This window comes from Pituophis catenifer, unplaced genomic scaffold (genome assembly GCF_029215685.1).
Source record: "Pituophis catenifer annectens isolate HBS135680 unplaced genomic scaffold, rPitCat1.0.hap2 SCAF_4, whole genome shotgun sequence".
NCBI lineage: Eukaryota > Metazoa > Chordata > Lepidosauria > Squamata > Colubridae > Pituophis > Pituophis catenifer.
In genome coordinates this window covers 84,095,463-84,383,820 of record NW_027256884.1, presented here as the reverse complement: position 1 = coordinate 84,383,820, position 288,358 = coordinate 84,095,463, and the positions used below count along the sequence as shown (strand labels likewise).

The 288,358-nt window shown below is 36.2% G+C and overlaps 1 long non-coding RNA gene across 2 annotated transcripts; it reads left to right on the top strand.

Annotated features, from left to right (window-relative positions):
- Positions 1 to 148,760: 148,760 nt before the first annotated feature.
- On the top strand, positions 148,761 to 284,318 carry LOC139316726 (uncharacterized). 2 transcript variants are annotated; one of them, XR_011600387.1, is made up of 4 exons: positions 148,761 to 148,838; positions 199,161 to 199,221; positions 281,921 to 282,111; positions 283,998 to 284,318. It is a non-coding gene; the product is annotated as an uncharacterized lncRNA (long non-coding RNA). The 2 variants fall into 2 exon arrangements; XR_011600386.1 differs by lacking the exon at positions 148,761 to 148,838 and adding an exon at positions 163,138 to 163,419.
- The last annotated feature ends 4,040 nt before the right edge of the window (positions 284,319 to 288,358 follow it).

Here is a 288,358-nt window from a genome sequence, read left to right as displayed (position 1 = left end):
GACAAAAATCAGGTCCAGAGTGTGACCTCCCCTGTGAGTAGGGCCATGAACTAACTGGGTCAGGTCCATGGCCGTCATGGAAGCCATGAACTCCCGAGCCACCTCAGATGTTTCACCAACGGATGGCAAGTTGAAATCACCCATGACTAAAAGCCTGGGTGTATCTACTGCCACCGTGCTATCACGTCGAGTAGCTCAGGTAGGGCTGTTGCCATGCGGCAGGGAGCCAGGTACATAAGCAACAAGCCCATCTGAACCCCATGACCCCACCTCACAAGGAGGGACTCACATCCGGCTATCTGAGGCACAGTGGTCTCCCTCGGACCCAGATCCTCGTTAATAATAACCGCTACCCCCCCCGCCCCTCCCCTGGGCCCTCGGCTGATGGAATGCTCTGAAGCCTGGTGGGCACATTTCGACCAGAGGGACGCCGCCCTCCGGGCCCAACCAGGTCTCCGTAATACCCGCCAGGTCCGCTCCTCCCTCTTGAATAAGATCGTGAATGAGGGGGGCCTTATTTACCACGGACCTGGCGTTGCACAGCATCAGCCAAAGGCCCAGATCCTGAGTATCTAAGCCACCTAGTGTCCGAGCGGAGCCTTGGGGACCGGGGCAAGCAATTGCTCTCAGATAGCAAGTGCGAGCCCCTGACACATGATATGGTCCCCTGCTCCCGCCATATCTGCCCCTCCCATTCACCATGCTGATGGAAAATTCCTCCTCCGGATAGTCCTCCAGCCCCTCCCCAATCCCTCGACCTGCACCCTCCAAACCATCCCCCTGTGCCGGGCTCGGCTCTGACCCTAGTGGGTTCGTCCCCCCAAACCCCTTGGTCTTCCTCCCGGTTCCCCTTAAAAAATCATTATTCCCACCCCTTAAAAATTTCATTAAAAATTTACATAGAAAACCCCTCAACCCCCTCTTCGCTGCATGCCATCTCTCAGGGTTCCAAGACCCGTCATCAAGATAGGCCCTCGATAACAAGGAGGGCCAGGCCTGCGAGAGGGGGGAGTCTCGCAGTGCGAAGAGATCAGCGGATGAATACATCTTAAGGTTCCAAAAGTCTGTCTGGGGAAGATGGAAAGAGGCCAAGGATTCTTAATGATGGTTTAAAAAAAAAGTCCAGGGGAGAGAGTCCACCATTTCGAAATTAATTTCTTCTTGATTCCTACTGTGTGACTACAGATTGTCCACCAGAAGAGATGCAGCTAATAAATCTTTGACAATATTTGTGCCTTATCTACCAAACTTTCAAAGTTGGGATTAAATAATATAATCTGAGTTGATTGATTTTTTTAACAGTTTATGTTCTACAGTATTAATTATTAAACTAATACATTATCAGATTTGTGTTAATTAAGAGTGACCATATTATCAGTAATTTTAACTGTCATATTTCATATTTATAACCTGATAAATTTTATTATTATTATGGTTATCAGTGAAATAATGCAAATTATTAGAAAACAATTTCATCAAGAAGAATATTTACAATATTTCTCACTCCTTTTTTATTTTTGGAAAATGAGCAAATAAATTACTTGTTTTTGGTAAATACTTTAATACTAGAATTAAATTATTAATCTGTATCATATACAAATGTTTATTATATCACTATTGTTTTTCTTCTATAATGTTAGCCTGATTTGGTATGAAGTTCCTGAAAACATTTTTCCAGAATATATTTTTATGAATATGAACGGTTTCATAAATTCCATATCCATTTAAAGCATTCATATAATGTATCTTAAAATCGTGCTGTACACTCAAGATTTTAAACATGAGTGACTATTCTTTATTTTGCAGTACTCCAGTACCATCTCCCATGTCTCAAGTATTCAATGAAATTTATTTGTATAATTTACATGTTGCCTTTATGCAAGAAATCATTTAAAGTAATTTACTGAGCTAGAAATTAAAAATAAACAAAATCTGGTAAAACAAAGGCCATATATCTGAAGTTTCAATTGCTTTGAGAAGAAATAGGTACTTTAGAGTGGGTGCACCTAGCACTATTCTACAACCGCTTAAAGCAATAATGTCTATGACAGGGATGGCAGATTCTAAATTTGATAAATAAAATAAATTAATGTTTTGCTGAATTTAAAATGTATTATACATATTGTACTTATTTTAATAGAACTTTTGCATTCACCTAGCATTTTAATATCTCTGTGAATAGTATTTTCTCAGTTTATACTGTATGCCAAGCCAAAGGTTTGAGGTAATCAAAGGAAGAATATGTCTTAGTACAAGTCAACCTTTCTATTAATTATCAGTGACCTTGTTCATTTAATGGGTTATAAACATTTTAGAATATTGGAATCAAATAAAGTAAGAACTTGATTAAATTCTACTCCTGGTTTGTTTGTTTGTTTGTTTGTTTGTTTGTTTGTTTGTTTGTTAACACAAGGTTGCTTATATACTTAATCCTCCTACCTCCTATTTTGTGCTACAATGAGAATTCTGCATAATATTGGAGAAATAATTCCCCAATATTCTCAGAAGTTTGCCACTTTCTAAACTGAAGAATGAGTGGCTAAGGAACTTTAGCTGGCTTTACCCATTGAAGGATGTGCCTTTGTAAAAGACATGGTTCAAGATTTCTGCAAGTGCCATTGCAGCTTTTGACTTTACCATATCTTGGCTAATTCAGGGTCTCTCTTATTGTACATCAGGCTTTCCCTCTTATTGATTATGGTGTCAGGATGGTCCATAAAATCCAGTGCTAGTGGGCCCAAATGAGTGAATACAGTCAGGGTATCACTGCTATCAATGTAAGCAGGTATCAAAGAACCAGTAACCTTTTCTAAGGAGGCAACATTGAGCATCATTTCAGGTTGTCAATTTATTATCTTTATCATCCAAAAATGGACCAAAACAACAAGATAAAAGCTCTTCCTATAGGTATAGATTTGTATGTATATATCATTCTTCCAATAGAAGGGAATACATGTAACTCAGAGTTAAACTGTGGAGTCCTTGGTGTCCTCTGACCTTGGTTATTTGTTGTCTAAAATGATGCCACTTAGTAGACTCTTTACTGATTCTTTTTGCAGTAATGGGAAGAAAAGTCAGAAGCACTGCCATGCTTTCCTACTATATAGCCTGAAATCAAGAATTAACAGCAATTGATTCCTTGAGAACTTAAGCTTATCACTTTTATGCAGCTTCCCTCCAGAATTCATTTTAAATAATTATAGAAAAATAATTATTGGCAAATGTGTTGAAGGGAATTTATCTATTTTTGGGGCATAGACCCCACTATAGAAGCATAATTGACTGGGCACAGTGTGCCATGATTAGTTGCTCATCAACTAATTCATTGTTGAATATTGTATTCAGAATGTAAGCCAAGGATGGGCAATACTAACCACTAATGCCTTATGTTTAGAAATGAATTATATTTGGGAATGAGAATTACATCTTTCCCAGAATATCCTTATTCCTAATTGAGGAGCATTTGTAGAATGCATATCCAAAGAACTTAGATTTTTATTCTTTTAAGAAGCTTACACGAATGTGTTCTAGTGGTGATATATTTTGAAAACTATTTCCTAAAGCTTTTTTCTTTCTAGCAGATGCCTTGAATTTTCAGAGTCATTCCTTAGTCTTTTTTCTTGTTTGATCATTTGAAAGAGAGATAATCTACAGCAACTTGAAATAGATATCTCAGGTAATAATTTAATAAAACAAATAACAAGCAAGCAAAATATTACAGATAACTATATCAATTAGATAAAATCTAATATAAATGGATGTTACAATTGAAAAGTATGCATAGGATCTTTACCCAATTAATATTTGTTTCATCTAATTAGATGGCTTTTCCAAGAGAAAATAGAGGATTGTAGAATTGAGTAAATGCAGTGACAAGGATAGAATTTAGAATCAAGAAACAAAATTTCTCTAAAGATTTAGTTTTCTGTGGTGTTGCTCTTACATATTTTTTTCAGGCTCTGATGGACCTTCCTTCTCATTCCTGAATGACCAATTTTCAAGGCATGCTGGCATTTCTGATTGGTCAAGACCCCCATTCATTATGCTAATCATGGCTAATGGTTAACTAGTTTCTTTCAAACCATACAGAACCTAAGTCTGAATGATTCCAAAAGATTCCTAAATCTTCCTCTCTTAGATCCTCTTCTTTCCTACTTGATTTCTACTGATATGTCCATCATCTTTTTCCTCTACTAGTGGGTCTGATAAACAGTTTATATAAACTTTCTGGTTAAATTAGTTTATCCCTCAATACCTTCTTATTCACTGATGGAATAAAAAGTTATAAAATTAAGACCTGTATGCTTTTATGCATGCCTAAAGTTGAATAGCACCTTTGAGCAATGTACTATGCATTACAACTATGAACGCTTCATGAGTTGCTAGTATGCTCTACCCTCTGTATTTTGTGAATGTTATCCTTTGGCATTCATTGCTCCTATCTAACACCCCAATCAACTTCTAAAAAGCCACACACAACAGGCACCATATAAATATCATACAGAGAATATCTCAAAGCACACACTCTGCTAGAGAGAAGTTCTCTGAAGATGGGCGCCAGCATGAGTCTGAAATCTTGGAAGACTAAACCTCTGTTTCCGGGGATCAACCCAGATTGGGTCCTGCAGCATTATCCTGGGACACATATATTTTCCTTCATTCTCTCTTATCTTAAATTGATTGTCCATTTCTCCTGAAAGGGCAATGTTCATGGCATGCAGATGTCACTGACCTATCTTTTATCCCAAAACAAAATACACCTAAAATCAATCAAAATTATGATTTTTTTGATTAATTACTTAACAAATTACTATATTTGCAAACCATCATTATCTTTTTGGTAGCTTGTTGACTGAAAATCTTAAAAACCCTAAGAACTCCAATCAGCTAGAACTACAATGTTCCAATTTTCTCCAATTTCTGCTTTCAACCATTGTTGTGATTTTTTAACATGTATGAAATCAGCACTGCTGCTTTATCTGCAGTCATATGGTGAGATAGCCTTTTGAGATAGGTATACAGAACAGTAGAGAGAGACTCAGTATACCGTATGTGACTGATTGCTCTATAGTACAGGTGTCAAACTCGATCATGTCACATGATGTATCATGACATAGTGCAATGTTTTTTACCTTTGCAGAGCCAGGGTGGGCGTGGCCTGCGCATGATGCATCAGGCCTGCGGGCTGCCACTTTAACAGGCCTGCTGTATAGATTTACTGAAGTCATTAACAACAGAATGTTTCTTCCTAATCTCAGCTTTCTATTTTATCAGTAAAAGACCAGCATAGCACCTATTTCTTTTGAATGTTTTGAGTATAAGAAATTTCTGGGCTTGTCTACTAGGTACCATACCATAAAATTAGGAAAAGCACAATTCTCAGTGGGTTTAGATTTAATGACTTCTATTTATTTAAGATGTAGCTTTACCTTTTACTTAAGATGGGTGTGGATACATTCTCAGCTTTCTTTGAATTCTTTTTTTGCACCAAGTATTCATCTCTGTGTTGTAGTATCATTTTATGATATGTGATGCCATGCATCTCATTTTCTGCTATAATTGCCTCCAATATGTTGGAGGAAAGGGCATTTATGAGAGATATAATTCTAATTCTAATTTTAAAGAGTGATTATGATTGAATTTTAAGGGAGGAAGAAGTTGCTATTTCAGTTCTGCAGTCAATAATAGCTTAAATGCATTTTTATGTTCTATGCAAGTGCTCCATTTTATATGCTCCTCCCCCAATTTATAATTTTGCAATGACAATTAAAGGACAAAAATCTGGACTCCGACTGGATGGTCTCAGGGGGAGGGACTGGGGCAGGTCTTGAGAATGTTATCTGGGATGAGTTTGATCCTGTGACCCCTGAGGACGTGGACAGGATTCTGGGTAGACTGAACGCGACCACTTGTTTATTGGACCCGTGTCCCTCCTGGTTAGTGCTGGCTTCTCGGGAGATGACATGAGGCTGGTTCCAGGGGATTATAAATGCTTCGCTGGGTGAGGGTGTCTTTCCTGCCGCCTTGAAAGAGGCGGTGGTGAGGCCTCTCCTCAAGAAGCCTTCCCTGGACCCGGCAATGTTGGTAAATTATCGTCCGGTCTCCAACCTTCGTTTTGTGGCGAAGGTTGTTGAGAGTGTGGTTGCGCAACAGCTTCCCCAGCACCTGGATGAAACGACGTATCTGGATCCGTTCCAGTCGGGCTTCAGGCCCGGGTACAGCACGGAAACGGCATTGGTCGCGTTGGTTGATGATCTCTGGAGGGCTCGGGACAGGGGGTGCTCCTCTGTCCTGGTCCTGTTAGATCTCTCAGCGGCTTTTGATACCATCGACCATGGTATCATGCTGCACCGGTTGGAAGAGTTAGGGGTGGGAGGCACTGTGTTGCGGTGGTTCTCCTCCTTTCTCTCTGACCGGTCGCAGTCTGTGTTGACAGGGGGACAGAGGTCGACCCCGAGGCCCCTCATATGTGGGGTGCCGCAAGGGTCGGTCCTCTCACCTCTCCTGTTCAACATTTATGTGAAGCCGCTGGGCGAGATCATCCGTGGTTTCGGGGTGGAGTACCATCAGTACGCTGATGACACCCAGCTGTACATCTCCACCCCGGATCACCCCAACGATGCCCTTGAAGTGATGTCCCGGTACCTGGAGGCCGTACGGATCTGGATGGGGAGGAACAGGCTTAGGCTCAACCCATCCAAGACCGAGTGGCTGTGGTTTCCGACGTCCCGATATAGCCAGTTGACGCCATCACTGACTATTGGGGGCAAATCATTGGCCCCCACGGAGAGGGCTCGCAACTTGGGCGTCCTCCTGGATTCATGGCTGTCTTTAGAAGAGCACTTGACGGCCGTGACCGGGAGGATTTTTTATCAGGTCGGCCTGATTTGCCAGTTGCGTCCCTTTCTGGATCGGGACTCGTTGCGCACGGTCACTCATGCCCTCGTCACCTCCCACCTGGACTATTGTAATGCTCTCTACATGGGGCTCCCCTTGAGGAGCACCCGGAGGCTCCAACTGGCGCAGAGTGCGGCCGCGCGGGTGGTAATGGGAGCGACATGGCGCTCCCATGTAACACCTCTCCTGCGCGAGCTGCACTGGCTCCCGGTGGTCTTCCGGGTGCGCTTCAAGGTTTTGGTTACCACCTTTAAAGCGCTCCATGGCTTAAGGCCTGGTTATTTACGGGACCGCCTACTACCACCAATAGCCTCCCACCGGCCAGTACGCTCTCATAGAGAGGGACTCCTCCGGGTGCCGTCAGCCAAACAGTGTCGACTGGCGGCCCCTAGGGGGAGAGCCTTCTCTGTGGGGGCACCTACCATCTGGAATGAGCTCCCCCCAGAGATACGGAGGATCCCGGATCTGCGCTCCTTCCGCCGTGCTGTGAAGACCTTTTTATTCCATCAAGCGGGCTTGGCCTGATCTCTTCCCTTTTTAAATATGTAAATTTTAATCTGTTTTTAAATTATTGGGGTATTTTAATTTGTCTGGGCCAAAAAGTTTAATTTGATTTTATCGGGTTTTTAAATTTTGTGTATTTATGTATTTTATAGTTGGCTGTTCACCGCCCTGAGTCCTTCGGGAGTAGGGCGGTATACAAATCAAATAAATAAATAAATAAATAAATAAAATAAATAAATAAAAAGAAAAGTTAGAAAAGAAACAGAAAATAGTTTTTAAAATATTTTTCACAAACATTATTAAAAGATTTATATAAATTTATATCTTGGAATATATTAAAACTATAATATATTCTGTGGATATAAAATGTAACTTTTTCTGCAGGTTTAGATAAATTGACATTTAAACTGGATTATCATGCAATAATTAAGAGCTAATTTTCTCTGTTTGTCCCGTTCTTTTAAGAAACTAGTTACTACTGAATGTTCTCTTATAGATTGCATTTTTCTGTTTTTGTTAAATAAAAAGTACTTGTACAACTATTTGGAAGTCCTACTCCTTCCATTGAGACCTTACAGTTCAACTGTAAGGTGTTATAATCAAATATTTTTTCAAAATGATATAATTGATCTTGTCTGGTAATGCAACTTAAACTTTGATGCTACCAGTCTATTTCATTCTAATCTTGTAGAATTTTGAACTTCACTTTTGGTATTTTATTAGACCAAATAAAATTAGTTGTTTGTTTGTTTCTGTCTTTCTTCAATTCTCATTTAGGTTGTTTAGAAAAAAAGTAAAGCCTTGAAAAGATATCATGACTCACACCTGACCCATCACCAGACCTATTACAAGACCATCACTTGACACACTCACACCTGAACCATCACAAGACTTACTGACCACACGAAGCTTCTATAAACAGAAGAACATTGACATTGACATCCCCTAAACTCTGCTGAAGATGTTACCTGGCCTGGTAATGAAATGTTTGGAAACCAGCCTACAAGACTGGTTCACCCTCAGATATCATGTTACTCAGTGGTGGGATTCAATTTTTTTAACAACCGGTTCTGTGGGAGTGGCTTAGTTGGGTGTGTGGCTTGGTGGTCATGTGACCGGGTGGGCGTGGCTAGCTGGTCATGTGACCAGTGGGCGTGGTTATCTGCATAGGGACTACAGAGGGCTGAAAAAAGTAATTTCTGACTGGTCCTCGCACTTTTGACCAGTCCTCGCACTTATGACCATCCTCACATTTATGCCCATTGCGGCATTCTTAACAACCGTGTCACTCATTTCACAACTGCTTCTCTTCATCATGGTGACAAGATAGGACAAAATCGTAAAATGTGAGGACAGTCGTAAGTTCGAGGACTGGTAAAAAGTGTGAGGACCATGTGCACAAAAGGACTACTCAGAGGGCTGAAAAAAGTGATTTCTGACTGGTCCTCGCACTTTTGACTGGTCTTCGCACTTATGACTGGTCATCATTTATGCCCATTGTAGCATTCTTAACAACCGTGTCACTCATTTCACAACTGCTTCTCTTCACCATGGTGACAAGATAGGGCAAAAACGTAAAATGTGAGGACAGTCGTAAGTTTGAGGACTGGTCAAAAGTGCGGGGACCAGTCAGAAATAATTTTTTCAGCCCTCTGAGTAGTCCATATGCATAAAAGGACACAGCAATAGAGAGGGATGAAGAAAGGGAAGGGAAATTAGAGTAGGAGTGAGGGTAAGAGAGGGAGGAAGAGAGGAGAAGGAGAAAGGAAGAGGAAGTAGGGAGAAGAAGAAGAAGGGGAGGAAGAGAAAGTAAGAAGGAAAGAAAAGAGAGAGGTGGTAGGTTTGAGGAGAAAGATTGCTGTACAATAAAAAAGATGAAAGGGAAGAAAGCCAAACCCAAACAAATATAAAGATATTAAGATAAAGAATGAATTGTTAAACTTTAAAGAATAAAAGAGAACAAATATGAATAAATAACAATAATTAGAAACACACATACAAACATACAATGTATTTTCTTTGAACAGAGTATTCGGCCGGTTCACAAATTTAAACAGTGTTTAGTCATTTCAATTAAATTTACAATTTCTATATTTCCTTTTTGCCATATTTATTCCTCATCTATTTTTGTAAAAAAACCAATATTACCTTTCATCTTCATCTCTAATCTTAATCAAGTTCAATTTTTCCCTTCTATTCTATATTATACCCCTTCCCATTGTCATCTATTTTTATATCCATCCTCACATTGGTTAATTATGTAATATTACAGTTGTTTAATATAAATTCAACATTTTAATATAAATCAATTAGTTATATAACTACCTTTTTTGTATATTAATCAATATGAACATGAATATTCCAATTATTTCCATGCAATCCAATTTCTTACAAATCCATTAATTATATTTACCAATAATAATAAACCAAATAATTTCCCCCATATATTCCTCCAAACCACAACTTAACCGTTTCTGCTTTCAACACAATATACAATTAATAGTATCTCAATTATTACAATTCCCTAGTTAAATAGAGCTTTTTTTTCTTTTGTGTTTTAAAATCTTGAACTCTCCTCTTTTCCCCTAAATTTCCCATTGTTTGCACCTACCTTTTTTGGTGAGGAAAAAGAAAAGAAATCTGCCTGCCTAATTTTCCAACGTTGCAGCAACAGCAAAGCAGTTTCAGTTTCGTTTTTCAGCATAGCTAGGGGGAAAAAAATCTGTACTCTTTGCAAGCAAGCAGCAGAGCCCTGAGCAAAACAGCTGAGAGCAAATCAGCTGAGAGTCGGGAGCCGATCTAAGCAAGGGCTAATTAGCCTATGCTGAAGCTCCGCGGGCCAATAAAATTACAAAAAAACACCGAACTGTTTGTTAAATTATTGGCAATAAATAGTGGTGCGGAGGGGTGGGGCAAGGGGCGGGGCAAGCCAGCAATTTAACAAAGGGTTCGGCCGAACCCCCTAGAACCGGCAGAATCCCACCACTGATGTTACTACTGATATTGTTCTTAAGCAGGACAGTTTCAATTTGTTATTCCATAATGAAATACTTGCCATAGTAAATATGTACACATGCACAAAGACAAACACACACACACATGCAGACAAACAGACATTCATACATACAGACCCACATCATTTAGGTTTTGCTTTATCCATTTTTCTGATAATGGAATATATACAGTGGTATACTCCATTATCAGTTCTAAAACTCTGGGTGAATAATAGAAAATACAGCATCATTTGAATATACTGTAATTTTAAATTAGGCTCTTGATTTGATATTGTTAATGTATATCACTGGGGAAATCCAAAAGAGATTTTAGCAAACATCCTCATGGACTCTTCACTATTTTCTCTGACAATATAATTATTGGCAGAATGTTTTGAACAATATAATCTGTATTTTTTTTTCTTTCCAGCTCATATTTTCCTGCATTCCTTTTCCTTTATACAATCTGGCTTTGAAGTAGGTCAAATAAAGTCTCCTAATTCCCTGAAAATGACTTCTGATGAGAACTTGATATTTATGTGGCTTAAGAAATTTGCAATGATCATATCATATCTCTATAAGAACGGGCCAAATGAAGCCATTCTAAAGTTTAAAATGGATTTTTGCCTAGAACTTAATATTCTTGACACTCCTTTATAATTACACGTTGTGCACTGTAAGGCCCACTCTTCCTTTTTACCTCCCATGCAAAGAAGCAAATCACTCAAAAAGATAAATATGAATACTTAATACTTATTCATACATGCTACGATTTTGACAGCATTTACAAAATCCAAACACATTATATAACATTCATTTTGGTGTGATCTGCTCTCAAATCTTTTTCTACTGATTATTTGTTCTCTCATTTTAGTGTAAAGTAATATTACTTTTTTTTTAAATTTGATTTATATGCCGCCCTTCTCCAGAGACTCAGGGCAGCTTACAATGCGTTAAGCAATAGCCTTCATACTTTTGTATATTTATACAAAGTCAGCTTATTGCCCCCATAAACTGGGTCCTCAATTTACCTACCTTAGAAAGGATGGAAGGCTGAGTCAAACTTGAGCCTGGGGAGATTCGAACTTGCAGTAATTGCAGGCAGCTGAATGTTTAATAACAGGCTATTAGCCAGCTGCGCCACCAGGACCTTATCCTACCGTAGGTTGTTGCATATCTGGCCAATTTAATATACACTGCTACTTAAAACTCCAAAACCTGGACTCTGAAAAAGACAAAGAGGGTAATACTGGATACCTTTGAACTGTGATATTAGAGATGACTATTATGCATCCCATTGACTGCAAAAATAACAAACAAACAAGTCCTAGATTGAATCTCACCAAAAATATTACTTGAAGCCAGGATCATCAAACTGTTTTATTTTATTTTTACCTATACTTTATTGAGTCCTTGTCTATGCTCAATATATTAAACAATCCATAGATAGTATAAAATAGATCAACACTACGGTCAGAAGGATTAGTTATTCATGAGTGTGCGGAAATGGATAAACTCACATTAGAGCTAAAGGGAAAGGATGACTTAGAATACTATGCAGTATGGGAGAAATGGTATGAATGGATAGATAATAGAAATAAGGAATGGAAATGTACATAAAGATATAGAATGTTTAGAAATAGAATATATATAATGTACTGAATATTGGTTATAGTTGTATGAATAATGTCATAGATCTGTTAAATATGTAATAGAGATATGTAAATAGAAAAAATGCAATAAAATATTAAAAAAAATAGATCAACACTATTTCTGTAGTTTATCACGTAAATTCAATTTTATTCAGTTTCCTGTTTTCCACCTTAAAGTTAGTTTTGTCCTGTTTGTAGAGCAATTTGCACAGAAATATGTATGTGTGCTTTTGGAACACTTTTTCTTGAACTGCATCTTTTAATATATTCTTTCTAACATATTCATTTTACAGATTATTTATTATAATGTGTTTTTATAGCATTCCCCCCCCCAACTGTATACCTTTTATTTTTTAGGTGCAAAATTACAAAATTTGAAAATGCTTTGATTTCTGTGTAGCTTTTGTAATAAAAATTAAGTTTAGATTAAAGTGTGAATTAAATGAGTTTCACTCCAACCTCTTTTGAAAATAATATGTTTAACGATAGTAGCAAAGAGAAAAAGGGAAATAGAAGAGTCAGAGGTAGCCTCCCAGCCTCCTGTCAAGTTATTGAAGATGCCATCTAAGTAGTTATTAAGTGAAAAATCATATGACAGCAACTGTGCTTTCTTTTTCCTTACTCCACCATCCTTTGGAAAGCTCATTCCAGCATTGGGATAGTTGGTTCTAAACTAACACAACTAATCAATTTCATACCTTCAGTTTTTGTTTGCCTCCTAACCACACTGGTGTTCATCCCAGTTGTGGAATAAATAGCAAGAAGAGGATTAAGAGCCGTGGTGGTGCAGTGGTTAGAGTGCAGTACTGCAGGGCTAATTCACTGCTCACTCCAGGAGTTCGATTCTGAGCAGCTCAAACTTGGTAAAATGAGGGGCAGATTGTTGGGGCCAAATTGCTAACTCTGAAAACCATTTGGAGAGGGCTGTAAAGCACTGTGAAGTGGTATATAACTCTAAGTGCTATTGTTATTATTGTTTTAATTTACTTTCTTTGAAGATAAAGGGATTACAAGAGAATAAGACTAAATCAAAAAGAATACGGTGACTAGCAACACCAAGCATGCTACACAAACAGCTGGTGGATTCCCCATAAAGGGGCTGTTTACTCCTTTGTAATTCTTTCATTTCCAATCTGTCCACTTTGACTAGGGGAAAAGAAAAGAAAAACTACAGGAAAAGCACAGGATAGCAGTGCAGTCAAGCACTGACTGCAAAAATGATCACATGACTGACATTGCGTCAAAAGTCCTAACTACAGGCGTTGGTTTTAAAGTTATTTTTTCAGCACTGTTGTAACTTCAAATAATTGTTGAACAAGGTCTACCTCTATGCCCAGCTGTACAAATGGATGCAGTTGGATAATACTAGAAATTATTCTCCTTTAAAAAGTTAAACAGCTTAAATTTTTATTACTTGCTAATTTAAAAAAAACAACCTTTATTCCTGTCAAGGATTTTTACAAAGTATAACTGTTTTTTGTTTGTTATTTAGTCTTCTGACTGACATTTCATTTGTTTTAACAACATACTTAGAGATATCTAAAACTCAAAGCAATTTATATAGCGATGCTTTTGTCAAATGTTCCCCATAATGACCACTCTATGAGATAAATTGGAATGAAAAATAGATCCAAAGTAATCTACTGAGACAATATTACTAAATGTATACTAAATGTATACAGATATCTTAATAGGGTAACTTCCGGTTGACTGATACCTGACTGTAAAGGTTTACAGTTGTCTGTAAAGTTTCAAATAAGTCAAACAGTATAACAAAGGAACATTCACTTACATTGATATTTTAACTATGTGCTACGTATAAATTTGCCCTAAAATACCAGCTCTGGCTCCCTTATTTGAAGACAGATTTAAATTGGTTGACATCTAACATTTTGGTCAACTAGTGGTTGAATTATTTCTCTTGCTCATATCCAACTAAATTTAGCTTCAGCAACACTATGTCTTTAATGGAACAGGAGTAGTGCTGGTGTGCTCATCTCCTTATTAATTATTCATAAACTTTTTAAGATAGTTGATATTTAGAATTTGAAGTTAGTTCTTCAGCAGTTTGGATTTATAATTTACTGCAATATTTGACTACATGGTATTTATTACATTTAGGGCTTTGTCATACTTATGACTAGTTTTATATATACAGTAATAGAGAATGTGGTTATTGATTACAGATGCAGTGAAATGGTACAATTGCTTGCTCCTCAAAGAACAACATTTTATACATAGAATAGTAGAATAGAAATAATGTATTTGTGCCAAAGATCAACTAAAATGTGAGTGTCAAGGTAATGTCCAAATTTTCTGCATAAATAGAATGTTAGTTAAATATTTATTAGAAACAATACCTTGGAAATATTAAACTTCATAATAATTTTTCTGGTTCCTAAAGAGATTATATTACCAAGGATATATATTCATTCAAGCATTTGTGCATCAGAGTTGACTAAATGTCAATTCTGGCATTCCCTCAAGGAGAGGGATTCCCTCAAGGAGAGGAAATGGAGTTTTATTTTTCTGCAGTAAACTAATGTGTCTGAACCTTTATTGTTTCAGTAAATAAAAATGCAAAAAGTTAAGTCCAAAAGTTGCATGTGACTTGTCATTTTTGCAATCCCAGGATTCTCCAAAGTTGGGGAAGTCAAATTGTCACCCCTTTTTGCAGTGGAAGTGTGTGGGGCATGGGGGAAGTTTTTAAAGAACAAACTAAGTATCTTACTGTTTTTAAAGACTAAGCCACATATGTTAACTCAATCACCCCTATTTTAAAATGTATTTTTACATAAATTTAAAAACAGTTCAACTCCCACTGGATCTTTATAAAAGTTAAAACAATAAAATAAAAGAACAAAGAGAAACATCCAGAGAGGAAAGTGAACTATGACAAACAGAACCAAATTTTATGGGAGCTCACAATCATCCTACCGCAAGTCTTGGGAGGATAATCAAGTTTTCAGTGCCTTCTGGAACAACTGTAAGGTGGGAGGCAACAAAGTTTCATACTCCATTGTGACTTTTCAATAATTTCTTTAAATTCAGTGTTCATTTAGTTGACCTATGTCTTCCATTTAGTTGGGTATTATTAAGGTCTCAGTATAGCAAATATAATACACTCTTATAGCCACATACTTTTGTAGGAATTAAGCTATGTCATGATGTAGTATGGTTCCCACTGGGTATTCTACTCAATATTAAGATACATGTTGCTGGGCTGCTCTGCTATTACCTTGGGGTAATGATAGTGTTTTTATTAAAGAAAGTAAAAAAGAAAAGACATGCTTGCTCTATCCTCACCAATCTTGTTATGATTTTTGGAAAGCCATAAAAATGGTTGTAATCACTTGGGGAACAACAAATTAGAATAGTATTTCCAAATTTTGCTACGCACATTGACTTAGCTTTCTTTTGTTTTATTCAGTCCTTGGATTAATATGCATCTTAGTTCTATATTTAATTGTTCATTGGACTGTAATTTGGACAACTATATATTGATATAGAATAATTGAAATAAACATGAATATTGTACCTTCTTTTTGTATCAATTATACAAAAATCAAGAATTCTGCTTGTGAGGCAAAATACACAAGATGGATTGTACATCTTGACAGAGAGTTGAAATGTAATTCAGGTTATATTCTAAATGCTTAAATTATCAAAAAATAGGCATTATTTCATGCTGTGAAATTAACTCAGGATACAATGACAGGATTTGACCAGAAAAAAACATTTAAAATGGTCTCTAAAATGAAGCAGAAAAGAAAATGTTAATTTGTTTTTCTGGAATGATGGAATTGGTTATGACAAAGGCATAGGGGAAAAGGATCTAAACATGTTCTTATTACTGGCAAGGGTGATTAATAGTAATGCCATTTCCTTCTGTGTTTACATCTGTAAACCATAACAATTTTGATATTTTAAACAAAAGCCAAATAATTTCTCCTTATGCTGTACTATTTTCTTTCTAGATCTGTATGTGTGGAAATGCTAACAATGTGAATGCTGGAGAATCTTGCCCTTTCTGTTCCATCAGTGATCGTAATGGCTATTCTCTTCATGAATATGTAAATCCCATGAATAAAACAAAAATTAGCATTACAACTTTTCTTCCCGCCCTTCTCTTACTTGAACAAAAGCAATTACATTGAACTAATGTATAAAAAGTGATGATTTAATCTTTTGGTTACACAAGTGGTTTCCCAGGCTGCTATTTTGGAGGCAGTTAATTATCAAGCACATGAGGTGTTTAATGTAACTTTGTTGCCGGTAGTAATATTTTCTTAAATCTGCAGATTTATTTCTAAGATCTAGTTGAGAACTGAAATGGGGTTTTCTTTCCATATATCTTTTTTTTTGCTGATGTGAAACCTCATTGGCTTTCATTTGTTCTATGACCAAGAACAGCTCAAAATGGGGGAAGGGACAGGAAAGAAAAAGGAAGAAAGATTCGCAAAATATGTATTGATTGAAAAACCAAAAATGTATCTAAATGTTGTTAATCCAAACATGAAAATCAGAAAAGAAAAGGGGCTAAGGAATTGGGATGTGGGTAGAGCATCAGCAACTAATGAATTTTATTAATGAAATAATCAGGGAGATTTGTGCACATTTGTATGACGCAATGCCAATGTGCCGTTTTCTGATCAGTAGTCCCACTGCTCATACCCAGTAATTAGACTGATATAATTGCATTAAAAACAATGGTAGTGGCGTTTTAGATTGAAATATTAAAGGGGGACCTAGATTCCCATGCACTGTAAGTGAACCTGAACTGCTGTCAGGGTCTAGGAGGACAGAATGGCCAGTTGCACCTATTGTGCCACTGCTGTAGAAAGGAGCTTTCTGATTGGCCACTGTCTGTAGCATATAATACTCAGTGGTTATAAAAGACTTGTCTGGAGGAAAGCCTGTAGGTACTCTATTGTCTGGCAAAGTTAATATCACTGCATTCTTCTTTTCTTTCAGTCTCTGTCTCTGTCTCTCTCTCTCTGCCTCCTCCCTCAGACAGCTGAGATGTAAACGCTGTAGGGTTCCCCCTCCTTTTCCTGCCTTTCAGATTTATTTATTTATTTATTTATTTGCAGGGGTGGTTTGGATATCATTTCCTTCTTTTGGTAACATACTAAAACAGAATACTAATTGAGAATCCCCTGTCTTGAATAGAGGGAGAAAAAAAATACCCACATTGATGCAAATAGGAGAATGATGGCGATTTAACTCCCCCCCTTTTCTTTTTCTTTTTTTCCAAAGCAACAACAGTCATAATCAAAATGGTTGGGTGTCTGCCAAGAAATCAGTCACAGTTCTTAGAACAAAATGAAGAATTCTATAATCAAGGTAAACAAAGAGGCATCATGCCTGCTTGCTTTTTTGTATTTTCTATGCAAGCTCATGCTGCTCTCCTCTATTGTAGGTTGTCTCGTGTATTTTAGAAAGTTTGTGAGTGACATAATTTCAAAGTACACAAACCATTTCCAATTGGGACATTATTAATCATTCCGTGAAAATAATTTGGTGAACAAACTGCTATTAAAAAAAATGTCTTTTCTGTATTATAGACGGATCTAACAACGTAGTCTGGGCTCCGTGCCAAAGGCTGGTATTTCACAGCAGCGACCGCCTTACAGATGAGCTGTGGGAAGCAGGAGGGAGAATCTCTTAGGGTGCCACTACTATGGAGACACAGCTGGGATGAACAAGATTTCCTTCGTACGACAAGAAGAGTGGGAGAAAAGTGTCTGGTTCAAGAGCTGCCCAAGCAGGCAGTCACCAGAAGAGCTAGCAGCCAATCCGGCCATGCTGCACTCTTCGAAACCAGCTCCACATCTCAGCCAATCAGTGACATCATTGGTGAGAAACTCATTTACATCATAGAGTAATGAACTTTATTTAATGTATCTTTTTTTCTCCTTTCCCCCTCCCTGAGATTAGGTCGCTCAATTAACTATTCTATCAGCATAATTTGAATCACTATGCAAAATGGTGGCTTCATTTTCCCAGATGCTCTGGGATTTTGTGAAAACTGTTGTCTCAGGAGGGAGGTGCTGATAACGTGGGTACTGTGTATTTATTTATTTTTTCCACAGAGAGCGTTTCTTTCTTTTTTAAAAAAATGGCATTTCTTTGTATATAATGAAATGAGCATCTGATTTTAAAAATGCTTCTTCTTATGTGCAGTTTACTACCCTCCCACTCTGCTTCAGCTTCTTGCATTGTAATATTTTCAAGGCTTTGAAGGTAACGCAAGGTAACGCAAGTGCTGCTGCAGACAATCTCTGCATCTTCGAAAACAGCACTTAAACATTTCTTTGCTTTCAGACTTCTCTTGTAGCCCCCCCCCTTACATGCTGTGCTTTCTCTTAGCAGCATCTGTCACATCTGAACCAAGTTCAGTGCTGTGTTTCATTTTCTGCCACTTTTCAGCCAAGATGTCACTATATTAATGAATAGGACTGAGGCCATTTCCGAACAAATTTTATTCTCACTCCTCCTACTCCAACACAATGCACCTGATTAGCATCCTTTTTTGCTAGAATAACTGAATACAAGAGCATGTGTGTGAAAAGAAGTTAAGAAGAGAGGTAGCTTGGGGCTATTTTGAGCAAGGGATAGATAGACTCTCTAGTTGGCTATGTGTTTAACACTTGCATATTAATATCCCAAATAATAGCTGTCTCCCTGGATGAGATTTTTTTCCCCTAGCAAATAGAAAAATATACTGAATACCTTATTTCTCCCCCTTCCTTTTTCATGCATAGTTTCTCGAACAAGGCTTCTTTTAAAAAGAAAAATGCTTGAGAAACCAATGATGTGTTAAACATGTGGATTTAGTTCTTTGTGGCTGTAGTAATTTGTTGTGCAAAGGATTTAAAAACATCCCAGAATGATGTAGAATACAAAGATTTCAATTCAAAACAAGGCACGTTTTGTTCTACAATATCCAAACAGCTGTAACTGGATCAGATAGGAGAATAATTCCAGACTATTTTATTAAATTAGAGCTCATGGATTGCAATGCTTGGCAAGAAACACAGCTTTATTTTGAAATGAAAATGTGGCAGAAATCATTTGGATATGTAAAATGATTAATTTACAGCATAGTCCCTTAAAAAAAAGAAGAAGAAGATATGGAGGATTTAAATGCAAAAAATGATGGCTTTTTCAATGCATGATAGATTCCATCATGCCATCATCAGTATTCCATGTGCGCTTATTCTTATTCAGCCACTAGTTCCCCTCTGCAGATCCTGTAATTTGAATCATGCGTAATAATATATTATCCTACTGGGGGTCTTCTTTCAGTAGGAGAGTAGTTTTATACATTCAGCTATGAGAGAACTCTTGGCACTATGCCAGCCAGCTCTGAGCCATTATTCACAAAGGCAATCAAGATAGTGTTCCTTAAGGAATAACATCTGCACAATTGCTTGTGCCAGAAAACTGCAACCTCCTCCAAGTTATAAATTAGTCTTTCTGGGAACCTGAAAACTTGCAAATATAAAAAGGATAAGGGATTTTTCAAAAGTGAATTGGGTGTGTCACATGATGAAAACCAGGAAACAGAGTAGATGGTGGTGGTGAAGGGATTGAGAATAAAATTGAAGGCAATTCTTTGGTTTGCTCTTAACTCTTCATACTGAAGCTGTGTGCATGCCAAATATTTATATTTTTGAAGTGAAAACTCTTTCTGCAGAGAGACTTTACAGATAATATAACTGTGGTGTATTATCCATTGAGAGCTGTGATTAATTTCAAAACTTTGGAAGCACCAATGGCAACTCAATGTAGTCAATATATAGTTTCACAAAATACAGTAGGAAGCAAAATAAAACTTAACTGGATGTATAGAAATGTTGCTGACCTGCTTGCAACTTTTAAAGCATTTATATTTTATTGGAATTATTTGAATTAAAAAATACTTTCTGATCTACTCTCTTTTCAGCTGTGGTTCAAAAACATTTAATACTAAGAAAGTCATTACAGGGTGGTAAAATAAACTCCAAAGTTTTTGATATTTAATATAAAAGACATTAGATCCTAATTAAATGCATCATAGAAGGAAGACATACCTTTAAAAATACTGATACTGTTTTCGGTGTTTACATTTTCAAAATGTTTTGACTTTCTGCTTTCATCTAAAAAAATTATATTTTCAACAGGGAGATAAAATACTGATTGTAAATAATCAATATTCAATAAACATTATAGTTTTTTATTTAAATATTTAAAGCCAAGTACACATTCTTATCCACTTGTGCATTAAACTTATTTTAATATTGGAAGAATTGTTTCTGTCTCATACTACACTGTACAAATCAAATGCTTCCAATTTCATTTTTTTTCATACAAACAGGGAGATAAAAAGTGTGCAAGTATTTTTTAGAATGAATAAGGTGATATATATGCAATAAAATATTTTAAATTGTTTTAATATTTAATTGCTGTATATGATCAAATATGAACTTTTGCTCAAGAAGTTGGAACAAGTAATGAATTTTTGGCTTTAGACTTCAAACTTTGGATTCATCTCAGTTTGATTTCTGGCCTAGATATGGGACTGAAATTAACCTGGTGGCACAAAGATAACTTCGATGGGAGAAAAAAAGAGGAGTTCAGTTCTGTAATATTATCTGTATATAGGTAGCCCTTGACTTATAACCATAATTGAGCCTGGAATCGTAAAATATTGTGGGTGGTCAAAATCAATTTTTTCCCCAATGGGTATTTTTTACTTGATACTGGGAATAAATGCCAGTTTATAAAAAAATCATCACAAATCATGGTCACATGACCACAGGATGCTTCAAATGGCCATAAATGTGAGCTGATAGCCAAGCACCCAAAATGCATCCTTGTGACCATGATGGTGAATGTTCTGTTGAGTTTGAACAGTCACTAAGTGACCAGTTGTAAATTGAGGATTACAGTGTTTCTCCAAAAATAAGACCCTGTTTTATATTTTTTTGAACCCTGAAGTAAGTGCTTGGCCTTATTGCCATGTGGTCAAAAGCCCGATTGGGCTTATTATCAGGGGATGTCTTATTTTGGGGGAAATGGGGTAGTAATCCTAATTTTCTTCCAGGAGTAGAAATCAGAGCAGAAAAGAATAATAGAGTTGAAAGGAACCTTGAAGGTCTTCTGCTTCAACCCCTTGCTCAAGCAGAAAATCCTATACCAGTGATGCCATTGTATGCCAAAAGCAGGGGCTGCAAGAGGGGGTCATGCACGTGCGTGCCCACACCTATAATTCAATGCACCCCCATGAATGCACACGCGACCCCCCATGCTCCCCCCAATTTTGGCACGTGATGGCACGGTGGGCCTGGTAGGTCCATTTTTTGCCTTCCCCATGCTCCAGAGCCTTTCTTGGAGCCTGGGGAGGGCGAAAACAGCCTTTCCCACCCCCTGGAGGCCCTCCAGAGGCTGGAAATAGCCCATTTCCTGACTTCTGGTGGGCCCGGAAGGCCCAAAAATCAGCTGGCCAATGCACATACGTGCACTGAAGCTCAATTAGAGCAACACTTGCATGCCCACAGATATGGCTCCACGTGCCACCTGTGGCATGCGTGCCATAGGTTCGCCATCATGGTCCTATAGTATTTCATACAAATGGTTGTCCAATGTCTTCTTAAAGAACTCAAGTGTTGCAGCACCTATAACTTCTGGAGGCAAGTTGTTCTACTGATTAATTGTTCTAATGGTCAGGAAATTTCTTCTTAGTTCCAGGTTGCTTCTCTCCTTGATTAGTTTCTATCCATTGCTTCTTGTCCTGCCTTCAGGTGCTTTGGAGAATACATTGACCTCTCTTTTCTTTGTGGCAACTCCTGAGATATTGGAACACTGCTATCATGTCACCCCCAGTACTTCTTTTCATTAAACTAGACATACCCAAATCAAAAGTAAGTTATTAAAATAGGCAAGTCTAGACAGTGCTTTGCTTAACTATTTCACCATTCCAGCTTCCCTATCATTCCCTATTTTAGCACTTTTCTTTTCTTAGTTTGTCTTGTTTTCCTGTATATAGATTATAGAGAGATTTATCTCTTCAATTTGTTAAACCAAGGAACACAGTGAAAAATCTCTTTTGGTGTCTGGAATCAGTTGTGGAGTCACTGAAGATAAACAAATTGTAAATTAATCCATGCATATCCTGATTGGAGAAATTGCTAATCTGAATACAATGTTTACAAACTATGGCGATTAGAAAGTTCTGTCAGCTTATATTACTTAGGAAACAGTTATTATCTTTGCTTTGCTTTTAATCTGTGAAATTTCTGTATATAGTTCAAGTTAAGATGCAATGGAATAACTCAGAGAACTAGATTTGCTAATTTGCAGTGGGCACATGCTAATTTAGATGATTTTTGGTTATAATTGCTGTGGAAGAAAGGCTTTCTTTCTTTCCTGCAACTTAAATTAACCAAAACATAATACATTAGGATTTAGATAGAATAAAATAGAATAGAATTTTTTATTGGTCAAGTGTGATTGGACACACAAGGAATTTGTCTTGGTGCATATGCTCTCCATATGCACCAAGCATATGCATTGCTCCATATAATCCTTAAACTATCAGAAGTCTGCCCCCCATTAAGTATCTTTCCGTTATCTTTTTTATTGTAAACCACCAGAATCACTTAGATGAGATAGGTAATGTAGAAATGTGATAAATGTATGTATGTATGTATGTATGTATGTATGTATGTATGAATAAATAAATGAATTCTATTCTATTTTGTTGGAAAATGAATTCCAGTCTCATACCTAGACCATAGAATTAATGAAGTTATTTTGGAAGGCAATGCTTGACATCATTTAAGTCAGTCAGAATAGAGCTGGAAGGGACATTGGAGATCTTCTAATCCCTCCTGTGCAAGCAGGAGACCCTATACCATTTCAGACAAGTGACTGTTTCCCCTTAAAAACCTCCAGTGATGAAGCACCCACAATTTCTGAAGGCAAGCTCTTCCATTGGTTAATTGTTCTCACTGTTAAGACATTTTTCCTTAATTCCAGGTTGCTTCTCTCCTTGATTAGTTTCCTCCATTGTTTCTTGTCTTGCTTTCTGGTGCGTTGGAAAATAAGTTGACCACCTCTTCTTAGTGGCAGCTCCTCAAATACTGGATTACTGCTATCATGTCATTACTAGTCCTTCTTTTCTCTAGACTAGCCATATCCAATGCAGCTGTTCTTCATATAATTTAGTCTCCAGGTCTTTAATTGTTTTAGTTGCTCTTCTTTTCACTTTTTCCAAAATTTCAACATCTTTTTTGCAGTGACCAAAATTAAATGTAATATCTCAGGTGTGGTCTTACAAAGGTTTTATAAAGTGGTACTAATACTTCATGTGATTTTGATTATATGCCTCTGTTTATGCAGCAAAGGATTGTATTTTTGGTTGCCGTTGCTAGATTTTACTACATTAAGAACTACCTGTTGAGTACGATTTGTCACCCAGTTACAAATACATCTGGTGGTGATGCTGTCTATCCCACATTTTTCTAGCTTAACAAGAAGTAGGTTGTGATCTACTTTGTAGAACGCCTTACTGAAATCTAAGTATTCTATATCCACAGCATTTTTCTCCTCTACTAATTTAGTCATTTTGTCAAAGAATGAAATAAGATTGGTTTGGCATGCTCTGTTTTTAACAAACCCATGCTGGCTTCTAGTTATAACTTTATTTGATTCTAGATGTTTGCAGATCTGTTTTTTGATGATCTTTTCTAGTATCTTTCCAGGTATTGATATTAGGCTGACTGCTCTGTAGTTTTCAGGATCTGTTTTTTTTTTTCTTCCTTTTCTTGAAAATGTGAATCACATCAGTTCTTTTCCAATCCTCAAGTAGTTCCCGGGGTTCCAGGATTTTTTAAAGATATGGTACAATGGTTCTGAGATAACACCTGCCAGCTCCTTCAGAACTCTGGGATGTAATCCATCAGGTCCTGGTGATTTACATTTGTCAAGATCAGACAGATGTTCTTTTACTGTTTTCTTTGCTTATTTTAATTTTTGTTTCTAGTCTTTTACGGTTATGTTTTTGGTAGGTTGAACTATAGTTTTTTTCTGTGTATAGACTGATGCAAAGAATATGTTCGGCAGCTCTACTTTCTCTCTACTGCTTTTTACTTCCTTGCCATCTTGTATCTTTAGTGGACTGACTGTTTCCTTGACTTTTTTATTGTTATTTATATGTTGAAAGAAACTTTTTAAAAATTATCTTTGACTTTTATTTCAGGTCTTTGTTCATTCTGAGCCTTTGCTTTCCTGACTTCATCTTCACAGATTCGGGCTATTCCTGATATTCTGCCTTAGTTATGTGTCTCTCTCTCCAGTTTTTATACTTTTCCTTTTTGTTTTTCAGTTTATCAGAGATCTTTGTGCAAACATGCTGGTTTCTTCTTGGATTTCTTGCTTTCCTTTTTCAGTGGTATTGTGCTGGACCAGGCTTTTATTATTTATTTCAGATACTAGAAACTCAGTTAAGAGATCAAATCTAAAAGCAGTTTGTAAATGAGAAAAACTTATCCTTGTTACATTTCTACCATTGGATTACTATTAACAGAGATAGTTTTCACTACTACTGATTTTAAAAGTGTTCATGTTTAATTGGTATTTTATTTTATGTTACAACTTCAAATTTCCATTTATATTAAATATAAGTCAACTTTTTTCTTCTTAATTTTTAGTTTCCATTCAGTGACCTGAAACCTTACAGGTAATTCTTCAAACCAGTACTTTTTCCTAGTCTGTATACTATTAGTTTACTAGTCCTATACTCACAGATTGTGGGAAGAAGAATAATAACACAGAGATAAATCTCATTTCCATTCCTATTAAATCAAGTCAGACCATAGCCTTAGGGAATACTGAAATTTCTTTTATGGTTGAACTTATTGGCTTTGTTGAGATTGTGTCTTTTTAATGCTACCTTATGAAAAAACTAATGAAACTTAAGTTCTAGGGTCATTCACACTGTCTGTTGTGAATGAATTTCATATGCTTTAAATAACTGAAAGAAATTATGTTAAGCGTTTAAAAAAATACGCTCTTGATAATAAATTATTCATATTAAGCATAAAATGTGTGTTTGTGTCCATCTGATGACAATGCCTTAAATTTGTAAATATAATGTTTACATTTTAATTTGCACATAAGACTAGATAAATGTTGGCAACAAAAATGCTTAAGCAGCAATCTGTTGCTGTTTTATAACATAATTTATTTTAATACAGAGTGTCAGTTTAATGCTTCTTAATAAAATTCTTTTTAAAATATGTTTGCTATTAATTATTGTAGAATATATATTTTTACATGAGCAGCATTAAACTTTTTTTATCCATGGAAATACTAGTATTAATAGCAAAAAAAAAAAAGAGAGAGAGAGAGAGAGAGAGACCCCAGTGTCAAATTGCTTCTTAATTTAGCCTACATCCAATTTAGATAACTTAAAGTTTTACAATAGCATTTTTTTCTTTTTTGTGAGAAAAAAAATATACTTTTAACCTGATAAACCAGCGGTCCCCAACCTTTTGGGCATCAGGGATTGGTTCCATGGAAAGAGATTTTTCTGTGGACCAGAAATCATGGCTTTGCATGCTGCCTTCATCCCGCAGATGGGACTTTGCTTGTTTGTGCAGCCCAGTTTCTGGCATGCTGCAGCCCAGTGCCAGTCCAAAGACCGGGGGTTGGGGACACTTGATATAAACTCATATCTAATTATTATGGCATTAACTGTATTGATGTATATGTAATGTTTAAGGTTAAAATCCTGGTCATACAACCTTTCAAGGTAATACATTTTAAATTTTTAATTAATATATGCACAGAGTGATAGAATAATGAAGACATTTCAATGATTGAATGCTGGAAAAAATTGTAGAGAAAAGTTCTACATGAATTACATGTTCTTCAGATAAAATCTTTGGCCATTCCAGAAGTAAACAGCTATAAAATCTTTATATCCAATTGAGAATTTAATTGAAATTCTATATAAGAGTAGTTTTTAATACTGATAAAAGTCAGGAACTCTTAATATAACCAATTTTCAGCTTCAGATTTCCTTTTTTTTAAAAAAAAAAACAACCTCTAGTGCACGCAAGCCTTGATAAAAACAGTTCTCTCATATTTTTAGCCCTGGTACAGTAAACCTGACTAGATGAGCTAAATGTAGATGTACAATATGTACTTTACTGTACAATTACATCAATAGAATCTTACAAGTTTGTAAGTACAAATCTTCCACTGTCCCATTTACTGTCTCACCAATTGAACCGTAACCATAACCCTTGCAGGTTCTTCCCTTTCTTGTCTATTGTTTCCTGGATAGCATTTCTTCCTTTTATTCCTGAAGGTCATTTCTACAAACTATTACTTGTATGTAACATATGCATGGGTGTATTGACTCTAAATTGAAAATAGGGCTCTTGATGGAACTATCAATTTCAAATATTTATTGATCATTTGTCATCGTCATTTTCAATTCCGAGCAACAGCATGGATTTTGTCCATGACACAGATTTTGTCTATGATGATCTATCCATATCCTGTTTTTTTCAAGTCTGCCAACAGTTCATTCATTGCCAGTATAACTGAGTCCATTCTTGCTGCTGAGCATTTTCTTTTCTTTTCTTTTCTTTCCTTCCTTCCTTCCTTCCTTCCTTCCTTCCTTCCTTCCTTCCTTCCTTCCTTCCTTTCTTCCTTCCTTCCTTTCCCAGAATTAGAGCCTTTTCATAAAGGTTTTTGCATACTATGTTCCAAGTAGGTAATTTGAGCATAGTCATTTGTGCATTGAGTGAGAGCTCTGTGTTGAATTGCTCAATGATGGATCAGTTTGGTTTCTTCATTGCCCATGATATTTTTAGGAGTCTCCTTCAACACCAAAACTGAAAGATGACAATTCTCTTATTCTACTTTTTAAAAGCCCAACCTTTGCTTCCATAGAATGTCATAGGTAATACCATGGTTTGCACAATTTTGATTTTTGTTGATTTAGACACATCTTTGTAGATTTAGACACATTGCACGAGGGAATGGGGAGGGGGCGGAGGGAAATACCATCTGCATGGTGGCTGGGAAGGGCAGATATGGCGGGAGCAGGGGGCCACATCATGTGTTGGGGACGCGCACTCGCTGTCTGAGAGCAATTGCGCGCCCCGGCCCCCAAGGCTCCCCTCGGATACTAGGTGGCTTAGATACTCAGGACCTGGGCCTGCGATTGATGCTGTGCAATGCTAGGTCTGTGGTAAATAAGGCCCCCCTCATTCATGATCTTATCCAGGAGGGGGGAGCAGACCTGGCAGGTATTACGGAGACCGGGTTGGGACTGGAGGGAGGTGTCCCTCTGGTCGAGATGTGCCCACCAGGTTTCAGAGCATACCATCAACCGAGAGCCCAGGGGAGGGGCGGGGGGGGTGGCGGGTATTATTAAAGAAGGTCTTGGTTCGAGGGAGACCACTGTGCCTCAGATTGTCGGGTGTGAGTCCCTCTTCGTGAGATGGGGTCATGGGGTTCAGATGGGCTTGCTGCTTGCGTACCTGGCTCCCTGCCGCGTGGCAGCAGCCCTGCCTGAGCTACTCGACATGATAGCCGCGGTGGCAGTTGATACACCCAGGCTTATGGTCATGGGTGATTTCAACTTGCCATCCGTTGGTGAAACGTCTGGGATGGCTCGGGAGTTCATGGCTTCCATGACGGCCATGGACCTGACCCAGTTAGTTCATGGCCCCACTCACGGGGGGGACACACCCTAGACTTGATTTTTGTCTCTGGCCAGTGGTTGAGTGATCTTGTTATAGGGGATATAGATATGGAACCCTTGTCATGGTCAGATCACTCACTCCTTCGTCTTGACCTTCGTACCGCTACACCCTGCCGCAGGGAGGCGGACCCAATTAGATGGGTCCGCCCCAGGCGCCTGATGGATCCTGATAGTTTCCAGACGGAGCTTGGGCCAATTCCTGATGATCTGGCACACGACTCGGCCGAGGACCTAGTAGCTGCCTGGGACCGGGCGGCTGGTGGGGCCTTGGATCGAGTCGTGCCTTTGCGGCCTCTGACCCGGTGTCGATCCCTCGCGGCTCCTTGGTTCACCGAGGAACTGAGGGAGATGAAACGCCAGAAAAGACGCCTAGAGAGCGGTTGGAGGGCCAGTCGCGCTGAATCTGACCGAACACTGGTAAGGTCGCATATTAAGACCTACCTAGTGGCGATAAAGACGGCAAAGTTCAATTACTTTTCCACCTCTATTGCGTCATCAGGGAATCGTCCGGCCGCCCTGTTCAGGGTAACCCGCTCCCTACTCCACCTGGGAGCGCGGGAGGATCCCTTGGAAGGCAGGGCGGAGGATTTCGGACAATACCTGCATGACAAAATCGCTCAGATCCGGGGGGACTTGGACTCTGACTGGGTAGATCAGGGCAGGGTGACGAGGAATAGTCTTGAGAATGTTATCTGGGAGGAGTTTGATGCTGTGACTCCCGATGATGTGGACAGGATTTTGGGGAGACTTAGTGCGGCCACATGTTTACTGGACCCGTGTCCCTCCTGGTTGGTACTGGCTTCCCGGGAGGTTACACGAGGCTGGCTCCAGGGTGTTATCAACGCTTCGTTGAGTGAGGGTTACTTCCCCGCGGCCTTGAAGGAGGCGGTGGTGAGGCCTCTCCTCAAGAAGCCGTCCCTGGATCCAGCAATATTGGCCAACTACCGTCCTGTCTCCAACCTTCGCTTCCTGGCGAAGGTTGTTGAGAGTGTGGTCGCGCGACAGTTCCCGCAATTCCTGGAGGAAACATCCTATCTGGATCCGTTCCAGTCTGGTTTCAGGCCTGGGCACAGCACGGAAACGGCATTGGTCGCGTTGGTTGATGATCTCTGGAGGGCTCGGGACAGGGGTTGCTTCTCTGTTCTGGTCCTGTTAGATCTCTCAGCGGCTTTTGATACCATCGACCATGGTATCATGCTGCACCGGTTGAAAGAGTTGGGGATGGGGGGCACCGTGTTACGGTGGTTCTCCTCCTTTCTCTCTGACCGGTCGCAGTTCGTGTTGGCAGGGGGGCAGAGGTCGACCTCGAGGCCTCTTATATGTGGAGTGCCTCAGGAGTCGGTCCTCTCGCCCCTCCTGTTCAACATTTATGTGAAGCCGCTGGGCGAGATCATCCGTGGCTTTGGGGTGAGATACCATCAGTACGCTGATGATACTCAGCTGTACATCTCCACCCCAGGCCACCCCAACGATGCCCTTGAAGTGATGTCCCAGTGCCTGGAGGCTGTACGGATCTGGATGGGGAGGAACAGGCTCAGGCTCAACCCTTCCAAGACTGAGTGGCTGTGGTTCCCGGCATCCCGATATGGTCAGTTGACTCCATCACTGACCATTGGGGGCGAGTCTTTGGCCCCCACAGAGAGGGCTCGCAATCTGGGAGTCCTCCTGGATATGCAGCTGTCCTTGGAGGAACATCTGACGGCTGTAACCAGGGGGACCTTTTATCAGGTTCGCCTGATTCGCCAGTTGCGGCCCTTTCTTGATCGGGATTCCTTGTGCACAGTCACTCATGCCCTCATAACCTCTCGCCTTGATTACTGCAATGCTCTCTACATGGGGCTCCCCTTGAGGAGTACCCGGAGGCTCCAACTGGTCCAGAACGCAGCAGCACGGGTAATGACGGGAGCAGCGTGGCGCTCCCATGTAACACCGCTCCTGCATGAACTGCACTGGCTCCCGGTGGTCTTCCGGGTGTGCTTCAAGGTGTTGGTTATCACCTTTAAAGCGCTCCATGGCATAGGGCCTAGCTATCTTTGAGACCGCCTACTGCCACCGACGACCTCCCACCGACCCGTGCGCTCCCACAGAGAGGGCCTCCTCGGGGTGCCATCAGCCAAACAATGCAGGCTGGTGACCCCCAGGGGGAGGGCCTTCTCTGTGGGGGCACCTACCCTCTGGAATCAGTTGCCCCCTGAGATAAGGAGAATCCATGACCTCAGTGCCTTCCGCCGTGCCCTTAAAACTTTCTTTTTTCAACAAGCCGGGCTGGCTTAATTTCTTTTTAAGGGTTTTTTAATTGTTCTGTTTTGTTTATCGTTTTAATTAATGGGGCCAAATCTATATATATTTTTAAATGTGTTTTAATATTTGTATCTGATGTTTTTATCTGGCTGTTCACCGCCCTGAGTCCTCAGGGAGAAGGGCGGTATACAAATTCAAAATAAAATAAAATAAAATAAAATAAATCTGGAATTTAAACATTTCTGGGATTTATGGCTGCTTTACTGAGCATAATCTGTGGCATATTTCTTGATCGCTTACTCCTTTAACGTTGAGGGTTGATCCTGAAAGGGAGACATTATCCACCACTTCCACTGTTAATTCTAAGGCTGTTAGGTCTACCCATTTTCATTAGTTTGGTTTTCTTTATAGTTATTTTTAATCTCATATTTTCACTGTGTTCTTTGACTTTTACTACTAAAATTTTCAGATTCTTTGCTCTTTCAGCTATCATAGAAGTGTTGTCAGCATAACACAGGTTACTTATGTTTCTTCTTCTGCTTTTAAATTTTCATCTTCTTCCCATCCAGTTTCCCTTAATATTATATTCGGTATATTAGATTGAATAAATAAGGGGAGTATACCCTTATCACACTCCTTTACCTACCTGGAACCAATGTATTACACCATGGCATGTTCTGTCTGCACTGTAATCTTCTGACCTGTATATAAATTTCTCATGAGGACAGTGAGATGTTCTGAAAGTCCAATTTTTCTAAGCATGTTCTTCAGTTTGATGTGACCAACAGAGTTTTTTTTATAATTGATGAAGCACATGCTGACTTCTTTTTGATATTCTTTGACCTTTCTTCCTTCCTTCCTTCCTTCCTTCCTTCCTTCCTTCCTTCCCCCTTCCTTCCTTCCTTCCTTCCTTCCTTCCTTCCTTCCTTCCTTCCTTCCTTCCTTCCTTCCTTCCTTCCCTTCCCTTCCCTTCCCTTCCCTTCCCTTCCCTTCCCTTCCCTTCCCTTCCTTCTTTAGATTTTAATTTCAAGTATAAGTGAACAAGTTTGGATTTTACTCCAGTCTTGGAATGTCTGGTAAGGCAAAAGCAGGATGGTGCAGGATTTCAATCATAGTTCATTGTTATCTGAAAAGTAGATAAAAGTTCTTTATAAATCACACACAGTAGATTTATACCTCTTAATAATCTACATATTTAACAACATTTCTAATCTCTGGCCAGTATGATGCTTATGAAGGCAACTTTCCATCTTCTAGCAGTATTTTATAATATTATTTTTTTGCTTGAATTTCTGGTTTGCACTGGATTTTTTGGACCAAAATCTAACTTGTTCTGCTTCTATCTGCCCACCTGGTTTCATGCAAAATATCACAATATTGTTCGTCATTTCTGCAGTTTCAATTACTTACACAACAGTTATTATGCAATATTTTCAGAGATGTCCTATGATCCTGAGGCTAAAAGTAGATTCCCCAAATTATATTATGTTTTCTCTTTCCCTTCCTCCTTCTTCCTCTCTTTCTATAAAGTGTCTTAGGTTAAAGGGACAATTATGACCATCCAGGAGTAAAGAAAATGTTGGGTGCTGTAAAGTGAAATGAAGAAAAGTTATTTTGTATTTTTGGCTGAGTGCAAGAGAAATTGGTCATGCTATTAATGGCTTGGCAGAAATTAGACATTGTCTGTGTTTTGTCTCGGATTCAGATGAAGGACAAAATAAACAATGCAAATGTTATAAAATGCAGTTTATTTTATTTTTTTCAAATTTGAAGGCTGGTGCAATGGTAATTGTGGCAGGAAAATGCAATTACAGATCATTTACATTTAAGGATCAACAATATCTATCTCTAGTCCTGTTTCTACATATTACGAGTTTTCCCCTTTTCTTTGGATAAACTGTCATGAAGAGTCACAGTCTTCCAAGAAATAAGAGCTAGAATGCTGAAAGATATTTTTTCTGAAATGTTTTACAAAGGTGTTCCTGATAGCTTTTGTTAAATTAATAATTATAAGTGCAGCAACTATGCTGGCTTCCATTACAGTTGAACTGCCAAGGTAACCTTCTGCTTTTTTGTTGAAATGCTTTAATGCACCACTCAGCTATGAGAATGAATATCCTAAGTGGAGTTTTTTTATCCTCATTGGTTGTAAAACCTGTTGTTGTCTGGTATTTAATCAAAGGGCAAGAAGTGACCATTGATCTTAGCACTTAGAGAGTTTCACACTGCATTCATTATTTTAACAGATCAGCATATATGAATGGCAATGGCACTGGTGTAAGATTCATTTTTGCGTAACCAGTATGAGGGCAAGGATACACTAAGTTTCATGCTGGACAGTGCTTATATAATGGGCATCTAGCCAATACTTGAATAATGCCAACTGTCTCTCCTTCCTGTACAGTACAGAAAAAGAAATAAATTACCCAATAGCTCTTGTTTTAATAATACCAGAACTATATACTATGTCTTCTTATCTTTACATTTTATTATGGGAAATACAATATGGCAAATATGTATAGTATAATACCATATAGCATGTAGTGTATGTGTATGTGTGTATATATGTGTGTGTATATACTGTATATATACACACACACACATACATACCATCTCTATAAGTTATGGCTTATGTTTATATGGTATAAGTCAAGATTTGACAGCTTCCCAAGCATTAAACTGAACTGGTTTGTATCTGGACAACTGTCCTCATTATAATAGTGATGATACATAGTTACAAACCAACTTTGGACACAACTTTGCAAACCAGATAAAATGTGTTATGAGCATATACAATAAATGCTTGGTGGACCTTAGTCAGGAAATGGAATTCCCATTTGGTGAAGATCAGTACAAATGTCAGATAAGGAAACAAGAATGCAACCATACTTGACTCCTTAATGAATGGCAGTATAAACTTGATTATGACTATTTACATGCAGAAAAATGCTTCCACAGAGCATCATTATCAACTGAAATAGGTGTTAGTCTTTAAATGAAATTGCTAATTTTCTTCAAAGCCTTACATGATGATGCTATAATGGAATTAAAGGTGGGAAGGAAAAATTGTTATGTAAAACTGGAGTATTTGTCTGCCAGGTAATATAATGTAATTGGTTGGCAGTTGAACAGCGTCATCTGACTCCACATTCAACTTCAAATCCTTATTTGGTCACAACCCAGCAGGTAAAATACAGAAATCATAGTTATTTAAAATAGAAAAAGAGAATATATGTATATGTATACATATATGTATACATATACATACCATACATACATACATACATACATACTGTACATACATACATACACTAAAATGTCTAAAATGTCTAAAATATCTAAAAAAGGTTAGAATCTATCCTACAACCTAAAGAGGAAATTACTGAGCTTAGCAATGGGCAGAGAAATGGAGTAAGATTGATCTGATAATAGCATTTTTAGGTAAAATAAATTAGGATACTTAATAACAAGTTGAAGTAATAGTTCCTGACATGCTCCTGGGACAATAGAGCATAACATGTTCCCACAATTCACTTATTCCACCACCACGTGGATACAATCTTTGTTTGAAGGGACTTTTTTTGAATCTTTCTTTAGTAATGGCTGTTGGAGGGATGTGGAATCTGACTAAAGAAAAGACTGTTTTGAATTTTGGGATTGTTATGAGACATCTGAGATACCTGGCTGGTTGGAGAAAGTATGCAGATTGACTCAAAAAGGTATTTTTGGGTAAGGCTAAGAAATAAGCTTGCAATTCAAAATCAATGGCCTGCCAGCTAAAATCGTTAGAGCATGTTCATAGTCCATCAAGATGATGGTTGGCCATGAATAGCTATAGAGTTGTAATTTGGTTTGTATTGCCTGGCTCCAAGAGCAGTAGAAGGTATTGGTCATCATTAGAGGGGTCAACTGGAAAGAAGAGGATCTTAAGTTGGTGGGACAAAATGGGAATCTGAAACAACCTCATCCTAAAACTAAAGTATTTCTTGGGTTAACTAATTAAGAAATGTATTACAATTTGATGATATTACTTAATGGTTGAGTGGGTAATTTTTTTTATCAAATTCAACTTCTTACCGTATTTTATTATGGATTGATTTTATAGTGGCAGAATGCAAATCCTTTCTGCAGAAAAGTGAGAGTCAAGCAATTTAAAAATTACTATTAAAAGAGGACTTAACAGAATAACACAGTTGGAAGGGACCTTCAAGTCCAACTCCCTGCTCAAGCAGGAAACCCTATACCATTTCAGACAAATGATGCTCCAATCACTTTTTAAAAGCCTCCAGTGATGGTGCACCCAGAACTTCTGAAGGCAAGCCGTTCCATTGGTTTATTGTTCTCACTATCAGGAAATTTCTCCTCAGTTCTAGGTTGCTTCTCTCCTTGATTAGTTTCCAATCATTGCTTCTTGTCTTGCTTTCTGGTGCTTTGAAAAATAGGATGACCCCCTCTTCTTTGTGGCTTTGTGTTCCTTGGAACACTGATACCATGTCACTGATCTCATTCTTTTTTTATTATTGACTTATTTGTGATAAATGCCTGATAATTTTCATAGCTTTTAACTGTCATTGTTAGTTGGCTTATTAATGTTATGAGTAAAAATATTCAATTTTTTTTTTAAAAATTGTATGATTGTGTAACTAATTTGATATTTTAGCTTATTTGGCTTCAGTCAAATACTCAGAGGAAAGAGGATAAAGGACAAAGAAATGTTATCTTGTCTTCCAATTTAGGTAAGGCCCTGATAGGCTATTCATCTATGAACCTTTCTATCATGACATATATTTTTCTAGATACCTTTGATAAGTTTCTGGTGAATGGAATTGTGACATATGTATCAATACTATTACTAATCCAGATTAAATAGAAAGAAATGTTAGTTCAGATAGAATGGATATAGTTTATAGTTCCTAGCTTTCTGCATAAAATTCAAGAATTGTAGAATAAATAGATTTGCACAAGTACATTCTAGATCTTTGGATTAGTTCTGTTCTTTATTTCTACTTTAATAAATGTAACTTCAGTTCTTTTCTAGTTTTTTTAAGAGTCCTTCAACCAGGAAATGCCATATGAGTTTGTTAATAAACTTATGATGCCAAGAACTATATGAAATCTAAATTAATCAAAGTTTAGAAAACAGTATGCTTACTATAAATTAGAGTCAGAAAAAAATTAATCTAAGCTTAGTCTACCAACTACTCTATCAACTGTTGCATTATGAAAATAGAGCTTACTATTTCAAACTCTGGAACAGCTTTATATACAACATAAACTTTGAGAGAAATTGATGTTTTTATGTATGCATTTTAAGATTTAATTGATTTTGTCACTTGAGTGTCTGCATTTTTACTTAAGTTTTTTGTTTGCATTTTATTCTATTATTGTGCTACTAGCAGTATTGTTCAGCATTTAAGATGAAAAGTCTACTGTGCTAAATATTCACTTGAATTCTTCTACTCCTGGAAGACTACAAATTCTCAGGACATTTGAATTGATTTTTTTTTCTTTGTTTTGGCTACTTCTTTGTTTTAACATGATAGTGACTACATGTACATTGGTGCTTAAAAGTTTGTGAATCCTTTTGAATGCTCAATATTTCTGCATAAATATGGCCTAAAAAGTCAACTGGTCTTCACACAAGTCCTAAAACTAGGTAAAGAGAACTCAAATGAATGAATGAAAAATGTTATACTTACCACTTATTTATTGAAGAAAAATAATTTACATCACATTTATGCAGAAATATTGAGCATTCAGAAGGATTCACAAAGTTTAATTACCACTTTATAATCTTGCCCCATTGTACCTTTTCTGCATACTTTAAAATAAAGTAACTCATGATCAAATAAAATTGTAGACATTTAAAAAATATTTTTACTGTAACATAATTCATTTAAAAAACAAGTTATTCTAGAATGGAGCTCCAATTTAGTTGAAGAGTCTCTCCCTATTTTTCTATAAATTTTAATCCATTGGGTTTCACAAAGTCTAAACAAGGTTGGCCATTTATATACCAAGGTATATAAGTTAAAGGGACACAGTGGCTAAGATGCTGAGCTTGTCGATCGAAAGGTCGGCAGTTCAGTGGTTAGAATCCCTAGTGCTGCGTAATGGGATAAGCTCCCATTACTTGTCCCAGCTTCTGCCAACCTATCAGTTCGAAAGCACGTAAAAAGTGCAAGTAGAAAAAATAGGGACCACCTTTGGTGGGAAGGTAACAGTGTTCCCTGCACCTTTGGTGTTTAGTCATGCCAGCCACATGACCATGGAGACGTCTTCGGACAGCACTGGCTCTTCGGCTTTGAAACGGAGATGAGCACCACCCCCTAGAGTCAGGAACGACTAACACATATGGGCAAGGGGAACCTTTACCTTTACCTTATATAAGTTAGGCATTCTTTCTTTTGAAACCATACATTGATGTTTATACAAATCTAAATGCATGATAGAGAAGATTTTCACATATCCCACAAGTTGTATTCACTGACTACTTAGCATTCCTATGGACAGGTTTTTTTTTAATGCCTTCAGGCAGAGTTGTCTTCTCATTATTAAAAGAACCTCATGCCTATGGAATCCATTTAGATCAGAATTGATGAGTGCTTGAAAAGCTTTTATTGCTAAGAGTGGCTATTTAAAATCTTGATGGACTGGTAATCAGAACTGGACAGGTATACTTCTACTTACATTCAAAGCATGTTGGGCTTCTCCAGTTGCTCCTTGTGTTTCAGTTTACAGCTTAGCTTTGCTCTTAACTCTTCTTCTTCAATTGCTGCCAGTTCTTTTCATCAGTTTTGTAAAAGACATTTTAATTAAATCCTCTTTTTTCATAGCTGACTTGATCCTCCTTAGTACCAATTTAAAAAAGAAAGAAAACCACAAAACTTATTAGAGCTTTAAATATTTGGAAAAGGAAGTGCTTGCCATTCTCCGTGAAATGGCATTATGAATTGCGACAGTAAAGCAAAGAAGATTGAAAGAACTTGTTTCTAAGACTTGAAGGGAATCTGTTTGAGTTTGTGTAATGGAGCACATACAGCGATTCTGACAGTCTTTTTTGATAGTCTTATTTTAATTAACTAACCATTACAGCATTGCCGCATCTGTTCCTAAACTATAAGACATTAGTTTGGTCAAGCAAGTTTGGTTGCCCCTCTCCCAGGAAAGAGAAAGAGAAAAGAGAAAGAAAACTTTTCAAGATTTCTGATGGTTATATTTAATTCTTACTCTTGTTCTTATTATTGTGTAAAAACAAAATAACATAAAATAATTGAATAACATACAAAAATATTCATATGACTTCATCAGTCATGTTACTTCTAGAATTTTGTTATAAATAGCACTATCTTTCTAAATCAATATAAGCCAACAGTTTTTTTTAACCATAATTTTCATTACTAATCCATTTTGATTCCCCTCCCTTGTAATAGTATATGAGTCATGTGCCCAAATTGATGTTAATCTAATGGGAAGAATTTATATTCCATTAAAGCAGCATATAGTTTAGTTCTTAACCCTTTTGTTGACCTATCAATATCTTGAATTAATTCCTACTTGTATTGAACATTTAAAGTAGTATTGTAAATTCTGTAGTTTCTTTGTTCTCTTTTTTATAATGTTTATGCTACACTATGTCATTGAATGGACCTTCTTAATTTGAGGAAATATTGTTACTCAATTTAAAACTAGTGTTATATAATTACTATGGTGAAATAATCCCAAAGGTGTTTTTTCAGGAGGCAATTGAACTTTCTTGTTTTTTCGTTGAAGACATTTTGCTTCTCATCCAAGAAGTTTCTTCAGCTCTGACAGATAGTGGGGAATGGAAGGATTTATATTCCTTGCAGACAGCTGGTCATTTGCATCCTTTTAGAGGATCGTTCAAGAACTTGGAGGTTTATCGGTGTCCTCAGGGTCACCTGAGTAGTGCTCCTGGTTCTTGTAGTCTGCAATTTTTTTTTTCTGGAAATCCATTCCTACTCCTGCACCACTCAAAGGGTGTTCAACCCAAATTGTATAGCTAAAAGTCTGCAAGGAGTATAAATCCTTCTAATCCCCAGTATTAGAAGCTTCTTAGATGAGAAGCAAAATGTCTTCAAAGAAAAAAACAAGAAAGTCCACTTGCCTCCTGAAAAAGTACCTTTGGGACAACCATGACCTGGATGACTAAGAATATCTACAGACTTTTAGCTGTATAATTTGGAATGAATTCTGAGCTCATACCAGCATTTTGTGCAACATTTTCCTATGGTTCTCACCAACTGACAGATATATTCCTTACATATGATTTTATTGGTTTATATATACATTTTCCTATCAAAATTATTTTTCTATTTTATTTATTTATTTGTATCCTGCCTATATTACTTTTACAAATAATTCAAGGCAGCAAACATATATCCAATACATGTTTCTCCTCCTATTTTCCACACAACAACAGTTCTGTGAGATGAGTTGGGCTGGGAGAAAGCATTTGGCCCAAGGTTACACACCTGGCTTTCATGACTAAGGCAGGACTTGGTCTCTTGGTCTCATGGTCTCTTGCTTTCTAGCCTAATGCCTTACCCATAAGATCAAATTAGCTCACTTGATAATGACCTAGTTATCAAATGCACCAGATCCATCATAAATGTTGTCTATTATTTTTTAATCAATTTCATAAAACTGCCTAACTTGCAAGGCAACTATTTATACCAACAGTACACAGGGTAAACCTCCCACTCCCAACAAACCTTAGTATAAAAATCTATGCCTAAAATACTTACAAAAGTGACCATTAAGTTGTAACTTTATTGGGACACTATTCCATAAATGGGTGAAATCATATTAAATGCAAATCAAATAAATTCCAATTTATTAATTTTTTGGGCCTGATTCTGCTTGCATTTCCTGGTACAGCCATTGGCATATAATTTTAAGTCTAAATGTGACCTTTGCATTATATTGTTGAAAAATTAAATCCTTATTTATAGGAAGTTTTCATTTTTGCAGAGGTTCATGATAGCTCTTTTAACAGTCTTCTGAAGAAGTACAATATTATTATTACTACATTATAGGTAGGAGCTTAAGATAGCAGATGATTAACTTGGGTTCTGAATCATTACGAATTATTGAAAAAAAAGAGGGAACTTAAATGTTAAACTATTTTTTTTAAAAAAATTCCCCTTCTACGAATAAGAACATATTTTCATGTAGCAGTTCCACGGTGGGAGTTGTGTTTCTCATTTACTACTCTATCTTTAATTAATTTGTAAAGACTTCAATTATCTCGGTTATTTACCTCTATGCACATGCAGAAGACTTTGGAGCCATTGTGCCTGTTCTTGTGCGTTTTAGTTGAAGCTCTCTCTGAGGAGTGCTACTTTCTGTCCTTTGAAAAGCTCTTTTAATCACCTCATCCAAAATAGTAACGTAGGCCAGAGTTTGAATCCTCAGCATATTGCTTATAATACTACATTAGCTTAATCCTTCATTTTCTTGTCAATTAAAGACTTATCTTTATTCACAGATTTGCTTATCTCATATTCTTAGTGTATTTTTAATGCTTGTAGTTAAAGTCCCTTTGTTTTTGGCAATAAGGCACTATTCAGTTTGTGAACTTTATAAAACCAGTCTCTGCCAACTTCACTGTTTGAGAAGAGTTGTAAAGAAGTGTTCCCACAGTAATTACTTATTCCAGGGATATTCAGAAAAGAATGAAGAAAGGGGAAAGTGTATAAAACAATTGCAAGCCAACTAAGGCAACCTTTGCAAAGCACCTTCCCAGCATTTACTTTAAAAGAGGAAATCTCTGGAAAATCGACACAACAATCGGTTCTCTTTTAATACACTTCTATATAGTAACTTTACAAATATTAGCAATTATTAGATTAATTCACATTTAAATTAGTGTCTATTTAAGTCTTGGGGGGGGGGAAGCAAAGGCAATTTAAATGCCTATCACTTCTTGTTGTGAACAATATAGGACGTATTGAGTATTACTTTTCATATAACCATTTGGTATGTTGTAAAAGGAGGGTGAGACAACACAAGAGAAAGCTTAAGTAACTGAGTATAGGATTCAAATCTAAGCTGGCTATATTCAAGAAATAAATTGGGATAGATTTTGTGCTATCTATACATACAGTGGATATTTCAAGTTTTAACTAAATATGTAACAAAATATTATTTTGTTTCCTGCTACAATTACATGTTCCATATTCAAGATCATGATTTCATTTACTGTAATACTTCATAATACTTGAGAAAAAAAAATATCTATCCATTCTGTTCTCCATTTAAGCTAAAGCCAAGTTTATTTCTGTACTTTTGGCATTCAGCACTGTTCAAAATGCTACTGTATATGTAAATTGTTTTACACCATATTATTATCTTATAAATTGTTGTGGATTATATTCATTGTATCAGATCCATTGACTGAATTAGAGATTTTTCCTGTATAATCATGTTGGGGGAAAGGGAAAGAAAATAGTGTAAATAAGTGTAAATAAAAATAATAATTTTATGTTAAATATGTGAAAAATCAAATATTATTCTCAATTTCTTCATATCAGTTCATTTTTTAAAATGTATTTCCACATCTTTTGACATTTAAACATTTTTAAGATGAAGGTATTAGAATTATTTTAAAATTTCTCCCCAATTTTTTTAGGAAAAAAACCCTTACAAAATTACAAGGTAATAAAAGATCAAAACACCCCCCCCCCCACCCCATATAGGTCTTCTGTATATAGTTTGGATTCTTCTTTCTCATGAGACTAGCTACCAACTACTTGTTGCAGAGAGCACAAACAATGGAGTAAACCATTGTCTATAAGACAAACTAAACTTCAGTATTTTCTATAATTAATTTGCAACTTAAATGTTATTGGACTCTTCCAGGTACACTGAGATACTGGCAATAGCTTCTAATTTGATTTCTGATGGCATATCCATATTTTTCTTTTGCAATAATATGAAAGCAGTTTGTCAATGCCTTTTACAAGAAAGTTTTAGTTTTTTAAATTGCCAGTGTAGTTACACTCATTATTTCCATTATATCTTGGTAGTAATTGTTTTTAATTCTCCCCCACCCCAAATAATGCATACCTAGATCTAATGGCAAAAAATTTCTATGTATTTCTATTCTGCTAAAATAAGAATAGGTTTAAGGAGTTAGAGAGACCATCTAATCTGCTTCAATGACTCAGACAAGAGTTTATGCTTGGAAACAACATGATAAGCATGATCTAAAACATCCTCATGACCAGTTATTCTGGACGAAGACCAATAATTCTGAATTCTTTTCTGCTGCATCTAAACACAGAAAAACAAAAGTGAACTTTTAAAATCATAATGGGATGAAATTTGAGGACAGAACTACTGTCAGATAAAATGTTAAAATCTTATCTTATCATCATCTATCTATCTTACCTTTATATTATTTTTATCATGAAAAATGTGCACTTAAATTGTAACATTATTAATGAATTACAATTTTACTTTTATTTTTGAAAACTTTTCTTAGTAAAAATTTATTATTTTGTAATATGTGTTTATACCATGAAATTAATATACAAATGTTACTATGATTAAAAAAATTGTTAGCTTGTTGGATTACTTACACTGGCCATTGTATCAACCTTGGCACTTTGATTTAAAAACTGTCCTATTAACTAACCACTTTGGTTTGTCTGGTATTTTTATATTAAAATCAGTCAACTGTGTTTTTTTAAGGCGAGTTGCCAAATTTGATTCAGAACACAATAACAGAGTTGGAAGGGACCTTGGAGGTCTTTAGTCCAGGCAGGAAACCCTATACTATTTCAGACAAGTGGTTGCTCAATCTCTTCTTAAAAACGTCCAGTTTTGTAACATTCACAACTTCTGTGGGCAAGTTATTCCACTGATTAATTGTTATGTCAGGAAATTTCTCCTTATTCTAGATTGCTTGTGTCCTTGATTAATTTCCATCAATTGCTTCTTGTCCTGCTTTCAGATGCTTTGGAGAATGGGTTGACTCCCTCTTCTTTATGGCAACTCCTTAGATATTGGAACACTGCTACCATGTTACTCCTAGTCCTGCTTTTCATTAAACTAGACATACCCAATTCCAGTAACTGTCCTTTATATGTTTTAGCAATTATGGTTGCTAAACAATCCTGAGTGTGAGTTTAGATATATCTGATTAATTACTCCTGCTTGGTATGTTGGCTATGTAATTTCATTTTATTTTATTAATCCTTGGCTGTATTTTTTACATTAATTTGTTATCCTGCTTTACTGAATAATAAATATTCAGAATAGAACTACATCTCAGATTTTGATCATTGATGTGATAGTGATGGTACGCTTTGATGATGTGCTAAGTCCAATTTAGCACATCCAACTTCAGTTAATGCCAGGTAAATTTTATAAAGTATATCATGCATAAACCTTACATCTCTGGAATTCTGATCCAATGATTATCTTTAGGCATTTTTTGATTGACTACATGGAATATGGACTGGAACATGAAAAGCAGTGTAGGAAGCCCATGTGCCATAGGGGAATCTTTCTCTGGCCTCTTTCCCAAGAAGTAAATTAACTTATTTACACATTTCCAAGAGGGGATCAGGAAAATCTGTTTCATCTTGCAGAAGATGGCTCAAAGGTCTGTCTTTTATCTATTCCTTCTTGGAAAATATACCTTAACCCCTTCTTGACCACTTCTTTCAAAGGGAAATCTCTTACCCTATTAAAAAGGGAATCTCTTACCCTATTAAAAATAAGAACTGCGTATTACAGTCCCATATTTTTTCTTCTTAATTTGTCTCTACCCTTTTTGATTATGATAAAACAATTTGTCACAGTAGGGATGTGAGGGTGACTTTCCTGCTGCCTTGAAAGAGGCGGTGGTGAGGCCTCTCCTTACGAAGCCTTCCATGGACCCAGCAGTGTTAGTAAATTATCGTCCAGTCTCCAACCTTCACTTTGTGGCAAAGGTTGTTGAGGGTGTGGTGGCGTGACAGCTTCCCCAGTACCTGGATGAAATGGTTTATCTAGATCCATTCCAGTCGGGTTTCAGGCCTGGGTACAGCACGGAAATGGCATTGGTTGCATTGGTTGATGATCTCTGGAGGGTTCAGGACAGGGGCTGTTCCTTTGTCCTGGTCCTATTAGACCTCTCAGTGGATTTCGACCATGGTATCATGCTGCGCCGGTTGGAAGAGTTGGGGGTGGGGAGCACTGTGTTGCAGTGGTTCTCCTCCTTCCTCTCTGACCAGTCGCAGTCTGTGTTGGCAGGGGGACAGAGGTCAACCCCGAGGTGCCTTGTGGCAGGGTGCCACAAGGGTCAGTCCTCTCGCCCCTTCTGTTCAACATTTATATGAAGCCACTGGGTGAGATCATCTGTGGTTTTGGGGTGAAGTACCACCAGTACGCTGATGACACTCAGTTGTACATCTCCACCCCAGGCCACCCCAATGATGCCCTTGAAGTGATGTCCCAGTGCCTGGAGGCCGTGTGGATCTGGATGGGGAGAAACAGACTCAGGCTCAACCCGTCCAAGACCGAGTGGCTGTGGTTTTCGGTGTCCCGATATAGTCAGTTGGTGCCATCACTGACTATTGGGGGCAAATCGTTGGCCCCCACGGAGAGGGCTCGCAACTTGGGTGTCCTCCTGGATACACGGCTGTCTTTAGAAGAGCATCTGACAGCTGTGGCCAGGGAGACTTTCTATAAGGTTCACCTAATTCGCCAGGTGCGTCCCTTTCTGGATCGAGACTCCTTATGCACGGTCACTCATGCCCTTGTCATTTCCCGCCTGGACTACTGTAATGCTCTCTACATGGGGCTCCCCTTAAGGAGCACCCAGAGGCTCCAACTGATCCAGAATGCGGCTGTGCGGGTGGTCATGGGAGCAACATGGCGTTCCCATGTAACACCTCTCCTGCACGAGCTGCACTGGCTCCCGGTGGTCTTCCGGGTGCACTTTAAGGTATTGGTTACCACCTTTAGAGTGCTCCATGGCTTAGGACCTGGGTACTTACGAGACCGCCTTCTGCCACCGGTAGCCTCTCACTGGCTAGTACGCTCCCACAGAGAGGGGCTCCTCAGGGTGCCATCGGCCAAACAATGATGACTGGCGGCCCCCAAGGGGAGAGTCTTCTCTGTGGGGGCACCTGCCCTTTGGAACGAGCTCCCCCCCGGAGATACAGAGGATCCCGGATTTACACACTTTCCGCCGTGCCCTCAAGACTTTTTTATTCCAACAAGCGGGGCTGGCCTAGCTGTTTTTAATTGTTAATTTTAATTTTAATTTGTTTTTTTTTTTAAAAAAAAACAGGAGTGTTTTAATTAGTATGGGCCAAATTTATTTAATATGTTTTTAAATTGTTTTTTAAATTTTATATTGTATCTGTTTTATCTTTGGCTGTTCACCGCCCTGAGTCCTTTGGGAGTAGGGTGGTATATAAATCTAAATAAACTCAAACTCAAACTCAAACAGTAGACCATAGTAACTCAGACCTACCACAAATGCATGAGAAAAACTCACAGAAGATGCATTCAGAAGGCAGAACTCCTCAGGACTTTTGATCTTGCACATATTAACACTTGTATCTTCTGTAATTTATTCCATTGTTTCATGAAGTTTTAGATAATAATGTTTTAAAGTGACAAAATGACAAAGCAGCAATCTATTATGAAAAGTAGCAAGGAATCCCCAAATGCCTGAAAACCACTGATTTAACTGTTCAAATATTTATCTAACATATCATTCTTAATACTAAATTATAGTGTATTCTTTCTTATAATATATGCACGGGATTTGTGTTCTGAATATATGCATGGGATTCAGTAGTTCTGAAACTACTACTTTCAGAAGTAGATCTACTGCAATAATCTACCTTTCTATATAGGCAATTATAATGTCAATTATTAATTAGCAAATGTACTATATCTTAATAAATTTGTAAATTGTAATCTCAATTTGGTAATACTGTAAAAAGCCCTTTGGTAGTATAACATATATGGTATATGCCTGAGTGTGAGTGTGTGTGTGTGTGTGTGTGTGTGTGTATGTGTGTGTGTGTGTTATAAAACATATAAATATGTTTATAAATGTAATGCTAATATAGGTTTTAGAGAAAATCAGTGTTTCTGCCTTATGAAATTAGGACACCAGCCAGCAGCTTTTCTTGTAGGGCTTCCTTAGATGGTGTATACAAGCACATACATGTAGAATATACTCAAAGGATCATTGGTATAAAACTGATTTTAAAAATTTAGAAGGAGATGTAGAGACATTTATGGAAGTTAGGATAAATGAACAATAGTTCATTTTTTAAAAAAATTCTGGTTTCTGTTATCTTACCACTATATAAATATGGAGCAAGAATATTCAGGAAATAGCAAGTAGCATTTTCTTAGAAAATACCTGATGTTGTATATTCTTGGTTCCACAAAGGCCACAGAAGCTCTGGTAAGTTAACAACAGTTAACTTACCACGGTTACATAGCCTTATGTATGCAATTCAATTGGGATTAGGCTGAATTTGATTCAAACCCGTAATTATTAGTGTATTAGTGATTTAGAAACTCCTTTTTATGAGCATGTAATGCTCAGAACTGTGACATTATCTGGACTCAAATGAATCATAAGAAAAACTTAGGCATTCAAATATTTGGGAGCAGAGAGCACAAACAATGGAGTAAACCATTGTCTATAAGACAAACTAAACATCAGTATTTTCTACAATTAATTTGCAATTTAAAGGTTATTGGACTCATTCCAGGTACACTGAGATACTGGCAATAGTTTCTAATTTTATTCCTGATAGCATATCCATATTTTTCTTTTGCAATAATATGAAAGCAGTTTGTCTTTTACAAGAAAGTTTTGATTTTTTTAAATTGCCAGTGTAGTTACACGCTGGGAGCCTGTGGTTTCTTATCTAAATACTTACCATTTCCAACTATGATTTGCTTTTTTGTGATAAAACAAATTTGGTTAGAGAACATTTATAAGGAACTAAAGATTCATTAATAATGTCAATATAATCTTTCACTTATTAACTCAAAATTAAAGATGCTACTGTAATATTAGAACAGACAAGCAAAATGTTGAAATTGTATTTTTCAATTTGGTTATGACATGTATTTTCAATGGTTATAATCATGGTAGCTTTTTATTTCTTTTATTCTCCATAAAAGAATTATGCATTAGGTATTGTTCTCAGTTTGTCTTCTATGATATTTTTTTTCCTCTTGCTAATTTTCTTCTTTCTTTTTATAAAGTGCAGAACACATAAACTTAATACTGTGTAATAAAATATATAAGTGTTAATTATTTAGCTGGAAATAAAGTTAAACTTCCTTCAATTTACTTACAGAATACTTTAGTTTCAGTTATCATGACATGTTATAGGGATTGAGAATGGACCACCATATGAACTCTTTCAGACTAATCTTCAACATTCTAATATATACAAAAGCCTCTATCTAGGTCTTCTTTAAGGTGTTAGAATAGTATAATGGTGGAAAGGAATAGGTCATGTGAGCAGATGGCTAAAATGTGAAAGGATAGAAGAGAAAAAGAATGTGTGAGTTGATGTATTTTGTCTGGAACAACGGTGAAGGAAAGCAGACAATGACTGTGACATATGATTTACTTTTTCAGATTGAAAGTATTATCTGAATCTGTTGCAAGTTTCATGGTGTATTTACCACAGTATTGGTTCCATAAATTGAAGGCTTCAATATCAACTTTTTACATTTGTCTATGGCAGTTCATTGAGATTAGGGATGCTTCAAAGCATAAATAGAGACAATTGTACAGAATTGAGAATAAATAAAAAAAAGTTTTTGTCATGTATTTATGCCCTCTGCTGGTTAGCTGGCAACTAATTTATTTGCTCACTAATTCATTTTAGCCAATCTCATTCTCTGAATTTAGAAATGACATTTGCAGTATATATATATTTGTACAGATTTGTACAAAACTAATAAAATAGTAACATTATTTTATCCAGAGAACTGCATCTGTTATTAACATAGCACATTTTCTCCAAGAGCTAATCCTTCAACTTTAATTTGAGTCCTGGTCACTTAATAGACATATGCACATAGTTTTATTTGTGGGGGCAGGGTGCATATGGGGGCCGTGCATGCATGCGCAGGGCGCATGCGGGTGAATGCATGTGCATGTGCAGGGGTGGGGCGCATGTGTGGGCCATGTGCACATTGTATTTTGGGGGTTGGGTACTTGGTCCAGGAAAGGTTAGCCATCACTGATGTATAGCCTTATTTACAGACTCCTGATGCAGTTAGAATCCAAACAGGTCAGATATTATACTGTAAGGTTAAATGGATAAATAATTTGAATGCAATAATACAGGTTCTTTTATGGGTATTTCAGTAGAAGAAAAAAAATTTAACTCCAGAAAAAAAATGATAGAAGATACTTTGTCATTGTTATGTTAGTCTAGTTTTGATTGCTAAAATGGACATTACATGCATAGAAATGTAAGTAGCAGATTAGATTATTCTTTCCTATTTGGTGACAATGACATGTGACAAGTTCAACAGTTGGGTGGAATGATGTTCATATTAGAATGAAATAAATCATAAAATTGAATTCTTTTCAACCTATTATATTTTTTATTAAATTTTACTGAAGTATGTATGCCTTCAAAGTATACTGATTTAAATTTACAAATTACAATTGAATACTATATGCTTCTTACTAGAAAATTTATCTGATCCTCTTAACCTAAGAATGGCTAACTAAGTTGTGGGAGTATGCTTTGATGTCTAAAGTACTTTGTAACTTAAAAATAAATCTGGCACAACTGAAACTAGAAACTATTGATAGACTATAATTTAACACCCATCCAAAATATGGATTTAAGTATGCATGGAATTTATATTTTGATTTTATAACGTTTTAAAATCAGAATATTTATGTATTAAAATATATTAGCTGCCCAATTCAAGTGGACTCAAGGTGGTAGACAAAATTAGGAAAAATATTAAAAAACAGCTAAAAGCAAAACAAAATGGAATGGAAACACACCAATATGGGCTGAATTTATTACAATGTATAATTTTATTTCGTGAGTTATATTGTCTTCAGAGAAAAATTCCTTTATAGCATATCCGTTACTGCATATGGTAGACATGAACAATATGCTTATTTCCATTTTGTGCATATTGGTATGTGTTAAGTCTCCTAAATCACAATTTTTCAAATTTGTTATAAGAGAAAAGCAAAACAAACACTGCTTGTAACAGCAGTAGATCTTATTAATATGAAAAAATATTAATGCCTATGAATTTTTAAAAATCCCTTATTACTATTATTTGTCCAAGTTTCAACTATGTCAATCAAACCGTGAAATTTGCTATATGAAATAACAAGCAGCTTCTGTTATGATGAGTTGCCATGATAAATTTCCATCTATTTTATCTTGGACACAAAACTTATTAATTCAAATGTCAATATTCCATATCCAAAAGGCAGATATTGTGTAATGTGACTTGTGGACTCCTTGATTACCCAACAGTTTAGCTTGTTCTCTTTCCTACTCTCCTATCCCCTTCCTACATTAAATACAATTCCTTGGGAAAGTAACTCCAATGAAATAGGGATACCAATAGAACTAGGATGACAGCATAAAATCTAGTTAGTAAATCAAGTTTAATAATATTTTATTTTACTTACTTTTTGTCCTTATACATCTTATTGTCCTTATAAATAATCTTGTTGTGAAAAACTGTATTCTACCCTTTAACTGTGTTTTTCTGACAAAATGAGGAAATTTTTGAAAATATGCTCTTGAATGGTTCAAACTTTGATGAGATAGAATTAGAGTACAATCAAGTAAATGTTTAATTGGCAATCAATCCCATTGTATTTGGTTGGGCTTATTTAATGACAAACTTGATTAGAATTACATCCTCATTCTTTTCTCCATTTAAAACTATTACCTTCTTCCTTTTAAATCTACAGTTAGAGATGTTGAAAAATCTTGTCAAATCTATATTTTAAGTAATTTGCACTTCCAGGTGTGTTAAGTATGCTACCAATATGTTTTTCTAGAATATACATATATTCTATGTATATATGTACATACACACATGCACCCCCCCAAAAAAAAAACTAAATGCACAGATATAGTGTAGGTAGTATGTGGCTCAATAGTAGCAACTATGAGAGAGAACTAGGTGTGCTACTAGTCCACCACTTTAACATGAGCCAGCAGTGTGCAGCAGCTGCCAAAAAACTTGCTGCAGTTCTAAATTGAATCAACAGAGAAATGCTTTCAAGATCACATTAAGTAGTAGTATCATTTTATGCTGCAATGTGAGATCACACTTGGAATACTGTGTCCAATTCTGATCACCATGATACAAAAAAAATGTTGAGACTCTACAAAAAATGCAGAGGAACAAAAGTGATAAGGGGCTGGAGGTTAATCATATCATGAATGATTGATGGAACTAGGTTTATCTAGTCTAATGAAGAGAAGGACTGGGGTGATATGATAGCAGTCTGTCACAGAGAAGAAGGAGATAACATATTCTTCAAAACTCTGAAGACAGGATAAGAAGTAATGGGTGGAATGGAAGATCATTGAAAATCGGTCCAACCTAGAACGAAGAAGAAATTTCTTGACAATGACAACAATTAATCAGTGGAATAACTTACTTCCTGAAGTTGTGGGTGTTCATCACTGGAGTTTTAAAGAAAAGACTGGAAAACCATTTTTCCATAATAGTACACAGTCTCCTGCTTGAATAGGACTAGAAGCCCTCCAACGTCCCTTCCAGCCTTATTATTGTATGTTCTCTGTTCTATTGTATCTTTTATGATTGTCTATATGTTTTAGAAAATATGTTTTAGAAATTGTATGCAAAAGGCAAATTTTAGGAGATGTATAAAAATGAATGCTTCTTTTGCAATTTTCAGTTCATATGATAAAAAAGAGTTGATAGCACACTTTGAAACCTGAGTATATGCCAAGCTGAATGAAATTGATATAAGTTGCTCCACATAGTGTCATACAACAAAAATATTTTAGGTTGTTAAACAATGATATGCAGAAATTTGTTCTCTATGAGTTATATTTTTGGCATCCACTCCTCCCTTAATATTCTTAGAGAATTTAAAAATAATGGTCAGACCCTGAAAAATCTTAGGGGACATGTATGCAAAACTTTAATCACAAGGTACGAAGACCTACAGTGGAAACTTCAAGTTGTAGATAAATAGACTCAAATTAAGTATTTTGTTAAATTATGGAAAAATATTGCTAGGTTCATGCCATGATTCCAGGATATGTTAATCCTACTCCAAAAACAAGATGATGCACAGAAATGATTTTAATATATTAGCAAAGGGGTTACATTTATACATTACCATTGTGATATTTCTTTTTTTTCTTTCCCATGTGATATTTCTTTTTTCTTCATCCCACATCTTGCATTTGCCCCTCTTTAGTTTGGTCTGTTCAATTAAAGTTTATTCTTGGACTGAGATAAAGACATATGATTCAGCGATAAAATGCACTTACCTTCACTACTGGTTCAGAAATGTGAGTGTGTGACCTCTTCTGCGCATGCGCAGAAAGTCAAAAATGGGATGTAATGACTTCCTGGTGGGTGGGCAGAGCACCCTGCCATTGGCCCTACCTGTTCGCGCGAGCCGGATAGATCCGGCTGGATTTCACTGCTGATATGATTCCCATGATACAGTAATATCTTCTTTAGAAAACAGGCCATTTTCTTTTACTTTTTCAGTGCTACATTTCCCTGCTTCTTTTCTGACAACATAAGTTGAAATTCATTTTGAAATCATCTTTTCACACCAGGGTGTTGTTAAAATGTGGAAACCATTGCTTTTGAACTATATTAAGATCACAAGCTACATTAGAGTTCTTAAGTGCTGTATTTGTTCCATAGTCAGTATGGCAGGGTGTTGGAATGGAAAACATGTATTCTTAGCCTAAAATTATTCTGCCTGTATCGTGGATGCAATTGCTTTTAAGCTGAAATGTTTAAGATAATACATAATGGAGAAACTGTAATTGAAAATAGTCTTACAAAAAGAATAAAACTGATCTGATAAGTAATAAAATCAAATTCAGAACCAATACCCAGCTGTTTTTTAACATAGAACATACCCTATAAACACTGATTAGCCTTACCAATGCCCCCCAAAATAAAATGGACATTTTAAAAGAATAATAAAATCCATAGAAACATTTGGATCCCTAAACTCTATATTCACTTAGTTGTCCCAAAACCATCTAATCATTTCCTGTATTAGACTAATATTAGCAAATGTTTTTTTCCCTCTTTCCTCCATTTCCAAATTGTGTTTCATTTGATTTTCTTTTTCTTTTTAGCACACTTTAGGTTATGTAAGTTTTAATAAGCAGCTTTGGTGCTCCTCAAGGCACACCCCACACACTTATGCTGCGTGACCTTAGGTCACAAGTAATGGTTGCAAGCTAATTGATTGAGAAAGGTTTGTCTGACTGGGCCTCTTTCGAGTCCTCCCTTTACATTCCTAAATTCTATGAAGGAGCAGTGGCTGCTTAGCTTGGTTGGGAAGGGGGGAGGAGAGAGGAACAGAGGAAGCTCTCCAAGTTCTGATTATGCGCAGTTTCCTTTCTGAACTGAATCCTCTCTCCACCCACCACTAACTAAACTTTTAAACCAGGAGGAGGCGAACAGCTTAAAGCTTTTCTCAGTGCAACGGAAAAGTGAATCCAGGGTGCGGTGAGTTGCCAAGAGCCAGCTGCTGTTCTAGACAATTACAGGAGTTTTGTGGATATGCTACTCAGAGTTCAACAAAATGGACTATTGCTCAGTGCAGAAACTTGTTTTCAGGCTGACAGGCAAATAAGCCGTATCACATAAAGGGCCTCTATGTGGCATCTCTGAGCTGTAAGCTCCGGACAGCCTTGGGGGAAAAAAGTGCAGTGGAGCAAGACAAAAATTACCACAAACTTCAGGCAACTGTTGCTTTCTTTCTGATGGTGAGTCCAGATTTGAAATTTGGGTATAAATATGCCCAGTTTTCTTTATGTGCATGTTGATATTTATTTATTTTTGATGGGATGAGAGAATAATCTTGATCAGAGAGTTGATTCCAGACTCCCTCCTCTCTGTCATGTTTGTCTACTGCCTTCCATGCACATCACTGCGAGGGTTAACGATTCCTGAATGAAAAACCACATAATTATTTAAACTGATCCAAAGAAGGAGGTGGCATATCTGCATATAAACACTCCCAGGTGTGCCGTCAACAGGAACAGTGAGAAAAGAAACAACCATCTATTGCAATAGTGTCCACAATAGCCTCTGTTCCTTTGCTTGCTCTTATGTGCTGCCTTATCTGAGAATGTATAAGACAGTCACTATGAAAAGAGCTTTGTGTTTGAATTCCTGGTGAGTCGAAGGGTCAGGGCCTGCAAGTTATCTGTCTGCCAGCAATACTCATTTCTCTGTCCTTTATTTTTCAAGCGAAATGAGGTGGGGTATCCTTCCTCCCAGCCACCCCATTCTCATCTGTGCTTGTATTCAACTTCACCCTTTGTTACACGAGAGGCTTGTATTATGGATTGTCAGCTTTTCATTTTCTTTTGACCATATTTACTAACAACTCTTGGCTAATCACAAGGTGTCAAGTTCCTTTGTTCTGAAACAGATAAACTTGTGCAAAAATGAAATTATCCTGAGTTTGGATACTGCGATACGTTCTTGCTGCATTTTATTTTATGTATGGAATCAAATATTTTCTAAAGGTTTTTGACAGATGTGGAAAAGATGTTGCCCTAAATAGTTGCCATGTAATCAATTAATAATTAATAATTCTAATTTGCATGACTGATTGGTTTGAAAATCTTATCAGTTTTATTTTAAAAACTACATAACATATTATGTGACAGGAAGTTCAGAAATAACTGCAAAATCTCCTGAGTGCATAAAATTTAGAGTAAAAAAAACTGTGCACGCCAACATTACAACATGTGTTATATTTTAACATCTTAACTTAAATAAATAAACAAACAAGCCCAAGTTAAGCAATTTAACTGCATTTCCTTTCATTTAAACGTAAAGGATTTTTACTCCTTTGCTGTGGACAAGAAGAAAATGTAGAAAAGTAATGAAGCTTTTAATATTTCTGATGTTGAAAAAAATAATCCCACAACATTAAAATGCCTGGAAATACCTTCCAAATAAAAGTCGTTCAACTTTACAAATTTTGCAAAGAATATTACATTTTAGAATAGACCTCTACTTCAGATATGAATGAAAAATCAGTAACACCCTGAAGTACAGAACTCATATGTGCACATTTGCAGTTGTTTATCATGCAGTTATTTTCTTCCTACTTGTTTCATCTTAAAAGTTTGTTATCTGTTATCTGACCAGATAGTTTGCAAAAAGGGACTAATTATATTGATCCAAGAAAAAGGTTATTTTCCCCCCAACTCATCTTAAAAATGGAGGAATTATCTTAGATTTGTTGAGAATATGAATATGTGGGCAAAAAAGTTTTTCTCTGTTTGATCTTACAATGGTTGTTACCTTAAAAGCAAGGATGCCACCTTTCAAGTATATATGATTTGCTTGTGGAAGATCTATCTAGTGGAGATATAAAAGCATAACTGTTATGTATATTCTGATATAAATAGCGTTTACATCAAGTTGTAAACTTTATATTTTCAGCAGAAATTTTTTAGGGGTTGAGATTTATACTCCGTAGTTAGACAAAGATGGAAAGTATGAAAGAGTCTTGAACTTTTACTTTGCATGGGTTATTTTCTTTGGACTGTTTTCCGAGTACATTTTGAATCAGAGACTGATAAGGAAATGTGGTTGAAAGAATGAAAGCAGCCATTTCAGGTACTTGTTCTGAGCATAAGTATCTTCTCTATTGCAGGAAAAGGAGAATACAGTTTTTGAATACTTTACCACCTTCAAAAATCTCTTTAATCTGGCTATTGGGATTTTTTTTAAGGTCACTGATATTTCTCAACATTCCATTAGAAGAACAAATTAAAGAAGTTAAATTAGAATTTTGTAATAGAGAATTATTCTAGGTGCATATTTTCTGATAATTTTTCAAAATCCATAAATAAAAGTATAATTTAGAAACAAACTTACCTAGTTATTGGTTTTATAATTCTCACAGTAATTGAACAAACATGAGACTTGAATCCAGAATCCACATTATGCTGAGCCTAACTGGATTTTCTTTCTAAACTGATAAAAATCTGCATGCACCAAGATACATAATCTGCATTGCGGAACAATAGTATTTAATGCCATAAGACATCTAGATTATCATAAATGCATTATATGATATTGTATCATTCAAAACTATTCCTTGCCTGATATTTAAGATATAATTTGTATCTTATGTAGAACTTTTTGTATTATTAAATTGTTGTGTCCTTATAGTTGTCCCAAAGCTGCTTTTTCAAAAGGCAACTGGAGTTTCTGGTTTTTCTTTGAAGAGGTTTCACTTCTCATCCTAGAACCTTCTTCATGATTTACTCAGAGCTGAAGAAGCGTCTTGGATGAGAAGTGAAACCTCTTCGAAGAAAAACCAGAAAATCCAGCTGCCTCTTGAAATTGGACTTTCTGGTTTTTCTTCGAAGAGGTTTCGCTTTAGGACAACCATGACCTGGATGACTGAGAATCTCTGTAGACGTCCTTATAGTCAGTCCAAATTTTCTCTAAAATACCATTTTATTGTTACATAATAACCTTGGTCAATTAAAACTGAATCTGTCAAATATTTGTCAAAATATTGATAACCACATCTATAAATGAGTAGTACTATATTTACTATATTAGTTGACACAATCAGTTAATACTTGTACTTTCAACTGATGGTATCATGAAGAAAGTAATATTGGGGTCTACAGACATATATTATTCTGAACTGTGGCATTCCTGTATGTAATTTCACTATGAGCCCACATTGTTCACATTATGCTGAACCTAACTGATTGACCTGTCAGTAAAATATTATGAACCTAATATCGCTAGTCTTAGAAATGAAAAGCATTGAGGTAGAGATAATGGAATATCTTAGAGCTAAATTCTAAATGTGTTTTTCTCGAAATACCAAATCTTTATTGAAATATATACACTATAGAAATAGTGTAGTTAACAAGCAAACATTTACAAAGGCAAGGCTATACCTCAAATTTTCCTGAAGTCAGCAATCTGTATTCTCAAACTGGAATTCTTTGGTGGTCATATAAATTGTACAAAATAACAAAACAAATTATTTGAAATGAATGTTAAACATTATTAAATTAATCAGCCCTTGTCAAAAGTAGATAACGGCCATTTAGACAGATATCAATCCTAATATCTAAAATGCCTTTTTTTATGGAACTATCCAATGATGACAGAGTAGAAGTTGGATGTCTGGTTATTTCATTTCTGCATCTATTTGTCAGAAGAAAATTCTGCTCAGATAAAAATGTCTGCAGCAGAAATATTGGGAAGAAAAAAATAATTTATTTTTCTGTGTCATAATATAACTTTCACTGGATCCATTGACAAGAATCAAAAGAAATTAGACATTGCTATTCTTCAAAACTAAACCTATAAATGATTATAGAGTTTATTATATGGCTCCCCTCCCCGAGAGCTTCAATAATGTTGTGTTAGATCTGTCTATACTTTGTTCTATACACTGGAGACATCTTCTAATTGTAATCAATTATCTCAGAAGTTGTGAGTGCTCCAACGTTAGAGGTTGCCAGAACTATCAAATGTATAACATTTCAGCCTCTCTCCTCTTATATGATAGAGAGAGAGAGAGAGAGAGAGAGAAAGAGAGAGAGAGAGAGAGGGAGAGGGAGAGGGAGAGGGAGAGGGAGACAGACAGACAGACAGACAGACAGAGATGAAAAATAGATAGAAAAGTAGAGAATAGAATAAATAATTCTGTCAGACTTTGAGACAGGGTAGATGGCATTATTTCCTGGATATCTTTGGCATACTGTATATTGTATATATTTTCATGTTGCTTACCTATATTTCCTATTTGTTTATTTCACTGTGCTTTTCTTTATCTTATTTGAATCAAATAAGCAAATACATTTACCTGTGTAGCATGTGGTGAAGATACAAATGGGACATGAAGCCATAAAGTTTAAATTCATTGAAAGAAATCCAGAATATAACTTTAACCATACTTATGACTCCTAATAAGTAGAAGTGTGCAAACCATTTAAAAGATCAGCTAGTTTCACCATCAGTCTCATAACAGATGAGTTTGGAAGCTCTCAGAGTGGATTGTACCATGAATACTTTGGTGCTTCAAGGAGAAGCTTTAGAAAAGCACTTCACCCACAGGAGTGCCACCAGGAAGGTATCTTTCAGAATGTTTTGTACAACTCTAATAATACTTTTATGCATGTAATGTGCATAGGCACTTCTGGAATCCATTTATTGGCACTGGAATAGATTAAAGTAAATATTACGTATAAACTAAACAGTTATGTGAATAATCATTATTAAAAAGAAAGTCTGGGGTTTTGTTTTCCTTTTTTTTTATTTTTATTTTTTACAGTTTAGAAACTGTTACCAAATGCCTTTAAGTACACCCGGTGCAAATTTATCTGCTTAACATAAAATATGTATCAATTCTTCCATGTGAACTCCAAACTACAGCAATTCCTGTAAATGGAATACCACCACCCATAGTCAAGATTATGATTTTCTTTTGCATCTGTTTGGGGTCTATATTTGCAAAAACAGTTGACCATAGAGGGACAAATAGCTATATAAGACCTTTGTGAAAAATTGAAAAAGGAGACAAATTAGAAGGCAGAAAGATGGCCAGTTCACTAGCAAAAATACATACGCATCCAGTACTGTAGTTAAGAATAAGAAAGCACAGAATAAACAAAGTGAAACAAAATGTGTCCTTTAGCTATAGTCAAAATAAAAGAAAGGAGAAAAATATGGATAAGGACAAAATAACTGAAAAATAACTGAAAAAAGAAGGCAAGCCAGTAGCTACTCTTCTTTCTACAAAAATAAAAGGTGTGCCATCAAGAAATGTATTTATTTCATTTCTATATCACCAAAAGACAAGGGCTGAATCTTTAGTCTAGCAGAAACAAAATTAGGGAATATCTTTTTACTTGAATTAATTCAATTTTCTAGTGATAGAAATTTAATAGGTTAATATGGTATTGAAGGACTAGCTAACGGTCTGCTAAATTTCATGCATTAATGTTAAGACGTACTAAAAATCATAAAGAGATTGCTGCTTAAGCATCTTGAAGACGAAGGATAATTGTTGTAAGTCAGCACAAATTTCTCAAAAATAAATCTTGTCAGAGTAACTTTGTCTTGTTTCTTGACTGAGTAATTCTCTTAACTGATTCTGGCAAGTCTGTGGATATACCATGTTTTTATTTAAGCAAATCATTTGACAAGGCACACTGATAATCTAACTGGAAGCTGGCTAAGTATGGGGTGGGTGGTATGACTTTAATTCCCCATTTATTTACAACTAAATTTGAATACATAATAACATCTATTCATAAGCTATTTGAATTTTTTTAGTCCGATATTTACTTTGAATATAATCTATCCATCTTCTCCATTCTATCATATATTTCTCATTTGAATAGTCCTTCAAATACGCTGAGATCTTTGCCATCTCTGCTAAGTTTGCTACTTTTAATATCCATTCTTGAATAATAGGCAAATCTTCCTTCTTCCAATACTGCGCCACCAACAATCTTGCTGCAGTTATTAAATTCAGGATCAAATTAGTCTCTATAACCGTACAATCCATGATTATACCCAACAAAAATAACTGTGGAGTAAACTTTATCCTCTTTTTAAGAATATTTTGAATAATCCACCAAATTTTTATCCAGAATGCTTTAACCTTTTTACAAGTCTACCATACATGAAAATAAGTAGCGTCATCACAATCACATCTCCAACATTTAGATTGTAAATTCGGATACGTACAAGCTAACTTTTTAGGATCTAGATGCCATCTATAAAACATTTTGTAAAAGTTTTCTCTCAAGTTTTGCGCTTGTGTAAATTTTACATTTCTTACCCATATCTTTTCCCATGTTTCCATCATTATTGGTTGTTCACAGTTTTGTGCCCATTTTATCATACAATCCTTAACTAACTCTGTTTCCGAGTCTGTTTCTATCAATATATTATACAACCTTTTTATATGCATTTGACTCTGGTCTCTAATTTGTTTTATCAAATTTTCTTCACTTTGTATGATACCAATGTTCTGATTTTTTTCTCCATCTAGCTTGTAATTGTACATACTGAAACCAAGTTTGGATTACCCTTTCTTCCTTTAATACCCTCAAGGGCTTTAACTTTAATATACCTCTCTCTGTGTTAAGAATTTCTTTATATGTAATTACATCCTGTCTTTGTTCTATACTTATATTCTCTATCGCGTGTCTGGGTACTGTCCATATAAGTATCTTGCCATTTAATTTATATTTATATTTCTTCCAGACACGCAATAAAGCATTCCTTAATATATGACTTTTAAAAGTCCTATCAACCTTCTTGTCATACACTAAGTAAGCATGCCAGCCGTAAACCAAATCATATCCTTCTATATTCAATATTCTTTCATTTGTTAAATTAATCCAATCACTAATTGCTGATAAAACAGCTGCTTCATAGTATAATTTTAAGTTGGGCATTTTCAAACCTCCTCTTTCACATATGTCTTGCATTATTTTTAATTTAACCCTTGGTTTCTTCCCTGCCCAAACAAAATTATTAATGCCCTTCTGCCATTCTTCCAAGTTCACATCCTTTTTAAGTATTGGTATCATTTGAAAAAGGAATAAAAACTTAGGCAAAACATTCATTTTTACTACTGCTATTCTACCCAACAAAGACAGTTGTAATTTTTTCCAATTATCCATCTCTGTCTGTATTTTATGCCATAACAATTCATAATTATACTTATATAATTTCCCATTTGAAGTTGTAATATAAACTCCTAAATATTTAACCTTTTTAACTATCTCACATCCTGTTACTCTTTCTAATTCTTCTTTTTGATTTATTGTCATATTTTTAGTTATCATCTTTGTTTTCCCAATGTTTATTTTAAATCCAGATACTTGACCATACTGATTAATTATCTCCATTAAACCTGTAGCTGATTTCACTGGATGAGTTAAGGTTACAACCAAGTCGTCTGCAAATGCTCGTAATCTAGTCATCATTAGTCATGATGCCTAATCTTAATTCCCCGTATCTTATCAGAGTCACGTATTTTGTTCAACAATAATTCCAATGTTAAAATAAACAGTAATGGGGACAGGGGACAACCCTGTCTTGTTCCTTTTTCTATTTTAAAAGTTCTGTTAAACTACCATTAATTATTATTTACGCTGTCTGTTCCTGATATATTGCCTTAACAGATTTTGTAAAACATTCTCCAAACTGCAACTTCTGCACCATTTTCAATAAAAATTGCCAGTTCAATCGATCAAACGCTTTTTCTGCATCCAAAAATATAAGCACCGCAGGGACTTGGTTGTTCCTTTCCAAATACTCCAATATATTAACAATTTGCCTTACATTATTTTTCATTTGTCTCCCATGTATAAAACCAGATTGATCATTATGGATCATTTGTTGCATAACTGACATTAACCTATTTGCTAATATTTTAGCAAAAATCTCATAGTCTCTATTAAGGCCTATAATTTTTTGGCTGGGTATGGTCTTGATCTTCCTTTGGAATCAGAGAAATAAAGGCTGTTCTCCAAGATAGTGGTACCCCTCCTCTCAATTGTATTCTAGTGAATAATTCCCTAAGGGGTTCTACCATTTCCAATTGTAAATTTTTGTAATAAGCCGCTGTCAATCCGTCTGTACCAGGGGCCTTACCAACTTTCTTCGGTCTCCCCCCCCCCCCACAGCTTTTGTATTCATGTTTGTACTTCCTTGGGTTGTTATCTGGGTTTGTTGCATCTTTAATTCTTGTTCCTTTCGTTTAGTTGCCACTCATGTTTGTCTTTGTTCTTGGGCTTCTTCTGTTTTTTCAAATAGTTCCAAGGCTTGCACAGCCCCCGAAAGTTGCATTAATTCTTCTTGGGTACTCCAAGCCCCTCCCTGGGCTTGTGCTTGCAAGCCTTCCTTTCTAGCATCTCCTGCTTCTTTTCTTTTTCTGGCTCCTGGAGATGGTGGGTATCCAGCCTTTAGTACATTGACATAAAAATCTCTTGCCTTCCAAATTGTATTGACACGATATTGTTCTCCTGAATAATTCACCACTAATCCGGCTGGAACCTCCCATCTATACTGTATCTGACAATTTCTCATCCACTAGAAATGCATAGTCTTTTTTAGCTGTCAACATTTTAGGGGGAATTTCCTTGAATACTGCAACCTCCTGTCCTGTCACTTGTAGTTTGTTTTTGTAAGAAGCTTGTAAGATCCCATTTCTTATCTTCCTGGTAACAAAGTAGATCACAATATCTCTTGGTAGTTGTCTTTGCCTGGCAATCCATGAGTTAACCCGATAAATTTTATCAGTCACACTCTGCTTTGGACTCTCCAGTTAACTGTGCAAGAGCTTCTACAAAAATCTCTTTCAAATTTTCCTGATTATTTTCTTTCAAGCCTCTTACCCTCAAAGCAAATTCCAGCACTCTATATCGTATCGTTGTAAGTTCTGCCTCTGTCTTGTTGATCTTGATTTGAGCTTCATCCACTTTAACCTCCAAATTCACATTAGATTGATTAATTTCTTCAACCTTTTCCTCCAACGATGTAACAAGACCACCAAACCCTGAAATGCTTCCACAATGTCTTCTCTTATTTCTTGATTACAGGTTTGGATTAGGTCCTTAATTGCTGCCATTTCCTCAGAGACATCTTTAAATGCAGATGTGATTTTTTCTTGTAATTCAGAGGCTTGTACCTTTAAGGCACCTTGGAGAGCATCCAGTGTCAATACTTGTGTTTGCATTTGTGCTTGTGCTTGTGTATCCACTGGGGCCAACAAAGACTGCAATTTAGGGGTTTGAGCAGGAGAACTTCCAGCACTTTTTGGAATGCCTGTTTTTGTCTGCTTTGAAGCCATTCCCAAATTGTAATTTTCAACAACCAGCCCAGTAAGTCAGTAAATATTTTAATCTTGATCTTTAACCAATAATATGGCTTATTAGTAAGTCAATACTTTATTCTTTTAGTCCCAGAGTCTTAATTCTTTAAAACAATGTCCATTAGAGTTAAACGGGGCTGACAGCTTTAATGAGTTAACAAGCACTTTCTTCTTTAACTTTAGCTTTCCATGCCCTTAACAAGCCAGCGCCATTTTCTTTCAACTTTTTCCCGTTCTCATCAGACCCAGAAAGAAACAATATTCAGCTGGAGTTAAAATTTGGTACTTGCAGTTATAATGTCTCCTGTCTTTGCTCTGCCTGATTTTAATCCAAATGTTGTTAAGAAGTTGCTTGCAGGGATGGTCGCGGCATCTTATTCTGCATAAAGTAGACACGTCCCGGATTCGGAGCTCTACCAGGTTCCCGGGGAGCTCTCACCCTTTGAGCTCCAGGATTGTTCCTGGAGCTCTTGGGGAGCTCTATCCGCACCCAACTGCTCTCTTGCCCCTCTTTTCCCGAGGCGAAAGTTTCCAAGCTGCTAGACAGCTGATTTTCGCTGTTCTAGTGGCTTAATGAAATCACGGGGCTAGCGCTCCCAAAGGAGCGACCGCCGACGTCTTCGGACCAACCGGAAGTCTCTGTAAGAGTGATTCTTATCAAACTGGAGAGTTATATTGAATGGAATGCCACAATGTTTAGTTCTGCATGCTATACAGGTAGTCCTCAACTTATAACCACAATCGAGCCCAAAATTTATATTGTTAAGTGAAAAAATTGTTAAGTGAGTTTTATCCCAGTTTATGACTTTTCTCACCACATTTGTTAACTGAATCGTTGCAGTTCTTAAATTAGTAACATGATCATGAATCTTAGCAATCAATGGTTTTCCCATTGACTTTGCTTGTCAGAAAGTAATAAAAGGAGATTACATACTCAGGGACATTGCAACTATCATAAATGTGAGTCAGTTGACAAGCATATGAATATAAATCACATGACCATGGGCATGCTGCAATGACCATAAGTGTGGAAAATGGTCATAAATCATTTTTTTCAGTGCTGTTGTAATTTTGAACAGTCACTAAATGAACTGTTGTAAATCGAGGGCTACCCATATTCTTCAATAGAGTTATTCTATTCTACTGAGCTGTGGTGATGCAGTTAGAATGCAGTATTGGAGGCTAATTCAGCTCACTACTAGAGTTCGATCCTGACCAGCTCAGGGTTGACTCAGCCTTCCATCCTTCTGAGGTAAGTAAAATGAGGACCCAGATAGTTGGGGTCAATATGCTGACTTTGTAAACCACTTAGAGAGTGCTGTAAGGCACTATGAAGCAGTATATAAGTCTAAGTACTATTGTTATTCTTAATAAAATTAATAGAATCCAAAGATGATCTTAAAATAAAAGAGTCAAAGCAAAGGGGGGGGGGGAGGAATTCTAAAACAAAACTCAGTGTAAAAACCAGAATAGAATTGAAAAGTTAAAAAACAAACATGGTAAATATTTAATACCGTGTTTCCCCGAAAATAAGACCCTGTCTTATATTTTTTTGAACCCTAAAATAAGCACTTAGCCTTATTGCCATGTGCTCAAAAGCCCAATTGGACTTATTATCAGGGGATGTCTTATTTTGGGGAAAACAGGGTAATAGTATTTTATACATTTGTCAAATTTATATGTCCACCCATCTCCTATAAAGTAACTCTGGCAGTGTATAATAAAACCAGGAATTATTATATATTTTAAAAAAACATTAAAATAGCAATAGGCTTATATACCACCCCAAGTGCTTTACAGCGTCCTCTGGGTGATTACAATGTAGACTATTATTTGCATATTGTCCCAAAAAATCTGGGGCCTCATTGTATTGACCTGGGAAGGATGGAAGACTGAGTCCACCTTGAACTTCCTCAGGATTGTGGGCAGTTTGCCTGCAATACTGCACTTTAACTATTGCAGGGCAACAACAATAAGAATAAATAAACCATACCATGAGAAATAAAATGTTACAAATGCAACCAATGTGCTTGGTCCCTATAAGCAAGGTACCTCCAAGCTTGCTGGGGGGCGGAGGGCATGTTTTGAGGCTTTCTGAAAAGCCTGAGGTTTGGAACGAATCTCACCTCAGGAGGGATGATGTTTCAGAGGATGGCTATATGCCAGAAAAGGTTCACTCCTAGATTCCCATCAGTTGAAAGTCTTTTCAAACAGGGTGCGCAGCATGTCTCTCCTGCCAAACCTCATGGGACTGACGGATTTAATAGAGAAGAGGATTCTGGAGGATTACCATAGAGAAGGCATTTCAGAATTTCTGCAACTATTACTGAGCTAAACTTGTTTCTTGTTGTGTGAAGATTAGATAATATATTATTAGATAATATATTATTATCTAATCTTCACATAACAGAAACCAGGGCCTCTGAAGTTGAATTTAACAATGCAGTCCTCTTTTATTCTTGTTATTGAGAGGAAGAGACGCATGTACATACTCAATATTCAGTCATACAGTTAAGACATAATGCATCTGGGAAAAATCCTTTTAAATATATAAGCTAATGGATGCTTGCAAAATTTTGGAAATCTGTTTCAATATGTCAAGTAGCTTATGCCTTAAGAATGTGGAACTTTTCTCAGTCACATGTTGATCTTCCGGGTTCAGCAACAATGCAATACTGAAAATTTACTGAATTTACTACAATACTGAAATTTTATTTCTTTACTTAATACTCATTCTCTTAAAAATATTTTGGGCAATGTTTTTCAGTTTAGAAGTAATTAAATGAGCACTTAGGAGATGTAATTTATGATAGGAGAAGGATATTCAATTTGGCACTTTTGTTGCTTTTAGAAGATATTATAATGGAAATATTTATACTAAGCCAATTTTTAAAATAAAACAAGTCATATAAGTAATTTCTGTGGGTATGCTTTTCTATCAGTGGAGTAGTGAACATATCAACCAATCCTTTTCTATCAAAGGGACCTGGAGTCCTTATCTACAAAGATAACCAATGTTGTCATATGCCATTAAAACTAACTCCTAACATCCTGCTTCTAGATAGCTTAATGCAACAGAACACATCTATGTTGATGTATTTTATAATTGCCCAAACTAGCTAAATGATGTGAATGTGAAATTTAAAGAATAGGCATTATATAGCAGCTTGGGCATTTTTAGAAAAACTGATCAATCTACCTTGTATATACAGTAAGCTATGACTGACAAACTGAATTATAGACAAAAACTGATCATTCAGGACGAAACAGCAAAATATGTATAGAATGTAACATTCCACCTAAAGGACTACTTTGCAACTTGGAAATTCTTCTGGATTGACAGCTTCTGAGGAATAGCAAGTAAAAGAACTTCTGCCCAATTTCATCTGATATGCCATTTGTGATCCTGGACAGTAGTCTTTGATACTTTCCTCATCTCACGTTGGGTTTACATTCTATTTGAGGCTGCTTTTTAGGATTATTCAGAAGCATCACTTGGTGAAGAATATAGGTTTCACCTGCTTTTGTATGAGGTACCTTTATAAGGTAATATTTACATAATGGTTGCTGCTTGATTGTCAGTTTGTTTCTGGACTCAATTGAAGGTACTGTTTTTTATCTATGAAATCCTATGTCTCTTGGGTCTTTTTACTTATGGGACTATCATCTTCAGGTACACTATAGATATCCTATATAGGTTATCAATAAAATATGCTGAAGATCTTCACGTCACAGGTGACTGACCAAAGTAGAGTGAGTCTTCTGCTCTGTGACTGTCTTATAGCTTATCTCATACACTTATCTCTGAAGGCTGAAACCCTACAGGCCATCAGCCAGCTGTCCAGTGGCAAGGACCCAGGATCTGACGTGATCCCAGCGGAGGTTTATAAAGATCGTTCTGCAGTGTTTGTCAACAAACTCGCTTACCTGTTCCAATCTTTCTGGAATCAAGGATCCATTCCTCAGGAACTGAAAGATGATCCATTGTACACCTCTATAAAAGGAAAGGGAATCGACAAGTCTGGGATAATCATATAGGAATATCACTGCTTTCCATCGCAGGCAAGATCCTTGCACAAGTGTTGCTGAACCACCTGACTGACCACCTGGAACAGGGTTTATTACCTGAGACACAGTGTGGCTTCCACAAAGAACGTGGCACTATGGACATGATCTTCGCAGCCCGACAGCTCTAAGAGAAGTGTCAAGAGCAGAATTGTGAATTGTACACCACCTTCATGGATCTCACTAAGGCTTTTGACACTGTCAGTTGCAAAGATTTGTGGAGCATCATGTCGAAGTTTGGGTGCCCTGATAGTTTCATCCTGATGGTACGTCAATTCCATGTTGGTGTGACAAATTTGCAGCAGCCTGCGACAACTTTGTCTTCCTCATCAGCATAAAGAAGGCCGAAGTGATACATCATCCAGCTCCAAGAGCCCAACACCAAGAGCCCACCATCACAGTGAAGGGACAAAAGCTGCAAGCAGTGAACCAATTTACATACCTTGGCAGCACTCTCTCCTGTGCAATGACAATTGACATTGAGGTCAACTGCAGAATCACCAAGGCAAGGTCTGCATTTGGCAGACTACTGACCAACATGTGGGACCGCTGTGGAATAACCCTTGCTATAAAGCTCAAAGTCTACCGAGCAGTAGTGCTAACTACCCTGATGTATGCCAGTGATACTTGAACTGTATTCAGGAGGCATGCTAGGCAATTGAACCACTTCCACACGACCTACCTCCACAGAATTCTGAGGATCCAGTGGCAGGACAAGGTGCCAGACACAGAATTCCTCTCCAGAACAGGCCTGTCATCAGTTCACACCATGCTGATTAAAGCCCAGCTATGGAGGCAGTGAGAGGAATATGGGGAGATGTGTGACTTTCTCTCTGCCCCGAGACACTGGGTGGGCTGGCTGCTGCTGACACTGCTGCTCTCATCGCCTCCATGACTGCTCGCTGCTCTTGCAGCATCTTGCGCAGCACACTTAAACTTAGCATGCTTCACAATGGGCTAGACGGTGTCCCCTCTTCCTCCTCCTCGAGCCCATTATGACATGGACCATCAGCTGCAGCTGGCCCAGCCAGTGTCTCAGGGTGGAGAAAAGTTGGGTGTCTCCCCCAGTGGCTGAGGTGTGCACAGCACCAACAAGGGCCAGAAAAAGAGGCAAGTAGAGTGGTGCTTTGTTCTCGCTCTGGAATACGGAACAAGTCTCTAACTGCCACAGTCGCCCTTCTCTTCTCAGAACAGATGAGGAGTGACGGGGAGGGGAGGGCAAGGGGCAGGGCCAGCCAGTGGTAGGATCATCTGACAGGGAGCCGCAGGAGAGGGCCCAAAGAACCACATGTGGCTCTGGAGCCGCATGTTGCTGACCTCCAGATACAAAGATATTTCAATAATAAAAATTAAAATTAAAATCAATACAATTGGAAATTGCTATAATTTTCCACAAAACTTCATTTCTTAGGTGAAGGGTTGTTGAAAAGTTAGAATATAGGACATTGATTAAGTAACCCAAAATGCATACAACCAGTCGTTGAAAACTAAATTATAACTTCTTAAATCTCAAAATGTCTTTTAGTAAGGAGAATCTATTGGGTGACATGGATGGCTGGGGGTTACAGTTTTATATACAGCTGTTGTACTGAAGTGCCAACACCAAGAGATATATAGTTCTTCCATTGCATAAAAAGTTATCTAAAGTCATTTTTAACAAGTAAATTCAATAGGCCAAAATTTGAATGATGCTTTGCATGTATACAAAGCTAACAGAGATCTCCCCAATTAATTAAAGTACATTAGCTTTCAATTAGTTGATTGTGCCAATTGTGTTTCTTCAGCTCTAAACAGGCTTTTAATACAAATCAAACTTTGCATATTATGATATAATGACTAGCTTTCACTGTCTAAATCTTAATGTTTTAACAAGAGAATATTACAGAAACATAAGGCTTTTTTCAAATTTTGCTTTGAAACAGTTCAGAACTGTTATCCAAAAATTCATGCACAGAATATGCCTCAGAAGGCCTAGCTGGCTGTTAATTGATTTCACTTACTCTTGAGTAGACATGCATTGGTCTATGGCAGTGGCATCCAGGTACCGGTTTTTTGAAAGACATTTTTCCCACACACCAGGGGAGGGAGGGTGTTGGTTATGCTTGTTCACCCACCAATACCTGTGACACAGTTCCTAACAAGCCACAGACTGGTACTAGTCCGTGGTCCAGAGATTGGGGACTCCAGTGTATTGTATAATCATATTAAAACTACTATGTGCAAAAGTTATTCTGTAACTTTCTTTCTCCACTATCATACTTTAACTTTAATTAGCAGAGCATATGTTCTTTTAAGATTTTCAAATTGAACTTCAAAAATGTAGAGTGAAATGCTTTGATTAATTGTATGAGTATCTACTACTTCATGTTGCTTGTCTGTGACCGTAATAAAAATTGATTGATTGGCTATTTTTTTTATTTTATCATGAAGGTTATATGGTTATAGATGTCTATAAGTAGTTACAGGTGTCTAGTCCTTCCTTGGAATTATAAATGGTTTCTGTTTTGGACAAGTAGCCAACTAATTATTAGGCATGTCATGAAATATCTAAGGGACCTCTGATGGATCTCCTCTCTGCTTCTAGTTAGCTATCAATTTTTGCTTGAAGATATTGAGAACTGAACTCTTAAGAACAGTTTTGAATTGGTAACAATTTTATGAACTTGCTTTTTTTGTTCTGGAAATGAACTTGTTTCTGCTACACTATTACTTGAATTGTCTGCTATGTTTATGGTCTTGCTTTTTTTCTTCTTCTATGGGTCACTTTAATTATCTTTGTTAGCTCAAGAATGAGAATAAGATTTACAAGGAATGATCTCTGCTAGGTCTATTGTGATGAGACTTTGTGAGTGAACCTGCAATCAAAATCATGCTGTGGTTTAAATGAACTCAAAAGCATCTATCTGGACTGGATTACATGTTGTATATCAGCTAACAATTAAACTGAGGCTTAGTGATCCTATATTACGTTTATTTTAGTAGGTAGTATATCCTGTCCTTCAAAGCCATTTTGTCAGCTCTCCTGGTTTTTTATGTTTCTCTGTCTCTCTTTCTCTCTCTTTCCTAGGAGACAAACACACAAACTCTTTATTGACAGGATAAGTAAAATGAGGAATTAAAAAGTATCCTTAATGAACTCTTGTGAATATATATCATTAATGTAATTTATTATTAACATCCTGCATAGATTGTTAAAAAAAAATCTGGTCTTTCCTGCTCAACACAAGCAGAGATATTGGTTGTGAATAAAAGTTTCCACTGCAAGTAAAAATATTTTCTCATCTTTGATTTTTCTTTCTCTTTGGAGTTTTCTATGTTCCTTCTGCCAAAGCAAACAAACCAATATTTTGTTTTTAAAGATCCTTTTAAAAGCAAATGGTCATGAATTGCAGGTTTTATTTCATTGCTGAAGAAATCAAGGAGAGAACCAGTCTAGAATTAAGGAGAAATTTCATGACAGTTAGAACAATTAATCAGTGCAATGATTTGCCTTCAGAAGTTGTAGGGGCTCCATCACTTAAGATTTTTAAGAAGATTGGACAACCTTTTGTCTGAAGTGGTATAGGGTGTCCTCCTTGACCAGCAGGTTGGACTAGAATACCTCCAAAGTCCCTTCCAACTCTGTTATTCTGTTATATTCATTGCTCAGTATGTTTCAATAAATGTTGAATTGAGGGGATTCTGCAAGTAATGTACTTCTGTAATGAACATGATTTTTTTTTCTGGGGTGACAGCTTTACCAGATATTAATGGATGAATGAGACTAATGTGCAGAATTGTGAGCAGTTTGATATTTACATATTCTGAAGTGAACTTTCCTGATCCTATACAAATTGCAGGTCAGAACTAAGTTAAACATTGACATTATGTATGCTCCATATTTAAAAGATGATGCAAATGGTTATTTAAACAGAAAAACTCACTCTATAGACAATAAATTAAATGGCCACTGAATCCACTGCCTATTGCTATCATTATTTGCCTGCTAAAAATGGTATTATAAAATGCCTATGAGACTGATGTGATTTGTAAATATGTTGGCTTTCTCAGAGATATTGCATGGAAAAGGTGATCACAGTGGTCATATGTTATGTGCAGATCCAAGGCTGTGGACTTTGTATGAAAGTTTATTTGTATGCATATACAAATAAAATAACGGGCTGTGAGAATAACTGGGAGACAGGAGGAAAAGTGGCAGCTTAGACAACGGCCACACAAAAACATATCTCAAACTAGAGAAGCAGTGGAGGTATGGAAAGAACCTTAGAAAGGAGCCTCCTGTAATGGTATGTGAAATTGGGATATAGGGGGACAAGAGATGCAATTGAGGGAGAAAGAAAGGATCCTCCCTAATTTATCAGATAGTAAAAAGGAGATGATGAGAGATTTGTATTTTCAGACTTGCAAGATTAATGTAATATTAATGTAGACTTAAAATAAAGTAGAATTGGCTCATTGTGTTTTTCTGTCTGGACTACCAGGGAAAGTTGACATTTCCCTAGAAAATAAAAGTAAGGGAAGATTAAGTACTTTCAGACTAGCAAGATTTATGTGTCTTTTGATTTAGTCCAGTCAAGAAACAAAATATGCGTATTAATACTATCTTTATTGTTAAGTTACAGTAAATACGTTCAGTAAGTAAATATGCATTTAACATTTATACATATTAATTGCTATCTTTGTTGTTGCTTTAAAAATCCTTATGATTAAAATTGAATAGGTTGGATTTAAGAAATAATATATCTGAAGATGAAATGGAAAATAGAATTAGACTGATTTCTAACCTGGTGTATCTGATCTATTCTAAAGATGTTAGAAATTTGTAGTATTTTAGAATGCGGCAGTTTAATAAGAACTATGATGAATATACAAATAAAACTTTTAGATTAAACCAAGGATTCATGTAGGTTAGTATCCGGTCCAATAAAATACTTGCAGAATTACTTATTTACATTCTTAGTCAAATTCTTCCCCATTAAAGATCCCTATTATTTGTTGGGCTCTTGTTTTAATAATCTACTAAGCTAGCAATCACTTCTGTATCTCATAAAAATTAATATATAACATATTGTAAATAATTACTCTACTAAATTATTCCAATAATTTCAGTGTTTGTAATTTTGCATATTAAAATCTGGTCTTGATAAGTTTATGTGCCTTCTGCAATTTGTAATTTGATTTCAGTTTAATTTGAAGTTTCAGTATTATTTAATTTGAATTTGACATAAAAGTCAGAGAATTGAGTCAGTTTGATGATTCATTTTAATAAAAACAGGTATATGTATGCATAAAAAAGTTAAGATCTTTGAATCAAATCAAAGGCATCTGATATAATTCAATTTATTGAATTGATTCAGCAATCTGAGTGTCAAATTTGTTGGACTTGTTTCAAATCATACTTTTGAATTGAAACTTGTAATAGCTTTTTGCATAGGATAATTTGAATTCTAAGTTTATTTTATTTATCTAAATTAACTTTTCACTTTTTGCAGGTTTGTTGGGTTTGTTATGGTACCCATTTTATTAGATATCAAAGCCACATAACTGTGTATATTTGATTGGTGTAGTGACTGTAGAATTATCTGTTGCTTGTCTCTGCCCTGTGTCATTGAGATTGGAATGGCCTACAATACAGGAAAATGAAATGAAATGTCATTTTAAAAAAGAGAAAATATAACTATTATGAATAAAAAGCCTAACAGCAGGCTTGAATAATAAATGAATTACATTTTATTTCTATATTGTATGATCAGATTGAGTATGATTGGAGTTATAGTCTGCATGGTAGCTATGAACATAAAATTTGCCCTGTGAGAAATAAAGCAGTATTTCATGTCCCATAGAAAAATATTAAATACTAATAGATCCAATGGGACAAATCACTTAATTTTAAAAAAAACAACCATTCGTAAAATGTGATATCCAAACAAAAATCTCATAAAATTAGAAACTTTTAAATTGAGCTTGCAATCATATTAGAGTTTTTCAACTAGTTTTTATTGCCTTCATTTTCTAGGATTTCTGGGACTTCTACATGCCAAGCTGTAACTCCACAGGGAGTAAGTTGTTTTGGACTTGTCTGTTATTACTGAATTGTATAATTATTGAATACTGTTGAGTTATTACAGTATATAGCAGTCAGTTGCAAATAACTCCCTATAAACAGGAGAAAATTCCAAAGCTGTTTAATAGCAATAGCAGTAGCATTTAGACATATAGACTTATATACTGCTCCATAGTGCTTTACAGCACTCTGGGTGGTTTACAATATCACAATTATTTGCATATTGCCCCCAACAATCTGAATCCTCATTTTACTGACCTTGGAAGGACGGAAGACTGAGTCAACCTTCAATTCTGATAGGATCGAACTCCAGGCTGTGGGCAAAGTTTGCCTGAAATGCTTCACTTAATCACTCTTCTATAGATTTATCCATATTATATAGTTAATTCTCATCCAGATATTTAAGTAGTAATGGTATTTATTCCTTTTTGTCATGTCAATTGCATTCAGATTGTTTTGGCAAGGTGTGACTTGCCTAACATTTAGCAGCATATGTGTCCCTCTATTCCAACCTCAACCAATACACATTTCATTTATCTTGGCATTTGATTTCTTCCTAGTCTAACATATGACTTGATGCTGATCTATATACATGTGCAGCTAATTTTATTGTATTTTATTATTTGTAATAATATTTGCAACATTTTTTAATTGTATAACCTGCATAAACTGTATTTTACAAATCTTACAACTTGCATTTAATTATATTTTATTTCAAGCATAAACATAATACAAAGTACCATTTCCCTGAAAATAAGACCCTGTCTTATATTTTTTTGAACCCCGAAATAAGCGCTTGGCCTTATTTTCAGGAAGTTCTTATTATTTTGGGGCGCATGGAGCAAGATGGGACTCCTCTTGCTGTCTTACATGATTTCCAGTTCTGCGTTTAAATTTTCAGGGAGGGCTTATTTTCATGGGGGAGGCTTATTTTAGCATGTGCTCAAAAGCCTGATTGGGCTTATTATCAGGGGATGTCTTATTTTCGAGGAAACAGGGTAGTAACCTAGTCAGTGTTAAATCTAGTCAGTGTCCCATCTATTCCAGCTGTCTGTGTCTCACATTGAGATGGTTTCAGAAAAGTCACCCATGTGATTATGAGGATAGGTTTCTTCCATTTTTACTCACAAACACCTATTATATAATATAGACAATTGCTTGTGATTCTGGACAGAGCTAACAGCCATCAACATTGACAGCCATTTATCCTTTATGAAGTTGTTCAATCTTCTTTTAAGCAATTATTACCCCAGATATACCAATTCCAATATAACCAAGTATCATATAAAGAAGAACAATTATCAGTCCTGAATTCCTCACAATTTTATTGGATTACTCAGCAATGTTAAAATTATTGCCAAACTTTTCATATCATGTGTAATTTTCTATACTGCCTTTGTATTTTCTTGCTTACCATGTTCCAAGCTAAGAGGTCATTGACATCTTTCTTCTTGGCAGCCAAATGAATTTTTAGCATGGTGTTCTTTTTCTGTGTAGAACAGCATTTGGAATAGTGGCTCTAAAAGAACTGCATTATTTACTAATATTCTATTGCTATGTTTTATTGAGAAATGTGCCACCATTGTATTTGAAGGGCCATATGTTCACTCTGCAGTAAGGTATGCTATAGAACAGAGATGTCAAACTCAAGGCCCACTGGCCAGATCCGGCCCAAGGTGTGCTTAGATCTGGCCCATGGGGCCACCCTGGAAACAGTGAAGGACCAGTCTGTGGTCCCTCTTTCAGCAAAAACAGAGTTCGGGCTGGCCGTGTGTGCCCCTCCCAAGCTCCATTTTCACTGGCAGAGGGTTGCAGAAGGATGTTGCAGCTGAAAATAGAGCTTGGGAGCCTGTTTTTGCTGGCAGAGCAATCAAGCCACCCTAGGTGGCCCCAACATGAGTGACATTGAGATGGCTATGCTCACTCTGGCCATGTCCACCCTGGGCCACTGAGGTCAAACACAAACCTGATGCAGCCCTCAATGAAATCAAGTTTGACACTCCTGCTATAGACAATATTTTCTATGTTTACCATTGGGAAATTAGACATTGCAAAACTATTCTTCAGAAAAAGATGGTAAGACCAGGACTTTTGAATATCCCAAAGAATTATGTCATTTGTAGATTAATTTGACTTTAGCAAAAATTTACAATCTGATTATTTGAAAAAAAGGTATTTTGAATTTTTCAGATCTTCTTTGATTTATTAGCTGTTTTTATTACTAAAATCATTTTATTGCTGTACTGCACCATACAATTTAGATAGGCTAGAAATATGTAACTCAATATTTGCGGAATTCGACTGGAAGTGTTGCGGTGAGACAGTCGGGGATTAGTGGGCTCTGATAAGCTCCATGAAATCCTGGGCTGATGAACTGCTGCAGAGGGGACTTTGGACCGGATCTGTCCTGTAGGGACAGGGAAGAAAGAGAGGCATCTTGGAAAACCAAGAGGAACAGGCAAGTTCCTTGCAGGTAAGAGGAAATTCTCTCTGACTCTGCAGTGGGGGGTGGCGGCCATTACGACCGCCAGTAAGCTGGGGCAACTGGACCAAGCACTGTGCAGGAGTGGATAATTGAGCAGAATATTGATGCCAGGTAAGTGATATTTAACTCATAGGGATAAAGAAAAAAAAGAGGATTTTTAAAACAATTGTAAATGTCCTGGTGTGATAACAGTGGCTAATAGGCATGGGAAAGGATGGAAAAAGATTAAGGCAGAAATTATAAAGTGATAAAACCTGATCTGAAAATTGCTTTTTTGGATTTAAGTATTTGGAGAACTTTAAAAAAAATCAGAAGAATTAAGAACCTGAAAAGACCCTTTTTTAATTTGGGAACTTTAAAAGGAGGAAGGATAAAGAAAGAATAAAAACTTGTAAAGAAAGGACTGGTTAATGACTTTAAATTGAAACTAAATTGGAATGTAATGTTGAATTTGGACTGAATTTTAAACTGATTTGGTGCATATAAAGGTGAAAAAGAAGAAGAAGAAAAATTAAATAAGTAAAAATTGTTTAAAGCTGACAGCAAACAAAATGGATACTTTTCCAGGTTGTTGATTGTAATAGTGGATTGCAGAGAGCCATCTTCAGGAGAAAAAAAATTATTGCAACACTGAATCTTTGTTTTGGAAAGAAAAAAAAAAACTTGGACCTTGAACGGGATAACAGCATGTGACAATTTTTAAGGTGGCTTTGTTTGTTCACAAGTGTCTTGGCTTTAGAAGAAAAAAAGAGGATTACAAGGTAACTTCAATTGGAACAATATTTACCTAGAAAGAACAAAATGGTGCAGGAACTTAAGGAAATGATGAAAATGATGTGCTTATCATTGAAAATGGAAGTAAGGGAAATGACTACAATCTTGCAGGGAAAATTGAAACTTGATGACCAAAAAACTGATTTAGGATATATTCAAGCTGACAAAGAAACAACTAATGAGAAGTAAGAAAAAGAGATTGATAAAGAAGAAGACAAAGACAAGGAGATTGATTATGGAAAATTAAATGATTATGTGGGTAGCAATAATAAAAAGGAGAATTTCAAAAATTACATTGAGATTAACAATGGAAGAAATAGAAAAAGGGGAAACAAACAAAGAAAGAAAAGAGGAGGAATAGAAAGAATATAAAAACATAAATGATTACGTTGGGATTATCAGTGAGTACATAAGAAAAAGAGAAAAGGGTTGGAAAAGAATGGGAAAGATACAGAAAAATAGAAGAGTGTATGCTCTTAAAAAACAAAATGATGGTATTGGGATTAACAGTGGAAAGATAAGAAAATGGGAAAAAAGAGTTCAGGACTTTAAAATACAAAAGAAAAGAAGGGGAAAGAAAAAGAAGAAGAAGAAAATAAAATATAAAGAGAGAAAGAGAGAAAGAAATGGAAGAGGAATATTGGATAAATGAAATGAATCTTAAGAGAAAAGATGAAATTGTATTTTTAATGAAATGATTTTAAACTATATGGATATATGATGAATGTAATAATTGGAATATTTTTAATTAATGAAGGGGATTATAATAACTGGAATATTTTCAATTGCATATTTGGAATTTAACTAAATAAGAAAAGAAAGTTGAAATGATATTGGATTATGAATGAATTAGATAGAATTAACTGGTTTTTATAAAAATGTTGAAGTGTACTATTTGGAACAGTTGATAAAGAAAAAATTATTTGAGACTGGAATAAGAGATTCTAAGAAAATAATCAGGAATTGTATTATGTTGTGTGACTTTAAATTTAGGGGTACTGGAGTAAGATTGATATTTAATTGATTTTTTATTGAATATGTTTCATTAATTAGTGAAATTATGATAAATTGATTACTTTTAAAATAAGAGATAAGAACATAAATAATTGATGAAATAATATAATGGTAATAATGAATTATTTAAGTCAATATGAAGATATGACAAAATGTAGGGATGTTTAAGACTTGAAAATAAGACCCAGAAATAAGAAGTTTAATACATGAAATTGCAGTAGTCGGAACATTTGGGTTAAGATATATAATTAATTGGTTTCTACTAATATGTGGGTTCTAATCAGTGGTGGGATTCAGCCAGTTTGCACCTATTCGGGAGAACCGGTTGTTAACTTTCTAAGCAGTTCAGCGAACCAGTTGTTGGAAGAAATCTTGTTTTGTTTTTTTCCCATTTTACAGGGCTAATCCTGGAAGGAAGGCAGGAAGGAAACATTCTGATGTTGTTTGTAGCCTAATCTTTATTGCCCTGCTTAGAGAAACTGCCTCTCTGGTTAACCCTTATTACATTTTAACAGCTAAGGCGAAGCGCCCATTGACGTGAGTGACATTGAGTTGGCCACGCCCACACAGTCAAATGACCACTGAGCCACACCTACCCACCTGGCCATTAGGGCAGAGAACTGGTTGTTAAATTATTTGAATCCCATCACTGGTTATAATGGTCCAAAGCAACACAGTCTGTTCCCAAATTGCTTAAAATTAAAAGATAGTTTGCTTAAAACATGGACACAAATATGTGAAGTATCGTGGAACCATAAAGACTAACAGGTATTAATGCATAATCTGTTGCAGATAAATATATTTATTTTATAAAGTGCTACAAGAATCAATTACCTTTTCTTAAGAAAAGGGAAGGAAACAGCATTCTGTGTGCCTTTTTGGTCACATGATCACAGAAAATACCTTCAGATAATACTGGTTCCCTTATCCAAGAAACTGAGATGAGCACTGAGCCCTAGATTCAGATACAACTGGACAGAGAAACCTTTTTAATCTGAAAAAAGGAAGGAAGGAAGGAAGGAAGGAAGGAAGGAAGGAAGGAAGGAAGGAAGGAAGGAAGGAAGGAAGGAAAATATCAACTGCCTATACTACTGATATGCTTCCACAGCCTTGTAAAAAAATATATGCTAGTTGCTTTTCTTTTTTCTCTTTTTAAGAGAAAAAAGTGTTTTTAACACTTTTAAAAACTTTTTTTAAAAAAACACAGTGTTTTTAAGATTGGGATGAAGAGATATTTCCAAGATGTAAACTGATAATAGTGTTAGATTAAGGATTTCAATGTATGCTTGTGTGTTTTGTAAGAATTATTCCAAGCTTTAAAAATAGTTATTGAATAATTTTCTTTAAATCTTTGCATAAGTATGGTGTTTTTCTGTTGTTCTGAGATAGTGTTACATCATTCATTCATTTTTTTTTCAGAGGTAAAATCATGTTGGAAAGAGTAATTTGATCTGTGTTTTTAAATGAGTTGATCTGTTTCTTGCTTCCCCTTGGTCTGGGTGGGGGAAATACAGTTATCTATCACATTTCTGATTTTCACTGACGTTTGCAGGCCTCTTGGCAGCCTTTCAGAATATTTTTCTTGTTTTTTTCATCAGGTTTGAAGAGACATCCAGAGTTTGATAATGTCACTATTGTGGCATTTTGTGCCACTAATTGATGACTGTTTTCACTGTTAAATTATTTCATTGTTAATCATTCCATGGTTTGTCCAATACCTTGGAAATGTTTTTGTACCTTTCTCCTGATTGATACCTTTCAACAATGAGATCCCTTTAATCAGGGATGAAACGTAAAATTTGTTGCTACCGGTTCTGTGGGCGTGGCTTGGTGTGTGTGGGTTAATGTGACTGGGTGGGTGTAGCCAACTTTTTTTTTTAATTTTTCATTTTTTAGAATGCTTTGAAAAACCTCTGCCAATCTGGCAACTCAGCTGGGATTGTCAGAGAGGCATTTTAAAAAATACCTCTCTGCCGATCAAGGAACTCAGCTGGGATCGTTTTGGCTGTTTAAAGACCATGTGTTTTGCTGTAATAGGTAACTGAGTAATTGTCAGAAAACCCTACTATAACCACTGAACTTTATAAGGGCTCCATCAGAGTCACTTTAATTGATGGCAGATGTGTACTGACCATTATTTAACACCAGGTTGAATGTGATTGGTTAAACCTGAACAATGCCTCATCCCTATTTATAGGAGTGTGTTCACACTCATGCAACTATGTTCTTGTAAGTTTTTTTTTATTATTTTCCCCCTAAAAGATTTCAGTTATATTAATGGTGGAAGCAATTCTGAAGTGGTCTGATTTTTTTACATCTTAAAAACTTTAACAGGGGTGTGTAGGCTTTATATGCACTGTATATCTTAGTGCACATAAAAATGAAATAGGATAGACTGAAATTCATCAGTACATTAGATGATGTCATTTTTCATTTATCTGCTTTTGTGTTTTATTTACTCTTCTGCTTTACTAGGAACATAAATTATGGGGAGAAATGTTTTTATCTGGAAAAAAGAGATGTTCAATTAGAAGTACCAGTTACGGTGTTTTTATGTATTCTAGATTAACTATTTCAGATTGTATTAGTTTTAAGACAAGTTAACATGTCATTTTTAATTTGAGTTTTATCACTTATAAAAATACAATATATTTGGAAAGGCCAAACTTTGTAATGCACGTGATGTGAATTCTTATGGATCTACATACTTTAGCTTCACAGTAATCTTTGTTTATAGTAGCAACATATCTTGAGGCAAAGATATGATTTGAAGAAATATGTCTAAAATCTCAGATATTCTACAGTATATATTTACCCAGACTTATTTGTGCCCAACATAGAATGTAACAATAACCTAATAGGAATGAGATTGAAGCTTCATTCAAATTTTTCTTTGTCTATTCATTATCATATTGAGTGCTAATTTATTTTCACTTATTGGGTAGATCAATTCAGTTAATCTTGAATTAATTGCATTGCATATTGGTTGTGTTTGTTACTTCCTTTGTTATCAAGTACACAGATTGTGAGATGGAAATTATCTTATGTAATTATTCTTTCTCCAAACAGTCTACAAAAGCCAGATGTTTAGCACATCAGAAACTTGTTTTATAACAATTGGTCTTTCTGTTCTAAAAATTAAAGTGATTTCAGTGGTGGCAGAATGAAAATGGTGTGGTAAAAATCTGGTAGAAACAGACTATTTTTTGCTAAAAATTCTGTAGATGCAGATTGAAATTTAAATCTGTTTGTCATTCAGTATCCTACAAGAAGAGAGATATTCAGAACCCTAAAACCAAAATGTTGCAAATTGGTCACCTAACCATTTGGGAAAATTTTATTTATTTGGTTTTTAACTATATTGTTTACTTCCTTAAAAAATATTGTCTAGACTACTTTGTCTGTTTATTATGATTTGCAACTTCTGGAACACTGAAAAGGAATTGTAAGCATCTATTTATGATAAACTCTTCATGTAGTCATTTTTACATACATTTTATAAAATTTTCTAATTCATGTATGATTGTTAAGGATCAAGACTAAAAAGTAATCAGTTTTAAATTAAATACATATTCCAACGAACTTGAAGCCAGTTGTAAATTGGAAACTTAGTTGTAAAATGACTAAAAATATCAAGATGATAATTAGATTTTTGCAGCCTTAATATGATACCATTAAGACTTAGCCCCTCTCTGGTGATTAATCCCATGTGTTTTATTAGAATGTATTTGTGAATAAACAGTCATAGGCTATCAAGATTCTTTTGTCACAGAAAATAAATATTTATCAAGGAATAAACAATGTCTAGCTACTTGCAATTTTTTTATTATATCCCCTACATGTCCTTTGCTCATCAAGAATGGTTGTCCATATTATCTATAAATATATCAATTTTATATGAAAGATACAATAGCATACTTTTTTTAATTGAACAGACCTAATACACTGTTTTCTTAATTTGTATTTGGGAGATATGCAAAAAAATACTCTGAGAACTCTGAAATATTGTAGAAGCATGAGACTACTATTTCTCCCAGCTGCCTCAAATGCTGTTCCTACTGAAATATTCATAGTTTTATAAAAATAAGTATTGTATTTTGTAAGTATAGTAGCTTGCCAAAAAGTAGTAGGTTATAATGAATAGCTGACTTTGCATTCTATAAAGTTTACAGTTCAGTTTGCAAGCACTCTGGCTTTTTTAATGTCAATATTGAGTAAGGAATACACATACACACACAGATGGATATCATGAGCATATTGATGATAACTCACTTCAAATTGATACACCACCTTTTGCAGAAGTTTCATTAGATATTAAATACCATGGAAAAGATTGGAAAAGACTTAAAAGACTCTCCAGGAAACCTTTACAACATATGACTGGAATTGCGTACTCAAGAAGAAGAAGAATCACTATAAAGCAGGGCTCTTCAATCCCAATCCCATGGCAATCCAAAAAGATACTGTGGTCAAGATAAAATGCTATTGGGAGATCCAATCAGATAAGGGGGGGTCATAATCATTGCATTCAGGTCTGACTGAAGTGTATAAAGCTGAATGAATCCAACATTCAGTTCTGAACCCTGACTTAATGAATAGCTTTCCGCAACCATCATATATGACCTTCTCAAGGAAAATAAGAGAGTAGCAGTACTTGCCACTGGATTGAAGGATGGCTTTGAAGAGAGGATGCACTATCGCCTCCTTCAGCTGTGCCATAACCTAAAGTGGCATTAAAATCACACCTGAGTGCACTTGCTACTGATAAAGATCATGGAGAATAGTAGTATGTCCTGAAATGGGTTAAGGCCCAGGCTTATGTATATATCAACTTCTTTAAGATGAACTGAATTAAGTACGTAAAATTTGCCCAGCCTCTAAAGAAAACAAGACATAGCAAGGATTGAAGGACCTGATACTTTTGAGCAATTCTTCTAAAGCTTATCACAAACTTACAGGAGTATGTATTTAATCAAATCCCAAAATTCATAACCAAAGCAGCAAAACTGACTGAATGATTTGTGGAAGTAAAGTATAGGCTCCTAGCTCAGGAACCTAAAACTTCTCAAAGCTTTTGAAGGCAAGGAAGACTTCCAATTTCCAAATTAAATTCAGGGGCAAATCCAATAGAGGCCCAAATCCATCTTTCTATGGTAATAAGCTAACTCAACAACAAATCAACCTTTCACATTTTTCATTGTGGAATAGCAAGACCTGTAAAAAGAGATTGTTAACATGGGATCCCATCAAACAATCTCCTGGTTACTGGTCCATCAACATTTCCAGTGCCTGCCCTGATTATATATTAAGATATGTGAATGTTTGCTTTCTTCTCCAGTTATGTTTATGCTTACTTGCCAACAAAGACAATTTCATTGTTAGATATAAATGACAGATCATACTTTCTTTCACCTGCTTTAAGCAACATTTTAAAATAGAGGCAAGATAACAACATAATAATGTAATTTTTTCACAGATTATTGTCACTAAATCAACTACTTATTGTTATCTGGCAGTCTGGTGACAGGAATAGGCCATTACCCTCTTCTGTGCATAAAAAGTGAGAAATATTATTTAAAAAATTAATGCTAGCTTTTTCCTGCAAATGCATACTTATTCTATATTTGTGCTCTTATCTTTTTAATTAAACATAAATCTGGTCATTAGAAAATTATAGAGTTTCATTTTGTTCTCCCATAGTAAGCAATGCATATATGAATGTCAGTTTGGTAAAACATTTAAAGCATGAAGCTAGAAACTGGGATACTGTGAGTTCTAATCCTAAAATAGGTACAAAGCTAGCTGGGTAACTGGATCACAATCTCTCTCTCTCTCCCTTTTCAACTAATGAAGCTATTATATATTACAAAGAGAATACACATATAAGAAAAGCAACAACTATTGGAGTACATATATAAACTTTTACTTAGACATGATACAGACACAGAACAAACATGATAATGTGGATGCAAAACTTTGAAGATCTAGTCAAAACACACTAATGGGAAGAATTGTGCTCTACACCAAATTATAATCTAATGGAAAACTGGTATAAATTCTTATGACTCCATCAATAATATCTAACAGATACAAATCATACAGTAATAAATGCTATAAATGTCATGAAACTCAACGAATATTTTACCACATGTTGTGGCTAAATAGTAAGAATCCTAAACAGTAGTGAAATGACTTACATGGGATATAATGCAGAAAATCTTGAAATTTAAGATTTAATTTAATTTAATTTAAATTTGAAAGAAACCAGAACTTTCCCTATTAGGCATAATCTTAGAAAAACAACAACAAGAAACATCTTAATTAAATGAAATATTTGTGTGCAGCAAAGAGAACTAATTTTGCTCAATACTGAAGAAAGACACAAGCCTGAATATTCAATGGCAAAACTAATGGTATATATACACACAAGTTTAAATTTAAGCAAGTATAGTATTCATACATACCATATATCATGCAGCAGCATGGGAAATGGAATAAATTACAATCTGGCTTCTAAGAGAGCCTAAATATCTACAAATATTGCAAATTAGTAGATGATAAAAAAAAGAGGTAAATTATAATCCCAATAGTTCTTTCTCTCCCCCCACCTTCTACTTTTTGGTATTTTAATTCTTGTTGAATTTATTCCTTTATCCAATTTTTCCTTCCAGTAATCTCTCTCTCTCTCTCTCTCCCTCCTTCCCTCCCTCCCTCCCTCCCCCTCCTCCCTCCCCCCAAGAAATGGCAAGTCGTTTCTAAAAGTCTTGCAGAGAAAATTGAAGGAAACAGTCTGGGCAATTGCTAGGAGCCAACATTGAGTCTATGATGCACACCTACACTTACACACAAAGAATAATGCATGTAGTATAAAACTAAACCTTTCCACCACCCCAAAAAACAGCTTTTATGGAGTCAAAATACAGATTTGGCGCAGACATGTCGGTAAAGGAGATACAGATATGGATAGTATACAAATATAGATATATTATTGTGTACATTTCCATGATATCACCAAATCTGTATCACAATTCTTAGTTTTTATCATACAATAGTTTAGGATAGTTCAGACTCCAGATAGTTCCAACATACATTCTACCTGAAACAGAGCAGTAATACATCTATGAATGAATTTTATAGAATTGCATTTTACCCAAAAATGCCATCTAAGGGAAAAATATCACATAAATGTAATAGTAAAAATTAAAGCTATAATCCTTAATAATATAATTTAAAATCTGCTTTATTTGCACTTTTTTATTTATTTATTTATTTATTTATTTTTATTTTTTTTATTTGCACTTAAAAGTAACATCTTCTGAAGTTCTGAAAAATGTTGCTGTCAGGGTTTCAAGTAACACCACCCAACTACTGTAAGTAAGACTCTGAGGCAGGTATTTCCTCAAAGTTCCATTTTATCAGAGATGTCATATTGGCACATCTGGGAAAACCCGAATCTGAAGCCTCCCTGGTTTTCCCCACCTCAAAGGAAATCCAAGTCCCTTCCCCTGCACCCACATGTCCATCACGTGGCCCAATCAAGCCACCATCCTAATTGGAGTAGCTCTTCAGTCACACCTCTCCAGGTGCAGGCTGAATATCCTTGACTTCCAGTGAAAGAATGTTGTTGTTATAACTATACATCTCACCCTGTCGCCATCCAACCCCCCCTCCCAGTTCCCATAGCATGACTATCCGCTAAGTGTGGCAGCCCTGAAGATCCAAAGAAAATGATGACCTCCAGGGCTGACAGTTGCTCAATAAAAAAATTACATAATTTATTATATATGCACATACATATATGCACATCTGTATGCACATATATAATAAATATACCTCTTTATACTTACATACTTCTACACACAGAGACAAGTGTAAGAAATTGATTGCATCAGAAAAACATTTATCACTCTTATCATAGGTTGATACCAAATAAAACCTGAAAATCCTAACTCCTGCTGCCATCGCCTGGTCATTCAGATTGTTTCAATCCAGCTATGTATTATAGTCAACCCTGACTCCTGGTGACTCCAGATGGAAGTCCATGCAGTTTTCTTGACAACATTTTCAGAAATAGTGTGCCAATGCCTTCTTCCTGAGGCTGAAGAAAGAGGCTGATTTTCATGCATAAAGCAGAACTAGAATATTGTGATATCCTGGCTTCTAATTTAGCACTTCTAATCACAATGCTAATGTGGATTCTTATCTTTGTATTTGACCTATGCAAATAATGCTCAAAAAACTCAAAATGACTTCAGAGTAATGTGCTGAGCCTTTGAGATGTTGCAGCTGATTAACAAATGGATCCAAAGGGATGCTTCAGTTGCAGATGAAAGGGCCTTGTGGAATTAGTTGTGCTGACTTAAGATCAAAATCTAGTCTCCTGGTATATGGCAAAGTTGATTTTAGTGGGGCCTACTTATATATAGGATTGCACTAGCCACCTATGAAAAGAACTCATCAACTATGGGCATATCTAACTATTGGTATATCTGCACTACACTCTTAAGATGCTCCTGTTCTTCACTCAGCAGCTTGCAAAATACTTGGACAGCTCCCTTACTATTGTGTCCTACTAAGTTTCATCCTAGGAAAATGAGTCGCTAGTCCAGTTGTGAATAGTCCTCACATATCCTCAACTCCTCTCTCTCTCTCTCTCTCTCTCTCTCACTCCATCTCTCTCTCTCTCTCTCTCTCTCTCTCTCTCTCTCTCTCTCTCTCTCTCTCTCTCTCTCTCTCTCTCTTACTGTCTCTCACACACAATAAAATTTATATAGAGAAAATTAAAGCATTAACATGCACAATAACTTGCTTTAAAAGATATAAAAAAATCTTGTATTTCCCATTTTTTCTGAATCAAGTCTGCTGCAAGTTGTTATAAAAATTCTAACTAGCAAAATTAATATAAAACTTGTTTAATTTCAAGTGAGTGGAAAAATTATGAAACAGTACACTGGTGGACTTATTTAAAATTTAGCAGAAAAAGAGGTCATTCAGTATATAGTTCAGGCAAATAAATTTGTCTGTCTGTCTCTATCATCCATCCACCCACCCATCCATCCATCTGTCCATCCATCATCATGGTTCCAAATAAGGGGATTTTCTGCATGTCAGGCAAATGTTATAATCATTATGCTAGTGAAAAATACCTGTTATACAAAAGATGCAGCAATCCTTATTTAGGAAGAGCTGAGAAAATGGAGGCAAAGTAGCAATGGACTACTGCTAGTCTATTTCCACAACATAGAAATCCAACATATCTTGCTAGTCTTTTCAATTATAGATATCACTCCATTGGGAATGATTTTTTCTTCAGTACAACTTTTAGAGGTGTGCTTGTTGGCTTTGGTTTAGCATATCTGAAAGGTTCTTGTTCTTTTCAATGTTGATACGGCAGTACTAATACCCAAATGCACTAGTATGGTTTTTGGCTTTCATTTCTGGTTTGAACTTTATTGTTGCTATAAAATTTACAGGTTATCTATCCCTGTTTTATGTTCATTATCCAATGTCACATCCTATGACACTCAATATTGCACTTCTTTTTAAGTAATATCTTGTTTGCTTAGGTTATGCAATTGATTTACTTTTTCATAAGATATGGGTTTTCTGAGTAATATTTCACTTCATTGAAGTTTCTGCAGATTTCTCTTTTAAATCTGCATTGAAATTATCTGTGTAAATCTTTGTTATGATGCTAGCAATTTATGGTGACCTGTTACTCTCTGTTTGTATGCTATTTCAAGCTCATTCACATTTACTTCTGACTGCAGTTGTGTAAGTTATTAGTAGACGTTTCCATGGGAATAGAAACTTCAGCTGTTCTCTAAACATGCTAAATCTGTCTCTGTTAAAAGTATTTGTGAAAGTTTTCTTTCAGAATGCCTTAAAATTACAGTTAAATTCAGCCTTTAGCGCTTTGCAATCTGGCAATCTTCAGATATCTTTTAAAGTTAATTTGTATGGGTTACAACAGATTTTTCCTCATTCTGGTTTTGGTTATGAAACCTAAAACGCCCTGGAATCAATAATGGTTTGGATGCCTTATATTTACTAGTTATGGAAAGCTGATTTACTAGGGTTTTTGCAGAATGGTTAAACTTCTTAATAAGTTACATACTTTGCCTCATTTCATCTGGAAATAAGGACAGGCTAATTTCCAGCTGCCACTGTTGTGCCTTTTCTTCTAACAAAGAATAATATTAATACAGAATAATTAGGAATAGGCTTTACTGTTGCTTTCTATTTTTAGACACCTTGAGTCTGCAAGAGTTACAAGATGTACAGCCAGGCCAAGTTAAATAAGCAACAGTACAAGACAATGGGATCTTTATGCAACCAATAATAATAAGGTAATGCAATATATTCATGATATTTTGTATGGTTTTTTTTTTTTAGAATAATATGGTAGCCCTTTTAAAAATATATTTGAAGTCAGAAGCAACTCTGATTATATTGGCAACTTATTTAACAAGCTGGAGTAATCCATAATTCTTTAGGAACGGGGGAAAAAATAAAATAAATGTTTACGTTTTAAATAAAATTTAATTGTTTTAAAAAATTGACAGTTATTTATTTATTCATATATCAATCTTCTTAACCACCTATCTCCCTAATAGAAGGGCTCTGTACAATTTACCCAATATAATGAAACATTAAAAACCTAAGAATTTATGATTTTTTTAAAAAAATGTTAAATATTATAAAATTACAACTGATTTTCTTCATTCAAGTAATCTGACGGTTTCATCTAAGAGACACTTGTGCTTTTTTCTGTCTTTTTCTGGTATGTATTCAACCACTGTTTCAATGACGGTTGATTTAATTTCTTGCCTTTCACCAGCATCTTCTCCGCAATTAAAATTATTTTTCACTGCAGTTGATTACATGAAATGGAAGTCACATCAAAGTTATTTGGTGATGACATCTTTTTGATTTTATTAATTTGTCTCTGATCTTAGCCAGCAACAATTCATGCATGATCTGAATTGCAATAAGCACCTGAATATGTCTTGACAATGAAGGTTGAATTAATCAACCCTGCTTGTCACCATCTTCAAAGCGCTCCATGGCATAGGACTGGGATACCTACAGAACCGCCTTCTACCACCGAATGCCTCCCACCATCCAATACGCTCTCACAGAGAGGGCCTCCTCAGGGTGCCGTCGGCCAAGCAATGTCAGTTGGTAACCCCCAGGGGGAGAGCCTTCTCTATGGGGGCTCCTGCCCTATGGAATGAGCTGCCCCCAGATATAAGAAGGATCCCTGACCTCCGCGCCTTCCGTCGTGCTCTGAAGACTCTATTGTTCAATCAAGCCGGCCTGACCGAATAAATTAATTTTAATGGGTTTTAATTGGTTTTAAAGGGGTTTTAGCTAAGGGTTTTAATAATGGCCAAATTGCTTTAATTTATTTTAACGGTTTTTAATTTTTGTGGTGGGTTTGTTTTAATATGGCTGTACACCGCCCTGAGTCCTTCGGGAGAAGGGCGGTATAGAAATGTAATTAAATAAATAAATAAATAAATAAATCCATTAATGGCTGGCTAGGATATAGCTGGCAGGTCTATCTGATTATGGTGTCCTTTATTTATCGAGGTACAAGTGTGTAAGCGACACTTGAACTGTTATAACCAGGTATTCATGATTTGAAATAGATTTTCATGACAAATTTGACTCAAACAATCATCTACATCATTCATCTCAGGTCCAAAACTGCCAGTGAAACCTGTTTCTGCTTGGCTGTCAATTTTTGTATTGAAATCAGCCAGTATGTAAACAGTGTGCTTTTGGAGCACTTGCTTCAGAGTTTTCTAATTTCCTAAACTGCTTTTATATGCATTTAGAATGTAATCCTTTATAAATAGTTTTCACTGTTTGTACGTTTATTTCTAATGAATCCCTCTTTTTACTTTCTCAATAGACCCTATCCCCAAGCCAAGGATATGCATGTACTGTTCACCCTGGATCATAGTTATCCATCAGATGAAATGGACTGTAATCCACTAAAGCTTGTGCCATAACAAATGTTAGTTTTAAAAATTCCACTAACTTTTTTTTGGTGCAACCGACTAACATGGCTACCTTTTTATGATTTAGATGCAATTCCAAACTGCTCTCATAATTTAAGGTGGTCTTAGCCCTTCAAGTTATAATTATAATTAAATGTCCATTTCACAAATATTGTTTTTATTCTAAAACTTTAAACCATTGGTTCATAAATAAATGAAAATGTAGAGACTGAAAATAACATATGTGTAAGCTATTAAACTAATAAGAATTAAAATATGCAACAAAGAAATTATGGAACATTTATATATATAAGGACTTTGCTGCTCTTTTGCTTTCCACTGGATGCATATAGTATAAATAATAAATATAAATGATGGGTCACTAGTAACAAATACAGAATATGTTGTAACTTCCTTTGCTGGTATTGGGAAAACTACAATATATTTGCTTTTTGACCAAATCCCTGAGATCTACCAAACTACAGAATAATATTGTAAATAAATTTATCCAAGAATTCACTGATAGTTAAACTGAGTCTTCTAATTTGATTTTTCAGTGGCATGACTATTTCAGTCATGAAGAAGTTGTATCTAATAGTCAGATAAAAATAAAAGTCATTTTTATAAATGTTCTTACAAAGAAAATTGTGAATGACACAGCAGGTTTTTTTTAAGTTCCTTGAAAAAAGCTTATATTTGTAATAACATTTATGGGAAATATATGCTAATGATTATATAGATAAAATAAATACATCTATAAAAGTTTAATAGCAACAGCAATAGCACTTATACTTATATACCGCATCATGGTGCTTTACAGCCCTCTCTAAGTGGTTTACAGAGTCAGCATATTGCCCCCAACAATCTGGGTCCTCATTTTACTGACCTTGGAAGAATTGAAGGCTGAGTCAACCTTGAGCCTGGTGAGATTCAATCTGCCAAACTGCTGGCAGCTGATGATCAGCAGAAACAGCCTGCAATATTGCACTCTAACCACTGCGCCACCGCAGCTCTATATATTAGAATAGATAATGAGTATAAATTTTTGTACCATTTTAAAGCTCCATTTGAAAATTCTAATTACTTAATGCCATCACCTTGGTCTTGATTATTAATAGCAATAGCACTTAGACTTCACAGTGCTTTAAGTGATTTACAGTGCTCTAAGCGATTTACAGAGTCAGGGTCCTTATTTTACCAACCTCAGAAAGATGGAAGGCTGAGTCAACTTTGAGCCAGTGAGACTCGAACTGCCAAACTGCTGGCAGACAGCGATCATCAGAAGTAGCCTGTAGTACTGCATTCTTACCACTGCGCCACTGTGGCTCTTAATCATTACATAGACATATTTCCTTCAGGATGAACTGTAGCCAACACATCTTCCAAAAGTGTATCTTGTGACTTTAACTGGGTCCATCCACTTTGATGCAAATCATCCTTATTTGCTCATTTTTTCCATCTTTTCTAGAGTGATAGGTTTCTCCAGAGATTTGGATCTTTTACTTGCTCAGTTACTTATGGTCGTGAAAATCCTAAATAGGCATCCTAAGTCCCAGTTGCATTGGTATTCCCATATCACTTAAAAATCCAGTTGTCTTATAATTGTCATATGTCTGTACTTTAAGATCTATCTACAGTGTCTCCTATTAAGTCAGCAAAATAAACATAGTAAGCACAATAGACAGAGATTACTTGGAGATAGTGGAACAAATCTTTGGCATAATCATCCCTCTTTCTTTTGGCCTTCTTTGTTTGTTCTTTTTAAACAGAAATTGGAAGCAGCTTTAGTCAAAGAACTTCAAAACACTCTATTGCTTTTTTAATGAACTTTCCATCTGTTACCTTTAAAAACTATTGCATTAATTTATCCTTCTGCTATCATGCATTACTTTCTTTCTTCTTCAAAAATTGCTCTATTGATTTCAAATAAAAAATCTAAGTTGATATAATTTTATTCAAACTAGCTCATGGAATGAAGAATGAATAGGAAATGAAGTGTTAAATGAACACAATGAGAAATAGCAATTGAATGATGAAAAACAAGCTGCAAAGAAAACTTGCAGAAACAGACATTGGATGAGTCTTGTTCTTCCTTTCTTCCTCTTTTACACTTTGGGTGTTGAGGAAATTGCATGGAGTAATTAAGGCAAATCTGTAATATAATTACAGCTAATTACATGTATACTCAAAATTAATTAAATATTAAAAGAGAGAGCAAACCCCAAACTGTTCTAGCACTGATGATGTTACCTAGTTGGATAATGAAACTTTTGCAAGAAAACAACTAAATTCAGAGAGCACCAGGGATTCCCACATAATTAGAATCTTCCCATTCTAAGTATTGGTCTTTATATGTTAAATTAAAATGAATTTGAAAATTATAATATGTACTACAGATTCCTTTTTCTATTGTGTTGCACGAGTGTTGCTGAACCGGCTAACTGACCACCTGGAACAGGGTTTATTACCTGAGACACAGTGCAGCTTCCGCAAACAGCATGGCACTGTGGACATGATCTTCGCACCCCGACAACTCCAAGAGAAGTGTGAAGAGCAGAATCGTGAATTGTACACCACCTTCGTGGATCTCACTAAGGCTTTTGACGTCGTCAGTCGTGAAGGTCTGTGGCTCATGTTGAAGTTTGGATGCCCTGATAGATTCAGTCTGATGGTATGTCAGTTCCATGATGGTATGACGGCTCATGTTCTGGACGACAGAGAAGCTTCAGAGACCTTTCCTGTTACAAATGGCATCAAGCAACGGGGTGTGTTGCCACCAACCTTGTTTAGCAAAATGTTTTCATCCATGCTGTCAGACGCCTTCCAGGACATTTCCTTGGGAGTTAGCTTGAGATACAGGACTGATGGGAAACTGTTCAACCTGCGAAGACTCTGGGCTGTCACCAAGATAAAGGAGACTGTGCTACGTGACCTCCTTTTTCCTGATGACTGTGCCCTGAATACTGGATCAGAGCAGGAAATGTTTACTTATTTATTTATTTATTGGTTCGATTTATATGCCGCCCTTTTCTGGAGACTCAGGGCAGCTTACAATGCGTTAAGCAATAGCCTTCATACTTTTGTATATACCTGCTTAGTAGGGCTTTCGCCCCCCCCCCAAAGCGGTGTTCTTTTTTTATACGAAGTCAGCTTATTGCTCCCACAAACCAAGTCTCATTTTACCTACCTCGAAAGAATGGAAGGCTGAGTCAACCTTGTGCCTGGTGAGATTTGAACTTGCAGTAATTGCAGGCAGCTGGTGTTACTTAACAGTGCTTTAGTCTGCTGAGCTACCAAGGCTCATATGCAATGCAATGCAAGCCAGTGTGGACAAATTCGCAGAAGCATGCAACAACTTCAGCCTCCTCATCAACAGGAAGAAGACCGAGTGAAAGCCCAACACTAAGAGCCCACCATCAAGTGAAGGGACAAAAGTTACAAGCAGTGGACCAATTTATATACCTTGGCAGCACCCTCTCCCGTACAGTGACAATTGACATTGAGGTCAACTGCAGAATCACCAAGGCAAGGTCTGCATTTGGCAGACTACTGACCAACATGTGGGACCACCATGGAATAAGCCTTGCTACAAAGCTCAAAGTCAACCAAGCAGTAGTGCAAACTACCCTGATGTATGCCAGTGAGACTTGGACTGGATACAGGAGGCACTCTAGGCAATTGAACCACTTCCACACAAGACATGTTGAAAACCTCCTTCAAATCCCTGGATATCAACACCACCTCCTGAGAAACCTTGGCACAAGATTGATTGACATGGCACACGCTGATCCACCAAGGCTACAAGACATCTGAGGACAGAAGAACAACCATAGCACAAGAGAAGTGAGCACTCTGCAAAGTCAGAGCTGCAAATGCTGCAACAATGCTGCCCACACATGTCTGCACGACATGAGGCAGAATGTTTTGTGCTCATATAGGCCTTACTAGCCACCTGCGGACACATTATGGACAGCCCACAACCTGTTAGATGTCAAGGTTCTCTTCAAACACAATGGGCGAAGATCCTCATGTATGGTCAGCCTCTTCCACAAAGGAGTTTTCTATTTACTTCATGTGAGAGAAGTAGCATGCAATGGAAGCTCTCTATATGTGTGTGTGTGGGGGGGAATACATAAGCCACTAAAGTAGTGTTTATTCAGTCATAGATTTTGCTTTGAAGTTACATAGCTTTAAAATTGACAATGTTTGTACTTCTTGCTGAAATACAATACTATTCTTACATTTAGTTGCAGAATACCGATTATGGTTTGTTACTTTGTGGGAATGCCAAAACTCACAATATTAGTTTCTCCTGCCCTAACTGAATCCAGTATTTTAATAAGTCTTAGTTTCATTCTGAAATCATCAATCCATATTAACTAGTATCTATTTTGACTAATGGGTCAAAATGTTATTTACTACATATCTTCAGTAGCATACAGGACTCTTGATAGAGTCTACTACTCTTTGTAGATGTTGTGTTGTTATGTTCATCTCTGGAAGAGATTTTAAATTTCTTATGCCTTAACCTTTAGTTGTATAAATTTTTACAAGCCTGCAAAAGATGTCCATTTGTCATTTATTAGAGAGGCCCATCCTAGCTTACCCAATGTTTGTAGATTTTCTCTTTTAAAATTTGCAACTCTTCATTTCTGGAAACATAGTAATTTTTCTTTTTCTAATACCATTTCCAAAACTGACAGATTTGTGCATAGTAAAACATAAAATCAGGACATAATTATAAATTCACAACTTACATACTGAGGCAATGTAGGCCTGCTTTAATGGGCCAAGAGGGGATGACTGCAATGGCTACCAAGCTAATACAGGAGGGGGGTGAGGACCTGGCAGGTATTACAGAGACCTGGCTGGGCCAAGGGGGGGGTCCCCCTCGTAGAGATGTACCCACCAGGTTTCCATGCATTCCATCAGCCAAGGGCCCAGGGCAGGGGTGGGGGGGGTGGCGGTCATTATAAAGGCCGAGGGAGGCCACTGTACCTCAGATAGCCGGATGTGAGTCTCTCCTGGTGAAGTGGGGCCATGGGATGCAGGTGGCCTGCTGATCGCATACCTGGCTCCCTGCCACGTGACAGCGGCCCTGCCCGAGCTTCTCAATGTTATTGCCGGGGTGGCGGTTGATACCCCCAGACTTTTGGTCATGGGGGATTTCAACCTGCCGTCTGCCGGTGAGGCATCTGGGATGGCTCGGGAGTTTATGGCTTCCATGACAGCCATGGACCTGACACAATTAATTCATGGCCCCACTCACGAGGGAGGACACACTCTGGACTTGGTTTTTATCTCTGGTCAGTGGCGGAGTGGTCTGGATATAGGGGATATAGTTACTGAACCCCTGTCATGGTCAGACCATTCTCTCCTGAGGCTGGACTTTTTGACTGCTGCAACCCACTGCAGGGAGGCGGAACCGACCAGGTGGTTCTTCCCCAGGTGCCTGATGGATCTTGATAGGTTCCAGAGGGAGCTTGGGCCAATTCCTGAAACTCTGGCTCATGACTTGGCTGAAGATCTGGTGGCTGCCTGGGATAGGACGGCCGCCAGTGCTCTGGACCGAATCGTGCCTTTGCGGCCTCTGACCCGACGCTGAACCTGCCCAGCCCCTTGGTTTTCTGAGGAGCTGAGGGAGATGAAGCACTGGAAAAGACGCCTAGAGAGCAGTTGGAGGGCTAGTCGCTCTGAATCCGACCGAACACTAGTTAGGTCTCATATTAAGACCTATCTAGTGGCGATAAAAGCGGCAAAGCGTAACCACTTTTCCGCTCTTATTGCATCGGCAGATAACTGCCCAGCCGCCTTGTTTAGGGTGACTCGCTCCCTCCTACATCAGGGAGCACGAGAAGACCCCTTGCAAGGGCAGGCTGAGGATTTTGCACAGTATCTGCACGATAAAATCACTCAGATTCGGGAAGGCTTGGACTCTGACTGGGTAGATCCTGGTGGGGTGACTGAGGTTGGTCTTGAGAATGTTACCTGGGATGAGTTCGACCCTGTGACTCCTGAGGACGTGGACAGGATCCTGGGGAGGTTAAACGCAACCACATGTTTATTGGACCCGTGCCCCTCCTGGCTGGTACTGGCCACCCGGGAGGTAACACGAGGCTGGCTCCAGAGGATTATAAATGCTTATCTGAAAGAGGGTTTCTTGTCTCCCGCCTTGAAAGAGGCGGTGGTGAGGCCCCTCCTCAAGAAGCCTTCTCTGGACCTGGCCGTTTTGGCAAACTACCATCCGGTCTCCAACCTTCGCTTTGTTGTGAAGGTTGTGGAGAGTGTGGTTGCATGACAGCTCCCACAGTACCTGGATGAAACCATCTATCTAGATCCGTGCCAGTCCGGCTTCAGGCCTGGGTACAGCACAGAGACGGCATTGGTCGCATTGGTGGATGATCTCTGGAGGGCTCGGGACAGGGGTTGTTCCTCTGTTCTGGTCCTGTTAGACCTCTCAGCGGCTTTTGATACCATCGACCATGGTATCATGCTGCGCCGGCTGGAGGGATGGGGGTGGGAGGCACCATGTTGCGGTGGTTCTCCTCCTATCTCGATGACCGGTCACAGTCTGTGTTGTCAGGGGGGCAGAGGTCGACCTCGAGGCGCCTTGCTTGCGGGGTGCTGCAAGGGTCGGTCCTCTCGCCGCTCCTGTTCAACATTTATGTGAAGCCGCTGGGTGAGATCATCCGTGGTTTTGGGGTGCGATGCCATCTGTACGCTGATGACACTCAGCTGTACATCTCCACCCCAGACCACCCCAATGATGCCCTCGAAGTGATGTCCCAGTGTCTGGAGGCCGTGCGGGTCTGGATGGGGAGGAACAGGCTTCGGCTCAACCCTTCCAAGACCGAGTGGCTGTGGATGCCGGCGTCCCGGTATAGCCAGCTGGTGCCATTGCTGGCTATTGGGGGCGAGTCATTGCCCCCCACAGAGGGGGCTCGCAACTTGGGCGTCCTCCTGGACACACGACTGTCTTTAGAAGAGCATATGACGGCCGTGGCCAGGGGGGCTTTTTATCAGGTTCGCCTGATACGCCAGTTGCGCCTTTCTGGATCGGGACTCCTTGTGCACAGTCACTCATGCCTTGGTCACGTCATGCCTGGACTACTGCAACGCTCTCTACATGGGGCTCCCCCTGAGGAGCACCCGGAGGCTCCAGCTGGTGCAGAATGCGGCCGCACGGGTGATTATGGGAGCGACGTGGCGCTCCCACGTAACACGTCACCTGCGCGAGCTGCATTGGCTCCCGGTGGTCTTCCGGGTGTGCTTTAAGGTGTTGGTTCTCATCTTTAAAGCGCTCCATGGCTTAGGGCCAGGGTATTTGCGAGACCGCCTGCTGCTACCGATAACCTCCCACTGGCCAATACGCTCTCACAGAGAGGGCCTCCTCAGGGTGCCGTCGGTCAGGCAATGTTGGCTGGCGGCCCCCAGGGGGAGAGCCTTCTCTGTGGGGGCACCCGCCCTGTGGAACGAGCTGCCTCCTGGAATACGATTGATCCCAGACCTCCGTACCTTCCGTAAAGCCCTGAAGACGTTTTTATTCCATCAAGCCGGCCTAGCCTAAATGGTTTTTAATTGGGATTTTAAATTTTATGGATTTGGGGTTTTAAATTGGGAAGGTAGTGATTTAATTCTTTTTAATTATCTTAACTTTTGTATTTGTATGTTTTTTAATTTTGGCTGTTCACCGCCCTGGGAGAAGGGCGGTATACAAATTAAATTAATAAAATTAATTAATTAATTATTAATAATAAATAAATAAAAGGTAAAAATATATCTAATTTCAATTAAATTGAAATTTAGTGTAATTATTCTCCAATCATGTATTTATTTATTTTTTCTTTTCAAAATTCTAATCTGCTAACAAGTCTTGGACGGTTCTAAGGATAAACTCAAGGATTTCAAAGAATTTATGTAGACTTGGAACCTCAATTCTGTACTTCTGATATAAGCAGTGGGAGAACTAAATCTCTTCCTGTACACAACTTTTCATTGCATTGTGTAACAAGCAATTCCTATACTGCAATCTTTCCTCATAATGCTGTTGCTGGAAAGAGAGGCACATTATTAAATTTGGTTAAGCACTCTACGGAAATATGAATGTACTATATGAGAAATTTTGGTTAACATTAATCATATAAAATCTACTTTTTCTTCCTAGTATCTCTGTGCAATCCTTTTGCTTGCACCACTATATCATACATGGGCTACTGCACTAAAATGGTACAGAGAGTTAGAAATGTGAAAATGGATTTGTGTTTCTGTATGTGTGCACACGCGGGTGCATGGGTACACATGCATACATACTCTGTGTGTGTGTGTATATATGTGTGTGTACATATGTATATGTGTGATATGTGTATGTACACACATAATGGATATGTGTGTACATATACACATATTGCATATATATAAATACATATATATGCACTATATATATATACACACACACACATATATACACATACACACAGAGTATATATGCAGTATGTGTGTATACATATGTATGCACTATGCACTGTACTCTATGCACTATACTTTCAATTTACAGCTGAAAGTAGGATTTTTTTTAAAAAAAATGAGAACCCTGCTATTGCTTAAATTGATCTATCATGCAGCACCAATGTCTTTTATAGTACAAGTACCTTGTACTAATTATTTGTGGATATGACCTCTTTTATTATTGTTGTATGTTGAGTATTATATGAAGTTTAATGTTTTTTTCATTTCTGAACTATAATTTACATTTTATAGTTCCAGTTGCATATCTTTGCAGTTCTGTGCCTTTCTGAATTTCTATTTCCATCGACTGTCTGAACAGGTAGTTTGACAAAATGGCCTTTCTGTGATGAGTTAGCCCTGGGTTCACTGGGTGAAGGGGGAGGGGTACCCTGTACAAAGACTGACTTAGGACAAGAGCCTTATGTACTAGGAAAATATCTACTTGCTAAATTTTATATGTCACATCAGCCAGATCGTTGATTTGAATAAATACTCTCTGATCCTTTGGAATTTCAATATTCAGCTATGGTGGGTTCATACTGGGCTTGAATAGGGTCTTCTGATGAAGGTTACATACAGTTAATTCTAGAAGTTATTCTATGAAATTCCATTTTTATGAGATTATTTAAAACAATATGCAAACCAGTTCATCTGCAGTTCATGTTTTGCACTTGCGTTGACATTTTCAGACACTTTGTTTTTTTTCTTAGGAGCATGTAGTTACCCTACTCTGAGTACAGTAATATATTTGTATCAAAAAAAAAAAAAAAGCAGGTATATGGCATATGATGTTTTATAGTATGTTATTTGTAACAAAAAAATAAAATAAAATACTGTAATTATTATATTATTGTCAGTAAAACATCATATGTTCATTTGCCTGCTTGCCCTTTTTCCCCCTTTCTTATCCAGAAGTCAACAATAACAAAATCTATATTGAACTATGCGTTTACCAGAGCTGTTCTAAGTGATCAAAAATCCCACTCTAGTCCCATATAAAAGTTTTTCAGGGCTGCCCTACCCAACCAGAATAGCTCAAGAGTTGCATTCACTGGCATCCTTTTTATCTTTTTCTAGATTTTACAAACAAGCTCCTTCTTCCCCCCACCCCTCCAAGGAAAATATATTCTCTTTTATATTAATTTTAAAAATGCTGTTTTAAGATGAGAAATTGATAATTGATCTGCAGAGGCTTATATATTCTATGGCATTTTAGCAGGTTATGTCTCTTAAGACATAAACTGGCTATTTAAACTATTGTTTAGGATTTATTTTATCAGAACACAGCTTATAGAAACAGAGATGGGTATTGGGCCAAGAGGAAAAGACTTGGATTTCAAGAGTAAAAACAATGGCTTAGCTTATCCATATTGACCCTTAGAAGCTGTGGAAGGAACTGGGCAAGGCTTTGACCACATTCCAAATAAAACAATAACTCTAGCATAGCCTGATTATTTACTGAATCTAGAAGTCTGGGAGCATTGGATTTCCTCTTCTTAAAATCTTAAAATAGTCACATTCCCTAAGCTGAAGTTACCTGCCTTGTTTCTTGTCCACCAGGTCCTCATTATTCTTTCTTTAGGAAGATTCTAAGTCAAAAGCCTCCAGCAAACTCCTGACATTAACTTTTTAAAGAAGATATTTAACTTTTAGTAGAGATTTGGGGACCAATTCACTGACCAACAATGTAATTTTGGAGTTGCCTAAGGCACATATGAATATTTATTTCATTTTGATTCTCCTCTGTTCATATAATGGTTTAACTTTAATGGATGAAGCTACAGATGGACAAAGGACATTATATTGTTATTATGTAACCATCATCTCATTCATCAATGCGGTTTATTTTAGGGCCCAACTGTGGAATAATATATGAAGGAGGTTTAGGGAAAGAGAAAGAAAAGGAAGAAAAATTAGCAATCAAAATAGGTAGGAATCATGCCACCTGCTTTCTATTCTCTTACACAGCATGGATAGGAAAAAAAAGATGCAATAATTTGAAACCCAGTTTTCAAAAAGGATTTGAATTTACTCAATAATCAATGAAATTCTTTGATATTAACTTTAGAGTTTTTCCATATTAACTACAAAGAAAACCAGGATTCTGGACAACATTGTTCCTAGCTACCTTTTTCCTTCATTTCCAGGAAATGAAGCAAGGAACCAGATTCTGGAGTTAGGCAAGTGGAAAACAGGAAACAGTATGTCTTCTTATGAGCTCTGTTTTAAGCTTATTCTATGGTGATAATAGCCTTGAAGTGTAGTTCAGCTTACATTATTTATGTAATATCAATCAGCTGCATTATTTACTGTAGAGTGTCCTAAATCTTACTGGAAAAGTGGAATGGAAGAACAAATTAGTGTGAATTGTGATCACCAAGTAAACACCATTTTCTGTGGATACACAGTTGGAAGTCATATGAACAGAAATTGCTGACACTGGAGAGATATTGTCTTAAAATATTATCAGGGAGGTTTTGGATCTTAAGGAATCAGTCAGAGTTCTCTATGATCTTGGCATCCAGAAGCTGAATCAGCTAACTAGCTGACTGGGAATTTGATCCAAGCAGTAGATGATACTTTTATGAAGGAAAGGAAACTTTCAAGAACCATGAAAGAAACAGATCTAAAAGATATGCATTATCTAGACCACAACAATCTGGTTTCAAATCTGTACATGGAATAGAAATTGTCAGTCTCATGGATGATGTGAACTAGAACTTGGAAGGAAGGTTCACAAACATCTTTGCCTTCTGATATGTTTTGGCAGTCTTCAATAGTTTTGACCATAGTATCTTTCGGTACTAACAATGAAAGTTAGAAATTGGAGGCACTGTTTTACTATGGTTTCACTGTTAATGAGGTAGAATTAGTCAACAATAGTAGTGGGGAGATGTATAGTCTATAAGCACTCAACTATAGGGTTCTTCAGAACTTCAGAACTCAATTTCCCAAATCTATTTAAGTCAACACAAAGCCATTGAGAAAGGGCTTATCAATAAATTGATGATACTCAATGTAGGCTAAATGGAAAATAAGAGCCCTGGTGGCGCAGCAAACTAAAGCACTGTTATTAACATCAGCTGTCTGCAATTACTGCAAGTTCAAATCTCACCAGGCTCAAGGTTGACTCAGCCTTCCATCCTTTCTAAGGTAGGTAAAATGAGGTCCCAGATTGTGGGGGCAATAAACTGACTTTGTATAAAATACAAAAGTATTTTGTACTTTTATACTATGTATAAAATGCAAAAGTATGAAGGCTATTGCTTAATGCATTGTAAGCCGCCCTGAGTCTCCGGAGAAGGGCGGCATATAAATCAATTTTTTTTAAAAAAAATGGAAATTCTAAGGTGGTCCCTGGAGGCTCAGGGAGTTTGGATAGGGAACATTTTCATCCTAAGTAAGATGAAATGAATGTAAACTCAGAACTGAGCTGATTCCAATATCATATAAATTTTGACTTTATTAAGGTTGCATTCAGCCATAGGAAAGGCATACTTAATCAGCAACTAAATAATGTAGGCCAAGAGAGCTTTGTACAGATTTAGCTGGTACATCAGTAATGCTTTTACTTAGATGTTTTTAGGGCAATCACTCATGCCATTGTAATTGCCTAGTTAAATTATTGTAATTCACATTACATACGATTGCCTTGTACCCCACTCAGAAACTTCAGCTGATCTAGAATGCATGTTTTTTACGAGGCAACTACAATAGTGTAGTTGAATCATTGCTATAGGAATTGCAGAATGAGCAGTATACCTTCATTTAGAAGAAAAAAAGTATTCTTTTGAAACAATAATTTTGAATAGGGAAAATAAAAGGTTCGAGAGAAGAATGAAGGAATCTATTTAGGTCAAAGTGGAAAATCCATCCTTCAACAGAGGTCTCAGACACAACCTGTCCCCCATTTTTTAATGCTGCTCTTTCATCAGTCCCCAAGAAGATTAAGACCACTTCACAGTTCACCAGTGAGGCCATACTTAATGACCCACCTAGGGAAAACAATTTAGGAGTTGGAATATTTACACTCCAATGGCTCTCTGTCTGCTTACTTAACTAGCCTATTCAGATTAGGTAAGAAATGCAACTTCCATGGAAGACATATCTGGTTCCCTCTAGCCAACTTCCTCAGATTGAAGAAACTGCTTAGATAAGCAGTGAAATGTTTCTTACCAACAAGAAAAGAAGTACAGTTGCCGTGATTTGACTTCCAGAAGCAAAGCTCGATTGTTGTTCTTAGACAGTATTCGTACTGGGGGACCAAATTAACTGGAGTTTGACTAACTCTGTGGAGCCATAGTTCATATTATATCATAAAACAATGGAAAAGTCTCCTAATCAGAACTATTAGCTCGTTGAAATGCCATTAAAATAATGAAAAGCCTCTGCATTTTTTGAAGCTGTAACATTGGAGAACCGAGTTCTAACTCTTGTTTCTTGCTATCCTTGCATTATTATTTTTTATTGCTGGATGGCTGATGGTGTTCTTTTTCATTTACATGCCGGTTCTTTTAAAGCAAGCACCTTACTTGCTATCAGATGTTACTATGGGGTTGGAAGGATCAGTTCAGGAGAGATGTTAGATGGCATAATTCCCATGAATACAGGAGAAGGATGGCTTAAAAAAAAATAAAGAAATTTTGTTTTTCTGAGCTTGAGGATTCTCTGCGTGACTTCTCTACTGATGCGATCATGTGCCTTTCAGGTTGAAATTTTATTAACAATTCAAATGGAAATTGAGGGCACAGGAGGAGCAGATTCTCACATAAACTTGATCTGTCCATGAATGCTACTCTCTGTTTGTGCTGACCCTGCCTGGCTTAAGACACTGCCTGTGAGGCCTGAGAGCCAGACACAAAGAGTGAAATGAAAAGCAAGCACATTCCAGCAGTCTGCACAAAAGCAAGGGAGCAGTTTTGCGAAGTCTCTCCAGAGAGAGATCTTATCTCCTTGTGGCTAAAAAGCCTTTAGTATGTTTATTTGCGCTCCAGGCATTCTGAGTTTATAATTTGATATGGAAATTACAAAGTTGGACTGAAATTGGGCTGAGCTTTTCAAATATTTATCATTACAAGTCACTTCAGCACCAGACTTTCAACCTTTCAAGTATCACCCTTTAAAAGAAGAGACTAAATATCCTCTACAAATTCTTCTCATCAGTATGTTGTTAAGTTGGCATACTAAGTGAAATAGCTGTCAATATATTACTTTTTAAAAGAAAATACAAATGTGGCAGTTGTGTGGAGAAGCTATAGCAATGTTCTGTTTGGTTCCTTTGGCTCTGGGGTTCTATGTGCAGTTCTTATCTGAAGTTTGTATCCTAGAAGTTGATCAAATTACAATGCTGAGAAAACACGAGTAGCTTTATGCTTCTAGCCATAAAGGTATACAACTGTGAAGTACATCTTGAGGCAATAAAGTTTGGTGGCTTCACTTGTTTCTATTGCAGTTGATGATATATATGTGGCATTTGCATTGTTACTTGTGATTGAACACTGTATTGATCAGTTTTCCATCAAAATTATAGCAGTTTTCTTAAACAATTTTGTTTTTCAAATTGGGATGTGGAGTTATATTATTTTCTTCAAAGGGCTTTATGCTTTCTCATTCAGCTTTTAGAGCACATTTGCTTCTTTTTTACTTTAAAAATTCCATTTTATAGAATGCTGAAATTTTAAATATATTTTAGTTCCCAATCATTTTTATCTGACAAGCTTGAAGAAACTAAAAAATTAATAGCAAAGTATCTTAATTAAAATAATTCTAACAATATTATAGCAGCCATTCTTAAAATAGCTATTTCTCAAAATAACAAATATTTTATTTTTCCCTATTTTCTCTATTTTGCAAGTTAATAGCAATAAAAATAGCACCTAGACCTATATATCTCTTCGTAGTGCTTTACAGCCCTCTCTAAGCAGTTTACAGAGTCAGCATCTTGCCCCCAACAATCTGGGTCCTCATTTTACTGACCTTAGAAGGATGGAAGGCTAAGTCAACCCTGACCTAGTGAGATTCAATCTGCCAAACTGCTGGCAGCCGGTGATCAGCAGAAGTAGCCTGCAGTACTGCATTCAAACTACTGCGCCACTGCAGCTCATCATGTCCTTATATATCCTTATAATGTCCTTATATAATTGCAATAAAATAAATATTAACTTAATTAATGGATTTTTTTCCAATTGTTAAAATTGTTTATTCAGTATTTGACAGCTTATTGGAAGCTCATCACTAAACTGTCATTGATTTAATTTTATCTAAATGATAGCACTTATAAGCATAAAGAAATATATGTGTGTTTGATTCTCTGATCAATAATTAAGAGTATATCAGTTAAAGGCAATGGACTAAAACATGAGAGATGGTGAACTCCAATACTGCCATGGCACAAATCCAATTGGCTGAATCTGGATCAGTCACTCCCTCTTAGCTCTTTGAAGAAAGCTAAAGAAAAAAGATGTTGTCACTAAAATTGTACAGACTTATTCTTGAAGTCATAAGAAGTCAAGAATAAGTGAAAGCCCCCCCAAATAGCTTCCTAACAGTGTGATCATACACCATTTTGATGAAAGTAACCAGGGCACTGTGCTGAAAGACAGCCTTCATATATCATAATTTATTTGGCATTTCTTGCTGTTTATACTAGTAGAACTTTGACATATTGTTTGCATTTTTCTTTTTACTAATTCATCATCATTAGCAGTAGTTAATGGATCTTGTAGTTGAAGTTCATATTAATGGCATGATTTATATTTAATGATAGATGGTAAGTTCCCATTTTCTTTCAGTAGTTAATAATTTTCTAGAAGTTTTAAATCCATATGCCTTTAGCTTATAAATATATTATGGCACAATATAAATTATAATGGGTAAATTAAGGGAGTTAAGCAAGACGTCACATGACCAAGACTTGCAAACACCTACAGTTTCCCTTTTAACTTTTTTGTGGGAAGCCATTTGGTAAGGTCACAAATGATGATCACATGACTTCAGAATGCTTGAACTGTCAAAAGTGAAGTTTATATCAGGGCCAAGCCTAGAGATGAGACAACAAGATCCAATTCTTTATTTGCTTACGCCTAATGGATAGAATCTTGCCAAAGTAAAACTATAGCCTTCCAATCTCTTAGATCTATCCTGAGAAAGTCTAAAGTGTAGCTATCCTGAAGCTCTTCCCCTTCCCTGCTCCAGTTTGGGACTGTGAAGTCCCAAACAGGCCTTTGCATCTGATGCATTAGTTTTGAATACAAACTTTTGAATGCACCTGGGTAGGAGAGGAGAGGTTGAGAGGAAACTTTTCCCCCCTCCACATCCAGCTCAGGATTGCAGTCTCTTATTCCAGATCTCTTTCTGGGAAGCTCTGTGTTACCTGCTCCTTTAGGTACACATTCCACCACAGCTGGTTGTCAGTCACCAAAATCTTGATCACCTGAACACGGTGAGAGTAAGACAGTTCTAAGTATGAGAACTGATGCTATGTCACTTTTTTCAGTGCTGCCATAACTTCAAATGGTCACTAGATGAATGGACATTAAACAAGGACTCCCTGTATTACAAGGACTCCCTGTATTTTCCAGAAACAAACCTACAATTATATCTATGTTTCAGATAAAAATGCTAAGCTTTTTTTCCTTCTCACTTTCCAAGTCATAGATATTTTACCAGACCATGGAAGACAGGGAAGAGTTATTGATTGTGTTCTTAATCCTGTGAATGTTACAAATGTGTTTATGTGAGTATGACATTATTGTGAGTGTAACTGCGTATTCTACAAACCACACATGGATATCTTATATATGTATATATCCACAGTATACCTACAGAAAGGAAGAGAAGTAGAGAGAAACAGTACCTTTTTCATCCAAATGGACAAAAAGGAACCAGAAAATTCTAATGAGTTCTTTGTTGGAGAATCTCACCTTTCTAATGCCATGTTCCTCTTTTATACTATAAACAAATCAAGGGTCTTATTTATTTTTCTAAATTTTTACACTTTGTTCTAGTCTTGTTTAAGTCACGTCATCTTCTTTTGTTGTGTTAGTTTATAAGGGGAAATGTATTAGTATTAGCCATGCAATCAAGATAAATAGACTTTTTATTTGCTTCCACTCTCCACTGAAAATGGTGCCTGCTGATGGTCTAGGGGCTGTATTCTTCAATTATCTTGTTCTTTATTTTGCTTCACTTTTTGGTCAGCTACTAATAGAAGGTTACCTATGGAGGACAGCAGAGAGAGAGAAAGAATAAACAGAAAAGAATAACTAATAAATCTATTATATATTACAAAGAGAATACACATATAAGAAAAACAACAAACTATTGGGGTACATATATAAACTTTTACTTAGACATGATACAGACACAAAACAAACAAAAAATCTTTATGATAACGTGGATGCAAAACTTTGAAGATCTAGTCAAAACACACTAATGGGAAGAATTGAGCTCTACACCAAATTATATTCTAATGGAAAATTGGTATAAATTATTATGATTCCATCAATAATATCTAACAGAGACAAATCATATAGCAATAAATGCTATAAATGTCATGAAACTCAAGGAATATTTTACCACATGTTGTGGCTACATAGTAAGAATCCTAAACAGTAGTGGAATGACTTACATGGGATATAATGCAGATAATCTTGAAATTTAAATTTTAAAGAAACCAGAACTTTCCCTACTAGGCATAATCTTAGAAAAACAACAACAAGAAGCATCTTAATTAAATGAGATATTTGTGTACAGCAAGATAATTAATTTTGCTCAATACTGAAGAAAGACACAAACCTGAAAATTCAATGGCAAAACTAATGGTATATATACACACAAGTTTAAATTTAAGCAAGTATAGTATTCATACATACCATGTATCATGCAGCAGCATGGGAAATGGAATAATTTACAATCTGGCTTCTAAGGGGGTCTGTATGTCTACAAATATTGCAAATTAGCAGATGGTAAAAAAAAGAGTGAGTTATAATCCCAATAGATGGGTGGTGACAATTTCATATCCGAATTGTTAGTTCTTTCCTATGGCTAGATTTGTTCTGTATTTTTGAAAATCTGGGGCTTGTAAAACAATATTTAATAACTGCTGCTACTAAACAGTACATCAGTCTGTAATAAAATTGTCCCCACCAGTGATATAATAATAGATGAAAGGATTAACTTGGCATGTATTGCCAAAACCTGGATGATCATGTAGGGAATGGCTGCCCTATCATAAATTTGTCCATCTGGGTTTGGTGTGGCATTAGCTGAAACTTGAGTCCAGAGCATTGGAATAACTCTGGTTATCCAGGACATTCTGGTGGCATTCAAGTGACTGGATGTAAAATCCTATTTGTTAAGTTTGAATCAGATAGGATTGCTATCTGTTATACTAGCCTCCTGTTATAGAGCAACCTATCTCCCTAAATTACTTGATATCATGGTATGACTAGTGGTGTTTTCCAGACTTATTGTCTTGGGGATCTTCAATTTGCATTCTCCAGGGGTGAAATCAGAAGAAAAGCTTAAGGGTGCTAGCTACCATAACAGCAATGAATGTGACCCAGATCATGAAGATCCTGACACATAACAGTGGTAACACTTTGGTCACGGCCAGTGGCAGTGTGATTTGCAGTTGGGGGAAATCACTACAAATTCCCCGTCATGGTCCAAATATTTTTTCACCATCTTGGAGTGTTCTTATGGCATTGTTTTGACTGATTCAGTCCCTCTTCATTTTACAGGTCATTGTAAAAAATATCACAATGCCCTGGCTTCGAGTCTGTTCCCAAGTAAATTTCAAAATGATGGTGGTCACCTATATAACCCTTCAAGGTATAGGGCCAGTTTATTTGAGGGATGATTTCTCTCTAGTGGTATTTGCTTCTTTCATCCCTGGGAAATGCTGTTTTGGAACTTTTAATTTCCCCCCCCTCATATGCCCTGTTACATTGAAGAACAAAATTAAACTAAACAGTTTCATTTGTGATTGTTTTTCTTACTTTCACATTTGTGATGTTGGTGCTTTATTATAAAAAAAAATCTTATTTTACTTTGCCTATGTTATATATGTGTAACATTTATAATAGATTTAATTTTGATCTAGGATTGATAAGACTGGCATGGACATAGCTTCTGGTATAAGTTCTATAAGACTTTCTTCAGGGAATGTTTTGTTAATGTCTGGTTTTCACACAAATCATATACTGTTAATTTCAAGTTATACCTAAGTCATGATTAAGTCTCTTTTTAGTTTCTTTGTGCACCCAAAAGAAATCAGATTTTGCCATGTAAAGGAAACAATGATGACTGATTGAAGATAGGAATGTTTGACAATACAGTGCAATCATGACTGATTCCAGTATTGTCAAACATTCCTATCTTCCTGGAATCAATGGATTAGGAGTCGTTTAGTATGTTAAAGCTTTTCTCATCTTTAAATTCTTTTTGAATGTTAAACTTTGAAAATCCTCAATTTCATTTTCCTTCTCCAAGTTTGGCAACAAAACATTCTGCTTTTATCCAAGAAAACTCATATTGCGTTCCACTCATTTCAGTTGTAAAACACAGGATCAGGTAGAAAAGACAATACAATATCCTCTTCTATCCATCTAGCTCAGTGCTTCCCAATGTGGGGCCCATGCCCCACAGGGGGGCAATTTGATTTTTAATGGGGGCAATTCGAAAATGAGCTATTAACTAATTTTTTTTGAAAGCCCGCTAATTGTTCTTATATATTTGTGATGAAATAGCTGTGTTTCATTTACCTATTGTTGTCTTTGTTAAAGTGCATTTCCTAGGGCCTGGTCTGAAAGGGATATCCCAGCTGGGGGGAAGAAAGAGCAACTGTCAGCCAATTAGATGTGTTCCCACTAAGGATCATGGGACTGGCAGAGTCTCTCTATCTCTTTCCTGTGGGCTTTGCTGCTGGGTGGTTGCAGGGAGAGCTGCTGTGTGGGAAGACAGAGTAGATGGCTGCTGGGGGAACCAGGAGCCAAGTTTAAGTAAAAAAGACTTTTCCTCTCAGAGCAATGTGGCTGGGCCACACATGCATAGGCTTGCCAGGCCTGTGTGATTCACCTCCACCTACTGAACTACCAAAGCATTTCCCCACTAAGCTGCAGGTTCAAACCGAGTGGGCGAGTAGGGGTTGGGGTCATAGGTTACAATTCCCCTTTCATTCATGACAATCTTATTATTCATAAATTAAGCTAAGAATGTTTTTTTAAATTTCCTGCTTTCTGCACCATCTTCTTTTAATAGTTATTTCTTTTAATAATTTGCACCATTTCATAAGTTTTTCTCACATTTATTTCTTTTAATCACAAACCCTATGCATAAAATGAGTAGTGCAAGCAAGAAAAAAGTTTGTCAGTATTCACAAGAATATTTATTCAATATAAAAAGAGTGATGGCATGGTTTTGTGATGAGACAGAAACTGAATACCCAAATTCAACCTACTTTGCAAGAAAACTGCTGTTATCGTTCCCATCTTCATATTTAGCTGAATGTGGCTTTAGTGCTGTAAATGATTTGGAGCCTAATATAAAATATCTCTGCAGCAGACATCAAGCACAAGGATCTCACTAACTTAAGTAGACTAAAGCTGCAATCTTACAACATTTTCCCGGGAGTAAGCCCCATTGAAGACAATGGTACTTACTTCTGAGTAGACATGCATAGGATTGCTTTGTAAATATGATCTTGAGGTGAGCTCAAATTGTATTTTGAATTTGTTAGCTCCCTTTATTTTAACATATATTGTAACTAATATGATCAAAGTATTACAGAAAAAGTTTTCATTAAAATTATTTTATATTTATGCATTTCAGCTCTCTATTATATGTTTTGAAACTTTATTTTCTGTTTTTCATATCTCTTCATACTATTATTACGTTCCTCAGTACTTCTATTGTCTTTCTTTTATTTTTCTCTTTTATGGATGCCCTGTTCTTTGTAACCTTGTTTAAACCAAGTTAATGGCCTTTTAGGTTTCCTCCGCATAGGAGTTCACTTTTTGAATAGTGAAAATTATATGCCACGGGGGGGGGGGCATCAGGATTTTAGAGATGCTTAGATGGGGCATGGCCAAAGAAGGTTGGGAACCACTGATCTAGCTCATATAATTACAGAAAGCTTATATCATATTTGAATTGTAAACAAATTAATTAGAATTAGAAGATTAGAATTAGAATTCTTTATTGGCCAAGTGTATGGCCACACAAGGATTTTGTTTCTGGTGCATAAACTCTCAGGCTACATACAAGCAATGTGATAAATCATGTTCATAATCATAAAATACATTCATCATAAATCAATTGAATCTAACATAAAATAGTTGGAGGAAAAAGTAAGATGAGGAAGTATGTAACCTTGAATTCCTGAATGAAAAACAAACTATAAATCTTATTGTGGCTTTTTTCCTCCTCTTTCTTTTCTGGGGATAGTCTGAAGTAAGAGAGGAATACCATTAATTTGTTTGCAGTATTCTTTTTTTTTCAAATTGTGAACTGTGCAGACATACATTCTTACCTTGCTCAAATATCATAGGGAACAATTTGCAAGGGGACAACATTAAGGTTGTTGGATTGTTCAATCTTGGATCAATCAAAATTTAAGACAAACTTAGGATAGTGACATTTTCTAGACTGAGCATCCTCAAAGTACTTGCTTTTTAATCTACAGAAAAGTCTGGATAATGTTTAGAAATACTCATTTGGAAAATACACATCTATCTAAGCATTAAATTGCATTATTTATGTGCCAATTTAGTATGCCACTATACTCTCATACAGTCGTAGAGTTCCAGCAGTTAGGTGATATCTATTGCTCTTACAAAAGGAGTTAACCTTAGCTCTTCATGTAGTATTCATTAATATAATTTTCTCCCTATTTCAGGTAAGAAAAATTGATGTTAGGTTCTTTAAATGTACAAGCAGATGGAAAGCTGAGATATTCTTAAAGTATAAACAGTAATTTTCTACATGTTACTCTGGTCTTAGAAAATTAATGATACAAATGAAACAATTATGTATATAGCTGTGAAAATTACTTGAACCTTCAAGATTCAGAAAGCTTTTCCATTTTTCTAAATCCATTTAAAAAGCTGCTGTTGTACAATGTTAAGAGAAGTATATTATTTAAATTAGCCTGCCTATGTTAATTAATTAGCCTGCTAGAACAATGTCATTTGTGGCTTCAGCTCAGGGTGTGAAATCCAGCAGGTTCTGACAGGTTCTGGAGAACTGATAGCGGAAATTTGGACCAGTTCGGAGAACCAGTAACGGAAATTTTGAGTAGTTCAGAGAACTAGCAAATACCACCTCTGGCTGGCTCCAGAGTGGGGTGAGAATGGGGATTTTGCAGTATTCTTTCACTGGAGTGGGGTGAGAATGGAGATTTTGCAGTATCGTTCTCTTGCCACGCCCAGCAAACCACGCCCACTACACCACACCATGCCCACCAAGCCACGCCTATAGAACCAGTAGTAAAAAAAATTGGATTTCACCACTGCTTCAGCTGTATATTTCTTGTAAGAAATAACCTGCTTTACTGATGAACTTCTAATATCCATAATTGTGAAACGTTGTCTATCAAAGATTTAGTTTCAAGAAATACCAAATGAGAGATAAAAATGTAGTGGTACCAGTCCTACCATGTTAATATTACATTACTTCTTTTCAAAGCATTAAAGCAAGGAAGATCAGGCTAGAGAGATAACAAAAAATAAACCAATCAGACAAATAAACAATTGGCCAAGACTTCAAATGAGTTAAAATTAATAGCAAATAATTTTATTCATTCATTCATTCATTCATTTTATATGGTTGCAGATCTTAACAAATGACTTTGGATGGCAAATAATAATAAAATAATTTAAAAACAAATTTCTATCATCAATGAAAAAATTAAAGTACACAGCTGAGGAAGATGACACAATCAATGGCTGCTGGCACAATCAGGAGGCAGGACCCTTCAGGACCCCAGGCCTGAGCATAGAACCAGGTTTTCAGGGCCTTCCGAAAGACCAGCAGGATTGGGCACATTCTAATTTCTGTAAGAAGAATGTTCCCTAAGGCAGGCGCTATAGCAGAAAAGGCATTGTTCCTGGGTCCCATTGCACCAGCCGATGGACCTGAAGCATGCCCATCCTGCCAGACCAGATTGGATAGGTTAAAGACAACTGGGTTAAGATGGCACCTCAGGTAACCTGGTTCCAACCCAAGCTTTAAAAGTGCTAATCAGCACATTGAATTGCACGTAAAGCAGTAGTGGGTTTCAATTTAGTTTGCTACCGGTTTGCTCATATATGCGCACAACACTTCTGCACATGCACAGAAGCATCTGGGTGAGTGGGCGGAGCCTCCCACTGCCACTGCTACCAGTTTGCCTAATCCAGAATGAACTGGTAACAACCCACACTGAGGTAAAGCATAATGGCAACCAATGCAGCCCACAGAATAGTGATGTTATTACAAAAGCCAAATAACCAACATCATTTACTATGGACTTATGTTTTGGTACATTGGCATTTTTTGCTTCTTGTTTGATCCACAATTGAATGAGGAATACCCACATTAGTAAGAATAGATAAACAACTTGGTCTGCAGGTTTGTTGTTGTTGTTAAGGAGCAATTATAATTAGGATAAAAGCTAGTTGGCATAGTTTAGAAATAAACTGTTACTGTCAATATTTAAAAATATAAGGACGGTAAGGGCTGGAAAGAGGTACATGCAAAATCAAAGGCTGTAGAGATTTTCAGTCATCTGGGATATGGTTATCCAAAGGTGCTTTCAACAGTAGGCAACTGGACTGTCTTGCTTTTTCTTTTATGATGTTTTGCTTTATTTATATTCCTTGCAGATAGCTGGTCATTTGCATCCTGAGAATCTCTACAGACTTTTAGCTATGCAATTTGGGATGAACACCTGTTGAATGATGTGGAAGTAGGAATGGATTTCCAGAGAAAAATTGCAGACTACAGGAACCAGGAGCACTACTTAGGTTATCCTGAGGACACAGATAAACCTCCAAGTACTTCAACAACCCCTAAAAGGATGCAAATGACCAGCTGTCTGCAAGGAATATAAATCCTTCCATTCCCCACTATCCTGTCAGAGTTGAACGAGATTTTATTTTATTTTATTTTATTTTATTTTATTTTATTTTATTTTATTTTATTTTATTTTATTTTATTTTATTTTATTTTATTTTATTTTATTTTATTTTATTTTATTATTTTATTTTATTTTATTTTATTTTATTTTATTTTATTTTTTTATTATTTATTTAATTGTTTGTCAACAAGTACAAGGAAACAAGTATCAGTATAGACATACACATGGACACATGAAAAAAATGGCCTTGTGTTATTGCAGTTGAAGTTAAAGAAGTCATTAACAGGTAGGACGTTAAGGTAGATAATCTTGTGTACTAAGCTTAGGTTGGAACATAGACGGCATAGTTCAAGGTTATCCAGGCCTAAAATTTCAAGCCTGGTGGTATAAGGAATTTTATTGCGAGCAGAAGAGTTGAGTACTCTTCTTGTAAAATACCTCTAACTGTTTCTAATGTATTAATGTCCGAAATACAGTGTGGGTTCCACACAGGTGAGCAGTATTCAAGAATAGTTCTGGCAAAGGTTTTGTATGCCCTAGTTAGAAGTATAGCGTTCTTGGATAAGAAGCGAAATGTTGTGGCCCGCCAGCGGCCTGCGCGGATCGTGGCTGATCCTGACGACGAGGAGGCTGGTGTGGGGTCGCGCCAGCAGCCTATGCAGCTGGCGCTCATGTCGAACAGCGAGGAGGCTGAAGAGGATGTGATGCCAGAGGCAGAGACTCAGCCAGGGCCTTGAGAACCTCCAGAGGCTTCTTCAAGTGGAGAGAGCGAAGTGGAGGAGCCTCTCCTCAATGCTCGAGCACACAGGGCTGCCAAAAGGCAGGAGTGGCTACTCAGGAGGAGGAGGTGTCCTCGTCGAGAGTAAGGTTTGAGGATAATTGGCCACTCCCTTAGCCTATTTAAGTCGCACGAAGTTAGTAATTTCTTGCTGAAAACAACGTGTAATTATTACAGAGCATTTTGGAGAGTGAGTGTCTTATTGTATCTTGTTTTCTGGGCTGGTTGCCAACTTTGCCGGACTTTGTTTATTCTTGGTACGTTATAACTTTGATACGGACCGTCAGTGTGTGTCACAATCCTTGAGAATCTGGAGCTGGGGCAGAACATGAAATGTCTTCAAAGAAAAAGCAAGAAAGTCCAGTTGTCTCCTGAAAAAGCACCTTTGGGATGCAAAATCAAAATTAAAACATTGAGTAAAATCTATAAATGTAAATATCTTAATTACTTACTTCCCCCCTCAATTTTCCTATTCATGATTCATGCAATTGGCTTTGCAAAACTTTTCAAGAAAGAGTTAGGATTATGATTCTGTAAATCATGCATTTTGCATTGTTAAGTTTATTAATAATATATGGGAGAACTTAGAAATCTTATATACAAGGAAATCACAGCTGGTCTTGATTTATTATGAAATCTGCAAAATTAAGCTGAAAGGTCAGTTTAGCTGCTTATCACACTACCCAACACAGCTGGAAAAAAGTAGAAAAAGGAGGTGGGAACTTCTGTTGAAAGCAAGAGAACGATAATTTATAAATTCTCTCTTTTTTCACTAACACAAGCCTTCAAAATGAACATGGTTGATGTTTCTAGAGTTGACTTCTTGGCCTCTTATAATGTAAAATGGGTTTTGTTTTCCTGACAATTTATTCATATAGTAACAGCTTGTGTGTGGATGCTTGGCAGCAGTGTTCAAATCACAACATGCTTAATGCTTCCAATCACAATGATGGCTGAAAGTAATAGAGAAAGTGAATGTGGAAATGCAAAGTTGTCTTATGTTTCATTTAATCGATCGAATTTGTGTGTCATTCAGTTAAGATAAAAAGTGAATAGGCTACATAGATTCCCACTTTGTTCCCAACCACTCTGTACAAAGAACTATTGAAGTAATATGTATTGTGGAAGGAAAGAAGGAAGACAGAGGTAGTGTGTGAGCTGAATGAGAGATTAAAGATGTTTAAAAATAATTCTGAGAAGCAATATATCCTGAGATTGCATTTGGCACTGTCTTCCTGTCACTCATCAACAGCAAACACAATATGGTCAATGCAGTTTTAATTAAATGACCTACCTGTCTAGCCATGAAGACAAGCTCCCTTGGCTGACAGTTATAAATAATTATTGTTATTTATTATTATTATTTATTGTTGTTGCTGCTGTTGTTGCTGTGGGGAACCTGGTTCTAGCTAATAATAGTCCAAACCTAAAAATAAAAAGTTATAAATAATTGTAAATGAGTTTAATTTAATGTTAAAATGTACTTAATTTAAAGTAGATTATTTGCTCTAATCTGGTAATGTTATAATTATTTGCAGGAATAACCATCTATACTGATGCAATTTAAGGGATGCGGGGCTCAGTGGCTAAGACGCTGAGCTTGTCGATCGAAAGGTTGGCAGTTTAGCAGTTCGAATCCCTAGTGCCATGAAATGGGGTGGGCTCCCATTACTTGTTCCAGTTTCTGCCAACCTAGCAGTTCGAAAGCATATAAAAAATGCAAATAGAAAAATAGGGACCGCCGTTGGTGGGAAGGTAACAGCATTCCGCGCGTTTTTTGTGTTTAGTCATGCTGGCCACATGACCACGGAGACGTCTACCGGCTTTGAAATGGAGATGAGCACCACCCCCTAGAGTTGGGAACAACTAGCACATATGTGCGAGGGGAATCTTTACCTTTACTGATGCAATCTATTTTCTTTTTCTATTGTTGTCCTATTGATTACTTTAAATTTCATTATGTTTTCAATTCCTCACTATAAGTACAATATAATTTATATTTCCTGACACAAAACAACCATTTGTTCATTATCAAGACACTTTATGTGTAGGTGGGAGCAGGTTATGCCAAAAAAAATAGATGAATACATTTATTTTTACAGAACTGAGATGTACGTACAGTTATCCAGGAATCCCATAATTTGTATACATTAATAATTGTGGGTGATTTTCTAGTTCCATAATGATATACCCTTATCCTTTTCAGGCATTTGCCTCAAAATATGAGGGCTTGAAAATAAACAGAGATAAGGTGCAACAGGAAGATTTGAAGGTGAGCAGTACCGATGCTTGTTTGAATGCAAATATAATTCTCTATTATTTGTGACTAAATGAAATAGAGAAATTGCCATATTCAATTTCCCAGATTCCATTTCTGCTATCAGCAGTGATTTAATGGGTTATATGTTCCAACAGTATCTGCAAACTGAATTAAGAATATAACCCATGATCAAAAAGAAAAAGAAAAAAAAGAAAAAGAAAAGAAAAAAAAAGAATATAACCCATGATTAGTTATGATTATTTGATTGTGCCATGAAATCAGCATTGACACTTAACAACTACATAGGACTGTTTTACAAGAGCCATGGTGGCACAGTGGTTAGAATGCAGTACTGCAGGTTACTTCTGCTGACTGCCGGCTGACTGCAATTTGGCAGTTCGAATCTCACCAGGCTCAAGGTTGACTCAGTTGGTAAAATGAGGACCCAGATTGTTGGGGACAATAGGCTGACTCTGTAAACTGCTTAGAGAGGGCTGTAAAGCCCTGTGAAGCGGTATATAAGTCTAAGTGGTACTATTGCTATTGCTATATATACACAATCTTTAGGTCTTCCAATAGTACACCCATTGTTGCTGTAACGAAATCCATCTATCTTATGGTTAGTTTTCCTCTTTTTCTTTCTGTTTTTCCAAGCATTATGGGCTTCTCAAAGGAGATGGTGGTTTTGTTGCATAATTGTCCAAAATATGATAATTTAAACCTAGTGCTTCAAGGGTGAATTCTGGATTGATTTGTTCTATGATTCATTTATTTGTTTGTTTTGTGAAGGAGTCTTCTTTAAACCAGAATTCAAATGCACCAATTCCTTTTCTGTTCTGGTTCTTCAAAATCCAACTTCAATAAAGTGTGACATAAATACTATTGCTATTGTACCAAATACTAGCTGGCAGTGTAGTTCTTGACTCCTGGTTCCTTTACTGTTGAAAGCTGATTCTAAAAGGAAGAAGTTATTCATCACTTTAATATTTTAATTGGCAGATATAAGACTGGTGGCTGTAGTTGTCATTAATTGGTCTTCTTTATCTTTAATTACAATATCAATATTTTCATTGTAGTTCTCATCATCATGAGATGATGTTTAGCTATAAGTTTCTAATATTTTAAAACCATATCCATCTTCCCATTCAGCTTTCCCCAATATATAATCAGATGTGTGTTTTTTCATGTTTTCTCTGGATTTTGGCTTCCTGTGTTATTTGTAGGTTTTGCATGAAAACAATAAAATGGCCTATAAATCCTGTTTTCCTAAGGATATTTCATGGCTTAATATGGTTAACATAACTGAAGGGTTTTTTAAAACCCCATTTACTTCTTTTCCGTATGCCTTGACTTTCTCAGTTATCCAGTATCTACCAACAATAATGTTCCTTGGTCTTTTATAAAACCAGCATGAACATTTGGCATCTCCTTTCCCATGTAGCATTCTAATCTGTATTGGATAAGCATTATTTTGCTAGCACATGAAATTAAAAATATTGTGCAATAGTATGCACATTCTGTAAGTCTGTTTTCTTTGCTATTTGTAAAGGAATTCAGAGTGACCTTGGCGAAGACATTGAAGAACCATTTAGAATGGATTTGCATTTTTACAAATCAGAAATTGAAGAAAGTCAAAATAACCCAATTCAAAATATTTGTGATATATAGGAAACATGAACATTTTATACATTCTGTTATCATATTCTAAGTAGCATTCCTGCAATTCCAGTGTTGTTTGTCCTTTGCTTGGTATACCCTGAAGTGGCAGAAACTGGTAAACCTTTCTCCAAAATTGATGCTGTGTGATATAGCTGCTTGGTTGCTTTAGCTGGAAACTTTAGGTGATCTTTATGCTTCTACTCTACTGGGAGAACTGCCTTAAAATATAATCCTGGTGTTGTTTACTCATTTATTTCCAATAAAACGCCTGACACAATAAGGCAGCATTGCAGGACTTAGGGAAGATAACCACAACTTACGCTAACAAAATATTCAAGAATGATTGTTTATCTATAACATTTCATATATAGAAGGAAGGAACAACATGATTTTTTTCTAATTTTATGAAATATGATTGGCAGTTTCCTGGTGCATATTAATAGTCATTTAGGTTTGACACACTGAAAAAATCCTAAGCTAAAAAGCAGAGCAAAACTAGTCATATTGTGTTAGGATAACATTTTGTCATTTTGATTCTGTTTGGTTAAGTATATTTTCACAATTTACACTTAGTTGAATAGAGGTTTATAATAATAATTGGGCTATTTCTTTCACTAGCATTTCTGCCATCATAAGCAGAACATGTCTAATTGATATATATATAGGATTAGCTTGGTTTTTGTTCTAGCATCAATAACTTTTTTGGGCTACACAAATAAATGAATGAATTTATGAATAATGAATGAATGAATGAATGAATAATCAGAACTTGATATCAGGATTTATTAAACCCTAGCTATATCATAAAAATATAAATAATATCATTTAATGTATTCAAATTTGTAAAACAAGTTTAATTTTTAATATTGCTATCATTTTGATCTTTGGTAACTTACTGATGTTGCTAATTGCCTTAATATCCTTTGTTAAATTAAATATCTTGACAAGCCATAAATAGAAGACATTTCATCCTTTAATTACCCATTCAGTGAAACAAGACCTGTAGGTGGATTTCAGTTCTACCTTTACTACAAGTTTTCTCATCCTTCCTACCAGCAATCTAGTAGTGGGTTCCACTTACCTTCACTACCGGTTTGGAACTGGGAGCATGCACACTGTGCAGAGCGTCCGTGATGACATCCGGGTGGGTGGGTGAAACCTCCTGCCACCGCCACTACCAGTTCGGCCGAACTGGAGTGAACTGGTAGAAAACCACCACTGCAGCAATTTATATTATATGTATTCTGCTTGTTTGTTTGCTTTATACTATTTGTATATAACAGCAATTTATAACCCATTCTCTTTCCCACTCCCATTCCCCCAAACCAAAAGCCCAAAATGAAATCTTTGGGGTTTGCTGAATGCTGTTGCTAGCAGATCGGCAATAGGAAAAAAATCAGCTCAAGAGCTCTTAGGGGAAAAAAAGAACGAAAGAAAAACAGTAGGACAAGGAAAGCAGTGGCAAGTAAACACAGCTGAAACAGAGAAAAAAAAACAGCATTTACATTTGTCAATTTATTATTTCCACTGGGATAAATTCAAATTTGTCAATGCTTCCTTCTCTGCTAGAAATATTCTCTCTTTATTTTTAAAGAAAAGTTTAAATTTGTGCCATTTTAATTAGCACAACTACATCCAGTAACCATGCTGGTGGGAACACTGGAAGGGGACAGGAAAATCTTTTTGGCTCTGAATAGGTTTCTAAATTGGAGCTCCCTGTTTTCCTTAATGCCATCATAACATGTTTACATACATAACATGTATATATTCCAAACAGTCTTTATCAGTCCATGTAAAGTTAAGGTAAAAGTTAACCCTAAGACAAAGTTAATCCTATCTGGCTCTGTTGCTCCTTATCTTTAAGTTCTTTTTGTGTGCCAGTCCTTTCTGCTTCTACCTTAGTCCTATATTTTCAGTAAAACCAGTTGTCATATTTTCTGTACATTTTGCTGGAGTCTCTGGTCAACCAAATATATTCACTATTTTAAAGAAATATAAGTAACAAATTTCAGAAAAAAAATTGCAGCATTATTGTGGGTATCTCAGTGCTACATAAAGTCCAGAAAAAGATTTATGGTTTATATTTTGTTATCTAAACTTACTCTATGAGATTCTATATTCAGTTGTCTATATAACTTTTAGCATGCCACATTATGAAGACTTTCCAGATTAATGGGAAGTTTAATAACAATTACCTAAATGTCTGAAATGTTCCCCATTAGAAATATGAAAATAATAAAACTTGTGAATAATAAGAGTTAGATGTGGCAGTGACATAAAAAACCTGCCTAAATGCTACAATTACAGCCTTCTGAATTAAATGAGTACATATAAACATTTTTAAAATACTAGACTTTTTCCACCTATAGAATTCTTTCCTAAGACCTGGAATAGGCAAATGTTGATGTTCAGAGTGTTAACGGTATCATCATAGGATGTAACCTATTCCAAGTAAAGCTGCCTTTTGTAATTGACTGATGGTCATTTTGTCAATGCCAATGGTGTTCAAGTGGTACTCCTGTTTTGGGATTGCCTATTTCTAGTTGTACTATCTTTACTTTCTTTTGCAACAGTCAATCTATTTCTACTTGCAGGTCTTTGTATTTTGTTATCTTCTTTCGTTCTTTCTCTTCTACCTTTCTGTCTCCAAGTACTGCCATGTCTACTATCCAGACTTTTTTGTCTGTCTAATTGACAGTTGTTAAGTCTCAGGTGTTAGGTGGCAGGTCACTGTCTGTTTGAATTCTATAGTCCCAGAACACTTTAGCTTCTTCATTTTCTATGACTTTCTCCATTTTATGGTCCCGCCATTTCTATTATTATGGACCGTTGCACAGTCAGACAGATGTTATCATTATTAAATTCATTTGTTGCCCATTTTGCAATTCGAGGTGACTGAGCAGCAGTTACTAAGAAAATCCCACATGTGCATTTTTCCTAATTTCTTATAGAAATTAAAAAGAACTATCAAAATCTCAAAATCATTTGTCATCCATTGCTGCTGTTCCTTTTAGAGGACAGATGAAGTTGGTACCAGTTTTGCTAGCTTCTATCAAGATCTTCTACTGTGTTAATAGATGGGAATGGTGTTATTAAATTGCATAGACTTTGAGATAAAGATTTAAGACAAAGGAATAATGATTGAAGAAAGAAAAAGAAGAAACAAGACATGGGAGAACAAGGAAACAAGGGCGATGAACAGAGTAGAAGAGGATATGTTTAGATGGGTTACAGAGAAAAATGTGGCCTAATTTTTTAAAAGATAGATAACAGAGGATACATAAGAGATAGAGAATAAAGAAATTGGAATAAATTAGCATGACATTATAAGATATAAATAAAGATAACAAAAATAAAAAGCAGAACACTAGACATGATCTAAAGATATCTGTGTCTCTATGTAGATGTACTGTCCTATTAAAATTGGAGAGATGAAAGATGGAAATTTAGTCTATTTTAGTTGGGACGAAAAAGAAGTTATATGCTCTAATGCAAAGAGAAAGAAATTAAAAGACAGGTGATAATATAGAACAAAGAAAGGAAACCATATTAACTCACATGAGTTTAGAATAATTAAAGCTGTTGACACATTTCTTCCAACGTAATGCAATATTGTTGTCCTTACAAAATGGGCGGAAGGATTCTAAATAATTTTAGTTATACGCCCCTTTAGGATTGACAAATTGATTCATTGTTACAAATCTGGTAACAGGAAGATATTAAAATGTTGCTCAGTACAGGCTTTGATTATAATATCAAATGGTCAGATCATTTTTAAACAGGCTGGTCAAGATGTCATTGTCTTCTTAAATTTATAATTTAGTTTTATGTCTTAACTTACAGCTTTGTTGTTTCCACTTCAGTTTCAGAATAAAACAGTTTCATAGCAGAATAGGCCTTTTTGAACTAATAGTATTTAGTAGAATATTCCTGAATAGAGAATGTCTCATTTAATCACACCTATACTGAATTCATAATAATATGTTCAGATTGAATCAGCCCTATGAATAGATTGATTCAGTCTATTTGCCATGAATAGTATATTTTTTGTGAGAAAATATACTATATATTTTTCTTCTTCTTCTTTCCTATTATTCAAAAATAATAACAAAAGTTGAAATAGGATATTATAGGGCGGGACAGAATCAATCTATTTTATTTTTTATAGTATGATATAGCATAAAAGCTTAAAGCCTTAAGAATTACTTTTTCAAACTATAATTCAAATGCATTAAAGCTGTAGAGTAATTAGAAATAAATTTATAATCCATTCAAGAAGCAAGGTTTCAGTGTTACATACATCTGAAACTTGCTTGTAATGCTATACTTTAAACAAATTTAACTGATTCTATAAACAATCATAGGATCATTATTATTCATATTTTGAAAGTTTATTGCTAGAATTTTTTTAATGCAGGGTAAAATATAATATACTGTAATACTCTCTAGTAATAAATGTAAACATGGTAATAACTCTTTTCAGTTAATCAGCTAGGCAACTAAAGGATCTCATTGAGTCAAGTAATCGAAACTAAATTTTATTGTCAGTTGAACCACAATATAACAATATGGGATAGTGAATGCTTTATTCAGTCTCAGCTCACAAAATGATTTCAGAGCCTTTTGATGTATTTTGTGTTATTTTTATATTTGGACTATTAAAGCCTATTTGGAGCGACCCTTGAAAGAGCCATGCTATGATTTATATTATTAATAAATTTCAACATTTAGTTCAAGATGTAAAGGCAGATAATATGGATTCTTTAGCCAATCTTGGCATTTTATTGTTATTGAAATTTTTGTCTGAAATTTGGTTTCTGCTTTGGGTAAAACAGTTTGCCGAAGGAAGCACAAAACAAAGAAGCTCTCTCTCTATTTTGGATTGCAAGTGTTTCTCTGCTGTAGCTTCCAAGAGCTCCCTATTCTTTCCAGCCCACTTGATATCCTGCAGGTTGTGGCAGAACAATTCACAGGAAAAGCTTAGACATTGAGCTTGCACGCTTCTTGACTCCATTCTAAACCCTTTGTTCACACCAGGGTGGCATTTTTTCACACAGCATGTGGCAGATTTGACTCCCCTCCAGCCTGTCTTATGAAATCATAGTATCTAAAAGAAAGAAAGACCCAGCGTATTGCTCCCAGCCCCACATAATCTAAATATTTTTACTTCAGTATGGTTCAGCACTAGCCAGAATTTATATAATAATTAACAATCCAAAATCATGGAAAATAAACTACAAGCAGTTTTAGATAAAAAATACAGTTTGAAGAATTCATTTTCATACATTCTGATATCCTGAATTAATATTAAAAATATCCAATGCAGTATTTAAAGTATTGAAGGTTGTGGTTTTATTCCATTTTCTATAAAATGCTTTTTTAAAAAAAAAGCTTACAATATAATGACATAATATTTTACTGAGTAATTTAAAATATGAAATTCAAATAGAATTATTATATCTTATTCTTTAGTTAGATTAGTGACTTCAATTCTTTCTTTTTCTAAACATGCCCATGTACAAATTTAGCAGTGTTCAAAATATTCTCCTTTAACTTTTAATTGTAAACCTCATATTTTAAAAGATTAGTTACAGTTTCTGTTTAAAAAACAATTCCCTAAGGATTAAATAAATCTAAATGAATATCATTTAGAACAAAAACCAAAAGTATATATTTTATCACATAAAAATATTATGTTTTTTTCTAGATAACAAATAGAAATGTAGATATTTAATTAAAGGAAAGTTTTTTAAAAAAAGATATTTCTTGTTCATAATGCTAACTGCTAACTGCTAAATCTTTATGTTTCATCAGTTGACTTATTTCTTAATTTTTTTTAATAAAAGAAGGATTATATTTGATTAAATAAATTTGGAGAAATATTGTTGTAGCATTTATTCTGAAGAATGTTCTGAGATGATTTTTTTCCTTTAATAAAATTGTATAAAATTTGTATAAAATTTTATGCAAATAAAATCCAACAGACAATCTTCTATTGTTTTATGGAATCTTAATTCACATGTTTGTTTAATGTTCATATGTTGCTGAAATATACAGCATATTATTCAGAAGTTAGGGGTCATAGAATCTAGAAAAAACAGCTGAAAATAGAAGTAGCATGTTAAAAAGGTATAGTACAAAGCTATATTCGCATTCTCAAAAGCCATCTTGGTTGACCTGAGTGAGATTTTCAGATAAGTAACTTTAGGAGTTACTTATAAATCTCAGTGAGATTTTCAGATAAATAACTATAGGAGCTCAATTATCTGAAATATTTTGATAATGTTAGCTTCCTAAAAATATTTTTACGCTATTTTATAATATATAATAACATTGAATATACAGAACATCTTTTTCATGCATATTTTTTAGCTATTTTCTTTTCAGGTTGCTCATATCTTGCATCAGTCTGTATAAATAGCTACCAATGGATAACATTAAGAATGGTCAAATTTTAAAATATGCACATCTCTTACTCAAACAAATTTGCAGTGAAAGAAATAAAAACAATGTAAGACAACATTTTTTTAAAAAAAATTAGCATAGCAAATAATTCTTAACTCACTTTGTTAGTAGTCTCAAAGAATGTAAAAAGAAACAAAATTAATAAAATTCTTATAAGCAATAATTAAAATTTAAGGCAATTATTACTCCAAATTAACATTTGAAGCTCAGCATATTTGCATATAGTAATATAATTATTGTGATACTTTTCACTAAATTCAACCTCCCTTATGCAGTATAAACAAAGTCTAAAAGAATGATTAACAAATATAAAGAAAGGTTAATTTTAGCAAACATATAAAAAGGAATACCTACTTCCAAAGAACGTATTTACTGAAGAAAGAAAACATTTTTCATTCATTAAATCTCTGTCAAATGAAGAAGAAACATATTATAAGCATTCATCAAGATCCAGTCTAGAAAAAAACATTGCATGTCATATTGCTATTGCTATTTATCTTCAACTTTAATATTTCTTCTGGTACGAAACAATCCAAAATCATGACCAAAATCCTGTTTGCATTTACAGTAGTTTCCCAATTTCTGGCCTGTCCTTGTATTATTGGAATGAAGTCTACTCTCTCTCTCCTAAAATTCAGCTTGGACTAATCCTCTTCCATGTTAAGTCTGAATGAAAAGAGTATTCATTGTGAATTATGTTTCATCTGTCACAATAACCTTCTTTATTCGTTAGTGCACCTCCCCTTTGCCTTTGGCAATTAGAGAAAATAGGTATGTCTCCAAGTACAGAGGCAGTGATATCTGAAAACATATATAGATGCTGAAGCCATATATAGACAATGCTGGATAAGCGACCCCCAGAAGAAAATGTAAGCCCATTTGATTTGAATTTTATTGGATCAGTATAAAGGCAAGAATACTCTACAATGAGCACATCCCCACAGTTTTCAGTGTGGGAATTTTTTTTTTTTTTTTGATAGCCAGTTGTGACATAAATGTTCATAAACTTTGAATTTAAGCAAAATAGTATAAATGAATTTCAGAATATCTAATTTAAGTACCTTAGGACTTTTAAAAAAGAAAGCAAATGCATTTGAATTTTGGTTGATTTAATCAATTTCCACATAATTTTCATGTGCTTTGTTTCATCAAAACCATGAACACGTTTTAGTTAAATAACATTGCCTATTATTTTCATATTGAGGTTTATTTGGATGATATACAAAAATATAAGAATGCTCTGTGTTTGGATTTTTGTATAAACATTTGTGAGAGACAGTTTCTTTTTCCCATTTAGAAAAAAAATATTCTAGAAAGCAGTTACATTATCACATAAAATATGAGAATGTGTTTTATTTTTTCTCTAATAAGCTTTATTATAATAATTAGTATAATAATTGTCAATAGATCACGGTGTGATTTTAGAACATGTTTGGTTATGAGAACTCATATTTCCCTTCAATAAATTATTTTTAAAACTCAGGTGTTTTGCTCAGTAATGAAGCTTAAAGGAACTGGACACACAAATACACAGAGAGAGAGAGACACACATACACAACAACTTCCAAATCTTAGAATATAAAGATGCTAGCTGATGTAGCCCGGGACGTGGGGGGCAGGAAATATGAATGTATAGACAGCATTTAACATTAGTATGTAACTGGGTAATATATATTAAAAAGAGATTCCTAATGGAGAACACATCTTGGAGTACACAAAATGAAAATTAGGAAGAACAAAATAACAGTTTGGCCCTTTGCACAGGTTTGAGCTCAAATATGCTTGCTAAGCTATCTATTTCACACATGCAACGACAGAAGGTTCGATATTCATTCGATCGATGAGTGAAAAGGCACAATGGCAAAATCAGACGGACTTCTTTTCAAAAACAGATCTCCAATGTCCCCCCACAGTCTGCAGTTGCTCGGCTGGTGGTGTGGCACAGACAGAGCAAGGGTTACTTCAAGGCTATTCTCTGGACCGTCCAAACAGTCTAGACCGATGACCTGCAGCATCATAGCCTTTGAAAAAAGAGACAAGTTCGTTCATGATGAAGAAAAATCAAGCCAACCCCCTTTTAACAATAAGGAGCAGCTCGGGGCTGCAAAGAGGTAAGCAGGGTAAGCAAAAGGGAAAAAAAAAACACAAGCAAAAAAGAGACATCTGCTTCCATGGTTACAGGCCAACTATGAGGACCTTGCTTTTAAGAGAGATAGTTCTCATGCTCCCACACAGTCTATGTCATGCATTCAGAGCAAAGCCAGGTTGAGCTGAAATCCGCATAGATATTTTGGAGTAAAATGATACACGACCACATGGGTTTTGGGGGGGGGAGAAAAAAAGAGTCACATGACAGTTAAAAAGCAGGCTTGTCTTGGACTCCTTCTGAATAGAGCACCTTTTCCTAACCAAAGAATAGAGAAGAAAGAATTTGTACAAAATGAACATTTATATGATATGTAACATTTTCAGTATTCTTATTTTGTCAACTGAGAAAAGGTCAAGGGTTAAGGTTTGTGTGTCTTTGTGCATGAAAGGGCCACAAGTCCCTTTGTTAAGAAAGCTTTAGAGAACGCTTAGTAAGATTTTGTTTTTCATTTGATCTGAACTATTATTATAAGCTTGATGTGCATAGAAATGGTTTTTCTGCCAATCTTAATTATTTTATTTCTACAGTTTCTTATTGTCGTTCACAATCTTAATTTCATTATTTTTACTTATATATAGAATGTGAGAACAATTGCTGTTAATTCTGATCTTATGCTTTCTTCATCTGGTGAAAGTATACCATCATTTATTTTTGTTTTACAAATTTAAATGAACAGAGAACTAAGCTTCTGTTTAGAAATTGTGAACACTGTTTTATATTAAATGTAGTATAGACAACCCTGCATCTGCCTTAGCAATATGGGCATCTTAATATTGTATTTGTCATTTGTAGAATTTTATATTTGTTAGAATATTAGAACAATATTAACTAAGAAATCATTTTATTAATCTCCTTATATAAAATTACTAAAGTCTGATTACTTTGATTACTAAAGTCTATAACTATAGACTTTGATTACTAAAGTCTATAAAGATAGGTATACATTACTGAAATATTTAAATCGAAGAATACTTCTCAATATATAAATTAATATTGAATGTTAATGGATTTTTCAGTCTGATTATAATTTAACCAATGTGTATTATTACAATGCTTAGTCTTTACAATAATGATTTATGATATGGATTTTTTTAATAAAATCCATATCCAAGTATTTAATATTTAGTAAAACAAAAAATATATAAAAATATAATTAAGAGCTTTATTCCATATGAAATATTGTGGATTAGTTGCTTAAAAGAATGTTTTCTTTAAAGAATTTTTGTATACAATGTGGTTCTTGGAAGAGAAGAAGGCAAACAAACAACATTTTCAAACACTTAGAGAAAATCTAGAGCAAACATAAATGCTACTAAAGGAATCATTTAAGACATTTTAGAAAGATACTGCTTTTCATCAGAAAATTCAATAGAATTGCAAATAGTAGATTTTTAAGATGTTTGTTTAATACAGAGCTCTCTCATACACTTTTTATTATTGTTTGATATATTTTACTTTACCATTTAATGTTTATATCTGTATTCCTGGAAAATCAAAATAAACTAATTTTATATTGCATGTTATAAGATATTTCTGGTTATTCACACGTAGAATTGAAAATAAAATAACAACATTAAATAAAATTTAATTAAATATAGTAACATACTGAGGTATTCATATGATGTCCCCTCTACAAACTGAAGCCTTGAATTTGTTAGTCTTGAATAATGTATCTTTAAACAAAAGTCTTTACATGAGTGCTTTTTGCCCCCTAGATTGTGTGTGATTGAATGTGACCAAGTTATAACAAAATCCAGATTTTGCTTCTGTTTTAAAAGTGATTTTTTTTCTCCCCACATCCCCATTCTGAATAACATTTTTAAAATATTTTAAAGGATATTTTTCTAGTATTAAAATACATTAGATGAATATTATACATAAATATTTAACTTTATCACTGCTGAAAATAAACATAGTTGAAACTAATTTTTGGCACACATCTTTAAAACAATGGAACAAGTATAGGATTATATAAAGGAACATTTTTATTCCAGACCTTTCTTGCCTTAGCATTTTTTTCTTATTTTCATGCAAACAGATAAATAAACCACAAGAAATTGAAATTACATAGCAGCTTGGACATTTGCATCACTGTATTTAATTGCATGGAAGATACCAGGCATCGGTAGAGTAGTGAATTACCACAGAATTGTTTACATTTTTAACGTTTCCAACTCTTAACATTATAGGCAAAAATGTTAAATATATGAATTATACTAAACAAAATACAATTGCTGTAATAATTGCTATATAAAGATATAATGTTGCCTTTTAGAGATTCATACATCTCTACAAGGCATGTAGAGAAACTATCATTCATATTACTTTCTGCTTAATTATTTGGAAAAATCAGCTGTTATATACAAAGACATAGCATTCGGTTTTCAAGCAATATGTTGTTTTTTTGTTGTTATCCATGCAAACTTTATCAGCCTTTGTATACATTTAGAATTGACAGCTGTCAAAGTTTCAGAATATCCTGGCCCCCACATGAATGTTCCTCTAATTTATAATGTTCCTCTAATGCTATATAGAACTGCTGTTCTATATAGCATTTTAGAACTCCATTCTCTGATAAAAAATAGTAAAGAGAATTATCCTTCTTCAGTTTCCTTTTCCATTATATATTTAGTGGTTAGTGGTCCATATTCAACAAACATTTTTTTTGTACTGAGCATGCTCATGTCTAATGGCAGTTAAGTAGGGCTTTGCCTTTTCTACTATAGTTTTGCAAGTCATAATTTTCTGTTCTACCCTCTTGTTTATAAGCAGTTCTAAGTGGCTCTAATCCAATTAAAATAGTCTATTGAAAGATGCAGTGCCTCTGAGTTTCAGAAAGCAATATGGAAGTACACTAAGAGTTGCCAAGCAGCTGTTTCCATGCCTTTTCTAGACTAGGACCTTCTGGGGCTAGGAATCGGGAAAATGAGCATTTGACTTCCAACCGGTTTTAAAAGATAGTAGGAGAGATTCTTTGCAAAGTTACTAGCTGCTTTACATAAATGGCTCAAATATTATTCAGATTTACATAGGTAGTATGGAAGAATCTAAGTGGTTGTCAAAGACTCAATTTGGTGAATCATTTTTCTATGCATAATGAAGCAAGGAAAAAATCACATAGCATAAGAAATTATCAAATAATAATAAAGGCTATGGGTAATAATAAAGGCTATGGGTATTTCATATGATGAGAATCTATAGACCAATTCATGTGAGAAATACCACTGTAACAGAATAACTTGCAATGTTTCTCAGCTTTATATTCCATCTCTTTTATGATACTAACAGCAAACTAATGGTGATGCCTTGGAAAATCTAATAATTCCACTTACCTTGCCATTTTTTGATGTCTTAAGAATTTTTCTCTGTCTCCTATTTCTGTTTTGGATGAAACTTGTAATCAAATAGGTTATTTCTCTTTCTAGAATTCTATTTTTCTATTTCAAACATAGTCAGCTATAGAAAAAACTCCAACATGCAGGTGAGAATAATTTAATGGATAATTCTTAAAGTAAAGCATCAAATAAATTTAGCCATAAGGACACTCGTCTTTTGGGTTAGGGTAAAAACTACAGCTACAACTATAGAAGCATTTGATTATTTCAGTGCTCCTCAATCTAATCTCTTCCAGATATGTTGCCTTTGGCTCTTAGCTTCAAATTTATGTGAGCTGAAGTTCATTTTGCCTGTAGTTACCAAGATGGAAACATTAGGAGTTAAGATTATCATTTATTCTTATAATTTTTTTAATGTGGAGCAAATAAGAAAGTCACAGCCCTATGAGAAGATTAAAAGATCATGCCTTTTATTCCTAGCTTTTGTCGTTATTTTGTAATAATAGCTACAGCTGTGTGCAAATATAAGTAGACATTATGACTTATTGTCTGATAATCCTATGCTTGACTTATCGGACAAGCATAGGACCATGTTGTCTGCTAGAAAAATAGAAGTGTGGAAAGTTTTACAACAGATATAAATTATTTTTTTAAAAAAAGTAAGTTCCATAAAAATGTCATGTTTCAAATAAGATATATGACACAATTTGGGGAAAGATCAAACTGTGACTCAGAAACAGAAGAACTAGAAAAATAATAAAAATGGCTGCTTACTCTGAGCACTTTTCCACACTCAAAATTGGATTTGATATTGATAGCCATCTGATACTACAGAGTAGAAGATCCCTGTTGCTAATGAAACCGTTCCTAATCTTTCCACATATTATGATGCTTTCAGTACAAGACAAGGAATATTGGCCTGGTTGTCTTGGGCCTGCATGTAGGTTTCGCATATACGGAATAATGTGCTTTCACTTTAGTAACCTTATCACATACAAAATTAATTAATATAGAGATATTATAATTAAAGCCTAATTAGGAAAATTTAAAATTATTGAACTCAGTACACATCTAGACATATTCCTTTCTTTTTAATTTAATATCAATTTTATACATATCTCTTCACTTCATCATAGATCCTAACTTAATTTTTGATCTTCTTTTAGTTATTAAAAAAACATGAAAATATTTTTACTATAACACCTAGTTTGGACAATATATTTCCCAAACAAGTATAATATATGTAAGAGTTCCGTGTCATTGATTAGATACTGGGTATCAGGAACTTCAATTTAATGGGAATTGATTCAAGAAAAATTTGATATCTAATCAGAGGATATTTTTATTTTAAAGTCAAACCTAATTTGCAGTTATAATTTGTTTAAACTATGAGGGTCACAAAACAAACTTTCAAGAAAATAAGATTTGTATTTTTTGTGTTCTTACTTAGACAAATATGTCCTTACATTATATTTATCCCACACCTGCACATTGTCTTTAAATTGATCTTGAGCCAACTGAATTACTGCTTGGAATCTCATGTGCATAACTTACAACTACCTGTATTTCCAGAAATTTCAACCATTGAATAAAAAAGGAGTCTGCATTTTTAGTTTTGTTCCCTGGAGAATAGCATATTTGGATTTACAAATAACTGTTGTTATTTGTAACAGACAAATAACAACAGCTGTTGTTATTAGCTGTCACAGACAGCTAAGGATTCTCATTTAAAATGTGTATACAACTAACGCAGACTGTTAAAGAGAGTACTACGTCCACTTTTCACACGTAAAAAAAAAAGAGCCTTGGTGGCTCAGCAGACTAAAGTGCTATTAAATAGCACCAGCTGCCTGCAATTACTGCAAGTTCAAATCTCACCAGGCTCAAGGTTGACTCAGCCTTCCATCCTTTCGAGGTAGGTAAAATGAGGACCCAGACTGTGGGGGCAATAAGATAACTTTGTATAAAAAAGAACACCGCTTAGGGGGGCCCGAAAGCCCTAATAAGCAGGTATATACAAATGTATGAAGGCTATTGCTTAACACATTGTAAGCCGTCCTGAGTCTCCGGAGAAGGGCGGCATATAAATCGAACCAATAAATAAACAATAAATAAATAAATAACTATTTCTTACCTATATTTGAAAGTGTCCATAACTCCAAACAGGCCCAAATCAGGGGTGAAATCCAGTATTGGAGAACCAGTAGCAGAAATTTTGAGCAGTTCGGATAACCAGTAGTGGAAAATTTGAGTAGTTCGGAGAACTGGCAAATACCACCTCTGGCTAGCCGCAGAGTGAGGTGGGAATGGTGATTTTGCAATATCCTTCCCCCAGGAATGGGGGAGAATGGGGATTTTGCAGTATCCTTCCCCTAGAGTGGGGTGGGAATGGAGATTTTGCAGTATCCTTCCCCTACCACGCACACCAAGCCACGCACACCAAGCCACACCACGTCCACCAAGCTATGTCCACAGAACCAGTAGTAAAAAAAATTAGATTTTACCACTGGCTCAAATTATGGTAAACTCCTAACTATTCTAAAATACAGATAGGGAAAAGGGGAAGTTTGGAGAAATAATAAAAATTTGTGGCTCTTGGTAGTCTTTTACATACAGAATCAGTCGAAGTTCAGTTAAGTAAGTAAGAAAGAAGAACAGGAATAAGGAAGAAGAGAAAGAGGGGAGGGAGAGTAATAATAGTATGAGAAAATATATTGATTACTTGAAATGATATATTGATTGAGTAAATGATAGATTTGGAATTTACAGTTGAGTTGAAAAGCTCCTTTTTGAGATGAGCAAACAGATGATTTTTAAAATAAGTGTTAGGGTCACTGAACTGTGAAACTGTGGGTTGGGCCAGTCATTCACTTCTCACACACAAATGTTCCCACCCACTCCTAAAATAGTCTCATTAGTACATATGACTGAGTGGTTCTCAGGAGATTTTTGACCTTAGTTTGAGACCCCTTCAGGATCTTTACCTTTAATATGCAATATGTATATAAGATCCTAAAAATGTATGGGCATAATCTAGAAAGTTATCATCTAGAAAAAATGATTAGGTACTGGTAGAGATTAAATTTTATACGAGAATCTAAAACTGGGTTAAACCTAGTTTTAAAAAAACAATCATGCCAATCTCACAATTTTTAGGCAACTCTCTCATCTGGAATGAATTCCTTGCTTGAGTATTAAACTATTGGTTTCTCAGTGGCAACATCAAAAGGAGAAAAAATAAGTAGACAATGAACTATGAATTACATGAAACTAAAATGCTGGGTTTAACTGCTAAAGGAATTTACCTTGGTAGCAAAATAATAATATTAATCAATAAGCGAATGAATGCTTCTAGATCTGAAAATACACATTTTTTTATCCCAAATGATGGGACCAAGATCATGTCCTATTGTCCCCATTTATATGTAATCATTCTATGTGTTTATGACTATGTTTTGCCTATTTATATCCTTTTATTTGTGCCAATTTTTTAATGTGTCCATGTCTATGTCTATACTGTTAAATAAAAGCAGTGGTGGGATTCAGCTTGTTGTCTCTGGATCGCGTGAACCAGTAGCGGTGACTGCGGGAGGCTCTGCCCACCCACCTGGACGTAATGCGATTACTGTGCATGTGCAGAAGGCTGTACGCATGCGCAGAGATGGCGCGTGCACTCACATTTGCGAACTGGTAGGGAAGGTAAGCGAATCCCACCACTGATCCAAAGATATTTGCAAGGAGTTTTTTGCAAGGTGGATAGATTTTGAATAATAATATTTTTTAAAAAATTAAACCTTGGTCAAGTGTCAAGAATGTTTGAATCTGTCTAAAAGTTACAGATTGCTGAAAATGTCATGGAACAATTAATATTCTGGCTTGTTTGAACATTGCAATGCTTTCTGTTTGTATATTTTCCTATCAGGATTTTGGTTTGAATGAATCCATGATTTTCCTTGTAAGTTTATTAAAAGGATAGTGTGACTTGGAATAAAATATGCAATGGAAATTTCTGCTGTTTTAGTAAGAATCCCATTTCTCTTTTTACAGAAGGCATAACTAGTAATTTGTTCCTGTCATTTTTTTCCCTCAGTTTTGCATTTTTCCAAAACAAAACAGAAAAAAAATGGAACCTGTCAGCCAATGTTCTGAGTAGCATCTTAAACAAAGACCCTAATATCCTTGTGATTACTGAATCTTGGCTCCTCTGTAATAAATCAACACATATGCAGAATCAGTTTTTAAAGATCAGCTGGGTAAAGAATCTGAAGAATTTTAGTATTTTCTAGTATTAAATTAACTTTTCTAAGTATCGATGTAAGCTAAAGACACATTAACAAATATGCCATTTTATACAATGATTCATCTTAATATAATTTGCTGACAAAATATGCAAATCTCCTTACCTTAATCCTTTCCTTTGTTTAGATGTTTTGTTATTTCAGGGGGTGATTTTCCATAGAAATAGATTTTTAATAGTACAAATGAGAATTAAGTTTCTAATCCTTTATTTAGTAATTTGTGAGTTGAATTCTCAGACATATAAACTGGTTATAATTGATCTAGAAACATCATCAATGGACAACATGCAATGACTAGTATTTCTTTTGTTTTCTCTTTCTGATTGGATGGACTTGTCTAAAATGATTATCTGTATCATCTATCTATCTATCTATCTATCTATCTATCTATCTATCTATCTATCTATCTATCTATCATCTATCTAATCTTTTGGAGTTCAAAGATCTTTCGCATTGTTGGAATCCAACCTAGAATTCAGTTTTCATGCCTAATTGTACTTGCAGTCATAGATTTAACAAAATTAATATATCTTCCCTTTATCGTATTAATTTGCAACATATGGGACTGATCAACATCTTTAATGATAACTTTAGTTTTATAGCTTGGGATTTGGTATTAACCACAAAGGACAAATTAAATTCACAACTTCTCTTTTTAAATGTTTCAAGGTTTGGCATGCTAATATTTGGAAATATGTCTATGGATTGTGATATATTACATTTAAGGTTCATAAATGTACACTAACACTAGTACACTAACAGCCTATCCCAAGTAGTTGAAAACTGTTTTTCAACATTAAATAATAAAAAATAAAACAATATAAATGTCCCAATGCTTGGTATAAACTAACTTGTGAATGTATAGCTTGATCTACATTAACTAGCCAAACCCTAGTGAAACTCAGAAAGCTAAAATCAATTTTTTCTTGCTATAATTCCAAACACAAAGAATATCATTGTTTGCTTCACATGTGGCAACCATTTGTGTTTATGTTAAGTTGAAATGACTGCCACCTCGTGGGAAAAAAAGAATATTAAATCACTGCAAGTGAAAACAGCAGTTAGATATATCAAGTGGCAGTTGTCATAAAATATGTATATAATACCTTATTTTATCTAAATAAAATAAAGTATCTTTTATTTATTGAAAGAACAGTGTAGTATCCTAATGACTATGTGTTATTTTTTGCATTTACAGAAGCTTCTCGGGAAATAACTGGCAAATAACCTAGTTTTCATCATTGTTAGGATCATTTTTCTTTGCGGTAACTCTAGAATAGGCATTTTTCTTTGGAAAAAAAATGCAAGCTTTTTCACTGATATGCACATGCACTCACACATGCATACCAAATTGTAATGAAAGAGGAGAGAGATAGTTTTTCTTATTGTTTGGCTCTGGTGAAAAAGAAAATATAAAGAGGCATAGTGAAGGAAGCTTAATGAAGGAAGGCTGGAACTGAAAGAAATGAGAAGCCACAAAGCAAGATGTAGAAAAAAATATTTAAAAAATGAAAATGTTTCTAGTTTTATTTGATGTGTTATATTGTTACATTCAAGCTAAGGCATAGAAGTTTATTTAGAATACCTTCTCTGCTGTGAATGTTTCATGGTTAAAAATTATAAGAAGCTAACTTATTATTTCTCTCCTTAGGAGTTCAGTCTCTTGCATATTTGGACAGATATTAAATAATAAATAAATAAATAAATAAATAATTTTATTTCTATACCGCCCTTCTCCCGAAGGACTCAGGGCGGTGTACAGCCTATTAAAAGCACAAAGACAGATATCAATTAAAAATAATTAAAATTATTAAATAATTTTGGCTCAGATTTAAAACCCCCAAAATTTAAACCACCCAATTTAAAATCATTACATTGATAGCCCGGCCTGGCGGAACAGCAGGGTCTTGAGGGCACAGCGAAATACACGGAAGTTGGAGATCTTACGCATTTCTGAGGGAGTTCATTCCACAGGGCAGGGGCTCCCACAGAGAAGGCCCTCCCCCTGGGTGTCACCAGCCGACATAACTTGGCCTATGGCACCTGAGAAGACCCTCTCTGTGGGAGCGAACTGGCCGGTGGGAGGCTATTGGTGGCAGAAGTCGGTCTCGAAGGTACCTGGGTCCTATGCCATGGAGCGCTTTAAAAGTGGTGACCAACACCTTGAATTGCACCCGGAAGACCACTGGGAGCCAGTGCAGCTCGTGCAGGAGGGGTGTCACATGGGCACAACGGGTTGCGCCCATAACCACCCACGCGGCTGCATTCTGGACCAGTTGGAAGCTCCGAGTGCTCTTCAAGGGGAGCCCCATGTAGAGAGCATTACAGTAGTCCAGCCGGGAGGTGACAAGGGCGTGAGTGACCGTGCGCAAGGCGTCCCCGTCCAGAAAGGGCTGCAACTAGTGAATCAGGCAAACCTGATAAAAAGCCCCCCTGGCTACGACCGTCATATGCTCTTCTAAAGACAGCCGTGTGTCCAGGAGGACACCCAGATTGTGAGCCCTCTCTGTGGGGGGTAGAGATTCACCCCCAATAGTCAGCGATGGCACCAGCTGACTATATCAGGACGCCGGAAGCCACAGCCAGTCTTGGAAGGATTGAGTCTGAGCCTATTTCTGCCCATCCAGACCTGCACGGCCTCCAGGCAGCAAGACATCACATCAAAGGCATCGTTGGGGTGGTCTGGGGTGGAGATGTACAGCTAAGTGTCATCAGCATACAGATGGACTCTCACCCCAAAACCATGGATGATCTCACCCAGCGGCTTCACATAAATGTTGAACAGAAGGGGCGAGAGGACCGACCCTTGCGGCACTCCCTATGCAAGGTGCCTCGAGGTCGACCTCTGCCCCCCTGCCAACACAAACTGTGAACGGTCGGAGAGGAAGGAGGAGAACCACTGCAGTATGGTGCCCCCTATTCCTAACCCCCTCAACTGCTGCAGCATGATACCATGGTCGATGGTATCAAAAGCTGCTGAGAGATCTAATAGGACTAGGACAGAGGAGCAACCCCTGTCCCAAGCCCTCCAGAGATCAATGCTGTTTCTGTTCTGTACTCCTGTCTGAAGCCCGACTGGTACGGGTCCAGATAGATAGCTTCATCCAGGTGCCAGGGAAGCTGTTGTGCCACCACACTCTCAACAACCTTCACCACAAAACGAAGGTTGGAGACCGGACGGTAGTTAGTTAATTCAGCTGGGTCCAGGGAAGGGTTCTTGAGGAGGGGCCTCACCACCACCTCTTTCAAGGTGGCAGGAAAAACATCCTCACTCAGAGAAGCACTTATAATCTCCTGGAGCCAGCCTCGTGTAACCCCCCGGAAGGCCAGTACCAACCAGGAGGGACACGGGTCCAATAAACACGTGGCGGCACTAATCTTACCCAGAACCCTGTCCACATCCTCGGGAGCCACAGGATCAAACTCCTCCCAGATAATATTCTCAAGACTTACCCTCGTCTCCTCCCCTGGACTCATCCAGTCGGAGTCCAAGCCTTCCCGAATCTGAGCGACTTTATCATGCAAGAATTGAACAAAATCCTCACCTCGACCCTGCAAGGGATCTTCCCGCACTCCCCCCATGAAGAAGGGAGTGGGTCACCCTAAACAGAGCGGCTGGGCGGTTCTCTGCAGATGCGATAAGAGTGGAAAAATGGTTAGATTTTGCCACTTTTATCGCCACTAGGTAGGTCTTGATATAAGACCTCACCAGTGTCCGGTCAGAATCGGATTGACTAGTCCTCCAGATGGTCTCTAGGCATCTTTTCTGATGCTTCATCTCTCTCAGCTCCTCGGAGAACCAAGGAGCCAATTGAGATCGGCATTGGGTCAGAGGTCGCAAAGGCACAATGTGGTCCAAAGCTCCAGCGGCTGCACTCTCCCAGGCAGCCACCAGGTCTTCAGTTGGGTCGTGTGACAGGGTCTCAGGAAACGGCCCAAGCTCCATCAGGAACCTTTCGGGATCCATCAGGCGCCTGGGGAGGAACCATCTGGTCAGTTCCATCTCCCTGTGGTGGGGGGAAGCAGCTGGAAAGTCCAAGTGAAGGAGCGAATGATCTGTCCATGACAAGGGTTTAATGTCTAGGTCCGTCTACCAAGATCATTCAACCACTGACCAGAGACGAAAATCAAGTCCAGAGTGTGTCCCCCTATGTGAGTGGGGCCTTGAACTAACTGGGTCAGGTCCATGGCCACCATGGAAGCCATGAACTCCCGAGCCACCTCTGATGCCTCATCTGCGGATGGTAGGTTGAAATCCCCCATGACAATGAGTCTGGGGGTATCAACCGCCACCCTGGCAATAACATCGAGCAGCTCGGGCAGGGTCGCCGTCACGTGGCAGGGAGCCAGGTACGTAGTCAGCAAACCCATCTGCACCCCATGGCCCCACTTCACAAAAAGGGACTCACATCCGGCTATCTGAGGAACAGTGGTCTCCCTCGGACAAAGACTTTCCTAATAATCGCCACCACTCCCCCACCCCTCCCCTGAGCCCTTGGCTGATGAAATGCACAGAAACTTGGTGGGCACATTTCAACGAGTGGTACCCCCCCTCCTGGCCCAACCAGGTCTCCGTAATACCTGCCAGGTCCACACACCCCTCCAAGATAAGATCACAAATGAGGAAGATCACAAATATTAGAAAGGTAACATGTTTTAGAAAGTATGGAGTATTAGTCTATACTTTAGTAAGTATAGACTAGATTACTAGCCTTGCATTCCCTGCTATTAGAAGGACTGTACTGGTCAGCATCGAACCATTCAGATCAAATACCATAAGGACAACCAAAGCTCCATGAAATACTCCAAGAATATTCAGGCTACTCTATGGACATATAGAGTATACTCTATGGAACTATACCTAATCTAGTGACTGTTTTTCAAGTCAAAATACTGTTGCTATATGCAGTTTACTAACAAAGGGAATTTTGATAAACCTGCCTTAGAAGAGATTTGGCAAAATACTGAAGGAAAAGAGAGACTACACTAGTTTGGTGTAGTGGTTGGGATAGAAGACTAGAAACTGGGAGACCCTGAGGTCTAGTTGTTTCTTAGGCATGGAAGGTAAGTGATTTCAGGCCAGTCATTCTCTCCAACCCCACTAACTTCATATATTTGTTGAAGCTGTCGGGAAAATATAAGCAATGAGTGTTATCTACCGCACTTTGAGTTCTACAAAATAAACATATAATATTTAATATGTGTCAAATAAGTTAATAACAAATAGAGCTAGAATTTGTGTGGTATAGTGTAGGGCAAGGAAATATGATGTAGAACAAGGGCAATTTTGGTCTTAAAAAGGTCACTGAGAAATGTATAAACAGAATGATTATTTGTGTGCTTCTCTAAGGAAAGTACTGTATGTAATAGTGTATTGGTTTGAGCACTGGAAGAGTTGTATGAATATGGCATTGAAAATGTCTATTACATTGTATGTCCCTAGTGCATAGTGCTACTATTTCATTTTTAAAATTTATATATTTATAATGGTACAGTGCTTTAAATCTTTTTTTTTTATGATAATTGTGTGCCTATGGCAATGGAGTGACATGGAAACACTTGCAAATAAACATATAAGATGAAAGTAAAATGCACATGAGAATAAATGAAAGATTAGTGAATTGTTCAACATTGAAAAAGGAATAAAATGTGAATATGTAGCATTCCTCTTGTATAACATATTTATGGATAAATGTATAAGTAATGTTTATAATAACATTAAAAATATATTGTTTAGGAATATGAATGTACATATATAATGTATGCATACAATGCAGTGTTGCAATCTAAGAACCTGAATGATGTTCAGTAAATATTACACTATGGAGACTTTGGTGCTTTTGCATTTGGTTATTTGTCTGCAGATGTTTCATTATCTAACTAATATACTTTCTTTGCTAATGAAACATTTTCAAACAAACAACAGAGTTAGAGAACACCTCTACAATTCTATCCTGAGCTATGTATATTTCTTCTATTGAGATATTAGACTGCATGATGAAAGAAGCAATATGGATATTAAGATTAATGCATTAAATAGTAAATTAGTACAGTGTCAGGGTTCCAAGTAATTCACCCAAGAAATCAGAACTCCGAGGCAGGCAGCTCCCTCAAAGAACATATTTATTGGATACATCATATCAGCATGGCTAGTGAAAACCAACTCTGAAGTTTCCTGCATTAAAAGTATAATTAAAAAAATAAACATTTCCTTTCCCCCCAGTGTCCCAAGTCACATTGTCCAATTAAAACCATCAATGAGCTCCCTGGTCACTCCTCTCGTCCTTCCACTGCCACCTGTTGGGATGACCTTGGTTCCCATGGGAAGGCTCGTTGTTTTGTCTGTGAGACAGTATACCTATTTCCCCCCCACCTCCTAGAGTACATGGCAACTGTAAAGCAGCAAAAGATGGCTTCAGCCAGGTTTGATTCAGAGTTGACATACAGTTTGAAAATGAGGTAATTAATTAATTTTTATTTATTTGTATCCTGCTTTTGTTATTTTTACAAATAACTCAAGGCAGCAAAAAAATCCAGCAGACTTTCGTCCTCCTATTTGCCCCACAATAACAATCCTATGAGATGGGTTGGGCTGAGGGAGAGTCACTAGCCCAAAGTCATCTAGTTGCTTTTCATGTTAAGACTGGACTTGAAATCGTGGTCTCCTACTTTCTAGCCTAGTGCTTTAACCAAACTGGCTTATAAATAAACAGCAAAAAAAATTAAGCAGCACTATATAAATTTGTTTGCCTTCATATAATATTTATTGGTAGAACTCTCATGTGTAGCATATAATCTGTAAAGAGAAATGGACATTTTATGTAGTAAAATAACTATGAAGTTCTGCTTTTACCCACTTTGTTACATGTACATGAGAATTGGTTATTTAAAAGCATAACTGTAAATCAAATGAAACTGGAATTAAGTATATAAAAGATAAAGTCAAGAATGAAAGGTTAGTGAATGATCTTTATTTAACAATAAAAAACCCCAGAGATTATTTGATCATGGAAAGAGAATGAATGAGTATAAAATCACAGAACATTTGAAAGGTGAAAGGCTAGGCTAAAAGTAAAAGAAAAACCGATAAAGTTATAATTAAATACACAATAATTTGTAATATTACCAAAAATATAAATGGTGAAAATTTATGCAAATGAACCAAATGAAATGAATAATCTAAGGTCGGATATGGTAGGAAAAAAAGTATGTTTTGCAAATACAAAATATGTAGGAATATAAGGTTGATATAAACAAATTTGTATTACGTTATTATCTTTATTTTCATTTTGTTATCTCAAGTCTTATGATTCTTTGGGTTATTATTATTTTCTAATTATTTTCTCTTAAATGAAATGAGTAAATACATACATATGTTTTGTTTCAATCAGAAATAACTGCTGGTAGTCACTTTAATTGTAACTTAGCTAATGGAACTAGTGATCAATATAAAATAGTCTATGTCAAATGCTGTTCTATACATAGTAATTAATAGATTAAACTATGTTCATGGTAATCTGTAGATTAAACATACACTATACAGCAGTTATATGTGCATTATTAGAGTTATCAATTTAATTGTATATTATATTGGAATTATGTTAAAACAGACTCTTGAAAAAGAATGTTGTACTTGTTTCTGAAACCAATTTTGAGATTTTTTAAAAGATTAAAATTAAAGACAATGAAATTTTCTTGGCTGAATAGATAGCAATAGCACTTAGACTTATATACCATTTCATAGCACTTTACAGCCCTCTTTAAACAGTTTACAGAGTCAGCATATTGCCCCCAACAATCTGGGTCCTCATTTTACCAACCTTGGAAGGATGGAAGGATGAGTCAACCTTGAGTCGCTCAGAATTGAACTCCTAGAGTGAGCAGTGAGGTAGCCCACAGTACTGCATTCTAACCCCTGTGCCACCAAACCTTTTAGCTCCAAGTGATACAAATATATTAAAGCATAATATAGGATTATATTTCCCATATAATCCTATATTAAATTCTATTTTTGTTTATGTGCGTGTATGCCTTTAGGTCAGTTTTTGATTTCAGGTGACTACCTGAATAAATCCCAGGACTGTATTTTTCGGAGTATAAAACGCTCTGGACTATAAGACGCACCTACATTTTTGGGGCAGGAAAACAAGAAAATATTTTTTGCCTCTGCCTCCCAGCAATTTTCCTCCTTACAGCAAACAGCAAACAGCAAACAGCCTGCTTTAGTTTCATTTTTAGCACAGCCTGATTAGCACAAGAAAAAAAAAATCTGCCTCCCAGCAATTTGCCTCCTTGCAGCAAACAGCGGAGGCCTGCAATAGCAATCCCTCCAGCCTGAAATACTGAAGGTCGGGAGGCCAACCGACAATCAGCTGTTTGTGCTAATCAGGCTATGCTGAAACTGAAATTGGCTGTTTGCTGCAAGGAGGTAAATTGCTGGGAGGCAGAGGCCGGTGGGTGGGGGCCGGCGGGTGGGCGGTGGGTGGAGCTAAATTCGGTGTATAAGATGCACCCAAATTTTCACCCTCTTTTGTGGATGGAGTTCGTCTTATACTCCGAAAAATATGGTAGTTTTCTTGGCAAAATTTTAGAAATACATTACCTCCTTCTTAAAGCTGAAAAAAACTAGTGCAGCTGGCTTCATTCATAATGGGAGATGCTAGCTAGCTGTAGCTCATGGTCTCCTGATTTCTAGTCTGGTCCCTTAACTACTACAGAAAAGCTGGCTGACAAATTCTGTTTTGATAATAACTGAGTAACTGTTTAGGAAGAATATAAGGCCAAGCCACATTTTTACAGCTGCTTTTTGTAATATGATTTAAGAATCTAGTTTATAAACTGACTAACTAAATTGCTAAATCTAGTAATTACTCTTTGAATCTCAAGTCCTGATGATCTGTTTTACTGAGATACTTTCAAATGAACTGTGATTCCCCCATCCCTCAGAGGTTAAAGAAAATAAATGGTAGATGAGAGTTATTTGTTTTCCATCCAATTCATTTCATAAGAAATAAAAATTTAAATTCCAAATTCCATCAACTTCATATTGTAAGAATTCACTATACATAGTCCCCCTGAAAGTGAACATTATACAGTTAGCCAAATATCTCAATTTGTCATCTAAATATATTGACGTGAAAGTAATAAAGAATATGAAATGAATAGGTTTAGTGGGAATTTATTTCGATTGAAAAGCCATATGGATATTAAGTTTACATTTCAAACATATACTGAAGCTTTTAATAAGTTCAAGTTTATATGCTCTGGCAGCAACACAAATATACATGCTAATTTCATAATTCACTGTGTCTAACTTCTGCCACAGTACCTGGAACTGTTTCCTAACTAATAGCTATAGACATAACTGAAAATATATTACATATATTTTCTTTAGCAAAAAAAAGAAAGAAAGAAAATTAGTGAACTGGAATAGCACAAAACTATCTATAATGGGTTTTATATATTTATCTAAAATACTTATATAGATGCTTATTTTATATACCAGAATGCCAGGCGGCTTACAATTTAAAAATACATAAAAATTATAAAAACCACAAAAATGTCCCAGCACCTGAAAGGCAATTACCCTTCCCCCAAACATTCACATTCAGCTGTACTGGGCTATAGTCTCACCCTATCCCAATGCATGTGGAAAGAGCCAGTGCTTTCACGCCCCCTAGAAGACTAGGAGGATGGAGCACTCAGATGATTTCAAGGGATGTTTCACAAGTCAAGGGCAGCTATAAAGAAGATGTACTTCCTAGGTCCATACAATGACAGCCTTTAGGGAACGGGCCTGGACATATCCCCGCAGTCAGACCTGGTAGAATGGTCAGATACCCTCTTTCTGTAATGCAACTTAGTTTTTTTGCATCAGATAAAACCATTTCATAGTTATGTACAGTGCATTCATAAAGTATTCAGAATTCCTTCACTTTTGTCACTTTTTCATTTTTTCTCATTAATCTACACTCAGTACCCTATAATGACAAAGTGAAAACAGAATTTTAGACATGTCTGTACATTTATTAAAAAGAAAAAAAAAACCCAGAAATATCACATTGGTATAAATATTCAGACTCTTTGCAACAACACTTGAAATTTATCTAAGGTGCCTCCCAGTTCTCTTGATCATTGCTGACATTTTTCTACACCTTGCTTGGAGTCTATCTGGGGTAAATTAAACTGATTGGACATGATTTGGAAAGGCACACACCTTTCTATAGAAGTCCTCATAACTGACAACGTATACTGTAGCAGATCAGCAGCCATACGGTCAAAGGAACTTCCTGCAAAGCTCAGAGACAGGATTATTGCTAGGCACAGATCTGGGGAAGGCTACAATAAATTTTCTACTGCACTGAAGGTTCCTAAGAGCACAGTGGCCTCTATAATTCTCAAATGGAAGCAGTTTGGCACAACCAGGACTCTTCCAAGAGCTGGTCGCCCAGTCAAACTGAGCAATTGGGGGAGAAATAACTTAGTAAGAGAGGTGATCAAGAACCCAATGGTTATTCTGACTGAACTCCAGAGATCTTGGGTGGAGATGGGACAGAGTTTCAGAAGGACAACCATCACTGCAGCTGTCCACCAATCTGGGTTTTATGGCAGAGTGGTTAGATGGAAGCCTCTTCTCAGTGCAAAACACATGAAAGCCCTCTTGGAGCTTGCAAAAAAGCACCTGAAGGACTCTCAGACTGTGAGGAACAAGATTTTCTAGTCTGATGAAACCAAGACTGAATTGTTTGGCCTCAATTGTAAATGTTATTTCTGAAGAAAACCAGGCACTGTTCATCACCTGTCCAATATCATCCCAACAATGAAGCATGGTGGTGGCAGCATGTTGTGGGTGCAGTATTATGGGGCTGTTTTTCAGGAGCAGGGACTGGGAGACTGGTCAGGTTTGATGGAAAGATGAATGGAGCAAAGTACAGGGATATCCTCAATGAAAACCTGTTCCACAATGCTCAGGACCTCAGACTGGGCAGAAGGTTCACTTTCCAACATGACAACAATCCTAAGCACACAGCCAAGACAACACAGGAGTGGCTTAGGACAACTCTGTGAATATCCTAGAGTGGCCCAGCCACAGCCCTGACTTGAATGCTATTGAACATCTCTGGAGGGACCTGAAAATGGCTGTCCACCGATGGTCGCCATACAACCTGACTGAGTTTGAGAGGATTTGCAAGGAAGAATGGCAGAAAATTCCCCAATCCAAGTGTACAAAGCTTGTCATGTCATATCCAAAAAGACTCGAGGCTGTAATTGCTGCCAAAGGTGCTTCAGCAAAGTACTTGTACTTTGAAAGGTTTGAATACTTATGCCAATGTGATATTTCAGTTTTTTCTGTTTAATAAATTTACAGACATTTCTAAAATTCTCTTTTCAGTCTGTCATTTGGAGTACTGAGTGTAGATTAATGAGAAAAAATGAATTTCAACAACTGGATAATATGGCTGCAGCATAAGAAAATTGACAAAAGTAAAGGACGTCTGAATACTTTCTGAATGCACTGTATATGTATATTTTTATTTGCCCAGAATTCATTTTAATTTTTATATGAGGTGATAATCGCTTCGTTGCGAAGGTTGTTGAGAGTGTGGTAGCGCGACAGCTTCCTCAGTGCTTGGATGAATCGGCTTATCTAGATCCGTTCCAGTCAGGCTTCAGGCCTGGATACAGCACGGAAACGGCATTGGTCGCATTGGTAGATGATCTCTGGAGGGCCCGGGACAGGGGTTGGTCCTATTAGACCTCTCAGCAGCTTTTGATACCATCGACCATGGTATCATGCTGCACCGGTTGGAAGGGTTAGGGGTGGGGGGCACCGTGTTGCGGTGGTTCTCCTCCTTTCTCTCTGATCGGTCGCAGTCTGTGTTGACAGGGGGGCAGAGGTCGATCCCGAGGCCCCTTGTATGTGGGGTGCCACAGGGGTCGGTTCTCTCACCCCTTCTGTTCAACATTTATGTGAAGCCGCTGGGTGAGATCATCCATGGTTTTGGGGTGAAGTATCATCAGTATGCTGATGATACTCAGCTATACATCTCCACCCCGGACCACCCCAATGATGCCCTTAAAGTGATGTCCCAGTGCCTGGAGGCTGTATGGATCTGGATGGGGAGGAACAGACTCAGGCTCAATCCATCCAAGACCGAGTGGCTGTGGTTTCCGACGTCCCGATATAGTCAATTGGTGCCATCACTGACTATTGGGGATGAGTCATTGCCCCCCACGGAGAGGGTTCGCAACTTAGGCGTCCTCTTGGACTCACGGCTATCTTTAGAAGAACACTTGACGGCTGTGGCCGGGAGGTCTTTTTATCAGGTTCGCCTGATTCGCCAGTTGCGTCCCTTTCTGGATCGGGACTCGTTAAATATGGTCACTCATGCCCTCGTCACTTCACGCCTGGACTACTGTAATGCTCTCTACATGGGGCTCCCCTTGAGGAGCACCCGGAGGCTCCAGCTGGTCCAGAATGCGGCTGCGCGGGTAGTTATGGGAGCAGCATGGCGCTCCCATGTGGCTCCCCTCCTGCGCGAGCTGCACTGGCTCCCTGTGGTCTTCCGGGTGCGCTTCAAGGTCTTAGTTACCACCTTTAGAGGCTTAGGACCGGGGTACTTACGAGACCGCCTTCTGCCACCAATAGCCTCGCACCGCCCAGTACGCTCCCATAGAGAGGGGCTTCTCAGGGTGCCGTCAGCCAAACAGTGTCGATGGCGGCCCCCAGGGGGAGAGCCTTTTCTGTGAGGGCACCCACCATCTGGAACGAGCTCCCCCCAGAGATACAGAAGATTCCGGATCTGCACACTTTCCGCCGTGCCCTCAAAACATTCCTGTTTCAGCAGGCCGGCCTGGCCTAACTTTCCCTTTATATTGCTTTTTGATTTTATTTTAAACTTGGATGTCTTGAATTATCTAGGACCAGAGTGTTTAGTATATTTTAATTGGTTTTTTTTTATTAACGTTTGTATTACATGTATTTTTATCGTTCGCTGTTCACCGCCCTGAGTCCCTTAGGAATAGGGCGGTATATAAATTTAATAAATAAATAAATAAATAAATAAATAAATAAATAAATAAATAAATAATTATTGTGCTGATAATATGGTTTTGGAATCTGCCTTGAAAGTTTCTAACAAAAGGGGGCAAACCATACCAAATAAAATACATTAAAATGTATTCCTTGGCACTGAGGAAATAATACTTTTTTTGCATTATTTTTAATAGTTTATAAAATATTTTGCTTCAATGTTATAAAGTGCTTTTCTTACTTTACATTATTCGTACAAAATCATTACTGCAACTGAGACTCATAGCATTCTGCAGCTCAACAATTCTGATTGGAATGAGAACTAAAGACCAGCCCAAAGTTATATAACAAACCAAATTATTGCAAAGGAACTTAAATATGGATGTCTCTGACTCTATTCCAGCACATGAATCATTATGTTGGCTGTCTTTTGTTCACAAGATTCAGTACAAATTACTTTTCCATTCTAAATATTTTTTTTAAGAAATGAAAGGCTTTTTTGCTTAGCTATTTCCAAAACTTTTTTTTACTTATAAAGACTTGCTTATATATATTTGATCAGCTTAGGCAAATCTAATTAAATCAGTTTTGATGGCAAGAATATCTGTGTAGCTGAAATTTTACAGATCTGATGAATTTATAATTGAGTAACTGCAGACTTGAGGCCACAGAGTGGCAGGGATGGCCAAATCTGGCCTTAAATTCTGCCTCGGTACATTTTCTTCAAAAGCAACGGAGTCAGAAGATCATTTAACAGCAATTTATTAAGTATTTTGATAAAGAGTATTCTCTATGTTTTATGCATGACAAATTGTTTAAAAGCTACATTGTTGTTTGAATCACCCATCACTAGGTCAGTGAAAGGTCAGGAAAGCTTTTGCATTTGAATGTAAGTAAAGTAAAACCACATTTTAACAAACTATTTGGTGGGAGGTATGCATTAGGCCCCAAGGGTTGTAGTATCATTGCATTAACTAAAGTGAGGTATATTATACTAGTTTTGTGATTATGTCAGCCAACAGTTAGATCTAGTAGTTTGGCACTAGGCTATAAGCCAAGAGATTGTAAATTCAAATTACTTTAATTTACTTTTATTAAATTTCTATACCACCCTTCTCCCGAAGGACTCAGGGCGGTGTACAGCCATATTAAAACACGTAAAATTTACAAAATTTAAAAACCATTAAAATCCAATATACAAAAATTTGGCCCACAAATTAAAAATTAACATACACCTATTAAAATTCATATTCATGTTAGGCCAGCCCGGCTTGTTGAAACAGGAGGGTCCTCAGAGTGCAGCGAAAGGTGTGCAGGTTGGGGATCATACGCACATCTAGGGGCAGCTCATTCCAGAGGGCTGGTGCCCCCACAGAGAAGGCTTTCCCCCTGGGTGTTGCCAGTCGACATTGTTTGGCTGACGGCACCCTGAGGAGCCCCTCTCTGTGGGAGCGTATTGGCCGGTGGGAGGCTGTCGATGACAGAAGGCGGTCTTGTATATACCCCGGTCTTAAGCCATGGAGCGCTTTAAAGGTGGTAACCAACACCTTGAATCGCACCCGGAAGACCACTGGGAGCCAGTGCAGCTCGTGCAGGGGAGGTGTCACGTGGGTGCGACGAGTCGCCTCCATAATCACCCACGCGGCCGCATTCTGGACCAGTTGGAGCCTCCGTGTGCTCTTCAAGGGGAGCCCCATGTAGAGAGTGTTGCAGTAGTCCAGACGGAAGGATGAGGGCATGAGTGACCGTGCGCAGGGCATCCCGGTCCAGAAAGGGATGCAACTAGCGTATCAGGCGAACCTGAAAAAAAGCCTCCCTGGCCACGGCTGTCATATGCTCTTCCAAAGACAGCCGTGCATCCAGGAGAACACCCAAGTTGCGAGCCCTCTCTGAGGGGCCAGGATCTCACCTCCAATAGTCAGCGATGGAACCAGCTGACTATACTGGGATGCCAGGAACCACAGCCACTTGGTCTTGGAAGGGTTGAGTCTAAGCCTGTTCCTCCCCATCCAGATCCGCACGGCCTCCAGGTACCGGGACATCACGTCAAGGGCATCATTGGGATGGTCCGGGGTGGAGATGTACAGCTGAGTGTCGTCAGTGTACTGATGGAACTTCACCCCGAAACCACGGATGATCTCGCCCAGTGGCTTCACATAAATGTTGTACAGAAGGGGCGAGAGGACCGACCCTTGCAGCACCCCACAAACAAGGCGCCTCAAGGTTGACCTCTGTCCCCCTGCCATCACAAACTGCGTACAGTCGGAGAGGAAGGAGGAGAACCACCGCAGCATGGTGCCCCCCACTCCCAACCCCTCCAATCATCACAGCATGATACCATGGTCGATGGTATCAAAAGCCGCTGAGAGGTCTAATAGGACCAGGACAGAGGAACAACCCCTGTCCCGAGCCTTCCAGAGATCATCAACCAATGCGACCAATGCCGTTTCCGTGCTGTACCCCGGCCTGAAGCCCGACTGGAACGGGTCTAGATAGTCAGCTTCATCCAGGTACTGGGGAAGTTGTCGCGCCACCACACTCTCAACAACCTTCGCAACAAAGTGAAGGTTGGAGACTGGATAATAGTTCACTAATATAGCCGGGTCAAGGGAAGGCTTCTTGAGGAAGGGCTTCACCACTGCATGCATTGCATTGCATGCAAATGCTATTATCTTTAAGTATGGAAAATTGAGATTTCGCTGTGACAAAATTATAATTATTTCAAAGAAAGATAATGTTTTAACATGATACAATTTATTCTTGCAGGATAGGTATTGTTACGTTTTATAATGCATTCTAAAATATTCGTGTGTTTAGATAATTGAATAAATAAAGTGGAATATATGACAAGGAAAATTTGATAGAAAAAAGGGACTCTAAAAGTACTTTTCTAAAAGTACTTTTAACTGTTGAATTTGTTAGGTAATATATTTACAGCAATCTAAAGTTATCTACTAATACATTATTAATTCATGAGATATAGAATCCAACATGTGGTGAACAGTCCAATACTGTTTATGTTACTTTTAAAATGTAGTTTCTCTCTCCCTCCCTCACTCCCTCTCTCCCTCTCTCCCTCTCTCTCTCTGTGTGTGTGTGTGTGTGTGTGTGTGTGTGTGAGAGAGAGAGAGAGAGAGAGAGAGAGAGAGAGAGAGAGAGAGAGAGAGAGAGAGAGAGAGAGAGAGAGAGATTACCATCAATGACTCTGCATCCTTGACAATCAGGCTCAGGAGCCAACTTTACTTATGCAGATGCTAAAATCTGCACAGGACATATTTCAAAGTAAATATGAAAATACATAAGGAAGAACAAGTAACTTGAAAGATCAAAAAGGATCTCCAAGGATTAAAAAAAGGATCCCTTTTTTCCTATTGTTGCCTAAAGGAACAGTCCCGGGGGGGGGGGGGGAACAGACAACGAAGAGTGTCCATTCTAAAAAGGAATGGCATTTAACTCATATATCAGAAACCAGAAATAAAATTTTTGGAGAATTCCTGTATGTGCATGGCAAACAAACGCTTTGATAAGTCTTTATATTTAAATATATATATTTCTTTGCATATTGAAGATATCAAGCCCTTCAGACTGGCAAGTGTCAACTGCATTCATTGGATGAGTTTCTGTCTCCTGAAAAGACAAGGTAAGTTTGATTTTGAAAGTTTTAAAAATATATGAGCAAATGATACTTAGTCTATGAATTTTGGAAAGTTAATAACAGATTAAGGAACCAGAGGAATGCTGAATTATAACTGAATTATTTAGAAACTATTTTCTCAGAGAAAATTGACAGTGTTTTTGTTTATTTGTTTGTTTGTTTATGTTTATGATAAGGTATCTTCAAGGCTTGACACTAGAACCAGCAGATAAATAAAATGGAACAGAAATCCTTAGTGCAATTTTTGAATACCTTTCAACTAAGCATTTGGAGAGAATTGATCAGACAGTTGATAAAATTGACAGATCATGTTCTCATGAAGTTATAAAACAAGAACGAAATGCAATGTGTGTTTATGAAATTAATTTGAAGGGTGACTTAAATGCAATGCAAATTGGGAATGATAGACTGATGACTGACTCCTTAAAGGAGATGAACAGACATAAAGTCAGAATAGTGATTTGGATACTTATTTTTTCCCTCTCTGGTTATACAAAAGTGCTCTGCTAAAATTTGCAAGGACTTTTTTAGAAATGGCAAATTTAGAAATGAATAAAAGAGAAATCTGTTAAAATTCTGAAAGATTTTCACTTTGAAACACACGAGCAGAAAATTACCTATGAGGCTTTTTTAAAAAAGAAGAACCAAAGAATAAAAACATCAGGGAAGATTCATAAGATTGGCTTATTTGATTAGGACTAAAAGAAGAAAATTATATTAGGTTGCCCTTACTAGACCTTTGCTGACAAAGATTGATGGACTATTTGGGTTTTGTTTTTCTTAACTAAGAAATAAACTATGAGGACTAGATAGATTATGAAGAAAATAGTTATGTCTGCTTGACAGGGCCGGATTTAGATGAAAAGAGGCCCTAGGCTATTCCACTTATGAGGCCCTTTCACCAGTGGTGGGATTCAATTTTTTTAACAACAGGTTATGTGGGCGTGGCTTAGTTGGGGGGTGTGGCTTGGCAATCATGTGACCGGGTGGGCGTGGCTATGTGCATAGGGACTACTCAGAGGGCTGAAAAAAGTCATTTCTGACTGGGCCTCGCACTTTTGACCGGTCCTCACACTTATGACCATCCTCACATTTATGCCCGTGCAGCTTTCTTAACAACCATGTCACTCATTTCACAACTGCTTCTCTTCACCATGGTGACAAGATAGGGCAAAAACGTAAAATGTGAGGACAGTCGTAAGTTCGAGGACTGGTCAAAAGTGCGAGGACCAGTCAAAAATAACTTTTTCAGCCCTCTGAGTAGTCCATATGCACAAAAGGACTACCCAGAGGGCTGAAAAAAGTGATTTCTGACAGGTCCTCGCACTTTTGACCGGTCTTCGCACTTATGACTGATCATCATTTATGCCCATTGTAGCATTCTTTTTTTTTTTTAATAAAAAAGTTTTTATTTTCTGATCAAACAAGTATACAATATAAACAATCATTCATACTATCATCAGAAAAAAAGAAAAAAAATCAATTTGGTAAACTCAATCTTCAACCCCTCCTCACCACCCCCCACCCCCGACTTCCCAGAACAAAAACAGGGCATAGATTTCACCAAACATTCGCTAAAATAAACTAGCTAACTGCAAGATTTAATAACTCCCAAGACCCCTTAACTCCCCTTTTACAATTTCATCAACCTCCCTTTATATAAACACAAAGTAACATGTAATCCAATAACTCTAAGAATTTTAAAACCATTAACAAATCTTAAACATTCAAACCTAAAAACATTTTTCCCCCTCCTACTTTTCTCAAAGTTCAGATATTTTGAAATCTCATAACAAAAAATAAACCTTAGATATTCACTAATTAAATTTCTACATTTTTATAATTAACCATTAGTTCATTAACTAGAAAACCAAAAAAGATTAATCAACCATTAATACATCATATTTAAAAATCAATATTCAACTTTATACTTTTTCCCCCTCAGTAGTTATAACACCTAAAACATAATCAATTTAAACCATGAATAGAACAACTGCAAAGCCAAAAAAAAAAAAATAATCTTCCATTCTTGGTTTCTTATTTTAAAATCTCATAACAAAAAATAAACCTTAGATATTCACTAATTAAATTTCTACATTTTTTAAGTTTCTAAATTTCCCCCCTTCATTATTCCTCCCTCCAATTTTTAAAATTTAAAAGATAATCAACAACATAATTAACCATTAATACATAAACTAAAAAACCAAAAAGGATTAATCAACCATTAGTACATCATATTTAAAAATCAATATTTAACTTTATACTTTTTCCCCCCTCAGTAGTTATAATACCTACAACATAATCATTTTTAACCATGAGTAGAACAACTACAAAGCCAAAAGAAAAGATTAATCTTCCATTCTTGCTTTCTTTTTATATTTTTTCCAATCTTTCTGCATCCCTCCTACTTCTATTTTGAGGAGGTTTTTCATTTTAATTTGAGGTTGATATAACTGCAAAAATTGTCCCCTTTTTAAAAAAGTTTCCTCTGATTTAGAGCCCCCAAATCGCCTCTTCATGCTTATATAAATCAGTTCATTCCTTCGTCTGTAAAACCAAAGTTTGTCAAGAGTTTGTGAAGAAAAGTTCAATTGTTTCTTTTCTATTAAATGTATAGATGCCACTGACAAGTGTCCTTCATCTTCTGAAACTTCGAAAGTCTGGTCATTTACTACTTTTTTCCAAACCAAGTCATAATTTTGAAGGATTCTATCAATTTTTCCGAAAAGAGCAGAGAGTAAGCTCGAAAATTCTTGAGAAAATTCTTCCACCCTCTCTGCTGCAATATCTCCTGAGTTGTCATCATGCTCCGTAGTTGTTTTGATTTCCTCAGTCATTTCTGTTGTTATCCCTTTAAGAATTGCTATTTGGTTACTTATAGCTGCAGTATGATTATTCATGGCTTCTTTTATAAATTCTGTAAGTTCTGCATCAAAATCCTTACAACTCTGTAAATCAGACAACTGTTTCGTTTCTGACACCTCCAAATAGCATCCAGCACTTTCAAGATCTCCTTTCTTAGAAGCCATTTTATTTTAAAGAAATTTTCTTTCTTCCCACAACCATAAAATCATAAAGTCAGAGCCATCCTTTTGAGCAGCATTCAGCAATTTCTTTATAAACAATCTTTTCCCAAACAGCTCTTCAAAATCTATTCCAGCAACTTAAAGCCAGTCTCTGAGCACGAGTCTATTAGCAAAAACTTTTTCTAACTTTCCCTTTTAAAATCGCAACAAAGAAACGCCATCTTAACTTCCAGCTCAGAAAATCCAATTAGAAACATTGTATCCCCGGAGTTAAGTGTTATACTTGCAAAAAGCTTGTCCTCCTGCTTCTGTTCCGCCTGCTTTTTTGAAATCATTTAATCTTCTGTTTGACAGCAGAAATTGGACGCAACACCTAGCTCTGTAAAAAAAAACAGAGTCCCCCCGGATCCGGAGCTTCAGTGGGCTGAACGGGGAGCTCTCACCCTCCTAACCCCTGGAATTAATCCAGGGGTTTTCAGGGAGCTCTACCCTCACCCACCTGCTCTCCTCCCCTTCTTTTCCCGAAGGGGAGATTTTCAAGCCGTTTGACAGCTGATTAACGCTGTCAGAACGGCTCAACGGAATCACGGGGGCGGCGGTATAAAAAGACCGTCAATGGTGCTGCGGAGCCAACCCGGAAGTCCCCCATTGTAGCATTCTTAACAACCATGTCACTCATTTCACAACTGCTTCTCTTCACCATGGTGCCCATATAGAGCAAAAACATAAAATGTGAGGACAGTCGTAAGTTCGAGGACTGGTCAAATGTGCGAGGACCAGTCAAAAATAACTTTTTCAGCCCTCTGAGTAGTCCATATGCACAAAAGGACTACCCAGAGGGCTGAAAAAAGTGATTTCTGACAGGTCCTCGCACTTTTGACCGGTCTTCGCACTTATGACTGGTCATCATTTATGCCCATTGTAGCATTCTTAACAACCATGTCACTCATTTCACAACTGCTTCTCTTCACCATGGTGACAAGATAGGGCAAAAACGTAAAATGTGAGGACAGTCGTAAGTTCGAGGACTGGTCCAAAGTGCGAGGACCAGTCAGAAATAACTTTTTCAGCCCTCTGAGTAGTCCATATGCATAAAAGGATACAGCAATAGAGAGGGATGAAGGAAGGGAAGGGAAATTAGAGTAGGAGGGAGGGTAAGAGAGGGAGGGTAAGAGAGGGAGGAAGAGAGGAGGAGAAGGAGAAAGGAAGAGGAAGTAGGGAGGAGAAGAAGAGGGGGAGGAAGAGAAAGTAAGAAGGAAAGAAAAGAGAGAGGTGGTAGGTTTGAGGAGAAAGATTGCTGTACAATAAAAAAGATGAAAGGGAAGAAAGCCAACCCCAAACAAATATAAAGATATTAAGATAAAGAATGAATTGTTAAACTTTAAAGAATAAAAGAGAACAAATATGAATAAATAACAATAATTAGAAACACACATACAAACATACAATGTATTTTCTTTGAACAGAGTATTTGGCCGGTTCACAAATTTAAACAGTGTTTAGTCATTTCAATTAAATTTACAATTTCTATATTTCCTTTTTGCCATATTTATTCCTCATCTATTTTTGTAAAAAACCAATATTACCCTTCATCCTCATCTCTAATCTTAATCAAATTCAATTTTTCCCTTCTATTCTATATTATACTCCTTCTCATTGTCATCTATTTTTATATCCATCCTCACATTGGTTAATTATGTAATATTAGTTGTTTAATATAAATTCAACATTTTAATATAAATCAATTAGTTATATAACTACCTTTTTTGTATATGAATCAATATGAACATGAATATTCCAATTATTTCCATGCAATCCAATTTCTTACAAATCAATTAATTATATTTACCAATAATAATAAACCAAATATTTTCCCCCATATATTCCTCCAAACCACAAGTTAACCATTTCTGCTTTCAGAAATATACAATTAATAGTATCTCAATTATTACAATTCCCTAGTTAAATAGAGCTTTTTTTCTTTTGTGTTTTAAAATCCTGAACTCTCCTCTTTTTCCCTAAATTTCCCATTGTTTGCACCTACCTTTTTTGGTGAGGAAAAAGAAAAGAATTCTGCCTGCCTAATTTTCCAACCTTGCAGCAACAGCAAAGCAGTTTCAGTTTCGTTTCTCAGCATAGCTAGGGGGAAAAAAATCAGCACTCTTTGCAAGGAAGCAGAAGAGCCCTGAGCAAAACAGCTGAGACAAATCAGCTGAGAGCCGGGAGACCAATTAGCCTATGCTGAAGCTCCGTGAGCCAATAAAATTACAAAAAAAACACCGAACCCTTTGTTAAATTGCTGGCTCCCCCGCCCCTCGCCCACCTCTATTTATTGGCAATAAATAGTGGTGCGGAGGGGCGGGGCAAGCCAGCAATTTAACAAAGGGTTTGGCTGCACCACTGGCTCTAGGGCGGCCCTTTGAAGCCCCGCGGCAAGAATTTGAAGTTTTTTTTTTCCTCTAGCCATCAGAGGCAGCAATCGATTGGGAGTGGGCGGGGTAAGCGAACGGTCGGCGATCCAACAGAGCAGAGAGTGAGGGTGAGTGAAGGCGTGGAAGCTGCTTTCTCCATCCTGCTCTCTTGCGTCCGGAGCCGGTGGGGAACCACGTGGCAGCCCACGTGGCAGCGGAACTCAGGCTAGGGAAGGGGTGGGCAACTCAGGCTAGGGAAGGGGTGGGCAATTGTGGCTCTTTTACAACCTGTGGCCTTCAACTCCCAGAATTCCTGAGACAGCTGTCTCAGGAATTCTGGAAGTTGAAGTCCACAGGTTGTAAAAGAGCCACAATTGCCTATCCCTGGCTATGGTAGGCTGGCGCCGCGCAGGTGGGAGGCGAGGGGTGGGCGAGCCAGCAATTTAACAAAGGGTTCGGCCGAACCCCCTAAAGCCCCCAAAATCCCACCACTGTGTAGGCCCCTCTTGATCTTGAGGCCCTAGGCTGAAGCCTAGTTAGCCTATAGGAAAATCCGGCCCTGCTGCTTGATCTTGCTGGACTTTTGCTGATAAAAACTGATTGATGTGATTGATTGAAGTAACAGTTGGTTTTGCTTTCTTACCTAAGAGATGGGTTCTCAGAATAGAAATTATGTTTTATTTAAGACAGTGATGAGGTATAAAATTATTTTTACCTGCTGGGATGAAGGTAAAAGTTACTTTTTCTTTCTTTTTTCACAACTCCTCTCTTTTTCTTTTGTATTTTGTGTAGTTTGCATTGACTTCTATCCTTCACATGTAAAATTGTTAATAAAATCATCTAAAAAATATATGAAAACTTGGAATGCTTTTCTTGGAAAAAGAATGTTGTCTTAATGGACCTTTGATCTGACCCAGCAGATTTTCTGTTTATTTTCTTTTGAAGCAGTAGATTTTAATTAGTACTCCTTTTTTGGTGATTGATATATTTTATTTAATATTAATACTCTTATAAAGTATCAACCTTCTTACTCATATGTACTTGATAAAAATTGTGTCATAGAATAAAAGATCCAAAGCATACAAATAAAAAAGCAAGAGAAGAAAAATTATTCATCAAAAATTAGGTTTTATTTGGTTTCTTTGGTTTTTCTATTAGTTTAAAAGGGAAAAAAACATTTAGGGGCTACACAAAATAGATATCAAAGAAATAGAATAACGTCTAAATAGACAGGATGCCAGATCTGATTTGTTTTTGAAATATTTACAAAAAATCTATTACCATTGAAATATTCAATTAATTAATTAATTAATTAATTAATTAAACCTCTAAACTACTTGAAAAAAATTAATAGAAATGTAGCTACATTTTCCTTTTGATTTTGTCTATATGCATTTTTGAGAGACATAACATGATGTGATTAATCAGGGTAATGACAAGAGCTCTGATGTTTCTTCATAAAAGGAAAATGCAAATATTTTCATTGTTGTCAAGTCTGCATCAGTGTAAAAAAAAAGCAGATTATTTAAAATATAAGTAGACCTCGGGTTATAATAGCAATTGGTACTGGGACACTGTTCCTAAGCAATGTGGTCATAAAGACTGACATCACATGATGGCATTACTGATGGGGCATGAAGTTGATTTAGGCTTCCATCTTTCCGAGGTCAGTAAAATGAAGCCTCATTTTTTGGGGAGCAATATGCAAATAATGCTGACATTGTAAACCACCCAACACTATAGAGCAGTATATAAGTCTAAACGCTATTGCTATTGCTAAGTTGGACAGGTTGCTAAGTGGGAAGTGGTAGAAGTGTCATGTAAGAAGCATGGGATGGTGTGGGGGAGATCCTGAGAGACAGGATTACACAGGCCATGTGCAAGTTTGGGGAGCCAGGTGTAGCAGTGAGACAGCAGGTGCATGTCATCCCAGGTAGGCCAAGTATTAGTGCCTGCCTATCCTTGACAAGGTGTACACAGTGAGACTGTTGAAAAGCGGATGTAGGTGTGAGCAATCAAATGGAAGCTGAGGGAAGGAAGGCTTGATGCAATGCATGTGAAGGGAGGCCAAGAAAGAAGATTGAGGCTGTGTGCAAACACTGGGAGGCTGAGAGAAGGAGGGTTTGGTTACATGTGATCACAGGGAGAATCAAACAAAGGAGAGTACAAGGCAGCATGTGCAAAATGAGCCTGAAGAAGGAAGAAAGCAGAATGGGGCTTATTACAGGAGGATGAGGAAAGAAAAGAGTCCTGTGATGTTCAAGAAGATGGAGGGGGGAGTACTTACTAGAGCAATTTAGGATGTTCCTTGCCAGCTTTGCAACTGACATTGCTTAACAGAAGCCAGCAGGGAAGATCACAAGTGGTGATTATGTGACTATTGACATTACAACTATTGTAAGTGTAACCTGTTTGCCAAATGCACACATCAACAGTCATCTGACTATGTGGCAATGGCTGAAATTTCGAAGTGGTTCTAAGTACCACTTGTTCAGCATCATTGCACCTTCTAACTCAGTCACTGAATGAGCGGTCAGCAAGTGAAGATTACCTGTATTATAATATGTTCAACTGGTATTTCCTTATCTATCTATTATATCCTTGACAGATTGTAATTAATTGCATAGTACCAGGTTGTTGTGCATGATAAAATTTCTTACTAACTTTTGATTTGGCTTTAAATTGTACTACGAGCGTATAGAATCGGATATAAAAACAAAGGAAGTTCAGATTACATGTATTCTCATTTCATAATTATGTTGAAATATATTGTTAGCTCAATAGCTCTATATCCAAAGGAAAGTTTATTTTTTTATAATAAGAATGTTACAAGCCTAAATGCATATGCTGTAAATGAAATAAATTGCACAGTTGCTTGTGGATTGGAAGAAAGTATTTTAAATCTTTGATTAATCAATGACTCTTGCACTTTCTATAGAATAATTACTTCTGAAACATGTAAACTATTTTCATGCTCTGTTTCAGCCTAGAAGAAGAAAATAGGCTAATACATATATACATACATATATTCCAATATGGAAATCCATTCAAGGACAGCTACAGAATACAGATAAATATATTTTCTAATACCATTTCACATTTTTAAAAATGCAGAACTTCAAAGAGATCAGAAACAGGTTACTTTTACCATTAAAGTAACCATAATGGAATACAGCATCCAGTTCTGGTCACCAAGATAAAAAATAAAGATGCTGAGGCCCTAGAAAGATTGCAGAGAAGAGCAACAAAAATGTTGAGGAGTCTAGAGGTTAAATCATATGATGAACAATTCAGGGAACTAGGCATGACTACCCAACAAATCAAAAATTCAGGGGTGGAATGATAGCTGTTTTCCTGTACTTGAGGGGATTGGCTTATTCTTCAAAGCACCTGGGAGTCCAACAAGAAGAAATGGATGGAAGCTCATCAGAGGGAGATTGAACTTGGAACTTGTTTTCTTGTGCCATGTCCGTCATTGGACGTTGGCAATCATGTTGGCAATCCTATTTTTGTCAACAGCCGTATGAAAAAGTGCTGCTGAGTTTTGTCCAAACCAGTCCCTTAGGTTTTGAAGCCATGATGTTCTTCTTCTGCCTAGGCCTCATTTGCCTTCAATTTTTCCCTGGAGGATTAAGTGAAAGATGCTGTATTTTTCTGGGTGTCGCATCACATGTCCAAAATACTCCAACTTTCATTTTTTAATGGCTTTGATTATTTCCCTTTGCTTTCCCAGGTGGCTTATCACTTCCTCATTTGTGATTTTGTTAACCCATCTTATACGTAACAACCATCTGTAAATCCACATTTCAAATGTTTCTAGTTTCTTCAAGTGGTTTTCTGTCAGAGACCAACTCTCTACTCCGTAGGGCAGGATAGAAAAGATGTAACATCTGACAAGCCTGATTTCCAGTCTTAGGCTTATGTCATGACTGCAGAAGACCTTTTCCAAGAAGAACTTGGAACTAAGGAAAAATTTCCTTACAGTAAGAACAATTAATCAATGATACAGCTTGCCTCCTGGATGCTCCATAAGTAGAGTTTTCAAGAAAATAACCATTTGTCAGATATGATATAAAGTGTCTTGTCTTAGGCAGGGAGTTGGACTACAAAGGAGGTTAGACCTCCAAGATTTCTTCCAGTCCTAGGTTTTATTCTGTTTTCTGTTCTGTTCCATTCCACTCCATTGCCTAAGAAAATACAGTTTTATGAAGTTTCTCCATACAATATATAAGAAATCTGCTTTGCTGATGCCTAATACACAAAGACAGTGTTCTATAGGTCATTCTGAACAACTTTGCAGAAGCTGCTGTGCTCTACAGCCTGACTATCAGCCTGAACATAACTGAACAGCCTGAACATTATCTGTCCGTGCCGAATACCAAACCCATAGAACCAAAAATCACTATTGATGACCTGGATGTTCTGGTTTCATTCAATAATGGTGGTTTGACACTTGCCAGAGGACAACTGCTGATATTTGATACACACACACACACACACACACACACACACACACACACACATAATACATACATAAATCACAACTATTCCATGCTAGCTGAAAGGAGAGTACTGGTCCATTTTGCTCCATTTTGTCTAGTATGCAATTGGCACAGCCAGTGATATTTTTTTATCCTAAGCATGTATATGATCTTCCATGAAAGAAATGTCTGCTCTTGAAGCTTTCTTGCTGGCAACATATTGTTGTTTGCATACTGGTAATTCACAGATGTTATAAACTTCTAACACGTGTGAGATAATTATTTCTCTCCAAGATTAGTGTTGGCAGGAAAAATGCAGAGAAATATCAATGTTCTACATAATTAGCAAGCACAAATTACCGGTACACTGTGAATTTTGGTAGAATGTTTACTAGAGATGGAGAAATGGATAGAGAATATTTAAAACATATAAATACTATTAGAAAAATAGTGGACGTTGTGTGGTGTTCTATGAAGAATGAATGTTTCTCAAAAGTAGAAAAAAATGTGATGTATAAGAATATAGTTCTGTCCCTATTTTTATATGGTAGTGAGAATTGACCAAGTTGAGAAAAAAACCATAAAAGCAAGTTGAATATAGTGTGAATATAATATTTAAGAAATGTATCTGATTAAGACAGATTAAGAATTTATGGATGCTTGTGCATTGAATGTACAAGTAAATGAGAATGACAAAAGATGTGTATTGAGCTGGTTTGATCATGTGGAGAGTATTAAGGAACACTGAACTGCAAAACTATCTATATGTGTGTGAAAGTGCATGTGAATGGGTCAAGAGACAGAAAGAGAAAGACCAAGATTGAATACAGTTGAAGAGAACCTCCAAAAAAAAAAAAAAGACAATAAGAATAGTATTAAACTCATTTTAAATGTGTTTTCTTTTCTTTCTTTTTCTATCTCTTCTTTAATTTTTTTCTAAGTATTTCTTACTCTTCTTTCTACAGTGAGTTATATTCCTTTCTCCTGGGGAAAAAAACTGCATGGTGAAACATGTATGTACTGTATACTTGATGGTTTTTTTTTCTTTTAACTTTTAATATCTTTCACAACATTTAGAATGACCCTTATAAATATTATTTGTGTGCCAAAGCAAAAAGATTTGAATAAGTGTGTGTGTGCGTGAGAGAGAGAGAGAGAGAGGGAAGGAGGGAGGGAGAAGAGAGAGTGTGAATGTGAATTTTTGTTGGATCTGTTTCAATAAATGGAAAAATATATTTGGAATATCCTGTTTGTAAATATTTCTTCAATGTTTCTTTTTTGTATGAATTGCTTATACCAAAGACTTGAAAAAGCTCAGGATATCTAGAGATCAATCTCTATATTTACCTCTGTATCCGTATCTGTATCTATATATCTCTATATTTATGTCTACATCTATATCTACACCATCTATATCTATCTATACACACATACAAACACATACATAGAGATACACAAAGATTTACGTTTATACATTGCTGGATAAACAGTTAGCATCATGGCCTGGATTTTAGATCCAAGATCTGAAGGATCTTTTCCTCCAACTAGTTACTAGGATATGAGTGAAGTTCCCCCTGGAAGTTACTTTCATAAAGCATCATAATCCCTGTACTTTTAAGAGAGAGAACACTCTTTGCTTTTAATGCTTTTGTAACTGCTTGCTGGTCAAGACGGGTTACGTGATAAAGTGCTTTGCTGAAATAAAGTTTTTTGCCCTTTTCCTTAACAAAAAGAATCATGTTATTTCTTGGCAAGCTCAAACTGCTTTGCATTTATTAACCATAAACTAATAAAAATGCTTAGATTGTCTTGGCTGTGTTTTAACATTTTCAGGAATTTATGACACAGAACCTCTACTAGAAGAATATAGGGAAGTACAAAAACCCAAGATCTGTCCATGTAAACATTTAGTAATTATTCTCAAATCAGGCCATAAATAACATAATTATTAGATTCCATATTTATAGAATTTTTGACTATACAGATTATTTTCAATAGGAAAAATACTCTAATTGTTCTATTTCAGTTTCTTATGATTAGATTCAGTTCAGATTGAAATTATATCTGCTTGTTATAGTTACTTAGATTTTTTAAAATTGAACTACTATCATATTTCTAGAAGAGCAGGCACATTAAGGCCTTCAGGAGGAAATCCAGTGTTTGCCATCTGCTTTATATTGTTGCTTTGTGTATATTAACTGTCTAATGCATGTATTTTATTATATTAAAAATTGTAATTTCCAGAACCAGCCACAGGAGAGAGCCACTTGGAAATTCAATAAGTCTTTCATCGCAAAATAAGCAAACACATCTCAAATTTCAGTTCTTGCCAAATTCTGCTTCATGGCAAAAGGAAAAGAGTAGAGCTTCTCCAGACAAAAGAATATGTCAAGTGTTATGGATATTCAAGGTGTTAAGGAGTTTTCTGGAGGACTGGTTGGCTTACCATTGTGCCACTACAGTTGAGTTCTGCAAAGAAGCCACTGATTTTATTTTGCTGCAGTGAAATGTATCTTCAGAAGATCATTACTGTAAATCTTGCCTCCAGCCCTTTAGATGTGTAGTTATTACCCTTATAGTTGCTGCTTTCATGATTTGTCTAGCTTTGAAACATATCTGTCTCTTAATGCCATGGCTAAAATCTCTATAAATTGTTGTGTATTTGCCATGGCTTGCAAGCTTGCAAGTGTACTGGAACCTGACTCGCTGGTCTGGCCAAGTAGTTTAGAACAATCGGGTCTATTGAAAATAAGTGTATTACATTATAGCCTGATGGCTTTGCAGTTCATAAGGTTCCACAGCAATCAATAATGACTCTCTTGTGAGATTAATAGCAATATAATTTAAAAAATAAATAGAAATAAATAAAAACTGAGTAGGAATTGAGTATAAATTTAATTCTATGTAAACCTCGTTTATGCTAAATAGCTAAATTTAGGTATATTGTTTGATAAATCCTCAGCACTTGAAACTGGATAACAAGTTTGTAGCAAAGTGGGATATTCAGTTTGTAATTTTGTAAGCCTTTTTAAGTGTGATAAATCCAGGTGATTGTAAATATCAATGTATCATCCAGTATATAATCAGCACAGTTCTACTTACCTTTACTACTGATTCGCAACAGGGGTGCGCATGTATGCTCGCTTCGCTTGCACAGGCGATTCTGCGCATGTGCAGATTGTTCATGATGACGTCTGGGTGGCTGGGCGGAGCCTCCTGCCGCTTTTACTACCTGTTTGCAAGAACCGGACTGAGCCGGGAGCAACCAACCACTGAATCAGCAGTATACATGTCTTCACCAACAGCCATGAAGCATATGTATGAAAAACCTCTTAGAATTAGAAGCTCTGACATGATAGAAGAGCAGCACAATGAAGCATGTTCAAGAGTTTGTACATCACAGAATCTAAGTGTGGTAGTTGCAGAATATTTGCATCCTGATGTATATATCTACATTCTCTGATATGATTAATAAAACATAAGACTCATATTGCAGCAGAAGATTTAAAAGTTACAGGCACAAATGAAGCAGAAAGGCTATACAGAACTGTAGCTATATTCTTCTACTGAAACTGGTGACTGACAACAGAAGATGGAGTATAGTTAGAAAAGACAGTATGTTGTACCAGTAAGGATTGTCAGAAGCTGTTTGTCTTGAAGGAAAGAATTATGAATATTACTTAAACCAGAAGGTAGCCATAATTTTCCTACAAAAGTAGGAAGTAGTAGATAAAATATATTTACTCTGGCCTTGTTATCTAAGTATCTATGATTAGAGTATCTCTTCTTGATCATAACCATCACCAGCACCTGGTTAAAATATAATTTTAGTCTATAACAGAAAATGTAATATATTATTGCTAAAGCAATATATTATTGTTAAAGCATTTTACACATGTCGGACAATATATATTTTGATGATGAGGGAATGAAGTTTTCTTTAGCAGTCCTAGTATTGTTAGTGCTGCTCCTAGTTTTGTAGCCTTTCTATTCTTTCATAATCTCTAGAATTCCATGGTAATTTTTTTTCTTTACGGGAAGTTTCAGTGATCACATAATATCAACTTTCATTTACCAGGAGAGAGGAAGTGGTTAAACTTAATGACTGCTATATGACAAACCAAACAAGGAACATATTTTAACCTGATAGAATGCCATGCAGAGTCATCACAGCCATGGTGCATAGCTCAGAGCAGGAAAGCAAACAGCTGCTGTAGCCTGATTTGAGTTAAAATAGTGTCAGTGTTTAGTCTGGCGCACTGCTTCAGAAAAGATTGGCAGCTGGGTCAAACAAAGTCATTCCATTGGCTCCTTTCCCAGTAAGCTTCTGCTAGCATTTAGGTACTAGTGCAGCCTAGGCCTTTTCTCAGGGATAGCCTAACATCTAACCGCACCCTCTTACCCTTTTTGTTTTGTTCAAAAGTCCTTTCCCTCTTGAAGATCAATTCAGTATTATGTAATCTGCCAACATTTGTGTATTAAAATGCGTTCTGTCTTGAAAGCTGATGCATCCTGCTCTCAATATGGTGCAGAAAGAAGTTTCTTACCGTCCTGGATTAATAAAAGGGGCCTTTATGGGTTGTGAAAGAATATCTGTGTGCTTAGGCAGGAAACTTTTTGATCCACAGAAAAGCAAGACGACATCTAGGTAAGGCTGACTATCAAATTTATGTTTTTGAGAATGTGTAGTGAAATTCAGCTAACTGCAAATTAGTAAACTGCCTTGATTTCATGAATATATCCTTAAAATCTGACTGAGAATTTGTTCTATTTAAAAACTGGCAAAATGTTGTGCTATTCTATTTAGCTTTAGAATTTTCATAGAAATCAACATGTTAGATATTCTTATGCCTACTTAGAAAAAGATTTCTAGGTATGAATGTGGAAAAAAATAGTTCAGCTATTGCACAGAAATAATTTTTTTAAAAAGATCTAGTGTTTGGGAAAAGATTCAAAGCATGCCTTCAACTTTTACAGAGTTGTACAAAAATTGAAATGCAGTTGAGAATAGCTCTGGACTAATAAGGTTTGAATGACTACAGTTTAACGTAGCTCTGAAGGGAATATTAAGTAAGTTGTCTTTGTCTCATACTTTTTAATTTTTGTTGTTGCTTTAGCCTGTTGGGTCACATTTTTTGTTAGCGTTGAAGGCTGCCATGAATTGATAATGAGGGCCCCTTTTGCACATGATTTTGGCACTTGGCCAGAATCAACTTCCCAACGGAGAGCTTTCTTTAAAAGAACCTGGAGCATTTTTTCTTTCTTTTTTGTGATGAGGAATTACTCTGAAAGCTGCCATAACCAGTTGTGTAGGCATGTCAAAATGACTTTATACATGGACGTGAAACATTCCTTTTCACTCCAGGTTCTTTTTTCATGGTATGCAAAATTGTTGGAATTATCATTTTACTTTCTTTCAGACTGCTAACCATTCAGAATAGGTTTCATTGAGCTTAGTGGTATAGAAGGTTTGTACTTATATATATAGTTTCCCAGAAAATCAATATAAGCATATCTCATTTGGGTCAGTTTACAGTGATAAGTTTTGCTTCAAAACACATCAAGATACAGAAGGTTTCTTTAACTTTTCAGTTTATTAGAGCTAAATGAAGAGTAAGTAAACACCTTTCTAGAATTTTGTCTCCTTAATTTAAGTTTTTAAGAAAATATTTTATTAAAGTTATGTAATTATTTATTATATATTGTGCAAGTAAAGTTTAGAAGAACTGTCTTGGGACAAAAATGTTACAATGGTTGAATATGTGTTTAATATTAGAATGTTTAATCTCTGTAAAAATTACACATTAAACAAGATACGTACTTTATGATTGGGAACATTCAAACTATTTTTTTTTTTTGTTCTTGTGAACAAAAAAGAAATCACTCAAAAATTCACCATGGATTCATATGTTGTATTTTTAAATATTATAGGTGGGAATTTTGTTTTACACATCTATTATAATTAAATCTTCTACTGCATATGGATGTGCTATTCATTTGTATTTGTGGATGTGAATAATGCCCATCTGTTTTCAATAACTGAATCCAGTGGTTGAAAAGTAAGCATCTGGGAGACCTTCACTTGTCATTAAAAAACAAACTGAAGATCTCCAAATTCTTATCAGTTTTGTAGTTATTCAATATCATATAGTTGTAGTCCAAATTATAATACAATAACCAATTCCTTAAAGTGTAATAATTACCTCTGGAAATTTCCAGAATAGAAATAAGTTTAGCTAATAGATTCATTGTGTTAATAATGAATAGTGTTAGCAATAAAAGATATTGCTTAATGCATTGTAAGCCACCCAGAGTTTCTGGAGAAGGGCGGCATATAAATCAAATTTAAAAAAAAATAAAAAAAATAATGTATATCAACTACAAATGCATTAGCAGATATAGTTGGAGATTTCTTTTAAAAAGTTGCTAAGTGGAAAAACATAGTGCAATGAAACTTCTTTAGCAGAAAAATGTTCCCCCAAATATATCATATAGAGCATAAAGTGGTTGTAATTTATATATGGTTTTTAACGTGAAAATAATTTTAGTCATTAATGATTGGGTATTTTTAACATTCTATATGGCTAGTGATCCAATATAATTAACTTTTGACTTCAGGTTCAAAACAGAAACTTTATATGAATTACATAAAGTATTTGGTCTGACTAAAAATAATATAGAGATCTTTTGCTTATGCAGAATAAGGATATTTAACTAAAATATGATATTGGCAGAGATAAATAATTTCTATCTTACAATTTGAAGTAATATTATTTGAATAGGAGCTTTTCCTAAAATCATAACTTTTTGAGCATAGCATATTGATAAATCACTTTGGTAACTGTCACATCACAGTTCCAGAATGGAACGTATCTTGCTAAACATTTGGTAGACATGTGTTTAAATAATAATAATAATAATAATAATAATAATAATAATAATAATAATAATAATAATAATAATAAAATACTAGTTTATTTTTTGTTCCTGGGAATTAAAGAAGGGAGGGGGAAGAAACTGTGATCAGATGTTCCGAAAGAAATGCCCTGACCTTATCTAAAGCTATGTTCCTATTGGCCTGTTCAATGTCTTCTAGTTGTAAACTGAAGATGAATCCTTCTAAACTATATAGTGTCGTTCATTTCTCAGACATCCTATATTCATCTTATGGAAGCCCTGTTGAGGTCAACAAAACTTACTTCTATATGTGTTAAGAATTGTGATGGAACTTTGCCTTCATTAAACTACTGCCCATTATATTCTTAGAACAAAAATATTGAATTATAGTATATAGTATTATATGTTTCACAGCTCTAGCTATTAAGACAAAGATTTTTGTAACAAAAACAAATCTGCAAAATTTCTAGCTGCATTTTTTTTAGAAATTTAACTTTCATAAGTTCCTTTTTACTATTCAGCACCGTTTACTTAAAATAAGAAGAGTTGGATAAAAGAAGTATGTAATGTAGTGTGTAATACACGCACACAAACATTATATATACGGTATACATATACATATATATTAAGTTACATATGCAATTTTTTATCATTTTAATGACACAAGTCTTGAAACATGATAAAGTACAGTTCAATATGATGCTTGTTGCTCTCATTTAATTATGGAATAATTCTAATCAGTACAATGGTACAAATTCTGAATAAACATGGTTAGTAATACATGTAGAAATCAAGTTTGTTTGCTCAATAAAATGATTAATGCAATTTTCTAATCTAATGAGAATTTAACATTTCAATGATTCATTATATTAATATGTTCCTTACAATATAGTATTTCTCTTTTCTGGATTTCTTACCATTGAATTTGTTATTTTTATGTAAGAAGACTATAAATGACCATTCATATGTAAATCTTTGGTTCATTCTTTTGGAGAAATTACTATTTCATTACCATAAAAATATTTTAAACAATAGAAAATTACATACTTTAAAATTAACTTTAAAAAAACCCTCAAAATTGCTTATGCCAATAAACTAAGTTACTGGAATAAGCAGTGTTGAGGTTTTTTTGATACTGGCCTTTGAAAATCTATGTTCAGTGGCCTTTTAAAAAATGTCTGGCATAGAAAATACTTGGACATGATCACTTCTGATTCTTGGAATTCTGTTTTGTCAGCATTTCAGTTCTAGGATAAATTGAACAGAATGAGTTTCTATATGAGAGTTTAAATTTGTTGCAAAGTATGTATAAAACCTATTTTATCCATAGAACAAAGCAAATATTGTTCTAAATAATTGGCTCTCACTTATAAGAGAGTGAGTCCTAAGTTTCTCTTTTTCTTTCTTGTTGCTTATCCGTTGCATGTAGTATTAAAAAGTTATTAAAAGTGCAATCTGACTGTTGTATTCAGTAAATTCTTATTCTTTTCTCTACTCTTGAAGAAGACAATGAAGAGGGAATGTGTGCTCATAATATTTTTTATCAAGGAGCTAGTGTGATACTTTCAGCCCTAAAAGTAAAAACTCCAAAATATTTTAGGAAGGAAGGCATGGTAATGAAAATTAAGAGGCTGATGAAGATCCAATTAACCATTATAATATATGAAGATGCAAAGAAGTAATACATATGATTGCATCTTTCATCACTGAATTGTCAATCGGAAGAGCACCATTTCTTTTTCAGTGGTTTGGAACTGAATTTGGTATCCATCTGAAAGAAAAATGACCCTGAATTTAAATTTAACTCCTTGTGAGAAGAAAGTTGGGACAAAATGTAATTGCTTACAGAATGGTTCCAGATGGTCAGTAAGTTGGTCAGTAAGCTACAAATACAGAGAACTGTGATGAAATATTCTTGCCATGTACAGTAGTTGCTGCTTTGTAATGTTAAGGAATGAGGTACAGGACAATATGCAGTAATTCAAAAAATCAGAATTATGAAGATCACATGCATTCTCATCTACATCATCTATGGTCCACAAGGCATAGTAAACTGCATTTGTTATTCTAGTTTTGATATAATTGGGTGACTGCTTAGACCAAATAGACTGTTTAGAAAGGAGAAAAATATAATATGCATGTACATTTGAGACTTGCTTAGAATGACTCTGTCTTAGAATGAATCTATGATTTCTGAATCTGACCAACCCTATATAGTAACTAGAAGAACTATGTCTAGAAAGAACATTATTTTTATATACATTTTTAGATGTGGATAAAAGTAAAAAAAAAAGTTTCCTGCTTTGTTTTTGTCATTTCTTTTTAATTTCTATTTTTATATAGTAATGAATTCTGTTTAATAAATTCGTGTTTCAGGGATTTGAGACCTGAACTAATTTAGAGTTAAACCAATTTGTTTTATTTTGCTTTGTTTTACTTTGCTTTACTGAGGTTTTGTAACATTCAAAATAATTGAGTTTAATTGGATTATTGATCCATTGATTGTGGCTTTCCTAAAATGGGGGGGTACCCCATAACACTAATTTGAAGATAAAATCAGATAATTTATACTATAAAATTTATTTAATTTATTAATATTCTGTTTTCTATTGCATTCTTTAGGCTACAAATGTTAAGTTATAGGTCATTACACTATATTTTTACTTGAAAATATTTGCTTTATTCATAATTTGTATCCATTTATTCTGCTATAGATTTTTTCAAAGGAATCTACTGTTTTGCAGTATCCAAATGAACATATTTGTTCAGTGAAGAGACTGATATTGTTCATTTACATATGGTCACAAAATGATCTCTATACTACCTTTTCTACTTTATTATTTTTCCGTATACAAAATTTATGTCTTACAATTATTTGAAATGCATAAACAAAGGTAATTGCTTTCAACTTTGTGAAAAGTTCCGTTTCCTTTTACAGGAAATGAAAAATGGGATGTTCCATGTTTAAAATGAACTATAGTAATTGGGATTACAGATATTGTAGGAAATATGTTGTCTATCCAACTGGATACAATAGGCACACATCAGGTCCCTTCTCTTATATGTTGCTATCTTGTAAGATCTCTAAAGCATATGTTTTCCATGGGAATTTCTTCAGGAGAGAGCTGTGACGAGCTTACTTGTCTTCACGCATTGGGACAAGGTGAAGCTGAAGTTGCAAGATGTATCTTGAGTTGCATTGTTTATTCTACTTTTTTTGTCTTAATTGTTTGTATGATATTGTTTTTATATTGGAATTTTGAGCCACCCAGTGTTTTGGTTCTATGGTGGGTGGCTACACAAGTATATACATAAAATCTATAATTATAAGAGTGCCATATTCAATTATTTGAAGATTGTGCATAATAGGCAAATTGCATCCAAATTATTGATTTCAAAGTACAGTACCGGGGACTTGAAATAAACACTAGGAAATCCTCTGCGATAGTGCAATCTTTTCAACAACACCTCAGCAAGAGATAATTACAACCATTGTAATAGTTTCACTTCATCAGAAAATTGACTAGATTATTCTTGAAACTTTAAATTATCTTGAATTATATTATTATCACACTTGTTTTGGTAAATATAGTGGAAGTTATGTTCAAGTAAAACATAAACATATGCTTCATATAGATAACAACAAAAATGTGGATGTCACATATTCAGAACTTCTATGGGAAAAAGCTATGGCAATAATGTTCTGGAAATTTTTCTTGCTTTTTTTTTTTACTTCTTGTCTGTTTCAAGAACAGATTAGGAAATCAAGATATGAATGTTCATACTGCTTTTATTCTAAGAGTATAGCAAAATGATCTTACAAATCTGAATATACTTCTTTTTCAAATAATTTTCTGCCCTTGACTAAGATGTCCTTTAAGACCACTGTGTTGGTTACAGCTCTTCTTCCTGTTCCTCAAAGTTATTACTACTATCGATTACACTCCCATTAAAATTTCAACCTTGACATATTTGTTTTCATTTCAACTATCTCCATCCTTTTCATATTATAGTTTCCAACATATTTCCTTTTTCCAGACATACTCTAATTGTCCCTTTTAATGGTAGAACAATTAATTATATTTGTTCTACTAGTAATATGCTAGTGATTAACTCCTGTGCTAGTTCATATTTGTATCTAATCAGTGCATTTTCAAAGTTGCACACTACCTAGAGTTGCCTTTTTTATGAGATAGTAGCTATACAAATTTAACTAAAAATAAAATAAATGTATGTAAAGGATTATTATAATTTTAAGTATATACAATAACAAATGCATTATAGTTTAAGTACTGTATAGTACTTTATTTATACTGTATTTGAAACATTTAGGATTATTAGTACAGATAATTACAATAGTTGTTCTTTAGATGTACAGGCAAATAGGCAGTGGTGGGATTCAAATAATTTAACAACCGGTTCTCTGTCCTAATGATTTCTTCCAACAACCAGTTCACCAAACTGGTCAAGTTAACAACCGGTTCTCCCGAAGTGGTGTAAACTGGCTGAATCCGATCACTGCAAATAGGTATATTTTTATTATATCTGTCAGTAATGCTGAGGTCCAACATCATTTCTGCTTTCTTTTTCAATTATCTCAATTTATGGAACCAAGTTCAGAATAAACATGTATTATTGTCCTATGTAGGCACTTATATTGTGACAAGCTTAACAGATATGCAGAGACCCAAAAAAATCCTGTACCTTATGTTTTATCTTAATTACATACTGTGTTTCCCTGTCTTGTATTTTTTTAAACCCTGAAATAAGCACTTGGCCTTATTGCCATGCACTCAAAAGCCCAATTGGACTTATTATCAGGGGATGTCTTATTTTGGGGGAAACAAGGTACTATTGTAACTGAAACTGAAAGCTATGGTAGATCTTCCTCAGAAGGAAGCAACCATTCCAGCCAAATATTTTTGTATTTCCCACTGGCTTCTACAAGACCAGTATGGAATAAGAAACCAATGCCACATAGATATAAAACTACTTTTATTAGAAGAGCTATAGTAACAGAATCTTGCAGCTCTTAATTGTGCTTTTTTTTCCTTTCACTTCATCTTCAGGTGAATTAGAGAAGAGCTTATCAAGGAATTTTTTTCAAGTTTATTTCTTTGAATGAGTTTATGCTATGTTTATCTGACCATTGCCTCTGTAATAGATCTTTCTTCTGTCCTTCAGAGACATTCTTTTTATATTCTGCATAAGTCTTTTTCTATAACTTCAGTAAATTGACATGGAAAATATGGCATGCCTCCTTTTTCAAGTGAAGTGAACTTTATAATCTATTTTAATAGCTGCCTCATATAAACTTTAACATTGGGTAAAATATTGATCACAATACCTTTACTCTTTGCCTTAGCTAAAATTCCCATTTTTGAATAATGTGATTTTTCTTTTTGATTATACTAAACTTGGCCTAAAAAATGACACCCAACTAAGAAGATGACACAATCTTCAAAATCAGCTAAATGTAAACTAAGAAGAATCATTCTTTTCTACCAATCTTATTTATACAGGCCAAAATGTCTTCTGATCAAATGTCAGTTCAGTTCAGTGGTACCTTTTGATTGCAGATAATAAAGATGCTAAACTGCTACTGTTTTCTAGAGTATCTGTGGATAAACGTTTGCCTCACAGTTTAGTGAAACCACTCTTTTAGTGCATTTGCTGAAGGACTACAGACTACAGTAGGTAAAGACTAGATCTTTAATGTGGCCTATTTTTTAAACAGGATGTGTGGTCTGTGAAGTTGGGCCTCAGACCATGCTTACATATTGAGGAAAATCTCCCTGAAGAATATTTGTAACGATTCATGATGCAGAGTGATAGGTGGTGTAACTGGTTCCAACTCCCAACTGGCTTTCTCAACTAAGATTACTGTAAATTGTAATCTATAACTAATGCTCTAAGTGTGGCTATGGGTTTAAACCTAATATGTCAATCAGCACCTTTATTATAGTTACGTATATTAAGTATTAGAAGAATTCTTTATCTCTGAGTTCTCTGATATTTAAGATATATCTGATGAGCAGAACCTTCCATAGGGGTAATAAAACTTTTAATTTCTTTTCTTTTGTTTACTATTCTTATCAGAACTGTACCACTTGGATTTATTGATTGATTTTCTATTCTAATAAACTTTCTGTTCTAATAAACATAGTGTCTAGCAAAATTAAAACAAATCACACGGAACAGGTAATAAAGTATCAAAAACAAATCAAAATTAATATGGAATATTCTATATTTTATACAAACTAAAATATAATTTTGCAGTTATAATCCTGTTGCAATAAATTCATCTTTACATTTCTGTTAATATTGAGAGAATGGAAACCAAATGCAGCAGATTAAAAACAGTAAGGAAGAAATCCCTCTTCTCCATCCCAAAAAGATAGGCCTTTGACAGTGCTGATCTTTTCCAGTGAGCAACTAGTGTAGTATCAGTCTACATTGTACTGTACAGAACAATTAGTAGGCATATTTTGCACTAATTACAATTGTTTTGATGTAATTACAATTTTCTTTTTTCTCTGTTAACATTTTTATTGAGTTATAAAGTATTATAAAATACAAAATACAAAGTAAATAGAAAAGCATTGGGGGGAAAGGGGGAAAGAGAAGTGAAGAAAGATAAGGGGGAAAAAAGAAAAAGAAGGATTGACTTCCGACTCTCTCTGTTACAGTAAAATAAACAATTTTTGATGTATTTCGAGACTACAGGTAGTCTTTGTTTAGTGACTGTTTCCCTTAGTGATTATTTGCAGTTATGCCAGTGATGAAAAATAACTTTGTGACTAGTCCTGACATTTATGACCTTTGCAGGCTTCTGAAGCAAAGGACAGCTGGATAAGATCATAAGCACAGTCACGGTTTCACTTAGCAACCGCTTTGCATAATGATGAAGTTGCTGGTCCCAATTGTAGTCATTAAATGAGAACTACATGTATATTCAATAATCAAGATGGGATGTCCCTAAAGACACAATTCAGGCAATAAATCTAATACTGAATGGCAAAGTAACACTTTGGCAAAGTGTGAATCTGCTTTTTTCCACAACCAGTCAAACTCATGTAAAATAAACTGAGTTGCAGTCACCAATCCCAGATTTCTACAGGTAGTCCTTGACTTACAATAGTTTGCTTAGTGACCATTCAAAGTTACAATGGCACTGAAAAAAGTGACTTATGACCATTTTTCACACTTATGACTGTTACAGCACTCCCACAGTTATGTGACTAAAATTTGGATGCTTGGCAACTAGCTTATACTTATGATGGTTGCAGGGTCCCAGTGTCATGTGATTGCCTTTTGTGTCCTTCTGTCAAGCAAAGTCAATAAGAAAGCCAGATTCACTTAACAGTTGTGTTACTAACTTAACAACTGGAGCAATTCACTTAACAACAGTGGCAAGAAAGGTTATAAAATCCACTTAACAAATGTTTCACATAACAACAGAAATTTTGAGCTCAATTGTGGTTGTCAGTCAAGGATTACCTGTATTGACTAACAACACCACTGCCTTGTTGGGATTTAATTTTAGTATCTATTCCTTTATCCAACTTTATGAACTTATGTGCGTGCAAGGGTACTGATTGCTTTGAGGGATTAATAAGAAACAGTAGAAGGGAAACATGGAATACTATGGGTCAGTAAACAATACATATATAGCCTGCATGCCTGCATCATCCCTCTTTCTGCCTCTCTCCCTGCCCCCAATTATCGTATCTCAAAGTCATAAATTCAAGATATTTTATATAGCTATAAGCAATCTCCCAGGAAAACTATGTTCATAGAAGCTGCAACAGAGAAAAATCTAAAAACAAAGTGAGTCAAATTTCCGAGAAAGGTTCTTGGCAATACTTGACAGGAAACTTTTGATAGGGCTTTGCTCTGGAGATATTAGTGAGAAGCCTATTTATCAGCAGTTTCTGATCCCTCCTGGGCACAGTTGTCCCTTATCATGTCTGGCTATTTCCAGCAGTTTATTTTCAAGCAGCCTTGCTAGATGCAATTGTGTCTTGACATAGCCAGTGTTCTTATCTCTACCTTTTCTCTTTTAAGAAGCCAACGTTCTTGAGGACTCGATGGAGAAAGCTCATGATTAGGGACAGAGTCTTTTGGATTTAGGACAGGGGTTTAGATTGATTGTTGCCTATTGTCGTTTTTGTGTTATCATATTTGACAACTGAGCATCTGCTAAATAAACATGAAGAATGGCTATCCATTTACAATGATCAATTTGGCTAAAGTCATATAAATCTTGTTATACCTATGTTGTTCCGTGTATGACAAGAAATTTGCAAAGAAAAATGCATGAAGTCAGCTAGCAGAAATGTTGCATGTTCTAAAGAAAATTAGTGGGAAATATAGTGATAGCTATCATCAATGAAAAAACTTCAATTCCTTTCCTTTTGATCCAACCCCAGAAGATTATAGCTACAAAATAACTTGATGGAGTGTCAGTCATTTCCTACAGAGTATTTTAATGACAGGAAATAAAAGTGAAATAATTGTTTCATGCATAACCATTTATATTGCTTTTCACTGAAGCATGACTATCAAAGTCCTACACTATTGTAACGTTTTGTGTGCATGTGTTCATGTGTGTCTCTGTATGTGTGGTTTGCATGCATGTATGTTAGTGTGTTTTAAGTGTAAGTTTTTTTTAAGCATTTGGAGAAGTCAACATATTGACATATGGAAATTAGCAGCGAGATGAGGTACTCGCATTATTAGCGAGTACTTAGATGAGTATTATTAGCAGAAGACAAGAAGAATAATTGTTGCCAGCAATATGCATGTGCAACAACTGGAGCTCTGAAAATTGAGCCATGTTCAAAAGCTGCAGTTACCCCATTTTAATCTGCCATACAAAATATTACCTTACATAAATGAGGTGAAGCAAAAAAATAAACTCAACTCCTAATGAATGAAGGCATTCTGGTGACAGAGAAGTTCCCTGAGAATGGGCACCAGCATGAGTCCGAATAATCAGAAGACTAAACCTCTGGTCCCAGTGACTGACCCAGATTGAATCAACTCCTAACCACTATGTTTGTTTATCTATTTATTTATCTATTTGTCTTTTTATTTATTTATTGTATTTCTCAGCCAACTATGCTTGCTAGAAAAAAAAAGCAAAAACCAAATACATATAGTGCAATGACATAAGTGGGATTCATAGTTTAATAATCCTTCTTGGATTTATAGCCTGTAAACAGGTTATATATTCTTCTTCATAGTTGCTCATGTCCTTGATTTTATCATTCTTTTTCCATTTGCAACAATGCTCATTTTTCTCTGGCTGCACAGCAGCTTTTATCAAGTTCTTTTCTTCTCTTTTGTCTCCTAAAGCTTCTTTGTAGATTCTGTGGTCTTTAGGGCTCTCTAATCATCAATCACCTTCTTCTGCATAATTGTATAGTGTGCATTTTAGTTGCATAAGGGTAAAATATAATTAATGTTTTAAAATTAGTAGCAGTGTTTTTCTTAAAATATAGGTGGTTAGGCATGAGACTTAAGATGTATGTTAATTCTTACAAAAAATGATATGTTTGGGTGGCCTAAGAGTTAATTTTTCATATTTAAAGCTGAAAAAGGGTGTAGAGGTGGGAGAGTATCAAACTGAAACATGACTGTCAATATAGTATTTGTCAGCTTTGGAAGCCTTATTAACCTCAGAAACTTCCATGCTGCCACCTTCTTGTGCTTGGGAAAGTAGGAGGGGGGGAATCTAGTAGAGGGATTGTAGTTAGGCATAATAGCATTCTTCCCTTCAGTCAAGGTCATGGTGTTCCTGCATCTGGAAGAGGAGTGATTGCAGTGATGGCTCAAGTTGGGACGTATGGTGATTGGGCCATATGAGGTACGGATGGGTGCAGGGGGCAGGATTTGGGATTTTGATTTACTGGGGGGAAAACCCGGAACTCTCAGATTCGGGTTTTCCCAGATGAGCCAGTACACCTATTCTAATAAATGGGAACTTTGAGAAAATGCTTGTCTCAGAGTTTTTAGTTGGAGTGGGTTGTTCTAGAACGCTGAAAGTAACCCAAATCCCTCAAAAATTTAACAGCACCCCACTTTCACTCACTCTTATTTCTCAAATTAGAAGTCAATAAAGTACTGATACTTGCGTTTCCCAATTTCAGGGTTCAGGTGGTTTCGTTGTTTGTTAAAACCAGATCTTTCACTTTAAGTTTCTTGCAGCCGGCTTGTTCTGCAAAAGCAGAATCGTCCCACGTCGCCCGGAGTTTCTGCAGGCTGGAAGGGAGCCACGCCTGTACTCTCCCCAGAAACTTCCCTGGGGGGTTACAGGGGCTCTACCTGTGCCCTGCGATCTCTCTTCTTCAATCCTTAAGGATTTCGAAGTTTTCGAGCCGCTTCTTCGTCCCGAAGCGGCTCTACAGGCGGCGGGGCTGGCGGAGCTTCAAAAGGCACCGCCGTCGCCGAAGACAAAGAAACCGGAAACTGGTGCTTTGAAAAAACATGGCGCTTAGCTTCAGAGTTAACGAGCCAGTGAATGTGGATTGGTGAAGTTATCTTGTTTTGCTACAAAGTTTCCAAGTTGCTACAAAGTTGCCTTGCTTGTTATAAGAGAAACAACAATTTTTCCCCCTCTAATACTGGACTTTGCTTTATTTTAATCCTTATTTGATTAAATCTGGGGGACTTTTTTTAGAAGTTTTTGTGCAGGAGGGAAAGGAAAAGGAACTTCCCTCTTTAGAAAAACTAGATCACGAGCCAGGATGGCTTCAAAGAAGCAGGAAGGGAAGGCATCAGGGGGGGGGATCCCCCACACATAAACATGAAATGCAACTTCCCCCTGCTCAACAGCAACAAACTCAGAAAAAAGAATTTGATATGGGAGATTTAAAAGAATTTATTTCTAAAACTTTGGATGATAAATTTCAGAAATCCCAACAGGAGATAGATGATAAACTTCAAAAATCACATCAGGAATTTATGCAGGAAATTAATGAAGTTAAAGATATGGTGAAACAGAATCAAAATAAGGTGACTAAAAAAATATCAGAAGTGGCATCTGGCCTGGCAAAATTCATTGGGATAGTTGATCTTAAAGTTGAAGAATTCAAATCAGAAATTAATGTTAAGATGAAAGATAATGATTATAAAATTGATGAAGCTGATAATAAAATGCAGAGAATTGAGGATGAGATTGTTATGATACAGTTTCGGGCGATGGAATTCGCCATACGGCTTCGGGGAATTCGAGAGGAGGAGAGACAGGATTTGAGGCAAGTTTGCTCTGAAGCCTTGGCTAAGATTTTACAAGTTAATCCTGATTTGGTATTTCATAAAATAGATAAAATCTACAGAGTCAACTCTTGGGTGGCCAGACAGAGACAATTGCCCAGAGATGTGGTCATATACTTTACTGACAGAGAAATTAGAAATGATATCCTGCAAAAATCTTTTCACACTTCTGTACAAGTGGGGGGCTCACGACTTGAAATTTTTAAAGAATTACCTCCTAAAATGCTGAAAGCTAGAAAAGAATTTGGTTTTCTCGTTAAGGAATTGAAAAATTTACAGATACCCTTCCGGTGGGACGCACCAGCTGGGATAATTTTTAGATACAAGGGAGAAGGATATCGGTTGAATACTGTGGAGAAGGCACAACACTTTTATAGTACTATTCTTCAGGAAAGAACACCATCTCCACGTACATCTACAGTTTTGGAGATTAAGGAGAGTGAAGAGAGCCAATTGAAAGAACAGCCCAAGCAGGAATTAGAAATAGTGCAAGGTGCAGAAGGAGGCTTTCTGAGTGAACCCCTGTTGGATTCTTCTCCAATTTTGGATTTGATTCAGTTGACTGAAGTTAAAGATCAACGCATAACCAGAGCTCAATCCAAGCTACTTAAACAAAAGCAACAACAACAACAGGCAAGACAAGACAAGAAGGCAGTTAAGAGTACTGTACAAGAGAGTGGCGCTATGGGAGGAGCGAGATCGAAGCTCTCGGATGAACTTCAAATATTTTGCTCCGCGTTCGAGAAAGAGGCTGATGACCTTTAAGTGTTTATCTTGGAATGTTAATGGGTTGAATTCAACACAGAAAAGGAAGAAATTATTTACATATTTGAAACAATTTAATAATGACATAATATGCCTACAAGAAACGCATATTACAACTCAAGATCAAAAATACTTGATAAACTCAAAACTAGGAGCACATTATATATCTTCAACCTCGCAGAAAAAGAATGGTGTGGTTATTTATGTAAATAAAAAATTAACAGCGAAAATTATAGAAGCAGATCAAGATGGTAGGTTTGTAGCAATTGAATTGCTTACAACAAATGGCCAAATTCTTCTGATTGGAATTTATGCTCCCAACCAACAACAGGATCATTTTTATAAGATGTTACATACTAAAATACTGCAATGGGATTATAGATCTATTTTAATTATGGGAGACTGGAATGGAGTAATTGATTCTAAATTAGATAAAAAGAGTTTGGCAAAGTCTAGAATTAGACTACCACAGACTTTTTTTGATATGAAAGAAGATATGGAACTAAAAGATGTTTGGAGAATACATAATCCAAATGAATTGGATTACACTTTTTTTTCTGATAGACATAGATCTTTTTCTAGGATTGATTTTATCTTGTTGTCAAATGATCTACTTGTTAAGACAAAAAGAACAAAGATTTTTCCAAGAACTTTGACTGACCATAGCCCTGTATGGATAGAAGTTGAGACGGATAAGGTTGAGAGACGTTCTTGGAGATTAAATGAGAATTTATTTAGATATGAAAAAAATACACTAGAACTTAAAAAGCATTTGAAAGAATTTTTTGAAATAAATTTGAATAAAGGTACCCCAATTGAAATTGTTTGGGACGCAAGTAAGGCTTATATGAGAGGGGTACTTATCCACATGAATTCTAAACATAGACTGTTCCGACAAAAGAAAAGACTTGAGTTGGAAACGGAAATAAAGAATAAGGAACAGTTACTTATTAAAAATCCAACAGATGAAAGAATACGAAGTGCTATAAAACTTTTGAAAGATCAATTTCAAATGCTCATGGCGGAACAAGTTGCAACAAGTCTACAATACGCGAAGCATAATACATTTTGCAACGCTAATAAACCGGGCAGATGGTTGGCTTACACATTGAGGAAAAAACAAAGTATACGGACTATTGATAGTATTGATATTGGAGGGAAAGAAATCTTTCAACAAAAATTAATTAAAGAAGCTTTTGTGGATTATTATACTAAACTATATGCAAAAGAAGAGGTGCAGAATGGACTTATAGAAAAATATTTAAATGACAAGAGAGTTACAAAAATTACTGATCAACAAAAGGAAAGAATGAATGATCTTATAACAGAGGAGGAGATAACTGCAGCAATTAAACAGTTAAAAACAGCCAAAGCTCCTGGTACGGATGGTTTGACTGCAGTGTATTACAAAACTTTACAAGCTGAAATGGTGGGACAACTTAGAGATTTATTTTGCAATATTCAACAAGGGGGTAAAATACCCCCTTCATGGACAACTGCTTATATATCTTTGATACCAAAAGAACAAGTCGGTCCTAAAAAACCGGAGAATTACAGACCAATATCTCTTTTGAACACAGACTATAAAATTTATGCGAAGGTATTAGCCAACAGGTTGATGCCAGTAATTCAAAAGGTGATTCATGAGGACCAAGCGGGATTTATTGAGGGCAGATATATGAAGGACAATGTAAGGCAAGTAATAGACTTATTGGAATATCTTGATAAGAACAAACAGATTTCTGCAGTGCTGGTTTTTTTGGATGCAGAGAAGGCCTTTGATAGAGTGGATTGGAATTTTCTATTAAAGACTTTAAAAAAGATGGGTTTTGGGGACCAATTTATACATGCGATTTCAGCAATTTATCAAGAGCAAAAAGCACAGATTATTATTAATGGAAGCCTGACTACAGAGTTTAAAATTGAAAAAGGAACAAGACAGGGATGTCCGTTGTCCCCACTTTTATTTATTTTAACATTGGAAGTCTTGTTAAATACAATACGGGACTCAAAAATTTTGAAAGGTATAATGATAAGGCAAGAGGATTATAGAATAAAGGCATTTGCAGATGATCTGGTTGTTACCCTATCACAACCAATGGAATCAACAAGCTTGATGAATGACATTATACAAGATTATGGTAGAGTTTCCGGTTTTAGATTGAATTCAAAAAAGACTAAAATGATAGTTAAAAATATGACACAAGATCGTAAACATGAACTTGAAAAGAAGGCAGGTTTTGAAATTGTACCTAAGGTAAAATATCTAGGAGTTCAGGTTGCAGAATCAAACATGAAATTGTTTCAAAATAACTATGAGGTGTTGTGGCGAGAGGTTCAGAAAGATATGGAGACTTGGAAAAAGCTGCAACTGTCTTTACTTGGAAGAATAGCAGCAGTAAAGATGAATATTTTGCCAAGATTTTTGTTTTTGTTTCAAATGATTCCGGTGCTTAAAAGTGATAAACAACTCAAAGTTTGGCAGTCTGGTGTGAATAAGTTTGTCTGGAACGAGAAGAAGCCGAGAGTGAAATTGAAAATCATGCAAGATGTTCCAGAAAGAGGAGGTCTTAAACTCCCAAACCTACAGTTATATTACGATGCAGCAGTTTTAACTTCAACAAGTGATTGGTTTGGAAGTAAAAAAACTGGAATATTGAATGCAGAAAGTTTTGATCTTGAATTTGGATGGCATGCTTACTTATTTTATGACGACAAAGTAGATAAAGTATTTAAAAGTCATATACTTAGGGACTCTTTGATGAGAGTTTGGAAGAAGCACCGACTCAAATGGAATTACAAAATACCGTTATGGCTGGATCTTGGTCATATTATGTGGAATACAAATATAATGTCACTCGGGGGGTTTTTATACAAAGAGGTTCTTTTTACAGATGCGGGTAGATGGCAGCTGAAGACATTGCAGACACTGTTGGATGAAGGAATTAATTTAACTTGGCTACAATATAATCAATTACATTCGAGATGGAAAGAGGACCAAAAAACTGGTATTATGTTGCATGAGGAAGAATTGGTTAGACATATAAAAGAGAAAGGTCCAATGCATATTAAAAGGATTTATAATGTTTTGTTAGAAAGGGATTCAGAAACTGAATTAGTTAAAGATTGTATGATTAAGTGGGCACAAAATTTCGAAGAATCAGTGATGCTGGAAACGTGGGAAAAAATTTGGGTTCAGAATGTTAAATTTACACAGTCGCAGAATTTGAGGGAAAATTTTTATAAAATGTTTTATAGATGGCATTTAGATCCCAAAAAGTTGTCGTGTATGTACCCTAATGTTCAGCCAAAATGTTGGAGATGTGATTGTTTGGATGCTACGTATTATCATGTCTGGTGGACCTGTAGGAAAGTTAAGGCTTTTTGGATAAAAATATGGTGGGTCATGCAGAATGTTTTGAAGAAAAAAATTCAATTTTCTCCACAATTGTTTTTATTGGGTATAGTTAAGGGTTTTACACGGGATGAAACAAAATTAATATTGTATATGATAACTGCAGCAAGATTGTTGATAGGTAAATATTGGAAGAATGAAGTTTTGCCTACTATCGAGGAATGGACTTTGAAGATGGCTAGTTTTGCAGAGATGGCGAAGATTTCAGCATATTTAAAAGACTGTTCACAAGAGACTTATGAATGGGAATGGAAAAGGTGGATAGAATATGTTCAGAACAAATACCAAATTAGAAAGTATCAAATAGCTTTTATTTGAAAACAATGTATTAGAAATATTGTAATGCAAAGTGAAAAAGAGGGAAAAATTATATAGGGGGAGGGATGGGTTCAGGTTTATATATTAGCGTTAATTACTGCATAATAGGGAAGTCTGGGGGGGGGAGGGTTAGGGAGGGTTAGGGAGGATGGGAAGTTTGGGGAGGGTGGTGGGGGGGTGAAAAAAGGGGTGAAAATGTAATTGTAAAACTTTTGCAATAAAAAAAAAAAAAAAAATTTAACAGCACCCCAAAAGGGGGCTGTCTAGGGTGCTGAGCCCCAGCACCGACCTAAACCTCGGGTGGCACAAAGACTCAGCGAAGATGGAGAGAGAAGAGATCACACAGCATTCTTAATTGACTTACTACAGTTCAACCAAAATAAAAGACAACAAAACTTTCATAATCCATTTTTGCTTATCTTTAATTTTAAATCATATACAACTTTCTTTATATTCAATAAAATCAGGTATTAGAAAAATATTGTAAAAATATCAAAAATTTTTATATATTTCTATTTCTATATTGTTGAATTGATATTTTTTGTGAGCTGCTAGGAATCAGGCTGAAACAGCAGAAAAGTCGTGATAATAAACAAAATAAATCTACAATATATCAGCAATAAGGAAAAACAACAGAACAGAAGCAAAGGGGGGAAGCTTGTTAAAGAGAGATCTAGTCTGGAACTAAGGAGACATTTCCTGACAATAAGATCAGTTAACCAATGAAACAGAGTTTTGGTTGCTCCATTGCTGGAGGTCTTCAAGAAAGTTTGGATAACCATTTGTGTTGCAATAAGATTTCCTTCCTTGGGCAAGGGGTTGGACTGGAAGTCCACCTATGATTCTCTGATTCTCTGAAACAAGAAATATTTTTTAAAGCTATATGGGTGGTAAAATCCTAAAGAGCTCAGTACAAAGTATTTCTGAAATGTATTCCATCACACAATGCAAATCTTTATCCTTTAACAAGCGATTTAGATGACATCCTTAAATTACTTGTTTATTTGTTTCCTGGTTCAGCAAGAGTTAAGTGTTTTTTTATATATAATACATGAGTTACAAAAAGTTGCTATGTAGCAAAACAAATAAGCAAACTACAATAAATCGAACAATAAAACTTAGATGTTGTAGCCAAGTTATAAGAAACTTGAGGTGAGTTAATTTTCCCATTATTAAATGTTCTAAATTTGGCTGTGGATAGGTCCCCTAACTATTTTAATTCTGGATACTGTTAATAGATGACATCTAAGAACTGTATGTCATATTTCTCCAGTTATTCTAGGATGTGTAAGCTGTTGTCCTATAATATCTTTTATAGAATTAAGTAGTTGCTCTGGAACTGTTAAAGGTTCACAATGTACCATATTTTTTGGAGTATAAGACGCACCTTCCCCCCCCCCCCAAAAAAGAGGATGAAAACCTGGGTGTGTCTTATACTCCAAATGTAACCTCACCCAGTTTCTCAAACGGAGGTTTCAGAGGCTGAAAAAAGCATCAGAAATGACGCTTCAGAAAAGAAGCCTCCAAACAGAGCTTCAGAAAAAAAGCCCACAAACAGAGCTTCAGAGGCTTTTTTTCTGAAGCTCTGTTTTGGAGGCTTTCAGAGGCAGGAAATTTTTTTTCTGAAACAGAGTTTTAGAAGTTTCAGAGGCAGGAAAAAAAGCAAAAAAAAAAAAAAGCAAGGCACAGACGTCACAACCAAGGAACCTGATGCTAAAATTCACCTCTGGGAGCAGGTGATTGGGGGTATTCCGGGAGGCCGATCCACCTGCCAATCAGCTTTTTTCGCCTGAGTCTCCAGAGAAAGGGTGGCATATAAATCAAACCAATAAATAAATAAATAAATAAATAAATAAATAAATAAATAAATAAATAAATAAATAAATAAATAAATAAATAAATACTCCGATGCGTCTTATACTCTGAAAAATACGGTATATTTTGTTTTTGTTTCTGTCAACTGTTGATTCTTATTTCTGGAATTCTTTATGGCAACCAAAAACATGATGATAGCCATAAAGCCAAACACATTTAAATGATAATGAGCCTTCAGTAACAATGCTGCTCCCTGTGAGTAGGTTAGCAGTGGTTCAACATGCTTAAACTATGCCAGTTTTTCTTTTCTTTGCATCACTGAGTGCAAGTTTAGTTTTATTGTGACCAGCAGTTTTGCAGAAGATAAAATTTCTTCAGAAATATCATAATAGGGATACATTTATTTTCTACTAACACTTCTGCTTTTTTATTGAGTTGTTTTTCAAAAGGTAGAAATATTTCTGAACTGTAACTTTTTCTGCATTCTGGCTAAAAACAGAAGTGTTTTACATATAAACCTCATTTACCAATAGTAATTGGGACCAAGAACTCTGTCACTAAGCAACAGTATGTCATGTGATCACACCAATTTATAATGGTAGTCCCAGTTGCCTTTGCTACTTAGCTGCCCAATCACAGCATTCTGAGGTTACATGACAGCAATTTGAAACCTCTTGCCGGATTCTCCACTGACTTTGATTGTCAGAAGCCAACACAGAAGGTTACAAATGGTGATCATGTGACCATGGTACACTTCAATGTCATAACTGCTAGCCAGTTGCTGAGCACCAGAAGTGTTATCACATGACCATGGAGCGTTATCACATGACCATGGAGACAATGTGTTGGCTGCAACTAGGAGAACCCATTGTAAGTCCCATTCATTCAGCACCATCATAATTTTGAATTATTGCTGAACAAGTGGACATTAAGTGAGGACTCTGTTCTTTATCAAGGCAACTGAAAATAAGGACATAGCCATCCAAGAAATCATCAGGAATTGCTGATTGCAGAAATCCTAGTATATAAAAATAGAGAAATTATACTTTTTAATTTAATGAGAGTGAAATATTTGATTCGAATGTAATTATGATTCCAAAGCCTACAGTAGTTGTTATGCTTTGACATCATAGTATCTAAGGATAGTTAATACTGTAAATTAGTGCCTTGAAGATATTCCAAAATATAATCCTGTTGAGAGGGAATTTTAAAAAGGATCAATTTAATGTAAAGCAGATTAAAGCAAATACTAAGGTCTTACTGATATGATAAAACAGTGGTACCTGTTCCACATGTGTATAAAAAATGTTCTGTTCCCCAGGCATCTGGCTCCACTGGAAACAAGCAGATAAAGGTTTTCATGCAGATTATATTTATTTCGGGTATCCTCAAACACATTACAATCATGGTGAGTCAAGGTGAGGTTCATCCAAGTATTTCATAATCTATCCCATTTCTTAGTATAAAATGACAGTAGTTCTGTCCCCCTGTTCAAAAAGCATGCTTCTCTCTTCTGTGGTAGTTCAAAATGGCTGGGGTTTTGTTCTGCACCCAGGCAGAGAGCCTCAGTGGCCAATCAGACACACAGAAGTGGTCACATGTCATGGACTATATTTCCCGTAATGCAATCTCTTAAGGAAACAGCTCTTAATCCTTAAGGTAACTAATTCACTATAACTCATTATCTGAAATAGCACAACAAAGGTGGGATTAAATTGTTCTGTTGTGTCACAATCTGGACTTCTCAATGCCTATGGATTTTGACCTGATTAATTTATTAATTTAACACTGTATATACTTTTTGAATGCTGATATTAATGAAGTCAAGTTAATGAATTAGTTGTATCATCTCTTGTCTACAAAAATATTTAAAGTATTTATTTATAAATACTTATATTGTAAAGTATAAATAAGTAAATATTTAAAATACTATTTTAATCAACTAATTAATATATGCTTATGTTCAAAATTTAAAATTTTAATCTTAAATCAACTTCAATTTTTTCCATGAGTTCAGTCAAGATTTGTTTAAAAAAAGAGAGAGAGAGAAAGTGACCTTAAAGCTGTCATAAAAGCAACTGACACTGAATAGTAAACATATTTCTTTCATTTAAAACTATGGTGATCATATCTTTACATAGATACTTCTACAGTTTCAATAATCTGAGTCACTTTGGGGACATATTACAGGAGTTCTGCTACTGTACTTCCTTATCTTCCTTACTAGAAAACAATTGGCTTGCAGAGATCTATAAGCTTGTTTAAGCTATTTCTTAACTTGTCAGGTTAAGACACATTTTTTGTTTTGTTTTGGTTTCGAAAAAGCCAATATTCAACCATTGTCTTTTATCTCAGAAAAAGGATACAAGAGGACAGACACAGAGGCAAAAACAGCAAGATGGTTTTTCATTTCCTTTACATATTCGCTAGCTCTCACTAGCATCAAGCACAGCTTTCCAAGGCTTGCTTTCCTATGATAAAAATAAGATCCATTTAAAAATTACTTATGTGGAAAGAGTGTTTGCAATACTTTTCTAAAACATTTGCAGTGGGAGTATTTATAACTTTAAAAGTTACCTCAAAGAAATTTACATGTAAAAAAGGAAAAATAATTATTATGTCCATGACAATTTGCATAAATTAATGTAAAATGTAAGCAAAATGTTTTGAGAGCTTGCAAACATAAACATTTTTTAAATTAGATGATGATGATGATGATAATGATAATGATAAAAACCTAGGGGGGACACTAGTGGGAACACTCTCTCAATACAGTTTTGATACAAACAGTAAAATAAATATGATTTTTCTTAACTTTCACATTTTCAGCAAGAATGTTGAATCAGAAACAGAGCTGAAAAATTCAAATAAAAGCTAATTTTACACAAAAATTACCAAAAATAGTAAAATAATGCTTATACATGTATGCATACTTAGGTCCAAAACTGTCTGAAAAAGAGAATTGGATGGAAGTGTGTAATTCCTAACTTTATAGTAAAGGACAAATTATTTTCTGAAGAATTTGAAAGCCATTTTTTGCTGAAACCTACACATTTCTGAAACCAGAAATACATCTTGGACTCGGGCAGTGGCAAACTATTTTCATAACTCTTATATGCACATGTTCATGAAGCCAATAGAAATCAAGGTCAATTTGAAGGCAATTTTACTTTTAAAAAAATTCTGCCAAAATCAAATTATTTTCTTCTTGCCAGCATTGTTGTATTATATCCCCCATCACTATTCCAAAATCAACTTTCAGTTGTGCTATCAGTATATGTGCAAATAATTCATGCCTTGTCCCACATTGCTCTGTATGTTTGCATGACTGTACTTCTTGGTTAGGAGCTAGAAGAAGAAACACAGTGAGAAGCTAGTGGCTTAAGCTTTGTATTTCTTATCCTCTGTCCATTTCCTATGCTGCAATGTCATGTCATGTACCACAATGTCAGTAATCCCATGTGTTACTTTTTTTAAGCAATAACAATAACTATGTTTTGTGTTCTGTGAACAGTGCTCTATAATCATTGTTCTAATCTACTCCTGGTTATAGTCACAAAAGTTTTATTTAAAATTCTAGTAGAATAAATATGCTTTTTCATAGGACCATTAGCCTAGCTTCTCTTATAACAGCCTCACAAAAGAATCCTCTTTGCATTTCGTTTATCATCCTTGTCCAACTCCCTTTGATTGGAATTTTGTTTTTAACTACTTTCTTCCCACATATGAACATTTATTTTCAATTCCTCATTTTTTTTCACTGCTCTCTTGACTCTCAGACTCTTCCTTTTTACTTCAGGCTTCACCGGTATCTCCAACATGTCAATTAAAAAAAAAAAACAGATATGGTTGCTTTGTAATCAAACATGAATGTTTATACAGTGACATAAGCAAATGCCAAACAGCAATGGATAGTGTTGCAATGATGGGATTAAAGAACAAATCAGTAAGACTTAATCAGTCTTGTTAATGTTAAGAATTCAAGTCACTTTTATGGTGATACAACTGCAAGTGAGATTTCCATTGTCCTTTTTCTGAAAATATGATAAATATGTGTAAAACTATGTAGGAGTGTAATTTTTAAAAAATGAAAATTGTACTTGGAAATTTATAATTCTGGAACATAATTCCTTCAATATTTATAGTTTAAAATCTAATAATATACAACTGTTACATCATCAAAGGAGAGAAACTATACAAACTACTACTAAACAACCTTGATTCAGTGAGTCAGAAGTAAAAATGGCAAAATATGTTTCAAAATTTTGGAAAATTTCTAAATTTGCATTTTTATAAAAATATTGCTAGTTTAAAGCATGAATTGTAATGTAGAAAACTGTAACCAAATAAATAAAAAATATAATCAAATAGGACGATTAAAAAATGTCCAAGGTATTGAGTCAGATATACAGGCAGAAAGAAATTTGTGGGGGAGGAAGATATATACTGTATTATTTTTTTCTAGAAAACCCCCCACCTCAAATAGGTATTTCTAAATATATTTTATTTGAAAGGATGCTTAGCCATTGTCCATTCTATTGCTTCCCTCAGCATTAAGGCCAATGAATACATTGTCATCAAGGATACAGTAGCAATCTCCCATTTTTATATAAATACCATGTATGTATGAATATGAACAGGCTTTGTTAATCATAAAGCTATATTGTGTTAGCTGACAGTATATTAAATTTTGGAGTCCATTCTCAGATTTATTATGGTTAATCTAGGTTTGGTTAACAAATTTCATCTTGCTAAGGTTCAATTTCATCTTTACCTTCTTCTGAACACAAGAAACTATTTTCATTTTTCATGAGCTTGTCTATGTAAGCAGTAGTACTTAATTAAGTGTAATCTAGATGATGACATAGCTGTCATGTTCAAATTAGGTGCAGCTTCAAGCTAATATTGTTTAACAATATTTCTGTTGCTCATAATCCATGACGATTGAGACTTGCATTGTCTTTCCTATTGATTCTGACAAATAAATTGTCTCTGCCACTGACTCAGGGATATGGTTTTCAGAATTTATTTTAATACATTCTAAACTAATGATTAATCTGATTTTTGCAAAAGAAAAGTATATACAGTACTTCACAGAAGTTTGGCATTATTAATAAAATTTTGAAAAATCGCTTCTCAATAAAATTTGCAAATCATATTAAAAAAATAGAAAGTATTTTTAATAAAGTTGGATTAGTTTCTGCTTCTGTTAGTTGTAGATTTCCAATTAACTCTTATAGAAGAATTTTTGCTGGTTTTCTTTTCCTGAAACCTGAGCCTCACCAGTATACTATTGCCTAAAATCTTCTATACAGTAAAGTTTCAGGGTACATACAGATTTGTAGCAGATACCGGAAACAACAAGACCTCTGCTTTCATCAGAAACCTTCCCTAGGCATCCCTTCGGTGTAAGACACATAGTGAACCCAATTTGTTTTTTGTTTCCCTTTATTGGAGATACTGATTTTTGTTGATTTAATTCTTTTACTTCACAAAATCTCTACTATTCTAATAAAAATGAAAGCCTGTATTAAACTTATGCAGAAACCAAGAATTATGAACACATCTTTTAAAAATACATGTTTATGGTAGTTTTGAATTTTTGCTTTAGCAAATAGTAAGAAACTTTTACAAATTCCAGAATGGATAATTACACATTTTTACTTTATTCTTTAGATGATGATGATGATGATGATGATGATGATGAAAAAGAAGACGACAGATAAGAGAAAGAGAAAGAGAGAAAAAAAAAAGAGAGAGAGAGAGATGATACATTTGTTATTCAAGTGTGAATTCTTATTAAAATGTTAAAGTATAGGGGATGCCCTTTCCATGATGTCCCAGTGCCTGGAGGCGGTACGGGTCTGGATGGGTAGAAACAGGCTCAGGCTCAACCCCTCCAAGACTGAGTGGCTGTGGATGCCGACATCTCCTGATCTAGTTGCCCCATCACTTCAGATGGGAGGGGAGTCGCTGACTCCCTCTGGAAGGGTTCGTAATCTCGGCGTCCTCCTTGATTCTTGGCTGTCCTTGGTGGATCATCTGATGGCCGTGACAAGGGAGGCTTTTGCATAGGTTCGCCTGGTGCGTCAGTTACACCCTTTCCTAGACAGAGATGCCCTCCATACAGTCACTCATGCTCTCATTATTTCTCGGTTGGATTACTGCAATGCTCTTTACGTGGGGCTGCCCTTAGGGTGCACCCGGAGGCTCCAGCTGGTACAGAATGCAGTTGCGCGGGTTGCTACAGGAGCTTCCTGTTACTCCCATGTAACACCTCTCCTGCACGAGCTGCACTGGCTGCCGGTTGCCCTTTGGATCTGCTTCAAGGTGCTGGTTCTCACCTATAAAGCCCTACATGGCATGGGCCTAGGGTACTTGCAGGACCACTTCCTACCAGCTCCCACCGCCCTGTGCAGTCACAGAAGGCTGCCCTCCTCCGGGTGCCATTGGCCAGACAATGTCGGCTGGTGGCCCCCAGGATGAGGGCGTTCTCAGTGGCCGCACTGACTCTCTGGAATGGGTTACCCATCGGGCTCCGGATGGTCCCTGACCTCCGCACTTTCCGCACCGACCTGAAGACATGGCTGTTTCAGCAATTTCCCTGATCTGCTATGAGATTTTAGTCTGTTTGGGGTTTTATATTGGCTGTTTTTAGGATTTTTTATTGTTACATGTTTTTATTCTGTGCACTGCCCCGAGTCCTACAGGAGAAGGGTGACATATAAATTTAATTAATTAATTAATTAATTAAATAAATAAATAAATAAATAAATAAATAAATAAATAGTGCTTTTCTGTAAAAGTATTAAATCACAATGTTCCACATTACATTTAAAATATTAGTTCCATAGTTTTCAAGAATTAGATATATTTGATCAATGAAATATTATTCTTAACTCATTCAGAAGAAATTCTATTTACCAAAATAAATCGATGATATAACCCAGAATATTTGTTTTCTTTAAATAATATATGAGATCTAAGATTTTAAAATAAGGTCAAGAAACAGTTAATTAACTTCATGTGCTTTTCACTGGCTTGAAAGCAGTGGTAGGATTCAGCCAGTTCGTACCACTTCGGGAGAACCGGTTGTTAACTTTCTGAACAGTTTGGCAAACTGGTTGTTGGAAGAAATCATTAGGGCAGAGAACCAGTTGTTAACTTACTTGAATCCCACCACTGCTTGAAAGGGTAGGAAATAAGACAGTTCACAAACTTCCACATAGCCATATATGCCCAGGACACGGGAAGCTTCCAAGGAAGGAATAAAAAGGGGTGTGAATGAAATGGGAAATCATTTTTGAGTTAATACTAAAGCACCCCACTCAAAATGTTTTGAGTTGGCAGCTTTGTACCCAACAACACTCAATAGAGCTTCAATATTCTTTGTTCCACTAGAATACATTTCATACAATTTTGAGAGTTCAGCTGTACAAAACAATTGAATTCCATTGTTGATTCTGAAAACAATCCACATACCAATTTCCATAAAATATGATCAAGGCCATAGGTTTTACAATGCTTTTAAATTATAATAAATCCCTATAGGAAACAATGAATATATAATTCTGTTCTTATCAACTGACATTTGTTTAGATAAGTATGTTTTATATACTGTATATAAAAAGTTCCACTCTGAACAGAAAGAAGTATTTACAATGTCTTTAAATGTGTAGCATGTTGCTTATACAATCAGCAAGGTGCAGGACAATGAGAAAGCTAATCTAGTCTCAATGAATGTGCCATAACTTATTCTTACTGTTTTGGGATTTTATTTTCATTGTTTTGCCAATTTTCTGTAGCAAAGCAACTGATGTTTATGCTTGCACATAAGGGTGTCTGTTGGCTGTTGAACAAAAGCACAACAAAGCAAAACACAAAAAAGAGCAAATGCTGCTTCTTAATTGTATGAAAAATGTGTACCATTAAAAGGCATTATATCCTAGCAGCCTTTGTTTTTATATATAACTTCAGCAGCATTAGCAACATTTGTGTAAAGGGCAAACACCCCTTTGCATTAGCTATCTTTAAAATAAGGCAGGGTAACAGAAATGAAATTCCCTATCCAGCTGCATAAATTCTGTGTCACAGCAAATTTTAAAACAAAATCAGCAACGTTATCAGGTAAATTAGCAGGGTAGAAGCAGTGTTGTGGGTTTCCCCTAAAACCCTCATTCCTCTATCACCCATCCAGAACCGTGGTGGTGCAGTAGTTAGAATGCAGTATCATAGGCTAACTCTGCCCACTGCCAGGAGTTTGATCCTGTCCGACTCAAAGTTGACTCAGCCTTCCATCCTTCCAACATTGGTAAAATGAGGACCCAGATTGTTGAGGGCAATATGCTGACTCTGTAAACCGCTTAGAGAGGGCTGTAAAGCACAATGAAGTATAAGTGCTATTGCTATTGCTATTGCTATCTAGTCCAGATCAGTAATAATGATAAGATCAGTCTCTGCTGCACCATGGACTAGCCTGTAAAAGATTTTTTTGTGGTGGGTGGGAAGCTTCAAAATCACAACTCACAAAACAGGTTAAATGCAGTGGTCAGGTTGCTATCCTTGTTTCATCCTGAGAATGAAACCATATATTTCATGGTCAGAACAAAACTTTAAAATGTCTGAAATGGTCTTCTTGAATCTGAAAAATGTACACAATCCCTCAACATTGTTCAATTGTTCAGAGGGTCAAGTCTCTTTCACTAAGGGGAGACCACTGCGGCTCAGTCAAAGGGACTCAATCAAAATAGAACAAAACACACAGTTTTGTTTTTAAAAAGTATCTCAAAGGTATAAAAAGATGAAAATAAGTTGATATTTTAAGTATAATTTAAAAGATTATTTAAAAATTATTTGATTACACTTTGCACTGCTTTAAAAAAAAAAGGAAAAAATATTTTGGTCAGTCACTGAGGCTGCACAAGATCCATTTGTGGAATTCCATAATTTCCTGGAACGTATTTAAGATCAAAAGAATCTGCAAAAGTATATCAAAATCTATGCATAAATTAAATGTTTTTAAAAATCCGACTATGAAAAATGCTTCCATTTTTTTCCCTTTCCTTTGAGCCAGTTTTGAAAAACATTTTTCGGTCTGGTCCTCTTAAATTTATCTTAGTGTTGTGATGGTATCAATGTTGATAGTGGGTTCTTTGGTATTACGCATTTCTCCATCCTTTTGCAACCTTGTTTATTTATGGTGTCTGGAAATATTAGACTGGCATAATTATTATTCTCCAGTTTCTTCTTCATTGCTTTTATTCTTTATTGCTTTTGCAAATACTGCAAATCAGAAAATACAAGTTGGATATTTAAGTATATTTTTCTCTTTTCAACAATGAATTGAAGAAACCTACCAACAACAAAAACAAAAACTTTTCTTACAGGGGAAATTAATGTAACCCCTCAATTTAGTTGGATTTTATGTTATTTAAAGCTATTTTGAAGAAGTAAATATTTGATAAAGCTATAATTCAGAAGATATTTTCAAATGTTTTCTCTGCTAAACATTTTCTTTTCTGTAGTCCTCACAGTGTTCTTCCTTGTTAAACTTTAGGCTATCAACACTCATTGCTCTTTCCTGAAGAAAAATGCCAGAGATATTTGTAACATTTTAGATCAGATTAGCTGTTATCATGAGCAAGCACCAACATGGACAGCTGCAAATCCAGATAGCATGAACAGTGATGCTATGAGTTATTGTCCAGCAATACTTGGATCCCACATTCTTTCCCATTCAAGAATGGAAGTGACTGAATAAGATTTTCGTGTTCTATCTAGAAAAACATCATTATTATTGAGCTCCAAGAACACAGAGAAAGGGGAAAGAGATTTCTATTCTGTGTGATGCATAAATCAGTAGAATGTAAAAGAAGACAGAATATATTTAGAGTTCAGTTAATGGGAGTACTCTAAAAAGAATATCAGTGCCTCGGATCACTGAACTATGCTATTTGACATGCTTTAAATTGAAAATTTTAATACTTGTTGAGTAGTTACTGAAATAGGAAAAGGGCACATGAGGAGTATAAAGAAGAATTAGAATAATTATAAAAGAGAAAGAATTAGAATAATATAAAGCAGCATATTCAGGATGGAACAATGGTGGAATTATTCTAAGATATAATTTGGTTTATTACTTTCATTGATTAACTTAAGCCAGTGTCACCTCTTAGTATTCACACAATTTTCCAGGATGATCTGTCCAACTCTTGTTTTTGTTCCAATAGTAAACTCATAAGTGCTGTAATCAAATCAATCCATCTTGCTGCTGGTCATCCTTTCCCCTTTCTTTCTACCTTTTCCAGCATTGTCCAAAATATGGTAATTTTAATTTGGTTATTTATGTTTCAAGTGGCTAGATTTATTTGTAATATTATGCAACAGAACTCACAAGAATATTTAGTAATGAAGAAATTATTGTAGGTAGCAGAAATTTGTTAAGTCATTTTCCTGCATAATGTCAATTTTTAGGCTGAATAATCAACCTATATTCTTCTCCTTACTATAGCCAATTTTGGCAGTCTTGTCTTAAACCAAAACAGCACATCTACTTTGATTGCATGTTTTCTCAATTTCAAATTGAAATTGATCATAACATTCATCAACTTCCTCTTCTCATGAGAGGTAGGAAGTCAAATTTGAATAAGCAGGCCATCTGAGAAATATAATTTATACTATTTAATCATTGATTTTATTGTATTCTAATACTTGCAAATAACTTATCTTTCCAATGAAAAACAGAGATAGAACTTTTGAACAGTAAATGCTGTAGATATACCTACAGCAGAGATCTATGACTTTCAGGACTGAAATGTGATTATATGGAAAGACCTTAGTTCTAATTTTAAGGAAAAGTTCTATTATTAAGAATCAATCAAAGATATTTGATCCTGGATGGACCAGAGACAATAACTGTAATGGTTAAATTTGAAATTGAAATTGATGATGTTTCAGATTTCGGCAAGTAGTGGATTGTTAACAAAGGGCTTTGAAGTTAGTTTCTGTTCTTGGGCTCGCCTGTTAACTGTTTCTTTGTACAAGAGGTAATGATAGATCAAATTGTTTGAGTCAATAGAGTTGTAGCAGATTATTGTAGACCTGTTTTGCAAGGGAAGAAAACTACTAGTATTGCAATATATTTATCAATATTCAAGTAAGTAATATACAATATATGTATATATTTTTCTTTTTTAATGCACTTTTTTGTTCTGTTTAGTTTTGTTCTGCAATTGGTCATTCATTTGTGAGTTCACATTTTAATTCTTAACTTTAAAAATTTTGAAAAAAAAGAAAAACAGATATATACTGTAAGAAGTATAATCTGGCAAATGTCTTGTGGGTTTCCTTATGCTTTTTCTGTACATAGACTTGCCTTTTTAATAGAAGTAGGACAATGTACATATATTCATTGTTTCTGTAGCCATATTCCTTCTATTATTATGAGAACTAACTCCAATAAGTGATCAACTGCAAGAAAAAGTAAACGTTCTTTATAAAAAGTAGAAAACAGATTAATTTTTCATTCAAATATACCAAAAGTGAATATAAGAAAGGCTAAAGCAGAGAGTGCTTGAAAATAAGAGTGAAAATAATTGTTACATGGTGCTAGGAAAATAGGTGGTATTACAGGATAACATGGTAAAAGTATGTAATAAAAAAGTATAGATAAGAAATACTGTTTAGACAGGAATCCTGCAAAATGTAAGAAGGCAGAAAATAATACATTATCATATATACACTGCAAAATATACCTGTGAAATAAACAATAAAGTTTTTTTAAACTTTATTACTCAATAAAGTTATTACCAGATAATTTTGAGTAATCCTTGTTCAAACATAAAATAATGTAAAATAAAATAGAAAAGAACAGTTTTCCATACACAAAACTCAAACATATAATAAAATTCATAAATGAGCAAGCAATAATTCTCACTCCTAATTGCAACTATATCCCAACTTTACTTGCTATTGACTTTTGTAAATTCATAATATATTAACATATCATCTATCTATCTATCTATCTATCTATCTATCTATCTATCTATCTATCTATCTATCTGTATGCGCACACACATTTGTTATTATTAGAGCATGAAAACCCCATATATTCCTAAACATGTTAAATTATTGTTATATATTGAACATGTACAATATATACGTCTTTTAAAAAAGGGGTTTTTCAATAATTCAAAATATTGTACAATCTTATTCAAAAATGGATGAAGAAGGTTGAAAATACCTCTAGGCGTTAATAAAATTAACAATTATTCACAATTAAATAATTTGGCATGCAAATGAAATGAGGAAATAATTATTTCTGTTTCTGAAAAATACTTTTTAAGTCAGAAAGATGATTTATAGATCTTTATGGGAATAAAATTTTCAAGAGTGGGATTGAAAAAATGACTTAAAGGTAGGTTTCAAAATATAATATAAAGGAAGTTATTAAAGATATGAGTAATGGTAAGACCACAAGTGTAAATGATATAACTGGAGAAATGTCAAATTATGGGTGTAGTTTGCTTATATTGTGGCTATACAATTTCTTTAATTTATGTATGAAGGCTGCAGTAATTCCTTATGATTAGAAGAATGTGGTTATTTTTCCCTTACACAAAAAGAAAGAAAATAAGAATTAATATAAAAACCACATAGTTGTTACTTTATTAAGTATACCTACCAAAATGCAGAATAGAATTCTCACTTAAAATATATAAAACATGACAATAAGTTAAACTTTGAAGATACAGCACTTTTATGCTGGGAAAGCCATAGTGTGCTTTTCAGCACACCCCTAAGAAATATATAATATGTGTGAAAAAGTTTATTATACATTTAGCCTTATCAATCTTCACAAAACAAATCATTAGCCACATACTTGTAGATTTAGAAACTAAACCACTAACTTAAAAAAAAGTAACAAGAAATTTTAACTTTAAAATAAGAACAAGATAAGTCAGTTATGTAAAAGTATAACTGACTTAAAAATGAAACTAAAACAAGACACAGCTGAAAAGAAATTTTGGTTATAAGCTTCAATAATGAATAGACCTCTGACAAAGCTAGCTGAAACAGAAAAAAAGTAGAAAACAAAATACAATCCTCATTTAATGACTAATTAAAAAAAATAAGACTGTTTTAAACATTAAATATGTGCAATAAAAACTATTTCAATTCTTTAAGAATGTAACTCAGTAGAGGCAAGCTCTGAAGTATGCAAGTGTACGAATATTTTAACTGCTGTATTTAGAAGCTGCCCTATTTCTTTCCCTCTCTTTCCCCTGTCCCAGCCAGCCCACCTATATCTGCCAAGGAGCAAATGAAAGAATGAGCAAGGATCAGATTCACTTCAGGACGCTCCACTCCCCAGACATTGTTACATTTACACAGCATAATTTTGCCTCTGGCTAATGGGCAGAAAAGGTGGGCAGCTGGCCAGGTACAGGTTACCATGACTCCTAAATCTCAGTGGTGATGCATTTTTTTAGCTACCGGTATGAAGAGTGGACTGAACTTTGGATATAAAGTAGACAATAGCTGCCTTCACAGAATGATTTTTGAGAATGCACTCAATATTTGGATAAAAGGATGCAACTTTTACCGATGATATTTTGCAATTATACAACAGAGATTTTTTTAAAAAAAAAAACAACCTTCCTGAGTTTTTTGCCTATTGCTTTTTTTCTTGAATGTGTCAGAAAATAGTGAATCTTTGTATCCTATTTCAAATAAATTCTGCAAGTGATTGTTGACCTCACCTCTACTGTTGACCTCACCCCATTCCTAAAAGGTCTGTAAGGGGTGTGCATAAAAGCAACAGTGTGCCTACCATTCCTGCCCTAATGTTTCTTCTATTTGTACCGATTTTATGTATCCAATCCATGCTTATACTTATTACCAAATACGCTCTTGACAAATAAAACAAACAAACAAACAAACAAACAAACAAACAAACAAACAAACAAACAAACAAACAAACAAACATCTCTCCACCAAGGATTTCCCATTCCAAAGAAGATGAAGGTGTCTATATTTGAATGTATTATTTGTGTTTTGCTGGAAGGAAAGCTTATACCCCCAATTCTGATTGCTGAAAAATACAGGCATCTTGACTTTTGCTGAACAGGCCTTTGATAAGCGCAAACCCAGCAACAGCACTCCCTGAGTTCATTATAAGCACTGTGTATTCAGCTGGCATTCTGACTTTTTGCCCCTTTCCCTTGGCAAGTTTTGCAATCCACTTTTATGAAATCAGCACAATGATTATGTTGTTATTTTTATACGGGGGCTGGTTTGCCTTGCTTCTAGTTCTTCACAGAGAGTTATCACAAGAATTTATTGGGTGTTGTTGTGTGTGACTAGAATTCTCAGAGAAATAGCAAAAATACAACAGACCTTATGGTTTTAAGCCTGGATCAGTACCCAGGGAGATATCTATCCTAACTTTGGCAATGAAGTTACTGCAGTTGTTCACAAAAATAATGAAGGCATGCTTAGGGTACTTCAGACATAGTCCAGTAAGATGAATGTATTATGTGTTGACTTTTTTCCCAAACAGATATATAGCACTTTTATGTCAATGCTTTTCTTTTTCTTTTTAATTTTGATTGCTTAACTAGTTGCATTGATTTTAAGGACTTTTTAATTCATGTTAGAATACTGCTGAAAATGCAAAAATAAAAACCCAAGAATATTATGATTAACTCTGGGCCACATTTAATCTTAATTAAGTGATGAAATAATGCAGATATCCTGTGTCAATTTCTTATTCAGTTTAACTTTGATTATCAGTATGACATTAATTATATGGGGATGACTGCTAAGGATTTCAATTTTTTTCCCTTAAACAGAGTGGGTCAAGCTCCATGAAATTGATAGAATAACTCAGCTTTCTAGTCAGTGCTAAAACAAAATGCTGATTCTTATGGAACTTCTAAGAAGGCTTATATATATATTAAATTAAACATTATTGATAAAAAGTAATAGTTATTACTTTTTACAGGCGTACAGATCTGTACTTTTACAGGCGTACAGATCACTCCATAAACAGTTAATATTTCTAATAATTCACTGCGTGCTCTCATGTATGGAATTTATTCTGTTATTGCGAACTATTTTTGTCTGTTGATTGAAAAGTGCTCACAGTTACTGCCAAGTGAAACATTATTCACATTTCACAACTATAAACCCTTTACTAGTATTTTAGCTAAATTATTAAGTAAATTGGGAGACTGAGAGTTCTAGTGCTGCCTGACCCATGGAGCCACTTGGGTGATTTGGGCCAGTTTATTCTTTCTCAGCCCTAGGAAACAGGCAATAGCAAACCACTTCTGAAAGCTTTCCAAGAAAGCTGCAGTCACCAGGATTTAAAAAAAACAAAAACAAAAGGGAACAAAAAAAATATTCTTGTTTAGCAACTGCTCATTAAATGACCATTCACAAAAACAATAGGAACAGCAGTAGAAAAAAATCATTTTCCCTTTTGATGGGATGGACTTACACCCAAATTTGGTACCAATTGTTTTAGTGGAAAAAATAAATATTTCATAAACAGGAAGTTACTGCTTTTATAAAATGATAATTATTATAGTAAAAGTTATCATAGTTTAGGCTACAATATTTAACAGGTTCATCAGGCATAGATTTGCAGCATTAGTCTCATTGCTAACTAACATATTGTTCTGTTTTGTCCATTTAAAAATATTTTCCCCATTACTATTTTAAGGTAAAAGTATATTATTACTTTTCTTTTAATTATTGAAAAAAAATAGTTAAGTATATCCTGCCAAAAAGTTCAGGAGATGCATCAGGGGAGAATGACATGATCCTGTGATATAATTTTTAAGGGTTTCTTAATAGAGAACTATTTCATGCTGTATTTCTTAATTCTATTATAGTGTTATGAAAAATAAATGGAAAAAACAGATGAAGAATTTGATCATATAAGAACTAAATAAGGTAATAAAATATTAAATATATTTTTATATAGTCTCATACATGCTATTTAAGTAATGTTTCAATGCAAACTTTTAACTAATTATATGACTACAGTGTCTAAGTTTATCTTGCCATAAACTTTTATTTAAATATTTTGGATTCATTATATGAAAGTGAGATTTATCATTGAAAGAGAACCAAATTGAATTCCTTATTTAAAGTATGTGAAATAATGTCACAAATAATGTGTATTGCAATGACTTTATCTGTAGTAATCCTTTGAGTCGAGAATCCTATTTATATTTACCGGACAGAATATGTATTCCATTCTAGGAATGAAATATGATAACATTATAACGTTTTATCATAGGTTTGTTTGGAAAAAACATTTTAGGAAAACTTAATGATATTTTGGAATAAAAGAATTAATATTTCTAAAGCAAAGTCTATGATGATGAAAGTGACAAATAATGAAGATTTTTTTAATTGATCAAGTTTAATAAATCAGGGAGTGTCCTGCAGTGTTTGACTTTATAGTACAATCTATTAAAGGAAACATAGTGTACCTAACTACTGATACTGGAGCTCATTGCACTTTGGGAGCCCAATATAGATCATGACGCATGACCATCTTTTTCTTCTAATGGAAGACATTATATGGGGATATGTAGGTGGATCACTTCATTTTCTGTCATGATCTTTCCTGCTTAATATGATTTTTTTTAAAGAATACACAACAAACTGATTTACATTTGTTGCTACTATCTGAATGCTGATTTAAGAAATCTGTTTTGTTCTCTGAGTTTAAGAAGCTAATCAGACTGGCTAGATATTTGTTTGCATAAATGCTTTTTTTGGATTGAGAGTTTGATTTTTCATTCTTACTGGTAAATTTGCATCACATTTTTATTTTTGAATTATGAAATGTGAGCTACAGTGGTACCTCAGTATTCGTCATTAATTGGTTTTGAGAGGAGCAATAAGCACTAAAACGAGTATCAAACAAACCATGTGACTTACCACATGGCTCTTTGTTCTGGTTGAGAAGAGCTTCCTGTCCTATGTCCCGTTTCCTATGTCAGTGACCTTTCCAGCATGGGCAACTTCCTGTTCACCTTCTGCGGCTGCCTCCTTCTTCTTTTTTCAGTGACCTTCCTGGCAGGGCTGACTTCTTGTCTGTTCCCTTTGGCCATCCCTTTTTTCCTATTGCAGTACATCAAGTACCAAACAAACAATGAGTTCCAGGATAACATTTTTGCATCAAAATGCATTGAGTACCACATTTTGAAGCAGTCGAGTACCGAGGAACTACTGTATCAGTATTTCACTAGCCAAAATTTATTCTTAAATTTCTGCAAATGATTTTGTCATAGATCTGTTAGATAAATATACTTTTTGAGTACTTTTTCAATATTTAAAACATGCATGATTGTAACCAACTTATTATGATTTGTATCATTTTTTCAAATATGAATTTGAGATTTGCTTTGCCTTATAAATGCTTAGTAATTGTTTTTTCAAATTTATTTCCATGCGTGCCAATTGACATAAACCCGTAGATCCGATCTTGTGGTGAAATACCGTGCACAAGCTCGTTTCTATGGGTCAGTGTCAGTATGGTGATTTAACAGATGTGTACATAGCAAGGTATATCAAGCATCATTACTGATTTCTAGGCAACTATTTTCAAGCAATCAGTATTTATGCCACAGTACAGACATACATACATACATACATACATACATACATACATACATACATACATACCGGGAAAATGCTTTTAAATTATTTTTTAAATGATTACAACCAATAAACAAAATCTAATGATAAAAAATGAAGTTGGCTTTCTTAGTACTTAGTACATATAGAAATGTTGTAATTTGGGAATACAAAATTGGCCATTCCACAGCTAGCAATAAAAATTGTACAGGACTGTAAATCTGTGGATTATAAAATATAATAACTGCAAGTGATTGCATCCCATTGGGATTTATACTCTTGTAAATGATGTTGGTGGAGGAATAAAGAGAGAAAGAGATGAATAGATGTAGGTGGGAGCATAAAAATACCTAGAGGCATTAATGGTAGGAGTTCAAGCATATATTGTACAGGTAGTCCTCAACTTACAATAGTTCCTTTAGTGGCCATTTGAAGTTACAATGCCACTGGAAAAAGTGACTTATGCCTATTTTTCACACAACCATTGTAGCATCCCCATAGTCACTTGATCAAAATTCAGTCGCTTGGCAATTGATTCATGATGGTTGCAGTTTCCTGATGTCATGTGATCACCTTTTTCGACCTTCTGACAAGTTAATGGGGAAGCCATAGTCATATAACAATGGCGTTACTAATTTAACAACTGCAAGGATTCACTTAACGACTGTGGCAAGAAAGGTCATAAAATGGGGCAAAGTTCACTTATTAACTGTCTTACTTAGCAACAGAAATTTTGGGCTCAATTGTAATTTTAAATCAAGGACTACCTGTACATTTAGAATCATAAAATGTGCTAATATTGTAGAGTGTCTGGTGATGAACATTCTGAGCAGTATAGAAATATGACAAATAAATAAATAAATATTAATATCTGACTTGTGGAGACAAAATTTGGCCAAACTCCTTATATGTTAAGCCCTGTAGCAAAGATAGATAACTTATTTTAGCCCAAGGGCAAATTGGGAGCTACTGAACATTATGGAATACGGTTACATTACAGAATGGGTCCCCACTCTTTTACACATTTACACACACCCACACCCACACCCACACCCACACCATTCATATAGTGGATATAAAAATATCAAAATTTTGGGATGTAAAAAAAAAAAACCAGACCAAGATAAAGCACTTAAGATTTTTCCCTACTTTTAATATAACATAAGGTGTCAATTCAAAGGGAAATAAACTGAAATCTTTCAGGGATGAAATGTAAAAATAAAAAACTTACAGTAATATGGTTGTCAAGGTTCCGACTGATGAATCCAACCAAAGCAAGCACCACCGAGATGATCCAATACTCTTCATGCAAAGCCTTTATTGAATACATCACTTCAGCACTTTTGAAGGCAAAACCAGATATAGATCTTTCTGTGCTAATCCTCATAGTTAAAGTTCACATTCTTCCACTCCTCCCTCCCAATTAGCTCAGGTCACATTGCTCAATACAGTCTCTGGATATTGTTGTGGGAAAGTCTTTCTGGCTTTTGTAAATACCTGCCGAAATGTCCTTGGTTCTAATGCCAACATCTTGATGTTTGGCCGTGATCTATCTCCCGCTCCCTCTGCCCTTGTTGACAAGCTGAGATGCAATAATAGTGGCAACAGCAAGATGTCTTTTGAAGCTTGACAGTGGTTACATAAGTGTGCACACCCATAAATTAATATTTCATTGAAATACCTTTTGATTTTATGACAGCATTCGGTCTCTTTGGGGTAAGAGCCAATCAGCTTCGGAATCTTTGACCGCTCTTCCTTGCAAAATCTTTAAGATTGCAAGGACATCTCCTGTGCACAACCCTCTTCAGGTCATCCCACAGATTTTCAATTGAATTCAGGTTTGGGCCCTGACTGGACCATTCCAGAACTTCGATCTTCTAAAGCCATTGTTTGTTGATTTTGAGATATGCTGTGTCATGTTGAAAGGTCAAATTCCTCTTCATCTTCAGCATTTTAGCAGAGGCCTGAACATTTTGTGTAAAACATGACTGACATTTGGAAATGTTCATAATTCCCTCTATCTTGACTAAATTGCAGAAAAGCAGCCAAAAAGTATAACACTGCCACTACAATGTTACAAAGGGTACGGAGTACTTTTGGCGATCAACAGTGTTGTTTTTGTACCAAACATATTTTTGGGAATTATGCCCCAAAAGTCCAACCTTGGTCTCATCGGACCATAACACATTTTCCCAAATGCTTTTGTCAAGACTTGATGTAGGTTTTGGAAAATATAGTCAGGCTTCTATGTTTTTCTTTGTAAGAAAAGACTTCCATCTTGCCAATCTACCCCACAGCCCAGATATACAGTATAAAGAATATGGGAGATTATTGTCATGTGTAGTACACAACCAGTACTTTCCAGAAATTCCTGCAGCTTCTTTAATATTGTTGTAGACCATTAAAAGCCTCTTGGGCTAGTTTTTTTTTTCTTATTTTTTCATCAATTTTAGAGGGACATGCAATTCTTGATAATATTACTCCTGTCATATTTTTCTCAACTTGTAGCTGACTGTCTTCACTGTGTTCCATAGTATATCCAATGCCCTGGATTTTTTTTCTATCCGTCTTCTGACTGATAATTTTCAACAATGAGATCCCTTTGATGCTTTGTAAGTAAGGACAGACCATGCCATTAATGTAAGAGGCAACTGAGTAAATGTCAGAAAATCCAACTACAACAACTGAATTTTATATGGGCTTGGTCAGTTACTTTAATTAATGGCAAGTATGTACTGGCTACTATTTATGACAGTTTCAATATAAAAATTCTGAACACAGCCACATACTAACTTATAAGAGGGTATGCACACTTATGCAACCATGTTATTGTACTTTTTAAATTGTTATTTCTCCCCCTAAAAGGTTTCAGTTTGTTTTTCAATTGAATTGTATATGTTATATTAACTGTGGAAAGAAATCTGAGATGGTCTGATTTTTTTATATTTCAAAAACTTTAACAGGGCATTTTTACAGGGATATATAAACATTTTATATCCACTGTATACAGGACTTTCCTATATATTTGTCAGATCTATTGTGATTGAAAGAAACTAAACAGAGATCTTTTAGATCAACTGTTACCTTATCATTATATTTGAAAGAATATATTTGATTCAACAGATGAAATCTGAGATTTTCTACATGCCAGACCAATGATGCATACATTTAAGCGCATCATGGAAAAATATGTGACAAAAATATTTTGTTGCTGGAATGTAAAGTGGCCCTAAGGTTTATTGTTCTGAAAAAGCATTTAAAATGTATGTGTTTAGTATGATTTATTTGAATTATTACAACCTCATAATTTATCTTATTGTGCAAAAGTAAATGCAGATGCCAAATGTTCAGTGATCCTTCTACACTCAAGTTAAACATGACAATCTATGAAAATACTTTTCTTAAACAGAAGAAGATCAGAAGACATTACAAGCTGTGTGCATCCGGGTTGAGGTAGTAGGTTGTATGGTTTAGAGTTACACCCAGGAGTTAACTGTACAACCTTCTAGCTTTCCTTGGAGCACACTTGAATCTTCAAAGATTTCATCATCTTTTTAATCTATCCAAGCATTATGTAGTAAATGTAGAAAAAATATTATAGATAGTCATTGACTTATGACCATAATTCAGACTGTAACTTCCATTGTTAAGTAATGTGATTGTTAAGTGAGTCATACCTCATTTTATTAGTTTTTTGCCATGGTCATTAAGTAAACCATATAGCGGTTAAATTAATCTGGTTTCCCCATTGACCATGCTTGTTGAAAACACCCTGGAAAGCTCACAGTTGTGATCACAGTTCTGCGAACCTGCAACTATCATAAATATGTGCCAGTTGTCAAGCACTCAAAATTTGATCACGTGACCATGGGGCCACTGCATCAGTTATAAGTGCAAGCTGTGGTTTCCACCATTGTCCTAGCTTGGGTCATTAAACAAATAGTCATAAGTCAAGGACTACCTGGATGAAGTGTTATTGATATTCAAATTACTATTTTATTTACAATGTTATGAAAGAAGCTAATGTTCTTGTTCTATAATTACACATCATATTATTTGAGAAAGAATGACAACTTGTTTTAGGTATATTTATAGTAAAGTTGGAAATGTTGTAGGAACATTATCTGGAATATTTGCATTCACAAACAAAGGGGCACGCTTCTGTATATTATAGTTATAATACATACATTTTTATTTGTATTTGGAAAAAAAATCAATTATTTTTCCATAAAGTACATTTTAATGTTTTTTTTAAATATAAAAGAACATTTTCATAAATCTGCTTGTTTTAGGTGAAGAAATATATCAGAGTTTTTGAGAGGTGTTTTCAGTATAAAGCATCCAAACACTTCTGAAATAGTATAAGGCACTAATCGTTAGGATCATTTGTGGCTTTTGACATATGAGGGAGCTATTAGCAAAGCAGTGATTGAGTACAAAGCCAAAAATGAAGTTGCTGGGCACAGTGGGAAAAGTTGAAATAGGAAGAGTGTTTTAAGAAACAGTTAAAATATGATGCGTTCTCTATTTTTCATAAGTATTTTCTGATTGTTAGTTTGGGCTTGTCTGGAATGTTCATGCTATTTGCAATTTGGCATTAAACAAAGCTTTGCTTTTATAAATGCTATAAAAACAGGACAATGACTATCTTTATTGAATCTGCTGATCTCTTATTTTAATGTTTTGCTGAAATAAAACGTTATGGTTTGAGCCTACAAATACATTTCCTTTTTCTATTTCTATTTTCTCTTTAAGTAATCTAATCACTGTGGATGATCTAAAAGCATAAGCTGTATGTATGGTGTTTATCCATTGAGGAAAATCTCCACCAAAATTTTGAAACCATTTTCATCAAGTCTAATGTACACCAATATGTGTACCTGGCATATATGTGATGAAAATAGGGTTCGTGTGGATTGAGATGTCATCTGCTATCTGTGCATTACAATAGTGATAGGAGGTATTCCAACACAACTGTGTTAGTGAATACAATTGTGATCCCTTTGCATAGAGTCTAAGAATTTAAAGTGCATTAGCAGGCAATTTCTATTAGTTTCTGCTTTACTTGCAGGTAACAATGTGAAAAATTTTAGGATTTGAATATTTTCCAGCACTATTTCATATAATTTTTATTGTTTTCTGATACATTTGTGAAGAAATCTGAGTTATAATTTAAATTATTTGTCCTTTTTAAATGTAGTTTATGTTTTTTCTTGGAACACATTCATATATTCATGAGTTTGACTACACAGTAAAGACTTTTCAGGAATGAGAAAAGGATTGATGCGTATAGTGGAATACATTTTGACCTTAAAATCAAAATGTATATGAAAAACCAAGCATATTATCAATGGGGATTAATTGCACATCATTTGTGGCTTTTGACATATGAGGGAGCTATTAGCAAAGGAGTGATTGAGTACAAAGCCAAAAATGAAGTTGCTGGGCACAGTGGGAAAAGTTGAAATAGGAAGAGTGTTTTAAGAAACAGTTAACATATGATATGCAATTAATGGTAGAAAGATGTGCAATTAATGGGAGAAAGATAGGGTAATGTACACTCTAGTGTGAAGAATGAATATTCACCAAAAGAAGCAAAATTATCTAAGAGTACTCTTCTGCCCATCTTGGAACTGATAGTTCAGTTAATATGTCAAGAAAACAGAAATGCATTATAAAAGTTAGTGGAGAATACAATTTTGATATACGGATGTGATGTAAAGAACAATGGTCTGCAAGATGGAACTATATGAAAAGTTATTTAAAAATATATGTGAAAGAAAACAAGAATAAGCCAAGATTGGAGAGGCTTTCAATGAATGTTGTTTGAAACTACAAAAAATTAACTCAGCTCTCACTTCCATATAGCAAGAGGGGCAGAAGAATACTCTTAGATAATTTTGCTTCTTTTGGTGAATATTCATTCTTCACATTAGAATGCACATTACCTCATTTTTCTATTGGGGTAAACTTCCATTGAAAGCCTCTCCAATCTTGGCCCTATCCTTATCAGCTACATATACTGATTCATACCCAGACCTTTTATCTTTAATGTCTCTCTCATTTTGAATATCTTTTTAATTGCACCCTGCTACAACTTTCTTGGTTTTCCCCTTCTTCCCCACTCTGCAGCTAATTTAGTGGGGAAGAAGGGGAAGACCAAGAAAGTTGTAAGAGGTTTATTTCTGTAATTATTGCAACATGTTTTTGTAATCTTGTATTATTAGTGCATTAATTTATATTTAAACAAATTCATATCTAGGCCTAGGAAGCATTATATTAGGAGTGAAAACATACATATGTGAACCCACATACCCAACACTTTTTAAAAAAATATATATTTACTGAAGGATAAGGTTGTAGTGCTATAGGAAAATCTTGCCTATAATGATCACACTAAATACAACCATGTGGGACTTGCAAATGAGTCAAATCATTCATGTAAAACAGTTTGCCACATGGTTCAAATTATTTTGCTCATGCTACCATACTTTGGGGGAAGCAAGCTAAATGTTTTCTTCCAGATATGTATATTTTCTATATAAAAGTAAATGTTGTAACTAGAAGACTTTGGGGGGGGGGTTGCATATGTTACAACAATAATTACCTGGTATTATCTGATAGATATCTTGCAGATATATCAAACATACTCATTTCCTCCTTTCATTTTTTTAAACAGTCATTTTTTTATTTTAATATACAGATGCCAACCTTACATTCATCTTTTCACCTTTAAAAGCATTGTTAAAATTGGAAATGTTTGCAAATTTGCTCATTAGGATCAAGATGCCATGATTTTGAGAATATGGTTGCAGATCCATTGATCTGAAAGATTTAAAATAAAGCAATATATTAACAATATTAATTAATTAATTAATTAACAATATTATTAACAATTAACAATATTATCCACAAATTTATTCTTTCTTTTGAAATAAGAAAATTGGTTTTCAAATTTCTTTCAAAAGAGAAGGTTTTTTTTTAATGAAATCCTCATATCTGGAATAAAAAACTGTTACATTTATTCAGTTAGAAGTTGGCCACAAGTCAAAATGTCTTGTTGTTTGAAGACCTATGCATCTTGCAGGAGAGGACAGGGCTAGACAAGTGAGCAAATATGTATAGTCATATTGTCATGAGAACTCCACCGCTTACCTGTTTATCTTCAATGTCATAACATAAATATGACAGTAAATGTCATAAACATCAATGTGGTTGAGAACAGATACATGTGTTACAAGTTTTCTAGTAGTTCACAAGTTCCTTCCTTTTCTGTTGAATTTTAGGAAGATGGATGGATGTCTCTTATTGAGGTGGGTAGCTTCATTATAGTGGAAAAAAATTATGAAAGAAATTAACAGCATCAACAGAAGCAAACATATGTACGTCTTCCATGTTTAACAATCAAGATTATTTTTTTTAAAAAAAAAGAATCTCAATTTCTTTAGGGAAAAAAATAGAAACAGCTTTCTCATGTTTTCTGAAAAATAGCACAATCTGTTTTCTTACTTTTTCATTACTAATAACTGATTATAACACATATAAATCTATGGCTATGAGATAAATGTAGCATTATTCCTCAGAAATACCCACAGAAGAATTTGATAGGGAATTTGTGTTCCCCATAATTGCAGGTTGAAAAGGAAGTCTCTAATGCTCTAATATAAGTTATGAAAGAGACTACTGAAGTTCTGTAAAAAAACAGTGGATCTAACTTAACTTATGAAAACTTATTTTATTATTTTCAGCATCTTTTAATAACTTTATTAAAAGTTATAATGACAACAATAAACTAATGCAAACTAGAAAAATGATAGAATAAAAATAAGGAGTATAAGATGCAGAAAATAAACAAGGCGAGAGAGAGGAAAAAAAGAAAGCTAAGAAAAAACTAAGGAAAAAGTATTAAAAAAAACAAAACAAAACAAAAGCATTTCCCCATGTAAAGAACTCTTTACAATTAATTCCTAAATCTTATTTCATTCTAAATCTTATTCTGTCTGTAGCTTTCTAAAATTAAAAATTTAACTATGCTTTTGCTGTTAATTTCCCCCTCCCAATATTTTTTCCAAACATGTCATTAATTTTTTTTTTGTGTTAAAAGGAAATTCATGTGATATTTTCAAATTGGTTGATCCAAACTGCAGGTTTCAAAAACTGAAAAGCAGTTAATAATGAATTTCCAAAAGTGATTAGAAATGGAAATATTCAATACTGTCCTTCCAAAGACATTGACTGTGGTTTGAACAATATAGCTATTCCCCCACTGTTCAAAACCCACTAGAGACCACTTTCTTGCAATCTCCTTGCAAGAAGCAGCTATCTGAAGCACTTGTGGACAACCTTAAGTCTCCTCTTATCTGGTTTTGAAAAGCCAGTATATTTACAAACTCTTCATCCACTGTGGCTGTTGGTTCTGCTTTTCACAAAGTTGTTTTTAGTCTATCTTTTCTTTCTCTAGAAGACTGAAAAAAGATTCTGTTTTCATTATTAATAATTTAATTACTGTCTTTGCAGTAGGAGGCAATTGATTTTAGGGTTTCCTTCAAACTGATAGGTGAAGTAGAAATGATGACCACATCACCTGGATACAAAAGATTTGTTCCTGCCAGGTTTGGAGAATGATGTCCTAATTTTGTGAATCTTGCCACAATATCGTTAATATATAGTTTAAATAATAAGGGGGCTAGAATGCAGACTCACTTTACATGCCCTCTGGAAAAAAGCAGTTAGGGATTCCAAGATCAGAAATAATTCCATGTTTTGTATATCATCTCTGACTATATAAGAGAAACTAGCCCTAAATTAGGTTCCAATTATGTCTCCCACATAGGAGGTTTATTATTGATCATTCCTGAAAGTTGTAATTCTATAATCATTAAAGAGATTCTAGAGAACCTACCATGCTGGCTTCCTGTCAATTCAAATTAAATCTACAAACTAATAGCATAATGGTAAAACGGCAAAGCCTTCAGGAGGGATGTTATTTCACTAGACCTGATTAAACTGAGCACTAACTGTTGAACACAGATTCTAGCACTGTTTACAATATGGTAAACAGCATATGTGTTTACAACTATAAATTGTACATTACAAATGTCAATAGAATAGAATAGAATAGAATAGAATAGAATAGAATAGAATAGAATAGAACAGAACAGAACAGAACAGAACAGAACAGAACAGAACACAATAGAATAGAATAGAATAGAATAGAATAGAATAGAATAGAATATTGTTGTCTTTCTATTTAAAAAGATACAAAGTCTAATCCATCCATTATGTCCCTTATACCCAAGTAAGCATTATCAGTAAACATCTTTACTGGACATAAATGGACTGGTTGGAAGAGACCATGACTGAGGAAGAGTAATCTGGATTCAGGATAGGAGATCAACTATAGAACAGTCCTACAACATCTAATTCAGAAATATATATTCTCCCCAGGAGAGATTTATATGTGGTTTTTTAAAATTTTATTTTAAAACAATTTTGACTCAAACTCTGGAGAATGAGTGTGGTAAAAACTGGGGAAATCTACTGCTAATGTTTGATAGTACTCATTAAAATAGTGCATAACAATACTTGCATCCAAATAAAACTTGATAATGGAGGACATTTTTCTGACCAGTGCCTGCCTACATAAAACACACACACATACACACACACAAACAAAAATCATTTTTAAATAAAACTGTTCACTATGCAAATCTCGTTTTGTTTTCACTTCAGAGTCTAGCATACTCTCTGTGGAAGAATGAACTGAGTTTGAGGAGCATTTTAGAAGCTACTTAATTTTAAGAATTTTCCCTTGAGCTGAATATATGGGAAATCATTCTACTCTGAGAACCATTGTGTGTTTCTCATCATGTAAATGCTAGGATAGAAGGAGAGACAGTTCTTCCGTAGGAATGGAGGCAGGGTTGGTGATTTTTGGATCACTAACCCTTCTACTGAAGATGGAGACTTCTTCACTGAAATGTACCATATACCAGAAAGTTAAAAAACAAAAAAACAAAAAACCTCTATCTAATGTCTAATACCCAACTTTGAGCACCGGGGTTAATTATGGTCCATACATTTCAGTGCCGAAGTCTCCATCTTCAGTAGATTGATTCACTCTGATAAAAATGATAATCGTTTAGTTCTGGGTATCTATGTAGGAAAGGTTTCCAAAGAATCAAGAATTTGAAACAGAAAAAAAAAAAAAACCCAGCTGCATTTTAGTTCTATTAAAGGAAATTATAAATTACAAATTTCTAAAGATTCTGAAATTCACAAAATAAGAACTATGTGGTGTGGCATAATAATTCTGCCTAGAGTTGAAATTTCTGGTAGAGTTTCTTTCAGTAAGTATTTTGTTCACCTTTAATAGTGATTTCTCCAGATGCACAGAAGGGAACAATATAAAAATATATCTTGCTGCTTCAGCAAAACAAAATCCAGCTGGCAGGGAAGTGAATCTGCAAGTCATTGGTTACAGCTGTGTTTCGATTTATCTGATAGTTGAAAAAATAAATTACCAGATTAAATGGTTAAAAGAAGAGTCTTTGTGTAGCCCTTGTGTATGGATTGAAAGTGTTTATGGTTTATACATAGCCTTGCAATGTAAGCTAAACAACGGTCTTATTCAAAAGTTTTCCAAAATATTATGAATTCAATTTCATTTCTTCAGTGGTAACTGTATGTGTTTGAATACTCGTCTTACCTTGCAATATTTAAGAATGTATTATTGTGGTGTGTAGTTTATCAATGGGAGGCTGCTCAGTTTAACCCTTAAGTATGGAAAACATATAGTTTGATACATCTGAAACTACATACAGAATTTATATGAAAATGGCAACCTTTATTCTGCAGAATTGTGTTGCATGAAATTCATATGCATGTGCATTCCAGCTTCTAGGAAACTGAAGTTGCAGTTATAAAATCAAGGACAAGACTATATTCAGCAATGGAAATGAATCTCTGTAATTTCTGGTGGCAGATAATATGTTTTAAAATTGGTAGAAATGCACTTTAGAAGAAAAAAAATTCATTTTTTTTTACTATGAATAAGCAATGATATAAAAATTCAGTAGGACATAGAAACTTCTAGTAACTCCATTATCTTACCAATTAAGACCTTGGGTTACCGAATGCTCAAATTATATGTTGTAACTATTGTTCTATCCAATCAAATCACTGATTGAAATATATATTTACTCACAGTTTTTACAATGACTGTCCTTTAATTTGTTTCCTACAAAATGTTCATGATAGAAACTTAAATACCAGGTCAAAAATCAATGCAAAAATTAAATCTAGGGTGCTGGCCAAGTTTCATTGTAATACAACCTCAGATAGTCCAGAAAAAATGCTTATAATATTGTTAGTGGAATATTTTCCCTTTTATTTTTCTCAGTAGCATTACTGCATTAAAAACTGTTTGACAGAAAACCACTAAGATGTAGAATAAATAACCATTATATATAGAAAGCAGACAAAGGTGTGATTGATCTGTCTGGAATTGGCAGACTCTTTCGCTGTGTCAGGCTTTTTCTTTGATCAATGAAGCCTCTGACCCTAAAAATCAATGGAATTGATGGAAAGACAAACCATGAGAATGCAGAATAGGCTTTAACCTTTACCAAATGTAAAGGTTTGAAATATTAATTGTATGCATGTACTTAGTACATAAAGGTTTTATATAAGATTGTTTAAATATCACAATGGTCTTTAAAAAGACCCTTACAAACCTGTACATTATTATTACAAATAATGACATTTGGTGCTTCGGATTCAGCTTGTGAAGATTTCCCCCCACCCCCCCACCTCCCCACACACACCCCATAATATAAAACTTTGGAGAAGACAGTGAAGATGCTTACTTACCTAGAGTTATATTCATAGCATTTTTAATGTACATCAGCCTTATAAATATTCCAAATAAATTACACTTGATATGGAGGTTAGAGGCAAGTTTGTTCTAGTATAGAAAAAATAAGGTTGAAATGCAGAGATTTATTATACTACTTTTGAGGAAATTTTTAAGTACATAGATATAAGAACATATAATTTTTCTAAGTATGACCATGAAGAATAGGATGAAAAGAAATAATTTAATTTCAATATAAATAAATTTTAATCTTGTTCATCTTTTTAAAAAGTTGATTAATAATTTTATTTATTTTTCTGTTTCTTTAAATTGTATGAAGCAGTGTCACTGTTTAAAACTGGCTACAAATCAGATACTCATTTTAAGAAATTATTGAATCTTAATCATTTTACTGGAATAGAATGATTTAAACTCAACTATTGACTTCTTTCCTGAAAAATGGAAATGATTTTTTGCACATTAGAAAAACTTAATTTGCATTTCCAGTTACAAACAAAAATGAACACAATATACTGAAATAATACTGAATACTATATGATGTTTTGCTAAAATATTATAATTATTTTTTTAGTTTGGGTGAAGGAAGACAAAATCTGCATCTTGTTTCAGGATATGTTTAATGATATGAATGGTAATTAGTATTTATTGGGTAACATTTTGTACAAAGTTTAATGTCTGTAATTTCATGATTCAATTTATAGTATAGTGTAATTCAAAATTCGAACAATAGCTGTGAACCTATGAAAAACAGAAAAGAAAAAAATCATGTGGAAAACTGGACAAACAAACAAAAAATTCCTGAAACATATGTATGGGTGTGTATCAAATTATGTCTTTATTTGTTAAAATATATAGATTTTAGGAACACAATCCCCTTGTGGATGATTATAATATTTTTAAGCGTTAGTTATGTCATGTTGTTCGACAATGGTACACTCATTCTCAATCTATCTGCAATTCACATTTATCTTGTTGAAATAATGCTTTTATTACCTTCCCCGTATTTTTTAATTCTTCAAAACAAAAATGGTTGCTTGTACTTTCTGGTTGTTAACCTTTTTTTTCAGTTGTTGTATTAAAAAAGATGGCTCTTTTGCACCATCTTGAATGAAGAAATAAATGGATTGCAAATACATATTTTCAAACCTGTCGGAGCTAATTTCTACATATGTATGCACTTATATAACCCTACTATTTAATAATTAACACAGTTTAATATATAACTTACATATAACGCTATAATATGTTATTTTCCAAACTATGACATGATTGAAAATGTATTTATTTATACTTTAATCCTAATCCTAACCCTAACTCTAAATTTAAATTATTCCAAAAACAAATATCATAATATGACATTTATATCTAATTTTGAGCACATTGATATCTATACAATGTACAGTTCAATAATACATGAGCTTTCAAAAATACCGTGTCTTGTCCAATAAAAATATATTTAGTATTCTGACATTTCATTGCTTTAATGTAGCAATAATAATCCTACTTTCATACATATTTCTATATAGACGTGCCCATATAATTTACAGTAGATGAAATAAAACCCAAATGACCATTCATTTCTTGTTTTTCTATGAAATGGGATTAAAATTATTGGAAAACTAAACCATATGATGGCATAAATTGCAGAAAAATCACAGTAATCAGTGCAAAGGTTTTGAAGTTTCTATAATATAGTGGATATCACTCCATTATTTTGTGAGATACCATTAAAAACATCTGTAACAACATTAATCATGATAATGCAATATTTCCCTGCCAAATTCAATATAGTGTGGTTGAAGGTCTTTTGTTAAGTTATGGTTGTATGGAATTATATTTTCCCTTCAATCCAATGGAGCAAATTGTCAGAATTGAGGTCAAAGTATTATCAGTGTTCCATTTCACAAAATAAATTGGTTTTTAGTTATTATCAGCGATCAAATGCAACATACAAACAATCACACAGCTTCTCAGAAAAAGAGATAAAGATATAGAGTGCATGGTAAAGATTGCTTGCAGCATCTTGTTGAAACCTTTCCAACCAAGTCCTCTTGGCAAAATAGTGTGATTGGAACAACCCATGCTGTTGTGACCAGAAAAAACTACTCTGATTTGCGGCAGACTAAGTATCACTGAATGACTCATCTGTCTTTCTGTCTCTCTCTCTCTCACACACACACATTCTTTCTGTCTTTCTAGATTTTTACACAAAAATTAAGTTTAACATTCACCTTTCCTACTCTATTATTACAATGTGAGTTAAATCACACTTAGATATTGCCCATCCACCCAAATATGTTTCTGACACAATTATTTCCGTGAAATATATGTATGTGTTTGTGTATGTGTGCATAATTCAACAGCTACATTTCAGGAAAAAAACAAGACTAGGAAAAACAATTGAATTAACATTAATTGAATAAATAGCTGCTTCTAAATTAATTGTCTATAAACTAAAGCACCCATTAGTAAAATGAATTGATTCCTCATTTGTATAATAAATGCTCAAAATACAATTTTTCTCATACCCATATTCTCTTTCCAGGAAAAATAGCAAAGAAACATGGAAGATTGAGATAAATAACAGAATTAAATAGCTGCACAGGAAAAGAAAGAAAGAAAGAAAGAAAGAAAGAAAGAAAGAAAGAAAGAAAGAAAGGAGGGAGGGAGGGAGGGAGGGAGGGAGGGAGGGAGGGAGGGAGGGAGGGAGGGAGGGAGGGAGGGAGGGAGGGAGGGAGGGAAGGAAGGAAGGAAGGAAGGAAGGAAGGAAGGAAGGAAGGAAGGAATAATGAAGGGGAATGATGCGGCAGATAGGACAGTGGACAGAAAAGGGAAAAATGGCTACGAAACCTAAATTTATAGTTAAACAAAGAACAGTGAGCATAAACCTAGAGCTCACTTTATAATAAATCCCACATAATTTGATGGTTTTTACTCAGATTTTTTTTACCTTGTTCAGACATTAAGAATCCTTTAATAATCTATTTCCATTCAAAAAGGAGCTGAATGGGAGTAACCTATCCTTCCTTGTCCTCTACTTACGGAAGTTGAAAGTCTGCAAAGAGACAGAAAATGAAGAGAAGTTGTCGCCAAATCTTTTGCCTCACTGAGAAATATAATCAAAGAATACGTGGATTCTGAAGAAAAACCTTTATATTTACCTCAGTAAAGTTTTATTCAGCAGATATAAGAAACTCCAAACATCACTTTAAAACAATTCTCTTTCAGGAATATGCAACAAATATTCCAACTTTATAGGCAAATGTGTGTGTGTGTGTGTGTGTGTGTATTCTTTTTATATTATGTTAATGATCTATCTATATGATTGTTTAAAGTACAGTGTCTTTCTAGCATCAAACCAAATTAATGATTGAAACTAGTATTCAATATGCATAGTCACATTTGTTTCCTTTTGTATAAATTATTTTTAAATGCTTACATTTTGTCTGGATTATTTCTATTGTCATCACTACACTCTTCGTTCTTTGGCAGTAGTTCACTGCTAACAAAAAGTGTTGACACTGCTTGGTTCTGGAACATTTAGGATTCAGAAATCATAAACTATATATTGTGTTGCTTAAGAATATTGTATATTTTTTAAAAGAAGTTGAAGTGCTTCATGTGAAGTGATATTATTTTTTGACAAATAAATGAAAATAGTTTCCACAAAACTGAATTCAAATTAGAAAAGATAATATGCGAAATATCCTATTCTACAGATTTATTTCTTCTATCCATTGTGCAAGGAAACATGGGGTTTGTTTATTTCTGTAACTGATATGCTAGATAAAATGGAATTGCTTTTACTTATTATGCTACTGCATACATATTATTATTACATATATTGCTGTGTGTACAAAAAAAACAAAAACAAAAAACAAGTGGCAGAGGATGAATTATTTTGTATACTGTTAGAACAAAGCCATAACTGATTCCAAGGCTTTATCCAAGACAAGATCCTTTGTTTTTGTATTCTTCTAAAAAAATGCTACAGTTCATGTTAATTAAACATTATTATTTCAGCTACCTTTCCTATTCCAGCCATAACAATACACCCACACCCATTTGCACACCCTTTCCCATATATCTATATACATCCATTCATTTGCTTTCCTACCTATCTCCCTACCCACCTATGGAAAACACATTTAAAGAATGTACAATTATGCATAAGAAGAAAGCATATAATTCATTTTTCATTGTTTAAAGAGAACAATATTGAAAAACTCCTGTCCACTATTTAATCACTTCCTAAAGTAATGTGACCGAGCATTTAGGAATGTCTAAAGGTTAAAGTTGGGAAAAAAAGGACTTTGGAAGAACATTAAATCTGGTTGTATGACAATGGCCCTTGAGCTGATTATGACATCTAAATTACTGATTTTTATCTACTTGGAATTTTCCATTGCCCCAAAATGTAGCTTTGGTACATGGAAGTACTACATAAAAGATTATAAAAGAACGTTCAAACAAATATATTTATGTTTCATCTTTTTCTAAATTATGTTCTTGTTAAAGTGTTCCTATTCAATAAGATTACAAGGAATCAAAATTTACGAATGAAAGATAATATATATTGAAAACAGGTAAGTCAGAAAGAAAAGGAGAGGAACAATATTTAGTCTGTGTGTGCATCTGTTGTTTCTGAATTGCAAAGCTGCATTGACTGTTTTGGAAGAAAAAGTTTTTTAAAAAACCCTAAGGTATCTGATAGATTATTTGCAAAAGACACATGCTCAGCTGGCAATTTCCAAGACTGCTACATAGTTATATTATTCAGGGTAATGCAGATATAGGAAAAAAGAAAAGAAAAGCAACTAAGATAAAAATGGTAACAGAAAATAAGTGAGGCAGAGCCAAAGAGATTTAAAGCTATATTCCATGTTTGCTTATTTGACAAATGCACATATTTTCAAGACCCTTATTCCCTAGTTTTCAGCTCATTTGTTTTTCAGTATTTGCATAGGATTTCAAGGCAAAAAGTAGCACTGTAATATATAGACAAAGTTGTTAGCAATAAGCAATTTAAGTCATGCTGTAGACATATTTTGAATGGATTTTTTTTCAAGTAAAGAAGTATATAACACTGAATGCTACAATGCTCCCATAATTTGTATTAATTAAAATCAAGTCTGATTTCAGTTTAACCTTTCTGCATTGATTTATTTCATTCCTTTCATATTTTTTTCTTTTCCTTTTGCAATGTTCCTTCTTGCTTTATGAGGTTGTTTTTTTTTTTAATTACCCTTGTTCCAGTTCAGGAATGTGCATGTAATTCTTTTTTTCTGTTGTAGATGCACCATCATTCTGTTATAACTGTTTGCAATATTTTCATTTTCACTTTGTGGCAAGAGATATACTTTACGTTGCTTCCCACCCACTCTCTTTGCCAGTTATTTTTCTTTATTGCTGTAGCATTGTCGCACTGAACGATGAGATCTGTTTGTGTACCAAAAGGTTAGAGTGAACTGATAGTTTAGTCATGGTAAAGTAACAGTATTACACTCTATCCCATGGATTACAAAGCCTCAAATCCCTGTGCAAGGTGCTCCTTCTGCATTGAAATCAATGTGTCACGCGGTAACAATTAAAGAGGCTAATTATTCAGCCTCCATCAGTTTATTCTTTAAAGAGAAACAAATATCTATTTTTAGAACTGTTTTAGCAGGTATTATTATCACATTTCAATTAGCAAAGCTTTTGCTGAGTTTAACTGAGATGATGCATATTTTATTTATACCAAATGACTCAGTATTTTCATAAATGGAATCATGCTGAAGACATCTACACAATTCGAAAACACTACACACCAATATACTGTTATGGTATAATATATTTTCTCCTAGTTGTTCTGTGTAACACACCCACACCCACACACACCTCTCACATAAAAACTGCACCCACAGGAACAGAGAGCAACGGACTTCTTCAGGCTCAAAGGAATTACACACTTCGTTTTAGTAAGGTTCGAACTGCTGTTAAATATTTCAAATTTATCAAAAGAAAAAAGAAAAAACACAACCCCCAAGATCCTCTTTAGTGCTTTTTTAAAAAGTCCCGATTCTATTTCTTATTAACTTGGTTTAAAATACCAGAATAAAAATGTTGCAAGCTAATCGCTTGGGAGAAGCCGCGTGTAACTGAGGAATCCTTTCCATTGATGGATGCTGCGGCAGAGGGAAGAGAGGAAAAGCTGAAGAAAGCGCAGGATAACTTCTAAGTCTGTTTTAAGCCTTGCTGGCATTATTTCTCCCCACATCACGTGTGTATGTGTGTGTGTGTGTGAGAGAGAGAGAGAGCCAGAGAGCCGAGTTTGCCCGCTGCTCCCGAGGCAGAAAATCGAGGAGGACCATCAATGCAAGAGCCTATTTTCAAACTGCATTTGGAAAGCTGTCTTATTATTGATTAGGGGGAGAAAAAGGGGGTGGGAATAGAACTGCGAAGAGATGGGAGGACCGTCAGGCAACTGGCTCATTGCAGCTCAAGACGTTTTCTTCCGGAAAGATGTCCAACGACTGAGATACTGCGACAGAGGAAGTAAAAAGATGGAAAACTAAGAAGAGGGAAGGAGCCTTCGGAAGGAATGAAGGCTTGGGGTATCCTTGAGCTACTTCTCCTCCCCCCCCCCCCGCTTTTTTTTTTTTTTTTAAATTCTTCCTCCTCTTCTTGCAAGGACCAGGGGATTGGCGTCAGACAAATCCTGCGGTCCAGCAGGTCTGCCGGAGGGTGGATGCTTGGAGACCACGCGCCGGAATGTCACTATTCACCAGGAGCGCAGTGCAAATGCCAGCTGAATGCCGTTTCCCCCCCCCCCACCCCTCCGCCCGCCCCGCGTGCAACCTCTCTGAGTCAGTAGCCCTTCTTTGGCTTTGCCTTGCCTTGCCTGCCTTTGTGCGTGCGCGCGCGTGTACTCTTTTGGGAAGGGCGGGGGATTGTACTGGAGAGAGCGCGCGTTCACGTCCCGGTGTCAGGAAAGCCTGTCTGGTCTGAATGTGCGCGTGCATATTCATGGGAGGTAAAACCCAGTCAGTCAGGGAGAAGCGAAGGTACGTTGGAGAAGAGCTAAAATCTGGACTGATTTCCATCTACTGAGCATCAGATGTATCCCCTAAGGAGGATGGGTCTGTGTGATAGGGATGGTGCAATTATGTTAATATCCTATTTATGGAGAGGTAGCTTTTTTTTTTCCCCTTCCTAATTACTGGTTTGGTCAAATTGGTATTGGGAAAACCATATTACAGTTCATAACAAAAAGCATACATAATGCTGTTGGTGTTTGTTTGTTTTTGTTTTTTTTAACGGTTTCACACCTGAACTATAAGCATTCCAAGCTGTGCTGGAGAGCAAAGGAGAAAGAGTTGCTTGCAACAGAAGATTCTGTCCTCATTCAAATTTTTCCAGTAATTGAACACTTAAGTAACATAGTGTGGAAACAGGAAGAGGGGGCTGCAGGGTATAGAGAACCAGCTTGAAGGGTGGGTGGAGGGATTTAATCACTAAAAATATTTCTCAAGATTTCTTTTCTGTATAGCTTGTTTTATAACTTGGTAATTCTAATTATGTTTCTCTCTCCTCCCTTCCTCCCAGCTTATCTGCATCTTGAAACAAGGCTAAATGAGTTACATACACCAGACTCTACTTAAGTGGCCAGCACCTTTGTGGCTTCTCTTTGGTTTTTATTTCATCTGCCGAACATCATGGATCTGTTCCTAAAGTACACATACTCTTTTTCATTCTTCAGATGAGATTAAGATGCTGATGGCAAGGGCGAATCTTTTCAGTGCTCTGATTCTGTCATTAAAAGTCTTGGACTTGGATGAAAAAAAAGAGATGGGAAGCAAGGGAGTATTTTTTATTTTTATTTTGCATGAAGATTTTTTTTTAAAGATCAGATGTTATTCAAGTGATCTGGCACAAAGAATAACAAGTTGTTGAAAGTCACTATGAATTTAGGGGATGAAAAATACTCGGGTGGATGACTTTTTTTATACTAGTTTTAAAAAATCTACTATAAAATAATCTGAGATAATTGATTCAGTGCGAGAAGGTGGGAGTTAAATATATTCCAGACACATTCTTCTTACAGAATGCCTTTTAAGATCAGAATACGTATATTCAGGGCCCACTATAGAAATGCTACTAGAGAAATAAGGCTGAACCATGGATGCTTTGTTTAAGCTATGGAAGAAAAGGAAGCAGATTCTAACCTGTATTTATTTCTTTTTGACTTCTTTGGAATATACACATTTGAAAGCCTTATGCCTTAAAAATATAATATCTGTTGCCTCTATGCAATAGACATATATTATTTCCAAAATAATTGAAAGTGTATTTTGACAATATTAAAACTACTTGTTATATCTTCCAAATCTACTGAAATAAAATCACTACAAAACTCATTCTGATTAACTGAAGAAGAATTCGACTGGATCTTATCGGACTTTTCCTAGTCCCTGAGACCCTAACTTGTGAGGTTTTTTAGTAACAATCACAAGTCAGGCTCTTGGGACCTAGGCGGAGAGGAACCAGCAGCTTTGGACTTTATTGATTAATTTTATCTGCATTGCTTTTTGTTTTGTTTTTTTGGCCAAAGAGGAAGTTTTATGAAAAGGATGAACATTTTGACTTACAAAGAAAACAGCAGTATGCATAGATATGATAGCATGTGCTGCATAGATATATATTTTTATTTATTGTACTAAAACGAGTGGAATATTTAGCAGTCTGAATTAGAAACTTATGCTATTTCATAGTTTGTATTTTAATAGTGCTAAGAATAACCAGTATTTTTAATTTATTTGTTAATATACAGCTTTATTTATAGGTTTTTTTTCCTCAGCTTCCTATGTTCTACTTTTTTTCCCAACTACTGCTGTGAAAAATCCCAAATTTGAAGGCTGAAACAAAGAATTGTTTACACATTGAAAATGTTCCAAGAATATTTTTGATTACAGTTGATCTTTTTTCTTCTTTTATTGTCCTTATCCTGCAGAGTGATTCAGTATATTGTTATACTTCCTTCCAACCATAATTACACAGTATACAGGGTATTTATATTAAAGATATCTGACGTAGAATTTGAAAAATTGGAAGAGGCCATTTAGGCCTTAGAAGTCGACCTCGTGGCATACAAAAATCTAAATGTATTATGCAATATTCATCCTCTGCTTGGACAAGTCCAGTGCAGAGAGCCAATCACAGGTCGGGCAATTGCTTCCACTACTCTAACTGTTAGGACATGTTTAGCAGAAATCTGCCTCCCTGGAACATATATTATTTTGTGTTCTGCCTTCTGGTATGATACAACAGGTCTTGGCATCATCTGTGATACCCTCAAAGGTACTTGTTTTATGATTCTTAGAGGAAGAACTTATCAAATATCACTCTGTTATGTTCAGCACATTTTTCTAACCTATTAAGATTGTTTTGAATTTTGTTTTTGTCTTCTAGGATATTAGCTATTACATCTAATTTTGTGCCAATTGCAAAATTTGATTTAAAAATCTCTTATGTCTTACTTAATTAAGTAATTAATTTAAAAAGGGGTGTAGTGTGAACTTTGTGGCACCTCAGTTGATACCTCTCTCCTGTTTGATGAGGAGCTATTAATGAGTAATCTTTGGCTATGATTTTTCAGCCAGCTATGAATCTACTGATTCATAATGCAGCTAATTTAACCCAAACTAAAGTATTCAATTAAATTGTTCTAGATCTATATAGAAGACAAAACCATTTTATCACAAGATATGACTAGTTTTCATATTTATACTGAACTTAATATCAGGTAATATTTTTCGAATGGATGCCAATTTTAGCATTCAGCAAAATAAACAGAAGTGTAAGAATTATTTGTCACTTTTATCCTCATGTCTTTATCACAATCCACTTGATTTCACAAACAGTTTTCATAATTTTATTTAAGCAATTTGAAGTTGCCCTGTAAATGCTTTTGCTTAAACATTGTTTCATTTCTGGAGAAAGAAGGACTACAAGATGAACATAATTGACTATAGCTAATGGAAACTTCCTACTGTGAAAATGAATTATCCTAACAATATGGTCTATTATAAGCCAAACAGAACAACTATGTGAACAGTAAAACAATGTAAAAAAAACATTTAGCACTTCAGCATAAGTGACTATAAGAGTGGCAAAGGAGACTAATGAGAAAAATCACACAATGTGACTTTCATTCTTGGGTCCAAAGTTGAGACACAAATACAAAAGACCAGAGTTTACATCATGACAATGCAATTCACACAGTGCAATTATTGCAACCTTGCAATTTGTACTGGATGCTTATACTGTTAGCTTCATATTACATAACTGATCTTTCACTACTTCCTACATAATCCTTTCAATTGGAAATGTCAGGGACTAATCTAAGATTCTATGAAGTGTTCCTGAGCTATAAGTAGAACTTTATTTCATTTTGAAAGTTAGATTAGTATAGATTTATAATAGTATCTATTTCAATAACATGGTTTCCAATAAACAGTAGTATCTGTTTCAATAACATGGTTTCCAGTATCAGGGCCTGCAGAATTACTGTCACGTGGTAATTTTCTCAAGCATCTAACAAAACAGAGCCACCTTATTCTGTATTAGCTTCAACCCCATGTAGAATGTACTGCAGTAGTCCAGATGCATAGCAGTGGGGGAGTGAATCACCATAGCAGTCTCTGTCCAAGTAGAAACACAACTAGCAAACTAGGCAGAATGGGACAAAGGCTATCCTGGCCATGAATTCCATCTGCCCGTTCAGTAGTAGACCACTGATTTGTGGACCTGCTTGCTCAGGCAATGTTCTCTGAAGCCATTAGCCACAAAAGACAAAGAACAGCTTCATCTTGGTGGCATCCAACTTTAGGCTGTTTTCTGCTTTCTAGATTAACAGTTTTCAGACACCAAAACAAGATTTTTCCCAGCATCTCCATCACACTGGATGACAATGTATGATTGCATATCACTCATACACTCATAATACTGCATTACAAATACTTTACATTAATAAACTATCCAAAGCACTTTGTGTAAATGCTAAACAAAAGGAAAGGAAAGATCAATCCCTTTGGCATCCCATGCAAGATTGACTTGGACAATCTCTCAATTTCACCACCACCTTGATGTAGTGTTAGTGGCCAGCAACAATATCCTATGCAAAACAATCACAACGTGCCAGTGGGATTTGTTCCTGTACTCATCTCTCTAAAAGGAAATTCACCTAAACGTTGTCACCAACCAAAAGGCTGTGAAATCTGTAAGTTAATAATTCACCTCTTTTATTAACTGCGTAGGCTGACTATGTATCCATTTTCAATTAGTCACCTGTAGTCCTCATCCAGTGATGATCCAGGAACTGCTTCTATCACCACAAAACTTGCAGAACCTCAGAAGATCCAGGAGCATCTCAAATACATTGCACAGGGACAAGTCATTTGGGAGCAAACTCATTGAAAGTTCAATTTACCTCCTAATATCAGAGACTAACCAGGTAATTTACAGAAATGGCCTGGTCAATCTCTGATTCCATGAAGCATCTCTTCTGGGCCTCCTGTTATACCCTCAGGCCTGAGGAAGTATTAGGTGGCAGTCAATTCCAGTTTGACCAAACCTAGGACCCAGCAGCCAGAAGGTCAGATTTATGAAAGGGTGATATCACACTTTTCACTTTTTTTTGTATGCATTGGTTTTGGTAATAAATGCCAAGTATGTCATTTACCTATGAGCTTGGTATTATTAGATATGGTTTTGGAATTTACAATATAAGTAGTTTGAGCCCATGAACCCATTATTCCCTTTTATTTTGAAATCTCTATGTAAATGAAATTGTCACAAGTGCAAAATGAGTGAGCCCTTGATATCCAAAAATGTTATAACTGAACTCAGTGGAAACATTTTCTTTTCCATGCCTACTATTTGACTCTGGTATTGTCACAATTTCCCCAAAGTACATAGAAATAGGACAATGAATATGATTACATCCATGCTCTCTGGCAACCTCCATCATTCTGGATCACTCCAAATATGGTCTCTCTGGAAACCGAATCCAGGGTTCAGCTGGACAAAACTTCTTTAAATTTGGCTGCTTCTAATGGTTATTAAATAGGAAACAGCAGCACTGATGTTTTAGCAAGAAGATTTATCAAGGTCAATATAGAAATACTTCAGTTTATACATTACTTTTATTAAAAATATAAAATAAGCTATCCTCCCCTCACGCTTCCCTTTATAGTTTATTGATATATATTCCACAGGTGCAATTGTAATTTAGGGAGCAAAGTATTGAAGTGAGCTTTTACTTTTTTACAGCCATGTATAACACAAAATGGACATGATGAACACATGTTAAAGAAAATGTTATCGAATATTTATTCAGATAGAACAAATACTGAGAGTTGGCAAAATGAAACTTGCGTACAAAACAAAGTAAAATAAAAGATTCAGTACTTTATATTTATTTGCCATTCATGGCAAATTAATATTTTTTCTAGATAAAGTCCAGCTATAGCTGGATAACTAATTATATAAGTTTATATTGATTATGTCCATTTCCATGCTAGTTTTTTTTATTACAATATAATCTTGCATCATACATTATATGTGCATATAAATCAGATCAGCTAGTATATCTTTTTTTTTAGACAGTCACCTTTCACAGCACCAAGAAAGCAGGAGAGAGAAAATAATGTGTAATGCATACAAAAAAAGTCATATTAACAATTCATTGAATTCCTACTTGGTAACAGATAGAGCCAGATGTACACATTAATGGCTGGCTGTTGCTGATTTGAGCTGTGTTCAATGTGGTGGAAATGAAAAATCATCTAGTTTCTGACATTGGCTTATTTGTACACTTTAAAAGAAATAGCATGGTTTTGCATGCATGTCTTTCTTTCTTCCCATATACCTTTATATCACTTCCTAATTAATTGTCATCCAAGAATGCTATTTCTTAACATGCATGTGTACAAAAGCTAAAAATAATTGTTCTTTTGTCTGCCACGTGGAAAGTAATTATACATTATCATGACAATGATCTGAATCAATTTCAAATGGTCATAGGAGGATAACATCTGTTTTCCAAATGTCATGTTAACTGTTAGTCAAAGCAATACTTTCTATTGGATATAGAGGATAAAATATACTTATGCTGTGGGCAAAAGAAGCATTTTTGCTAAAAGCTTCTTTTAACTTCCGTAGCATTAACAATTAGTACAGCTTTTCCAAATGTATGCCCTCCAGATGTGGTAAATTTCAATATCTATAATTCTCAGCCACTAATACTATAAATTCTGTTTTCACTGCAGTAAAACAGCAAGATCAGTAATGCTAATTTATATGTTACACTCATCTTCCTAATATTAGTGATAATCCACTCATTGTTGGTCAACACTTGGTCTATTTTCATTGTGAAAGTCTCCCACCCAGGAAAGCAAAAAAATATTGGAGTAACAGCAATACAAGTATTTTTTTTAGGAAGAATTTAGAAAGGATATTTAACATATGCATTTAATCATGTTATGTTAATGTTTAACATGAATTCTGAAACAGGATTTATTTAACCATAATAAGTACATAAATGTGGCTTTCAAATATAAAATATTAATAACAAAACTGTCCAAAATAATGAATACCACTATTCGTTTATTTATTTAAAATATTAAAACCATAATAAATGAAGCAACTTCTAGCCTCCCAAATAATAATTGTAGCTAAAACCATAGAAAATTAAAGTTTTCATGCTCTTGCATGTCTACAATTCAACTGATCATCAAATAAATGCAATAGTAAGTTTATAAGATGAAGCATAACTAATGTGGTTGTTTTAACTTAATATATAGAGGATAGAAATCATATAAAATTTGTTTTGTCACTATTTGGAACACCCATTACTGGAAATGTGCAAGCAAAGGCTGGCCATCCATTTGTCTGGGATAATATGAGAATTGTGTCTTAGATTGATGATATGTCAATCAAATGAAAGACAGAAAAAAGAGAAAAAAGAAAAATTAATCTAGTTTACATAAAAATTATTATCTACATCTGACCATACTTGTCTGTGCTTGAAAACTATCCCTGCTTGTATGACCTCAATTTATTAAATTAATCTGTATATTGTTTTGTATTCCTAACATGATCTTGTTTTTACCACACATGCTTTTTAAATAACCATGTCTCTCTTGCTTTAATTTCCTATGATATATCAAAATTTTCTGTATACAAATGTGTGAAGAATCATGGTCTTATAACAATGCATTCTGCAAGTTTTGACATTTATTGCTATATGAGATCACATACTGTGATCACATACCTGTGTACTAATGTCTGCACATGTTACATTTTAAAATTTCTCCATTAATTTCTCCATCTTTAATTAATACACTGATTTATTTACTTTCTTTGGGAGTTGTTTATTGTGCCTTTTATGTGTAATATGCCTTAGTTCATATTTAATTTCATTTTCTGTCTAATATATCTACTTACATTGATAGTAGAATTTAATAACTTACATAACTTTCTGTAGTAGGAAAAGTAGTTCTAGCTTTCAGCATTTAATGTGTGTTTTATAGCATTAGAGCAGCTTGCAATGCAGTTCTGAAATCAGTGAACAGCATTTGAACAACATTGAATTCCTTCTTATTGTTTAATTACAACTGCCATCAATTTTCATAAACTGGCTTATTTTGTGTTCATTACTATTTTATCTCTCTTAGGAATGAACTTTATTACAGTGTCACCAGGAAGCTGCACTGATAAAACTTTACTGGAGTGAAGCATGAAGTCAACATGCACACAAAATTAATGATAAACTTAATGTTTTTCCTTACTCTGTTGAGTATTATTGCTTCCATTTCCATATGCTTTGAAAAATGATTCCTAAGAAAGAGAAAACTATTCTTTAGAATAATTTCAAATTCTTTAAAATAAGCTTGTCCCATAAAAAAAATTGCTAAAAATTATAAATCTGACTGATACTAGGTCATTCTACCACAATGAAATATTTTGACTAACAATAGTGCAGAGCAATCATTTAAACAAACACGAGAAGCATCACTTCCAAGATTAGGATCTGAAAATATATTGTTATTATTCTTATTTATTTGTTAATTTCCATAGTGCTAATCAAAACTCATTATGTCCCATGCATATTGGCTCTAGTTTTCCCTAATGGAAAATAATGTAGTTTGACCACATACATTTTCTTCCAGGGTGGAGGAGACAGAGTGGGGGGCAGTTCTTACCTAGGCACATTTTGTTGGATTATACTTCAATCTGTTCCTGTTCCCCTCCTCCCTCACATGTAGCCCTTTCAACATCTTCAAAGAACTGAAAGAAAGTAGATTCTTTTATCAATGCAGAAAACAAACTGACTGCTCGACTTCCATGCCAGGATTCACATAAGGCAGCAGGGTGGGAAGTATAACAAAGAAATCCTGAATGCACAAAACATATAAGAAAACCTATTAAAATTCACTGGTGAAGCTTAGAGTACACAATGAGAGCAAAGTCTGAAGTAGGATTTAGCAGGGACAGAAAAGGAAATATACTTATTTAGGAAAAGCATTTCCTTTAAAAATTCAGTTCAATATTGTATTTTACATGACTACTATACCTTTACCAGAATGTTTTTCTTATAAAAACAATAATCAATTAAACATAGTTTAAAAAACGAAGTGCTCCCCAGTTACACAATTGCTACTTAATTTGTAACTTAATGGATTCTTCTTCAAATCACTGCTGTAAAAAAAACAGTGTCTCATTCAAACTTTTTACAGAATTTGAAAATATTTTATGGATGGAAGTTTAAGGATTACTAGTCTATGGGGGGTGGGCTCATATGACCTGCTATGCTTTATAATGGAGATAGTGTTAGTGATGTTCCAACTTGAGGCTGTATATCCAGGTGTTCTTCTGGATTTTTTTGAGTCTGGGATGTAATATGTAGTTTTTCTATCTCAGGTTTTGAGAGCGGCTTCAACTTCACTATGTTGAAGTGTTGGATAATCAGCTGTTTTGATGTAGGTCTTCTGTTCTTCTGCTTCATTTTTTTGGTAAGATGGAAGAAGCTGGCAGGGATGGTAGACATTTAGGGGAAAAGTTTTAATTAGATAGTTTCAAGGGTTTCTCTGTTTCTTTTTCAAGATGTAGAAATATATTATTTCGTATCTAGGCATATAATAAAGGATCATTCAAGTCAAGATAAAATACTGATGGACCCTGTCCTTTTTTTTTTTATTGCAAAAGTTTTACAATTACATTTTCACCCCATTTCCCCCCCCCAACCCACCCCAAACTCCCCAACCTAACCCTCCCAAATCCCCCCTAACCCTCCCCCCCTGACTTCCACAGAATATAATCCCATCAAAATCCCCTTTTTATAAAGCCTGAATCCCTCAATCCCCCATATAATTTTTCATCTTCACAAAATTCAAATATTTCTGTTTTTATATAATACTTTCAATGAAAAGCTATTTGATACTTCCTAGTTTTATATTTGTTCTGCACATAATCTATCCATTTTTTCCATTCCCATTCATAAGTCTCTTGTGAGCGATCTTTTAGATATGCTGAAATCTTCGCCATCTCTGCAAAGCTGGCCATCTTCAAAGTCCATTCTTCAATAGTGGGCAAAGCTTCATTTTTCCAGTATTTACCTATCAATAATCTTGCTGCTGTTATCATATACAATATCAACTTAGTTTCATCCAATGTAAAACCCTTTACTATACCCAGTAAAAACAATTGTGGAGAAAATTGAATTTTTTTCTTCAAAACATTCTGCATAACCCACCATATTTTTATCCAAAAAGCCTTAACTTTCTTACAGGTCCACCAAACATGATAATATGTGGCATCTAAACAATCACATCTCCAACATTTTGGCTGAACATTAGGGTACATACACGACAATTTCTTGGGATCTAAATGCCATCTCTAAAACATTTTATAAAAATTTCCCCTCAAATTCTGAGATTGTGTAAATTTAACATTCTGAACCCATATTTTTTCCCATGTTTTCAACATCACTGGTTCTGTAAAATTTTGTGCCCACTTATTCATACAATCTTTAACCAATTCAGTTTCTGAATCCCTTTCTAACAAAACATTGTATAGCCTTTTAATATGCATTGGACCTTTCTCTTTTATATGTCTAACCAATTCTTCCTCATGCAACATAATACCAGTTTTTTGGTCCTCTTTCCATCTCAGTTGAAGTTGATTATACTGTAACCAAGTTAAATTAATCCCTGCGTCCAACAGTGTCTCTAATGTCTTCAGTTGCCATCTGCCCGCATCTGTAAAAAGAACTTCTTTATATAACCCCCCCCCCCGAGTGACATTATATTTGTATTCCATATAATATGACCAAGATCCAGCCATAGCGGTATTTTATAATCCCATTTAAATCGGTGCTTCTTCCAAACTCTCATCAAGGAATCTCTAAGTATATGGCTTTTAAATACTTTATCCACTTTATCTTCATAAAATAAGTAAGCATGCCATCCAAATTCAAGGTCAAAACTTTCTATATTCAATATTCCAGTCTTTTTCCTTCCAAACCAATCGCTTGCTTGAGTCAAAGCTGCTGCTTCATAATATAACTGTAGGTTTGGAAGTTTAAGACCTCCCCTTTCTGGAACATCTTGCATAATTTTCAGTTTCACTCTCGGTTTTTTCTCGTTCCAGACAAACTTATTCAGTCCTCTTTGCCATTCTTTCAATTGTTTATCACTTTTAAGCACCGGAATCATTTGAAACAAAAAAAGAAATCTTGGCAAAATGTTCATCTTAACTGCTGCTTTACTTCCAAGTAAAGACAGCTGCAGTTTTTTCCAGGTCTCCATATCTTTCTGTACATCTCGCCACAACACCTCATAATTATTTTGAAACAATTTCATATTCGATTCTGCAACCTGAACTCCTAAATATTTAACCTTTGGTACAATCTCAAAACCTGCCCTCCTTTCAAGTTCGTGTTTTTGATCTTGTGTCATATTTTTAACTATCATCTTAGTTTTTTTCTGATTCAATCTAAATCCTGATACTGTACCATAGTCTTTTATAATGTATTTCATCTGGATTATTGATTCCATCGGCTGTGTTAGGGTAACAACCAGATCATCTGCAAATGCCCTTATTCTGTAGTCCTCTTGCCTTATCACTATTCCTTTCAAGGTACTCGAATCCCGTATTGCATTCAACAAGACTTCTAGTGTTAAAATAAATAACAATGGGGATAACGGACAACCTTGTCTTGTTCCTTTCTCTATATTAAAATCTGTTGTCAAACTTCCATTAACAATAATCTGTGCCTTTTGTTCTTGATAAATTGCTGAAACTGCCTGTATAAATTGATCCCCAAAGTCCATCTTTTTTAAAGTCTTTAATAGAAAATTCCAATCCACTCTATCAAAGGCCTTCTCCGCATCCAGGAAAACCAGCACTGCAGGGATCTGTTTATTCTTCTCAAGATATTCCAATAAGTCTATAACTTGCCTTACATTGTCCTTCATATATCTGCCTTCTATAAATCCCGCTTGATCATCATGAATCACCTCTTGAATTACTGGCATCAACCTGTTGGCTAATACTTTTGCATAAATTTTATAATCATTATTCAGAAGAGATATTGGTCTATAGTTCTCAGGTTTTTTAGGACCTACTTGCTCTTTTGGTATCAAAGAAATGTAAGCTGTTTTCCATGATGGGGGTATTTTACCCCCTTGTTGTATATTACAAAACAAATCTCTGAGTTGTTCCACCATTTCTGCTTGCAAAGTTTTATAATACACTGAGTCAAGCCATCAGTTCCGGGAGCTTTAGCTGTTTTCAGTTGTTTAATTGCTACAATTATCTCCTCAACTGTTATAGGGTGATTCATTCTTTCCTTTTGTTGTTTGGTAATTTTTGTAACTCTTTTATTTTTTAAATATTTTTCTATAAGTCCATTCTGCATGTCATCTTTAGCATATAATTTGGTATAATAATCTACAAAAGCTTCTTTAATTAATTTTTGTTGAAAAATTTCTTTCCCTCCAATATCGATACTATCAATAGTCCGCATACTCTGCTTCTTCCTTAATGTATAGGCCAACCATCTGCCTGGTTTATTGGCATTGCAAAATGTATTATGCTTCGCATATTGTAAATTTGTTGCAGCTTGTTCCGCCATAAACATTTGGAATTGATCTTTCAAAAGTTTTATAGCACCACTTATTTTTTCATCTGTTGGATTTTTAATAAGTAACTGTTCTTTATTCTTTATTTCTACTTCCAGTTCAAATATTTTCTTTTGTCGATTCAGTTTATGTTTAGAGTTCATATGAATGAGTACCCCTCTCATATACGCTTTACTCGCATCCCACACAATTTCCATTGGGGTACCCTTATTCAAATTTATTTCAAAAAATTCTTTAATCTGTTTTTTAAGTTCTGTTATGTTTTTTTCATATCTAAACAAATTTTCATTTAATCTCCATGATCTTCTCTCAGTCTTTCCAGTCTCAATTTCTATCCATACTGGACTATGATCAGATAGAGTTCTTGGAAAAATCTTAGTTCTTTTTGTTTTAACAAGTAAATCATTTGATAATAAAATAAAATCAATCCTAGAAAAAGATCTATGTCTATCAGAGAAAAAAGTATAGTCCAAGTCTTTTGAGTTATGTATTCTCCATACGTCTTTTAATTCCAAATCTTCTTTCATATCAAAAAAGGTTTGTGGTAGTCTGATCCTTGACTTCGCCAGACTCTTTTTATCTAATTTGGAATCAATTACTCCATTCCAATCTCCCATAATCAAAATAGATCTGTAATCTATTCAAGGACCCTGTCCTTGAATGACTGGGTGGATTGGACATTAACATTTGAACTACTATAAGGGCATGTATTTCGCATATGCTAAATGAATAAACCAATGGGTAAGAAGCAGAAATAAGAAATAAAACAGTATTTTGCTTTTTGATTAATTTGGTTAATTGAATAATGAGTATGAAAGATAAATGAAGGAAATAAAAGTAGAAAACCTGTAAGCTGTAATACTACAGACATAATGCTCTCAAGACTAACCGGAACTATACTAGACATCAGACAAATAGATTAAGAGGTAATGAAGGATTACCTCCGGGGACTTCCGGTTTGCGAGCTTCGGCGACGGCGGTGATTTTCTAAAGACCGCCAGCCCCGCCGCCTGTAGAGCCGCCCCGCGAACGAGGAGCGGCTCGAAAACTCCGAAATCTTGAAGATTGCAGGAGCAGAGATAGCAGGGTACAGGTTGAGCCCCTGTAACCCCCCCAGGGAATCGCTTCTGGGGGTGAAAACAGGAGCGGCTCCCTTCCAACCTGCGGAGACTCCGGGCGGCGTGGGACGATTCTGCCTTCAGCAGAACAAGCCGATAGCAGCAAACTTTTAAAGTGAGAGGAACTAATTCTAACAAATAGCGGAAATATCAATTTGAATCCAGAAACCTGAAAAGGGGCGTTGGTCCTACCTGACACGCTCCTTCTCGTTGAGTGGAGACAGCAGCCATGCTTGGGTAGTGACTCGTACGATCAGATTGGAGGACTGAGCCTGTAAAATTTGACAAGTCCCGCCTCTGTTGCCAGGGATCCCAGCTTTTGGTGAAGACGGAAGGAAACAGGCTCGTCGTGTGGCAGAGACATTCGTGAAGAGTACCAGAAAGAGAAAAAAACAATACCCCAAAGAACCAGACTGAAAACGGGTGGGGATGGCTGCTGTCTCCACTCAACGAGAAGGAGCGTGTCAGGTAGGACCAACGCCCCTTCTCCATTGAGGGTGGAGACAGCAGCCATGCTTGGGACATACCCAAGTTCACAGTGCTAGGCAAGGGAGGGCTCAGTCTGGGCCAACGACTCTCCTCCCGCAATAACCCTTTGTAACACACTACGTTCAAAGGCTGCCTCCTGTGGGGCAAACCTGTCCAACTTATAACTCTTAACAAAGGGAGAAGGAGAAGTCCAGGTTGCCACTCTGCAAATGTCCACTTATGACGCCCAGGCCGCGGATGTTGCCGCGCTGCGTATCGAATGCGCCATCAACCTTGCCTGTAAAGGAGAAGAGCGAAGCTCGTAGGCAGTAGCAATCGTCTGGCGAATCCAGCGACCGATGGTAGATGAGGATACCTTAGAACCTAAGGAAACAGGAAGGAAGGAGACAAACAAGGACTCTGAATGCCGGATCGCTGCCATTCTGTTGAGGTATATCCGGAGAGCCCTCCGGACATCCAACTTGTGCCACTTCTTGTCTGACAAAGCGGTTGGATGAGGGCAAAAGTCTGGAAGAATAAATTCCTGTGTGGTGAAACACAGAGTTAGTTTTAGGAACAAAAGTAGGATCTAGCCTTAGGACCACACGATCTGCATGGAAGACACATAAGTCGCTACTCATCGATAACGCTGCAATTTCCGAAATCCTCTTAGCTGTCGTAATCGCCACTAGGAAGGCCACTTTGCAAGACAGAAGCCTCAGGCTGGTAGATTTCAATGGCTCGTACGGTGTACCTGTGAGAGAAGTCAAAACAATAGAAAGGTCCCAAGTGGGGTACCTATGTAACACCAGCGGGCATAAATTAGAGGCTCCTCTGAGGAAGCGACGAATCAAAGGCTCCTGTGACAATGAAGGAAGGGAGCTGTAGGTTAGGATCGAAGCGAGAGCCGCCACCTGTCGTCAGAGATATTGGGAGAGAGACCCTTGTCTAAGCCGTCCTGCAAAAACATGAGAACTTGGACTATCGAGGCCCAGATGGGAGAAACGCCGTGCAGGTTACACCAAGTAGAAAATGCCCGCCAAGTGGCTGAGTAAATATGGTCCGTATTTACCTAGACGCCTGAATGGTCTTTATGACCGTGGCTGGGAGATTGTCACGCAGCAGCGCGTCCCACTCAATCTCCAAACGGTCAATTGCAACCATTGGGGATCCGGGAGCAGTATCGCCCCTTGAGATAGGCAGTCCACGGGCAGGGAAGTCTCCAGGGGGAAGACACTGACAACTGCAGAAGGTCGGCAAACCACGACCTTTGCGGCCAGTGTGGAGCTAGAAGGAGCAACTCCGCTTGTTCCTGTATGAGTTTCCGCAGAACCCTCGGGATGAGGGGAATTGGAGGGAATGCATAAAGCAACCCGTGGGGCCAACGGGAGCGCAGAGTATCTCCAGCCTCCGCCTGGTGTGCCGGAAATCTTGTGAAAAATCGTGGAAGTTGGGAGTTCATTGGTGATGCAAACAATTCGACCACTGAAGTGCCGAACTGGGAGGACAGGACCTGGAACAAACGAGGATTCAGACGCCACTCTGTGTGATCAATTAGTTGTCGGCTTATCCAGTCTGCGCGTATATTCGATTCCCCTGATATGTGTTCTGCCCTCAAAGAAGCCAGCCGGCGCTCCGCCCAGAGACCCAATCTCTTGGCCTCCCGCATAAGGGCTCTGGACCTGGTGCCCCCTTGGCGATTAATGTGCGCCTTTGCCATCACATTATCTGTAAGAACTAAGACGTGAGATCCAGACACTAGATGTTGAAAGGCTCGAAGGGCTAAATAAACTGCATGTAACTCGAGCCAGTTGATGTTTAATGATGACTCCGGTGTCGACCAAATGGCCTGGGCCACCTGATCTAGACAGTGGGCTCCCCAGCCAAGCATGCTGGCCTCAGTCGTAATCACCAGCCATTGCGGTTCAAAGAAAAGGCAGCCCCTAGAACTGGCTGGAGACCGCCACCATCTGCGTGAAGCCAAATGGTCCGAATGGACCGAATACACTGTAATTGGTCTGGCAGTCGAAAAAGAATGAGCTGACAGGGATCGTTGCACCATTCCTGCAATCATACATTGAATGTCCTCTGGACTTAAAGGGGTAGAATCATGGTCTCGGGCTGGGCTGGCCTCCATAGAGGCTCGAACCAGAGCATAAGATGAACCCCCCACCCAGCTGGAGTGCTAGACTCCACAGCATTGATACCCCACAGATGGGGGAGATCCCAATAAGTCAGCTGACTCAACTGACACCAGGAAGTCTAGCAGCAACATCTGATCTGGGGTCGGAGAGGGGTCACATCTACATTCCCCTGGAGAAACCCTGGCTGTTGTAGATGATGTAGAACCACTGTCCTTGGCCTTGACTACAGGCTTCCATAGAAGCTTTTCCTTGCGTCTAGCAGAAAACTTAGACTGAGGTTTAATGGATACTCCATCCCCTTGCGTGTGCTTGGCATCTTTATGCTTGGAAGCAACTGACTGCTCCCTTACTGTGGCCTGGTGGCCATGTTTTGACTTGGCCAGAACCTTAGGCATGATAGGCCATATAACACCCAAGGAGTGGAAAATAGATTCCGTGTTAAGCAAGGCAGTCCTGTATCAGGGGAATGTCAAATTCTAGATGCAGCCTGTGATAAATATCTGAGGCACCAACAGAGAAAGGAGAAGGCAATTAATTCCAAGCCTATAAGGTGCAGCAATGTCTGCCAAAAGGGCTGAAGGCAAGGTTAGGCCAGGGTAGCAGGCACAGCCAGAAAGACTGGAGGCCTGAGAGAAGCTCAACATGTCGCCTTACCCCTAAACAAAATGGCAGCCAAAGCTGCCAACTCAGGGATCACCAAGCTCCGTTACTGAGCAGATCAGCAATGTCAAACAGCTGAGATACGGACCGGTAAGAGAAGTCAAAGAGCTGAATAAATCAGGGCAATTTTACAGTTCACCAAGCCCTTGTGATGTGACCACAAGTGGCAAACCACAGGGAGCGCGAAAACTCCACTTCGAAGCCGGCGGCAAGGTCAATCAGCTGAGAAGCGGTTAATAGTGACAGTGGGCAGAGCTCTGTTCATTTCCGCAGGAAAGAATCAGAGCCTGGAGGAAAAGAACCGACAAGTGATGATAGTCAGGGAGCGCAAAGACTCCACTCAGAACCCGGCAGCTAGTCTCAAACAGCTGAGAAGTGGCTCTATTGAGTCTGCTGGAGAAAAGCCGCGCCTGGGTGAAGGCCGACAAGCGGCGAGAGGCAGGGAGCGCAAAAAAAAACTCCACTAACAGTTATGCGGCTGGCAGTTACAAAATGGCTACCCAAAGACTGTGGGAAGTGCAAGATTCCGCAAAGAGAAGCCACTGTTTAAAACGCAGGGCTCCACCTGCAAAGTCGGTGATTTTGAGCCACTCACGGGAGCGGAAAGCTCCACCAATGTACAGAAACTTACCAGTTCGATGAAAGGATGGAATGGCAGAATGGCTTCAACAAGACCTCAGAATTGTAATCTGAGGCTTCCTGAGGTAAAAAGGTTCACAGAATGTCCAGCAAACAAAAGAATAGCCAAGTACGACATCCAAGGTCAAATCCGAAGAATCAGGTATGAAAGAAAACACTCTTAACTCTGAAAGCTGTCAGAGCTAGCTATCCACAAACTGTGCCACCGTAAGGGTGGGAGCGCTAGACTCCACATTATTGTTACTCCGAACAGGAGGAGGAGATCCCCATAAATCAGATGACTCAACTAATAGTGGGAAATCTTGCATTGACATCTGATCTGGGGTCAGAGAGGAGGCATGTCTACATTTTCCTGGAGACCCAACGATTCCACTGGGGCAGAACCAGTGCCTTTGTCTTTGATAATAGGTTTTCTTAGTAGCTTCTCCTTGCTCTTAGGAGGAGCCTCAGAACAAGGCTTAATTGCTACTCCTTCCCCTTGTGTATGCTTGGAAGCTTCCATCTTAGAAGCCACTGACTGCTCACGCACTGTGGCACTATGGCCATGTTTTGACTTGGCCAGAGCCTTAGGCATGTCTGGCCTTAATCAATCAATAGGGTTGAAAGGACACCCCTAAAATTTTATCAGCCCTGTAATAGGGTAATGTAAATTTAAAGGTAGTTTAAATCAGTATAAATGTGTTATAGATTGAAATTATATAGCCAACTCAATTTCCAGTAGCCAGATGTGGCAGTCTTAGTTTATAAGGGCAGAATATGCTTATAGCCGGCATAGAACTAAGGATTGGAGGCTTGATAGAAAAAAAACTGTGCCCTTGCCCTTAAACAAAATGGCGGCTGAGCAGTCACCTAAGAGCTCAAGCTGTCGTAACTGTCAAAAACTGAAGCACTGCTCAGTCTCAAATGAAGGTAGATCTGTTTTAAATAGTCTAATTTGGCCAAATAATCAAAGCACTGTCAGAGTAAAGAGACTACACACAATTAGTCTCAGTCAGTTAATAAGCAGTAAGCCTGTTTGTAAAAAACGCTGACAAGCGGCAAGCCTTTGGGAGTGCGAAATTCCACTTCACAGCCAGCCCCAAATTCAATCAGCTGAGAGGCAGTTAGGCTAAGCAGCAGTAGCGCTTTAACAGTGGGGAAAGTAGCTTCTGCTAAAAGCTCTGATAAACGGAGATAGCCAGAGAGAGTCAAACCTCATAGCAAAAATGTTAATTAGCTTCAATCAGCTGTGAGGCAGTTTAAAATAGCAGGGACAACTGCGCTTTGTTAAAACTGCCGACAAGCGGCAAGAATCAGGGAGTGACAACTCCTCAAATGGAAAAGTTTATGGCTATAGTTGTTGGGAGAATCGATATGGAAGCGCAAAGCTCCACAGCTGGTATCATTATTTAATTGTTAGGATCCCACCGGCTAAGCCGGTGACTTTGGATCACCCCCAGGAGCGGAAAGCTCCACTAACCTTTGAAACTGACCAGTTTCAATGTGCCTCTGCTGAGATATGAATAAAATACACTCTAACGCTGAAATCCCCTGGCAACAGGGACTCAGTAGCGATTCCAAGTAAATTGCTATCCAAAATGGCCACCTATCAATCAAATAAGGGGGCGCGAGGCTCCGCATCGATTCTAAGTGGATGATCGTTCAAAATGGCCACCTGTCAATCAAAAAGGGGAGCGCGAGGCTCCACAGAGATTTCGGGTGAATGCCTACTCAAAATGGCCGCCTGTCAATCAAAAACGAAGCTGAGCGAAGCTCAGCAAGAATGAAACTGCCTCAGAGCCTTCAAATCAATTAAGTAAGTGGAAACGCTGCGAAAAGGGCAATCAGATAATAAGGCAAGCCAAGACACAGGCTGGAGATTGTAAATCTCCTTTACAATTCAATGGCAGTAAATGAGACAAAATGGCTTCCAGGCTATAATGTGGAGCTCTGTGACTAGAGGAACACAATGTAGGGAGTGCAAACACTCCTCCAGCTACCACAATATATTTAAGGTGAGGTAAGGGATTGACCAAATAAGGAAGGGGCGCGAAGCTTCACGATCTCTTCAGTCAGGGGAAGGTTTTTTTTAAAATTAATATAGAAGGGGAAGAGGGAATTCCTTTTCACCCCCACCCCCTAGCAACCCAGCAACTCTGGTTGCTGAGGTAAAAAGGGACAAAGAATTAGTCACACTCACGAAAGAATAGTCCAAGAGAAATCCGAGTCAAACCTTGATATCAACCATCTGAAAAAGAGAAATAGGAAAATTAGTAAAATTGTCAGAGACAGAAAACCACACGACTGTCCAGTCTGAAGGACTGAGCCAAAAGCTGGGATCCCTGGCAACAGAGGCGGGACTTGTCAAATTTTACAGGCTCAGTCCTCCAATCTGATCGTACGAGTCACTACCCAAGCATGGCTGCTGTCTCCACCCTCAATGGAGAACTGCAAGTATTAGTGCTTCATTGACTTTTTAAATCAAAGAGAAAGTGAGCGAGTGAAAGTGATTTGAAAAAATATGGCGTCCAGCACTTGAGTTAACGAGCTAGTGAAAGTGATTTGCGAAGCCTCTCTGCTTTGCTACAAAGTTGAAAAGTTGCTACAAAGTTGTTCTACCTAAAGGAAAAAAAATTTTTCTTGCTAAAATTTGACTTTGCTTTACTTTAGTTTTACTTGATTAAATCTGGGGGACTTTTTTAGAAGTTTCTGTGGAAGAGGGAAAGGAAAAAGAACTTCCCTCTTTAGAAAAACTAGCTTACGTGGCACGATGGCTTCAAAGAAGCAGGAAGGGAAGGCATCAGGGGGGGGATCCCCCACACACAAACATCAAACGCAACTTCCCTCTGCTCAGCAGCTACAAACTCAGAAAAAAGAACTTGATGTGGGAGATTTAAAAGAATTTATTTCTAAAACTTTGGATGAAAAATTTCAAGTATCTCAACAGGAAATAGATCATAAACTTCAAAAATCACATGAGGAATTTTTGCAGGAAATTAATGAAGTTAAAGATATGGTGAAACAGAATCAAAATATGGTGACCAAAAAAATATCAGAGGTGGCGTCTGGCCTGGCAAATTTTATTGGGAAAGTTGATTTCAAAGTTGAAGAACTCAAATTAGAAGTTAATGCTAGGATGAAAGATAATGACTATAAAATTGAAGAAGCTGACAATAAAATGCAGAGAATTGAAGATGAGATTGTCATGATACAATTCCGGGCGATGGAATTTGCCATACGGCTTCGGGGAATTCGAGAGGAGGAGAGACAGGACTTGAGACAAGTTTGCTCTGAAGCCCTGGCTAAGATTTTACAAGTTAATCCTGATTTGGTATTTCATAAAATAGATAAAATCTATAGAGTGAACTCTTGGGTGGCCAGACAAAGACAACTGCCTAGAGATGTGGTCATATACTTTACTGAGAGAGAAATTAGAAATGAAATCCTCCAAAAATCTTTTCACACCTCTGTACAAGTGGGGGGCTCACGACTTGTAATTTTTAAAGAATTACCTCCTAAAATGCTGAAAGCTAGAAAGGAATTTGGTTTTCTTGTTAAGGAATTGAAAGACTTACAGATACCCTTCCGGTGGGATGCACCAGCTGGGATAATTTTTAGATATAAGGGAGAAGGATATCGGTTGAATACCGTGGAGAAGGCACAACATTTTTATAGTACTATTCTTAAGGAAAGAACACCATCTCCACGTACATCTACAGTTTTGGAGATTAAGGAGAGTGAAGAGAGGCAATTGGAAGAACAGTCTAAGCAGGAATTAGAAAATGTGCAAGGTGCAGAAGGAGGTTTTCTGAGTGAGCCCTTGCTGGATTCTTCCCCAATTTTGGATTTGATTCAGTTGACTGAAGTTAAAGATCAACGTATAACTAGAGCTCAATCCAAGCTACTTAAACAAAAGCAACAACAACAACAGGAAAGACAAGACAAGAAGGCAGCTAAGAGTACCCCACAAGAGAGTGGAGCTATGGGAGGAGCAAGATCGAAGCTCTTGGATGAACTTCAAATATTTTGCTCTGCGCTCCAGAAACAGGCTGATGACCCTTAAGTGTCTATCTTGGAATGTTAATGGGTTGAATTCAGCACAGAAAAGGAAGAAACTATTTACATATTTGAAACAATTTAATAATGACATAATATGTTTACAAGAAATGCATATTACAACTCAAGATCAGAAATATTTGATAAATTCAAAATTAGGAATACATTATATATCTTCAACTTCGCAGAAAAAGAATGGTGTGGTTATTTATGTAAATAAAAAATTAATAGCAAAAGTTATAGAAGTAGATCAAGATGGTAGGTTTGTAGCAATTGAATTGCTCACAGCAAATGGTCAAATTCTTTTGATTGGAATTTATGCTCCCAACCAACAACAGGATTATTTTTACAAGATGTTACATGCTAAAATATTGCAATGGGACTATAGATCTATTTTATTGATGGGAGATTGGAATGGAGTAATTGATTCTAAATTAGATAAAAAGAGCTTGGCAAAGTCTAGAATTAGACTACCGCAGACCTTTTTTGATATGAAAGAAGATATGGAACTAAAAGATGTTTGGAGAATACATAATCCAGATGAATTGGATTACACTTTTTTTTCCGATAGACATAGATCTTTTTCTAGGATTGATTTTATCCTGTTGTCAAATGATCTACTTGTTAAGACAAAAAGAACAAAGATTTTTCCAAGAACTTTGACTGACCATAGCCCTGTATGGATAGAAATTGAGATGGATAAGGTTGAGAGACGTTCTTGGAGATTAAATGAGAACTTGTTTAGATATGAAAAAAATACAATAGAACTTAAAAAGCATTTGAAAGAATTTTTTGAAATAAATTTGAATAAAGGTACCCCAATTGAAATTGTTTGGGACGCTAGTAAAGCTTATATGAGAGGGGTACTTATCTACATGAATTCTAAACATAGACTGTTCCGACAAAAGAAAAGATTAGAGTTGGAAATGGAAATAAAGAATAAAGAACAGTTATTTATTAAAAACCCAACAGATGAAAGAATACGAAGTGCTATAAAACTTTTGAAAGACCAATTTCAAATGCTTATGGCGGAACAAGTTGCAACAAGTTTACAATATGCGAAGCATAACACATTTTGCAATGCTAATAAACCGGGCAGATGGTTGGCTTACACTCTGAGGAAAAAACAAAGTATACGGACTATTGATAGTATTGACATTGGAGGGAAAGAAATTTTTCAATAAAAATTAATTAAAGAAGCTTTTGTGGATTATTATACTAAATTATATGCCAAAGAAGAGGTGCAGAATGGACTTATAGAAAAATATTTAAAGGATAAGAGAGTTACAAAAATTACTGATCAACAAAAAGAAAGAATGAATTATCCTATAACAGAGGAGGAGATAATAGCAGCAATTAAGCAGCTAAAAACAGCCAAAGCTCCTGGCACGGATGGTTTGACTGCAGTGTATTACAAAACTTTACAAGCTGAAATGGTGGGACAACTTAGAGATTTATTTTGCAATATTCAACAAGGGGGTAAAATACCCCCATCTTGGACAACTGCTTATATATCTTTGATACCAAAGGAACAAGTTGGTCCTAAAAAACCAGAGAACTACAGACCAATATCTCTTTTGAACACAGATTATAAAATTTATGCGAAGGTATTAGCCAACAGGTTGATGCCAGTAATCCAAAAAGTGATTCATGAGGACCAAGCGGGATTTATTGAGGGCAGATACATGAAGGACAATGTAAGGCAAGTAATAGATTTATTGGAATATCTTGATAAGAATAAACAGATTTCTGCAGTGCTAGTTTTTTTGGATGCGGAGAAGGCCTTTGATAGAGTGGATTGGAACTTTCTACTAAAGACTTTAAAAAAGATGGGCTTTGGGGACCAATTTATACAGGCGATTTCAGCAATTTATCAAGAGCAAAAAGCACAGATTATTATTAATGGAAGTTTGACGACAGAGTTTAAAATTGAAAAAGGAACAAGACAGGGTTGTCCGTTGTCCCCACTTTTATTTATTTTAACATTGGAAGTCTTGCTAAATACAATACGGGACTCAAAAATTTTGAAAGGTATAGTGATAAGGCAAGAGGATTATAGAATAAAGGCATTTGCAGATGATCTGGTTGTTACCCTATCACAACCAATGGAATCAACAATCCTGATGAACGACATTATACAAGACTATGGTAGAGTTTCAGGTTTTAAACTGAACTCAAAAAAGACTAAAATGATAGTTAAGAATATGACACAAGATCGTAAACATGAGCTTGAAAGGAAGGCAGGTTTTGAAATTGTACCTAAGGTAAAATATCTTGGAGTTCAGGTTGCAGAATCAAATATGAAATTGTTTCAAAATAATTATGAGGTGTTGTGGCGAGAGGTTCAGAAAGACATGGAGACTTGGAAAAAGCTGCAACTGTCTTTACTTGGAAGAATAGCAGCAGTTAAGATGAATATTTTGCCAAGATTTCTGTTTTTGTTTCAAATGATTCCGGTGCTTAAAAGTGATAAACAACTGAAAGTCTGGCAGTCTGGTGTGAATAAGTTTGTCTGGAACGAGAAAAAGCCGAGAGTGAAATTGAAAATTATGCAAGATGTTCCGGAAAGAGGAGGCCTTAAACTCCCAAACCTACAGTTATATTATGATGCAGCAGCTTTAACTTTAACAAGTGATTGGTTTGGAAATAAAAAGGCTGGAATATTGAATGCAGAAAGTTTTGATCTTGAATTTGGATGGCATGCTTACTTATTTTATGATGATAAAGTTGATAAAGTATTTAAAAGTCATATACTCAGAGACTCTTTGATGAGAGTTTGGAAGAAGCACCGACTCAAATGGGATTATAAAATACCGCTATGGCTGGATCTTGGTCATACCTTGTGGAATACAAATATAATGTCACTCGGGGGGTTTTTATACAAAGAGGTTCTTTTTACAGATGCGGGCAGATGGCAGCTGAAGACATTGCAGACACTGTTGGACGAAGGGATTAATTTAACCTGGTTACAATATAATCAATTACAAATGAGATGGAAAGAGGACCAAAAAACTGGTATTATACTGCATGAGGAAGAATTAGTTAGACATATAAGAGAGAAAGGTCCAATGCATATTAAAAGGCTTTATAATGTTTTGTTAGAAAGGGACTCAGAAACTGAATTAGTTAAAGATTGTATGATTAAGTGGGCACAAAATTTTGAAGAACCAGTGATGTTGGAAACATGGGAAAAAATTTGGGTTCAGAATGTTAAGTTCACACAGTCGCAGAATTTGAGGGAAAATTTTTATAAAATGTTTTATAGATGGCATTTGGATCCTAAAAAGTTGTCATGTATGTACCCTAATGTTCAGCCAAAATGTTGGAGATGCGAATGTTTGGATGCTACGTATTATCATGTATGGTGGACCTGTAGGAAAGTTAAAGCTTTTTGGATAAAAATTTGGTGGGTCATGCAGAATGTTTTGAAGAAAAAAATTCAATTTTCTTCACAATTGTTTTTATTGGGTATAGTTAAGGGTTTTACACGGGGTGAAATAAAACTAATATTGTATATGATAACAGCAGCAAGATTGTTGATAGGTAAATATTGGAAGAATGAAGCTTTGCCTACCATCGAGGAATGGACTTTGAAGATGGCCAGTTTTGCAGAGATGGCGAAGATTTCAGCGTATTTAAAAGATTGTTCACAAGAGACTTATGAATGGGAATGGAAAAGGTGGATAGAATATGTTCAGAACAAATACCAAACTAGAAAGTATCAAATAGCTTTTATTTGAAAATAATGTATTAGAAATATTTTATCTAAAGAGACAAAGAGGAAAAATTATATAGGGGGAGGGATGGGTTCAGGTTTATATATTAGTGTTATTAGTTATGAGTATGTAATAGGGAAGTCTGGGGAGGGAGGGTTAGGGAGGGTTAGGGAGGATGGGAAGTTTGGGGAGGGAGGTGGGGGGGTGAAAAAAGGGGTGAAAATGTAATTGAAAAACTTTTGCAATAAAAAAAAAAAAGAGGTAATGAAGGATTTGATATTGACAGAGGAAAAATAATAAAATCCTATTACATAGAATAAAATAGATGAAAAAAAGAATGGCACTAAAAAGCTGCATCTATATCTTCTTTCTCTTTCTGCCTGTCCCACCCCAGCCAACCTACCTGAACAAATTCTAGAGGAATTAGATACAAAGTCACAGAATAGCATCCTATAGTGTATAAATGCTTACGATATCATCAAATAGCCCATCACATCATGCAGTCCTCTTTCCTAATCAATTATATCCATCTTTTATTAATTCATATGTCTGTTATATTAGAAGTTTAATCAATTTTATCTATGAAATAAAATCTACTACAGTGCTTCTGAAATTCTGTAAAACCAGAAACACTAGAAAGTTTGTTGTATTTCCAAATCACCTTTCTGGGGATGACCTTTGAAAATTTGGTTTAAACCTATTTAAATAAAATTAAGCCAATCAAATTTCCCTAATGGAAAGTGAGAAAGACTACAGGTGTACAAAAAATTACTGGCAATTAGGAAATCTATCCTTTCAGCATTTGAAATTTGTGAACAGTTGCAACCAGTTTTTCTTCTTCTTTGAGTGGGAGATAAGCAGAGATGGGTTTCAGCAGGTTTTGACCAATTCTGGAGAATTGGTAGCAGAACTTTTGAGTAGTTCAGAGAACTAGTAGTAAAAATTCTGACTGTCCCCGCCCCCTTCTATTCTTTGCCTCCCAAGTCCCAGCTGATTGAGAAAAAATGGAGATTTTCCATTTTCCCACCAAGCCATGCCATGCCCACCAAGCCACACCCACAGAACCGGTAGTAAAAAATTTTGAAACCCACCACTGGAGATAAGGAAATAATTGAAAGAAATTTCTGTTGATCAGATTGATTCACTGAAAGTGAATTATAAAAATGCACAAAAGATTGGTAAAAAATTAGAAGAAACTTATGAATTTATGAATTATATATGCTATATTTGGACTGAAAAAAAAATCTAGATTTAGCATAAGATAGCATTAGTGTTTTCCATATAGTTTGACTTCTGATGAGCCATAAAGCTTTTTTCTACCTCAGTACAATATCCTTACATGAATCAATTGTGTGACCCCCCTTGAAATCTTCTAATATTTTTTTTTCTTTTCTGCTTTTCTGTATTTTACATTTGTGTTCATCTATGAGGGTTTGGGTTTTTGGGATTGTTTCTCTTGCAGTTCCCTACATCACCCCAAATCTGCTTTGAGTATTGCAAGTTATTTGTTTGTTTGTTTATTTTGTCATTTATTACAAATATTGATCTGCCATATTTCAGATGGCTCCAAAACCAAAAACACAAAACTCAAGCGACACTTCCTCCAATAACTATCAATAAATGATCAAAGTTTAGGAACAGTGTGATGTGGACAGATATCATAATTAGAAAATCCTTTTCACTTTTTCCAGTTTATTATATAAAAATGGGAAAAGATAATGTGAATTTAGAAGCAGCTTTCAAAGGCAGAATGATCTCTGCTGAATTCTGCAAAACCATGACAACCCTTCTCAAATAGGCATTCTCATTTTGCTGGAGATGCTGAAGACATAAGTATCAGTTGATTGCTAATCTTTCTCCTTGGGCTAGCTGCTGGCAGAATTCAATGCTAAACTAACTGCTTTAATTTTGAATTGAAACAAACTTGGTACTGCACTTGGAAATTTATGCTTTCAGAGAACACAGGAGCGATGCAAGTTTATTTCTTTTATTTTTTTTCAGTGCTTTTAGTACTATTGGATATATCCTAGTTTTGGATTTCTCTCCTTTAAGGGAGGTGGGCAGGAAAAAAATATAATAGATAGATGATAGATGATAGATGATAGATGATAGTTAGATGATAGATGATAGATAGATAGATAGATAGATAGATAGATAGATAGATAGATAGATAGATAGAGATGTAAAAATCAATAAATAATCTTTGAGGATAGAATTGCAGACAGGTAGAAAAAGGACATTTGGTTTTGATGGATTCATTCATATTCATTCACATTAGAAAATAATGTGAGATACTGAAGATCTTCCCTGTGGCCCCTGCTAAAATGTCAAGTTCAACTAATATTTTATCTTAAAACGTACATTCTAGAATGTACAGATTACATTCTATAATCTGTACTTAATTAGGCTGTAGATTTAATAAAATAAATAAAATCTTAAACTGCAATTTATTATTCCACTTTCTTGAGCCATCTTTAATTATTCTATAGGTCTAAAATTCATTATCACAAACTGCTATTTATTTATTTATTAAATTTATATGCTGCCCATCTCATTATTAAAAAAAGGGTCCCAATTGTTGTCTTTGTAATTATACCTGTAATTCTACACCAGAAATAATAAAAGAACTCATTTTTAAAAATAATTCTAAGATCAATATCAGTGAAGTTCCTATGAACAAATATAATGAAAAGTCAGTTATCAGAGAATTTAATATCAATATAAGCAAATATTGAAAGCCAGTTCAGTATAGTGGTTAAGGCACCAAACTATAAATTAGAAATCTGTGAGTTCTATTCCTGCCTGAGGCACAAGCCAACTGGGCAACCTTGGACTAGTCAATCACTCTCAGCCAATTGCACATCACTTTTTGCCAGGAAAACTGTAGGGTCTAATGCTGAAAGTTGGAAGATTAACACTGACTCAAAGGTATCAAATTAATAAGTTTTTTTTTTAAAGGGCAAATATTAAGGATACCTAGAATGCTCCATGAAATGAAATAAAAAAACAATAAAACAAAGCTAATTTGGAAAAGTGTCAGGTCCAGATAGGTTGATAGCTCAATATTACAAAGAACTTGAAGAGAAAGCATTAAAACTATTTATTAACATTATGATTAAAGAAACAAAGGCAATACCATCAACATAAGAAGAAGAATACTGTATATAACACTGATTTACAAAGAAGGAAATGTATATAAACCCATTTTCCTGCTGAATGTAGATTACAAAATGATTTTAACAATATTAGCTGACTGAAACAATGTATTTCACATTTAATACACATTGATCAATCAGGTTACATCCCAGAATAAGGACAACAGTATGTTCATAATCAAAATAATAGAAAAGATAAACAATAAGAAACAAAAAGTGGTATTAATCTTTTTTGATGAAGAAAAAGCTTTTGATAATTTGCAGTTGTAATTCTTGTTGACTTTACTAAACAAAATGAATCCTGGATAAAAGATCCCAACCTGGGTAGGAAGCCTTTATCAATGGCAAAAAGTAAAGATTATGGCTAATGGAATGCTCTCTGAAGATTTTAAAATCAGCAAAGGCAGAGGATAATAATGTCCACTCTGTCCCTTATTATTTATTAAAGCTCTAGAAATATTGGATGAAATATATATATATATACAAATATCGATTTGTTTATCCATGGAGAGAAACCTAAGCTCAAATGTTACGCAGATGAAGTAGTACTAACTCTTACTGAATCACAAAAGGCAGCTAATGAAAACAATTCATAGTTTTTGAGAATTTTTGAAATGAATGCCCATAAATCAAAAATTATCATAAGACAATATATGAATCAATATTTTGCAGGAAAAATCTGGCTGTCAGATTAGCACACTCAGTGAATTCTCTCTGCTGCATTTGACTGGTAAATATCAAGAAATGTATCAAAATTTAACTAATTTTAAACAATGGCAAAATATCAAAAGAAATCTCTAAGGTGGGGGGGAATCTAAAGTCATATTGTTGGGATATGTTGCAATCATCCAAATGGTTCTAATTACCATTTCAGAGAAAACCTTACCAGAATGGCAAGAAATTGTCATTTATATGGACTGGGAAAGGACCCAGAGTCAAATTTGTAAAAATTTTACAAGATTCAAAAGACTGTCTTGCAGGGGTGAAATCCAGCAGGTTCTGACAGGTTCTGGAGAACCGGTAGCGGAAATTTTGAGCAGTTCAGTGAACCAGCAAATACCACCTCTGGCTGGCCCCAGACTGGGGTGGGTGGGAATGAAGATTTTGCAATATCCTTCCCCCAGGAGTGGGAAGGAATGGGGATTTTGCACTATCCTTCCCCTGGAGTGGGGTGGGAATGGAGATTTTGCAGCAACCTTCCCTTGCTACGCCCACCAAGCCATGCCCACCAAGCCACACCACGCCCACCAAGCCACTCCCACAGAAGTAGTAAAAAAAAATTGGATTTCACCACCACAAAAAAATTCCTATTTTTATGCAATGCTGAGAATGAACAAATTAAAAAGCTGTATAACAAGATGAATGCAAAAGTTTTAAGAAGCAGTCACAATACAGCAATAAGAAAAATTATACACAAATTCCATAAAATTTGCTCCAAGCTACAACAAAATGTCTTACAGATGGCACACAACTCGATCAATAATCTCCAAAATAGATATCTCATACATTAATAAATGTTGGAAATGTCATGAAACAGAAGAACAGAGGACAGACATACAGATATGATAGAAATTAAATTTAAAATGAGATCACAATTTTGGAGGTGGGGAGGTTAGGTATAGTCTACAGAAAATACCAACAAGAAATATTGTAACTTAGTTTGATACATGGCAGCGAGAATATATTTTACCCAGCACTGAAAATAAAATACAGTTATGATGATTTCTGATTGAGAACTTGTGTAGAATGCAGTAATGGCTAAATTAAATATTCAGAGTTATAACCAAATTCAAACAAGAATGGATTCCATATATACAATAGATAATAAAGCATGACAAATATAAACACTTACAATATGGTTTATAAGGAGGTCCAAATCTAGTAAATGTATAGTTCCATATGAAAGGAGAAGTTAGAAACCAGATAGCTTATTTTTAGAAATTTTTTGTTTTTTTTAATTTTTTAATATTTAAAATTAAAAGAATAAATAACAATATAGTGGAGATGTTAGCATTAAGTAAGGATATAAATCTTTAATATATAACAAATAATTTAATATATTTTATAGTATTTTATCTATGCCACAGTAAACTTTAGATCTAAGCAAAAAATCTAAGCAATAATATGTTTATCAACATTAATATTTTAGAAAGCACATTAATATTGATATAAACTTTTTTCTTTATTTTTAAAGATTTATATTATTTAAACCAGGGGTATCAAACTCACATTGTCACAGTGGTATCACGTTATATATCAGGACTTTTTTCCCCTTTGCAAAACCGGGCATGAGCGTGGCCAGCGCGTGACACATCCAGAGTTTGACAGCCCTGATCTAAACCATCAGAATGTTAATATCTCCAGTCAACATTGCATAAATACGATTGTATCAAAATAATACGTTCTTTATTTGTGTTTTAAAATAAAAGACAACTTATGTGTAATAATTATACAATAAAATATATTTCCTAAAAATAGTGCAGATTGCGGTAGCAATTTTAAGGGTTTTTTAAAATTTATTTCACCAACTATTGTTTATTTAACATGATGTGGAATGCCATTAATTTGCAACCTGGTTCAATTTCATTGGCTTGCAAATGCCCACATACCCTTATTTGTCTAACTGAACTATGTTATGCACTTGACGGTAAATGATTGATACCTATTTTTGGCATAAACTAAAACAGAAATTATTCCTATGACTTCTGAATTCCAGGACTGCATAGTATAATGTTATGTAACTTAAAGAAAACATTTGATCATAAAGACTTTTTTTAAAATTTTTAGTACTATCAACTTGTCTCCTTTTAGTTTTTGTTTCTTTTTCTATGTTTAGATCACTACTAGCTATATTTGTTACCATCTTTTTCTCAATGGGAAAAACAAAGCTTTTCAAATCTTAAATAAGCAATGCAAGTTGATTCAGAAAAGAGATGCCAGCCATCTGCAGTCTTTCTAGACACAGACACTATAGCACAGCTCCAGACAGTCACCTGAGTATTATTGCTTTGTCTCAACTATAAATCACAGGCGGCTAACGGCCAAGGCTGACACTTTGACATTTTTCAAGAAGAGTAAAAGACCTGATTGGAATGGAAATCAATTTCATTTCACAAATCGTTAGATACTATTTCAAATCCATTCTTGTTTTTTTTCTTCTCTGTTTTGGGATAAGGGATTGTTTTCGGATTGCTTGTTTAAGCTCATATTGCACTACCAGACCTGTACCTAATTGCATATGTTATATATGAATCCCAATTGCATGGAGATGTAAAGCAAAAGATATAGAAAGTGCCCTTTCTTTCAAGCTTTGCATGAACTTTTACAAAATATAGAATCCATATTTTTAAATAGGTAATAAAATAAAAGCTTCAATGTATGCAAAACAATGACTCATCTATAGCAGATGGTTCAAACCTGGCAACTATCATTTGCACAACTGAATTTGGAAATGTGAAATAATAAATACACTGCATATCCTAGAAACTCCTTCTTCAATTTGTGCTATCAATAGAACTAATAAGTAGATGCTTTATTGAATGGAGTCCATTTCTTTGACTAATAATTTAAATGGGTGGCATTCAAAATGTTATATTTGGCAACTATTGACAATCTTTATTGAACATACATTTCAGATTTCCTATTAATGCATTGTAGCTGTTAGGGTCTAGATGGAGTAAGACAAGCTTAGGCTTCATCCCACCAAGACATAATGAATGTGGTTTGGAAGCCAACTAATTCTGGAGACAGTCTATAGCTCTTAGCTCTGAATGGGTAATGCTTTTCCTGCTGCAGCTGGCTCACAATCTCTTGGAGTCAGAAGCTGGAGGCTATAGCCAACTTGTCAACCTATCACAGTGGAGCAGAAACCAAAATCATGCATATTAATGCTAATTTTATTATTTTATTTATTTATTTATTTATTTATTTAATTTGTATACCGCCCTTCTCCCAGAAGGGATTCAGGGCGGTGAACAGCCAAAATTAAAAAACATACAAATACAAAAGTTAAGATAATTAAAAAGAATTAAATCACTAGCTTCCCAATTTAAAACCCCCAAATCCATAAAATTTAAAATCCCAATTAAAAACCATTTAGGCTAGGCAGGCTTGATGGAATAAAAACGTCTTCAGGGCTTTACGGAAGGTACGGAGGTCCGGGATCAATCGTATTCCAGGAGGCAGCTCATTCCACAGGTCGGGTGCCCCCACAGAGAAGGCTCTCCCCCTGACATATTGCCTGACCAACGGCACCCTGAGGAGGCCCTCTCTGTGAGAGCGTATTGGCCGGTGGGAGGTTATCGGTAGCAGCAGGCGGTCTCGCAAATACCCTGGCCCTAAGCCATGGAGCGCTTTAAAGATGAGAACCAACACCTTAAAGCGCACCCGGAAGACCACCGGGAGCCAATGCAGCCATGTCGCTCCCATAATCACCCACGCGGCCGCATTCTGCACCAGCTGGAGCCTCTGGGTGCTCCTCAGCGGGAGCCCCATGTAGAGAGCATTGCAGTAGTCCAGGTGTGACGTGACCAAGGCATGAGTGACTGTGCACAAGGAGTCCCGATCCAGAAAGGGGCGCAACTGGCGTATCAGGCGAACCTGATAAAAAGCCCCCCATATTTATATAGAATCTTACATTTTGCTTCCCCCACCCCCCACCTTTATCTTTGTGAAAACAAGGGAGGAACTTGAATGAGATGATATCTCAGGTTAGAGTTTTGACCAGAGTCATATTTCTTTATCTGACCATAATTGTTGGTTGTGGGTTTTCGTCCTATTTCTCAGGGTTATTCTTTCAGTCTATTACAAAGCTACAGCTTTATGCCATGTTGTAATCATTCCTGGAAAGGAAGTTTTGGTTATTATACATCCTTGTCTTCTCACATTTGGGTCTCATAAGACTGCTATTGAGGACAATTTGGCAGCTGCAGCTGGTTCAGCATGGATATGCCAAAATTAAAATATGCAATACCTTAGTACTAGAACTACTTTAGCTGAATGAACTCTGCCTGCCCAGTAATATCTTGAAAAACAAGTATGTTAAATGTCCTCTTGTCAAGGCAATAACATCTTTGGAAATTTTGTTCTTACGGCTCTTAGTGAAGCCTATTGTCCTTTGGAAGCCACATTCAATACAGGAATGGGCCCTTTTGCATTATAGTTGTGGAGAGCTTTAAAGATTCAAAATCAGTGGTGGGATTCAAAATTGTTTACTACCGGTTCTGTGGGCATAGCTTGGTGGGCATGGCTTGGTGGGCGTGGCAGGAGAAGGATACTGTAAAATCTCCATTCCCACCCCACACAAGGGGAAGGTTACTGCAAAATCCGCATTTCCTCCTGATCAGCTGGGACTTGGAAAGCAGAGAATAGATGGGGGCAGGGCCAGTCAGAGGTGGTATTTACCGGTTCTCTGAACTACTCAAAATTTCCGCTACCGGTTCTCCAGAACTGGTCAGAGCCTGCTGAATACCACCTCTGCCCATAATGGTATATGAAAGCAAATTCCAAACCTCAGACACCTTATGACACCTCATAATAAAATGACACCACTAGTCATTTATTATGACTAGTGACAGAAAATAATTTGCTCACAAAACAGACCCTGCTGGAATGATGGGCTCGTCCTTTCTGGATTCTTTTTGTTTGTATTTTTATAAATATACACAGTGTGTTTTCTAAGATTGTGATAGAATTAAGCAGCCTATAAATTTAATAAATAAATAGCTGAATAAAATCATTAAGAAATTATGCCCATTAGGAAAGATGAATGAGAACTGGAATAAAACAGCAGGAATAAAAACTATTAGTACGTTCCAGGCACAATTATTAAAAATGTTACAGATCTTTACTGCAAAAAAAAAAAATCTGAACATTGATAATTGTTTAAAAATAATACTAACAATAAAGTCATAATAAATGTTTATTTAATTATTTATAAGGCCACTATGGCAAAATTGTTTAAGTGACCTATTTCAAAGGACTACATAGAGTGATGTGATGCAGGGCTGGATGTGGAAAAAGTGGCTAAAACTGAATGTGAACCTCATGTTTTTCAAATTCAAGGTCTAACTTTTGACTAAGAATTAGGTAATATAACTGTTGTACTCCCATTAAGAAATAGGATCATAGTCTGGTTGAATTGCTGAATTCAGCACTGATTCTGGAAAATTACATTACATTGGCAAGGGAGGACTTTTACTTTGGCTATATATGGCCATTTACCTTAAAAGCCTACTTCAAGATGCTCATTTTTAATATATAAAGTTTTACCTGGGTTAGGCACAAATGAGCTACAGCGATACGTAATGCTCTAAAGTCGATTCCACATTCTTAGTCTTCAACAGACCACCTTTTTCAGGTTCCATCATGAAAAAAATCTAATATTAACCATAAATCCTCCTTTTTCTGTAGCAAGGCCAATGCTGTAATATAAATTGCCACTGGAATTAAGTTCGTTTTCTTTAAACAGTTTAGGAATGAGCTTAAAACTTCCCTTTTCAGCAGGAATTTTAGGCCTTGGAGATTCTTAACATCTAGTTTTTTTAAAAATCACAATGTTATTTTTCTTATATATGTATTCTGAGTGTTATATATGGCTTTTAATGATAGCTGTAAAAAGTACAAAATGTTACTTCTCACCATGGTTATAATTTATAAATATATCTTAGTTTGCTATTTCAGAGTCCTTCCAGTTTTAAAGTTGAGTAAATCCAGTGCTGTTTTTTTAAACAAGCAAGCCAAGTAAAAGTAAAATATAATGTTACAACCTATATTATACAATGAAACAAATGCTATCCCTTTTCTCTATCACAGATGTTGCAAATATTTTTGGTAAAAAGTTATGAACAGAAAAATAATCCTGTTATGAGTGCTCATGATTATAATTTCCAGCATGCTACCACACAGCAAGGGTTATATTAAGATATATGATGTTTTATTAAATGAACAACCTCAATCTTGGTGATGCCATTCTCCTGTCTGTCTTTCGGTATAGAGATACAGAGAGAAGATGACTGATGGACATGAAATTGCGAAGTATTGGAGGAAGCATGAAATTTGACAATATCATAGTAAGGAGGCAGATAATCTATTTTTACCGTAGGTAACTATGTAAAAGTAGTTGAGAAAATACTTAAATCCAGGGGTGGGTTCTACTTACCTTTACTACCGGTTCACAATGGGGCCGATGACATTGGGGCCGGTGGGCAGAGCCTCCCGCCGGTTTTACTACCAGTTCTATAGAACCAGTGCGAACCGGGCCAACCCACCACTGTTTGAATCAGGAAAGTCTGCTATTAAGGTTGAGAAGTCAAAGGTTTTGTTGATAGAACCAAGATTTGTTCTGTACAAAGATTGCCGCGCTAGCCTAGTTTTTAATTCAAGTCAAAATATTTAGATAGGGGAAGAGAAGAGAACATTCTCACAGCATACGAAATGCCACCATGTTTCAAAATTAAGAAAGAGTACTATGCTAATTGTATTGTAGTTCCCTTAATCCTTATTTTTTAAAAAAACAAACAAACAGCTTTTTCAATTGTATAAACTGCTCACAAAAGCAAACATCTTTCACAACTGGGAATCATCTTCAAGCATCATATTCTCTTCCTTCTGTCAAAGGAAGCAGTTCTAGTAGTCTATTTTATAAATTAGCTATCAAGAACGGAAATTTTATAAATACCATGTTGGAGTTGACTATATACACACACACATACGAGAGTATTCAATCATTTCATATCTGCCCTATTTGATCATTTACATGATTTAGAAGGAGATTTATGGTGTCATGTTATTTGTAAATGTTATTCCTAATTTATGGCTAAAATTTACTAGGAATTATTGAACTGAATTGAAATGAATTGAGTCCAATAATTTGGATTCAACTGATTTGGTTTTTCATGAAATATGTATATTGGTAGGTTGTGTACAGATCTTTATTCATTCTCTCACCTATGTCAGACTGGAAAGGACCCAAAGCAAAATGACCTCTGTGCACTATTAGACAGCACTGTATATCTCCTCTTAATCTGTCCTCCCACTGACACAAGACCATTCATTTTTCTTTTCATTATACACACACACACACACATACACACAAATGTATGGGGAGAATGAGGGGGGGAGGGAGGAAAGGAGAGGGAGAGAAATCAAAAGCCCTGGAACCCACATTTGAATCTTTCCCTTCAGAGTTGTAATATTGAAAAAAAAGCTGCAGTTGCTCCAATCATCTTCATTTCTCAAGAAGAAAAAATAGTGGTCAGTGTGAGATATTGAATTTGTGATATTTCCACGCTGCTGCCATTGATTCGGACATAGTGAAATGATTCAGTGATGTTATCAAGGCAGATGTAACTATCATTGAAATCAGTTAATCAAGTTGGAAATATCAAAACTCTAGCACATAGTACAAGTAACTATGACACTCTGAAAGCTGAAATGCAAGTACTTTTCAGTACATAAAAATGCATGTAAGAGTTAATTATTGTGTTAGAATTATAACTGTGAAAGACCAGATTCTCGAACTGCAGTTATTTTCACTGGTCTTCATTGGCATTTTGATAAACTTGTAATTTTAGGTTAGTGATCTTTGTATTATATCTTTATTATGACTCACTGATCTGTTTAATTGTTTAATGAGCAATTAATTGCTTGTTTATCAGCAAACACGAGCATCTATGACTACTTTAAGTATGTTCGTTGTATTTATAATTCTTACATCTGGCCTTAATTAGAACTCATTTTTTCCCCTTACTGGTAACTCCAATGTCATTTATTTGGTAGTTTGAATTACTGCCTAATTATTCTCCATAAAACAGATTTACTCTTTACAGATAACTTCAATTTTAGAAACGTGAACCAAAGTGAAACCAAAGCTTTAATTGGCCTGAAGTCATTTTAGGCAAGCATGTAACTTGACCTTGTTTTTAGTCTGCATTCACATCTTATAAGCCTACATGAATGAAAGTCTGTACAATCACAACAATGACAAAATAATTCTTGGTTGGTTGATTGTAACTAGATTTTTAGCTTTAAGAGATTTATAATCACATTATGTTCATTTTAGTAAGGAAGGATGAAGTTTATTAAAGTCGATTGGCAGAGCCTGGATCTTAAAGCTGTCCAAGTTCAAATGGTTACAGCACACTTAGGGTTACAGACTTTTCTCTTCTTCTCAGCAGCAATGGGATTTAAAAAAAAAAAAACTTTAATGTTGTCATGGCAACCCTATATCTGGCTGCCAGCTCTGTTGTAAGTTATTGAACTGAGACTGGCTTTTGGTTTAGCAGATAATTAGGTTCTGTCTCACAGGTTCATTTTCCTGTGGCTGGGACATGAATATGACCTACAGCTGGCCTCAATTTCAGTGTCACAGGCAAAACTTTTAACCCTTCAGTGTCTCCATCCCTCTCCTGTCCTATTGGCAGCTGTCTGTGTCTCTTACCAGCCTTTTCTCTGCAGTCACTGGTGCAGCATTTTAGTTAATCAGGCAGGAGCATTTCCCAGTTCATTTGTTAGATTAATCCCAAACTTGCAGGGAGACAAATCACAGTAGTATTCCCAAGGTAGACTACATAAAGAAGAGTTGCTTGAGCATCACACAGAAGCTCCATGGTTGCATGACCTGTCAATAAGGGAGAAATGAGAAGAAGGGAATGGACATCTGTCCTTGAATCAAAATGATTATGGAACTCTGCCAGTAGACAACAGCTGGGTAGCCAGCTATTATTGACATAACACACACACACACACACACACACACACACACACACACAGTATTGCACTCTCCCTCAGGAACTATGAACAACTATGGTTCTGAAAAATTGTAGCATTTGAAAACTCAGGTGTGTGTTATCATTGTGCTTATATGGAAAAACCTTCCGCAATCCATAAGAATGCTTTAATATTTAGAACACGGGTAAAATGCATTTACCTTCGCTACCGAAGTGTGCGTGCTTCATCCATGCGTGCGCAGAGCCTTCTGCGCATGCACAGAGGGTCAAAAATGGGACATCATGATGTCCGGGTGGAGGGGTGGAGGGATTCAAGTAATTTAACAACGGGTTCTCTGCCCTAATGATTTCTTCCAACAACCAGTTTGCCAAACTGCTCAGAAAGTTAACAGCCGGTTCTCCCGAAGTGGTTCGAACTGGCTGAATCCCACCACTGCTCCCACCGCTGGCCCTACCGGATCGCGCAAGCCGGATAGATCCGGATAGATTTCACCACTGATTTAGAAGTAATGTTTAGAAGTAACACTGAACATTTGGCCCCCTTTTTAAAAATGTTTGATAAATCCAGTCTTACCTAGTAACTAAGCAAAAATGTAGATTTTAAAATAAAAAGGTGTAACATTATTCACAATCACATGCTGTAGAGATGCACATTAAAGCTAAGCTTTACAAAGGTAATGAACTACTCATTCATCAAAGAAGAGTAAATCAAGAAGAACCAGATATTTCCTGTTAACAAATGCTTTGTCCAAATGTCCAGGGATACATGAACTAAGAAGAAAATGTAAAATGTTGTAAAACCAGTTCTACACTTGGGAGTTCTTCCCACCAAAAAACAGATTTTTTTTTTTTGTACAACAGATGTTTCATTAGGACAGAAAAAGCCAAAATAAAAAGTATTTGCCTTTAGAACCTTTGGGGGGAGAGGTGAATTTATATAAATATAATGTTGAAAAGGTTGTTTGCATAGGTTAATCTAAGAATGGCTTCTCCATATTGGTATTTCTGCGTACCCTAGTTGATTCAAACATGATGGAGAGGGGAAGGAGAGAAATAATTTTAATTGTCATTCTAGATGTGTTTTGGGGATTTAAATATTGTTGCTCATAATGAATTTCTTAGTGCTATTATTACAATATGCCTTTGAGTCAATGTCAACTCCTGGTGATTGCCTGGATAAATTCCTTCCATTTTGGGCAAGATTTCCAATGTGATTTGCCATTTTTCCATCCTAGGACTGAGAGAGAGTGACTGGCTCTAGGTGAGGCAGGTGGTTTTGTGCCTAAGGCAGGACTAGAACTCATGGACTCCCAAATTTGGGACTGGTGTCTTAACCAGTAAACCAAACTCACTGTTTTCTAGGTATATCATAGCATCTAATTTTTCTATTGGACCAGCTTTGTAAACTGAGTTTTGGAGCAGTATTTTGCATTGATTCAACCCTTAGTGCAAGACTGATCCCAGTTAATAGCACTGGGTGTGCATTGGCACCTTGGAAGTTGTGCTCCACAATTTTATAATATATTTATTGTTTCTTCAATAATGTGTATATGCATTGTTCAAAAGTAGCATAGTCTGACTTAGATTAAGGAGATGGATCACACTATGCTAATGACATCCATCTCTTTTACTCTTTATGTCTGCCTTAGTCGATTACATCCAATCATTAATCAATGCTTGTATGTGTTCATGGGTTGCATCAATACCAACAGGCTTAGCTTGAATCCTGATAATACGAAATCTAGGAATTGGAAAATATATCTGCACTGAATGAGTACATAATGAGATTCCTTAAGAATATAAACATAACTCAGGAGTTACCATGTAGTCAATGATCTTTTAAGTAAAAAGAAAATGCAAAATTACATTATTTTCATTAAACAAATCAGCAGGAAAAAATAGTACCTACATGGGCAAAAGTACTTTCAGTACTTTTTAAATTTCTGCTTGAACTTGAAAGTACAGTATTATTATATATACTTTTATATCACATGTTTATTCCCCAGGAAATTCAACAATTCAGTAACTTACATGAGAAATTTCTGTTGTTTTTTTCAGTAAGGATTGTTTTGAGAGATAGTGGTTGATTTAAAGTCTTACAATGAACAATATCATGAAGTAGGTACATACACACACACACACACACACACACACACACACGGTAATTTATATTTGCTGATAAAGAAATAAAGGGAGACGGGAGACTAGTATAGATCTATTTCAAGCTATTTAGCTCTTATCAGCTAGCCATACCCTTATTTATATATATATATATATATATATATATATATATATATATATATATATATATATATATATATATATATATATATATATGTTTTTCTTCTAGCCAGGTTTTCCCTACGTAGCCAAGGTTAGGGAAAACCTGGCTAGAAGAAAAACACACATAGACCCTACGAAGAAGTAAGAAAATTGATATATATATATATATATATATATATATATATATATATATATATATATATATATATGTAGGTCTTTGGTTATTCGGGTCTTCTCCCACGTAAAATTGGAAGTTTTATTTTTAAAACACACAAACAAACAATGTATCTTTTCTGAACAGAATATTGGCCCGGTCATAAATTTATACAAGTCTTAACTAATTGCCGCAGAGGGGTCAATCCAGCCCCCTTATCTCCCAACACATTCAGAATACATCCACTCTTTCTTTTCTTTCTTTCTTTTATTAGGTTTATATACCGCCCTACTCCCGAAGGACTCAGGGTGGGGAACAGGCACAAAATAAAATACCTAAATACAAAAGTTAAAAGATATAATTAAAACCAGATTAAATAATTTAGCCCAAGACAATTAAAAAATCCCAATAATTTAAAACAAATTAAAATTTCGATGTAAAAGAATTTTAAAACAGGGGAGAAAATTAGGCCAGGCCGGCTTGCTGGAATAGAAGAATCTTAAGAGTACGGCAGAAAGAGCATAGATCCAGGATCCTCCGTATCTCTGGGGGGAGCTCGTTCCAGATAGTGGGTGCCCCCACAGAGAAGGCCCTCCCCCTGGGGGTCACCCGTCGACATTGTTTAGCTGACAGCACCCAGAGAAGCCCCTCTCTATGAGAGCGGACCGGCTGGTGGAAGGCTGCTTGTGGTAGTAGGCGGTCCCGTAAATAACTAGGTCCTAAACCATGGAGCGCTCTAAAGGTGGTAACCAGAACCTTGAAGCGCACCTGGAAGACCACCGGGAGCCAGTGCAGCTCACGCAGGAGAGGTGTCACACAGGAGCACCATGTTGCTCCCATAACCACCCGCACGGCCCCACTCTGCGCCAGTTGGAGCCTCCGAGTGCTCCTCAAGGGGAGCCCCATGTAGAGAGCGTTGCAGTAGTCCAGGCGGGAAGTGACGAGAGCATGAGTGACTGTGTGTAGGGAGTCCCGATCCAGAAAGGGACGCAACTGGTGAATCAGGCGAACCTGATGAAAAATCCTCCCGGTCACGGCCGTCAAGTGCTCTTCTAAAGACAGCCGTGAATCCAGGAGGACACCCAAGTTGCGAGCCCCCTCCATGGGGGCCAGCGATTCACCCCCAATAGTCAGCGATGGCGTCAACTGACTATATCGGGAAGTTGGAAACCACAGCCACTCGGTCTTGGATGGGTTGAGCCTGAGCCTGTTCTTCCCCATCCAGACACCGGGACATCACTTCAAGGGCATCGTTGGAGTGGTCCGAGGTGGAGATGGACAGCTGGGTGTCATCAGCATACTGATGGTACTTCACCCCAAAACCATGGATGATGTCGCCCAGCGGCTTTACATAAATGTTGAACAAAAGGGTTGAGAGGACCGACCCTTGTGGCACCCCACATATGAGGGGCCTCGGGGTCGACCTCTGCCCCCCTGCCAACACAGACTGCAACCTGTTGGAGAGAAAGGAGGAGAACCACCGTAATACAATGCCCCCCACCCCTAACTCTTCCAACTGGTGCAGCATGATACCATGGTCGATGGTATCAAAAGCCGCTGAGAGGTCTAATAGGACCAGGACAGAGGAGCAGCCCCTGTCCCGAGCCCTCCAGAGATCATCAACCAACGTGACCAATGCCGTTTCCATGCTGTACCCAGGCCTGGAGCCCGACTGGAACGGATCCAGATACGTCGTTTCATCCAGGTACTGGGGGAGCTGTTGCGCAACCACACTCTCAACAACCTTCGTAACAAAGCGAAGGTTGGAGACCGGACGATAGTTAGCCAACACTGCCGGGTCCAGGGAAGGCTTCTTGAGGAGAGGCCTCACCACCGCCTCTTTCAAGGCAGCAGGAAAGTCACCCTCACCCAACGAAGCATTTATAATCCCCTGAAGCCAGCCTCGCATCACCTCCCGGGAAGCCAGCACTAACCAGGAAGGGCACGGGTCCAATAAACATGTGGTCGCGTTCAGTCCACCCAGAATCCTGTCCACGTCATCAAGGGTCACAGGATCAAACTCATCCCAGATAACATTCTCAAGACCTGCCTCAGTCAACCCCCCTGGAACTACCCAGTCGGAGTCCAGATCTTCCCAAATCTGAGTGATTTTGTCATACAGATATTGAACAAAATCCTTGGCTCTACCCTCCAAGGGGTCCTCCCGCGCTTCCTGGTGGAGCAGGGAGCGGGTCACCCTAAACAGAGCGGCCGGGTGATTATCTGATAATGCAATCAGAGCAGCAAAATATGTACATTTTGCTGCTTTTATTGTCACTAGGTAATTCTTAATATGAGATCTTACCAGTGTCCGGTCAGATTCAGAAAGACTGGCCCTCCAACTACTCTCTAGGCATCTTTTCCGGTGCTTCATCTCCCTCAGCTCCTCAGTGAACCAAGGAGCTAGGTGAGATTGGCGCTGGGTCAGAGGCTGCAAAGGCACGACCCGATCCAGAGCTCCAGCGGCTGCCCTATCCCAGGCGGCCACTAGGTCCCTAGTCGAGGCCTGTGCCAGAGCCTCAGGAAATGGCCCAAGCTCCATCTGGAATCTATCAGGTTCCATCAGGCGCCTGGGGTGGAACCATTTTACCTGCTCCACCTCCCTGCGACAGGGTATAGCGGTTCGAAGGTCAAGGCGAAGGAGAGAGTGATTCGACCATGACAAGGGCTTGGTGACTATATCCCCTATCTCAAGATCACTCAACCACTGTCCAGAGACAAAAATCAGGTCCAGCGTGTTTCCCCCTGTGTGGGTAGGGCCATGAATTAAATGGGTCAGGTCCATAGCTGTCATGGAAGCCATGAACTCCCGAGCCACCTCTGACATCTCACCCACAGATGGCAGGTTGAAATCCCCCATGACCATAAGTCTGGGGGTATCAACGTCGAGGAGCTTGGGCAGGGCTGCTGCCACGTGGCAGGGAGCCAGGTATGTGATCAGCAAGCCCATCTGAACCCCATGACCCCACTTCACAAGGAGGGACTCACAGCCGGCTGTCTGAGGAACAGTGACCTCCCTCAGTCTCAGACCTTCTTTAATAATAACCGCTACTCCCCTGCCCCTGCCCTGTGACCTCGGCCGATGGAATGCAAGGAAACCTGGTGGGCACATTTCCACGAGAGGAACCCCCCCTCCTGGCCCAACCAGGTCTCCGTAATACCTGCCAGGTCCACTCCCCCCTCACCAATTAAGTCACAGATGAGGGGGGCTTTATTTACTACGGACCTGGCATTGCACAGTATCAGCCGGAGGGCCGGGCCCTGAGAGTCTGTGCAACCTGGGACACGGGTAGAGCCTTGGGGGCCGGAGCGCACCACCACTCGTAAACAGCGGGTGTGCACTCCCCTGACTCGATATGGCCCCCTGCTCCCGCCATATCTACCCCTCCCACTCACGGTAGTGATATTCAAAGCACTATCCGGACAAACTCTGACTCCCCCCTCGACCCCGGGATCCCCACCTCCCACGTCATGCTTTCTTGCCAGGCCCACCCCTCCCCTTAGTGGGTTATCCCCCATGCCCACAACCCGCATTCCAATCAAACCCTCCCCCTCCCTAGAACCCCTTAAAAATTTAACTAAAAATTTGAGTAAAAGACCCCTCAACCCGCTAGTTTTCACATGCCACCTCTCCAGGTCCCAAAACCCATCCTTGAGGTAGGCCCTCGATAGAGAGGAGGGCCACATCTGCGAGAGGGGGGAATCTCGCAGCGCAAGCAGGTCCAATGTCGTATACATCTCCAGGTGTAATGATGGAGGCATGGAGCATAAACAGGGGTCTCACAAAAGATGTAAAATACAGGTATAGTTCAATGAGGCATACTGGTACTTCCACTGTCCTCTCATGACAGCGGGAAGGGTTCTGACAGATACAATTCAATAAGAGCAACATCCAACTCGCCCTCACATGATGAGCGGCCTACAAGTGACCTTAGATCGAAACGGAGTATTCCTCCCAGTGGTACAATCAAGATGTAATAACGTCCCCCTCACATATTGCCTCGTTGACTAATCACAGTCGGAGAGTCAAAAGCTATCAGTCTATCAGTCGGCCAATCAGTCCAGGGAGAGAGATGGAAATAGTCTCCGGCATAGTCGTATACTCGCAGATCACATTCGAGTAATAGTTCCGATAGAGGGGAAAAGAGGGAAAGGACAGGGAAGGGGGGAAGGAGAGGAGAACCCCTTCAATTTCAGGGCAGCTGGTAAGCCCGTTTCATAACATATGCAGTGCCAGGGAAGGGGGGAGAGGAGGGGGATAGATATCAATGCGACGGAGGGATGCCCCCAACCCTATTTTCTCAGTTTTTTGGGAAGCATAATTGCTTCCAGACTCCAGCCTCCCTTAAATACCATGAGAGGCCTCCAGGTCTATTGCAACGTTAAAGGTCTTCCGTGAGGGATCACACATCTCCATCAGGCAACTGCCTGTGCCCCTCTCCTTTTCCTCCACAGCAGCCCCCTTCATGCTGGTGTTTGGCCAAGCGTCCAGTGTTTCTAATGGGGTATGCTGAGGCCCTATATAGTCTCTGGGCCGATCTTGCACCCCCGCTGATGCCAATTCCACCATCCCCAGTTTCAAGGGGCCGCTGTGGAGATTTCCAGGTGGGGCAGATGAAAAACTTTTTTCAAGCAGGCCATCTTCCCACTCACCACCAGGCTGCCTTGTTATCACACCACCGCCTTCTCCTTCACCTTCTTTGCCACCACGAACGCTGCCAGCGAGCAGCCGACAAGCCAGCATTCTCCCTGGCTCCTCCAGCTCCTTTGGTTCCGCCACACTCAGGAGCCAATGCCCAAGGCTGACGTGGCCCCAGCCCTCTGCAGTCAAGCCGAGCCCAGTCCGATGCGTCCGAGGGTGAGCCGAGCCGGATCTGACACGTCGAGGGGCAAGGGAGGTCTCCAACTCCTCGCCCCATGCTTAGCACTCCCCAGGCTCCTCCAGCACTCCGGCGCTCCTCAGTACTCCCCTGGCACCTCCAGCCTCGCCTCCAGCCTTGCCGAACGCCAACGCCCAAGGCCGCCGCAACTACAGCTTTCCGCAGCCTTCCGCAGCCGAGCCGAGCCAGCTGAGCGAGCCCGATGCGCCCGATGCGCCCGAGGGTAAGCCGAGCCAGACAGATACACTGAGGGGCGAGGAAGGTCTTAAAATTCTCGCCCCGAGCTCATCCGGCCAAACCAGGGGTCGCTGATGGTAGAGCGCCCCTGTAGTAAGCCCCTGAATCCCCGAGGCCACCCATTCTCACACAGAGCTCAAAGACACCACCACCATCTTGCGCATGCTCACTCAATGTACAAATGGCATCCTGTCCAGTTGCTCTCACCCACCAAGCAGGGAGCCACTCCTCTCCCTCAGATCTCACCTGGGGGAAAAGGACCAACACACTCGCCTCTCACTAAACTTTCTCTTCCAGCCCCAGAATTCCCCAAGCAGCCTTTCCAGGCCCGATTACAGAACATTCAGAGGATTGCAGATGCAAGATTGCAGAAGGTAGCCAGAAAAATAGCCAGAAGGCCTGCTATGCGGCCCTGGAAATTTAGCAGCAGTGTAGTCCTACAATGTCTCATGAAGTTCACAGTTCCAAGGTCCCGCTCACCAGCTAACCTCAGGAAACCCCAACGGCAGCCTGTCTCCGGTGTTCCTCCTGTGCAGCTCTGCTACGTGGGCGTGGGGCTCTGAGCGTGCAAAAAAGAACAGCCATCGGGAGAAAAGTTTTTCAGGAAGCAGCACAGAGCCGCCTTTTACTTCCTTGGCAATGGTGGTTCTCATGCTGCCGCTTCCCCAGCGGCGCCAGAGCAGCTGGCAGGGCATAAAGGGCGCTGCAGGCTGCGGCGGCAGGCCATTTGCACCAGCTAAGAGACAGAGGCTGCTCCTGGAGCAACCAGGAAAAGGAGAAGCCACCGGTGGGGAGGCGAGCTGCCCCAGGAGGACTGGAAGAGAGCGCAGCTCCTCACTCATGGAGACCCACCAGCCAGGTAGCGGTCACAGTAAGTAGTAAGAGGCATGCCAGCCAGGAAGCAGTCATGCTCCCTGGTGGGAGAGGGTTGCACCAATCTTTGCTGGCGCAAATGGCCTGCCCGCCTCGCGCTCCGGGCAGCATCCAGCATGGCAGGGATGGCTAGACGCTGCCTGGAGCGTGAGGCTGGCAAGTCGTTCACACCAGCAAAGTTTAGTGCAAGATGCTTTCCAGGCCCAAAATGTGGCGGAGTGTGTGTGAAGCGCATGCGTGTGGGTGCCCATGCAGTGTAGGGAGGTCATGTGCGCATGCACATGTGGGGGGTTTCTCATTGCATTATGGGTTCTGGTATGCGCACGCACTGTCACGTGCAGACACACACACTTTTGGCACACAACAAGAAAAAGGTTCACTATCACTGGTCTAGGGTGTTTTTCAGGTAGTAACACCCTAGTTTAAAGTTGACTAGTCATCAATCAACTTCCTGTACTTCACAGATGAGCCTACTTGGCTCTTGCATGCTAAACCAAAAGCCCCATACCTAATTTAATACCAGTTTACTATTTTCTTGTTCACATCTTTTTCATTAAATCCATTTTTGCTTGTGTTCCTACATTTACTGTAATATTACTTTTAGAAGAAATGTATGCTTGTGCTTGTGCGTGTGTGTGCATGCATACACGTCCTTCCATTCACCCAAGATTTTCCATTCATGAAAACTATAATGTTCATTAATTAATGAAACCCTTTATGGAGTTACTTGCTGGGATCAGCAGTAATTGCAGCCCATAGCCACACTGCATCTTTCAGTCATACTGGAAAAGGCCAATACATTCTCACTGCCTGTGTTACTTGTTAAATTTCCTGCAATACATTGAAAATAATGAATAAAAGCAGTGGGCCGTTACTGTCTGGCTGGTAGAAGAGGCACAGAGCAGCCAGACTCCCCTGAGGCCTAAAGGAGGCTTAAGAGTGTGACAGACTGAATCAAGGGACTCCCTAAGCACCACAGTTAAGCTTGCTTCCCTTCATTTTCTTTCCTTCCATATAATTCAGAGCAAGTGGAGGGCATGAGGTGATTTTTGGAATTAAAAACATTGCACTTGCATAGAAATATTGTTGGCCATGTGATCTCTCAAAGCAAAATTTGTTTGAAAAGTAGTGAATACATCTGTGCATATGAACCAATATCTTTATGAAAAATTGGTGATATTTGGCCTATTGCTTAAATGAGCAATGTTACGTAGAAGAATATACAAAAATTAATCTAATACTTTTCTTTGACAAGAAAATATTGTATGAGATGACAATCTTTCTTGAAATGCACATTTATACGGAATATATATTCACTTTACATCCCCTTGTTTATTATCATGATTATTTACTAAACTTAATATGTCACCTAACTTCCAGTAACTCTGGAGAATTTACAAATTGTGTGAAATATTGAACAAAAATGCTCACTTAGAGACAAAAAAGTGGGATAAAGATGGCAGGATGACAAAACTATTTGGAAACAATGGACAACAATCAATACAGTATAAATTATGTAAATGTCACTGAAATTTTGTGTCAATTTATCCATACGTTTACTTGGAAATTAATCTCAGTTCAATAGAGCCTACTTCAGACTCTGTTTCCAATTTTTCCCCACACACCCACCCAATGTAATATGCCTCATATATCTTTGAATCTTTTCTTTAATAAAGCATATTTGGATTTGCAAACCATTTTTGTTTATTTTACATTTCAGTGAACTATTATAGAAAAATCACATTTTAAGAAAAACACACATTATTTTAAAAATAAATAATGGTGCAATATTAGTGAACTAAAATAACTCATTTTGACATCAGTGAAAATCTTTGAAACATTCATGTTATTCTGAACAATACTGTATATCAGAGGTCTTCAAACTTGGCAGCTTTACGACTTGTGGACTTGTGGACAATGCTGAAGAATTCTGGGAGTTGAAGTCCACAAGTCTTAAAGCTGCTAAGTTTAAAGATCTCTGCTGTATATTCTATTTTACTCTATGTGTATATTTCCTTCTCACATGCTGCTTGTTTCTGATTCTTTGTGCTGTGTTCCTTGACTCAGGAATTCCCTAAGCACAGAACGTCAAGAGGTGCTTGCCTTTGGAAAAAAAACAATAATAAACATCAAAACTATTTTCCTGGGCTTAGGCCTGTCACCTGTTTAAATTTAATATCCTACAAAGGAACATTAGCTTTTTATTATTATTATTTGCAGTTTCTTATTGCTGTCTTATTATTTCATTCTGTTTTATTCTTATTGTTTAGTGTTCAAATCTGCAACTCATTTTTAATATTTTATTAAAATGTGGAAAATTTATATGTGTGGTGCATATACAGTATAGATTTACACCAATAAAATGATGTTTGAGAAGATACACTTGAGATATTACATTATAACTTATTCATAGTCTCTCCTTCTGAAATCATGCATCGGGTTTCAAAACAGCTTTTATGGCTGGAATATAGAATATATATTCAATATACTGTATATTTAACTTTTATTTGGAGTAAAAAATAAAATCTCATTCCTTTTGCTGCTGTCATCCAGGCCTCAAATGATAAAAATAAAAAAATAAAATAAAATGTGAAATTGCAAATCCATTTAAAAAGCTTAACTTTACTCTGCAAGCCAGCAAGTAAATATCCAAACAACCACCAAAAAGCTAGCTTTCCTTGTTCCATAACCTTATACAGCTCTATAAAAATTAGACATTCTTATTCCAATTATTAAGATAATAGTCATTGGTATCAGAAGTTAGGATAACAAATGATACCAGCATCTGGCAGGTTCTAGGTACAGAGCTGCTCAGTTGTTGCCCTCTCTCTTTGGAACATGTTACCCTTAGAGTTGAGGCGAGTCCCCACTCTTCTGGTTTTTTGGAAATGTGTTAAGACCTGGCTTTGCCCAATAGCATCGGTCTCTAACAATATAATGTATCCCTGTGGATGGCTAGTGGCTTGAGGGCACTTCCTCTACTTTTCTAATGAAAAGCCTTGTGAATTGTTTTAATTTTGAACCATATTTTTAACTTGTAACTTTTAACCCTATTTTTAATTTTGTTTTTAATCATGCTTAGGTGAGATGGATGGTGTAGAAATTTGATAAATAAATATTTTACTTTTGGTTTCATTTTAATTTTTTTCCTAGTCTTTTGCTTTACCCTTTGTTTTTCTTCTTACATGGAAAATAGTAATTCCTCCTAAAGCAAATAATGTAAGTAAAAGCAGAGAAATATTTAGATTATTTGTCTAATATAGATCTGGTACTATAAATACTATAGTACTTGAGGATCAGTAGCCATCACTCTTGACTATCTCAATAAGTTCTAGGACTACCTGTAAACTAGTCTAATTTCATAGAGATACCTTTCAAATCAAGAAGAACTGAATGTGGACCTCTAGTGAAAACAGAGCTCTATCATTTAAATCTGTCCCTTTTTTATTATTTCTTATTTCAAGATGTAATTGCTTATAGAGGTAGTCCCCGATTTATGACCGCAATTGACCCCCAAATTTCTGTTGCCAAGCAGGGCCAGATTTAGATGAAAAGAGGCCCTAGGCTATTCCACTTATGAGGCCCTTTCACCAGTGGTGGGATTCAATTTTTTTAACAACTGGTTCTGTGGGCGTGGCTTAGTTGGCAATCATGTGACTGTGTAGGCGTGGGTAGCTCGTCATGTGACTGGGTGGGCGTGACTATGTGCATAGGGACTACTCAGAGGGCTGAAAAAAGTCATTTCTGACTGGGCCTCGCACTTTTGACTGGTCCTCACACTTATGACCATCCTCACATTTATGCCCGTGCAGCTTTCTTAACAACCATGTCACTCATTTCACAACTGCTTCTCTTCACCATGGTGACAAGATAGGGCAAAAACGTAAAATGTGAGGACAGTCGTAAGTTCGAGGACTGGTCAAAAGTGCGAGGACCAGTAAAAAATAACTTTTTCAGCCCTCTGAGTAGTCCATATGCATAAAAGGATACAGCAATAGAGAGGGATGAAGGAAGGGAAGGGAAATTAGAGTAGGAGGGAGGGTAAGAGAGGGAGGAAGAGAGGAGGAGAAGGAGAAAGGAAGAGGAAGTAGGGAGGAGAAGAAGAGGGGGAGGAAGAGAAAGTAAGAAGGAAAGAAAAGAAAAGAGAGAGGTGGTAGGTTTGAGGAGAAAGATTGCTGTACAATAAAAAAGATGAAAGGGAAGAAAGCCAACCCCAAACAAATATAAAGATATTAAGATAAAGAATGAATTGTTAAACTTTAAAGGATAAAAGAGAACAAATATGAATAAATAACAATAATTAGAAACACACATACAAACATACAATGTATTTTCTTTGAACAAAGTATTTGGCCGGTCACAAATTTAAACAGTGTTTAGTCATTTCAATTACATTTACAATTTCTATATTTCCTTTTTGCCATATTTATTCCTCATCTATTTTTGTAAAAAACCAATATTACCCTTCATCCTCATCTCTAATCTTAATCAAATTCAATTTTTCCCTTCTATTCTATATTACACCCCTTCCCATTGTCATCTATTTTTATATCCATCCTCACATTGGTTAATTATGTAATATTAGTTGTTTAATATAAATTCAACATTTTAATATAAATCAATTAGTTATATAACTACCTTTTTTGTATATTAATCAATATGAACATGAATATTCCAATTATTTCCATGCAATCCAATTTCTTACAAATCAATTAATTATATTTACCAATAATAATAAACCAAATAATTTCCCCCATATATTCCTCCAAACCACAACTTAACCATTTCTGCTTTCAGAAATACACAATTAATAGTATCTCAATTATTACAATTCCCTAGTTAAAAAGAGCTTTTTTTTCTTTTGTGTTTTAAAATCTTGAACTCTCCTCTTTTTCCCTAAATTTCCCATTGTTTGCACCTACCTTTTTTGGTGAGGAAAAAGAAAAGAATTCTGCCTGCCTAATTTTCCAACCTTGCAGCAACAGCAAAGCAGTTTCAGTTTCGTTTCTCAGCATAGGTAGGGGAAAAAAAATCAGCACTCTTTGCACCGAAGCAGAAGAGCCCTGAGCAAAACAGCTGAGACAAATCAGCTGAGAGCCGGGAGGCCAATTAGCCTCTGCTGAAGCTCCGTGGGCCAATAAAATTACAAAAAAACACCGAACCCTTTGTTAAATTGCTGGCTTCCCCGCCCCTCGCCCACCACTATTTATTGGCAATAAATAGTGGTGCGGAGGGGCGGGGCAAGCCAGCAATTTAACAATGGGTTCGGCTGCACCACTGGCTATAGGGCGGCCCTTTGAAGCCCCGCAGCAAGAATTTGAAGTTTTTTTTTCCTCTAGCCATCGGAGGCAGAAATAGATGGGGAGTGGGCGGGGTAAGCGAACGGCTGGCGATCCAACAGAGCAGAGAGTGAGGGTGAGTGAAGGCGTGGAAGCTGCTTTCTCCATCCTGCTCTCTTGCGTCCGGAGCCGGTGGGGAACCACGTGGCAGCCCACGTGGATCCCAGGCAGCGAAACTCAGGCTAGGGAAGGGGTGGGCAATTGTGGCTCTTTTACAACCTGTGGCCTTCAACTCCCAGAATTCCTGAGACAGCCAAGCTGTCTCAGGAATTCTGGAAGTTGAAGTCCACAGGTTGTAAAAGAGCCACAATTGCCTACCCCTGGCTACGGTAGGCTGGCGCCGCGCGGGTGGGAGGCGAGGGGCGGGCGAGCCAGCAATTTAACAAAGGGCTCGGCCGAACCCCCTAGAACCCCCAGAATCCCACCACTGTGTAGGCCCCTCTTGATCTTGAGGCCCTCGGCTGAAGCCTAGTTAGCCTATAGGAAAATCCGGCCCTGTTGCCAAGTAAGACAGTTGTTAAGTGAATTTTGCCCCATTTTATTACCTTTCTTGCCACAGTTGTTAAATGAATCACAACACGGTTGCTAAGTGACTCTAGTTTTCCCATTGACTTATTTGTCAGAAGATCGCAAAAGGTGATTATGTGACCTTGAGAACTTGCAACCGTCATAAATATGAATTAGTTACCAAGCTTCAATATTTTCAATAAATTTGGTACATAAGATTTAAGAAATATAAGAAAAATGCAAATGTATGTAGGATTTTGAGAGGCCTCTGTTTTTTATTCAGTAGCTATTACTGATTTTGAGAAATTGTCCTCCAAGGAACCTTCTAGCCAAAGTGATTCTCCTTATTTTCTAATTTCTAACCATAATAATTTAACCTCTTCTGCTTCCAACTATCCAACAAGCAGGGGTTCTTAGGGATGTCTTAGTACCATACAAAACCAATAAGATCCCAGGATACACTTCTATTTATGACCAGACAAATACGTTCATTATTTTGCAGTAGGGTCTTAGCTAAGAACAGCTTTGTTATTTGCAGTAAGTGATAACCATAGGTCATCATTTAATGCAATAGGTCTATGCAATAGGTCTAGAAATAGTTTTACATAGATACATAAACTGGATACATTCACTGGATAAATTTCCTATTTGGTTTAGAAGCTGTATGTCAACTCACAAAGCATTCTTGATCTGCTCTCAAGTTGCCATAGACAGGGGATGAGAAAATCGAGCTTTGCAGCTGCATCAAGGAACTTGCATTTCAGTCAAAACAAAGCACATTCCAGCTGCAACATCAAGGTCATCTCCAGGGGGACCCACAGTGGCTGGAGGGAGTGACTTCTACAACCAGCAAAATTGCTTCGTTGGGAAATGTGACTGAAGACACATCTTGGGGGGAGGGGGAAATAGGTTGAGAGCCAAGGCGCGAATTAAGTGAGGTCAGAGTTGGCTTTACTTGGTTCGTGCCAACATGAAGCTCCTAATAAATAACTGGATTTTTTTTTATTTATTTTTTTTGAAGCTTGGCTTGAGGGTCATGATTTAATTAGGGTGTCGGAACCCTGACACTCTAGATGAATCAGTAATCATGAGTAAATGCTAACATCACTATGGAACATAACTGACCTTCTACTTAGGGACTGAAATAGATATTAGATCCTTCTTTTCTAAGACTTCCATTAAAAATGTAGATATATAGCAATGTTTCATTATTAAAGAAACAGTTTCATCAAAGAACTATATCTTGGAAAAATCACACCTTGTTTTTTCTAAGTAGAGTTAACATTATTTACCTTGTCAAATAAAATGTTGATTGTCAAGTAGGAAAACAACATTCTGTATCATTCTTTAGATAAAATATGCTTAATTGAGGTTCATTGTATGAAAGTGGCTTGTTCCTAACTTCATCTCAATAACTTTTCTCTAAAACCAGATTTATATAACTCATCCCTGCCAATATTCTTCAAGTATTTTCCATGCCATCATCTCATTCTTGTGATAGCTGGGGAAGACCAGAAAGTTTTTCCTGGTTTCTTGTACATATAGCAAATATAGCAAAGCAATTTTTAAAAGTGCCCTGACAAATGTAGCATGGCAAAGTAGTATGACACATTTAAGGAAGCAATATAACTGGTTGGTTGCTACTTCAGTCTTCAGGATATTAAATTGCAATGCCTTAGTCTGTTCATTCTTTTCAAATGCCATAGATAGTAGTGAAAGTATATCTGGCAGCAGCTTGAGTAGATAAAGAGATAAAGGTAAATTTAAATACTAGATGTTTCAAAGAATAGCTGCTGTATTATATAATATTACTTTTTCCAGAAAAAAATAAAATGTTTACAAATAGACAGTTCAGTGTAACATGTCAAGTGTAAATTGTTCAATATACATTTTATTGCAGGTAAGTTTGTGACTCTGCTGTACAATCCTGGTTTTGCAAACCATAATTTACTTATTTGAAGGCATCTGGCATATATCTCACAATCTAATATTGAAATCTCAACTTATCAGAGCTTTATGACCTTACTATTAGAACCTTAAAAATATTCCCAAACTCTTTCTTGATTTAGCAAAATATTTTAGATACTTGAAATCTGGATGTATATTCTCAAAGTAAAGTGCATCAGACTCACATCTGACTACCCTATTATAAAGGATTTCACCTAGATCAAAATAACTCTACATGATTTAGCTAAAGCTTATAACAGTAACAATAAATCATTACTACAAATTCACCTTTTTTAAAATTATGAATAAATAACCTAAGCATGGACTCCTTTGATGAAGCTAATGACAAATCACTTCTATAGAGTTGCCATACAATTACATGGTTATATGCATGAAATCACTAGGAGTCAAGTTTGACAGAAGCGAGATTTTATATCATCATCATCATCATCCCTTGGTAACAAATATATTGGCACATATAGATACATTGTGTGGGAGAATATTTTGCTGAGCTCCAGATTTAGGGCCAACTTCTATGACTGATAAAAAATATGCAACTTTTTGTGACTATTTTTCTCAAAATCCTCCCACTAACAAGTTATGGCTTGATATAAAAGGCCAAAATACATGATCCACTTTCAACAAGAAATCTATTCTGTTATTTAATTTTATTTAATGTATTTGGCTTTTATGCGTGGAAGAAATATTTTTATTAATAGAGAACACATTTTACATTTCTTGGGATGATGAGAGGTTTTAACATCCAAAGCATTATATTATGGAAAGAAATACAGAAGGCTCTGTCATTAGGAATTTGGAATTTCTCAAATAGAGCACCATCTTGATTGTGTAATAGCATTCAGAAGCAGAGCTATATTATTTAAGAATTACCAGTAAATATCATTTATATGATGCAATTCTAACTTGATGCAATTAAGATACAATAATTTGGATAACTGAATTTGTTTTATTTTATAATATCAGACAAAAAGAAAGTTTTTTATTCTTTTATTGTTAGGCAGACAGAGGGAGGGAGGGGGAGGGAGGAAAGGAAGGAAGGAAGGAAGGAAGGAAGGAAGGAAGGAAGGAAGGAAGGAAGGAAGGAAGGAAGGAAGGAAGGAAGGACATGCCATAGCTGAAAATTAAATGGTCAGCTTTTTTAAAAAAAAAGAAAGAGAACTTCCTTGCTGATATCCTTGCTGATGTCTATTAATTTATAATGTATTATATTTTTATTCCAGAAGCATAATACTCTTGGCACACCTTAATGCATCAGCAATGCATTAAAGAAACATTTGATCAAACATTCAAAATCTATCGGATTATAAATACATACTTTTTTTTCCTATAGGGCCCACTAGGTTTTGCATTTGAACCAATGATATGGAAGCTTTGGACCTACAAATCTTATCAAAATACAATTCCTAGCACTTCTGATCAGCATTGCTAATGTTAAATAATGCTGGAAATTCTATGCATCAACCTTTGAAGGACTTTAGGCCATTCGTGCCTGAATTTAAAACCATTTTATAGAAAGAGTAACATTGATGAAATGTTCTTGATGGTTAGCTATTTCCTTTATGCAACAATAGCTTTACATATCAAAAGCCTAAGGGAATTTTCAGGTTCATGATGGCCAGCATTTCTGTTGAAAAAATAAATAAGGTCCAGTAAAATAAGCTTTTGTTTCCTTCACTTGGAAAAAATGGACCATCAAGGAGACAAAAAAATAAATAAATAAATTATAGACAAGGAAAGGAAATTGAGGCAAGGGGAAGGTTATATATTTTAATTTTTTATGTGCCAGGAAGGTAAAAACTGTTGCATCCTGCTGAGATGAAAATTGTTGCGGTATATCCCATTCTTCTCTGGTAATTACAGCAGAATATTGGAATATCAAATGGAGGATTTCTTCTCTTAGTTTGAACAAGGCCTAGTATCATTTTTAAAAAGTATAAAAGTAAAATAGTTGAAATAGTTATACTCTTATAACAGGGCCAGAAAACACATGTTGCCAGCTTCCAGAAGTATCTGGTAAATAGAGTCATCTCCGGCCAACAGTCTCAAAGTTACGGATGCTGAAAGTTGCAAAATTGAAACAAGCAGAATACCAAATTTTCCTTCCCTACATTATTTTCATTCCAACTGCTGTACAGTCCTGAAAGGGTAAAGATTTGATTCTTTCTCATCTCCATCTCATGCTAAGGTACTGATATAAGGATTTCAGGTTGACAATCTCATAAAAGTGTTCATCCTGGAAAGAGACAGAGAGAAATAGAGACAATCTAATATTGCTTACATTAGGTAAGGGAAATACAGTAAGTCTGGCCAAACAATCTGCACAGCAATTTCTATTTTTGTCCTCTCTGTTACAATGTGAATATACATGTATGCACTTGATTAGATTCCACTTGACTGAATGGACATTCATCTAATATAAAAATGTATAGAGATAATTCTGACCACAGAGATGTATAGTTTCATGTCATTGATATTTCTGAGAAGTAAATTACAATGTATCCAGTGGAACAACCTCAGAGTAGTGTCTATGGAGATTCTCAGTCATCCAGATCATGGTTGTCCCAAAGGTGCTTTTTCAGGAGGCAAGTGGACTTTCTTATTTTTCTTTGAAGACATTTTGCTTCTCATCCAAAAAGCTTCTTCACATCTGACTGGATAATGGAGAATGGAAGGATTTATATTCTTCCATTCCCCACCATCCAGTCAGAGCTGAAGAAGCTTCTTGGCTGAGAAGCGAAACGTATTCGAAGAAAAACAAGAAAGCCCAGTTCAGTGGTGAAATCCAAAAATTTTCCCTACTGGTTCTGTGGGTGTGGCTTGGTGGGCATGGCTTGGTGGCAGTGGTGAAATTATTATTTTTTTACTACTGGTTCTGTGGGTGTGGCTTGGTGGGCATGGCTGGGTGGTCATGTGAGTGGCTGGGCATGGCCAACTCAATGTCAGTCCCACCCAGTCACATGACACCCCCCCACCTACCCAGGTTTTGTGGCTCCCAGTGTTTTCTGTGGGAAATGGGTCATGTGACTGAGTGGGCGTGGCCAATTTGATCGGTCTCATCCTTAGGAAATTTCTCCTTAGTCCAACTCACAATAAAATAGCACAATAAAATAGCATTGTTCCAATATTTAGAATAGAACAGAATAACAAGAGTTGGAAAGGACCTTGGAGGTCTTCTAGTCCAACCTCCTGTTTAGGCAGGAAACCCTACACCACTTCAGACAAATGATTATCCAATCTCTTCTTAAAAACTTCCAGGGTTGGAGCACTTACAACTTCTGGAGGCAAGTTGGTCTACTGATTAATTGTTCTGTCAGGAAATTTGAGGGCCTCCTACAAAAATGAGGGAGTCAATCTATTTTCCAAAACATCAAAAGGCACAACAAGAAACAATGGATGGAAACTAACCAAAGAGAGAAGCAACCTAGGACTAAGGAGAAATTTCTTGAAGTGAGATCAACCAACCAAAGAAATACCTTGCCTTCAGAAGTTGTGGGTGCTCCATCACTAGAGGCTTTCAAAAAGAGTGAGGGAAGTAAACCCCAAAAGGACAGTGCCAGGAACCACTAAAACAATGCAGAAAACTTAAAACAGCCATTTCCCTATTTTAAAAAAGTCAACCCCAAAGCAAATGCAACAGCTGAGAGGGAAACTAAGAGCAGCTGCTCAGGCTAATTGAAAGCCTGGACATGCTGCCAAAAGCAATTAACCCTTCCAACTCTATTATTCTATGTTCTCTATGTTCTAAATTGGGTGCTTCACAGCCGAAGCAATACAGCTGGATGGACCACACATGCATTAAATTCACAGCCTGTATGATCAAGCTGCATCATTGTCCCTTCCGGTATCTTTTTCCCCAGGAAGAAACAAGAAATAGCCAACATTTCAGCAGCTATAAAAAGTCTTGGGAAACTCTAGGGAGTATCAGCTGATCACAGAAGTGTTACATAATACTCTTTATAATGAAAATGTTTGTAATCTTGTCCTTCTTCCTGAAGGGAAAAGATGAATCCCATCCCTAGATGGGTGATTGATGGGTTTCCCTGCCCTAATCCTGTCAGTTTCTGTTGTTTATTGACTTGATTCAGCATGCATTGGCTGCATTCCAGATGCAACTGTTAAGTGGAGCTATTAACTGAACAGAGAAAGAGAGAAAAGAAACCTTCTTGCACTTTATTTTTAACCGGTTCTCCGAACTGCCTAAGCAATTTACTAACGGTTTGGGCGAACCGGTGAAAACCAGCTGAATTTCACCTCTGATCCAGTTGCTTCCTGAAAAGACATATTTGGGACAACCTAAGACTGGCTAATCACAGCTATCATTTTTAAACAAACATATGTATCTCACTAAGAGATACTTTACGCTCCCGTTCTTTCTAAAATTTTGATGTTCTAATTATTTGGGGGGGAGGGGAAGGAGGAGGGAGGAAATGTTTTCCATAGTAGCAAAAATTTACACAACTGAAAGGAAAGTCAGAAATGTGTTTATATGTCTGTATCCACATTGGAGTTTGTGACCATAAGCAGTAGATTTTCTTTGCCTAAGCATTTTAAACAATACATATTTGAAATCTGTTTCAGGTATGAATGACATGTAAAACATTGTAACAATATAATCAACTTTGTTGCAAATTAAGCTGATATTGATTCTGTAGAACCAGGCATCCATATGTATTGACCTGTGGTAAATATTGATTTATGCCAAAGAAGAGATTAATATTTACCTCAAAGATCAATACATTTTGATGTCATCTGAAATTAAAATCAATATGAATTTTGTTAGATCATTTTGAATAAGTTCAAGAAGAAATATTTATAATCATCATTTTGAAAATGAACCTCTTAAAAGGATTTTTCTTCTTATTCTTTTAGCTATGGGATTGAAGTTAGAAGATTTATTTTCTATGACTAGAAGCTGCTTTGGTCAGGCTCCAAACCATCCCAGAGCCAAACATTCCAAAACAATTGTTTTCCATTCCTGCCTGCCATCCCCAAAGCATTTGGAGGGACAAGAATAAATGTATTTAGTTTTCCTTAGCCAATTCAGAAACCACACATTTTCTCCTCAGCCAAAATCTGGAAGATGTGTTCAAAGGGATAAAATAAGCACTTAAACTTAATCTATGTAAAGGCAATGAATTGATGAGAAAGAGGCCTGACTCATAATTTATGGTGTTTCTTTGCTTGATAAGAAACATGTCCTTAAATTACTGAAAGAAAAGGGGTGGCATATTTTAGCACTCTAGACTCCAGTGCATGCTGAATGGCATATGAAATCACTCAGCCAGAGAGTATTTCAGTTAACACTGAGGCAGAAGAAACCTTCTTCTTCTTTTAAGCATTGGCTCAGAGACATTTGAGACCATGCAAATTGTTATCGCCAAGTGGATTCAAGGTGATTAAGCAAATAATATTTATATAACTTTAGTGAAAAAAGTCTACTTTGCTTTGGACTGGACTACAGCAGATCTTTTATGTCTCCAAAGTTTATTCTTTGCTAGTTGGTTTACTTACTGTATAATGAAAGAATCATGATTTGGATTAGGATCATAGTATTAGAAGATTTACTTTTCCTCGTATTTTCTTCATTTCAGAATGAAGTGACGATTCAAAAGATTGTTTTAAGACAAAAAATTGCCATGTGTTTATATTACTGGAAAGCACATGCAGAATAATTAAATGCTGGTGCAAGGCAATGGAGAATGAAATAATGCAAAATTAATTGGCAAGGAAAATGTTGTCACCTTCACTGTAGAAAATATGAAGGGTTGACCTGCACAGGTCTAATTATAATTGCAATTAAATGACTCACCACTGGGTCAGTGTTAACAGTTTATGAATTATGATTGGATGCACCCAGGAAATAACACAATTCCATCATGCCAGAGAATAAGACATGATAAATTAGACTGGCAATATCTCCATTGGTCAATGAAATATTCTAGAAATGAATAGAGTCAGAGATAGTTAAAATTGTCTATTGTCTCAATTTTAAGATGAAACAGTAGCATTCTTATTCAAAACTCATCATGACTAACCAATATAGTTTAAATATTATTTGTATACGAGAATGGTGTAGAAAATTGGAAATTGGACTGAAATAGAAAAATTTAGCTATCAATTCTATCCTCAGGCATAGAAGTCCACCAGGATAGTTTTGAAGCACTCATCTTCTCTTAACCCAAACCCATGTCTATGGCATTGGCATCCTTCAATCTCAAGAGACTATGGTATTGTGCTCTGGAAAGAGGTCCTAAACAGCATCTAGTGTGACTAAAAAGGCCAATTCGAGAGTGGCAATCCCTTCCACGCTGAGGGCAGATACATTCTGTCCCCTGCCCAGCCCCCAGATTTCACTGGTTCCGGGACGACCTCTTTGCCTCAGCCTGCTGAACAACTGTCTCTTCAAATTGGAGAAGGCCATGCTGCGTCTTTAGCCTCCAAGCTGAATGACATGTCCATGGCTGTGGATAGAAGAAAATATTGGCAGCCTCCAGATTGCTGAGCACTTACAGAAAAAAATACAATAATAAAAATACAATGTAGTATTCTCCACAAAACCTTGCACATTCAACTCAGTTCAAGACGTTTGAAATAACTTTATTAATCCTAAAAGTGAGGGAAGAAAAGGATGGCAGGGATACAAATTTATTTCTACTTATATTTCCTTCTTATTTGTGGTAGCATATAAAATATATGCTTTGGTTGGTTGCCTAGTTAGCCAGTTTTGTATTTTTGTCCACCTATCAAGTCCTTCCCAAGGACCCAGGGGAGCAAATGTTGCTTTGCAATTGAATGATGGTGATTTTGTCAATACTGATGGCATTGATGGTGCTCAAGATATTTTGGGATTGCACCATGGTACCTGTTAATAGTACTATCTTTGTACTGGTACTATCTTTGCTTTCTTTTGCCTCAGTCATTCTACTCTTTGCAGATCTTTGTATTTTGTGATTTTCTCTAGTTTTTTTTTTCTTCAATTCTTTTGCCTTTTTTTATAAACAGTTGTTAAATCTGGAATGTTACATGTCAGGTTCTGGTCTGTTTGACTTCTAAAGTCCCAAAGCATTTGAGAACTTTTACGACCCCTGTTCATTTTCTGTTTTTGTCTATTTTGTGGTCCCACCAATTCTTGCTTGCAGGCAAATGATATTTCCTGCAGATATTCCACCATTGTTGCTATTTTTTGTATCCCATTGTCTATAGTCAGCCTATGTGATCTTCTTGCAGCAATTATTATTTTGCATGACTTGTCTGATTTGATAGCAGAAATATAGCAGGCTGAAGTAAGGCAAAACAAATATAAATTCAAGCACTATAGATATTATCCATCTCCCTGAAACCTTTTTATGATACAGTCAATCACAGGAAGTTTAGACAAGAATGTCATAGAACACCAAAAGAGAGGTGAGATGAAGTTTTATTTAGTAATGCATTTCTCTGCAACAAACTAGGTAAATGTATTATTTTGTTATTCTATTGGAGAAATTTACATAGAGCACAGGAAACCTGAAACTAGTAAAAATGGCTGTTCATAAGAATGAACAGAATTAAAGGGACAGCTGGATAGTAACAAAAACCCCTAAGCAAGAAACTATATTGTTGTATAAAGTGCCATATAAGTTGTTAGTAATGTATAAGAAAATGTAATCGAAAAGGAATTTGTTTCCTAATACAAATATTGACTCCCATTCTCTGTTAAACATCTATGATGGATAGTATGTTCACCCAGAGTCCCCATCAAAAAAGGTGAACATAAATGACACAGTGGGAGAGAAGCCTGTAGAAAGCTGTCCCAGTACTAGGGAAGGTGAATGCAAAGTGGTAAATATAGTTATTGTTTTCTAGTCTCTCACTTTTAGGCACAACCTTCTCTCAGATCAGCATTTAATCAATATGGCCTATGATTATGACTCTGCAATAAGATAATCAACTGTTATATTGTCTGATTTCTGTCTCCAGTAGGAGGCAGAGATCTATGACTTTGTCATGATAAATGATTACTATTAATAATTGCTTAATTTTATATTTTGCCTTTCAGACACAAGGATTCCCAAGGGCACCAAAACTCTAGGAGCTGCTGAGCAGGCAGTGCTTCCTACCTAAAGCTGAACAAGTGCAATTTGGCATTATGATCAATCTGTTCTTTTTTTATGAAGTCCAAAGGAAGAGCTGGCAAGTAGTTTGCCACAGTGATAGGATTTTCCATATGCCTCATTTCCAGAAAAAAAAGTAATTGGTTAGGTTTCTTTTTAAATATACAATGAAATTTTATTATGGTAATTGGAAACTTATTAGCCTTGGGATAACCAATAATTAAATGTTTTGGGAGTTATAGTTAGCAACATTGGAAGATTGCACATATCCTACATTTAATTTAGGGACTATGTAAATGTATATTAAAAATAATTATTCTTTCCAGCCCAATCAAATGAATGAACCACTAATTATAAATTTTGGTGACTCATCATTAATCTTAGTTTTTTTGGTATTTTTTGGTGGTGCTTATAAGTGGGAATTATAGTTCAGAGCAGAGATGGCATGCCTAGCAATCTCATGAATCCCAATGACTGTGTAGCATTCTTTGTGATATCAGGAACTTTGGGGCAATCTAGTGTGCCAGATCATTCTATTACATGGGATAAATTAAGCATATGTCTTCCTTGTAAATGGTTTCTGGTATCTCCAGTAAAATGATGAAATCCTAGAAAGCTGCAAGTCACTTTTCACAGTGTGGGGAAGATGGACCTACATTGATCTGACAATTAATGTTATTATCCTGTGGGCCTGCTACAAGTACAAATTATCAATCATGTCTTTTTTGTGGATTTAGCAATCCTAAAGTATGTTTCCCAACAACTTGGGATAGCCAAATACTCTGTGGGTCAACACTAGAACACAACTAATGTACAATATTGCTTTTATGGAACAGCAGCAGTGAAGAATGCTTGATTTATCTGCTGAACTTTCTCTAAATTCCTTAAAAGTTGTGGAAGTTTCAGCCATTGTTGATGCTCTTTTCTGCTTGAATTTTTCACATTTTTATAAATCTCCCAGGTTAGTTCCTGTTCTTAAAAATCCCACAGGAAGAGTTTTTTCATGGCATCTTCCCTTGGGATTGCCAGAGAAGTTTCATGGACTGGAGAAAAACATGCATAATGAACAAGATATAAGCCACACATATTCTTCAGCTGCCATGTAAAAAAGATGGTGCAAGACCTTTTAGGCTCAAATGAACTGCAAGTAAAGTTGTTATCCTGAGCATCATTTCTAAAGGGGGAATACAATAATACAATACCTTTAGAACAGAATCCCTGCGATGCAGCATATATTTTGTGAATAAAATCTTAGGTAAAACTTCTGGCATCTTGAGATATGGGTGACTGAAAAAATGGCTAAGACAGCTGCTATCATATAAGCAATGGGTTACAGATATGACTAATATAAGGAAGTTGGCATCAGGCTCTATTTATTTGATTGGGTTCAATAAGATTACACAAGATTAAACCAAAGTAAAGTAATGTAAGCCTTGGTATAACAATTTGCAACCTGATAAATAATGCAGGATTTTCTCAGGGTATAACTTAAGTATCAATCTTACCCATATTCAAGCCAAAAGGAGAAAGGGCAGGATATAAAATTTGCCAAAATAAAATAAAACATTTGTTTCGGCACAATATAGTATTGTACCAATATAGTTATCAGGTAGTGCAGCTGATTTATAACTGAAAAATCCTATATGGCCCACACCTACAATGAAATATGTGAAATCCAGTACAAACCTCCAAATCATCTTATTTTACTGGGCAGTTGTCTATGTCAATGCTGCTTGCTTTTTTGGCACATGATAAAAGTTATCAGGTAAATGTTTTATATTTTCCTTTCCATTTCAGCCTAATTTTTTTTTAAAAAAAAAACATCATTACCTAAGCACCAATTGTATACCCATCTTTGAAAATAAGTCATTTCCAGGTATGCTGTGAAGAATTAAAATTTAGTGATATCAAGTAATTAACCCTTAAATCAGAAGTGTAAAATTCTCAAGTGTAGGCATTTCAAAATGATTGATCTGCTTTGTATTACATTAACTAGTCTTTCTTTTCTTTTTGTTGGGACAGCTCTTGACTGGCCACCCTTGACACGTTACTTTGGCTTGAAGCTTTTTTCCTGACAGCAAAGAGCTTCCATTAACCTTGATTCTGAGAGGTCAAACAGCAATACCAATTTATATGGTTCTTTGAGCTTTCAAAAACATTTAGCCAAAAAATGATTGATAATAATGTTGAAAGTGGCAGAAACGTAATGGAAAATAAATGTGACAGATAAAAAAAATGATTTGAGGACAGTCTCCAACATTGTTAACTTTATTTATTTTGTTTATGGCATTTTTAAGCATGTAATAATTTTATTAAATTTGATTTCAACAATATGTTCTTATATCTTCGGGCTTGACTTTTTAATATTACTTTTAAATTTCCACTGAATGACTGGTATGTCATCAGTATTTTACTTATGTATTTCCTGTAATTAAGAGACCTTGAGTTCTAGCCCTACCTTAAGCACAAGGCGATTTAGGTGATCTTGGACCAGTCTCTCAGTCAAGGAAAACAGGCAATGGCAAACCATTTACAAGAAAACTGCAGGGAATATTCCAGGCAATTGCCAGGATTTGAAAACTAGGCCTATATACACAAATTCCTATAAGGCTATCACTCATTTCAGACAAAAGCAGGATCCTCCAAATTATTTGGAGGACTATTATTTAGTGGACTAAAGCATTGTTATTAACATCTGCTGCTTGCAATTACTGCAAGTTCAAATCTCACCAGGCTCAAGGTTGACTCAGCCTTCCATCCTTTCAAAGGTAGGTGAAACAAGGACCCAGATTGTGGGGACAATAAAATGACTTTGTGTAAATATACAAAAGTAAGAAGGCTATTGTTTAACACATTGTAAGCCACCCCGAGTCTCTGGAGAAGGGCGGCATATAAATTAAAGCAAAAAAAAAAAATTACAGAAGAAACACCACACTTAGTATCACGTTTATATAATTATTAAAGTGGTTTTTAAAATATGCCTATAAGAGAAAGTCATAGCAGATTGTATTACATAAATGACATTTAAGTTAAGGAAGGAAAAATTTGGCTACTAATTGGATGGTAGGTTAGTGTTGTAAACTATATTGGGAAGTGAAAAAAGCATTGTGGAAAGGTCAGTGCCAAAGTAGGTGTATCAGTCCCCTTTTCACTTGCCCCATTTTAATAGTTTGTTGCAATGGTTAAGGTCCTGAATTAGAAACTGGGGAACTGTGAATTCTAATCCTCACTTGGTCACAAACCTGGATGGGTGAGTCAGAAACAGGACAGTCAATGTCAGCCAACCCACCTCACAGGGTTGTTATGTGGAGAAACTAGGAGGTAGAAGCATTATGTATGTTGCCTTGAGTTGTAAAAAAAATATAAGTGACACATAAATCTAACAATAACATGGACATGCTTGTGCATTCCTTCTCCATGGCTGGTTATATTTCATAACATACAACACAATATGCCTGTCAAGCCCCAGTCGGGTCTCGCCACTCACGGGACTGGAGGGAAGGAGGTTACCAGCTGTTCGAAAGGTCCACATGAAAGGCGGCTTGTCTCACGGTCTTGGGGCGTCGCAACACAGCACAGAGGACGGCGTGGAGCAGAGACCGAGGGCGCGGCGCTCTCCTATGACATCAGGGAAACGCCGGCTTTTTCACCGCCGAACTGCTGTTGGGAGGGTTTTGCCTTTAACTGCCGGATGGTGGTTAGAGTGGGGAAATATGTATAAATAGTGCCACACAGTGGCTGCGTGTAGCGCTGACTTTACACTTATGATCCGGCTTGTTCTTTTCTGCTGGCTGTGTTGCTGAAACGACCAGAAGTAAAAAGCATTGCAAATCGCTCTTTCGTCTGGTTCTTTTGTTGCAATCCGGGCTGGCTGGGTGACGAGACGAGAATGGCTATTATATAAAATGATACAGTTATTTCTCAAAGCACCAATTATATCAGCAGCAATGTGAAGGAGCAGAAGGATCATCATCCCCAAGTTCCCTTGTTGCTGAAGAATCAAGAATAGGATAAAAAAGAATAGACTATTTTTCAAATATTTTATGACCTATATTGGTCGATCATTATAAAAATATATGCAATGAATAGACTTTCTTTATAATGAGATGTCTTTATGCTTGTATTTGAAAGCATATAAAAGAGAATTTTTGGCTGTATCTCAGTACTTTAATTAAAATATACATTTGGAAAACTTTTGGCTATGATTAAAAGTGACAACATATTGTTTAATATAAAGGCCAGATCTTTATTTCATAAAATTTGATTTGATTTTTTAATTATTTATTTTCTTAGTTTTGCTCTTAATTTTTCTTTGTAAAGCAAAGTTATAAAGATAAACATTCTTCTTTTTTCATTATGAACCTTTTTCAGCTTTTTTCCTTTTTTCAGGTTTTTCTATATTTTTTCCCAAGAAAATACCATCCCTGGACCTATCATGTAAGTTTGATTATGTAAGTCTTTTCTTTTTTATAAGCAGTAACAATAATTTATAATTATTGTTAATAATTATTAAGCAGTAACTTAATAATTGCCAGCAGACATAAATAATCATTTTTGTGTGAACATTTTCTGAAATTCAAAATAAAAAAAAATTGACATTCATTAAAATTAGTAGGAATGGCATCATAAAATATTAACAAGTAGCAATGGTGGAAAGTAAGGAGAGAACCAACTTAGAACTAAGAAGAAATTTCCTGACAGAACAATTAATCTATGGAACAATTTCTTTCAAGAAGTAACCAGAAAAGTAGATGAAGTACCTTTTCTCAATTGAGATGTTGAAACAATAAGATTGATACTGATTATTCTTATCCTATCTGGAAAAGCTGAGAATGGAATTCTTTATGGTCCTTGAACAAAGTCAGTTTTCTGCTATTTCGGATATACAATTTTTCATTAGTTTATATTTTCAAAGGCAAAGGAAAAAGACCTTAGTGAAAGAGAGAGAAAGCAAATTAGAAAAAAAAATAAAGATCAGAGAAAAGAGATTTAAGTAAACAACACATATTTTATAAATCTTGAAATATTTTCCTTTGTGTTCTTTTAAAACAAATATTCTGTTTTGTATATTCTTTTTGCAGTTGTGGTCGGAGTTGGAGGCCAAAAGAAATAACAGATTATCATGAATAAAAATTATACTTGTAATGTTTTGAGGCCAAATTCAAAAAACCTTACAACATGATCGATATGGAAAGAACTAATTGAGAAGCCAAAAGGCATAATCAGTAAAGAAAAAGGATTTATACAGCCAAAAAACCCTGAAGAGATAGAATTTAAAAAAATAGTTTCGGTATTGCCCCTTCCCTTTCATGTTTGTGTGTGCTTTCAAGTCAGTGTCAACTCCTGGCTACTGTCTGAACTTGTTCCTACAGTTTTCTTGGCAATGTTTTACTTGCCTCTGAAGGCCCAAAGTAAAATTTATTTTTAGTGCACAATGTATTCCTTGATTTCACTTTTTCCCTTTTATTAATCGTAAGCATACAGTGGCATACAAATACAATACATATTAAAGTATCATTCCACTATATTATCAGATGCCACTTTTCCAATGGCATTCCAATTATATTGAAGAACAGAATTGGTTAGTTTTAATAAGAACCACTTCTTCAATGTAATTCATCTTTCAACTTTCTAAAAAGAAGAGAAGGAATATAGAATTCCACCTTTTGTGGAAGCATTTGTCAACCCCTTTGTATAGATAATCATGCTGTACTAAGGGAAGGGTGAAATCCAGCAGGTTCTGACAGGTTCTGGAGAACAGGTAGCAGAAATTTTGAGTAGTTCAGAGAATGAGCAAATACCACTTCTGGCTGGCCCCAGAGTGGGTGGGAATGGAGATTTTGCAATATCCTTCCCCCAGGAGTGGGGTGAGAATGGAGATTTTGCAGTATCCTTCCCCTGCCATGCCCACTAAGCCATGCCCACCATGCCCCACCACGCCCACCAAGCCACATCCACAGAACCGGTAGTGAAAAAAATTGGATTTCACCACTGTGCTATACCCATGAAAGTTAACTATTTGTTGATGTTCCTTCCAATCAGATCTCTACTTTAGGTATCATATAAGTGTTATTATTATAAAAGTAGCAGAAATGTTATAAAATATGATCTAAATAATTGAACAAAGAAAAGAGTAGCCATGTTATTATACAGACTGATTGGGTCTGCAGCATACCTTCCCTATCTGATCAAGTGGGACAGGCTGATGTAATAGGGTGAAGTTGGTTCCTTAGGTAGCCTTCCTGTATAATGTCCCATATAGGTCTTTATAGGTGATAACCAACCCTTCGAATTGGACCTGGGAGCAAACTGGCAAAAGTGTACTTCATGGAACAAAGATGTTACATGTGGCCTTGATATGAGACTATGAGTCAGAAGAATAA